This window comes from Lygodium microphyllum, chromosome 15 (genome assembly GCF_053477565.2).
Source record: "Lygodium microphyllum isolate KBCC chromosome 15, Lygodium_microphyllum_v1.1.10, whole genome shotgun sequence".
NCBI lineage: Eukaryota > Viridiplantae > Streptophyta > Polypodiopsida > Schizaeales > Lygodiaceae > Lygodium > Lygodium microphyllum.
This window is the reverse complement of record NC_141149.1, coordinates 125937659-126226016: the sequence shown is the minus strand read 5'-3', so window position 1 is coordinate 126226016 and position 288358 is coordinate 125937659. Positions and strand designations below refer to the sequence as shown.

The following is a 288358-nucleotide window of genomic DNA, read 5'->3' as shown; positions in this document are numbered from 1 at the left end:
TTGTAGAAGAGATAGGACCCCTAATAACTTACAATAGCCAAGGGATGGAAATATCGCACCATGAAGTAGGTATGTGTTACTTTCATAGTACAAGATACAATGGAGGAGTAACAAAAAGAAATGCTCTTGATGGGTTACTCAATTGGTTTTTTTGACAACATCTTCAAAGAATGAAGAATATAACAAATGTTTACGAAATTTGACTACCTAAAAGATACATAGAGCTAGCTTCTAATACAAAGAAAATAGTTGGAAAACAAATTGCAATAGAAGGAAAAATGGAGGAGAAGGTTCCAAAAGAGCCCCATAGTGAGGAAAGAGGAGAACATGTGATGCCAGAGGAGGACTTTTCGATCCTCTTGCATAGCAGGATGAGTAGATGCAAGAGTACCTCGACCAGCTAAAGAAGATCCAAGATGACCTCATTGAGGAGCTAGAAAGGGCTAGGACCCAAGCCTACGCAAAGTGTAGAAAAGAGAAACAATAAAAGAGAGAGATGCTCAAGGAACTACGTGAGGCTAAGGCATAAAGAGACGAAGTGGCAGCCAAAAAATTTGCAGAAGTGAAAAACCAACTCGAGGTGGCCCTTTTAGAGTGAGAACGGCTGGTAGAGCAATTAAACCACCTCAAACAACAAAAAAAGAAATTGCTCATAATCTAAAAGGAGCAAAAACAAATGGTCATGATGTTGTCTTAGTGCCGAAATCAAGGGGTAGAGAGGATGAGCAAAAATGCTAGGGCGTGGAAGAAACAGACCGTTAGAAGACTTAGAGACCTTGGTGAATGCCTCACCTTGATAGAAAGTGAATGAATCATGGCACTAGCAAGGGTGGAAGAAGTGGAGGTAGATCTTGAGGTCCAACAACAAGCCTTTTTGAACACACAGTCCTGCATGTGTGTGAGATGCTTCTTCCAACAGACCCGGAGAAGTCCTCTTAGTAGTCGACCAAAATTCATATCCATGCACATCACCATCCAGTCTCCCCATGGGAAACCTAGGACTTAGTTGAACATGGAAATCTTAGTTCTACTTCACAGGGGAAGCATGGACAAGTCACCCCTAACAGCAATCTAAGAACCACCTAAGAAAGACCACTTTGTAATCAATCAAAGGCAGGAGTGAGGTTAACACTACACTTGGTTCAAAGAGAGTGAGAGACGGAGGAGAGTGTAACTCAATCCCCCTACCCATAAGGTAAAATCTCAGCTCCGACCCCCTAAAATGGTATTAAACTTGGTAACTAATCCTACTGATATTGGGAGGGTCACGCTTTAAACAACTCTATCTAGTGTTGGAAAGTTACCCAACTTATCGAGTTCACCCAGCCATAGGCATTCGATCGCCAAGATTGAAGCCTCCCACTTTCATCGATTGGGTTTGCTTTAGTTTTCTAATCAGCAAAGCATACTACCACATTGTTTGGACACATTAAAAAATAGCTTCCTTTTATTACTAAGTTAAACTAGGTTTGTTAAACTCAATCTTTAGCACATAACAAATAATTTGAAAATCAAATACTTTATTTCATAATAACAAGAAGAACCATCACTCCGTAGAGTGGTACAAAACCGTCTTATCACAAAAAGACATTGTCTAGCCTAGGATAGGACCTTCTAATCCCTCGAGATTGGGCTATATGTGATCGCACTCCGTTCACAATCAACAGGGAATTTATTGGCTCAGAGCCCCTCTAAGCCTCCCTGAGTTGCCTCAAGAGCCATCCTACATAGCGGGGGCACTTATCACTCAGCCCTTTTCCCTCTCAAGTGCTCGAGTGATCAAAAACCAAAAAACCTACCTCCCTCGAGAGCATAGGACCCCCACCTGCAGGTGAGTTTTTCCATACTCTGTAGAGTATTAGGAAGCATTAGGTTGGGAACCCCAACATCCCGAACCACCACAATCCACAACTTATCTGGCTATTACAACCATGGAATCATAAGAGACATAATTCATCATTCACAAATCCAAAAGTAGCCATAACCATAAAACATTTTTAACACACTTGATAATGTATGAGATGCATAGAATCTATCCCCCTCATCAATTCATATGTTCTTTCCTAAAAAGTAATTGATGATACTGACATGTTTTTGTAAGTTTAAGTACATTCTAACTAATCGTAATCTGTGTAACAGAGTTATCCTATGGGATTTTCTAACATTACTAACTTATCAATCATTTTATCATAAGATGCAAAAAAGCAATAACATAAAATAGAAAAATTAGGAAGTTGTAGAGTTAATAGATTAAAAGTAATCATTTTCTTATGTACTAAACCTGATTATCTCCATTCAGTCATCTATCGTGATTATGGGGGGTATAACCGCAACCTCGATTTGTTGTGGAATAACTAGTCCTTTGGGTTGAATGGATTCGAGGGTAACTTCCACTTGTGCTTTAGCAACGACTACTTTCTCGCATTGGAAAGCTCTCCGAGCATGACCACCGCTCAGCATCTCGATGTCTCTTGGGAGCCATGGAAGAAGCTTGATGGATTTGAGCAGTACTTCCGTCTAGGTGTGGAGAGAGAGAGAGAGGCTAATTGCAGCAGAGCTTCGTCGCGTCAACAGCAGAGCGACTTCTGCAGGGTTGTGTTTTCTGACATGACGCTCTATCCCTGTTTATATATTGAATCTGAGGGGGATAAAGAGAGAACAATTGCTTTTAGTATTTTTTATGGCATCTCGATGATAAAGAGAGAACGCTTGCTTTTAGTATTTTTTTATGACATCATTGATGATGTCAAAAAGGGCTCCATTTTTGGAATGTAGCATGGAGATGTGTCACATCGTCAGGCCGGCGTCATTCCAAGACTCACGACTAAGGCAGTGACCAAGGCATCTTGGCCTTGGCATACTTGGCAACGGGCTACGAAGGCTTTGTTGGCTATGCACGAGAAGCTCCGACTAGCCATCTCGGCAGTGTCATCATCCAAGTACATTTAACTGCCAACAAGCGACTATCCACTAGGCTAGTTCTTTTTGTTGTTCTATACTACAAACATAGTTTTAATAAGCTTGTCTTGGGAGGGTTTTCCAAGCCTTCCTTCCATGAATTGGTATATAATACCTCATCAATTATCTTCGTAGTTATAGCTAGGTTTAAAAATGTGCAATCTTTACCATTTTGTTTTCAACATAAATCAATTTTTGGAATGTATATATGCACATTATTTATTAAAATAAACTAAGTAATGGGGACATTACAATGTGACCCAAGCCGAGGGTGAAGATACCATTGAAGGGCTATGGAGGAAGCTAGAACTTACAAGACGAGCCCTAAGATACGGCCTCCATGAAAGTGTGTCAAAGGAGAGCACTAGCCTAAGCATAGAGCAACAATGACATTACTTGAGGTAGACTAGGCTCTTGATAAGGTGACTAGAGGAATTAGGGTTTGGTGAGCTAGAACAAATAGCTCAACCACCCACTGCAACCGCAACGAAATCACCAAACGAAAAAGGGCTAGATTTTGAGCAAGGACAATATAAAGAAGTCCGGTCGTAAGTGCCGAGCCCCACATGGTAGGTGCAAACTCAAATGGAAGAGCAAGGTGAGGAGGCCACCCCTGACAGGGTTGTGGAAAGTGCAGGCAAAGAGAGTAGGTGGAGTTGGCACAAAGAATACTCCAGGCTAGGCCGTACAAGTTTTTGAGGCCCATATTCCACAAAGAGAAGAATGCTACCCTATAAACTGGGCCCAAGAACTGGTTGCTTGGGAGCAATTGGAAAACCAAAGCTGACCCTTCAAGTTCTTCTTCTGCTACCCACATTCCTTAGACAGAGTTCTATCTCTAAGGATGGTGGAGCATGTGATTAAGCACGTGCAAAGGCTGGGGAATAGGTGGACAGAGGAAATAATAAGACACCCCATAAGGTGGCAGAGAGAGCTCGTAGATTATTGGCAAGACAGGGTTTGGGAGATTCTGAAGACCATCAGAGAATATGAAGCCCAACCCCAATGGTGGCTATGCGTCTAGGACATCAACTTTGATGGTGTTGAGAAGCATGGATCTAGAGCATGGCTATGGTGGATGGAAGACAAAGATAAGACTCGTGATGGCATAGACAAGAAGAGCTTACTATTACTCAAGCGAATTAGGATCCAAGATGGAAGCTTGGACTCATAAACACAATCTTGAGTATGACACTGACTATGACTAAAAGGACAAGGTACAATGGTATTCCATCATTGAATTATAAGAAAGTACAATACTTTATAGGCTCATGATGGTTCCCTTTTTCTCCATTGTGCCTATGGGATTTAGGCATCCTGCATTTTCGAGATTTTTCTCTAGTGAACTGTATGAGTCTTGCCCTACTACTCCATACAAAGAGGCTATCACATGGGTATGATTGCGTAACTCTCAACACCCCTCCTCAATCACAATTGTAAAGAAAGCACTAAGCGTATAGAGGTTGTCATGAGTAGAACCTTGCTAAGTGTGGGTACACCCAAACATGGCAAACATCTAGGGATTGTTACAAGGCCTCATTAAGTGTATAGAGGCTATTATGCATAGGCTACATGAGGAGTTTTACAAGGCTTATGATAGGAGCATTAATGGCAATTACATATAATAAAAAGTTCTAGTAAAAAGTGGAGACAAGGATCGACAATCCCTTGTGGTCTTCTTTATCAGATATGTCATGGTAGGCATAACAAATCTTTTCTTTGTTCTCTTCTTTGATCTAGTCCACTTTGCTTTCTTTCGTGCTCTTTTTTTCCTCATGGTCTTCTTTTTCTTGGTCTTCTTCTTTATGGTCTTTTTGGTCTTCTTCATGGTTTTCTTTTTTGTGTTCTTCTTCTTTATGGTCTTTCTGGTCTTCTTCATGGTTTTCTTTTTCTTGGTCTTCTTCTTTATTGTCTTTTTGGTCTTCTTCTTCATTGACTTTGCTTGCTTTAGTCTTCATGTCCCCCTCAAGCAAAGATATCACTAATTTTATAGATTTGCACGATGACCGAGGTAGTTGAAATGTCTTCAAATGCTTGATCTTCTTGTGGTAAGCTTGAGTCTTCTAAATCTTCTTAATGAGGGTATCACTTGCTGGAAACTGAGCAGATTTGAGTGGCAAGAACTCCAATAGGCTTGGAGGAGTGAGAAAATGATTATTTTTAAGCTTGATGTTGAAGAAGCTATGGAGAGTTAGGGTTTGCAAACACACTGACTGGTCATTTTAGCATGTAGAAGCAATCATTGCAAGAGATTTCTTGTGGGCATAAGGCCTATTAGGTGGGCTTCAAAATCCCCATAATTGTAGGGAAGATCTCATCGTGTGTAGGGAGAACAGGCTGTACGACCTCCTAACGGTGTAGCTATGGCAGCAATCTCAAATTTTTGTTATGCTGGTGCATAGAGCAGCCAATGTCGAGTTGTGATGCACCAGCTAATTGTGTCCTGAGCAGAGGGACACATCCTTAGAAGAAAGTTAGGTGAGATATGGCTTGTATAAGGAGATCTAATTGCTCCAAGCAGGGTAGGCCCTATTGGCTATGGTTTCCATGAAGGTAGGGAGTGTAGATGTAGTTGGAAATGATGTGAATTGAGCTAGACTGAGATGAAGAGGAGTTAAGAGGAGATTTCAAAGTTGAGCCATGCTCACCATTGCTCTAATACCATGTTGAGAAGCATGGATCTAGAGCATGACTATAGCAGATGGAAGAGAAAGACAAGACTCATGATGACATAGACAAGAAGAACTGATTATTACTCAAGTGAATTAGGTTCTAAGATGGAAGATTGTACTCATAAACACAATCTTGAGTGTGACACTGACTATGATTGAAAGGACAAGGTACAATGGTATTCCATCATTGAATGATAAGAAAGTACAATACTTTATAGGCTCTTGATGGTTCTCTTTTTCTCCATTGTGCCTATGGGATTCAAACATCTTGCATTTTAGGCATCCTTCTCTAGTAAACTATATGAGTCTTTCCCTATTGCTCCATACAAAGAGGTTGTCACATGGGTGTGATTTCATGACTCTCAACAAATGCTTGGATGGCCTTCTGTACCACTATACTAGTCAAACGAGCACAATGACCCTATCTACATGCCATATCCGACGAAGAATAATGGTAGATTATAAACCAAATATGCATGGTAGGTATGAATTTCTAAGGATCTACAACGTGAACGCAAAAAGCCCAGAGCAGTGCCTAGCGAGACATCCGCCGCATATCTATCATGCACTTCCTTGACCAGTTCTCCTCTTGCATTGACCTCACCTTTATTACCACATGTAATTATCTTAGGGTACTTAGGATCTTGCTTAAACAAAAGCCCATAGTGGAAGAGGCTAGACTTCCACCACTTTTTTTAAATCTAAACGTAGGTATTGATGGTTGCATGATGGTCTGCCGTCAACGAAGCACCACACTCCCGTAACTAACTCCTTTTTTTGAATATAAAATTTGGTTGAAAAAGACTTCTTGAATGATGAGAGAGAAGGAATCTGAGTATATCTTTGTAGATAATATAAAAAAGGTAAAACTAGATTGCAAAAGTGGAGAGAGAAGAGGATTATTTTACTATTCTTCTCTCCTCTTTTCCTTATTTTAAGAAGGAGAGAGGGGGGCTAAAAGGCCCATTTGTGAGTTCATTTTTTTCCTAATGTGGGACCTCTTATCCTCTATTATTGGAAATACCATTGCTATTTGAAGTGTGAGCAAGGACGAATTGGTTTAAGGAAACCCTAACCCTACATAGAGGATCCACTAAAGTGGTGTTGAAGCTTTATGGTTCATAGAGAGGACATGGATCTATTTGTCTCATCCAACTCTTTCAACAAAGCTATAGATGGCACATTGACATAAGAAGACATTGTCAACGTTGGATTACAAACTATAAACGCGCAGTGATTAGTGTTTAGGATAGTGTATCCCTCGACAGACGCTCTTGGCCCACGAGGCCATGTGGTGGGGTTGTCTGTTGAGTGCATGAGGTCCGGCTAGTGCCTTAGCCAGTGCCGGACCATTTTAGGTCCCATCATAACTAATGACAAGAATTAGTCACAAGATTTGACTTAGTTAAAACCATGACTAGTTAAGGTCTCTACAGTATGTCGTGACTAGATTTGATAGTCTCGATGAATGTTTGAAGAAATAATGATGGATTCATGGTCATTTTGGTGGTTCGTGGTCAATTTGGGGCCATTCTACAGGATCATGGACCTAATTAAAGCCTAAACAAAGTTTAGAAGTGTTAAACAGTGGTTACTTTTTTCAGCATACCCTTGTCCTGAAAATCATCATTCTTCTCCATCACTGAGCTTCTCCTTCATTTGTTGGATCATTGGCAGTCCTGACATGAAGTACCTACACTCTATTGCTTGATCTTTCACTCTTCTTTAGCCCTGAAGTTTTCTTCACAACCCTAGCTATGGTTGAAAATAAACAGCATGAACATTTCAGCAATTTCTTGAAGTTCTGAGTCAATCTTGGCCTCTTTCAGATTCAAGAAGTGGAAAGCAAGCATCTACAACTGACATTGGGCAAACATTAGAGCTTCCAAGCAAGATTGAAGCATTTTCCTCATCATCATGGGGCTTTCGTTGTCTACAACCCCGAGAAGGTTTAATTGAAGGTATTCCATAAAGATTGGGCTTACATTGAAGAATTTCTTCAAGATGGAAGGCATTTTCAGCCTCTTGAATATGGCAATGTCGATTCTAACAAGAATCTACACTCTTCAAAGCTCAAGGATCTTCTCCAACAAGCCATTGTAGACTTCTATCAACTCATTGGATTCTCTTGAAGCATTGGAGCAATCTTATTGATTGGGAGATAAAATTACATGGGAGGAATCATATTGGACAAAGCTTTCTTAAAACTAGTCTTATAATCATCAATCTTGGTCCATTGATGGTTATTTATGTTGAATATTGATTGGTTGGATTCATCTATTACTTTTCATCAACATTAAAGAGGTAATTCTATTGCTTTCAGCTCAATCAGTCCTATTGTTCATAAGAGAGATTGAGTGTAATAAAACCTCTTAATTCCCATTGAAGGGCATGTAGATTTCAATGTAGGACTGATTATGATTGCTTGATGAATTTCTTTCCTGCCCATTCAAATGTTGATGCTCAATTGATTACATAAATGCTATTCACATTGCCTACTTAGCTTGGATTTCTGTTTGATGATTGAACATTGATGCTATAGGACTGAAATAATGATGAAAATTGTAAGTGGAAATATTGTAAAAGCAGTGAGTCACTACACAAGGGTAATGCCCTATCCATAGCCCTTTCAATTCAGCCATTTCCCAATACCCACTTACATTTCTTTGAAGAATTTAATGGCTTTTTCAATCAATGCATAGCATCCTTGTTTGATTAGCCATTAGAATGTTTTTCCATGTTGATTCTTGCGAGGAAAAGAAGATGCTAGGCGAGTCGGGAAGACAAAAGAGAGGTGACTCTCCCTTCCTAATTATGACCCTGAAGGGGTGCACAACTCGGCTTAAGGAGGAACTTTGCACACCCCTCTTGTCTCGGAGCCCGTGCAATTTTCAAATTTAGGTACATATACATTCCTCATTTTCAGGCTTTGGTAGTAGTATAGCAGTGATCAACGATAAGTGGTTGAAGGTTCCATTGGAAAAAGATTGGAAGAGGTGTAGGGCATCTCCTATTTTCAAGATACCTACAAGTGGTGGATAAAGTTTTTACAGGTCTTACAGCACGTACCTACCAATCTATAGGTTATCCTTGAGCCCTACAGGTGCCTCATAACCCTCTTCTAGTTGATACAGTGGTTTACAAGGGATTTCTCCACTCAAGGTACTCCCACAAGGTCAAACAGGGTACTTACAAGTGGTGGACATGGTGCGGGAAACTTTTGTTCAAATCTGAAGATTCAATTACACAAAATTTTGTCTTGATCCAAACTGAGAACTTGATAGCTCAATTTGAAGAGAAGATCCTAAGATTTGATTTGAATCAAAAAATTTGGCGATTTGATATTGGGAGCTCAAGTTGGTGATGTTCTAACACTAGGTATAATGAGACAACGCATAGACATCATAGAGGGGGGACACTATTTGTCATTGTTTCACCTAGAGTATCCAACCCAAGTCCATATCTCTTGAAATATAGTACATCCCCATATAATAAGCTTCCCATAGAGCTGTTAATTATTTGGATTGGTGTTATATTCTTAGAGAAATAGGGGATTAATTGACAAACAATCTACTATTACAACATTGTCTCCTAATGGCCAGGAATAAGAAGAAAGATCCCATTATTGAAGCATTGAATGATGGTGTCAGGGACTTTCAAGAGGATGAAAATTACACAAATGAATCCCATAATGTTGAACAAAAAGATGAAGATTTAATCATTGGGATTTCTTACAACACACATCAAGGATGAGATGACATACATGAAGTGCATGTTGTGAATGATTACCTTTTACTATCAAAAGAGTTGGGACATGTCAATGAAGGCCTTTCTAAGGATTTGAAGACTTTGAATGAAGGCTTAACACATATGAATCAAGGTTTGTTGCAAGGGATGGCACAAGTAAACAAGGGAATCTCTGATCTATAGCAAAGCAACAAATCTTTATTCCAAGAACTCATCTCGGCCATAAAGGAAATCGGGAGCAAGCCACAAAGGGAACCTCAAACTATTGAAGATCCACATGTAATCCCCTTTGTTGGTAATCCTTCCTCCATCCAAACAAAAAGAGTTCTCAGCAAGTAATGTAGAATTTTGAAAGGGAAGAACCATCTAGAGTGAGGGGCAACCATCACCCTTCACAAATCCATGGCATTCATACCCCAAGGCCACAATTTAGCAACCCAAAAGATAGTCATAGACATGAAGGGGAACTAATGGGATAATGATTATCATAGATGTGACTCCTTCTACAATAATTTTTATCATTAGCCCTCGAATGTATTAAAAAAAATGCAGTCAAAATCAAGTTCATGAAGGTCGAAGGTATAATTAGCGAAGATCAGCCCATGACATCCCAAACCAAGAGCATGTTTCAAATGGTCAACCCTCATCTCATGGTTTTGGGCTACCTACTTTTAGGTGAAACTTATAGAACAAAGATTCATGGATGCAACATTCTTATGGGTAGCCATCTTACAATGAAAAAGAATATAAGAAAAATATCAATATCACTAATTTCAAAGGAGATAATGTTTCACCTTTGGAATGGGGGGAGTGAATTAATAAGCTTAAATTGTACTTTACCCTTTATCCTAGAAATAAAGAAGCCAACATTTATTTCACAGCTCTTCATCTTGAAGGTTACACCCATACTTGGTGACATTACATGCACAAGATTGGGCAAAACTTTCTCACTTGGGAGGATTTCAAGCAAGCAATGGTTGATGTTTTTGTTTCTCCTTTGGAAAAAGAAAGGCTCCAAAGAAAATGGTATGCATGTGCTCAAAGAGGAACGTCAATTAGAGAGTATTCCAACACCTACTTGATGTTTTTGTTACTCCTTTAGAAAAAGAAAGGCTCCAAAGAAAATGGTATGCATGTGCTCAAAGAGGAATGTCTGTTAGAGAGTATTTCAACACCTACTTGAATCTCTCCATGTATATTGAAGTCATTTCAATTTTTTCTAAGCTGGATAAATATATTTTTGGTCTTGACGCTCCCCTATCATAAAAGGTAGGAGCTCAATAACCAAAAACATTACATGAGACCATACAATTCGCTGAAATATATTCATTGAAGTACAAGAGAGATGCAGAAAATTTCCAGCAAAGGAGTATGGGCAATAATATTTCCAATCAACCTAAAAAATATGAGCAATTTTTCAACCAATCAAGAGACTCTTTCAAGCAAGAAAACAAGGGTTATAACAGTCAAAACAATTATAGTAGTAAAGTGCCAACTTTTCCCACTGTTTATTCCTCTAAACAAGGTGGAAATTATGCACAAAAATAAGGGCAATTTTTAAAAAATATGGCTAAGATAAGAGATACTTTTTCAAGAGCTGAAAATCCTCCTAAACTATCCCCCCAAAATGGTTCTAACAGTAACTTCCTTCCTCACAATAAGCTTAGAGAAATGCATGCAAAAGGATTACACTTCAAATGTAGGGAGAAATGGTCACAAGATCATAAGCTGAAGTGTAAAGCTAAGAACTCAAAAATCAATATGGTGATCACTCAAGATGTGGAAGTTGAAGAAGAAGATCAAGAGGGAAATTTAATGCATGTTGATGCTTACCCAATGGTTGAAGAGATTCATGAAGAAGAGGATGCCACTAACGAAGGATTCTATGATCCCATGGATGGATTTCCATTTGATCCGGGTCGCACTCATGATTCTCATGCTTCCTTGTGTACCATTTCACATTATGTACAGACCGGTTGTAAAGGGGAAAGTATCCTTAGACTCAAAGGTATCATTAATGGCAAGGTTGCACATATTTTAGTGGATACGGGCAGCACTCATAGCTTCGTCGACACCAAATTTTTAAATGGGTGGAAGTTGCTATCCATTGACATGGATTCCTCTTTGCAGATACAAGTTGCCAATGGTGCATATGAGTCTAGTAAAGAAGTGTGTCCATGTACTTTAATTGAGCTATCACCCTCTTGCACAATACAAGTGTACTTGATCACTTTGGATATGGGGCCTATTAACATTGTTATTAGATGTAATTTGCTAAATACACTTGGTAAATTCACTTTAGACGTGGAACAAATACAAATGGAAATTAATTGGCAAGGACAACACCACATAGAATTTAAAGGCATAGACTACAAGCATATAGAACTCATCTTCATGAAGAAATTGCAAAAAGAAATCAATGTCAAGTCATGCGTTTTCACTCTTTTGCTTGCGAAGGTAGATGAAGAGAAATCATCAAATCAGCTATCTTCTTCCACAAAGAAAAGGAATCCAACATTGGAAGAGCTATTGGAGGAATATAAGGATTTATTTCAGCCACCATCATCTTGACCTCCAAAGTGAGAGATCGTCGACCATCCTATTGATTTGTTGCCCAACACAAAGCCCATCAACAAACCTCCCTATCGCTTGTCCAAGTTTGAAAGGGAAGAAATGGAGCGACAAGTCAAAGAATTGCTACAAATGGGTTTAATTCAGCAAAGTCAATCACAGTTTGCCTCTCCCATGCTCTTAGTTAAGAAGAAGGATGGATCATTTCACATGTGCATTGATTATCGAGATTTAAACAAGTCAATGGTCAAGAATAGATCTTCTATTCCCCAAATTGATGATCTTTTGGATGAGCTTAAAGATGCAAAGGTCTTCACCAAAGTATACCTTTGATCAAGTTATCATCAAATTCAAATAAAGGAAGGAGATGAGTTCAAAACAACTTTTAGGACTGAAAGAGGGTAATACCACTTCTTGGTTATGCCATTTGGATTTCCCAATGCACTCACTACTTTTCAACCCCTCATGAATAAAATATTGTAGCCCTTCTTGTTCAAAACAATCCTTGTTTTCTTTGATGATATCCTTATCTATAGCAAATCCAAGGATGAGCATTTGAATCATATACAAGAAGTCTTTGACAAACGCACACTCTTTGCCAAGATGAAAAAGTGTTCTTTCATGGAAGATGAAGTTGAATACTTAGGTCATATTGTGTGAGAGTAAGAGGCATTAGAGTGGATCCCAATAAGGTAAAATGTGTTAAAGAATGGCATACTCCTATGAATGCAATCTCTTTGAGAGGATTCATTGGGTTATCATCCTTTTATAGAAGGTTCATCAAGAATTATGATCATGTGTCGGTTCCATTGATGTATAGACTCAAAAAGAAAGCTTTGTTTTGGGACTCCATCATGTGCGGATGCTAATGGAAGAGGAATTAGGGATGTCTTACCATGGAGTCATAGATTATGGAAGCTGAAAGCTTGATGACAAGGAGCATCAATTACATGTTTATGAGCAAGAGATATTGGAAATATTGCATGTTATTAAAAAGTGGTATCATTACATCTAAGGCAGTCATTTCAAGGTCAAAAGTGATCATCGTATGGTACTGAAATACTTCCTCTCACAACCAAATTTGTCTCCCAAGAAGCAAAGATGGTTAGCTACTCTTCAAGATATGACTTTGAGATATCTTATATGTCTGGAAAAGATAATGTGATGGCGAATGCCTTATCTAGAGTGTGAGCATGCTCTATCTCTACCATTTCAACCATGCATAAGAATTGGATCCATGACATTCAAGAAGAGTATTTTCTTGATGAGCAAGCATCCAAAATTATGAAGGAATTTCAACAAGGCAAAGGAGAAGAGTATCCAAATTATAAATGGTATAATGGTCTTTTATGGTATCAAGGATGAGTTTTCTCGACTCCTCAACCGTCTTTCAAAGATCCCATTTTGCAAGAGATGCACTCTTCACCTTTAGCGAGACATCATGGTTTGTTTAAAATATTTGATAATATTCATAAGAGCTTTTATTGGAAAGGGATTTGGAGAGATGTTAAAGACTATGTCATGAGTTGTCTTCCGTGTTAAAAAAATAAGGATTCCACACTTCTACCAGGTGGTTTGCTTCAACCACTACCTATTCCTCATGGAAAGTGAACTGATATTAGCATGGATTATATAACAGGATTTCCTACAACAAAGCACGGGTGGAATATCATTTATGTGGTGGTAGACCGGTTGACTAAATCAACCCATTTCATTCCAACAAAGGCTCAATTTACAACAAAGCAAGTGGCTGATCAATTTATGGAATGTATCTTTATTTAAGATTTGTGAAATACCAATGAATATTGTGTCTGATCGTGATACCAAGTTTATGGGCAACTTTTGGAGGATTTGTTATGTTCTATGGGGACTATTTTGACTCCTAGTACAACTTATCATCCACAAATAGATAGGCAAACTAAAAGGGTCAACAAATGGCTAGAAGTTTATTTGCATCATTTTTTCCATGACATACAAAATGCATGGGACTCTACTAATGAAGATTGTGTCCGATCGTGACACCAAGTCTATGGGAAACTTTTGGAGGAGTTTATTCTCTTCTATGGAGGCTATTTTGACTCCTAATGCAGCTTATCATCCACAAACGGACGGGCGCTAGAAGTTTATTTACGTCATTTTTGCCATGACACACAAAACACATGGGACTCTACCAATGAAGATTGTGTACATCGTGATACCAAGTTTATGGGCAGCTTTTGGAGGAGTTTGTTCTCTTCTATGGGGACTATTTTGACTCCTAATACAACTTATCATCCACAAATGGATGGGCAAACTAAAAAGGTCAACAAATGGCTAGAAGTTTATTTGCATCATTTTTGCCATGACACACAAAATGCCATTAGTCTAGGAGTTTGATAAAGGTGAATAAGTTTTTTTGAAGGTTCCAAAATCCCATTATGCTTCTCTTAAGGGAGGACATAATAAACTCGCTCACTCATAGGTATTATGGTCCATACCAAATAGTGAAGAGAGTTGGGGATCTTGCCTATCAACTTGATTCAAGCTACTAGAAAGAAGGATAGCAGGGAGAAGTGAGAGAAGAGTAGGGTACCTTGGTGACACGCTAATGTGGCACCCATATATATGTGTACATCCTTGCATACTCTTCCCTTTCTTTGTGCACCCATAGTAATACACAATGCATGAATAACCACCTAGATATCACATACACACACATCACGTAGCTCAACCTTACTACACTATGCATTCAACAAAAAGACCTTCGTGCACCAACACTTACACAGTGCATCCACCCCCATAATTTATCCAAGGTGTACTGTGCAACAATCTACACACACCTTAGGAACCCATAAATCTATCATGCACCCACAGACCCACTAGGTACCCATAGACCTGCAGTGCATCAGCTCTCTTACATTGTGTGCATCCACCTATACTATGACTTCACTTATAAAAGCACATTGAGAGCATACACCAACCCTTAGGACATCCATCTAATACAAAGTGCATTCATCATCACACATCACACACTATGCATCCACCTATGTAGCACCTATTCACTTTACTACCAACCACACACTATGTGTACCTAACTATAGATAGTGCATTCACTTAGTGCATACACCTAGTGCATATGACAACACACACCTAACCCATCCATATTGCATCACAATTGGGACTTTCCTTTAATACATATAGATGCATCCTTCAACCTTCAAGCATGAAGTAGGATACCCATTAGTAATATTATGCATAAACACATTATACATTGATGTTTATCTAACATACACCTTTAGACACAAGAAAATACTAGTAACCACATGTATATGATTGTGTATACTAGTGTGTATCCGCGCATAACTATGGTATTTCTACATGCTTGAATACTATTTCATATAGTCAACACCCACTCTAGTGGTGCTCACAACACTTAGATTTTCTTACTCTGCATATAAAGATATCACAGTGCATACATAAGTACACTCGCATATCCATTAGGTATCCATGGACACCAACACTAGTGTACATGTATGGTTATATGTGTGTACTCATATATCCTTGTAAGCATCTGTGCATATGTGAGTGTACCTATGGGTATTCAAATGCGTGCATGTGCATGTGCAAATAGTCATTGTAAACCCATGGTATGTTACAACACGTTGCATTTGGCTAAAAGCAAGGTCTAGTGGTACAAAAAAGGGACAATTTGAGTTTCACCTTCTTAGTACATATACCAAGAGTCCTTTGGAAATTTGGAGGAAATTCCTTCATGAAAAATGAAATTTAATATGTAATTGAAAGGATTCTTTAGAGCTTTAGGCCAAAATAAATGTGGGACCACCTTGTGTGAAAGAGCTGGTGTCATTATACTAGGTGGAGTGGTGGAGTGCTCCAGTTTGAACCCATGTGTCATTCACACATATACGTTTTGCATTGGACATCCTTCTTTCTATGCGCTTGTTTGCTAACTCTACTACATTGGCCCTACTCTAGCTCTACTATGTCATTCTTGCTCTTAGAGCTCTAGAGGCAATTGCAAGGCTAGTAGGGAAATTGTAGGCACTCTTTCCTACTATGTTGTTCAATGAAGACCCCAAGGAGCAAGGCTACTACCAATTGAGCCTCAATGAAGCCCGCATCAAGGAGCAAGGAGGGCATGTCAAAATCCCCCTGAAGCATCAATAAGGATTCGACACCATCACTGAAAGTTGAGGCATAGCAAAAAAGCACTCCCAACATAATGAGTGCTAAGCATTGCAAGTTGGTTGAGCTAAGTGAATTCCTACCATCTTTGATAACGAGGAGACCAAGTCTAGCCAAAAGGGGAGTGGGGAGGATAATCAATCTAGCTTTCACTTTGCATGCAAGAGTGGATGTTGTCTCTAATCAATCTTGTTGGCTAGTGAATATGGGCTATTTTTTGGTTAAATTGCATGCACATGCTAAATCTTGATGAAGGCTAGTATCTGGTTTGATTGAAGATTATGCAAATGCTATCATTGTTAAAAGTTCTATGCAACTTCACATTCATGAACAATCTTTAAATGATTTAAATTATCATTTTTTTATCTTAAATATGTACTTTTGCATGTTGTGAAATTCTAGATATACAAAACCAATTAGGCATATTCCTAATTTGCATGCTATTTGAATGCAACTAAGCATGTAAGAGTGTATGCAATCTACAGATGTTCTTTTCTCATTTCATGAAAACATGCATGCTATGAAATGTGATGTAAAATGCATACATTACCAAATTTGGTACTTTAGATTACCAATTTTGGTACTATGAGTTGGTACTTTCAAGATATGGCACCAAAAATACATTATGCCAATAAATTGTTAACTTTCAGTAAGTAATTGTTTTGCATGTATAAAGTACAAATATGCACTTTCTTAGAAAGGATGGAGAGGGTATTTCTAATTGTGTTTTGTTTTTGCAAATTTTAGATATTAAAAAAATGGAATCCTCAACAAACAAAATTTTGATTTACAACAGCGGACCTACATGAAGAGTATGGGTTGAGTCTTGAAGGAAAGCTTCCAAAGGATCTCAACAAGATGATGATCTGCCTCTCACTGATAATATTCAAGTACAAGTGCCAAAAGAAATCAAAGATCTACCTAAATCATTTGTGTTTGCATTTGTTCAACGATTTGCAAAATTTTATATTACAAAGTTTATCAAGGCCCCCCTTCATGTGGTGAATTAACCATCAAGTTTAGCATTGCTATGCTTATGAAAGATGTTATGCAATCATCACAAAAGACCCTAAATGCCATAAGATGACATGGGCTCACTTTGGCAAATGTGTGGTGAATATCTGTGGGACTAGAACTTGAGGATTGGAGCAAAAATCTGAATCATAGAGGAGGCTAAATGGTGCATCCCAAGGACATCTCCCCCATTCTAACAAGAATCCTTGTATGACGCAAAGTAGCAGCAACATATGCACAAAAATAAAGCATCTATACATAGGGCCAATGTGGTTGATTATGTTCTTGATTTGGAGGCATTACTTGAAAGGATGACATGGAACTTGGACAATCGCGACAAGGTTGATAGAGCTCAAGGATTCTATCTAGTAAAAGGACACTTTGCTTGTATATGCAGGTAATGAGGATGTGGTGAAGAGCATCATGGAGGATATTGTTTCATTGGAAGTGCACCTTCTTCAACTGCGACAGGAAACTCCTCTCAATGATGAAGAGATAAGGGAGGTGGAGGCTAAATTGGGAGCAAGTTGAAGATTGTTATAGTAACATGGAGTTACTGAATATATTCAAAGGCTTCAACAATAGGAGGTATTCTATTTAAGGACTTTGTTATGGTGGATTTTAAATTTGGCTTGTATTGGCGGTGTTTTTAAGGTTTAGGGTACTTCTTGGTACATGTCATCTGGTATTGCTTGGTGGATTTTAGCACTGGTTCATAGATAATTTTGGTCATTTTGAGGGTTTGGTAATATAGATAGTTTTGGTATGGAGGAAGGTTTTGGCTTTGCTTGTAGTTTTGGTAGTTTTGATAGTGCTACTAGCTTTGATAATTTTGGTTCTTCTAATTTTTTTTGTAGTATTTATAGTTTTGTAGCCTTGTTTGTTCTCAAAGTATTAGTGTATTTGGTTGATGTGGTAGTTCTATTAGTTATGAAAGTCCTTATGGTTATGGTAGTTTTGGTAGTTCTAGTACTTTTGGTACTTTTAGACTGCTTTTGGTAATTTTTGTGGTATTGGTACTTCTAGACTACTTTTGGTAATTTTTGTGGTATTGTGGCTAGAGTTTTTTTTTTTGTTTTTAGGTACATTTATTGAGTTTTTTGTTATTGTTTGGAACTTTCTAATGTTTTGAGACTCTTTGTGTTATTTGATACTTTTTGTACTCCTTGGTACTCTCTAATACTCTTTACTAGTCTTGATACTCCTTGATATTCTTTGGTGCTTTTGGTTGTACTATTTTGGAACTCTTTGTGATGTTTGATATTTTTAATACTTATTGGTACTATCTAATGTTCTTTGAAAGTTTTGGTGCTCCTTAATATTCTTTGGTGCTTTTGGTACTATTTTGGAACTTTTTGTGATGTTTGATATTTTTAGTACTCCTTGGTACTCTCCAATTCTCTTTGTGAGTTTTTGGTGCTCTATGATGTCCTTTGGTGCTTTTGGTACTATTTTGGAATTTCTTATGCTAGATCCTTTTTGTAATTTTTAGTACTTCTTGGCTTATGGTATTTATTGATGCTTCTTCCACTTCATTTGTACTAATTGGTAGGTGTGAAACTTTAGGTGCTCCTAGTATTGTTGGGTATTTATTTGTACTACCGGTTATATGTTTAGTTTGAGATATTTATTTAGTATGGTAATGTTGGATACTTTTTGGTACTTATTGTTGCTTCTTTCACTTTGTTATATTGATGCTAGGATACTCCTAGCACTTTGGCTATTGCTTTTGTTATTTGGTCTATGGTACTTCTAATACTTTTTGGCATTTGAAGCTTTTTGGTACTTTTGGTACTATTTGGCTTATGATGTTTGTTGTTACTTCTTATAATATGATTTGGCTGGTAGGTATGGAACTTGAGATGTTAGGATGTCTAATCCTTTGAAGTGCTTTTGCAAAAAGGCTACAAAAAGTGTGCAAAAGGCCAACTCTAGTTAAATTTTGTCAAAAAACTCATTGCAAATATGTGAAGATGGAATGACCTTCACCTTGTTGCCAAGGTGAACGTCATTCCATTCATATATGAAGAATGGAATGACGTTCACCTTGTTGCCAAGGCCTCATATTTTGGTTACTAAGAATACCATCCATGTCTTTGGGTCTTGTATTACTTATGGGGAGAACTTTGGAGTCCTCTTATGTTTTCAGTAGCTTCATGCTTTCCTACCAACATTAGTACCATCCTTTATGCTTTATTGTTCTTTTGTAGACAAGTGACACTTGTCTTAAGTTTGGTTGTAACACTATTATCCCTATGGAGGCTAAGGATGGATCACTATGTAGGATACTTTAAAGAATATGTGAACAGTTATTTACATGGAGTTGATTTTTTATGTTGATTGTGTCATTTCATCAAAACTTGTGTTTCCTTTCTGTGTATGTGTGTCTAGCTCCAGAATGTGATACTAAAGCTATCAAACAAAAGATGTTTGGCAAGGGAGTGAAGGAATGCCACAATCCTACCAAGTCAGCTGCTAGTAATATGTGTGGGGAGGATGATACTTACAAGGATGTATAGGATGGCCTACAAGACTTAGGTCCTAGTACCATGGATGGGAAAGGGAGTGAGCTAGGGTTGAAGGGTGTGGAAAATGTGGTGGATATCTCAAACATTATTGATGTGGAGGATAGGTTGGAATGTTGAGAAGGAGATGTTAAGACTGATATGCAAAACATTATAGGAAAGAAAGAAAATCTAAAAGAGACAATTCTTGAGACCCTAGAGTTGGATGAAGCGTTTGCCAAGTGTAGGTGACAAGGCTGAGGAAGCCACTGTTGATGATGAGGTAATGCATGATGATGAGGCTAATGCTACTGACCCTAAGGCAGCTGATGCAAAGGTTGCTACTGCCAAGGCTACCAATATGTGTGCTACTGAAATCCTAGTGATGCCAGGGCTCATGATGTTAAGGCTGTTGATAAAAAGGAGGAGTACATAGAGAACATGAAGAAAGGGGAAGATGATGCAAAGCATGGACATAGAAAGAAGGCTCGCAAGAAGTGAGATAAATCCAGGAACGCAAGGAGCACGGTAGATTCCATAAGGGGGAGACTACTACAGGGTATACTGTTGAAACCAAAGGTGTAGAGGGAGATATGTTTGTGGGGGATATAACTTCTATGGTGGACATAGATACAAGTGGCTACATTGATTCAACCACTTTGTTAGAGCTTTCTGTATCAAAGCAAAGAAGTGCCCTATAGGTTGTGATCAAAAGATGCATGCTTGCAAGATCTAGCTGTTGTGACATCACTTTGTACTTTGCTATGTACTTTATATGAATCATTGCACTTTCTTTTTTTGTTTTCACTGCCTTCATTCTTAGTGTGTTCTATCATAATTCATATTCTCCTACTTATAAGGTTTAGTAAGGGAGTTTGCTGCTAATTCTGTGCTTTTAATTTGGTAGTATGTTGTATTGTTTGGATATTGCTTAGTACCAACCTTAGCATTGTGGTGTTTCTATAGTTCAGTTATTTGAAACATTGTCGTTAAACTATGTGTCTTCCTTTTCTCATTTGGGCTTTGGATACTATAGCAAGGCAGTCTTGGTGGCTAAATGAATGATCTGTAGACACATTGCTCTTCAAGGATGTACATGCTAGTTCTAATCGGCTTGTACTACTTGACATCAATGGTGTGCTATTAAAGGGTTATCAAAAATATCCAAGAAATGTTTGGAAGTTACCATTCTCAGATAAGATCAGACCCTGAGGTATACAAGTATCTTGATGGGCCTACTATATTGTAAGACCCAATGTGGAAGAGTTTCTCCTACAATTAAGGAAGAAGGCATATGTGATATTATGGTCATCCTATACAAAGAATAATCTGTGCAAGATCATGAATGCATGCTTTCCTCATTTGATGAAAATGAGAGAACTATTTCTAGGTATTGCTACACTTAGCTTTTAATAATGGACTATGTGCATGTATTTTACTGTAAACTAACCTCTTACTTTACATTTACAGACATGTTTTCCTAGAATGATTGCGAGGTTTGGGTTGAGAGTCTCTAGCATATGCAAAATATAAAAGCAGAGTACGGTAACATGCCTATTTTTCTAAAGTTGTTGAAGAAAGTATGGGAGAAGCACCCCTAATTTCAATGCTACCAATACAATTCTCATCAATGATTCTAGATACAAATCATTGAAGAAGGACTAGAGTTGTGTTTTTATGTAAGGCCGTATGAGCCCACGTATTATGACCCAATTAAATTCTACCTTATGAAAATAATTATGAACCAACAATGTGTCATGGAGCTTGTCATTTGATATGTAAAAATGTAGTGTCTTCTCAACAACACATGCTAAGTTTCTCACATATAAGAGAAGTGCCCCAATATGGTTACCTAGGTTGACCACCAATGCATGGATTGAATCTTGTTTTGCATTTTCAATGAATAATTCTTTGCAAAATCAACAACAAACATGACAGAATTGCTAGGTCCCTTCAGGAAGCAATCTTTGAATTGTTGGGCCCACCACCTAGATACAAAGTTATGTTTGATGAAGCTTTTGAGATTATCTAAAAAGAAACAAATAAATTTAGCAGTTTGCATTCTTTCCACAAATCCTTTCTCTTCTTCTTACTTCCGTTATCACCAACATGTCCAATTCCCACATCCTTAAAGACCTTCACCATCACCTCCCTACTATTTGTTGCAACCTCGTCTCGACAAAATGATAACTTGCTTACACCATATTTGAAGAAATTTCAAAGCAAGAATTCCTTTGCATGATATTCACTATTGACAAGCTTTGGGTACAATATGGATTCCCACAAATACTTATATGCTAGCATACTACCTAGTTTGCAGAATACTAACTTGAGCCACTCCTTGCACAACAAATGGAGCATGCACAAAGATTACCTTTTCCATGATGCCCAAACTTGTTTTAGTACATATTATTAAAAGACTTCTGAGATACATCATCTAGACATTATATACATAGCAACATGTATATCGCTCTTTTAACTTCCGAGAAAGGAATGGTTTTAATGTCTCAAAAGATCTAAGTGATAGCATCACTATAGGATAAGTGCTCTTGAATCTTTTGTAGAGCTCAATCTATCACACAAAAATAGTCCAACTTAAACTTCACAACAAAATAGCCCAAATATATTTATGAAAACCCATGAATTCAAAATAGTACCAAACAGGTAATTCAAGGCAAGGAACCAAATCTATTGCAGTACTAATTTATTGTATAGAACCAATGCAGCATAAAAAAGCACCAAATTTGGTACTATGTATACAATTTAGTATCAGCAAAGCTACTTTTGGTATTGCATATCAGTCCTACTATTCATCTTAGCTTCATATTTGATACACATACTTGGGTACTATATAGGGCACAACGAAGCACCAAATTTGTCACAGTATCAAGTTTGATACTTTATAGAACTAGTGCAATACAAAAAAGTACCAAATCAGGTATTGCACATTCGCTTTTGTATTCGATAAGGTTATTTTGGTAGGATATGTCACTCTTGCTATTCAAATCAACTTCATATTTGCAACATATTACATGCTTGGGTACTTTGAAAGATACAATACAACACCAAATCTATTGCAATACTAATTTCAGTGCATAGAATCACAAGTAAGTACGAAATCTTACACTACACATACACTTTGTTACTAAAACCGATACTTTTGATACTATATGTGACCACTCGTGTTATCCAATTGAGCTTCAAATTTGATGCTCAATTCCATGCTTGGCTACAATATAGGGTACCAAGAGGAATGTAACAATAGCTATACAAAACCCTCTACTATGTGGAAAACTACCAAATTTGAACTCCACATAGGATTTGGTTCTATAAAGGGGACACTTGGTACCTATAAAGTATTATTCAAAAGAAAAGACAAGGTGTGTTCTTGAGCTTTTGGTACCATATCAAATGACTCCTAAGCATCATAATACCTTGAGTGGTACTCTAGAATGGCTTGGATAGTACATGGCTAGTTTCTTTGGTGACATATGGAACAAGTGACCTACATATATGATAAGTAACAAGTTTTGTTAATCCAATGATGTATAGAATATAAATCTATACCAATAGATTTGGTACTGGTCCAAAGGCTTTCCTACTATTCTAGAATGCACTCACAAACATTAATCCAAATCAAAATCCAAGCAATCAAAGATCACAAGAATAACCTATTACCTAAGATACATCGAGAAGATGTATGGGATGTCACGAATATCACCAAGAATCTGATTTCTATTGGTCAAATGGTTGAGCAGGGCTTGCAGGTCAGATTTAATCCTCATGGATGCTTTGTTGAGGATATGAAAAATAAAGGTCGCTTGATAGCAAAAGGAAAGAAGAAGGGCAGAATGTTTACGTTGGATGCAGACATGTCTGAATTGAGTGCAGCAATGTTTGCACATGGGACCGGTGTAGTTGCAGATATTGATATCTGGCATAAACGCATTGGTCATGTTAATGTACAGCAACTTAGATCAATGCAGGCCCAAAATATTGTTGCAGGATTGCCTAAATTCAAGGTTGCAGAAATGCATAAGGTATGTGAAGCCTGCCACTTTGGAAAACAGGCAAGGAAACCATTTCCTAGACATGTTCAAGAGAGTGAGAAGCCATTGGAATTAATCCACTCTGATGTGTGGACTACTAAAGCTGCATCTCTTGGAGGCTGTCATTATTTTGTCACTTTTATTGATGACTATAGCAGAAAAGTTTGGGTGTATTTTATGAAAAAGAAAAGTGAAGTTTTTGGGCATTTTAAAACTCTTAAAGCTATGGTTGAAAAAGAAACAAGCTTGCAAATAAAATGCCTAAGGTCAGATGGAGGGGGAGAGTACCTCTCAAATGAGTTTGCAAGGTTCTTGCAGGAGCATGGCATAAAGCAGCAATATTCATGTAGTCATACCCCACAACAAAATGAAATTGCAGAAAGAAAAAACAGGCATATTGGAGAGGTATCTCGTGCCATGCTCAATGAAAAAGACCTGCCAGATTTTTATTGGGCTGAGGCATTTGCTACAGCAGTCTACATAATGAACAGGACTCCCACTGCAGCAATACATGGGATGACTCCAGAGGAGAGGTATACTGGTAGAAAATCGATATTTCTCATTTGAAAACTTTTGGTTGCATTGCCTATGTACATGTGCCAGATGAGTTGAGATCCAAGTTGGATCCAAAAGCTGAGAAGTGCATCTTTATTGGTTACTCTCTGCAGCAAAAAGGGTATAGATGCTATAACCCTTCTACTCGTAAGTTTACAGTGAGCAGAGATATTGTTTTTGATGAGATGAGTAGCTGGTATAAACCAGTAAATGTGATTGATGATGTAGATGCACAAAATGGTAATGCTGCACAGAATTCACAGCAACAGTCACAAAATATTAGTGGACCTGGAGCGTCCTCTAGCAGTGGTTCACATTCTTCGCCATGGACAGGTACATTGAGATCAGGAGAATCTTCTCAAAGCAATGCAGATAGTGGTATGCAGGTATCACGAAAAGGAAAAGAGAAGGTTGATCAGCCCATGTTTGATGTGAATGCAGGTCACTCTTATGTGGATGGTGAATCCAGTGGCTCAGAACAGAGCATTGATGATGAGTTGGGTATTCCTTCTATTGTTACACCTGGAGTAAGGAAGACCATGGATGTTTTGAGAGCACCTGGGAGTGAACCTATTTTGCGCAGGTCTACGAGAGCTAGGTATCTTGTGGATAGGCTGAAATATGATGGATTTACAGCCATTCACTATGCATATATGGTCAAAGTGATACAGGAACCAGAACCCACTTCTTTTGAGCAAGCCATGGGAAAAGAAAAATGGGAGAAAGCCATGGATGAAGAAATGGATGCCTTGGAAGCAAATGCTACATGGGAATTGGTGACTTTGCCTAAAGGTACGAATGCAATTGGCTGTAAGTGGGTTTATGAGGTGAAGCACAATGCAGATGGTTCTATGAACAGATACAAGGCAAGATTAGTAGTCAAGGGGTATGCACAAACATATGGCATTGACTATGAAGAAACATTCAGTCCGGTTGCAAGGATGGCAACCGTAAGAGCAGTCATTGCTATGGCTGCATCAAAGGGATGGTCTTTACATCAGATGGATGTAAAGAATGCCTTCTTGCATGGTGATTTGCAAAAAGAGGTATATATGGAGCAGCCACCAGGTTATGTGCATGCTGTTCATCCTGAGTTTGTTTGCAGGTTGAAGAAAGCCTTGTATGGCTTGAAGCAAGCACCTAGAGCATGGTCTGACAAGATAGGACAGTATCTTGTCACTATTGGCTTTCAGATTTCCAAGGCAGATTTCTCACTTTATGTGAGAAAAACAGAGAAAGGTATTATACTACTTGTCATTTATGTTGATGATTTGATTATGACAGGTGACAGTGATGAAGATATCCTTCATGTGAAAATGCTATTGAAGCAGAAGTTTGAGATGAAGGATTTGGGAGAGCTGCGTTATTTCTTGGGCATTGAGGTGATTAGATCACCAAGTGGGATACAGCTCTTGCAGAGGCAGTATGGATTGGACATGCTGTCCAAATATGGGATGACAGGCTGTAAGCCTATTTCAATTCCTTTGGAGTAGAATGTGAAGCTGAGCACAGATGCAGGTGAGCTTCTGGAAGACCCTACTATGTACAGACGCATAGTAGGAAGCTTGATTTATATGACTATTACCAGGCCAGATTTGAGCTATGTTGTTGGATTGGTAAGTCAGTTTATGCAGGCTCCAAGGAAACCACATTTGGATGCAGCTAGACGCATACTCAGGTATGTGAAGTCCACATTGCAGTATGGACTATTTTATGAGACTGGGGTTCAGATACAGTTGCATGGACACACTGATGCTAATTGGGCTGGTAGTATTTCTGATAGACGATCTACCAGTGGATATGTATTCTCTTTTGGGAGTGCTGCAGTCACTTGGAGCAGCAAGAAACAGCCTACAGTTGCCTTGTCGAGCACAGAGGCTGAGTACAGGGGTGCAGCAATGGCTGCATGTGAGGTAGCTTGGTTGCATAAGCTACTTTATGATATGCATTAGCCTACAGATGGGCCAGTTGTCATTTATTGTGACAACATGAGTAGTATACACTTGGCAAATAACCCAGTCTATCATGCTAGAACAAAGCACATTGAGGTGCATGATCACTATGTGCGGGAGAGGGTTTTACTAGGTCTTATTGATCTAGTTTATGTCAGCACAGAGGATCAGGTAGCTGACATATTCACGAAGGCATTGGGCGCAGAGAAGCTGCACAAGTTCAGAGACCTGCTTGGTGTGCAGGAATTGGGTTGAGCTCGAGGGGGAGTGTTGAGATATCGAGCTCCACTTGTGATATGCGAGGGTGACCGTTGTGCATTTATGTCATCGACTTGTCAGTTGCAGATGCGGTTGGTACACCGCCCATGAATAATAGCTACATGATAGCTATCCTTATCTACTCTAGTTCATGGCTCAGTTAGTATGCCACCTTAGTTAGTTGAGTTTGGTTTGAGACCCATATATAGGGTTCTTCTATTTCCTTGTACTAGAGTTCTTTTTGGCTTACACAATTAAGAAGAGGAAAACTGTTTTTCAGCCTCCACCCTTGTGTGTATTCCCCCATTGTGCAAGCAAGAAAGCTACAAGTGAGACTCCTTCCTTCTCTCCCACAATCTTGACACTTTCTCATCAAAAAATCCTATTGGGATCTTATGACAAGTGATGTAGCTAAACCTTAACTTCCAAATAGACATCCAACTCATGAACAATAGAAGCACCGTGCTGTCTGGCTTCTTGAACATGCTAGTGGAGTCTTGAATTGACTCTCATTGTGCATTATAAATGCAATGGTCGTGCAAGTCTCCTAAAGATGCTTGGGAAATCTTGATGAAGTATTATGGCACTACCACTAGTGCATGCAAAATTTAGCTAAAACAGAAGTTCAACACCATGGAGAGGAAAGGACAATCCATATAGGATTATGTAATGGAGATAAAGACCCTTATAGATCAGTTAGCAACTATCGAAGCTGAAGTAGAGGATGAGGATTTGGTTGCAATGGCCTTGAATGGTCTTGGGCCTTGATACAAGTCATTTGACATGTTTATATTAGTGATGTCTGAAATGCTTGATTTTAATGAGCTAGTTGCATTGCTTATTCATGAAGAGGTGAAACTAGGTTTAGCTACTAGCTCCAGTAGCCCGAAAGGTAGAGATGCAATGTTTTACTCAAATCGGAGAGACCGTGGAAAATTGTGGTAGGGGGTCCTTCCGTGGTAGAGGGACTCAGCAACATGCATCTCAAAATATGAAAAATTAGCAAGGATATCATGCTAGAGATGGTGGATACTCCCAAGCAAGGGGGAGATCTAATTCTAGAGGCAGATGATCTTGTTTGTTCACAAACTATGCATGATAATGCCAACAAGGACAAGGATTGTCACTACTATGAAAAACATGGAGACATTGCTAAAGAGTACTAGAAGAAGCAAGCAAATCAAAGAGGCAAGTAGCAGGGACACTATGCCTCATCTAGTCATGTAGAGCATGAGAGTGGTGACAAGTTATTTGCTATGACATATGTATGGAACAAGACTACTAAGCAAGAAAAATCAGATGACATATGGCATATTGATTCAAGAGCATCAAATTATACGATGCCACATGAGTGGTTTGATGAAATGAAATCAAGTGCAAATGGTTATGTATGCACTGAAGATGACACCTAGCATGATATAACTCATACAAGAGTTGTTCCGTTGGTTATGCTAATTGATGGTAGGAAGAAGAAATTGTATGATGTTTTGCATGTTCCATCCATCACAAAGAATCCGTTATCTATTGGCTAGATGGCTGAACAAAATTTTTAGGTACGATTTAACAAAGGTGGTTGTTTTATTGAGGAATATGGTAGAGGTTACAAGCTGATTGCAAAGGGCAAAAGATATGGAAGAATGTTTACATTGGATGCAAATATCCCTCAATTAAAAATCATAATGTTTGCTCATGATTATGCAAGTGTCAGAGACATAGATATTTGGCATAAATGCATTGGACACATAAATGTTTAGAGGCTAAAAAATATACAGCAAAAGGATATTATTTGAGGATTGCCAAAGTTTAAATATGCTGATTTAGGACACATATGGTCAGCTTGTCAATTTTGCAAACAAGCCTGCTTTCCATTTGTCAAACATACACAGAACAGTAGTAAACCCCTTGCAGCTTATTTATTCGTATTTATAGGGACCTACACATAATGTATATCTTGGAGGATCTATGTATTATGTGACTTTTGTGGATGATTTCAGTAGGTACACTTGGATATACATTTTGAAACATAAAGATGAGATTCTAAATAGCTTTATGGATTTCAAATCTCATTCCAAGAAAGAGTTCAATAGTTATGTCTCATACATATGGTCTGATGGTGGTTGTGAATATGTGTCAAAGGAGTTTGACAGGTGCATGACTAAGCATAAGATCATGAGATAGTTGACATTCAGTTATACTCCACAGCAAAACAGAGTGACTAATGAAAAAACACGGTCATTATGGAAGGAACCAGGGCAATGCTGAATGAGAAAGATATGCATCTTTCCTACTGGGCTGAAGCAGTTCTTACCATTGTTTATGTCATGAATCGGACACCCACAACTGGTATATATGAGAAGACACCATATGAGTAGATTTATGGATATAAGCGTAATATTAGACACTTGAAAAGGTTTGGCAGTATTGCATATGTCCATGTACCTGATGAGAAACTAAAGAATCTTGATCCAAAAGTAGTGAAGGCTATTTTTATTGGTTACTCAAAGAAATGGAAGGCTTACAAGTGTTATGTTCCATCTACTCATGAGACTTTGATCAACCATGATGTAGTATTTGATGAGCTAGCATCCTGGTATGGTGCTAAGCATGTAACAATTCATGATGACTCTTCACAAAGTACATATTCTAAAAATGGAATGCAGGACACTACTACTGCTAGTGGACCTATGTATGATGTATCTGCTAGTGCGAGTCCTTGGTCAGGTAGACTATGTAGTCATGGATCTTAGTCCACTAACATGGATGCGTCAATGAGGGGGAAATTGGACATGGATAAAGAAAAAGAGAAGGCATTGGATGATGTAACAGGTCCTTCTACATCAAGATATGTTTCCACATTGATAGCTTGGATAGCAAGCTTGGCATACTTGTAGTTGCTACACATGGTGTTAAAGCAAAGATATGTATCGGCTCATGAGAGACAAAAATTGCATAATGCACCACAGCTATGGAGATCACTGAGAGAAAGAAAAACGATTGATAGATTTACTTACAATGGATAGTTAGCTAGATACTATGCATACATGACAGAAGTAGTGAAGTACAAAGAACTCACATCATTTGCACAACCAGTCAAAGATGTGAATTGGTGTGCTACCATGGATGAAGAATACGCAACACTAGCTGAAAATGACACATGGAGATTGGTCAATCTGCCTTAGGGAAAAGTACCCATTTGCTATAAATGGGTCTACAAAGTGAAGTGCAAGGTAGATGGTTCATTGAAAAGGTATAAAGCCCAAAGGGTTACAAAGGGATAATCATAGTAGTATGACTTGGACTATGAGGAGACTTTTAGCCAGGTTGCAAAGATGGTGATTGTGATAATAGTTATTGCATTAATAGCATCTAAGGGATGGAAGCTCTGGCAAATGGACACGAAGAATGATTTTCTAAATGGTGACTTGATTGAGGAGGTATATATGGAACACCTTGAGGGGTATGTACACCTTGACTACCCGATGCATGTATGGAGGCTGAAAAAGGTCTTGTATGGGCTAAAACAAACACCGAGAGCATGGAATGCATGCATTAGTATGTATTTACAGCAACTTGGTTTGGGTCATGCAGACCATAGTTTATTTACAAAGACAAAGAATGGCTATATTTTCTTGGTGATTTATGTGGATGATCTAATCATTACTAGAGATGATGATCATGGATTTGCTAAAATTAAAGCAATGTTACAGTCTGAATTTAAGGTGAAGGATCTTGGAGAGCTGAAACATTTCCTTGGGATCGAGGTTGTGTCTACGCCTCATGGTACATTGATGCTACAAAAATAATATGCTCATGATATGTTGTTGAAATATGGGATGATAGAATGTAAGCCTATGGAAACACCATTGGATTAGAATGTCAAACTAGCAATTGATGTTGGAAGTGAAATAGAGAATGTCACTATATATAGATAGATGGTGGGTAGCTTGATCTATCTCACTATCATTCATCCTGATCTGAGTTATGTAGTGGCGTTGATCAACTAGTTCATGCAAAAGCCTTGTAAGCCACATTTAGATGTTGTCATGAGAATCATGCGATATGTGAAGGATACTATGGATTATGAACTATTCTATGAGCATAGGAAATCACTTGACTTGATAGGGTGTACAGATGTTGATTGGATTGGTTGTGCCTATGACAAAAGGTCAACCAATGGTGGTTATGCTTTTAGCTTGGGCACCACTTCATCAACTAGAGTAGTAAGAAGCAACCAACTATTGTTTTTTCTAGCATGGAGGCAGAATACAAGGATGCAGCCTTAGTGGCATGCAAAGTAGTTTGGCTTGTGAAAGTGTTACATGTTTTGGATATTCAATTTGGCAACAAGGTCACATTGCATTGTGACAATCTAAGTAGTGTTACAAGATCAAGCTCAACTAACTCTTACAACTGTAGATTAGATGTACCTCATGTGTGTTAATAAATAAGTCAGGATGACCTCTAACTTGGTAGCTGCTAGGTTAGGTGTTTTTACTCTATGGTTAGTGTACTTTTGGCTTTGGTGTGTTACTTGTTTGGAGTGAATAATAAAGAAGACAGAGAGTTGTCTACTCTGTGAGATTGCCTCACTTCATCTCTCTCTTTCTCTCCCTCTACATCTTCAATAAGGTAAGACAATAGGCTTACTATTCTACATATGGAATCACTTAAGTACTTTATGTACGTACTCCTTTTTGGATAAGTATAGAAGTCCTTTAGAGCGATTGTGCATAATGCATATACCAAGTATGTGTGAGGCATGCCCCATGTCCTTCATCTCAAAGCTCTTATTGGGCTGAGTCTTCAAAGCATCTAGCTCAACACAAGTAATCCCAAGCATAAGCATATCATCATCATAAAGCGCCAAGATAATAAGGCTACCATCATGAGCCTTCTTTGTGTATAAATACAAATCCATATTACTACAGGAGTACCCCTACGAATGCATGAAAGCATCAAACTTATAGTACCATTCCCTAGGTGCCTACTTAAGCCCATAAAGACTCTTCTTTAATTTGAACATTAAGTGTTTACTGCCTTTCTCCACAAAGCCCTTAGACTACTACATATAAATGTCCTCATGTAGATCCCCATCTAAAAGAGTTGCCTTTATATCCATTTAATAAAGATCCAAATCCAACTAAGCAACCAAGGCCAAGACCAAGCATAAGGTAGTCATCTTAACCACAAGAGAGAAGATCTTGTCAAAATCAACTTCATTTTCCTCCTTAAAGTCCTTAGAAACCAATCTAGTCTTATATAGTAGCTTAGGATAACTAGGAATACTATTCAACTTGTACATCCACTTGCATGGCAATGCACACATTTTGTCAGGCAAGAAAACTAAATCCCATGTACAGCTCTTCTATAGTGAATATAACTCATACTGTATAGCTCTCTCCCAAGAATGAGAATCACCTCTACTACTCATAGCCTTCTCATTGATAAGTGGCTCAACAAAGTCTATCACCATGAGATAATCCATAAATGCCTCATTGTAATTAGAAGGACATGAAGCTCTAGTAGTAGTAGAGTGTCCCAAAACTGGTAGTGGGGCCTATATGGCCTGTGCTTTCTGTCCAACATCATGATCTTACACAACACACAGATCCTAGACTACTACATTATCACCAACTATAGCAAGTTGTCTCATTGGGATTGGGTTGTATAGCAAAGAAGCTCTCCTAAAAGTTCACCCACTGTATCTCAATTACTTGATCTAGTCTCATATGCATCTTATCCCCATGGAGGTAACATCATGGCTAAATATAACATTCTGAGCTTGTGAATCCCAAAGATGATAGCCCATCTCATTAGCATCCCCATATCCAAGAAAGATGCATTTGACATACTTTGGATCCAACCTATTGCACTCATCTTTGGGAATATAACAAAAAGCCTCACAGCCAAAAGCTTGCAAGTATACACATGAGGGAGGCTTACCAAACTATACCTCCTTGGCAACTCTACCACCAAGAGTTGTGCATGGGGATCTATTAATGAGATACACCACAGTATTAACTGCTTCAACCCAAAAGTGTTGCAATAAGCATGCTTGACTAACCATACCACGAATTCTTTCTTAAATAGTCCTATCATGGGCTTTGTAATGTCGTTCTGGGATGGGGTATATGGATCTATCATTAATTCTTAATAGCTCTCTCATCACATTATTTCTTAAAAGCCTTAGATACATATTCATCCCCATTGTCAAACTATATGCATTTTAGTCTACACCCAAACTGGTTTTCAACCATGGCAAGAAAGAGCTAAAACATAGGCAAAACATCCTATTTCTATTTAATGGGATGGCCCAAACCTTATGCAAAAAATCATCAATGAATGTAACAAAATACTTTGTGCCACCCAAGGATTGCGGGACCACAAACGTCAAAATGCACAAGAGTCGAAGGCTCACTTGCACATCTAGAACTAGAGTTCTTATGCAAATTGCAAGTCTTCATCCATAGAGATGATGATAACATGAATTAAAACAAGAGTAATCAAAGGTGGGAGATACTACAAACAAGTCAATATTTTCATTCCTTTCAAAGGCATGTGGGGTTCGGCTTATGGATCTCTCTATTTGTATGGATCTACTTTCTCACAAGCTCTTTGTATATTCCTTGTAAATTTCATTACAAGCTTTGAGAACAAAGCCCCCTTAGGCTAGGTAGGCTTGTAATAAAGCTTAGAACTTAGTGCTAGAGAGAGGGAGTATATAAAGTTGTAGGAGTTGTATGGCCATTATATTTTTGCCGCTAATCAAATCATCTTGTTAAGGATTCCTTCTCTTGGACCTCCCACCATTGTAAGGGATGTGTATCTTACATCACCATCGTAAGGGGTGTGTGCCTTGCTACATGTTACATCTTTACCTTCCATGAAATCAGAGATTATAGTTGTGGTTGCTTTGATCATGGATTTTTAATAATTCTTGTTTATTTTATATGTTTTCTTGAGTTTGAGTGACTAGCTCTTTTACAATAATAGTGTGGATAGCAAGATTTTTCACTGAGATGCATATTGTGCCTACACGGTAATTCAGGTATGCTACATGTCTCTATGAGGATGTCAAGCATTGATGTATGAACATGGACATGCTTATCACATACTTTAGCACTTGGATTTGAGCTACCTTTTGATGTACTTGGGCTTTAATAAGTTGCTTTGAGTTTAGTAACTAGTCACTTAGGACATTGAAGATTCATTGGATACTTATTACTCTTGGATGTATCTTTGATGTGCTTGGGCTTCCCAAATGCTTTGATGTACATGTCTTAAGATTTTTTTGCTCTCTTTTCATTTTGGATTTGCTTTCAGTAGGAGATGCTTGTACTTACTTGGCAAAGCTTTATTATTATTTGAGACGAACACTCTTGATTTATATCTATGCTCTCATGTATGCTACTTGATGATGTAGTTGCTTCTGCTTGTGGGCTAATTTGATTATGTATGCTTTGGACACTGGCACTTACCTCTATTAGTAGTTTGTCAATGATGTATGCATGCATATTAGTTATGTACTGAGTGTTATTGCTCTTTTCTCAGTCCATTGTGTATTTGGTAGATCTCTACAGTTACTCTTGAGATCCTTTATATACATGATGCATATGCTTATGGGATGTATGGTCTAGTGATACTTTGAGTTTGTGACAATATTTGATACCAATGGTCTATGCTTATTCACTACTAGTTGCATTCTATATATCTTGATTGCTACCCCATATCCTTGGTAGTGGGAGCTTACTTTCTTGTCTATATGCATGCAGTTGGATTGACATACATTGTTGCATTTATTATAGTAGTGTTGTTATTATTATTTTGAGTATTCTTTTGGAGAGTACACACTTTACTTTGGCATTCTATTGCTTATGGAAACCTTTACCCTCCTTTGTTTCTATATTTTGCCCACCCTTTTGGATTAGTTTTGGGGCTTTTTTAATGTAATTACAATAAATTATATTCTTGTTGTTTGCAATCGTTATGGTAGGTACTTCTCACACATCAGTCACTCAATAGGGCTATTTTCAACATTAAAAAGCTTGATAGTAATAAATTCTAGTATCAAAAAACATAGATTTAGCAAAACTTAGTGTGGAAGAAGCAAGTTAGGCCATTGAAGACAAAGGGTATAAAGCTAGAAGGTTGGGATAGACACGATTGGGAGATGAGATTGATGAGTTATGCAAGTCCACTATCATACCGTCTTTGTCTAAGCAAGTGTATTTCATTGTTGTCTCTACTAAGAGACATATGATTTATGGAAGAAGATCCTTAATCTTTGTGATAAGCAAACTCATGTCTCTTAGTTGTATTGGTTGAAGAAGCTTGTGAACCTTCGTATGCGTATATCTACTCAATTAAATGAGTTCCACTCTATTTTCAGATAGCTTGTTTCATAGGACATCAAGTTTGAGAATGACATCATCTTTCTTCTTGCTTGTCACACTACCTGAGTCATGGGATACCTTTTGTTTTACTATGAGTGCTAGTCCCCCTGAGGACGGTTTTTAAATGCAGTGATGTAGAGTGTATTCTATTGAGAGAATAAGTAAACAGAAAGAATATTGATGCAACCCGCACTTCTCATGCATTGACAGTTAGAGGTAGAAATGGTGGAAATGGTACTAATAATTGTGATAGAGACTCACAGCTCAATAGGGGCAACAAGTCTCAGTCTTTTGGGTAATCTTGTAGTAAGTCCCATGGACATAAGTCCTCTTTGACATGTCATTTTTGTGGCGAATAGGATCATATTAGGCTATAGTGCCATAAAATGCACAATGAGAAAGACAAAGGAAAAGTATAGGAAAATGCGAAGTCCACTAAGATTGTACTTATGTCCAATGTGAAGATAGAGGAGATAAATGCACTAAAGTATAGTTTTGATGACTATATTCTTACAACTTCATCTTTGATACCACTTAGTTGATTGATGCACTGTCAGATTACTCTCAGTGTTGACTACTTGATTTGGGGGGTTTATTCCATGTTATCCCACATTGCCATTGGTTTCATAGCTAACATACTATTACAAGTTCTATTAGACTAGGAGGTGACATTGTAGTGGATATTATTGATATAGGTTACACCATATCCTAGCTTTGATGAAAAGCCTTATTTTAGCTGGATAGTTGGATGATGATAGGTACCATGTATCTTTTGTTGATTCTTCATGGAAGATCACCCATGGCAATCTTGTTTTTACTAGAGGTGCCAAGGTTGGCAGCCTCTACTCTTTGCTTGCTTTTGGGTTTGTTAACCATGTATTGGTTGTGATCAATCTTTTGCATGTATGTAACCAGTAGGAAATTTAGCATAATTTGGTGTAGATATATCCAAATCCATCAAATGACATGTCATTGTAAAATAGACACCATGTAAAAGATGCTCCATATATAAAAGTTTCATTTTTACTAAGTTGGGCCAATTAATTTCACTATAAAAATTTAATACAACAAGTTGTCTTGTTCAAAAATTCATTGTTCTTCATGCAAAAGCCATGGAGAAGGGTGAAGATAGGAGGATCACTATCAATTAGACTCTTCAAGAGTCAAAATCCACCATTTTATAAGATATTTTAACAATTTTTGGTTCCTCAAAACTTACTCTCTCTTACCAATTACCTTTCTAGCTCATAAATGATAAGACCATCTTCATCCATTGGAGGTAACTCTCCCAAAACTGTAGTGGCTAAACCCATGTACTTATTTAATTGAGAAGCATGGAAGACATCATGAATGCACATAGAAGAAAGGCAATTCGAGTTTATAAGAAAGCACTCCCAATTTCTTGAGGGTTTGGTAAAGACCATAAAATCAATGAGTAAGCTTATTGTTGCCTCCCTTCAAAGAAATATACTTAGACTTGGGAACTTTGAGAAAAACCCAATCCCCCTCATCAAAGTCCAATGGCCTTCATTTCTCATTAGTGTAAATATTTTCCTTGCATTGACTCATCAAAGATTTCATGTTCTCAAGCTCGGCCTAACTTAGCTTGTGAGTTAACATCATTTTGGAAAAGAGCAAAAGGAATTTGTACTTTGTATCCATAGAGCGCTTCAAATGGTAACATGCCAATACTCATACAATGAGTGTTACTATAGCAAAATTCAACCAAATGCAACCATTGGTCTTAAGAAGTTTGAGTATCATCGCAAAAATGGCAAAGATAAGCTTCCAACCACTTATTGATGTGCTCCATTTGTCCATCCATTTGGGGATAATATGCCATACTAGGAGTCAACTTAGTATCCATAGAAGAAAAGAAAATTGTCCAAAAATTACCCATAAATTTAGTATCATGGTTGGATATTATCTTTAATGACATTCCATGAAGTTTGAACATACTCTCCATAAATTGATCATAGCCACTTGTTTGGCTATAAATTGGGCTTTAATAGAGATGAAATGGGCAAATTTTATCAACTGATCAACAAGCATGTAAATGTTATTCTAACCATGCTTCATGTTGGCAATCATGTCATAAAATCCATGCTAATATCAGTCCATTTGCCTTGAGAAATAGGTAATATCTGAAGTAATCCTCTAGGTAGAAGCGTTGAATTTTTTTATTTTGTTCACATGGTAGACATGGCATGACGTAATCCTTGACATTTTTCCAAATATTCTTCTAATAAAAATTCTTATGGATAGCATCAAATGTCTTAAACAACCCATAGAAAACTATGTGTGCTACTCATAGCCACAAGAATATATGCAACTTTTCCATTAAAAAACCCCTTGAGATGAAGAGTATTTTTGCCTCTACTACCTATCCATACATCATGAGATATAGAATAAATCATAGAAGGGGCACTCAAGTCAAAAGAAAAGCCATCCATCATAGCATAGAACTCTTCATTTCCAGCTTCTTCATGTTCATGTGGCTCCTCCACTATAGTTAAAGTTGAAACTTGAAAGAGTTCACTCTCATTCACTTCCTCATTTGGTCCCTCTTTTATGAACATGCAGATTTTTGCTCCCTTTGACTTGCATTTTGACTCGCGATCAAGGGTCCATTCCTCTCCACACTTAAAACATAAACCTTTAGTATACATCTACTTCAATTTGTTGTTAGATACATGCTTTCTTTGAGAATTATTTGCTATAGGTTTCTCTCCAAAATCTGTCCTTTTAAATTATTGGGTTACTGATTGGCTAATATGTATCTCTAATTTTAAAAGGTTCTCTAATTTTATTGGGCGACTAATAGGCTGATATATATCTCTAATTTTAAATTATTGGGGGATTGATAGGCTAATATGTATCTCTAACTTTAAAAGGTTATCTTTCTTGAAGATTATAGGATCAAGAAGTGGAGTGGAATATGGGTCTTTAGGGGCAAAACACTACCACCTATAGGTTGTGCTTCTTACATTTTGCTTCCCGAATTCTTAAGAATAGCAATCAACTCATCAAATTTACTACCTACACTATCCATTGCTTGTTAAGCATGTATATAGCTCCATGAATCCTGTTAACCTCAGTTCAAGATGGCAGAAAAATGAAGCAAAAAGTGGAAAAAGAACAGAAAAAGAGCAAAGGCGCAGAGGCAACTCCTAAAAGCTAAGTTGAGGCAAAAGCACAATTTTAAATAGAAGGCACCTCAAAAAACTCTAAAAACTCTTGTATCAGAGCACCAGGCTCCCTCCTCTGCCATTTGTAAAGGAATAGACAGGTGTTGAGAGCAAAATTTTGGTGCCGAGAAGTGCTTAAAAATAGCTAAAAATTATGAATATCAAGGGAAAAATATTCAACGTCGAAGGCGGCGGCTCGATCTAGGACGATTTTAAGCGCCAAAGTGCTTTAAAGGTGCCCAAGCGACACTCATTGATTTTTCATAATTTTTCAGACAGTCATGCGGGTTGACACAAGTTACCGGCCAATGTGGGATGCCAAGCCGAACGCCCAAGATTTTTCAGAGCTCGATTCCGAGTCCGAATGGGGAAAAGGCCAAGAATTGGTCAAGATTTGAAAGGGTGGCCACAACATGGACCAAAGGGGGGGTGCCCTTTGGGGGAATTTTAACCCCCCAACCAAAAGGCATGCAAAATAGGAAATCGTGGGATGAAGGAGATGGAGAAAAACGTGATCAGGAAGGCGCCAAAAAATGCGCCCCATTGTTGATCAATGGATCATGCCTGCTTAATACAACCCACATCAATGATCATGGGGCTTCAATCCCCCTGGATGCTGACTCTATCGCCGTGCTTCGCTCCTCCATTGACGGCCTCTATGAAGAATTCTGATTTCAGTCTTTCTCTCTCCTCCCTCTCTCTCCCCTAAAGGCAGATTCATGTGGTGAAGAAGAAGAAGAAGAATGGATGATGGATGCTTGTCCAATGAAGACCGGATTGCTCCGTGGTGTAAGAAGATGGAAGATTGCTGATTGTGGATTGTCATGATCATTAATGGTGGCTGGAAATCAGTCCCGAGATATGGCAAATAAAAACCCGCAACCCGCAAAGAACGGTAATCTCATTTTTACAAAGGAAAATGGTATTTTTATGCAATTTTCTTCATGAATACTTGTTCCCATGAGATGATTATGCATTATAATGTTGTTTGCAATGTCTTCCAACTATTTATGTTCAGAAAATCAGAAAACCATAAGTGTTGTGGATGAAATTAATAGTGTAGAACCCGTAAAATACACAAAATATGGAGAAATTGGGTGTTTTTGAGATATTAATGAAAAATATAATAAGAAATACCAGCTAAAGTTGTGATTTTGCTGCAAATGAACCTAAGGGCCATAGCCCACAACTCATTTTGATTTTTTAGTCATTTAATATTGCAAAAAATATAAGGAAAATAGGGTAAAATAGGGAAAAATGGATTTTGAGTGTCGAAATTTAAGGAAAAATAAGATTCATGTTTGTGGATGTATGGGGGGTCTGAAGTATGAGGTTTAGCCTTAGGTCAGCCCTACCTCTATGTTTTAGTGAGTTTTTATGGCTTTTTATACAATAAAAATGTGGAAAATGAACCCTAAACCTATGCACCATGCACAACCTAAACGGGTGAGGGGGTAGAGTGTATGAAAAGTGTTTAAATGCTAGATGAAATGATAAAAATATTGCTGGTTTTATACATACCATTTAGGTTGGTCGATATTTAAAAATTAAGAACCTAGTAGCACGAGGGTTTCTCGTTGCTAGGTTCATGCAACGCTGCATACGAGCAATAGTCAAACTCATTGAAAGAAATGTTTTCCACATGTGCACCAATGCTGATTTTTCTTTGTTTGAGCACATGGACATTCACAATTTGCATGAAGCATAAAATGATAAAAGGTATCAGACAATACCTCCTGGATGCATGGCAATTGCTTTCTAGAGGAATATGACCAACGTTGAGTGAGTAAGGTTGTCCTAAGTTTTAGGCTAGGCGTTGGGTCTAGGGGAAAGAAAGTGAGGAAGCATGGTATATCTCCTGAAAATATGCGAATCATAAAAGAGAGAAGTTTGTGTGCGATAATGTGTTATATATGTTTAGCGACGCATCGAGGGGCCAATCCCCAAGGTGTAGGAGAGTCGCAGTGAGGTAGCGGCAATCAGCCATTGGAGGACCTCCTATGTTTGTACTTCGTGCTATTTGGCAATGTGCTAGGGACTCCCTCTAAGGAGTGTTAATTGGGATAGAGTTGGACTACGAGACGTGATACAAACGCAAGATGTTTAGGATGATGATGTATGTGTCATCCACGCTCCTGGCCGCGAGGCCGTGGGGTTGTTGAGCGCATGATAGAGGTCCGGCTAGTGCATGAGCCAGTGCCAGCCCGCTTTAGATCCCATCAGGTGTATGCTTAAGACATGAGACAAGAAAATGGAAATATAAAATAGGACCTTGCCACAAAGGCTGGTCATGTAAAAAGGGATGTGCCCATGGAAATCTAGGGCTTGTATATAAAGTTCAAAAGGTGAATAGAAGCTCATTCTTTGGTGTGTGGCTAACAAGAGATCTCTCTCCTCTTCTTCTTCTATTCTCCTTGTTTGTGTGCATGTGATAATGAGAGAGGGAGATGGAGAGGGTGAGGGAGTGAGCATGTGGGAGTGAGGGATCAAGAGGGTGAAGCTCTTCACCATTCCTCCTTCTCTTCTTCTCTTCTTTTCCCTTTTCTCGCACGCGCACGGCTATGGTGGATGGAGCTTGACAGAGGAGGATTGAGGATGCTTGAGCTAGCATCTAGGATCGTGGGGCTACCGGTGTGTGTGAAGGAGGAGGCAACTCATTTCGGCATGGAGGTAAGCTCACTACATTCGTAGGTTTGGAGGCATGTCGACTATGTGAGAGGTAGCCATTAGAGCTCACTTGAAACGCTTGAAACAATAAGCGGTCCATGGTCTTGGCGGTCGAGCGAGAGCTCCCTCATTTTGGTTCCATTGTGCTGAGACCAACAGATTCAAGCTTGAGCACTTGCGCGCCTCATATTGAACATTGAAGTAAGGGATTCATCCCTGAACTGGAGCTTGAGATAGGTAGGAAGTTGGGGCTTTTGATCTTCGATACAAATAAGTATTTTGGTTATTTTGTTGTTTAATGATTGGGAAAGAAGGGGAGATCATTCCAGTTATTTGCTTTTGATTCTTGTTGCATTTAGCGTAGGTTAGGATTAAGAAATCAGATCGGAGAGGTGTAGGGTTAACTGCTATAAAATAAGGTAAAACAAGCCAAAATTGGGGTAAATGGGAAAAAAAAGTGGTTGGAATGATTGATGCCAATAAGGAAGTGATTGGGGATAGCAAGATCTTGCTCAGGAAGGGGTTTAAGGGCCAAGAGACCATAGAAGAGCTCATTTTTCACCCTAGCAATGAGAGAGAGAGAGAGAGAGAGAGAGAGAGAGTTTCCATCATTGATTCAGTTCAATCTTGCCATCGGGGAGTTCTTCGCATAATTCGGGTATATCAAAACCTTCATGCCATGTATTTGTTGTGATTAGGAAGTCGACGTGCCTAGTGATTGCGTGGATCGTTGGATTCAACGAGATCATTCTCAGCGCAGCCGTCACCGCGTGTGACTTGGCCTTTCCGAGTGGCTTGGTTTTGGGCCAAGTCCTAGAATCGAACCATTTGGACCACTTGGACCACTCAATCCATTCGGCCCTCAGATAACTCGGACCACTCGACTCAGACACATATCGCTCGACCCGTCCGAGTCAACCATTCGGACCACTCGGCCCTCGGCCAACTTGACTCGGCCCTTTTCGACTCAGTCCACTAATGTGACTCGGCCCTCGGCCACATCTATTCAGTAGTCCAAGCTGCAAGTTCAGCCAGTGTTCCTATTCGGCCCTTAGCCCGTCCGAGTCTACCACTTGGCCCCTACAATTCGAACGAGTTGAGCCGAGTCAGACTTTGGCAAGTTTTGTGGAAGTTTGCACCAGACCCAGCTAGATCTCAACGGCGTCAACCTTTGTGAGCCATCCTGACACCCATAACTCAATTCTGGCACAAGGAATAGGCAAATTTGCAAGACATGGCTGCTTAGCAACTTGAGTAGGCTGTCGAGAGAGTCAATGCCTTAACGATAGCTAGTGGAGACATAGACCCCAAACAAACCTAAACTGGGTAAGGCAGCATAGCAAGAAACCCTAAAACCTCCAAGATGGCTGAAAATTGATCAAACAAGCCTATCAGACCTAAGACAAGACGAGAGTGCGTAGGCCGCTTAGACACTTGCTCTTTACACTCACCTTGACTTCCAGCACTTGAAGTACACCTAAAAATAGTCAAAAGCCTGATTAAGCACAAGTGCATGGAAAAGAACACACTTGTTGAGTGGAGGTAACTTGAGGATTGTATGCAATAATTAAGGAACTCGCTTAGATAAAAGAACGTGAAGGAACCCACCAATAGGATGAGATCCCAAGACATAGAGGGGCAAGTGAAGCCCAGCGTAGGAGTAAGCGAATAGCAACAGAGACATGGATCTACCCGACCTCCTTAACCTTATCGGCGACTTAGTGGAGCAAGAGAACACAACCATGTTGAAGGAAAGCTCAGACTGCAGGGAGAACGAGGAACTTGACTTAGGAGCTTTTCCAAAAGCGATCCAGCAGTTGGTGAGTAGCTACGACTCTCACGCTCGGTATGAGCACCATGGTAGAGCGCCAGAAGCCATCATAGCTTACCTAGAGGAGGAAAGGAAGCTAGCCTACGAAGCACTGCAAAGCATAGTGGAATACAACTGAGACAAATAGACTACAAGCCAAAGGAGAATGCACAGATGCGATAGATACAGCGAGTGCTGAACCTAGTAGGCAGGAATTGAACTAACTATGAGAGAGCACTAGAAGGAGACTTGACGCTAAGTGAGCTTCTCATGAAGCGATTTCTAGACAACACAGCAGAGCAGAGCAAAGCATTGCAGCATTAGCCAAGTCACTACTAACGGCGTTAGGGGTGAACCAAGGCTCCAAGAGCCAGCCTAAGATACCAATTGTTGCTAAGAAGCTCGATAAGTACCAGTCCCAAAACGATCCATACAGCTTTATAGAGTAGTTCGAGCAGGTCTATGAGGCCAATTGTCTCACCGACTTGATTCAATGCTCTCATGTATTCGAGATTTGCTTAGACGGCAAGGATCGGACTTGGTACACAAGTCTAGACACCGCAGAGCGAGTGAACTTCAATGGACCAAAAACCCTCTTCATTAAGAGATTTTTCGAGCCCGGATACTCTGACAACCTGCTAGTTCAACTTATGAACATCAAGCAGAAGGAAAAAGAGGACATCCGCGACTATGTGACCCACGTAAGGAGTCTCTTCAAGAGAATCCCGATGGTGGGTGAATGACCGACTGAAAGAGCAATGTCGACAGTATTCATCAGTGGAATACAAAATAAGGAGCTTTATAAAGCCTTAGCGGGCAACTCGAGCTTGTAGCGAGATGCACTAGCTAGGGTATTCGAAGAGGACATTCGAGTCGACGACCAATTGAAGGAGAGGATCTCTAGGAACTCAAACCAAGAAGAGACCAACTCAAGAAGTTCGAAGAGAGCTTCAGCATCCAATGAGCGATCGGGTGTAAGTACCCAAGATAAAGGAAAGGCTACAAACACCAACCAGGAATTGGCTAACATGAAAATGGAAATAGCCAAGATGTAGGAAATGCTAAGGCGGCCAATGCGACCACATGTCCAGTGCATGTACTGTGGCGAAAACCACTTGTCAGCTAAGTGTCAAGACCCCAGGTCACAACCTTGTGCTAACTACGGTAGGTTTGGTCACGATGGTGTGCATTGTAGACTGCCTAGAAGACTTCCGTACTCACAACCATATGGTCAACCTTACTTAGCGAACAAGCCACAACAATTCTTTGGAAGGGGAGCGCCATTGGCCCTTCCCGTGCCAAACGATGCTAAGCTGGTTGTTCCTAGAATGGATATAAATCCTACTGGAATACCCAGACCATTGGTCCCTATGTGATACATCCACCGAGCGATTCTCCAATCCACTACGTGGAAGAGCCAAATGAGGAAGAGCCTTACGTATGCCCTTATGTCTCGCATGACGATGAGGGCAACGCACGCAGTCCTTATGGACTATCAACCAATACCAGTGATGGCATTAGGTAGGGGGTGAGGTAGAGGCCTAGGAGGGTAGACCCAAGATCCAATCATGTGTTGGACTTGCAGTCACTCGGGACACATCTCATCACTTTGTCCTAAAAGGGAGCAACAAAATAGGGACAAGGTTGACCTAAGGTGTCCTGAGTGTGGAATTACTTATCTCTTCATTGACTCTCCAAAGCGAAAACCCTCCTTGAGTTCAGCTAACATGCCATCCTTCCCATTGGGGTTGTTCGGTGTTGAGAATCTTGATGGGAGGCTACACCTATCCCATTGCATGTCATGACCCACGCACAAACGAAGCATGCTGGCATATCACTGCCAGGTCCTAGCAATCTTGACGCAACCTCGATAGGGAAGAAGAGCCATAAACGAAGGAAGAAGAAACCTGAAGCCAAAGTCGTGCTTCAAACTGAGAGTGCCACAACGCTACCTGCTAGAAAGGAAGTCACTGACACTGAGGTAGAGACATCAGCTCCAAAGACGGCTGAAAAGTGCTAAGGTAGGGGATTACCCCAACTCGAAGCGCCAACTAGAGGCCATCAAGAAGGTTAAGGAGTGGGTAAAGGAGGCTCAAGAACACCTGAAAGATGCGGAGCCCATCTTAGAGGACAAGATCGAGGATCTCTCCAACATCGACACGCCACTCTCACCCCCTCCACCGAAACCGAGAGATGCGACTGTGCCAAAAGCAATACCGCTTAGGCAAAGCCTTAACTTTGCAGGCTAGCAACCCAATCAAGACCACTGGCCCAGGACAATCTGAAATAGGAGAAAGACGAGCAACCAATGACCTCCTTGCCACTCTAGTGACCACCGGGATGATGTTAAGCCTGGGAGATCTACTTAGATAGCATCCAATCCTATGGCAGGACTTGAAGTAGTGGGTTGAAGGGTCACAAGAGCAAGCAGCTGCAGGCCTACAAGAACGTGATGCAAGACACAGATACCGAGTTTGACGTTGCACCCCATGCCTAAATCCTTGCGTGTTAATGCTTTTTGGGGAGGCATTTTGCTATGTCTGTTCCATTCACTTACAAATGGCACAAGAGGGAGCTTGGCACTCTTTTACAAGAGTCTTTAGAGTTTTTTGAGGCGCCTTCTATTTAAAATTGCACTCTTGCCTCAACTCAGCTTTTAGGAACCACTTTTGCGCCTTTGCTCTTTTTCTGTTCTTTTTTCGCTTTTGCTTCATCTTTCTGCCATCTTTGGCGGGTCATCGCGCAGCTATTAATGGCGTTAGGGTCAGAAAAGAGTGGGGGGAGGCCACTTTCTGCCAAGGTGGGGTCTTGCCTAAGTAAGACTTTTAATAGCCTAAGATAGTTGCATGTGGTAATGAAGGCAGGATCTAGACAAGAGGAGAAGTCAGCAATAAAGCGAGTCATGGTGGCATCTAGGCTATCAGAGGTGAAGGTGAGGGCTTGGGCTAAGGTGGTAGTACAGGGGTTATATACTCAACTCCTTAGATATTTATTGGTACCTATTAGAACCTTGAGATACATGAAACTCTGTATTTTCAAGATGACTCTGTTGAGCATTGATAGCACTAGTACCCTCATCATCATCTTCTTGGTGTTGATTTAACACAAGGTTGGACTCATGAGCCTAACATTGGTAAGTCCTGACATCTTCATTAATAGTTTCCAAGATTTGATCTTTTCTTTTGTTCTTGGCCATCTTGAATGCAAATCTATCTACAATGATGATTAGGGACAATAATCGTGATAACTTTTGATTTTGGTGTCCAAAAAAGGTGATTTCTATCTTGAGACTTTGGTAATAAACTCTTCAATCTTATTGTGGACTCTATTTTTCATTCGAATGCCCATTAATGATCATAAACTTATTTTTTGGCAATCTATCCAGGATAATTTAGATGCATGTATATGCCCTATTTACACCTATAAGTACTTTTATAAGTGGTCCTAACTATCCTAAACTCAAAATGACCTTGAAGGACATATGTAGGGTACCTATAAGACCTGTTATACCACTCCAAGAGTGAAAAAGCATGGTTGTACTCATGTAAACCTAAATTTCCATTTGAAACTCATTATCTTTCACTATTTGGCTAAGAATCACCTAAAAATAGCAAATATCACTTGCAAGTACTTGTACTTCTCTATCATAACCTTATGATTAGCATAAAATACCTTGTTTTGATCCTATTGACTTAAAGTACCCTATTTAGCCTGTAACGAGATTGAAATATAGTCGAATCACTATAGCAATGCCAAAATGAGGCCCAAAATCACTACCCCCATACCATCTCTTCAATCCTCCATAGTGCAGTACCTGTGTTAGGGATATAATGGTGAGATGGGCACCTACATGGGCTTCGAAACTTGGGAGGTGTGCTAATTTCCCCCCCAAGCTAGGTCATGTACCCCTTCAGGTTCTTCGTTATATGAGGGATGTTTACCTCTCTTTTGGCTCATAACTCTCCCAACATTTGCTTTTCCTCACAGGTATTTTCAACATGGCAATGGCAGTCTAGACTAATCAAACAACATGAAATACAAGGATAGAAATAAAACTCTTTTTCTTTCAATAAGATGTAAGTGGGAATAGAAAATTGACTAAAATAGAAGGAAAGAGATAAGGATTTTACCCATTTACAGTGACTCACTACATTATAATGATTTCCCACTTACCATCCATATGAATTTTTTTTCCATTGGGTACATCAGTGATGATCAACCAATCAAACAAATCAATTTAGAGCATTAAATGACGACAATTATCAATGAATTACATTGAATGGATCCAAAATTTCCATGGTCATGACAATGGAAGTTGGTGCATTACTACAAACATCCCTAGAAAAGCTCTATATGTTGCCCAATTCAAGAGAATGAACCAAAGACTACTTCTAATCTCCCCTTTAGCAATTGGAAAGGCCAAGCAATAGGATTAAGAGACATTAGTGCATAGGACTTAGTGGTACCTTAGTATTTGATGATGGGAGTTATTGAAGCTCAAACGAGTAATCCCCTTCTTGATCATTTATTGATTATCAAATGCCTCTTGATGTAAATGATCAATGCCACTAATAGAATGATGAATCCCTTGATAAGAGTCTTCAATATGAGTTGTTGTAGCCTCTTATCTTTTTGGTACAAGCTTTGTTATTGAAGAAATACTGGAAAATTAAATCAATTCTTGTTAAATGCTTGATGTCCTTGTTCAAGAGTGTAAAATGCCACAAGATTCCCCCATAGATCCACAATGTTGATCAAGATTCAATGGAATGAACCTCCTCTTACACCCCTAAAGTGATTCAATACAAAAGCCCATGATTAGGAGCACAATGATCCAAGATTTCACAAAGATTTTATGCCCTACTATAAGTTGTTAAGAGAGATCAAAACCCTTCAAATCTTGAAGAAAATGATATAATATCAGTTGATCCAAATATATTGTTGAAGAAGTACCCTAGAGTGTTTAAAGGAGAAAAGCCCCTTAATAGGACCAAGATTAAACCAAAATTTCAAGAAATTCTTATGCTGGCCTATTTATGGCAACCATGGAAGGAGGAAGATCAAGCTTCAATGGTGAAGAAAGAGGGAAAAACTTTGGAAATAGCTCAGAGATGTATCAAAGCTTAGAGTGAATGAAAATGCCTTAGCGATGAGATTTCTTAGTATTGTCCTAAATCTCAACAAGGAAAGGAAGGAGCCACCATGACTGACCTCATTAATCTTGAAGAAGATGCTTTAAGCTTGTTGAGACTTTACCTTGGAGTGCGAGTATCATAATTTGATGCATCAGAAATGTAATCCATATTGGATATGGCTGCCTCAGATTCTACTTGCAAAATGCGGCACAAAAATCATTAGCCTATCTTGGAACTCCATGTGTGTAGGCTACTCCAATGTCGACCATTATGGTGTTCCTCTGGCTCCTAGAATTGAGAAGAATGAAGCTTTGCTATCAGAGAAGGAAGATCAGACCAGGGAAATATGATTAGGTTGAAGAAATCTCCATGGAAGCTTTAGCCCTATAGGAAAGGTAAAGTACAACCCTAACTCCTCAAAAGAAAAGGCTCTTTAGTTACTTCTAACTTTAGTTCCTTCAGTTCTTGACAAGAATACCTCCAAGCATGGCTTTAGTTTGATGATGGTCTACTAAACTAGCATCTCAATCTCCATTTCTTCCATATCCATGTTAGTGGTCTCTAAAATAACCCCGGTTAAGAGTAGCAAAGCCTATCTAACTACAAATATGATGTGACCACACCCTGTAACCAAAATCTAACTATAGATATAATGTGGCCACACCCTATAACCAAAATTTAACTATAATACCTTGTTTTGAATTCATTATGACTAGATGTAGACATGAAATTCACCATGTAATAGGACCAAATCCATACTCTGATACCAATGTCAAAGAGCTAGTTACTCAGACTCAAGAAAGTATATAAAATGAACAAGAAATATGAAAGTCATGATCAAAGCAACCATAGTTGTAATCTTTGATTTAATGGAAGGTAAAAATGTAATAGGCAACAAGGCACACACCCCTTGGTGGTGCAAGTACACACCCATTACAATGGTGGGAGGTCCAAGAGAAGGAATCCTCAACAAGATGATTGGATCAATGGCAAAAAAATAATGGCCATGTAACTCCTACAACTTTATATACTTCCCCTCTCTAGCACTAAGTCCTAAGCTTCATTACAATTATAGCAATGAAAAGCCTTGTCAAATTTAAGCAAGCAAGCTCAAAACATCCCAAGAAGCACTTCAATATATATTCCAATGGTCCAACATCAATACACGAAATGTATGAGTGACAAATGCCACTCATGGGGGAACTCAAATAGGTGCCTTTGATGCCAAGGAGAAAGTCAAGATGTTTAAGAGCTGGGAGTAGTAGAGAGTGAACTGGAGCTAAAGGACTTTGAAGGACAAGGGTTGGAAACTCCATGTAGAATTCTGCATGTTTGCTAGGGACAAGGATTGAAGCTAATGGAGCTCAAATAATTGTTACCAATGTTGAAGGTGTCCCCTGAAAGGTCCTCAAGTATCCTAGAGTAACTTGGAGCAAGCTGGGAGAAGGGAAGACTCAACGCATACCTTGGGAGAAAGAAATAATGGCTATCATGAAATATTGAGCTAAAGCTTTGAATCTAGGCTAAACTTACTAATGAAGAAGCTCCTTGAATATATACTTTGATACCAATTGAAAGGTGAGTGGAAGGTGGAAGCACCAAAAGCAAGAAGAGTATAAGAGCTATGGAGGGTCAAGTAAGAAGAGAGAGACCACTGGTGTGTGGAAACCCCAACAATCACAATGTGTGAGTTGCCTTCCCTAATTCTATTTGTTGCTAAAAATAAATAATAAAGTGACAATGATGGGTAACCACCATAACATGTGTGCAGGCTTTGTGCAAGTCTATGTACAAGTAAATGTAGGTGGTTAGGCACAGGTAGGCACAGGCAAGCACAGGCAGCCTTTAGCTCCCTAATAATTTTTGGGATAGATTTGAAGATGTCTTTATTTATAGCTATAGGTGAGGATTGAGAGACAGATGTCATTGAAGAGATCTCACAAGAATTTACCAAAGAAGGATGAGTGAAGTGATTTTGGGTTGTTTTATACATATCTATGCTATTTTGGTAGAGTATTCTAAAATATTTTCAAGTTTTTTTTTTTTTGTATCTTGCTGTAGTAATTTCTTTTGGACTAAAAGAGTGGCATCGAGCTATCGCATTAGATAGAGTTTGCCTAAGCTATCGTCTTAGGTGCAATGTATTCAGTTTGAAGGAATTTATCGCAATTATACAAAGTTTCCAACAGTTTTACAATATCTTGTGGAGTTTGTTTCTTTCTTGTGTTCTATGATATATTCAAGAGTTCTTCTTCGTCGTCTACACCTCCCTCCCTCCCTCCCTCCCTCCCTCCCTCCCTCCCTCCCTCCCTCCCTCCCTCTCTCTCTCTCTCTCTCTCTCTCTCTCTCTCTCTCTCTCTCTCTCTCTCTCTCTCTCTCTCTCTCTCTCTCTCTCTCTAATAAATTAGTGTTACTATTTTCTCTGTTTTTTGTTTTGCATTTTTCTTATTAATAATTACTATTAATTATTAGTTTTTTAAGAATTACTATTAAGTAGTAGTTTAAATAATACCATTAATTAAGAGTACTAGTAATTATTATTACTTAATACTTGATTGCTATTAATTAATTCAAATGAAAGCTATAATAATACTAATTAATAATGGTATTAATTAGTAGTAATAACAATTATTATTATTATTATTAATTAAGAAATGAATTGATCAAAGTAGTATCGATATTATTAGCTATTAATTAGTATTAATCAATAAAAATAGTTTGAATATTTCTTATTATTTAAAATATTTGTAATTAATAGTTCCAGTTTAAATTCTAAGTATTAAATAGTATTACTTCCTATTACCAATATTCATTAGTATTACTTATTATTAATTAATAATATTTTTAATAATTAAAATTTAAGAGTTTTAATATTATTAATAATGGTAATAATATTGTGTAATATCATTAACTTGTTTAATTTATAGTATTAATAATGAATATTAATTAGTAGTTATTAATAATTGATATTAATTATTAATAGTACTAACTAGTATTACTATTCATGATTATTTAATTGATAAATAATGAAATGATCGAGATAATATCTATTTTATTAACTATTAATTAATATTATTCAATGAAAATAGTTGTAATATTACTATTTATTAAATAAAATAGTGTTAATTAATATTTTAATTTTTAATTAATAATATTAATTAGTATCACTTATTATTATTATTATTGAATCATATTATTAATTTTACTCTTAATAGTTTCAATATTATTAACAATAGTAATAATATTACATAGTAGTATCGATTACTAGTGTTTAGGATTAATTAAAGAGCATAAATATTTAAAAATTTTGATATTATTCTTAATAAATATATTAATATATTGATATTACTTATTACCTAACTAGTTCTAAGGATCATGGCCTAATAGTTAGAACTCAAGATCCAATTTGATGGTACTTAATGTGATGTGCTACACATGATATGGACCCCAATGTGCTTGGTACTAACTTGGGCTAGGACAAGGGAACTTTGCTTTGAACAAATGATGGTGAGCTAAAATAATAGGTGATACACACATAGATAGAGAAACTCTAGTGGACATGTGTATTTAGATTCTATGTCAAAAAGGGGATACACGATGATTAAAGACATATACAGAATGCCAAGGATTGAGTTGGCATGCGAGAGAGGGGGAGAGATATAGAGAGAATGAGATGTGGAGTTATTTGGATTTTTAAATAAACTGGAGGGGAGAGAGTGTGTACGTGGGCTACGATTATTTTGTTATTGAAGAAGGGCTCACCCATGCCTCATATATGGTGAAAAATGTTATGTCCAATATCCCCCAGTCTCTCTTTATATCCTTACTCCCCTCCTCTCTCTCTCTCTCTCTCTCTCTCTCTCTCTCTCTCTCTCTCTCTCTCTCTCTCTCTCTCTCTACTAAAGTAGTATTATTCTTTTCTCTTTTTTGTTTTATGTTTTACTTATTAATAACTACTATTAATTATTGATTTTTAAAAAATACTATTAAGTAGTAGTCATAATATTATAATTAATTAAGAATACTAATAATTATTATTTATTAATATCAATTATTTTGAATCATATTTATAATAATAATAATAATGTTATTTATTAATTATAGTAATAATTATCATTAATTAGTAGTTATTAATAATTTTATCAATTATTAGTTAATTAATGAATTGATCATAATAATATCAATATTATTAATTCTTAATTAATATTAATCAATCAAAATAGTATGCATATTAATATTTACTAATTAAATTATTATTTAAAGTTTAATCATTAATATTATTTAATATTAAATTTTGATATTTTTAATATTATTAATAATGATAATAGTATTACATAATATTATCAACCAGTTTAATTTATAGTATTAATAATTACCATTACTAAGTAATTATTAATAATTGATATGAATTAATATTTGATTAGTAGTATTAATTAATTAGAATGGTATTTTTATTGTGATTTGTTAATAGTATTAGAAGAATATCAATAGCATCACTTAATAAATAAAATATATATTATAGTTATAAATAATGATAAATACTATTAATTAATAATATTAATTAGTATTACTATTCAAGATTATTAAGCTAATAATTTATTAAATTATTAAAATAGTATCAATATTAATATTCACCTAATAAAATAGTCTTATATAAATAATCTCAATTTTAATAATAATAATATTATTATTATTACATAGTACTATTGAGTAGTATTGATTACTAGTACTTAGGGTTAATAAATAAACATGAATGTTAAAAATATGTTGATATTACTCTTAATAAACATATTGATATTACTTATTACCTAGTACCAAGGGTCATGACCTAACAATTAGAACTTAGGCTCCAATCTAAAGATAGTTAATGCAATGTGATGTACATGAACATGACAATATGGATCCTAATGTGCTTGGTCCTAATCTAGGCTAGGGCAATGGAACTTTGGTTTGAATAGATGATGGTGAGCTAAAATAATAAGTAACATACACACCCACACAAAGAAACTCTAGAGGACACGTGTGTCCAAATTTAATGTTGAAAGGGGGGTAGCCGACAAGTGGAGAGATATAGAGAATGTTGGAGATGGAGGTGGCATGCAAGAGTGGGGGGCAAATATAGAGAGAATGTGATGCAGAGTTATTTGGGTTTTTAAATATAGGGGAGTGGAGAGAGCATGTATGTGGGCTAAGATTATTTTGTCACCGAAGAAGGGGTCACCAACGCCCCCAAATTTGGTGAAAAATATTATGTCCAACACATCCCTTGGGTCCCCTCCCCTCCCCTCTCTCTCTCTCTCTCTCTCTCTCTCTCTCTCTCTCTCTCTCTCTCTCTCTCTCTCTCTCTCTCTCTCTCTCTCTCTCTCTCTCTCTCTCTCTCTCTCTCTCTCTCTCTCTCTCTCTCTCTCTCTCATATGCATTCAATACTTCACTATCACAAAGTGGTTATGTAAGACCACACCCCTCCTATGACACCTCCCCCCAAGTTGTGGAATATCTACACATTGGAACAGAAGATCTCTTGCCTCTTTGACTTAATCATTCCCGCTCATATATGCAATTCTCTCTCTCTCTCTCTCTCTCTCTCTCTCTCACACACACACACACACACACACACACACACACACACACACACACACACACACACACACACACACACACACACACACACACACACACACACACACACACACACACACACACACACACACACACACACACACACACACACACACACACACACACACATAGATGCACATATCTGGCATGCATATCCGTACATGTGTAGATTGCTTGGGAAATGGACCCATCATCAAGTGCTATAACAAATGCAGGGATAGAGGTCTGTATGTACCTGACTTCTCTCTCTACCAAACCTATTATGCACTATACAAATAAGTGGTTCTTGATGTTGAAGGAGGAAGACATTTGCAATGGCGATGGCAGATGTGTTATTGCTATTATCCATGTGAATGGCTAAATAGAAAGCACACAAATCCATTGTAGCAATGACCATGAGGTTGGCCACATATATATTCTAGACACCTTCATCTCGCAATATTATCTTGTCGAACAAGGAAATGGGCCTATGTCATAACCTTCCCCTACAATAGACCTCACCTAGAGCCCTTACAACATTGAGAAAAAAACAATCACTATGGAAGGCTCACCACCCCTAGACATGGCAAAAAACAAGACCATCCCAATCACACTTGATATGAAGAGGAGGGGATAGGGTCATCCTCTTATGTTACAAGTGTTGTTGAGTACATAATGTCTTTAGTACGATGATACCGAGTCTTACATCAATTGCTTCAAAATATGAGTGTTCTTGAGAGAGTGGAGGAAATCCTAGTTTTATATGATGGCAATTTGGCGTATAAGCTTCCACCAACATAGTAGACAATATGGATCCTATGGAGGGTACGGAGCAAAAATATGATGGCCATTGTTGGTGGACAAAACCCATGTCAACATCAATGGTATTCCTTAATACCGTTCGTCAAAGCAAGTGCATCTGAGAATTAAAGCATCTAAATAGAAATTGTGCTAGTCGCTCAATTTATGGATCACCAAATCATGTGGCATGGATAGGTGTAAGACTCTTCATTTGCAATGTCTTTAAAAGCATTGTGGGATAGTGTGTCCTATTTTTTGTACCCTATTATGAGAAAGTACTTCAAATTAACTCCCAATTCATACCATGCAAGGAAACTTAATACCAACATACCAACTTTCAGAATGTCTATTGATGGTCTCGAAAGCCTTGGATGCTTCTATTACAAGCATCCCCTCATTTTTCTCTCCAAGTGCAAGTGTGTAGTGTATTATGTGATGTCACTAAGCACAATGCCAAGACTGTTCATCCATAAGGGCGGCACACATAATCATGAGGTGCAAAGAAGCACCTATGGAGCAAATGTAAAAGAGATTTGAAAAACCATAGAGAATATGGTAAGAGACTTTAGTGCATTTGGATCTCAACACTTGCAAATGATTGTGGCCAAAAGATTAGTGACAAGTGCCCTAATTCACGAGTAGGGAGTTCCCATGTCTAACACTGAACTCTCAACAATGCTCAAGGAACTCCAACCACTCGTTCAGAGAGGAATAGGTAACATATCATTCCATTCAAGGAAACGAGTTGTGTCATACAATAGCATTAAAAATCCTAGTATATGATATTCTCTCCATGCACGTAGGTTCAAACATATGGTTTGTGCAACACACACAAAGAGTGATCGAGAACATTGTGCGTATAGATTTTCCATGGTAGCCTATTTCTCGAGCAAGTCATTGATGATTATAGTAGGTACTTTATATTCAACATGTCAACGATTGGTCCAGCATCAGGGGTTGACTTGGTAAATCGTATGTGAAGGAATGACATTAGGGACCCATACAATAGTTAGGCATGCTTCAACCATGTGCATTGTATCAATGATTGCGCCACCATGGTAGCATATGGATATGACCCAATATACTTTCTCTTACCCGATTTTACCATCACAACATGAACATGATGAATATAGTCCTCCTTTAACTTTAATTACTATCTTGTGTTTTTTCTAGCATATAAGAGTTGATGACTATGGCAATATGCAAGATGAAGGAAGAGGATATAGATGCATGTCTTATTCTGGTCAAAGTTTAATGAAGTGATGGAGAAGTGTGGCTACCCAAGAGCTGATTTTCAAGGGTTCATGGTAGATGAGGTAGGCGCCAATTGGAGGGTAATCTGCACAGTGTTCAATGGTGGTTCAGACAACATAATGCAAGGAAGGAAGATATCTTGCTTGTTTCATTAGGAACAAAGTCTCCAAATACACACCTCATGATATGTGCACAAGAGTTTCCAAGATGAGCATAAGCGTTTGTGCCATGTGTGGGGATATGCATCCACAAAAGGTGATGCAATAGTTTAATATTGATTCATTCGGGCCTAGTAGGCCTTAGGCAAAGTTACAAATTGCAATATTCTAACAATGGATTGCTGGCTTAGTTGGTGGCATATCAAATATCCACATTGGAGGCCTCACGCATACATATACCTAAGGGTCTTCCAGTTGAGGGTATCTACTGATTTTGATCGATTGGCTCTAGCCTCAACCCCCTAGCCCTTTCCCCCACCAATCCATCAAGGTCCTCAATGGTAGGACATCCCAAGAAATGGGTAGTATTGTCTCCCTGACAACCACCTCACTGCACCAATAACCCTTCACTCACTAGGTCCTCAAGTCCTAAGAAGCATTAGCTTTCTTAACACATACCTATTCTCCTGATTGCACAAATCACCCACTCAGCTCCCCACATAGCACACACTAGGGTAAGACTAATTCATGAGAGTAGGCAATGTGATATGTAGGGAAAATGTTTTCTTACACTCCATACCCTCTCTTGCTAGTATTTGTGCAGGTGGTAGAGGACATTGCTCATGAGCCTAGGTGAGCCAAGCTGAGCCAAAGCATGCAAGCTGGTTGGCTCAATGAGGGATTCAAAGTGACTATTAGCTTGTATGATGTGTTAGTGATTTGACCAATGTTCTACTATAGAGCACAAAATGGCATGCATTTGTAGGCAAAAAGTTCCATGGTACAAGACCTAACGGAGGGAAGCTTTTGAGTCAACTACAACAAGGGATCAACCCCACACCTAGAGCAACAATAAGGATGGTGGAGGAGGTGGCAACTGGAACTAAAATGCATCAACAACTTGATTTTAGAGGCAATAATGTCACTATAGCAAGGAAACAAAAGGTTGATGTGAAAGTGGGGTCAAAGAAAGCAAATGCCTCTCTCTAGCATAAGTATATGACTTAAAACATACCTAGAAGAAAGGGCACAATAAAACTAAACTTTGAGGACCCTTTGCCTTCCAACCAATCAATGGTAGTGTCTTCAAATTCTTCGGGGAAAATGGTGGTGGAGACAATCCTTCATGACACTATTTGGGCTATAAGAAGGTTTCTAGCTTACAATCATGTGCAATGTCAAGGCTGGTTGGGAGCTAGATAAGGAAAATGTAAGAAACCAATAAAAAACATGACATGTGGGGTGCCCGCACCTTCATTTTGTGGCATCATGGAGTGGTCCAGCTTAAGAGGAGAAGCTAGCAATCAACATGGAATGCGATGCCAAATCATGTGGTTCTGTAATGATCGTGTGGACCATACATGGAACATTTGTTCTTCCTCTCATCACGCACCACCTAGAGTTCCACAAGTATAGCCAGTGGTACAAGGCACAATTTTGATTGTAGAAGAAATCCACACATTGGAGAGAGGTGGGTTTGTTTTACAAAAGGCAACACAACAAGTGGACACTAATGAGGGCTCACACAGATATCAAAGCGGTGTTTCACAAGTTGCATGAAAAAAGATAGATTCTATGTTGGCTCTAGATACAACTATGAAGGGCCACATAGTGGTGAAGCCCTTGAAGCATGGGCTTCTCAAACTAGAGGCACCTAACTCAATTGTCTTGCAAGAGTGTTACAATGTGCACATTACAAAAAAGAAGGCAACATGTAATTGCCAAGATTTTATGGATTCCGTAGTAGAAGGGAAAACATATTTGGCATGCAAAAATTACCTAGCCCCTGACTTGAAAGAGATACCTAGCGCGGGAAGCAAATAGATGTTTGAGGGCATATAACAAGAAGAGGAAACCACTTAGCATTGCCACCACTCAACCAAAAAACCCAATTGATGATGCTAAGGGTACTGGCATGGCCTCTAAAACCACAAAATTCAATCGACTAAAGACTCCTAGGAAGCAAAGAAAAAGACCTAGAGCTTATAGATGAATACATTGATGGAGAGCTAGCATAAAGCAATGAGGGTTTCCAAAGGCCCTCGTGCATATTTGAGGGTACTATGTGAGAAATCATTGGTTATGGTTGCCTAAAGAACTTGCGGGACCACCTTTGTCATGCCACACAAGAGCCCAAACTCACCCTCGACAAAGGAAAACAAAAGAGCTATGCTAGAAGAGAAGCCAGTAGGGGCAACAACAATGATTAAAACTCCTAAGGAGAAGCAAATCTTGATCAATGAAGAGAAAACCTAGAGACCATAGTTGAACATGAGTTGAAGCCAAAGCAAATTATTAGGTCATCTTAATGACATGGAAAATAGCCCAAAAGCTTGCTCATCTAAGAGAATAAGTTATGCCATCATAGTCTACTAGTGTTGCTCAGCATAGCCTAGAGAGGCTCCATGAGGAGATGAAAGAAAAAGAGAAAATTTATGAGCAATTGGGCAACTCAACTACTAGACCAATTGAATACCTTGAGTCAAACATTTACTTGCAATTGGGCAACTTGACTGCTAGAATAGTAGAATGCCTTGAGTCTCCTGAGCATGAACCTTCATTGTCCAAAAGAAAGAGGAAGAATAAAAAGAAATAGTAGTAGTTGTAAGCCACTACAAGAACAACCAAAGCATAGCCTAGGGGTAAAGATGAGAAGTTAGTAAAACTATAATAAAACCTAATGATAAATAGTTACATGCCTATTTCTCCCAATAATGATTAGCTCCAAAATACTTCCAAGGGTTCCCAAGATTTGAACCAATAGTTGCCTTAAACTACGATACTCAGACAACTGAAACCAACGCTACTAATGCCTAATCAAGAGTGGAACGAAAACATTCACAATTGTTGGTTGTGATGACACTTGTGACATTCGACAAGAAAGAAACCTCAGTGGTTACGTGTGCATCAAGATATGAATGCAAAACCCCAAAGCATAATAAGGCCAACATAGACAAGTCTTGCTCATCTCAACCAAATCCCCTAGCTATTGAACTAAAGCCTAAATCAATAGTTAGAATCCTTAGGGAAATGGCAATGGAGCAAGCTCATAATGAGAATAGGGATGTTGTGGTGTCTCTTATAGAATCAAATACTAAGATTATTTGCACGTGTCTATGTCCACACCGACAAGGGCATATTACCAAAGAAACATGAGGAATAACTAGCATGGCCACTAATGTGGGAGGAGAAAGAACATATTAGTGAACATTAAAGTGAGTTCTTGAATGAACTCACGAGATGCATCTTTGATGAAGACGACAAGGAATACCACTTAATCTCCACATTCTATGACATGCTCTACCAACAAACCCTATTAGAGATGCAATATCTGAAACGAAAGGGTAAAGCAATGAAGCAGATTCAAGAAACATTGGCATATAGTTATTGAGGCTTTTTTGTTGCATGTTTTAAATTCTACTCAAAGAACTTAATGACTTAAGTCAATTTTGTTATCATACTTTGGCCTCTTCTTGGCAAGACCTATTGTCCTTTACCCATTGCCACCCACTAGTGTCCATACAAAATGCTAATTCCCTACATGCTGAACTATTGGCTATTTCTAGATTGCTCCATTGGCAAGATAAATGCTTGTTCAAATAGAACCTGAATAGAATGACACGATTTAGCTTGAGGACAATGGGAGATTCTACTATTCCTCATCAATCAAAACTTTATTAATTTCATGTATATGACAATTCTTTTGCATACTTAGAAATCATCCACTGGTGTGGTGTAGGTTGAAGGAGAGAATTTTGGGCATCATGTTCTTCTTTTTGATCAAGGATTTTAATGCTTGGTGAGGTTTGAGTTTCATTGCCTTGATGATTTTATGCAACTTTTAACAAATGCAATGTACCATAAGTTGATAGAGGATTAATAAAAGGGTTACTGAAATGGCTAACAAGGTGTGGTCATGTAGAGATGGGCACACAAAATGGCATGATAGATTGCTACAATTATGGAAGTCAAAGATCCCATATTAGGGCAAGGTCTTTGTCTGGAGAAATCTTATTGGAGGTCTCCTTTTTGGTGATATGGTGTGTTGCCACAACATTGATGGTGGCCAGTGTGTATTGTGCACTGCATGTGTGGAAATTGCATCTTATCTTTTTGTTTCATGCCTAGTTGCTAGACAACTTTGGGATTTTATTTCTAGGGTGTCGAGCTTTCATGATGTCCCAAAGAATCACTTATTGTAGATGGGTCTTAGGAAGAATGCCCCAGAATGACATATTGTAGCTGCAACATCTCATTTGCTCATTTCTTAAGTTGGATTGGACTTTGGCACATGTGACATACAAAAAATGTTCTTATCTACGACAACGCTAGCTCTGGAATTCATGGTCATATCGGTTGCCCTGGAAGCTTGGTTGTCACACTAGGTAATCACCATGTGAGATGGAGGGGAAGAGAAATAAAATTAATGAATTGTTAGAAGAAAATGAAGGCCAATACGCGAAAAACATGAAAACAAAGAAAAAAACAGGTGACAAAACGAAAGAGTGTTTGCGTCGAAGTGTATTGCTGCAGCGGCACCCAGCCATGGATGGCGACGATGGCGATGAATTGAGAGCGTGTAAGCTGCGAATTCAGGAATTGGAAGCCTTGGTCGCGTCTCTTCGTAGCGAAACAGAGGTGAATTGACACAGTTCTTAATATTTCTGCTGGAGTTTACAGACAACCGATCTGGCTTTGCTTGTCTTCAGGTGCTCGAGTCTCAAAATCGGGCTCTTAGGCAATCTCTGCACGTTTTGGAGATGCAGAGAAGCCAGACGGAGCAAGGAGCTCACATATCAAGCCACAACGACGCAGACAACAATGCGGCTTTACCAAGTACTACCAGGGCGAACAGGGACAAAGGTGGTTCCACTATATCTCTTTTGTGAAAATGAAAAAAAAGCATGTCTTTGTGCCAGTCTGCACGGATTTTGCATGAGGACATGGAACTCTATAATGTTATCTTTTTGCTTAATATGCACGACCAAACTTGTATTCATCATGAAAAAGATAGCTTTCAATAGCTGTTAACAAAACTCATAAGAATTTAGTATACTGCCAGGCAAAGTAGCTATTGTTGGTTGGTTTCAACTTATATTTATCATGAAAGACATAGCTTTCAATAGCGAATGTAGTATATTGCTAGGCAAATTAGCTATCGTTGATTGGTTTCACCCGTGTTCTAATTGAGGTTAACTTACTTGTAGTGATTACACTTCAATGAAATACAAAGTGACCAATCGGGCTGTAGCCCAGGTGGTTTGAGTGTGTAGGCATGTACATGAGCGCGTGAGTTGAAAACAAAAAACAACCCCCCCCCCTGTGCCCCACCCGGAAGAAGTATATATATATTGGTTTTTGATTCTTCTGTGATCTTCTGTTTATCACATAACACGGAGTACTTTCAATAGCTGTTATCAAAGCCCAATGAGTTTTATCACTTGCAACGCAAAGTGGTTGTTGATGAGTTGTTTATCCCCCCTTCAAGAGATGTTAATGTACCTGTAGTTTTTGTTGTCCTGCCATTTGTCGTGATTATGTTAGCGAAAGCAAAACAAGTTTTTGACATGCGCTTATTTTGTAGGTTGTTTGTCCCATTATCCACGACGACATGTTGCTCTAAAGATCATGTACTTGGGTGCAAGGTAGGATTGCCATTGAAGTTGTGCGAACTTCCATTATAGACGATCATTGGTTTACATACAAACTAGATTAATATACATATAGCTCATGGTGTTTATTCTGTTGCAATGAAAACTATGATGCACTTCTTTGTGCAACTTAATAAGTAAATACTGCATAAGTTGCTTTTGGTAATTGTTCTTAGTGTAAATATTCCTACTAGATTACGTTTGAGAAGAAATTCATGTATCTTAGCATGTTAAAGCTGCAGGTTTGTGGGATTTAGCTGTGCTCTCAAGTTCCATTGTATTGACTATACCCTTGGTCTAAGGTGCAACAGAATGAGTGCATCAATGAGTCCAAGGGTGGTTGCGATATAATTTTCAAGCTCTAAGTGAGTTGTGAGCTCTAGTTTAGGAAGAAGTGAGTGATTTTGAGAATATTGAAGGTCTTTGTTGAAAGACATGTTACTTTGTCCTTGCTAGAAATCAATGTGTTGTTTTTTCTGCAAATCCTGAATAAGCTAAGATTTGTCTTTGGTCATAATCACTCACATGCAGCTTCTTCAATTTCGCTCACAAAGAAAGGCTCCCTCATTGGAAGCAACTCCTCAACCTTACAACAAGTAAAAACAAATAGAATTACAATGGCAAATTGCTTAGTTTGAAGTAGTTTAAGGGCTGTTGGAGTTATGGTTGACATCAGAACGAGAAGTTGTCAAAGTGTGTAGCATACAACACAATTTGAGTATGACCAGTCCACTGTCCAGAGTCGAGAGAGCGTCAATTTGAGGAAATGTCCATGCTCAATTATTCTTTTATCATACTTTCTCAAGGTCGCAACTTGTGGAGAAGCGGTTTCAACAAATGTAGGAGCTAAGCTGATATGAAGGTCTATGCCCTTTGACAATAGGACAAGCCCATAGAAGATGAGTGTAGTTATTGTTCTAGCTTGTATTGAGCTACCAAAACGTGTCTTACAAATTATCATATTTTTCTGGCATTGTTTGACTCATTAGAACAGCCCCAAAAGGGCATGCTGCCATTTTGCACAAGACATGAAACTTCCTTTGGCTCCATAGATTCTATAAAAGAGACTCAGTGAGCACATCACCTTCATCCCATCATCCTCATGCCCCAGCCATTCCACCTCTTCATCTCTGTCATCATCATCACCCTCTGCAGCTGACATTGTCCACACACCTTCAGAAGCCTGTCACCAGGCTTAACACTACTGCAGTTTGCTGTTCTATTGCTAGAGGTTGCTGCATTTCAACATCTGGCTCATTGCCTTGCTGTCATTAGTCTCTTAGATTTGTTGCATTGATTGGCCATTGGCAGCTGCATTTCATCACCCTTAGCTTCAATCTACTGCATCAAATTCTTCTCGGTGGTTTTGCTGCAGTTGGGATGTGTTCTTGGAGGATGACACTTTTTGGGCACTCTTGCTGTCTGGGATAGGGACTCCCCCTCATTAAGTGAAGGTAAATCTGTTAGCAGTCATGTTTGTCATGCCTTGTCATCTCCTGCCTGTGAGCCTCAGTTTGAGTCAGACGAGGACATTAGGAGCTCTGACATGTCTGTCATGTGTTATGATGGGGGAGGCTAGTCACTCTTGACTGGCTGTCTTAGGATGTGTATTTCTTTTTGGCCTCGTTTAGTGGGCAGCCACTGGCTGCCCGGCCACTTTTTGGTCACTGTTGTGGGGCGCCCATTTTAGGGCATTTTTAGGGTTTGTGCCCATTTTAGGGTTTGCGCCCATTTTAGGGTTAGGGTTAGGGTTTGTCTGTTGCCTATTTACAGGCAGCCCCCCTCCCCACTTGATCACTTGTCTTCTTGCAGATTCCGACACTCCTTCTCCCCCGTGGTGGTGCTGCCATCATCATCAGCCTGATTTGGTGCCCTCACTGACGCTTCGGGCTGCGTGCAGGGACTGATCAGTCCATTTCAGTGTATTCAGCATTCATTTCAGTTAGTGCAGATTTCTCTTCCTTATTTTCTGCTCTCTCTCTCTCTCCCTCCGTGTTCGTATTTCCTCTTCCGCAGCACACTCTCACAAAATCCCCTTCATTCGAAGAGAGGAGCTCTTAGCACCCCCAAAAGAAGCCTGAGGGGATGGGGAAGGAGTAAGAATACTTGAAGACAAAGGAATAGAAGAAGGAGCTGTCAAAGGAGGAAGGGAAGCAAGTGGAGAGGGAGAAGGGGTAGAAGAGGAAGGAGGGGAGAGGAATCACAAATGAAGGAGTGAGGATAGGTAACGTGGAAGGAAGGGGAGGTGCTAATGGTGGGGGGAGGAGGGGTCAATCAATGAGGAAGAACCACCTGCACAAGAAGAACCATCAATAGGATCTTCAAAGGCTGAAGCCTCAGCAAAGGTCACATCCCTGCTCACCTTGATCTTTCTTTGCTTCAGGTCTTAGAGCCGATAGCCCTTCTTGGTCATGTTGTAGCCCGTGAAGATAAGCTTCTTTGACTTGGAGTGTGTTGAGTTAAAAATTCATTACATCTTGATTAGCTCTTTAGAGCAGTCCCAACACAGTAAATTACTAAAAGTTTCATTAAACGGGAGTAGTTCTAGAGGGTTTCTATGTTCCACATGTAAAACCCTAATTTGGGAGGATCTTCCGTGTCTATAAACAGACAACATGTCCACATTCAGCCATATCCTTGTGTTGCAGGTTTCAGCTAATCAATCCTCTTCCACTAGCTGTCTAACCCCTGGTGACTGCTGCTATATGATCTATAGTTGTTGCCCAACCTCCCAAAGCTGCCAGTGATCAGCTTCCATATTCACTTTAGAGTTCTCTCTCTTCTATGTTTGTGTTCAAACACCTCTATCTTTGGATCTTTGATGCTTCCTCCAACTATTCCTTCAATGGAGGCCCTGAGGAGGCATTATGGTCTTGATTTGGAGAACAATGCTCCTACTGACCTTTCTTGTAGGGATCACTCATTGAGGCACGTGTCTCATATTCCTTCACAAGGTGCATCTTAGTTGGAGCACTCAGTTGATGAGACTGATCACCTCTCAGTTGAGGAAATATTATCTACTCAAGACATAATCGAAAGTTTAAATTCTTCACAATCAAGTCTAGTAGCAGGTTTATATAATCCATTTTTATATAAGTCTTATTTTGTCTGTACTGCTCCTTCTGTTATGTAGGGACCAATTGTAAGTGACCATGGAGACCTAGATTGGTACCGGTATGGTTTAAAGAAAAATCTATGTTTAGAGATGTTCCACAATGTAATCCTTCATCTTCTATTTCATTTGAGTATGAGTTTGGTGCTTTCCATTCACCTTTACATTTTCTACCCTTCCCTTCTACATTTAGTTCACATTTAGATTTCTTTTCTTTCAATCTAGATATTTACTTTAGACCTGTTATCTAGTCTAAGTGCATACTATCTTTGATGCACATCAAGGTTTTGTTGGGAGTAAAGACGTCTCTGCCTAGCCGCCCGTGTATTACTACACTGACAGTCACCGCCACTGCACACTGCAGGTGGCGGGCGTCTGTCACCGTCACTTTTATTCTTTATTCTTTTAGTGACAGTTTGAATAAAGGAAGGCCTGGTTACACATTGTGACCATTGGAGTTCCCATTTCTAGTCTCTCTCTTTCTTGCTCTTCCTCTCCCGCCATAGCTCTCAAGTCCAACCTTCGATCCGTCTCTCCCTTTCAACTGGTATCAGAGCTTTGCTTTTCGACTCTTGAGCTTGGTTCGTGGCATTCTCAGCATCCCATCGACTCTCTACTTGTATTGGGTCTCCTTCCTGGCAGCCATATCCGACTTCTTCGAGTTCCCGTCACTCCCTGGCTTCCCGAGCACCTTTCCGGCATTGTTGGGCACCTTCAGGGCATTACATTAGAGGTATTTGATCATTTTCTTCAGGATTTACTTCAGTTCTCAGGTCTCACAGGCTGTAAATAAGATTGGGGCAGCCACCATTGAAGCTCCCTTGCTTCATATTTCACTTGCCTTTGAACAAGACTTGCTGGAGCTTGTTTGAGGCCTTCCTTGGCTTTAACCGGACCCCTCTGAAGCTTGGCCACCATTTTTTGCAGCCCCAGGACCAGCATTTACAGTTGGCGGAATCATGCAGCCCTCCCATATGTGTTTTCAGCATTGACAGTCACAATAGCAGCTCTCCCCCTCCATTGGCACTTGGAAAGGCTCCATTTCGGACATATGAACATGCTTTGATGCTTGGTTTTGATGGTTGATGTGTTGGCATAGCATTTTGATTGATTTAACACTGTTTTGGGACTGTCATAACAATCCACAGGCAGTTTATGACAGTATTATACTGACATTTGATGTTACAGCTTGTTTGGCATTGTCATTTGATGCTCGGTTGGTCCCTTTGATGCCCAAATGTTAGGGGAATGCATGCCTATTGTTTGGCAACCATTTGGAGCTGATTTTGGTGCTGAAATTCTCAATTTTGAACAGTAAATCACTGCTGTATACAGTTGGGATGAAGTCATTTTACTCATGTATACTTATACCTATGCTTTTCGGGCTATGTTTCGGGCATATATGGTGATGTATTGACACTTGGGGCTCGACATAGAGCTTGGTTTTGATTCGGAATCGTTGGTTGAGCTTGAGCTCGCTTTGCAAAGCATTTGGATGCTTCGTCTTGGATGTACTTATGGCATGTATGCTGCTTATGTCTGACCGGTCTTAACATGCTTAGCCTATGCCATTACTACATGCTAGTTACATTGTTTGGAGCCTATTGCTATTGGAGCTCGGTCTTGGCTTGACCTTGGATTCTCGGAGCTTACTTGAGCTATTTATTGGCTTGCCAAAGTTATATCTTGGGATGTACTTGATGTCTTACATGCTTATGGATGCTACATACGGATGCTCTACCGCCTACATGTTCGGGATGTACTATTGATGTATTGTCTTGGACTTATGTCATTGGCACTGTGTCTTGCCTTGGCTTGAGCTCTTGAGCTCATACATATGGCTTTTGTGCCAGTGGGAGCATTCTTGAATGCTTATCAGACATTGAGCAGGTGGTACTTTTATGCATTAAGCCGTTACATGCTATTGAGCAGTTACAGACACTTGAGACTTTGGGACTTCTTACCTTTTGGGATGATACATCATATGTCTTGGTTCACTGTATGCTTATGAGCTAAGTCTCAGTTTTGGATCCATATCTTTGTGAACTGACACCTACTTGTGTCAAGTTTTGGTAGTGGCAGGAACACTTTGCCCCGTTGCCTAGGGGATGTGCCTACTCATTGGCAGATGTTTGTATGACATACTTGGGTGTTGGATTCATGCTTATTGATCGTCATATGCTTATGCTATGTCCGCATGATGCTGGTTTTGGTCTTGGCTGTATCTGATTGCCTTGGGATCCGATTTTGGCACTGTTAGCTCTCTTTTACTGAAATCTGAAATTTATTACAACAAGTATATATGTATGGACTGACATGGATTTTTCATGCTGAAACACTTTGAAATGATGTACTTTCACTAGTACTTGGTGGGCAGCAGTTTTGGTTCCACTTTCTTCGCCATTTTTCCTCGATTTTGGTGATTTTTTGGTCATTTTCTGCAGTAAATAGCAAGTAGTTTTGAATTGTCTACAGTCTTCCAACCTGCATTATGACGAGTTCGTCTACTGATCATGGTATTTTCAACATCACTAAGCTTGATGGTACGAATTACTCTTATTGGAAGAGCCAGATTTGACAGGTGTTGGTGCAGAAATCACAGATTAAACCTGTGGTTAAGCGGGCATCCGCCTGCAACTATGCCAGATGAGGAATGGCTTGAGCTTGATGAGTTATGTAAGTCCACTATTGTATTGTCTCTCACAGAACATGTTCACTATAATGTCTTTGAGGAAGAACAGAGTGCATGGCAGTTGTGGGAAAAGATAAAAAATCTCTACGACAGCAAAAGTTCAGCGAGTCAGATGTATTGGTTGAAGCAGCTTATGGATCTGCGCATAAAGGAGAATGTGACTATGTCTGCTCACTTAAGCTAGTTCCATGTTATACTCAAGAACTTGACGTCGCAGGACATCACTTTTGCAGAGGATGTCACTCCTCTTTTCTTGCTTGGTACTCTTAATGAGTCATGGGATGTATTCCGCACTGCATTATGTGTCTCTACTGCTACCTTGAAATTATCTCATGTTGAGAGTGCTCTTCTGTAAGAAGAGGTTAACCGTAAGAATTTGGATGCCTCTCGTGTGTTGCATGCTATAACAATTAGAGGCAGGAATGATGGATATGGAAAGCATGGTAGTGGCAGTGGCTGTGGACGGGATTCTTAGAAATCTCGGTCCAAGTCTCGTGGGAAGTCACGTAGCAAATCCTGTGGCAGGAATGCAGATGTTACTTGTCACCATTGTGGGAAGAAGGGGCATATTAGGCCACAATGCCATGAATTGCGCAATGAAAGGCGTAAAGAGAAGGGGAAAGACAAAGTACAGGATAAGTCTTCTAATTGCAGCATAGTGCCTGTAAAGTCCAGTGTTAAAATTGAAGAGATCAATATTATGCAACTTGAGGATGTTGATGATGATGATTATATCCTTGCAGCTTCTTCTAGTGCTTCGCAGATGACAGAGATACACTCTATATATGCACAGTGTTGGCTCTTGGACTCAGGTGCATCCTTTCATGTGACACCTTGCAGAGAGTAGTCGCTTGGGTGATGATAACTTTCTTGATATTGTGGGCATTGGTGATATTAGGCTACAGTTTCCTTTTGGCAGCAGTTTTGTTATGCAGGATGTACGTCATGTACTTGCTTTGACACGCAGTCTCATGTCAGCTGGACAGCTTGATGACGCAGGTTATCATGTATCTTTTGGAGACTCTGCATGGAAGATCACTCGTGGTAGACTTGTGATTGCGAGAGGTGCCAAGGCTGGCAGTCTCTACCCCTTGATTGTATCAGCTTTTTCCCTTGATCATGCTTTGTCTGTGGGTTCTATCCCACATGTATCTCTTTGGCATGCGCGCTTGGGCTATATGTCTTTGAAGGGAATGAAAATACTTTCTGATTTGCAGTACTTACCTTCCCTTGATTATGCATGTTTTGATTTATGTGAGCATTGTCTTTATGGCAGGCAGACTAGGTCTACGCATAAGAAGTCTGATAGGTCACGCATGAGTGAGTCCTTGGCATTGATACATTCGGATGTTTGTGGGCCCATGCCTTGTCAGTCTATGGGTGGTGCAAAGTATTTTGTTACGTTCATAGATGATTTTTCACGGAAAATTTGGGCTTATCCCATTAAGCTGAAATCCGATGTCTTGGCTGTGTTTCAGAGATGGCTTGCATTGGTTGAGAAACAGTCTGGGTATAGGCTAAAATGCCTAAGGACAGATAATGGGGGTGAGTATGTCTCACATGCTTTTGAGCAGTTATGTGATGAGAGGGGTATTAAGCGTCAGTTGACTGCCCCCTACACCCCCCCCAGAATGGTTTGGCTAAGCGGATGAATAAAACCATCCAGGAGCTTGTACGCAGTATGCTTAGCCATGCAGGCCTACCATAGAGCTCTTGGGCTGAGGCAGTTAGTACAGCTGTGCATGTCATAAACAGATCACCCTTTAGTAGTTTGGATTTCCAGGTTGCAGAGGAGGTATGGACTGGAAAACCTCCCTCTTATGCGTATCTTCGTGTCTTTGGATGTGAGGCATTTTGCCATGTGCGAGGGACAAGAGAAGTAAGCTGGATCCCAAGAGTGTCAAATGCATTTTCCTTGGTTATGGGGATGCAGGCGAGATGGGTTACCGTCTCTGGGATCTGCAAGCGCGGAAAGTCATCCGCAGTCATGATGTAGTCTTCCATGAAGACAAAATGCATAGGCAGCCTGAGAGAGTTGTTGAGATCCGCAGGGTCATATTTCAAGAGGAGCCGAGAGTTCCCACACAGCCAATTGGACAGTCTAAAGCTGCAGAGCAGATGCTCATGGTCAGGGTGTTGGGCAGCCAGCAGAGCCTGCCGTGAGACGGTTTACTAGAGACAGACGTCCACCTGATAGATTTCAGCCCTCGATACATTATGTCTTGGTTACAGATGCAGGAGAGCCTTTCACCTATGATGAGGCTATGCACAGGGGTGACAATTACTCTTGGGAGAGGGCTATGCAGTCTGAGATAGACTCCCTGCATAAGAATGACACTTGGGATTTGGTTTCCTTGCCTACGGGCAAGAAGGCTTTGCCATGCAAGTGGGTGTACAAGCTAAAAAGTACCCCTGGACTCCCCAAGCTGGCATACAAGGCTAGATTGGTAGCAAAGGGTTTTAAGCAGGAGCATGGTGTGGACTTTGATGAGGTCTTTTCTCCTGTGGTTAAGATGACCACCCTGCGCTTAGTCTTGGCTTTGGTTGCTCAGCTTGACTTGGATTTATACCAGATAGATGTCAAGACGGCTTTCTTACATGGGGACGTGCATGATGAGCTTTATATGGAGCAGCCTAAGGGCTTTGCAGAACCTGGCAGACAACATCTAGTGTGCAAATTGAAGAAAAGTCTTTATGGCTTGAAACAGGCACCTAGGGAGTGGTATCATAAGTTTGATGCCTTTATGCAGTCACAGGGCTACAGGCGGAGTGCTATGGATCTGTGTCTTTACACGAAGAAAGCCCATGATGGTTCTTTACTGATTTTGGTGCTCTGTGTGGATGATATGCCGATGGCAGGGAAAGCTTATGATGAGCTAGATGCTCTTAAGGCTCAGCTCAAGAAGAGCTTTGAGATGAAAGATCTGGGACAGGCCGTTCACATACTTGATATGCGCATTAGACGTGATAGGCATCAGGGACTCCTCTACTTGTCGCAGAGGGAGTACATTCATAAAGTCCTTGAGCGCTTCCGCATGCAGGACGTAAAGCCTATTGGCTATCCATTGCCTTCTTATGTGAAGGTATCACAGGCTGATTGTCCGCAGACAGATGAGTAGAGGGCCGAGATGGCCAAGATTCCCTATGCATCCTCAGTGGGCAGTCTTATGTATGCCATGATAGCCACTTGTCCAGATATTGCCTTTGCAGTTGGTGTTATGGCACGCTATATGGCTACACCTGGCAAGAAGCATTGGGATGCCGTGAAGGGTATCATGAGGTACCTAAAGGGCACTGCAGATATGTGCATATGCTATGGCAGCCAGGATACAAGAGTCGTGGGGTACACTGACTCTGATTATGCAAGACATGCAGATAGTAGGAAGTCCACTTCCAGCTATGTATTCACCTATGCTGGAGGTGCTATTTCTTGGATGTCCAGGGTGCAGAAATGCACGGCCCTTTCCACTACAGAGGCCGAGTATGTTGCAGCCACTGAGGCTTGCAAGGAGGCCATTTGGTTGGGTCGTTTGGTTGCTGACCTTGGTATTGATGCTATCCCTTCACCGCATTTGGATTCTATGAGTGCTATTCAGTTAGCCAAGAATCCAGTCTTCCATGCGAAGACAAAACACATTGAGGTGAGGTATCACTTCATACGTGGGGTCGTTGAGGACAAGTTTGTTGACCTTGTCAAGATCTCGACTGACCAAAATCTTGCAGATTTGCTTACGAAAAGCCTCTCTACGGAGCACTTTGCCTTTCTCAGGAGGTTGATGGGCGTTGGATGAGATGACGTCTTTCCTCACCTTGTTTTATATGTGTACGTGTTGTATTGTCTTTTTTTTTTCTTTTTCTTTTCACTCCTCACTGGGACAGATTCGCCTTTAAGTGGGAGGTTGTTGGGGGTAAAGGCGCTTTTGCCTAGCCGCCCGTGTATTACTACACTGACAGTCACCGCCACTGCACACTGCAGGTGGCAGGCGCCCGTCACCGTCACTTTATTCTTTATTCTTTTAGTGACAGTTTGAATAAAGGAAGGCTTGATCACACATTGTGACCGTTGGAGTTCCCATTTCTAGTCTCTCCCTTTCTTGCTCTTGCTTTCGCGCCATAGCTCTCGAGTCCAACCTTCGATCCGTCGCTCCCTTTCAGGTTTTGGACCATCACTAGCTACTTAAAAGTATATCACTTTGCATCCTGGTACATTGCTTGAAACCAGCCTTTCTTTCGTGGATGGGTGGTAATTCCTTAATTATAACTTAGTTACAGCTGTAACATTTATTACAAAACCGAGAAATACAAATTAACTTACAATCTTGGACAATGGACACTTCGTTGGCCCCAAAACTGGTGCCCCTTTTGGCATTTATTTAACTTAATTGAAGAAGAAGTTGATGTACAATGGGATTCTTCCAATCCCTTTCAGTATTCCAACTTCCCTTGTTGTCCAAAATGACCAGCAAGTCTTCAATCTAATTTGCCCCTTGATTCAGCCAGTCAATTGGCTTTCACCCGTTTTGATGGAGATGGAAAATGCCCCAAATTCATTGATTTGCGGGTTCCTCCACCTGAATTTGATTGAAAACAGCTTCAGCCTTGTTGAATCCAAGCCTTGGAGCTTTCAATTTTTGGCACGCTCCTCGAGATTGCTGCTAAACCCTAATTTCTGCTGCAAATTAGGGTTTATAGTAGAGAAATCTGAAATTTCTCAGTCTTTGGTGATCTCAATGCTGTAATTTTCGGAGCAAGGTTGTAGAAAGGCTGGGAGATGAGACAGAATATTGAGGAGAGAAAATTCAAACTTTCTTTGTGAAGAAGTGAAGAAAATCTGTCATTTACTACTGCTGTCCTATCTCATTAGCTTGTAGACACAAAGAACTGAAGAAAATTTATCATTTACTCCTCTTGCCTTGTCTCAGCAGCCTGTAGATGGTATCACGTGCTGTTGATTGGTCTTCTCTTACCCTTGGTTGCCTGAGAAGGTCCTCCAATGACTGCAAATCAGACCAATAGTATCTCCTTTTCTCTCTTGTAGGTTGAATATACTAAAATGCCTCTCTCCAGCCTCTAAAGACGTTTTACAAGTGGCAGTTTTCCCAAATGGTTTTTTCAGTATTATCCATAATTAAATATTAAATTTCAGTCTCTAAATACTAAAAATTAATCTAATAATTATTTCAATAGCCTGAAAAATAATGACCGGCCAATAATTAAATTGACCAAGCAACTTCCATTCCTGAGTGTCTCTGTGTCATCTTTGACCATTAGATTGGTGTTAGGTACTATTAAACGTCGCTTCTCTAGTGTCACCAACTAACACTTATGGCCAAATGAATGACCTAGGCCAACAACTGGCACCATATACCACCAAGTACTTGTGCGGTATAACTTATAGCAACTTTTGCCTTTGATATCTCGTGATTTCCTCGGGTTTTAGGCTCGTAAATTTACTCTAACCCCAGTTACACCTCACATGTTCAACATTTACTTAACCATGTGATTAAAAATTAATCCACATGTTAAGTGAGGTTTCAAAAATACATGACATTGCTAATGTAATGCCACCCTTTAACACTATGTCTTACACACCCACAAGTGCATTGCTCTATATCCTCTGGTCTTGTTACGTGGGGTATTCCCCTCTTGCACAGTGTACCACTCTCCTCAATTGCTCAAACGCATGAATCCCGATCTTGTGCTGATGAGTTAGCTTTTTCTTTGAAGGAAATAAGGGGTGAAAATGACCTCCACATTTAGATACAATTCCGCCTTCCTCAATTGACCCAAAACACGGTCAAAATTCAGATTCCAATGGTTAATCTCCTTCTTTGAAGGAAAAAGGGAGTGGTACACTCGTACCCTCACAAAGATCCTCCTGGCACTTCTTGCCTCAAAAGAATAGGGTTTGCACATTTTGCGAAATTTTGGGCCATGTAGATGACAATTGTCGCTCAAAGGCCAAGGGTCTTAGATGCGTATCCAAAATCACCTCATCTCCAACTAAAGGTCTTCCACCCATATTGAAGCTAAATTGAATCCCTAGTTCTAAATCAACCTCAGTCCCTTTCGGCAATGGTAGTGCCACTCCAAGGACGTTGAGAGGGGATCTTCCCCAGGGAGGTAGCGCAGTTTCTCCACCCCTTGATATCCATGTTCATCAGTGGCTGGCTAGTGTGGTGGATGTTGGATCTCCCCCTTAGTTAGTGTCTCATAGCATCTCTGTCTAGTTTTGGTCTTAGCCATATTTTTTCAGTCTTCCACTGCATTCACTCATATATATATACTCATTGCATTGGTTTTTCATTGCGCTCTCATTTTCTATTTTGTTTTTCTTTGGAGCATCTCATTACTAATCTGTATTTTGCAGATTCTGATCTCTCTTGTAGGGTTTTTGTATTTTAGTGTAGGGCTGGCATGCAAGTTTGTACCGGTCCTTCTTGGGTTGGAGACATGGAATGCACACCATTCCTTTCATGGTTTCATCTTCCTAGGAGATTTGCTCTTCTACTAGCACGGAGGCTTTCCCTCCTAAGGCGGATTGTGTAGCATCTCTCTTGATGCAATTATAGCGGTGACTTCTACCTTGCTCTTCTAGTCAGGGTGCTTCATCCTCATATTCATCTATCATTATGGTTCTTGGTACCACACGAAGACCGACATTAAGCTCCTCTTTCTCCTATGGCTTGGACATCCAGGGTTGAGAGGGGTTCCTACCCTTTCATGGTATTCTACAGGTTTTGGTATCTATCTTCGGCATCGGCCTCCCTTCCCTACTGTATCTCTCCTTTGCATTGCATGATTTCATCATCTTTGTAAAGGTCCTTGGGCAAGTAAACAATTTTCCCACGAGGGACATTATCCAAGTGGCACTTGTTGCATGTGCATTCTCATAATGTAGCATACTATTATGTATCTCATTGTGCAGAGCACACCTGGGTAGATCCTAAGTTATCTTCACGGACGGTTCTTTACCACTACACCACCATCATTCTTCATCACCCTTTCCCTTGTCATCAACACCCTTGAGTGGTTGGGTTAGCTTGTTTGTTTTGTGATGTGTTGGATCTCACCGTCCCTTTTCATTCTTCCCATGGGGCACAGTTACTCGAAAGGCCGTAAACCATCTCCATTTTCCACCCAAAAAAATAGGTTCAATGTGGTTTCATCCGCCTTTGTAGGACTTGGTAGGCCATTGGGCAGCTAATGAGCATCCTTTGTCTGATGCCTTGTGACCTGTCCTCTTTGAGGTGACTACTTGGACTCCCTTGGTTAGATAGCCATTGCCTCTATTGTCTAAGTAGGCCATTGGGCAGCCAACATGCACCCTTTGTCCAATACCCTGGTTGCTTTGGGGCGGGATGCCTTAGGGCAAAATTGGGCTTGAGCTTTTCTTACAGCCCCTTTCTAGTTCGAGTTTTTGACCTTGAACTAAAAATTCATTACATCTTGATTAGCTCTTTAAAGCAGCCCCAAAACAATAAATTATGAAAAGTTCTATTAAACGGGGAGCAATTCTAGAGAGTTTCTGTGTCGCACATGCAAAACCCTAATTTGGGATGGTCCTTCCAACGCTTGTAAATAGATTGGCCTGCCCACCATTCTGTCCCATCCTTGTCTTTTAGGTTTCAGCCTATCAACCCTCTTCCGCTGGCTGTCAAGCCCCCATTGATTGCACCTACATGGTCTACAGTTGTTGCCTAGCCTCCCACTGTTGCTGGTGATTAGTTTCCATCATCTACATTAGGTCATTTTTTGTGTTTTCAGCACTTTTCTTCATCAGCCTCTGCTCCCATTGGTGGTTGTTGCACTTAGAATTCGTCTTCGGTGGACAACACGCATTGGCACGTCCCTCAACCCACTCCCATGAGAGCCACCAGCCGTAGACAGTTGTGCCCTTGAGCATTTTGTATATTCTCTCATTCATTTACAACATTCATTCATTCACTTTAGAGTTCTCTCTCCTCTGTTTATGTTTGTGCGTTTCGAGTTTTATATTTTACGTTTTGCGTTTAGGGTTTACGTTTATTGCATTATTATCAGAATTAGTGTTTCAGTCGTGTTCGTATATTCTGTATTTTCTTTGTGCAAACCCTAGCATATCTTCACAGAGTTGAGCTTGCTCCCTCTCTTCTTGTCCACATGGACAAAAGCATTGCACTCAAAGATGCGAAAATGGGAAAAAGAAGCTTTCTTTCCAAATAAAGCCTCATAGGGAGTCATATCTTGTTTTGCAAAGGTAGGTGACCAATTATGGATATAAATTGCAGTAGCCATCTCCTCACCCTAAAGGCAGTGAAGAAGACTCCTATGCTTCAGCATCGATTAGGCCATCTCTAGCATAGTTTTATTGGCATGCTCCACCACACCATTCTTAAATGGTGTGTTTAGATGGAAAAACTCTTTTCAAATACTGTGATCCCTACAAAACTTAGAAAGGAGGTTAGAACAAAACTTAGAAAGGAGGTTAGAACAAAACTCTTTGCTGTGGTTTGCTTGTATACCTAAACTTTGAAAGACATTTGTGTTTTTGCAAATACCTTCCCCTTGTAGAAGTTGGAGCACTCATTGCTCTTGTACTCTAAAAAATAAGGCCATATATAACTGTTGAAATCATCAACAATTAGCATTAGATGCTTGGCCTTCCCAAGGGAGGCCGTGCCCATAGGACCACATAGGTCCGTGTGGACCAACTCAAGTGGTGTAGTAGCCCTTTGAGAGGGAACTTCTGGATGGAGCTGCCTATGTTGCTTGCCCCTCAAGCATCTAGGGCATAGAGTGTGAATAGGAGGGAAATGAGGAAGTCCCTTCACCTTCTTCTTCTGAGAAGCTCGCGTAATAACATCAAAGTTTAGGTGCCCATATCGGGTGTGCCAAAGTAGTCCTAGCTTGTGGAAGTCCTCATGGTAAGGATTGTGAGTGCATAAAGCCCACCCTCTTGTGTACCCTGTCGAAAGAACTGCTCCTATCGAAGCATCCTCCATAGTTACTGTACCTTGTGTAAAAACAATGTGGGTACTTGCCTTGTAAGACTATGAACTGACAACATGTAAAACCCAAATTTGATACATAAAGAACTTTGGCAGAAGAATGTTGCTGATCTAGGAATAGGAGAATGGTTTCCACTCCAAGAATGGGTACGGAAGAGTTGTCACCAATGGTGACAGGTCCCCCTTTGGAACACGTCTTGAAGCCAATTAGGTTCCCCTTTGGAACACGTCTTGAAGCCAATCCTATTGATAGGCCATATGGAAAGAGGTCCCACTGTCCATGAGCCAAGGCTTCTTTGCGGTGAAAGAAGTAAGAGTTGTATCCTCCTCCTTGACCACATGTATGAAGAGAGACTTAGGGGCACCTCGGGTTGCTTTGAAACCTTAGACTCCTCCTTGGTCTTTAAATGGGGATACTTCTGCCAACACTTCTTTCCCAGATGTATACCCTTCCCACTGTGTGGGCATTTGGGCTTCTTATCATCATCGTTCTTTTCCTCTTGTTTCTTTGCCTTTGGCTTCGCCTTCTTCTTTCCTTCTCCTAAACTTACTGTAAAAACCTTCATGGAGCAGGATCCACTGGCTCCTATCTCTTTGAGCCTCTCGCCATGCTCTTAGACTAGTAAGGCCAGCTCCTCCCAAAGAAGAGTCTCTCTGGTCCCCTTGATGTAAGAAGGTTGGTATTGTTAGTTGTCATGTTTGTCATGCCTTATCGCTCTTGCTTGTGAGCCTCAGTCTGAGTCAGATGAGGACTTTTGGAGCTTTGACATGTCTATCATGTGTTTTGATGGGGGAGGCTACTCATTTTAGAGTGGCTATTTGGGTGCATTTCTTTTGTTTGTAAGGTTCCAGTGTGTTTTCCATGGGCAGTTTTTGCATTTCCCAGGTTGTCCATACTTATTGGACATTGTCCGTATTACCAGTCGGTTTTTTCTATGGCCACCTATCAGTTTTTTTGGCATTTTTCTACTGTGACTAGCATTAAATGCTGGTCGGCCAGTATTTATTTATTATTGTAGGTTGGCTAGTTGAGGGCATTTATGGCTATTTCTAGCCTGCCCATCCCACACTTGGTAGATTATCTCATTTGGTCTTCTTCCTCTTTGGCAGGTGCACACTTTGACTCTGTCATCTTCCTTCGTATCCGGTGCTGCCATCATCATCAACTTGATTTGGTGCCCTCGCTGATGTTGCCCTCATCTTTTGCTTCCTCTGTCTCTCTCTCTCTTCCCGTCCAGCCTGCCCGGTCTCTCACCATCCCTCATCATTGTCGGCTGCCCCGTCTCTCTCTCTTGGAGAGTGGGCAAGAAAAGCACAGAAAGGGAGAGCTCAAAAGAGCGTGCACTCATTCTCCACTTCCCCACCATGGAGGCTAGGAGAGACTTCCTAGCCCAATGTGGTACATTGAAGGGGACCGGTGTGTTTTTGTGTGTCGATCTCACACCAACCCAACTAGCCCACATGAGGGAGTGCACACCAAAAATTAAGGCAGCCAGGGAGGAGGGAAAACTCGCCTTCTACAGAGGAGGGAGAGTGGTAGTCATGGAGAGGCGCCACAAATGACGGCGTGAGACCTATGGGACCAGCCTTGCAGTGGCAGTCTAGAATTGTAATGGAGCCCTCCGATTGGATGTGGGAGCTTTTGAGGAGACATTGAGAGAGAGAGATATAGTGTTCTACTCAGAGACACATCAGGGGCCACATACTACACTTCCACGGGTGACAGGCTATAGGTGGGAGTCAGCTTGCAGGAAGGAGACACGCACAGACCATAGTAATCGCGGGTTGGGAGGAGTGGCAATGTTAATCAGGGAGGAGCTACAGCAAATGATCCAGATAGTCCGCAAAGATGAGCAGGCAAGATACATGTGGGTGAGAGTGCGGGGTGAGGGACGCACTTTGTATGTTGCCATATGCTATTTCCCCCCTATGATGTCTCGATACGCCCCACCCAAGGGGCAATCACCATATGTGGCTTTGGATGAGGATATTTGGGAGTTCTCGAAGGAGGGAGAGGTTATCTTACTAGGAGACTTTAATTCCAGGACAACCTCCTATCAGGTGTCTTTCTTTGATCCATCTCAGGAGATGCTACAGGAGCAGGATGTGTCAGAGCTATAGCTAGAGAGGACATCTCAGGATATGGGGGAAGTCACCGAATATGGGAGATACCTTGTGGAGATGGGCACAACACATAGGTTTGCCACTCTTAATGGCCTGGCTAGATACCCCCTATCCATCGCCTTTACATGTTATCCTCATTGACACCGTGCCATCACAATAGACTATGTTCTTGCTCCACCGACGCTGATATCTCACATCCATGACCTCTCAGTATCCCCACGCCTTCTCGGAGTTGCAATGGATCATGCCTACCTATCATTCACTATCAACCTCCAATTCATTGACACGCAGACCCATCATGCACCTCACCGCTACTCGAGATACCTTTTTCCAAGAGAGACAGAGGATACCTATGAAGCGGAGATCCTTAGACTGTTACATGATGCAGACCCCAACGTTCCATTACGGGAGCTGACTCAGCAGTTCAGTGAGGCCCTACACATCGCTGCAGGTGTAGCCTTTCCACACTCACGACCCACACAGAGAGCCTCCACCGGGGGGAGGGGGACACCTCGGGACAGCTAGTATGTGATGAGTGCCGTGAGACCAGAGCACGGCTATAGAGAGAGATAGCACTGGGGTCCACTACCCACAGATAGGCACAAATACTCTTTAGACGCCTCACACGGTGGAAGAAGAGAACATTCTTGGCCTAGTTGGAGCGAGACATATATTAGTTATTCTTGAGCCAGGAATCTAGAGAGGCTTGGAGGCTTTTTAGAGAGCATTGCCCGACCACACCTATTACGTCCACCGCTGTATGGGAAGAGTATGCAGCTAGTCTCTATACTGTGGAGGGTCAACCACCTCTTCTTGACCCACTTGAGCCTTGTCCAGAGACCACCACTTTCTTTACAGAAAGTAGGGTCTGAGAGGCCATTGACAGACTTAGTAGAGGAAAGGCACAAGATCATGATGGACTAGTAGCCAAGCACTTGATCCGTGCTAGAGATTTGGTGGCAGGATTCCTAGCTTACATGTTTAACAGAGCCATGTGTGAAGGCCTACCAGAAAGCTGGAGCACGAACACTATTGTGCCTATCCTCAAGTTAGGGGACCCTACTCTACCCAATAACTATTGGACTATCATGGTTGGGCATACATTGGCTAAGTTATATGCTTCCATCCTTGAGCATGAGTTAAGCAGGTGGGCAGAGAGGTGGGGTCTTAGAGCACAGGGATAGGCTGGCTTTAGGAGAGGCTTCTCCACATTGGATCACATCCTCGTACTCAGAGCGATCATTGAGGAGGGAGGGGCCCATGGCCAACAGACCTACTGCTGCTTTGTGGACTTCCGCAAAGCCTTTGACACAGTACCGAGAGACAGGCTGATACATAGATTGCATGCCATGGGAGTACCGAAAGGGTATTTTGGCACTCTATGAGAGAGTTGTGGGCAGAGTTCGGACACCTGAGGGTCTTTTGGCACCTATTTACTTCACCATTCGGGTGAAGCATGGATGCCGCCCCCTCTCTCTGACATTATTTGGCTTGTACATTGATGGGATTGCTGATTACATTTCACATGAAGGAGATAGAGGAGCTCCACTAGCTGGCACTTGGATACCTCTCCTATTGTATGCAGATGACATTGTATTGATAGCTGACTCTCCAGAGGGTCTACAGAGACACTTGGATGCATTACACTTCTATACTTTGGACAGTGGGCTTTCAGTGAACCTTGGTAAAATCAAGGTGATGGTATTTAATACTACACCATAGTGGGTCAGGAGATCAGCACCTAAATTCACATATGGATCTGAGGAGCTGGAGTATGTGGATTCTTATACATACCTGGGAGTCTTATTCACAGGGCCCACCTTTTCTATGCGAGAGGCAACAGACACTAGATTGACTCGCAGACACACAACACTAGGTGGTTTGGAGAGGATGTGCTCACAGGTGCAATTCCATGAATCCCGCACCAAGCTATGGCTCTTCGATACATTGGTCACATCCACACTACTTTATGGAGTACAGATATGGGGGCCCAGTCTTGACCACCGTAGCAGATCAAGGCGCACTTATGACGGATGGAGGTCGATGGAGAAACCCCTAGTGTCCATGATATCCAGGATGATCAGATGTAAGGCCTCAGTGCCACATGAGACCATCAGAGCCGAGCTAGCAGCTACACCGATTGTGGTAGAGGCCCTCACCCGATCGGTCACATACATACATAGCCTATGGGACTTACCCACACATAGATATGCACGGTTGGCCATTGAGTTCTCTAGGCAGCTTGCCAGAGAGGGTGATACTTCATGTTGGTATGCACAAATGTCGACCTGGTTTGAGCTGCATGGCTTTAGCATGGACAAGTTAACCCCTTTCCAGTACTCCCTTGATGCACCATCTCTTGATTTGAGCAGGTTAGAGATTCACAAGTTCATCAGAATGGATTTTACCCAATTGGATATCAGGCGGACATGGTTGATGCCAGGGCAAGAGCTAGGGACAAAGATGGCTTTCTACCGCGAGCATTTCCTTCATACTACAGATGATGGATTTATTGCTCGCCCGAGATACATGGACACCCACCTTTCCCATGGGATTAGATGTACTATTGGCTAGTTGCACACCTCCTCACATCAGCTAGAGATTGAGACTAGCAGATATAGATCCATCCCATCAGAGGAGCACATATGCCAGATATGCCAATTAGAGCCAGAGACAAAGGAGCATTATATCTGCCACCGCTGCCTAGCGTATTATGAGGTCCGTGGTCATTTTCACTATCTTTTTAGAGACGGATTCGGACAACTATCCAGAATCATGGATTTTACCGATCAGCGATGCCTTGGCCTCTTTCTTCTTGAGATACGATGGCTTCATGACATGCGTCTCAAGAGTACAGCTGCTCTAGGACACCAAGACCCTCCACAGAGGCAGCTCACAAGCTTCTTTGCAAAGGAGACTCAGAAGACTTCAATACAGTTACAACCACAGTCCACACGAGAGCCTCTCTCACTGCCATAGTCCACTCACAGACAAGAAGTACTGATTGATCGAGCCGTTCAGCTTAGCCAATCCAGACGTCCTAGGCCTCGACATAGACACTGGTGACACCTTTATAGGTGGATACAAGGGATTATTGCTCGGGCTACAGCTAGGCCCTCCATACCCACATGAGATTGTACCATTTGGAGCTCATTGTTACTAGATAGAGATCTATGTTTTACACATAGCCATAGTTAGTTTCCTTTTTTATTTTGCTTTGTGCTACATATTTTGCCCAAACAGTTGTACCATCATACACATGATTGTAACTCATGGTCTTATAGGTCATTTTGGCCTTTTGTAGATGTTAATATATCATTTCATTTCATTTCATTTCATTTCATTTCATTTCATTTCATTTCATTTCATTTCTCTCTCTTTGCTTCTCTTTGTGTTCGTGTTTCTCTTCTGTAGCGCACTCTCACAGGTAGAGAACACATCGAACTTTGGAGATGGTAGCTAAGTTAGGAGAATCATTGCCATATCCTTTTTAGATGCAAGCTCATACTCATGTCCTCTAGTTTGTTGATGTGATCCTTTTATGGAAGGAGAGTCATGAACACTGAGCACTCAAAGTTTCTTCTCAAGAGAGAGAATGTGGCAAATGTCTTTTGATGGTACAAAGATGCAAGCTTGTTAACACGTAGTAGAACAGAGTCCTATAAGCTCGTGAAAAGGAAGGATCGGGTTGGAGAGTTGGCTGCATGATCCATTGATGATCCCTCTTTGGGATCCTCTAGGGGACAGGGTATAGGTAGGGTAACAAGATCCCAAAGATTGAAGGTGTCAAGGATGCATTCCACCTTGCATGACCAAAGCGAATGGTTGGCACCATCTAGCTAGTCCTCTTTGGGTGAAAAGGGAAGAATGGGTACTTGTATGGAAGGTGCCATGTGAGGCAGCTAAAGCCAGTAGAGCGGGCCTTGTGTGAAACATGGAGAGAGGGGGGAGGAGAGGGCTGCTCTGAATGATGAAACCATACCAAAGGGCTCGGTGACCTCATGTCTTCACGATAATCTCGTCGCCTTTTAGAGGATTGATGAGAAACTTCCTTGTCTAAAACATCAAAGCCTTGGAACTGGTGGTAAGACATCTTCATACAACCTTCAAACACAAAGGCTGTTGTGTTTTGCTGTAGGAGAGCCCAAATGGAGGGAAAATTAGCAACACCTATAAGAAAAGAGTTGTGGATGTCTCGCCTTTGTCGAAAGTACATGTCTAGTGCAAAAAAATTGTTACACTCAGTGTTCCTCCAATGTTTTGGTGTGAACACTCCCTTATCTCACGAGCACTTTTTACCTCCTAGTTGGAGAAGGGTTTTTTCCTCGTGTAAACACCATCAACGGGTGTGGTACTTAGTACCTTAGGGATTGTACTTTCATTCATTCTCACATAATGGATGTGACCTTCTAGCACTCTCTTCCCTCTTGTTGTCCACTTGTTCATTCTGAGTGTGTGTGAGTGTACGCATGCTACTCAACCCTAACGAAACGGTGGTATCAGAGCCATATGTCTCAGCCGCCACCACCTTGCTCGCATGCCACCAAAGTTGCCATTGAGCCTTGAGCTTGGCTACTCTCCCTCTTCTCGGTCTGTGTGCCACCATCAGTTCGAGCTCAGCTGCCTGCTGTGTTTCTTGTATTGTGTGCTGTCCGTTTGCCTTAGCAGCATTGGCTTAGGCCTGCACTGACAGGTGTCCAACTCCTGCCTATTGCTCAACATGTTGCGCTGGCCAGAAACTTTCACATCAGACAAGGTGCTGTGACCAATCCCTACCCAAAGAAAAACTCAATGGTTTCAACTATTTGTTGTGGTTGTGTAAGGTGGAGCGCATACTTGATACCTTGGATCTTTGGGCTCTTGTTTCAGATTCCATCTCCTATCCTAAGGATGATCCAGTAGATGGGACGTCTATGGACTGAGCAACCTTGTGGGATCAACTCAACTCTCGAGCCCCATCCTTTCTCTTTATGTGTTTGCAAGATTTTATCCTTGTGTATATTTGCAGGTTGAAGATTGCGGCGGAAGTGTGGAAGAAGCTTGTGTCTTTGTATTGGCATAAGACACTAGCCCACAAGATTTCCCTTGAGAAGAGGTTGCGGATGCTTAGTCTTGATGATTCCTCCTCTATGAAGGAGCACGTCATGAAGATGGAGGACATGAGAGGTGAGCTTGCCTCTCTTGGTCAGATGTTATCCTTTGAAGACATGGCTATGATCCTTTTGACTCAATTGCCATCTCCTTGGTTCAATGTCTTTCACACCAACCTTATCACATCGAGCACTTGCGAGACACTCTTATGGGATGAGCTTTCATTGCTTGTCTTGGAGCATGACGAGTGACTCAGAGAGATTGGGGCTAGTGGTTTTGGCTCCATCAAGGCCTTAATTGAAGGTATAGGTGGAGGGAAGAAGAGGAAGGTGCAAGCCAAGGATAAGAAGCAGAAGGACAAGAAGGATGAGAAGAAGCCCAAGAGCCCACACTGTGGGAAGGGCACTCATCTCAAGGAGAATTGTTGGCAGAAGTACCCCCATTTGCAAAGAACAATATGAAGGATACGAAGGCTGCCTTGGCGACGATAGAGTTCGTCTTTATGCATGTATTTGTGGAGAGGATACAATTCTTGCTTCTTTTGCTCAAGAGAAGCCTTGGATCATTGATAGCAGGGCGTTTTCTCACATGACCTATTGATAGGATAGGCTTCAGGATCTACATGCCAGAGGGGACATAGTCACCATTGGTGACAACTCTACCATTCCCGTTTGAGGAGTGGGGACTATTTCTTTATTGCCAGATAGGTAGTTTTCTTTGGCCAAAGTTCTCTATGTACCGGATTTAGGTTTTAACCTATTTTTTATTCATGGTTTTGCACAACTTGGTACTCGCATCGTATTTATATAGGATGTCGTGACAGTGGAGGATGCTTCTACATGTGCCGATAAAGAAAGGATCCCAAGAGGGTAGGCTTTACATGCTCACAGCCTTAGCTGTGAGGTCTTCCCACGAGCTTGGGATGCTTTGGCATGCTTGTTATGATCATCTAAATTTTGATGCTATATGACGGGCTTCTCGAAAGAAGATGGTGGAGGGACTTCCTGATTTCCCTCCTATTCACATTTTGTACCCTAGCTATTTGAGGGGCAAGCAACATAGGCAGTCACATCCCTAGGTTGCCACTCAGAGGGATTTTACTGTGCTTGAGTTGGCTCATACCGACCTTTGTGAACCTATGGGCACGGCCTCCCTTGCGAAGGCCAAGTATTTGATGCTGATTATATACAACTTCAGTTGTTATGTGTAGCCTTATTTTCTAAAGTACAAGAGCGAGGTATTCTCCCGTTTCTGTGTGTGGAAGCTGTTTGTGGAGATGACATAGACTCTCTTCAAAGTTCATGGCCTATGATCAGATCATGGTGGAGAGTTTATTTCTAACCTCTTTTCTTAGTTTTGTAGGGATCATGGCATTCGAGTAGTGTATACCCATTTGAACACCCCTTTGGATGGTGGAGTGTGCGAATCCGACCATGCTAGAGATGGGCCGATTGACGTTGGAGTATCAGGGTCTTCCAGCATGAGGCAATGGCTATTGCAGTTCACATTTGCAACTGTTCCATGAATTTTGCATTACAGGACATGACTCCCTATGATACTTTCTTTGGTTGAAAGCCCTTTGTGTCTCACTTCCACATCTTTGGATGTGATGCATCTATCCATGAGGACAAGAAGAAGAGGAAGATGAAGCTTGACTCAGAGTCCAAGAAGCTCATTTTCATGGGCTACAACACTACCACGAAGGGCTATCGTCTCTACGACTCGACGACACAGAAGCTTGAGGTGAGCACGGATGTGCTCTTCGACGAGGCTTCGGATTTCGAGGATCCTATTGAAGGCGATTTTTCGTCATCGACTGACCCTCCCCCACCCTTAGTTCCTCTACTTCCTTCCAGGTTGCCTCTTAGCACCCCTTCTTTGTCTTCGGCACTTCCCCCTCGTTCTCCACTCTCTACCCCGGCTTCCCTACCACCTTTGACGGATGCAACTACTACTTCTTTATAGCATACTTCCACCCCTTCAGCCTCCCTTCCGGAGTCTTCTAGGGATGCTCAAGCGTTAGAGGGGAAGCCTTCTTCAGATGAGGAGGATTTACCTTCCTTGGGTGAGGGGGAGTCCCTTTCACAGACAGATGCATTGCAGGTATTGGAGGCTACTCAGCCTCCCTCACCGCAGGATAAGCCTATTCAGAGTCCTTGATGGTACCAACAACTCGTACAAGATTCAAACGTTTCTCACTTTCCTACTTCTCTTACAGGTCCATGCAGATCAAATCGCTTACAGGCCCAACAAAATAGTTAACTCTGTGTGAATTGTGCTCTTATGTCACAGATTCTTCATGACAGTGAGCCTACTATAGTCAAGGAGGCTCTTGCAAAGGATATTTGGCGTTAGGCCATGCAAGAGGAGTTTGATTCTAGCGAGCGTAATCAGACTTGGGAGTTGCTTCCGTATCCTCCAAAGCGGAAGGTGATAGGTGTGAAGTGGGTCTATAAGACCAATTACCTTGTAGATGGTTCCTTGGACGAGCACAACGCTAGGCTTGTTGCCAAGGGTTTTTCTTAGAGGGTAGGTTTGGACTATTTTGAGACTCTTGCACCTATGGCTTAGATGTCTACTATTTGGGCTATCTTGGCTCTTGCAGCCCACCACTGTTGGCTTGTTTATCGGATGGACATAAAGTTTGCCTTCTTGAATGATGTCCTTGAGGAGGAGATTTATGTTTCATAGCCTCCAGGTTTTCTTGTGTAGGGAAGGAGGACGATGTCTTCAAATTGTGGAAGGTCCTTTATGCCTTGAAGCAAGCTCCTCGTGCTGGGTACCAGAGGATTGATTGATTCTTTCTATAGAGTGGCTTCTATTGATCAGCTCATGATCCCAACCTATACTTTAAGGTTGCGGGTGACAAGTGTGTTTTGCTCATCTTGTATGTGGATGATCTTATTATTACAGGGAGCTTTACTTAAAAGGTTGATTGTACTCCGGAGATTTTGCGACAAGAGTTTGACATGATGGGTCTTGGGATTCTAAATTTCTTCCTTAGCTTAGAGATCTATCAGATGGCACATGGCATTTTTATTTCGTAATATAGGTACACTTCCAAGCTTCTCTTGGAGTTTACTATGGCCGGTTGTTGGCCTATTTCTTGCCCATGGAGGTAGTCGGAGCTCCCCTTCTAGATACCACTTGTTATAGGTGTCTTGTTGGCTCCCTCATCTGGCTTATTCACACTTGACTGGATGTTTCTTTTGTTGTGGCTTTGTTGTCTTCTTTCATGGCGACTTCCACTTAGGAGCAATTGGAGTGATTCTAACTAGGCAGATGATGTGGATTCATGATGGTCCACTACATGTTATGCCTTCTCCCTTGGCTCGGGAGTTATCTCTTGGAGCAGCAAGAAGTAGCCTATTGTGGCTCTTTCTTCTATAGAGACAGAGTATCGTGCATTATGTTGTACCGCTATGGAGGTGGTTTGGCTTCATTGCATGTTGATGGAGATTGACTTTTCTCAGCCTTGATCTATGGAGCTGCATGTCGATAACCAGAGTGCTTTTGTGCTGGCGACGAACCTTGTGTCTCATGCTTGCACAAAACACATTGAGGTTCCATATCACTATGTTCGAGAGCGGATCATGGATTCCGAGTTAGAGGTGGTCTACTGTCCCATAGATCTCTTCATGAAGACTTTGCCCAAGGCTTCTATGCTTCATCACATGAGGTTGTTAGGTCTTAAGACACTCCCAAGATCTAAGAGGGGGTGTCAACCTGTCTATGTTAGTCTTGTCAGTCTGTCATTTCCTAGTTGTGAGCTCTTGCTAGAGTGTGACAGAGATATAGGAGCTCTGGCAGTTTAGGTGCATTTTCTTTATTTGTTAGCTTCCTGTATGCATTCCTAGGTTAGTTTCTGCTTTCCATAGTCCGCCTACACTTGTTGGACATTGTCATTGTCATATGGGATTTTTTCAGAATCTCTCCTATTTTTTCTAGCAGTCTTCAAACTCATTGGATGTGTAATCTTTTCATTATTTGTTTGAAGAGCCTTGATTCGTAACTTGTCCTTATTCTCCACTACTTCTTTGTATTCTTGGAACTTTGGAAATACTTGCAACTTCCTTGTGAGAAAATATACAAGAGTATATCTAGAGTAATCATCAATGAGTACCATGAAGTATTTTGCTTCAGTGAGAGAGAGAGGATTGATGGGACCACAAATGTTTTAATGTACTAATTGAAGAGGTTGAGTTGTAATGGAATAAGGTACACAAAGTCTACTATGTTCCAAATCTCAAGAATTTTTTTAAAAGAATTAATGAGCTCACTTCTCAAGCTTCTCTCATTGCTCACTTATTCAAGGACTAGTGTATCTTGCACCTACTTTCATCTTCTCTCAAACTCACTTGTCCAAAATTAGGCTAGCTTTACACACTTGGCTATTCAATTCTAAACTCTTGCCAATGCTTCCGCTAATTCCACCTCACTCTCTAGTTCACCACAAGATTCTCTTCTATGGCACTTTTGACTTGGTCATGCCTCTCAACATGTTCTCCAACAACTTATCCATAAGAAACTTGTCATGGGCATCCCAGCCTCTCTCTCTCAACTTCCATTTTGTCAAGCCTGTGCTCTCAACAAAGCCACACAGCCGCATCCCTCACTTGATAGACACACACACTCTTTAGTCTTTAATCTTCTCTTTGCAAGTGCACACTTCAACACTCTGAATCTCCATGCTTGTTGCTGCCATCGTCATCAGCTTGATTTGGTGTCCTCATTGATGCTTTGGGCTTTGTGCAGGGATTGATCAGTCCATCTCCATTGTATCAACATTCTTCTTCAGTTAGTGCATTGTTCTTCCTTTACCTTCTGCTTCCTCTCTCTCTCTCTCTCTCTCTCTCTCTCTCTCTCTTTACTTCTTTGTGTTTGTGTTTCTCCTTTGTTGTGCGCCCTCACACAATAGAGGTTTAGAAGGCTAAAAAATAATTTAATGGCCGGATAATGCAAAAAATAGGTTTAGAAGGCTGCCACTTGGCACAAATACCCATGCAATCGAGAAAAATGTTTTTGGGGCTAGTGGAGAGCCATCTAGTTCATTCAGCTTGTGAGAGAGGATACGTAGCTACTGGTCTGATTTACAGCCATTGGAGGGCCTTCTGGGGCAGCCAGAAGCAAGAGAAGACCATTTAAGAGCAGGTGACAGCAATTTTAGCCCTCCTAGGTGTAGGCAACAGCAGCCAAGGGCTGGCGACAGCATTAATTTCCCTCCTAGCAGGAGGTGACTGCATTAAATGCAGTTTGGTACAGGTAGCAATCAGATTTGGGCTCTTTTCCGCTTGGAAAATCAAGAAATTTTCTCTCCAGCTTTCTCTCACATTCTCTTAGAAGATCTTAGCATTTCTGAGCCATTCTCAGCAAATCTCGGCCAAATTTGGTGGACCAGGGAAAAATCTGCTATAAACGGTAAACCCTACATTTTTGCAGAAATTAGGGTTTAGCAGCACCTCGGGTCCTGTGCTATCAGTCAAGGGCATCATACATTGAAATCAACAGCTGAAATTCAAGGAATTGTTAGGGATTTTAGATGCCAACTCATCTATTGTGAATTTGGGGCAACATTTGGCCAACTGGGGTTCCATTAGAGCAAGTCTTGGGTGAAAATCAAGGAACAATTGACTAGAATTGCTTGTGGATTGTTTGTACAGCAAGGGGCTTTTGGATCAACAAAGGAGATTGTGAAATCTTAGCTTATACGCAATCCGTTGGCAATATATGTTAAAGAAATACCGCAAGGGGTGCTAGTTTTGGGGCCAACAGGGTGTCTACTGTCCAAGATTATTAAGATAAAGTGTGCATTTCAATTTATGCTCATTTATTCATCACTGTAATTAAGTGCTTAATCAAGTATTACCACCCTATTCGAGAAGATTGGTTTCATGGTTCCATTGTTGGGATAACACTCAATCCTTTGATTTGGTGGACCCAAGGTGCCTCATTGCAAGCCAAAGCTTTGTGCTAGTGTTGATTTTTGTGCTCAGTTGAGAAATTATAGCAATATGTCTTCATACAGTGAGATGGAATCAAGCAATGATGATGCCTCTCAATATGGACATTTAGATGGGAAAGAAGGAAATACTACTGCAACCTAATACTTTGGTGGTAGCACTATTTTTCATGCAATGTTTGGATAAGGATCCCATATAGGAATGTATAGCACAACTTCATATGGTATGTAGCAGCCAATGCATGCTGTGCGAGGCCCAATGTATTCGGATACGACTGGTAATATGCAAAATTCTATGTATGGCAGCATTAGTTTGATGCCTAGGGCACAAAGTGGCATGTTTGGTAATGCATTTGCACCCTCGAATGCTTATGGGGATTAAGGAATGAGTGCCGGTCATGCAAATGCTTTGTTTGGGTTTGGTCATGATGTAAATACAGCAAATGCACCCTTTTTGCAGCAGCTAGTGTATGACAACTTGACTCCTAAAGGGCAGCAAAAGACTATGATGAGGGTGGAAAAGTAGGGAAGTTTGAGTCCTTTAGTGGTGCACAAGATAGACTAAAACCTTTGACTTTCATTTAGCAGTTTGATGTAGCCTATTCAGGGGAAAACTTCATCGAATCCTAAGATTCGAAAGGTAGCCACTTTCTTGAAAGGGAATGCATTACAGCGGTGGTGCATGCTCTTGATGCAAGGTAGAGCACCATCAGCATGGGTACAATTAAAGAAAACGTTTGCATTGAATTGGTTGTACCATTGGAGTGGACATCATGATAGCTTGGAATAAGCTAGATGCCAAGGAATGCAATAATTTAGAGCAATGCAATAAGAAGTTTTGGGATGCATTGCTGCCTTTCATTTCTTATTGTCCGGTACCCCTTCATGAGCAAGTGGGAAAATATGTATGTGGGTTGTCCAAATGAATTAGAGATATTTGCATAAAATCCATTGTATCTAGCATGTCTTAACTCATAGATCTATGACTGCTGCTACAACTGATGCTTTGCTGTGTGGGAAGGATTCGGGCTTCCAAGAGAGTGGGAAGAAGGCAAATAAAAAGTCGTTTAAGACTGAGAAAAGGGGCAGATCTGAAAATCAGCTTGAAAAGAGGCCAAAACAGCAAAGAAAGAGCTTGAAATCATTGGCATAGCGTAGGGAATTGATGGCTGTAAATAAATGCTTCATTTGTGAACATGAGGGCCATATTGCAAAGGTCTGTCCTAGTAGACAGTAAGCTGGAAAATCGGAAAATTGGAAAATTAAGGAGATCCTAAGTGGAAAAAGCCTAAAACGTTAGTGGGATTGGTGCCCGATGTTGTTAGTGATCAGTCAATGATGATGCTACTAAGTTATGTAGAGCATGGAGCAAAATCAGGAATTAGCATGAATTGATATTTTTTGATAATGGTATATGAGCCAACTTCATCTTTGTAGGCGTGACAGCCATCTTTGCATCAGAGAGGATAAGATGAGACCTATGGGGGAAGTTGGAATGGCATGTAAAGGCCATATAGAGTCTCTTACACTGCTCGTTGGAAAGCTTCGGTTACATTTTTAGGGATATGTGGACAGCGAAGAGTTCTTTATTGCTCCACTTGAGGGTTGTGATGTGTTGCTTGGTATGCCATGGTGTCATTGTATGCATGCAATGATTCATTTACGTGCGAAAGAGATCACTATTGAGTATAAGGAAAAGACTCTCACACTTGATGTAAAGTTAAAATGGGAATCTGTCCTTGTTGTATCGGCTGCTGCCATTTCTAAAGTAATGAAAAATCATCTTTCAATGTACTTGGTTTTTACTAAGATAAGGATAATAGTGAGAATGTTGGGAATATATCTAAGTTAAAGAAGGATCTCGTGTCATTTCTGAAAATGTATGCTGATTGCTTCTCTCAGTCACTTCCAGGGCAGCTACTATCCGAAAGGCGTGAAGATCATGGTATAGATCTTATCCTTGGAAGTAGCCCACCTAATATGCCACCCTACAGTGTTCGTGTAAGTGTCGGAAAAAACGTGAGAATGACATTACTTTGAACTTAACCAACTTGATCAATTATCACCATGAAAATTAGAAGAGAGAGAGAGAGAGAGAGAGAGAGAGAGAGAGAGAGAGAGAGAGAGAGAGAGAGCACATTGCTCTTTATAGGAATTTATTGAAATAAACCACGGGGAGTGAGTGCGTAAACCATATATAAAAGGATTGATTTGTTGCAATTTTAAAAATTAGGATTTAAAAACCCTAATCTTTGTAAACTTTGGGCAGCAAGTTGATTTTCTTCTTTAGTGCTTGGATTAGATTAAGCTAAGTAGAAAGTGCTTCTTGGATTAGAGAGAGAGAGAGGAGAGTACAAAGCATGTGGTTGAAATTTCAGCATGAGAGCTTATCCCAAATGAAGAGAGACCTTCAATATATAGGTATAGGGCTTGGATGCTCAAAAGTGAAAAGTAGAGGTTACAAATGACAAGTGTTTGTTGAAAATGACAAGTGTAGGGACACTTGTCTTTTCAAAATGATATATATATTCTATTCTAGATGCTATATATCACTTTTCTAGGATAAACAAGTTTCTAAACCTTCTACTCTAAAAATCTCTCAAATGGTTAAGAATTTGAGATAGCCGTTGAAGAAAAATTTTTTCATTGCAAAATTTCAGAGTATTTGTCGCGAACAAAATTTCCATTTGATAACCTCCTAAATTTTAGGAGTCGCCGAATTTAGATTTTGGAGAGCTTCATTATATAGGTTTACTAGTTCATGGTTTATTTGTTTAATCACGAGTATTTGATTTCACTTTCTGAAACCCCTCATTTTATGGACTTCTAGTCAATATGACTATCTGATTGTAAAAGTCTTAGTCGTCTGAGCTTTCTAGTCAAATTGACTACCCAACTAAACTTTTAATTTCTCTTGGACATCTCATCGATGATGACTCAAGTATAATCATAGGGTGTTCTGGCCATCGGCCATTCTTAAATAGAAAGATAAATATTTAATTATATTTTGAAACACGCAAATAATACAAACCGCCTTTCAAAGTACATGAGTATCAAATTAATTGGAATCATTGAACCAATATGTCTTGGTAACAATTAACATATAAAAGGTTGGTTACAGTCAATGTAGCATAGCAGGAGGAGATAATGAGTCAGGTGAATGAGCTATTAGAAAAATGGTTGATTTAGTCTAGCTCATCTCCTTTTTGCTCTCTAGTGCTTTTGGTGCAGAAAAAGGACGGTTCATGGCATATGTGCATTGACCATCATGCTTTGAATAAAATCACGATAAAGAATTGGTTTTCGATTCCTTGGATCGATCATGTTATGGATAGATTGTGGGGGCAGCCATTTTCAGCTGTATAGATTTAAAAAGTGGGTATTATCAGATACACATTAGATTAGAGGATGTGCCTAAGACAGCTTTCAAGATATCTTTTGGGTTGTATGAGTTCTTGTCATGCTTTTTTGACTTATAATTGCTTCTGTCACTTTCAATCGGATGATGGTTCGTATCCTCAAGCCGCATAGAGGATTTGTAGGCACTTTCTTTGATGATATGATTTTCTACTCAAAGAATGAGGCAGAGCATAGAAAGCATTTGGACATTGTGTTCAGTGAAGTGTGTGAGCATAGGATAGTTATTAATGACAAGAAAAGTGAAATTTTTTGCATGAATTCCACTTTTTGGGGCATATTTATTGGTTGATGGTATTCATATGGACCTTGCAAAGGTTGATGCAATATGCTCATGGCTACCTTTGAAGAATGTATATGAGATCCATAGCTTCTTGGGTTTATGTTCTTACTATAGGAAGTATGTACGTGCGTTTGCTGAAATTGCATCTCCATTGTATGTTTTGCAAAGGAAGTATGTACATGCGTTTGCTGAAATCGCATCTCCATTGTATGCTTTGCAAAAGAAAAATATGCCATTTAGATGGATAGCAGTGGAAATTTCAGCATTTGAAAAGTTAAATGAAAATATGACTTCAGATCTTGTGTTTGTGTTGCTTGATCTAAGAAAGTCATTTATGGTTTAGTGTGATATATGTGAAAACAACATTGGGAATGTTTTAATGTAGGATGACCAAGTGGTTGCTTATGAGAGCCGTCTTTTCCATGGTATAGAGAGGAATTCGCAGGTCTATGAGAAAGAGCTCTTGGCTGTAATTCATGCATCGTCTACATGGAAACATTACTTGTTAGGGGCTAATTTTATAGTGTAGATAGATCATTAGATTTATTTATCCTTGTGTGTGAACACACATTATTACGTGTAAAAGTATGTGTTTAGGTGTAAACACCTTTTACACCATTTAGCATTAAATAAGAGTCAAAGGTGTAAGTGGATACCTTAGCCTATATATTCAAGTCCTATCACTTGTATTTTCAGTCAACTCGTCTCATCTATCATTATCAATCTATCTTTCAGTTTGCATGTACATATAAGAGTTCTTTTTTTTTTTCGTAAAAGGTAATTGTATTAATTACGAAAAAAAAAGGTACAAATTAAGAGTTCTCTCTCTCTCTCTCTCTCTCTCTCTCTCTCTCCTTCCATGGAGTTCCATCCACCATAGCTTGTTAGTCATACATGCGAGCTCCGTATCCAACAATGGTTTCAAAGCAAGTCTTATATGTCCTCGAAGAACAAAGATTAAAGAAGTAGTTCGCACACACATTGAAGAAGAGGATAAGAAAAACAAGGTGTATAGTCCACGATTGTTGAAGAAGAAGAAGAATAAGATCATGATGATGATATGCCGATATATCCATATCAATAGTCTCCTGGCCGGCTTTGTTTTGCCTAAACGTTGCCCACCAATCTTGGAGGAGCCAAAGAGCTGTGTCATCATCTGTTTTCTATGCTTGCTTGCATCTGCCATGTTACATCTCAATCGTGTTGTCTCAAGTCCATTGACCCGTAACCTTTATCTTGCTTGTCATCTATTGGTCAAAGTGACATCTTTTATCCATGTGCTTTTGTGTGCCATGTTGTCTCCTCCAAGTGTTGTTCCTCTGCATGCTATGTCATCAAGGCTTCACCATTGTTCATCAAGTCATTCAATCCAAGTGTTCAACAGACGATTCTTCTAATTCTCAAAGTTAAGATTATTTTAATTTCATTTTTCAAAGCTTAAACCTTGCTTATAAGGGGGCAATTTACATGCATTTGGGGTATATCAATTTTCTTTGAAAATTTCTTTATAAAATTTGGGGCTTTTCGCTTTGGAGTCTTCTACCATTGAATTGAGGCCTCCAACAAAGCATTTAAGTCTGCTTGAGCGCTCGTCTTCAATATCGGGCATAAAATGACTCGCCAAGCATCCAATGCTTGGCGATGGCATCACAAGCGATCAACACTGATTGTGATGTCCTTGACATCAACATCGAGGGGGGGGGGGAGACTTTTATCCCACTAAATTTTTAAAAAAAGTAAAAACTAATATATATATATATATATATATATATATATATATATATATATATATATATATATATATATATATATATATATATATAGAATTAGGTGATTGAAATTAGACATTGGTCATGCTTATACATATGCTAAGACCTTTCCATCACTTATTAAATAATTGAGTGGGGTTCTCTATCCATATTTTAATCCAAAATGACTTGTATTTCTTTCGATTTTCTTTCCTTTTGATTCACAAGGGAGTTATGTTTCAAGGGGGATTCTAACCACTTTGCGCATGACCTCTAAGTTGATCCCAAAAGCTATACCCATATATTTGGCTTTTGGTCATGTGTCCACTACCTCTAAGCTATGCTAGCTTTTGATCAACATCTAAGCTCTACACACGTACCTCTGAACTATGTCTTACATCGGGTCCCTAAGCTTGTTGGTAGACCATGTTATGACCTATCTCGTGTTGTATCTCTCTTACATATGTGTCTCCTTTCTAGAATCATTATACAGGATTTGACACTGTCTCTTCAAGGTGAAATATTTCATTTTCCTTTTTCGTATGTTTCGTGTCATGGGCTTGGTTATCCATGACTTGAAGCGGGGTTTGTTAGATTTATTTATTTTGTGTGTGAACATACATTATTGTGTGTAAAAGTATGTGTTTAGGTCTAAACACCTTTTATACCACTCAATGTTAAATAAGGGTCAAAGGTGTAGGTGGATACCTCAGCTTATATATTCAGGTCATATCACTTGTACTTTCAACCAACTTATTTTATCTATCATTATTAATCTATCTTTCAGTTTGTGTATATGTGCAAGAGTTTCTCTCTCTCCATGGAGTTCCATTTGCCATATCCTGTTGATCACACATGCGAGCTTCATACCCAACACAGACCATTGGACTTTGAGGTACTTTCTAACGTATACAAAGTTGTTAGAGAGGCATATGGGATGGCAAATGTTCTTTCTATGTTTCATTTTCAGATTATACATATTGATGGTAAAAATAATGTTGTGGTTAATGCATTGTCATGTAAGCCACAAAATTCAGCTGATAGCATGGTTTATCACACTGAGCTAGATGCCATGAAGGAACAATATGTTGTTGATTTAGACTTTGCTAACGTTTATGATTAGCTTTGCAATGGCCAGAGGCATGAGGACTTTGTGCTAAGAGATGGATTTTTGATGATGCTAAACAACTGTGTCACTAAGTAGTTGAGGCCTAGAGCGATCACTGAAAGTTATGCTCCTCCATATGTAGGACATAGAGGTATTGATGCCATAGTCAAGGTAGTGGAACATTTCTTCTATTGGCTAGCTTTGAGGCATGATGTAGAGCAATTTGTTAGGATATGCATCATATGTCAGAAGGTTTAGCATAATAGGAAAAAGATGCTGGGTTTGTTATAGCCCTTGCCTATTCTAGATAGGCCTTGATAGAGCATTGCTATGGATTTTATTTTTGAGCTTCCTAGGATACCTATAGGGAATGACGGGATATGGACTATCATTTGCAAGTCTAGCAAACAGACCCATTTCATTCCGTGAGGAAGAAAATGAAGGTTAATCATATGACACGATTGTTTTTGCAGCATATCTTTAAGTATCATTGTATGTCAAAGTTGATCGTCAGTGATCGAGATCCTCGGATGACTAGTTTATTCTGGAAGGGGTTGTTTGAGAATATGGATACCATGTTGAAATTCTCATAATCCTTCCATCCACAAACAGATGGTCAGTGTAAAGAAGATAATTCTATTGAGAAACCCTTCACATGCGGTTTGCGTTTAGGGTTTTGCGTTTTGCATTTACGGTTTTACAGTGGACAGCCCCAAAAAGGGGCTGGGCGCTCACAGTGGGGCGCCACCCTAGACAACTGGCGCCCTCTCTGCGGGTGCCACCCTAGACAGTCTTTTGCCTATTTATAGGCTGCCTCTATCACTCATTCTATACGACTGATTCATTCAGTCCGTCACCTCTTCTCTCCAGCCTCTCCACTGCCCTCACACCCCTTCAGGAGGACATTGTGGTTCGTGGTTTGTGGTTGTCTTCATCATCTTCCTTGTGCTACGGCACCCTTGTTCCCTTGTATCGCATTCACTCCATGATTCAAAACTTCATCATTCTATTCATCAGAGTTTTTTCTCTCTTCTCTTCTCTTCTCCATGTTTGTCGAGTTCACTTCGTGTTCCTCCCCGCAAACCCTATTGTCTCGCTGGTACGTCATCTTTTGACATGGTATCAAAGCTGGATTTGCTCAAATAGCGGCAAAGATCCTCCACTCCAGTGACGGCAAAGACTGGTGGCAAGTTTACCATCCACTTCTATTCTTCTTCCGCTGCATCAAAATCTCGTTTTTGCAGGTTTCAGGCGTTTTCAGCTTGCTGCTTATACCCCTTTTGTGGAGGACATCGCAGTCTCAGCTGTCCCTTGCTATCATCTATAGTCTAGCGCTTGTTTCTAGCCTTCACCCGCAGTTTGCAGCTGTTTACAGTAGAGAAACTGTTGCTGATCACTCTCCATTCAGAAAACAATCTCGTTTTTGTAGATGTCAGGTATTTCAGCTTGCTATCCACACCCTGGACACGGCGGACATCGCGGTCCAAGCTAGCCATTGCTGTCTACAATAGTCTGGCGCCTGTTTCCAATTGACCATACACTGTTTGAAGCTGATTTCAGCATATTGACTGCTGCTGTTGGTTTTTCTTCCATTTTTAGTCTCTCTCTCTCCTCACTTGCATTCTTCTACTGGTTGCAACCTCTTATTGCTGGTCGCATCCTCCTCCCACTGGCAGCTCACTTCTAGCCCTTCCACTGCCCTCCTAGCCCTTGAGGCGGACATTGCAGTTCATGGTCCGTTGCTGACCTCTTCCTTCTTCTTAGCAAGGCACATTGGTACCCATGGCTTCTTTACCAATAGATGACCAGACTATTGGATGCTCCTACTGCGGCATCATTAGACACACTACCGATGCTTGCCGATTTCGACCTTTGCTCCCTACTCCCCCGGAGTATATGGGTCTTCCACTAGGCACTCCTTATGCCACCTCTCCTTTCTGGGCCATAGAGATTGTTCTGCAATGGCTATCAGAGTACTATGCTCAAGGAAATAAGATGCATCCGATGCGCACTAAGCCCTTTTGAGCACATGGAGGATCGATTGGCTCTACGACCTCTTGCAGATCGTCGCAATGCCAACGGCAGTCTTCTCCCACCTGTTTTTGGGTACAGTGGCTACCACGGCCCGCGGTTTTGCAGTCCACTCCATTGAGCAGCATTGAAACTATACATTTGCATCAGTTTAGCATGAGTTTTTGTCTCAGTTTTGAGATCAATTTTTGATTAGCTTCGGCTCGATTTTTGATCAATTTGAGAACAATTTATGATCACTTTGGGATCAGTTTCTGATCAGTTTTTGCAATTAGTTTATGATGAGTTTGGAGTTACATTTGCAGTAGTTTGTGATCAGTTCTCAGATCAGTAAATGACCAGTTTATGCTTAGTTTTCAATGGTTTACAACTGGTTCCATGGAGAGCAGCATGTTAGTGACTGATTTTATGCTTTACTATAGTTGTGAAGTCAGTACAGTTGAGAAATATGAATTATAGTTATATTCAATGGGTTTCTAGCAACAACTCTAAACTGACTTTCAGTTTTTTATCATGTTTATGTTGGCTGGAAATTTTCAGCAAGTTTTGGACATATGGCATGGTTAGACAATAGTGGCCAATGTTGTTACTGTGATGCCTTATGAAAGTTTCTGTGTAGTATGCTTTTGCTTTGATACAATGCAGTGCAATCATGGATAATTGCAGGGATTTCAAGGGGGAGGTTTGCCATGGGGATGTGAAATTTTTGAGATACTTTAATCTTGCTAGTAATATTTGATTAAGTTAATAATCAAATATACAAGGTTGTTAAGCACATGTGTTACACATGACACTTATTTTATGGTAACAAGCCAAGGACCTCGAGGATGTAGTGGGTGTCAAAGACAAAAGTTGTGACAAGTTATGCTAGTTTGGTTTTGGTTGTTAGTTGGTGTTAGTTTTGACCCTAGGATAATTGTTTGGCTATTAAGTTTTAGTGGTGACACTAGAGACTAGGCATTAATTAATTAATTAATGCGAGTCTAAGGGTCAACAGAGGTTGTGGACCACTCTAGGTTGTTGTAAATGGCCTAGCCAATTTATATATGGATGGAGACATTCGATTTTGGGAAGGATTAGAAGGGCTGAAAGTAAATTTCTAAATTAATTAATCGTGAAAATTAATTTAATGACTAGGTAATGCTGAAAATGGGTTTAGAAGGCTGCCACTTGGCACAAATATCCATGCAATTGAGAAAAATGTTTTTGGGATTTGTAGAGAGCCATTCAATTCATTCAGCTTGAGAGAGAGAGGACGAGCAGCTGTTGGTCTGATTTGCAGCCATTGGAGGACCTTCTGGGGCAACTAGCAACAAGAGAAGACCACTTAGGAGTAGGTGACAGCAGTTCCAGCCCTCCTAGGTGCAGGTGACAGTAGCTAGAGGTTGGTGACAGCATTTATTGCCCTCTTGGCAGCAAATGACTGCATTAAATGTAGTTTGATACAGGCAACAATCAGATTTGAGCTATTTTCCGTGTGGAAAATTAGGAAATTCTCTCTCTCCATCTTTCTCTCACCTTCTCTCAGAAGATCTCATGATTTCTTAGCCATTCTTAGCAGATCTTAGTCAAATTTGGTGGATAATAGGGAGGATTCTATTGTGAATCCTAAATTTTTACAGAAATTAGGGTTTAGCAGTCACCTTGGGACCCATGCCATCAGTCAAGGGCATCGTACATTGAAATCAGCACCTGAAACTCAAGGAATTGTTAGGGATGTTAGATGCTAGCAAACCTAATGTGTGGGGAAACATTTGGCCAATTAGGGTTCCATTAGAGCATGTCTTGGGTGAAAATCAAGGGGCAATTGGCCCAAATTGCTTCATGATTGTTTGTACAGCAAGGGGCTTATGGATCAGCAAAGGAGATTGTGAAATCTTAGCTTGTACGTTATCCATGCAATATAAGTTAAAGAAATACTGCAAGGAGCACTTGTTTTGGGGCCAACAAGGTGTCTAATGTCCAAGATTATTAAGGTAAAGTGTGCATTTCGGTTAATGCTCATTTATTCACTTCTGTAATTAAGTGCCTAATCAGGTATTACCACCCTATCCGAGAAGGAAGGCTGGTTTCAGTTTCTATCAAGAGTAAATCCTTGGTGCTAGTGTGGAGCCCCGAGAGGAACACCAAGGAAAAGGGAATTCTCTTGCAAGAAAATCTATCTTGTAACATCAACAAGCTTGTTTATCATGTTTCATATGATCACAATGAAGAAAAGAACACCAGGCACAACAAATCTTTATGCAGCATCATGTAGATCTCCCACGGTTTTGATAGAATCAACCATATTCTTCAACATCTTCACAAAATCCATCAATAGAACAAAGAAAGCAAAGGAATACACCATCTTTGAATGGAATACATCACATAGTATTCATCTTCAATATCTTCATAGTCTTCTCTCTCAATCTCTCATATACAATCACTCTGTTTCAGTAAAATTGGCTATCTCTGACTCTCTCTCTCACTCCATCAATAATACATCATATCCTCACTACAATCTCTCTAAAATCACTCTCAATAATCCTTCTTAGGTCATGGATATCCCTCCCAAGAGATATGTCTGATATGAAGAGTCACCAGAGCCACTACAGTGTCCTTTCATAGCTCACTACTGTCACTTCACTCCAGTTTTCACTGGAGTCTTCAACAGCTACTTCTTTCACTTCTTTCAGCTCTTTTACACTTGTATTCACATCTTTCCAAGGCTAGAAAACTTTCCCAAGCTACACTCTCATCCATCACAACACATACAGAAGCATACAGAACAGTCACAGAACAGTACCAGAACAGCTACAGTACAGAACAGAACAGAACAGAACAAAACAGAAGCTCTACAGAAGACCTACAGAAGGTTACAGAAGGTCATCAAAACCACATAACTCATTCTCAAACCATTCCAAACTCTCACAAACCATTCAATAAACTTTCACAAGATCTCAATCTTCATCAATGAATACTCCATCCCTCCCTACAGAAGACAATCAGAACAAAACAGAGCAAAACAGAACAAAACAGAAGGTATACAAAACCTATCAGAACCTATCAGAGCATCACAGAACCACTAACAAACATCATGATCTTCCAAAACACAATCAATATCATCTAAAACACTCTCAAACCACTTCTAAACCAATCAATCATCTCATAAAATCAACCATTTAGCTCTAAAAAACAACAAAAATCAGCCAAAAAACAAGTCATTTCAACACTCAACATATCCCCACACTTAATAAGGAAGCGTTCTCGCGATCTAGGAAAAAGGGAATACAATTTCAGGGAAAAGCGCAATTTTGATCTTCAATATCTTCTAAAAAAGAATCCATCCACCACGACCCCAACTTATAACCTGGTTCTGATATAAAAATACAAAGAAAGGAAAATCCTTTAGACATTAACACCTCTTATCAAACTAAAAATCACAACAAATTTGTAAAGGATATAAGAGTTTGCTTCTTCTGCATCAGCATCAACTTCAATTTTGCATCCACGACCCCATCACCATAAATCTTCAAAATGTAGCTCGTACACGAAATCCAATCCAATAGGAAACCACCACGTTCGTTTTACATAAATGAACTCACAACACAAATACTCCTCGTAGATACATGTATGACATCAACATGGTATCTGGCATGACAGAATCTTCAAACACCATCCTGACTACCTCTGTCAACAACTCAGTAGACCAAGCCCTACTCCAGCCATCCTCTGGAAAAGGTAAATCCATCGTGGAAAGCTTCATATAGAAGACCAACTTCTGTAAGTGGTAGTGGACAAAGAAAGAATGGTTTGGTAGAACATATTCCTGAAACTGCTCAAATGTAGACCATAACAAGTCCATTCGGGACTGCAATCTTTCCACTTTATCTTGGAATAGAGGGCACAAAGTAGCCTGTCTCTGAAGAGCAGCCAAGTCCTGCTGTGAAAGAGAAGGAATCAAGGGAACATTAGGGCTTGGAGGAACAGAGCAGGATTTTGCAAGTTGATCTTGCAACTGCTGGATTTGGGAGGCTTGGTTGGCCACTGTGTCATTAGCCATCTGTAAAGATGAAAGTTTGTCATCTAAGATAGCTTGGAACTCCTGCGCTTCTCTGGACATCCTCTCCTTCTCCTCTGAAATGCTAGTAACCTGGGATTGAGCCTCTAGTAACTGGATCTTCAAAGAAGAAATCTCATCGCTTTGGGTGACAACCAGTTGGGTTTGCTGTTTCATTTGCTTAAATAAATCTGCTAGGGTATCCTTAGCAGAAGCTAACTCAGATGTTGCCTTATGCAACTGGTCCTTAGACTGCATGAGTTCTTCATAAAAAGACGCGTACAGCGTTGAACACAGGCTGTCACTGACAATTCAATGGAACTCTGAATATCCTTGCAGAGGAAAGGAATGGCATCTCCTGAGACTAGACTATTCAGGGAGGGAACTGAGATCTCCAATGATCCGTCTCGATGTGCTCCGAACAGGTTATTACAAGTGAGATACCCAGGGAGATCACTGCCAAAAGTAGCAGGGATAGGTATTGAAGGAAGTAGTGAAGGAGCTTTATCCGCTACCCTCTTCAAGCGTTTGCGCTGGATGACCAGGGGAGGCGGAGAATCATCATTCTCTATGTCAATAGGTTCTGACTCATCTGAAGGTGGAGGAGGAGGTACTGGATCTGATGGAGGAGGTGGAGGCACAGTCTTTTGTAAACCTGAATAGGTCAAGAAGGCAGACAAATACGATCCATATGTGACATTGGTAACATTACCCCTGGTAACTTTAATGAAATGCTGATCCATTTTAGTGAGGAGGTAAGTGCTCAATCAATAGCAACTCCTTTTAACACCATCCTGGAAGCTGTGAAAAGCTCTTTGGACAAATACTGGGATGGCGTTTTGGTAGGTATAAACCTGTCCTGGAGAAACTGACAGATCGTCTTCCATACGGGATCAGTGATCATAGAAAAGGAAACTCCTGAAGAGTTGATCACCTTCTTAACATCCAGCATTTCCCGTGTCTGTTTTTGCAACAGCTTTAGAATCTCTTCATTAGAGAAAAGCTGACGAGTGGTCACAAAAGGTTCACCTTTGAAGGGTAGAGACAAAACCTTCCCTAAGCCTCGAGGTGTCAAAGTCATAGAAATGTCCTGGACTAGGCCTGTCTTCTTACTGTAAGAGGCCAGAAACTCATCACATAACGACGGATTCTCTGGAAGCAATGGAAAAGAAGTAGCCACAAAAGCAGCAAGGCCCGCCTTCGTGAGAGGCTCAAAAGTAAGTAGGGAAGAGTAATCCCTACTAACTAGTGGGACGTACTGGATAGGGGGAGGAGCGTGAGAAGGCGCCATTCAGATGGTTACATACACACCACAAACACAGACAATCAAGGAGAATGCCTGCAAAGCAATAGACAAAAATCCAAGGATAAGAGAACAACCAAAACAAGAAAACGTGACTCGGCCAACTAACCCCAAGCACACCACATCCTAGAAAAAATTCGACATGACCTAGAGACATATGCGACCGAAAGCTTCATGCGATGCATCAGACAAACACCCAGAATCCCGTATCAGGCAAGAAAAGAAAAAAAAAAACTGCAGACCATACCCTTAACCGTAACAAAGACAGTAAACCAAAACAATACCATATCCTACACATATCAAGACTACATCGTTGATAAATCATGTTGTGACTATGGAAAGAACTCGAATGACTGCGCATATCCATCCCACGAAACCGGTTCATTAAAAAGGGGGATTAAGTGCAATGAGGGGGAAGTAATTTAATGAAGGGTTCATTTTAATAAATTATTAAGAATGGGTGAATTTTTATTAGGTGATAAACCTTAGCAAGAAAACGGCGGTTCCTTCTGATAAATTAAATTACCAATTATTAGGTGAAGCAGTGCATTAATTCGATTCCCGGACGTCGATACCCAGACGGGGTCTCTAAATGCAAATTCATTGATTACACATTAAAGTGATGTGGAGCGCTTTTTTGCCAGCGCGTGCTCATGTGACGGCTGGTTCATTTTAATTAAAAATTAAAGTGCCTCTGTAGCGCACGTAGCGCGTGCTAAGTGAACGGCGGGTTTATTTGAAGTAAAAAAAAATATGTGTATGTTGAGCGCGAATGCGCGTGGAAACTGTGGGTGAATAAAAAGTTCATTTTAAGAATTAATTTGTGATTAAGAGGGAAATGAAAATAAAGAAAGCACATAAAATAAATACCTGGAAGGGGTGTGTATGTAATGCAGAAATGCGCACGGAAGAGTCCCCCAAAAGAAGTGAATCCAGTAAAGGAAAAGTAAAGATCACTGACGAACAACAAACACAACACCTTAGTGGGTGGGTTGATTTTGTTTTTGTTGGTTTTTTAATTTTTGTAATTTGGGATTATTTATGGTTGGTTATTTTGTTTGTGTGGTTATTATGGGTTGTGGATGTGTTTTGTTGTTTTAAAAAAAAAATAAAATTGTGTAGTTAGTTAGATTGTTTGTTTGTTTTTTGTTTTTTAAAACAAAAAATAAGAATAAAAATAATAATAGGAAAATCAATATATACAACACATGAATATGGAGGAAATAGCCACAAGGGAATCTATGCAAATAAAATAGAGAGTGTTAAGGGAAATTTCCGTTTGTTAGTGTGTTAGTGTGTTTGTTTGGGGGGTGAGGGGAATTTTGGATAATTTTTTAGAATTTTTTTAGAATTGTTTTACTATTTTTAAATGGATTTTCTACATTTGTGGGCAATTTGGGGGATAAATTAGGAAATATTTAATTTTCAGAAATTGTGGGGGTGGTAATTTTCAGCGGAAAAATTCCCAAATATTGGCAAAAAGCAAAGGGAAATTTTAGAAATTTTTCTGAATTTTTATGATGTGAAAAGTAATTTATAAATTAATTAAATCATGTAAATCTGATAAGTAAGTTAGAAGTAAGTCAGTTAAGTCTGGTTAGTCTGGGTAAGTCATGTAAGTCACATGAAGTCAAGTCAGGTTAGTCAGAAGAAATTAGGTTAGTCTAGGTTAGTCAAAGTCAGGTAGATAGACTAAAGCAAGGCAAGTCAGGTTAGTCTCGGGTAGGCTAAGTTAGGTTAGTAGACTCAGTTAGGTCTGTGGGAACTAACCTAAGGGGGGTTAGTGTAACTAGGCTTAAAGTTAGTTTAACTAGGGTAGGGTTAGTTGACTAGGGGGGGGTTAAACTAACTACAGTTGGGTTAGTTGATTGGGGGAGGGTTAAACTAACTACAGTTGGGGTAGTTTAACCTAACTAAAATTAACGAAATTAATTAGGGTTAATTAGGTTAGTTAAAGCTAACTAACCTGACAGTTAGAGGAGGAGGAGGAGGAGGAGCGGCGGCAGCGGCGCTGACGTCGGCGAGGGCAGGCGATCGACGACGACTCGGCAGGAGGCGGCGACGGCTGCTCGGGCGGGAGGCGGCAGCCTCGTTCCCAGACGGCGGGCGGCACGAGGTGGCAGTGCGCGTTGGCTCTACGGCGACGGGGCGGGTATCAGGCGGCGGCGGGCGCTGACGTCGCCAGGGAGGGAGGTGCCAGGGGGGAGGCGCACCATGACGGACGGGCGCCAGGGAGGAGAAGGGAGAGGGAGGGATGGAGGCGGGAGGTAGCAGGAGGAGGGGAGAGAAGGGAGTTGGTTACGGGGAGAGAGAGAGAGAGGGAGGAGAGAGAAGGGTGGGGGGGGAAAAGGGTGTGGTGGGGTGGGTAGGGGGGTGGGGTGCCTAGAGGCGCCCAAGGGTTGGGGGTGGGCATAGTGCCCCTAGGGAGGTAGGGAAAGGGAGGGTAAAAAGGGGGGTGCCCAAGGGGAAGAGGGAAAGGTTAACGGGCAGGGGCCCATGCAAGGGGCACACCCCCTTCGTCCCGCGCGCGTGCGCGGGGTGAGGGTAAAAAAATTTGCCGTGACGGGATGGAAAAGGCACCGGAACGTCGCGACGGGGCATGTGGAGGCGACAAAGGTGCGTTAAGAATCGTAAAATAAAAACGGACGCGTTCACGCGCGGGACGAGTCGCACGAAAACACGTAAAATTAAAGAAAAATGAATATCTCCCAATTGGATCATCAAAACAAAATAGCGTAAAAACAAAAAGTGGGTAGGACGACAGGGGGAAAAACAAGGAAAATATATGACGGAGGTTTCGGGAGGGGGAAAGGGCGGTCACATGCAAAAAACCCAAAAAACGAACCAAAAAACGCAATTAAAAATTAATATCGAAAAATCCGTGCATCGGAATGAGGTGCAGAAAAAAGGAAAACTGTGCAGAAAGATGTGCGTGACAATCCTATCTCATCAAAACATGATTTCGATGGAGATAAAACACGTTCACATGGGAAAAACCCAAAAAACAAATCCGAAAATGGAATCGGAAATTAATATCGGACGAACCGTTCACCGGAATAACATGCAGTAAGAAGGAAAAATGGCCGCAGGAAGGAATGGCGTAGGATGGTCATGTTAAACCGCAGTTCCGGTGGAAGTAGGAGGGGTTCACATGCGAAAAACTCCAAAAATACGCCCGAAAACTGATTTAAAAATTAATACGTAAAAATCCGAAAGTCGAAAAAGGGTGGAGGAAAAAGGAAAAAGGTGGGAGAAGGCACAGGGGACACGGCTGTCAAATCAGATTGGAAATCCGATGCAAACAGGGCAGGTTCACATGGAAAAATGTTAAAAATACGCACGAAAAAGTCGTAAAAAACCGAAAAATTAATAATGGACAAACCGTGTATCGGAATGACACGGCGTAAAAAGGAAAAATGTCAGGGGAAAAGTGGATGGCAGGGCTAGGACGTCAGAGCACGGTTCCGAAACAAGAAAAGCACGTTCACATGGAAAACCAGCGAATTTGCGCAAAATGTGTCAAAAATTAATAACGCAAAAACCGTGCACCGGAACAGGGGTAGGTAAGAAGGAAAAATGGGCCCTTCAAAGGAAGGAACAGGGCTATAAGGTTGGATTTGGACTTCAGGGAACGTAGGATGCATTCACAGGACAGGACCGCAAAAGCAGGGAATGAAGGAAAACTGTAAGGGAACAGCCCCAAGGGTGGGGGGAACATAACCGGGTAGATGGAAAGGGATCCCAGTAGGGTAAAAGCAAGTCATGGCATTCATGCATGAGCAGGTTGAGGCATATGCAGAAGGGTATGCAATGTAGACGCGCAGGGACACGTCCCCACACTTAAGACCTTAACGGATAGGGTTAACCGAGCAACAGGGACCTAGGACCACGCCACAGACCATCCGCTAACTTCCCCACACTTAAAACATGACTGTCACGAAGAAACAGAAGGTGTAGGGCTAGAAAAACTTGGCCCGTTTCGTCAAGAAGCAAGGTTTCGTCAAGAAGCAGGAGGTACCAAGGCATCTTTACAACGCACGTCCTTCATGGCAGGGACCACGCAGCAGTACCCAGGGAGGTAGCTGGTCGAAGGAATCACAGGAAATCCGTCGATGATGAGGGATACTATACTCAACTCGCAGTCACTCAATTGGAATGAAATAACAGTCACTCGCCCCATGACTGATATCACTTAAGGAAAAATGATTAAAACCCATATCTCGTACCCGATTGAGGAATCGACAAGGGGGGAATGGTGCAGAGGGAGTATGCCAGGGTGCACAGTTGATGGTGCATTAGTGCGTCCAACCCGTCTGGCATAGGTGCAAGAAGGAAGGCAAGGGAGCCTTACAGTGCAGTGGACAGAACAGGGTGATGTGTCTTGTGATGAGGGCAAAGACCCATCCCGTGGGTGCACAGGGAAACTGGAACATACCTGACTCCAAGTGTCGTAACGTCCCTCAATCTCACCTCTCGGTAATTGATTGAAGAAACTCCAGTCACACTCAGCCCACCCTCTGTCTCACGCTCTGTTGATAGATACAGGAGGGTAGCCTTTTCCTGAAACCCATTGATGTTATCCTCACAGTCGCTTGTGCAAAGATTGTATGCCTTGTGCACATTTGATGGTGCAACGGTGCATCCCGCCCTGTGCCGGCATACGGTGCAAGAAAGAAGGCAAGGGAGCCTTATGGTGCAGTGCACAGAAACAAATTGTGCTTTGTGCATTGAGAGGCCCATCCCGTGGGTGCAACACTTCATTCACACTACTCACCTCTCATTTGATTTGAAGGGAAAAGATTGGTCACTCGCCCCACTCTGTCTCACTCTCTGTTGATAGTTGCAGAGGGCAACCCATACTCACTTCCCCATCCGGTTAGGATGAAAGCTCACGTCACTCGATTGTTTGTCGATGAAGATCGTGTCGTCAGTTGTTGAAGAGGCGTACCCAAGGAGGTAGCCATCAAATCGAACGTTGTGTTGGACAGGAACATGTCGTCTGCTAGAGGACAGGTAGTCACTTTGCAGAAAGACCCAGGACATAGCGTACCAAGGGAGGCAGCTTCGGAATTGAATCCTGGGAATATCAATTAATGAATCCACTTTCTGGACTGCTGGGTGTTACCACCTTTTCCATAGCCAACTTCTCGCCCAAGGGTGTTGACCACCTGTTCTTGAAACGAGGCCTGCTATGACAGGGAATTGCTTCCTTTTCTCTCATAACAGATTTGTTTTTTTTTTTTTCTCTCTTTCTTTCATGTTTTTCCCTATTCCGGAGGGTGTTTCCACCTTTTCTCGAAGAATAGGTCGGCATGACAAGGACCTAAGTCCTTTTCTCCCATGACCGATATGTTTTGTTTTTTTTGTTTCTTTCTCTTTCTTTCTTTCTTTTCTTTTCTTTTTCTATTTTTTTTTCTCGAATTGAGCAAGGGAATGGTAGAACTACCATTTGTCAGAACCCACCTCGCCACTGTCGCTGGTGGAAAATAGAGGATAAGAGATCAAGGTTGGAAGGGGGTTTTGAGGGGACAGAGGGTTGCGTCCACCTCATCAGAAGTGGCTGAAGAACGGCTATCAGAAGTAGCATCATAAGAAGTACAGTGCCGCGCCCACGAGGGAAAGGATCAAGTGACCGTAATTGTCAAGATCCCCAAGGAGGGAAGTACTTCTTCAGGCGATATCCATTGATCAGAAAGGGATCATCAGACGCATCAACGGTCTGCACTTGGACAGAACCATTAGGGTTGACGACAAGTACCTTATAGGGGCCCATCCACCGCTGCTGGAGCTTGCCAGGAAACTTGCCAAATCGTGAATCATAGGCTAGGACCAAATCACCTTCTTTGAACTCCTTGTGCTTGATGAAGCTATCATGGTAAGCCTTACGTCGAGCTTGCGTGGCTTCCATGCACTGGAGAGCCATCCTACGAATTTCGTCCAAACATTCCAAGTGCAGGAGACGGCGTTGCAGTGAATCATCGTCCCCCAAACGCTCTTTGATAGCCACTCTCAAAGAGGGTAGTTCCAATTTAACAGGAAAAACAGCTTCTGTTCCATACACCAGCTGGAAGGGTGTCTGTCCTGTTGCTGCTTTATGGGAGGTTCTGTACGCCCAGAGAGCCTCTGTAAGTCGATCGTCCCAATCACGACGATGTGCGGCAATCGTTCTTGTCAGAATCAAACAGAGGATGCGATTGGTGACTTCGACTTGGCCGTTGGCTCTGGGGTAATAAGGAGTGGACTTGCGATGGCGGATCTTATACAACTCTGTCAACTCTTCCATGACTTTATTAAGGAAATGAGTGCCTCTATCACTTACCAGCTCTAAGGGACTGCCAAAACGGGTGATGATATTCTCGTACATGAATAGGGCCATGCTGTTACCATCGTCCCGCTTTAGAGCTTTAGCTTCACACCACTTTGTGACATAATCCGTACATACGGGGATGTATCGGTTCTGTTTCCTTCTGGTAGGAGGATCGATTGGACCGACGAAGTCGATGCCCCACTTCTCAAACGGCTTCAACGGAAGGATAGGTTGCAATGGCATGGCACTTGTCTTCGTGGGTTTCCCCATTCTTTGACAAGCATCACATCTTTTACAGTAATCATAGGCATATTTGTGAATTGTAGGCCACCAATATCGTGCTAGCAGAGCCTTCCTGGCTGTAGCTTCTCCTGCAAAGTGACTTCCACATGGCTCGTCATGGCAAGCCTTCAGAACAATCCCAATCTCATCTCCTGCAACACATCTTCGGAGCACTTCATCTTTGCCTTTCTTATACAGTGCGCCACCTAGCAGGGTGTAGGGGGCTGATTCTAGCATAAGCTTTTTCCTCTCCCGACTAGAAATGCCAGGAGGATACTGTTGGGTTGCTAACAGATTGGCAATGTCTGCATATCAGGGAGTTACAGTTTCTACCAAGAATAGGAAAGCATCAGGGAGGTCTGGATCATCTTGCTCCTCGTCTGCAGTTTGTGGGATACGCGACAGATGATCAGCCAGAACATGGGAACGACCAGGCTTAGTAATCACTTCAAAGTCGAACTCCTGGAATAAAAGGAGCCATCTCATCATTTGTCCTTTCACATCTGCTTTGTTCATCAGGAAGGACAGGGTCTCATTATCCACATAAAATTTAAAGTGGGTGGATAGGAGGTAATGACGGAACTTCTCTAGGGCAAACACCATTGCCAAGCACTCCAGCTCTGTCACTGTATAGTTCCGTTCCCTATCAGTGACTTTTCGGCTTGCGTAATAGATCGGTTGATCCAGCTTCGAGGAGCCCTTCTGGCAAAGGACAGCACCTAAGCCTTCTATTGATGCATCAGTGTGTACATGGAACTCTTTCGTCCAATCAGGAGGTTGCAGAATGGGTGCCTCTATCAGACACTGCTTCAGAGTGTGGAAGGCTTTGTCACATTCTTCCATCCAAGTAAACTCTGCATCTTTCCTCAGAAGCTTGTGCAAGGAAGTTGCCTTTGTTGCGAAATAAGCTATGAACCTTCTGTAGTAACCCACATGGCCTAAGAATCCCCTCAATTGTTTGAGGTTGGTGGGTGCTGTCAGAGCTGCGATCTTTTCAATCTTTGCAGGATCTGTTGATATTCCTTGTGCAGAGACAATGTGGCCCAACAGAACTCCGGAAGAGACCCCAAAGATGCATTTGTCGGGGTTGAGGGAAATCCCATACTCCCGGCATCGGTCAAAGCATTGTTCCAGGTGTTCCCAGTGTTCACGGATCAAACTATAAACACAGAAGTCATCCAAATATACTTCAATGAAGTCGTGCAGATGATTCTGAAATGCAGCCATCATGAGTCGTTGGAAAGTAGCAGGGGCATTGCAGAGCCCAAATGGCATCACTCGGTAAGCGTAGGTCCCCCATTCTGTGGTGAAGGTTGTTTTGGATTGGTCTTCTTGTGCTATTTGGACTTGGTTGTATCCGCTGAATCCATCCAGAAGGGAATAAAGCTCATGTCCTGCCACTGTGTCCAACAGTTGGTCTGTAAAAGGAATAGGAAAGTGATTCTTCTTTGTCTTGGAATTAAGCTTTCGGAAATCCACACATATACGAAGCTTGCCATTCTTCTTGGGCACAACCACGATGGGTGAAACCTATTCACTATTTGCCATTGGATAGATGAACTCGGCTTCCAGAAGCTTCAGCAGCTCCGCTTTCACCAATGTGGAATAATTCGGGTTCATTCGCCTCTGTCGTTGCCGTACTGGCTTGGCATCAGGCTCCAAGTCAATATGATGTTGACATATTGTGGGATCAATCCCTTTTAGGTCTTTATAGGACCATGCAAACACGTCCAAATTTTCTTTCAACAAGTTGTACAAGGTTGACAACTCCTCTTCTGGGAGACTGTTACCTACCTTCAAGTGGCGTTCAGTGCCTTCTGCATCCACAAAGGTTAACTGCCTTTCACCTTCTACTTCACGGATAAAGGTTCCACGGACTGCTTCTGGATACAGATCCGACTCCTTCAAGGGAGTGGTGTCCTCTTCTGATGTCCCACTAGAACCAACTTCTTCTTTTGGTGGAGACTTAGGTTGCTCCTTAAGATGTTGAAATGGAATTAGAGCTGTTCCGGGTTTGGTTTCAAAATTAATTACCTCTTGGCTTGAAGACTCCTCTTCTGAAGATGACACATCCAAGAACGTCACGTAACAGGGACCCTCTGATGCCTGTTGGGTTGGTGGGATTGGTGCTTGTTGGCACGGTGTATCATCATCATCTTTTCTTGGCAAGGATGAGTTAGGACGGCAAGAGCCACTGCTAAAAGACAGCTTGTTCTTCTTAACCCACATCTTATAAGAATTTCGTATATAAGAAGATCCATTTACCAGACCAAATGGTACCATCACCATTCTGTCCCATAGCATGAGCTCGTCTGTTTCTGATGCTTCTAGAATTTCTTCTTCAAATGTATCCTCTTCATCTGGGATAGACTCTTTCATTTCACTTTCATAATCTTCTTCGTCCATATCATATCCATCCTCTTCTGTCTCTGTCTCTGCTTCTGTTTCTGTCTCTGTAGGTGCTCTATAACAGAAGAACAGATTCTCTGTTTCCTCTCTTGCCTCTGTCTCTGCTATGGCCATGTAATAGAGAGAGCAGTACATCCATGCTTCTATCTCACTGTCAGAAGTGATTTCAGAAGTCCTTCCTGGTTCAGGCAAGAAGTATTCACCCATTGATAATGGCTTTGCATCTTTTGGAAGTCGGCTTACAGTATCTACTGTTAAGGAATGTGCCATTGTTTTCTTGGGAAGGATCTGTTTGACAGCATCTTCGTCTGCTGATGTTCCATCTGTAGCCTCATTAGGGGAGTCAGAAGATAATTCCAAGGAGGTAGATCCATGTCCTTTTTGAGAACCATACAGTTTCAGCACCACTTTGTTGGGTCCTCTACCCAAGGTCAAGGTTCCTTTGAACCAATCCGTCCTTGCTCGGGCTTCAAAAAGCCATGGTCTGCCCAGTAACAGAGGATAGGATGTGCCATAAGAGTTTGGCTTTACCACCAAATAGGTTAGCCAATAATCTTTTCCAGCCACTGAAGTCTTCACATATGGGAGAATGCCCAAAGGCTTGATTCTACTCTGATCCGCCAATCTGATGAGCCATTGGGTTGGTTGCACTCCTTGTAAGCCTAGATTCTTCATTGTCACATCTGTCATAATGTTCACTGATGAACCTCCATCAATCAGTGCATTTGCAATAAAGCAACCTTCTATCCACACACCAGTCTCTGGAGTACCCGGATCTAGGAAAGCATTAGCCACATCCACTTCTTTTACAGGCTCTGGAGTCTTGTTGGACTTTGTTGCTGTTGAGGGAGCAATCCTTAAACCACGTCTTCTTGTTAATATACTTTTGAACCTTTTCCGGCAACTGGGAGATAACATCAATAATTGTCGGAATGTAAGGTTTGGTTTAAAGGTATCTAGATCTCTGACCATATCGTATTCCTTAATAGGATCCACTGGCTTCTCTAACCGATTAGGGAATGGGGCAACACCCATTTTCATTTTCCCTATTTCTTCCAACAGAGGAATTACAGGGACTTCTTCTGCCACTTGTGGCACTTCCTCCTCTTCTGTATCCTGGACCTCTGGTCCTGTCTCTGTAACTGTCTCTGTAACTCTCTGTGGCACTGTAGTGCTCTGTACGGCACTGTTAGGCTCTGTTCTGTTCTGTTCTTCTGGTGGAAGATTGAACTTCACTGTTCTGGCAGGGGAATTGTTTTCTTTCTGGATAGGTGGTTTCTTCTGCTTTGTACGCGTGATGGCAGCAACTTCCAATTCCACTAAATTGGAGGTAGGCTCTTGGGCCTTGGCCGGACTATCAGTAGCACTGTTTTTCATTGGGGCTGGGCTTGGACAGTCTTTTGCAGTGTGGCCTTCTCCTTTGCATCGACTGCATAAGGGCTTGTAATCCACTGACCTTCGAGGATTTGGACAATTTGGTGAGATGTGTCCCTTTTCTCCGCATCTGTAACATTCCACTTCTGATCTCTGACCACCGCCAGACTGTCTTTCTCTGTAACTTTGAGAGGGAAATCTTCTGGGTCCGAAATTAGGACCAAACTCTCTAGGCTTGGGTCCAATATCCTGTGTTGTCATTTTGGATTCCAGCAAGTTGAATCTTGCGTCTTCTTCCTTCCTTCTCCTATCATGCATCTCCTTCAGAGAGCAAATGTCCTCTGTATGGTTCTTCTGCAAACAGTAGGAACAGAAGGCCCCAGGAATAGTTGGTTTTCGTGTACATTCAGTGGCTAAATGGCCTGCTTGATGACACTTACCACACCAAGTATTTGACCGCATCACATCTCTTCCTGCTCCTGCAACGTTAGATATGCTAGCGGCATTCACTTTCAGCGTCTGTAGTTGTTCTGTAATCACATCCATCAACTCCTTTTTGATGTTTGCAACTGAGTTAGATAAGTAATCCTTCAAGCTTTCTCCTCCTGAGGCACTGGCAGGAGGGTTTTGAGGAGTCTCTGTAATCACTGCATAAACGGGCTGGGCTGGTACAGAGGGGTCTCTGTTCTGGTTCTGATTCAGAGCTCCTATTTGAACTGTTGGCTGTTGACTTCAGTTGGTAGGGTTCCACTGTTGCTGTTGATTTGGCATTGAGGAAATTGGTTGGGACCATTGCTGTTGTGGTTGCACCATCATTTGAGGCATGGATTGTGGCCATTGTGGATTTGGTGCACTGTACTGTGATACCGGGGGCATCTGTTGGTAAGGGTAGGGAACAGTCCCTGTAACTGCATTTGGTGGGTACATCATTCCTGGCATCAGAGGAGGTAGGACTCCTCTTCCTGAATTCATCGCCAATCTAGCTTCCACTTCATCGTACAGTCTTACACCTTCTGTTGCAGCTTGCAGTGTGGCTGGTCTTTGCAGCTCCACAAACTTACGGACTTCTGGTTGTAATCCTCTGAGAAACACCCCCTTCTGAATGCCATCATCTAGATTATGGTTAGTCCATCTCTTCAAGATGGATTCCATTCGTGAGACATAAACTTCCACTCTTTCTCCAGAAGACTGACTTAGGTTCATAAATTCCTCTCGCATCCGCTCTTCAAAACCTTCACGCCTGAATTTAGTGAGGAAGGCCAACTTCAGGTCGTCCCATGTGCCAAAAGTTCATGCTGCTTGTCTCTCATACCACTGAAACGCCGCGCCCTTGAAAGTGGCGGGGAATATCGCCAACCAATGCTCAGGGGTTCTGGCATTGTTAGCCACACACGCTACTATAAACTCTGCTACATGAAGATCGGGGTCTTCATTGTACTCTCCCTTAAAAACTGGCAATGGGACTACATTCGCTGGCCTGTCATCAATATTTCCAGGACGGATCTGGCTTGGAAGTGGACCTCCAGTAGGAGGAGGAAGGGCTTGATGTGCCATTGGGACTTCTGTAAAGAGTTCCGCAAGGGCGTCAAAGGCGGCTTCTGCTGCGAGCTCGTTCTCAGCCTTGATTTTTGCTTTCTCTCTTCTCACATACCTCTGGACTCGTTCTAACGCTTGCCTCTTTATTGCGTCATTCATCGGGGGGTTGGCTCCACTATGTTGTTAGTGCTCCACAGAGGGTTAACAGAAGGCTTCAGTCCCTGGAGGACTCTCTTGCCAACATTTCTTCTACTTCTTTCTTTTCAATGTCCCTGAATTCTGCTTTCATGCCACTGCACAGAGGAAGGTATTCGGTTCTGAAAGTGTCAAAATGCATACGTCTGAGCATTGTGGTGGTGCCATCATCATAGTAATGCCAGCTTCTGATGGTTTCAACAGTGTATGTTGTGAAAAACACTCTGTCTACCAACTTCCAGTGGGTTGCTAATTGAACAAACAGAAGATTATCAGTACACCAAGTATCCCATGTATCTTGCTGTTGAGCGTCCACGAACAAATTCCAACTTTTTTCCTTCTTGTCTTTGTGAACCTCTACAGACCAAGACTCCTGAAGCTTCTTCACAATCTCCCACTTGATGTTATCTGGAAACTTCTCAATGAATGCCAAATCTTCCATGGATGGTCATTCTCTCTGTTTTTACTCTTCAGTTTATTCCCAAACAGTTTGCCACCAAGATACAAGTTTCTGCTGCTTCAACAGGGAGAGGAAACTGTCCACCACATAGAGCATGCATCATGATGGTGATGTGTTTCCGCCATTGTGGGATGAACTTCTTGTGGAAAGTGGCTTTGATTATGAGAAATTCCAACTCTTCAGTGGAAGAAGGAACTTTACAAACATCCGTTGAATTCTTCTCTTCTTGACAATGCCATTTCCTTCATTTTCAGCCTCTTCTGGTGCTTGTTGATGGCAAGTTTCCCCGGCTGCGCACCAAAAACATGGAGCCCCGAGAGGAACACCAAGGAAAAGGGAATTCTCTTGCAAGAAAATCTATCTTGTAACATCAACAAGCTTGTTTATCATGTTTCATATGATCACAATGAAGAAAAGAACACTAGGCACAACAAATCTTCATGCAGCATCATGTAGATCTCCCACGGTTTTGATAGAATCAACCATATTCTTCAACATCTTCACAAAATCCATCAATAGAATAAAGAAAGCAAAGGAATACACCATCTTTGAATGGAATACATCACATAGTATTCATCTTCAATATCTTCATAGTCTTCTCTCTCAATCTCTCATATACAATCACTCTGTTTCAGTAAAATTGGCTATCTCTGACTCTCTCTCTCACTCCATCAATAATACATCATATCCTCACTACAATCTCTCTAAAATCACTCTCAATAATCTTTCTTAGGTCGTGGATACCCCTCCCAAGAGGTATGTCTGATATGAAGAGTCACCAGAGCCACTACAGTGTCCTTTCATAGCTCACTACTGTCACTTACTCCAGTTTTCACTTGAGTCTTCAGCAGCTACTTCTTTCACTTCTTTCAGCTCTTTTGCACTTGTATTTACCTCTTTCCAAGGCTAGAAAACTTTCCCAAGCTACACTCTCATCCATCACAACACATACAAAAGCATACAGAACAGTCACAGAACAGTACCAGAACAACTACAGTATAGAACAGAACAAAACAGAAGCTCTACAGAAGACCTACAGAAGGTTACAGAAGGTCATCAAAACCACATAACTCATTCTCAAACCATTCCAAACTCTCACAAACCATTCAATAAACTTTCACAAGATCTCAATCTTCATCAATGAATACTCCATCCCTCCCTACAGAAGACAATCAGAACAAAACAGAGCAAAACAGAACAAAATAGAAGGTATACAAAACCTATCAGAACCTATCAGAGCATCACAGAACCACTAACAAACATCATGATCTTCCAAAACACAATCAATATCATCTAAAACACTCTCAAACCACTTCTAAACCAATCAATCATCTCATAAAATCAACCATTTAGCTCTCAAAAACAACAAAAATCAGCCAAAAAACAAGTCATTTCAACACTCAACATAGTGACTTATAGTTAGTTATGTTTTAGTTGTCTGTAATGCATGATTCTTTTGTAGTCTTTCTAATGATCTAGATAGGATGGGATGGGGTGGTGGAGTAGGGGGTCAAAGGGACTGGAAAGGGTAATGCAAGATTGCAGAAAGGGGGTAGGGTGGTGAGGAGGAGAGAGGAAAAAAGAGTGGAAAGGAGAGGTGGAGGGAAGGTAGAATGTGGGAGAGAGACAGCGAGGAATTGTTTCTCTTGCCCTTTCTATGTTTTGTAGGAAATTTTGATAGCCATTCTAGTGCATCAACTTGCAGGTTCCATGGCTTTGTATCAGATGCTTGCAAAAAAAGAACTGTTGAGGTATGTTTTATAGGAAAAAGTTTTATTTATGTAAAAGTGGTGTTTCTATTATCTCTAATTTGATATCATAGGTTGCACATCCTTATGAGGTGCACCTTTGTGTTGATCACTTTGCCATCCCTATATACCATACATTGCTTGGCTCCCTTTGTTGAAAATATATATGCCACTCTATGAAGTGCTTTTTTCTCTTATTCCATTTTCTTTCACAAACAAAAAGATTTAGTTTACAGCAAGATAAAGGACCAATATAAAAGTACTAAAACATATGTATGTATGATCATTAAGTGCGAATCTACTAAAGATAGAGGAGGTGACAATAAAAATGTGCCATAACCAAGAGTAGACCGTGTGGTTGTAGTGGAGCATAATATGTTAACACTCCCCCTTGAGCTTAGCATGAGATCATGAACTCCAAGGATAGTCTTAAAGCGATAGAGCTTCTTAGCTCCCAAGGCCTCAGTGAAAATAGTTGTAGCTTAATTCTCCATATTGACAATAACCAAGTCTATATCACCTGCCAAATTTTGTTTTCAAATGAAATGATAGTGGACCTATATGTGTTTGGTCCGTGCATGATATAGTGGGTTTTTGGCTAATTGAATGGTACTAAACTTATCATAGTAGATAACCTTTTTGTTCACCTATAATCTCGAATCACTAAGTAGCATGTGCAACCAAGCTACCCCACGTGCTACAATTATAGCATCCTTGTACTCTCTCTCCAGTACTAAATAATGCAAATGTAGACTATTTCTTGTGTTGCAAGTAACAACAACACTTCCAAAGGAAAACATAAAACTGCTGGTTGATCACCTGTTTGAAATATTACTGGCTCAATTTGCATCCATGTAACCATGCAAGTCAAATAGGCATAAATCAAAGCATAATCAAGACTCAAGTGTAGATCTTACATAGCACATGTACACTACATACGATCTAAATGTGGCTTTAGTGAAGCTATATAAACTGGCTCTTCAAACCGACCATCTAGTCTAGGTCTATGGCCTAATATCGTCAAATAGATAAGGTTGCACACAACCTTTCTATGCATTGTGACATCCTTCATTAAGCCATCCTTATGTGCACTAAGATTAGCATTAACTTCTAGAGGTATAGAAATTGCCTTACAGAGCATACTAGCTCTGTGATAACCATATCCCCTTTGGAGTGCTGATTATCTCAATGGTAAGAAAATAGCACTGCTTTTCCAAACCCTTCATTTCAAACTCAGCCTTGAGAAGACCCTTCATTTGATCAATATCTATCTTACTATCACCTCATTTCAAACTTGGCCTCAAGAAGACCCCTCACATGATCAATATCTATCTTACTATCATCCACAATGATCAAATCATTTACAGTGTGTGTGACCACAATACTTACATCACTCTCACTTATATAAAGTGAGTGATCAGTGTGTGCCCTATGAAACCCAATGTTGAAAAGGCATTCCACAATCTTGTCATTCCGTGCCCTAGATCTTTGCTTCAGCCCATTCACCGGATTACAAAGCCTGCATACATAATTAGGATAACTCTCATCCACATAACTAAGTGGTGTTATGAAGGTGACAAGAGCTTGGCAAGGATAAGGATTATCACCTCGCAACTTACAAGATAATAATTTGAAGAAGAAGAAGAAGAGCTTTACTCTTTATTGCAAGAAGATGAAGTACAACAATATATTTCTTTATATGAGATTGATACAATGATGTTTACAACAAGGGTAGATTTACGATACAATACGAGATCTTGATACAACACTAAACCAAATACAAGACAAGATAATAATTGGAATACAAGGCTTGAACTAGAACTGTAGAGGACTTAGCTCGTAAAAAGCCTCACAATTGGGGTCAGTAAGATTGAAGGGCTCGTAGCCCAAGATCTCTATTTATACTAGAGTTAAGGAGGTTAAGTGGAAGCTTCTAGATATGAGATGACATAAGCATTGATATAAGTGTGTAATGACTAAGCATGCAGACATTATCGATGAGAAGAGAATTGCTGATATATGCGAACATAAGCAAGGGTGATGCAAGTGCTCTTGTAGAATCTTGCAATGGCCTTCCAAAACATTTCTAGAATCCTCCAAAACTTTCTAGAATATCTTAGAAGTTTGTAGAGGATATTAGATTTTGTGGTGCCCACGACATTTCCCCCCGTAAGGGAAGAGTTCCGCAAGGAGCGATGGGGTTTCTTGGTACGGCTCTTGACTTCAATGGATGTGGTTGGTGAAACTCCTTTGCTTTAGTAGGTGCTCGACAAAGGTTGGAGGCTGTTTTCCATGTTCGTTCACTAGCATCCATCTTATTGCTTTGTACACCTTGTGAGAATACCTGCTGAGAATCTATTCTAGTTGTGAATGACATGCTTAGCTGGGCATACTGTTCATACTCTCATGCTTTAACTGCGATATGAACTTATGAATGGGTTCATACAGCCTCTGATGCTCCTATGTTATTTTTCTCACCTTTTGTTTCCATTCTTTTTTTTTCCTTGTTTCTAGATGTATTTTCCATGAGCAAAAGTAAAGATAGGGAGGACAAGTCTGCATCACATACAATATTCAAATAAACTTACGGTTGCTGTACACACATAATAACTTTCTACAATGTATATATTTAAGAGCTGTTTACAACTGAAAATAAGCATTTATTGTAAACATGACATAAGCTTATTTTTGGACTATTCTATTCAATGCAGTTACTTTAAAGCCTTTTAAACGTTTTTTTCCCTCTTTTCAGTCAGAACTATTTGCAGCTTTAGAGAAAACAAAACTCCTGATAGGACAGCGTGCAGAGGCAAATTATTCACGCTGTGGACGGACAGACAAAGGTGTATCAGCCAATGGCCAGGTCTATATGGTGGCATGTACTGATTGGTATTGTTTCAGAATTTCTAGATAAGTTGGAGGGGTGACTCAACTTATAATCCATGTAATAGTTGCCTTTTATGGTGCTTGTTATCCATGCAGATTGTTGCACCTTATGATGCTTGTAACTCCTGCAGATAGTTGCCTTGGTTTTACGTTCATCTCAAAAAGATCCAGCTCCATCAGAGTCTGTGGTGCCAGGCAACACAGAAGCTGCAAAAGAGGATAGGGTAGTAGCTGCAAGGGAAAGTCGTTCACAAGAATCATATTTTGCGGCAGATTCAGGTACATTTATGGCCTTACTAGAAGCCTGTATTGTATCTCCTTGAAGATAACATGCACCTTTGTTTTTACGAAGGCATAATGCCTTTTGCAGTTTTTTGACAAGGTCTTTTTCTGTATTGTAAGAAATTTCTGCTGACATATATAATTGATGAGGACAAAAGCGGAGGATTCCATTTAATTAAGTTGTTGATGAGGACAAAAGTGGAGGATTCCATTTAATTAAGTTAGAAACTTGTTTAGTTAGCATTAACATTTAAGTGCTAGTAATATGTGGCGGTTATCACTCTCAAGACCAAATATGAAACATTCTGTTAGTGTCTGAAAGTTGTGGTTGAGCATCTATGTTCATGTAATTCCAGGCTCTTGGATCACTCTTATTACAGAATGGTCAAGGATCACAGAGGAGAGTCCCAATGCAATCGAGTTCCTCTGTTCATTTGGCTTGAGAGCTGTCCTGTCCATGTATAGGAACATTGCTAATGTAGCTCTTGCCCACTCTCAAGCACTTCCCCCCGCACCCCATGCCCTCGTCATGTTACTACTATAGAATAGAGGCCACTCTTGAGCAAGTGCTTAACTCATTAGGGAAGAGGAAACAAAGAAAATACCTCGTGGGTTCTTGACACCAATAGCTGATCACAATGGCAATGAAATGTTGGATTTGGGGTTGTAGGAATGCACATATATAACCTGGAGAAGAAGAAGCTTGAGAGAGCACAAAAGTGTATTGAGAGGTATCAATCAGCTATCCAATGAGACATTCTAGGTGTATTAAAATATTAACTAAGCAAAACTAACTAGAATGCAAGATGTGGCCTAGTATGAATTAACCAGAGTAATTTTCCTACAACAAAACGATAGGTATGAGCATCAAAAAGCTAATTCGAGGTATCCTTGTGTAAATGGAGAGTGGGATCTAGAGAATAGCCCACAAAAATTAAGAGATTAACTCGAGGGGTGAACTTTCCTATCTTGTCATTAGGAGTGTGCGTATAAGCATGACTACCGAAAAGTCCAAAGTGAGAAATAACAGGCCGAGAGCCAAAAAATGCCTTGTAGGAAGTCTTTTTAGAGACCGCCGTTGTCGGGCATCGGTTGAGGATGTACATTGAAGTGTTAACAGCCTCGACCCAAAGGTGCTCAGGGAGCTCTGTGTTGCGAACAACATTGAGCGTGCCATATTTAGGACAGTCTGGTTCCTATGCTCTACGACTCCATTCTGTGTAGGGGAGTTGGTAGAGGTGAGCTGGTGTGCAACGCCTTACTCCTGTAGAAACTTAGAGAACTCATGGAAGGTAAATTCGCCACCAGAATCATTCCTTATAGTATCCACACGACGAGCGGTCTTGTTATAAACCAGCAACACCAAAGCACTGAAATAAGTGAAAGCATTGGACTTGTGCTTGAGGAAGTATACCCACATGTATCTAGAGAAATCATCCACTATAAAAAAGAAGTACAGTGTATCATGTAAGGTGGCAGTGGATGTGGGACCGCAAAGATCTACACGAATGAGCCTAAGGGGTTTTGCAGCACGAGTGATAGACTGCTAAGGAAAGGGTGTATGATGCATCTTACCTAGCCAACATGCTTTACAAACCTCTTGAGATAGTTTTAGGCGTGAAAGGCCCTCAATCATCCCTTGATGCGATAGCTCATAAAGAGAATCTTAGCCAATATGTCCTAAGCGAAAATGCTAAAGGCTCTTAGAGTTTGTAGGCTCCCGTGTAGTGGCCAAAGCTTGGAAGTGATGGAACTCCGAATCATCAGCAGTTGGATCGGTAAGAAAGTGTCATGTGGTAAAGGCCATTAGGTTGTACCGTGCCGTGAGCAATCACTAAACCAGTCTAAGAGTGTAGGACCTCGACTATGGTCGTTGTGAAGAAAATTGCTTGGCCCAACTGGCAAAGCTGTTGAACGGACAATAAGTTTACCCCAAGCTAGGAGACATGATAGACATCATCCGGCGAAGCGAGATCGAGACCAAGGTCAGTGGGAAAACTGACGCAACCTTGACGAGTCTTGTTATTAAATGCATGCTTGGTGGATGAGATACTAGAACCATGAGGTGTTTGGGAAGATGGATAGATGGGATAAGATGGTGGTGGTGGTGGTGGTGGATAAGAAGTAGGAGGGGGTAAAGGTGGATAGACAAAAATAGGTTGCTGATGGTCAATGAGTACCGATTGCTACGGAGGTACCGAAACAGATATAGGTCCATATGATACTGTAGGTGTAGGTGGAGGCACCGGGATATGATAGCCTTGTCCAAATATTGGCTGGGGCACTACAGAATGATCAGATGGTCCACTAGGTAATGCCATATAGGCAAACTGCGATACCAAACGATCCACACTTGAAGAATGCCCTGGAGAGGGAAAACTCAAAAGTGTGTGTGTGGGAGGATGAGCTCCCATCAAAGGGATACTACTTGAATAAGAGAAAGGAGTCCTAAATGGAGGGCCCCCTGGTGTGGTTTGAGGGAGGATGGGTGGGAGCCCAAATGGATTTGTGATAGATGGTGTTGTAGGAAACATTGTAGGTTCCTTTTGTCCATTAAATGCACTAGATGAAGATGCACCTACTCCATATTGACCATGAGAAATAAAATCATTTGAAGGAAAAGGAAGGGTAAGAATACTCACAAGTTTTTCTTTTAGCTTCTTACCTAGTTTTGAGTTCATGAAGAAATACATGTCTTTCTCATTACCCACAAACCAAAGCTTGTTTTGAAGAGTCTCTTCTTGATGAGCATCTCTCGATCCAACAGAAAATACAAAATCAGTTGGCATAGAATTTGAAATAGTAAGGTTTGTACCTGACATTGGAGAAAAGTAGTACTGTGGAAGTGATGTGTAATCCGAGCTAGGTTCCACTTCTGGATGGCCAGTCCATAGTGGAGATTTTGAATGTCTTGCAAGATCATTAGTTTTGTGCACTGAATGTAAAGGAGAAACTCAGGCTGACCTTCAACCTCTTGCTGAGCTCTATGCATAAGGATGAGATCATACTCAACGGAAAAAAGTTGATATGGTCTGTGGACTCCATGGTAGTTCGATGATTCTCCACCCATGTCAGATCGGGCAGTAGCAAGCTGGGAGGCCCACTCTTGATCGTTTTAGTCCATGTTTGGCTATGGAGATTGGAGCGGTGTCGTGAACATATTTGAAATCATATGACCCTTCTGTTGTTCTTGCTTTCGCGAATGAGCTTTCTGATCAAAGGCCAAAGTTTTTCAAAGAGTATCTAGCTTTGATACCATGTGAAGAAATGCTCTAAATGCAAAAATCATGAAACCAATCGTACGACAAAGCACAGACTGATAAACTCAAAACACAATTAGAGTTTGGGTTAGGGTAACTCAGAGAAAGTGAACACAATGAATAATAAAGTGAATGAATAATGAATAGATAGTGCTCATGCAACAAACACACTATGTAGTGAATATTGAATCTCGAACTCTCGTATCTTTGGGATCAAGGCAGAGGTTATGAGCTGTAGAGTGTGTCGTACTCCACCGAATTGCAGCAAAGGCAGCAAACATAGCCAAGGAAGGTTAGATTTGATGCAGATGGTAGTGCAGGAGAGAGAAAGACTAAAAACGCAGATACCTGAGGAGAGAGAAAATTTGCACAACAGCTGTTAGGTGCAAATGCAGCAGATAGTGGTGAGAGAATGTCGGGACGACAGCGAGAAAACCAAAACGCAGCATTTAGAGGAGAGAGAAGATGACGATGACAACCGTCAGCTGATGGTGACAACATCCAACTATAGGTGACAACACCCAATTGTAGGCGACAGCTCCTCGGACCTAGCAACAACAGAAAACATGTGAAGAAGGTTGGAATCAGGCCCCAGATGGTAGCGGGTTGCTGGTGGAAGCTCTAACTGCGATGTCCTCCGCGAGTGAGGTGTGGGCAGTAGAGTTATGGCTCGTGAAACTTGCAAAAACGAGATTTAGGGAGAGTGGTGAGTTGCATGCGTATTTATAGAAAGTTTAGGGCACCCAAATTAGGGTATTGCATGTGGGACACAGTAGCTCTCTAGGATTCCATTTCTTTTTAACATAAGAAGTTTTCTTCATTAATTAAGCATGTTTTGGGGATGCTTAAGGCAAGCTAATGCATTTTTAGCTCAATAGGGGACTCTTCTCCTCCCTCTCCCTCCTGCTACTGTGGCTCTTCGGTAGCATATCTCAACCCTTGTGGAAAAAAGTAGCAGAGGGTAATATATAGCATCCTACCACAGGAGATCTCCACTCTCATCCATATCAGGATCTCGTGCCATGATGTGGACTCTATCCTATAGCTCGTGTTTGATCAAGATCGCCACTCCTCCTGATCCTTGGGTGTTGCTCTAATGTCTCGTGCAACTTCTGTATGTCAACTCCCATACATATCCCTATACTCTAGGCAGTCCTTTCTTGGGACTTTAGTGTGTCTTTGTGATCAAAATCAGCTCATGATTCTCCATCACCTCCTCCATCCTCCCTAGGTGTGTCCATAATGAGCCATTACAATTCCATACTGTCATTAGTATCTTTGAGGTGTTTGTCTCTCAGGCGGTGTATTCTTGTTCAATTGCCTTGCCACAAGATGGTCGAGGATAAGAGATGGGTCACTAAGATAGCCAATAAAAATTGGCATGCTCAAGATAGCAAAGGGAAGTCTCGAGATAGATTTCTTCAATTGTGGAAGTCCAAGATTCCTATGAAGAAAAAGTTGTCACGGGGTTTTTCCCATAGGGGATGTGTTGCATGCTCGCAAGATCTTGCATGGCCATTGTATCTTTTGCACCACATGTGATGAGACCCCAATTTATATTTTCATCTCTTGCCCTAAGTAAGCACATGGGAGTAACCAAGCTTTGTAACTACTTCAAAATAAAACTCTTTGAAGAGGAGTAACCATCACATCATTTGATCTTTCATATTTGCTTTGTTCATCAAGAAGGATAAAGTTGCATGGTAACATAGAATTTAGAAATTAGTAGGTAGAAGGCAATGCCAAAACTTCTCCAATGTAAAGACTATTGCTAGGCACTCCAGTTCTATCACTGTATAGTTCCTTTTCCTATCGATGACTTTCTAGCTTGCCTAGTAGGTTGGATGGTCTAGCTTTGAAAGGTCCTTTTTGACAGAGAATTGCATTTAATCCTTCTAGTTAGGCATTGGTATGCACATGAAACTCCTTTGCCCGATCTTGAGGTTGTAGGATGGGTGCTTCAATTAGATATTGCATTAGGATATTGGAAGTGTCTTCATAGTTAGAGGCTCATACAAACTTTGCATCCTTCCTTATGAGATTTTATAGAGGTGTTGCTTTGGTTACAAAGTGAGCTATGAGTTTCATGTGATATCCCTTTTGGCCTAGAAAACATCTCAACCTTACGGGCAATGCTAACAAAAGGTGGAAGGACCTATAAGGAGTAGGTTGGCCAATAGCCAAATAAACATCAATGAAGCTGGCCATGATTTAGTCCTTGGCTACTTGTGAACCTATGAAATGACCACTCCCTTTACATACAAGAATCCTATGTGGAAATTTTCCAACCACCATCAAGGTAGACCAAGACAATTACTTGCTTTTATAAAATCACTCAATCTACCTTAGGTGGTAGATAATAAAGGTTGCAGGAAGGAAAGTTTGCATCATTGAAATGGGTAGAAGATGATGATGCTTGAAGGATAGAGGGAGATAAGGAAGGTTGGGGACATGGCTTGCAAGGGCTTGGAATATAGAGCGAGGGAAGTCAAAAGCTTCCATGCTATTAAGAGTTGGGGAACAACTTGGGATTGAGGCCTTGCCTGAGGACTTGTTTTAGTCTCCTCAAATTATGCTGATTGTGTTCTTTTCTTTAAGTGAAGCTCTAACATTTTGTAATTTGAGATGAACATTGATCTCTATGGCTAAAGCAAAAATCTTACCATTTTTGAGGCCACTTCAAAAATCTCGAGTTGGCTACTTTGTAAAAGTGAAGTTCTTTGTAAGTGCTATGATGGCTGACTATTATTTATTTTTGGCATTTGTAGGTTGTAAAGAGATTGACTACCCAGGTGTTCTAAATCGTGCATTGCCACCTGACATTCGTGTCCTTGGCTGGTGCTATGTTCCTAAGAAGTTTCATGCTCGGTATGTATGTTTTTTTTTTTGCAGAGTAGAAAATCGTTAGTAGTAAGTCTTTAAAAGCTCAATCACGATCACATAATCAAAGTTGTGTAAGTCAAAGCAAAAGAATTTCTTCTGGATCTTTGAACAATAATGTGGTGGATCCACTAAGATTGGAAGTTTGGCCTATGGTGAAGTTACTCAAGTCCAATTCCTTCTTAGATAATCCAACAATAGACTTAGTTGTGCTTTCTATGTTGGGCAATGTAGGCATCATAACATACATGACATCTACCTTCCAATAATAGGGTAATTCATAACAGCAATGTGCCACATTCACTACTATATATATTGAGCTAGTCTCAATACATTGGATGAGGGATTGTATGTGAGGGAAAGAGAGTGAGGGAGTGTGAGTAGACTTGATTTATATCTCTTATCATTGTAATACTCATTTTCAATAATTCATTATCTCTTCGAGTCTATCCAACCCCTTCTACTATCACTATATTGTTTGCTTCTGCTATAGTCTACTTGATTGTGAGTTCATTCTAGTCAACTATCTGTATTATCTACTTGTTATCTACTTTGAATTGAGTGAGTTGAAGTGTTGGCCCTCATTCTCATAAATTTAAAAACCCTAGGCTATAATCATACCTCCAACATTGCACTTGGCTACGCCTCATGACCTTGACTAGCTACATTCAGACCTATGGCGCTTGCGTTGCATTGAGGACAACCCTATGGCCAAAGAAACCAAAGAGACCATACGATTAAGTATACCTTTCAAATGCTTTGTTGGAATAGTGGTCTCATTTCTTATGAATAATTCCTTTTCATAAGTGGGATTTGCTTTGTTAGGAGCACCTGCCAGTGCATATGCTTTTATAATGATATGTTGGCATGGTGAATCTTGATACAAAAATTTCTTCTATTCATTTAAGAGCTTAGGAATACTTACTTCTAGTTTACTTGAGCTAAGAGTTGAATTTTGGGAAAGTGGGTGGTTTTCTTGTTTATTTTTCATTTGGGTTATGTGAAAGTAGGCCTTCGCTATCTAAAGGAAAGTTGGTCATGCTCTTAGGAAAGGAAAAACCCTTGCTTTTGGTAAAGAAAGCATGGAGTGTTGAACCCCTGGCTAAGTTGAATTGGGCGAGAGCCAGGACACACGTACCTCCATGATATCCTCTCATATGTACTTTCATGATGTCCCCCTATCAATGTCCCTATTAGTGGCTTTATACCTCATGGATTGTTGAGGATCTTGTACACCAGGATTGTATCGGCTGGGGTTTTACCACTATATCGTAGCCTATTCAGTTGATTTTCTTTTACACTTACTTTCTTCCAGACAGTTGTATCATCACAAATGGTTGTAACTCATGGTCTCATTGGTCATTTTGGCTATTCGTAGATGTGAATTTATCGTTTCATTTCTGTCTCTATCTTTGTGTTCGTGTGTTACATTTTAAAGTTGGACCTTGCACGTTGATCAGAAGCGAGTATTTTGAGAGAATGTGTCATATCACCTGTGAGGTGCCACTTTCCGGCTCAATAACTTGTTAGAAGCTCCCTATTTCTGCTCCTTGCTCTTAGGATTTTGGAAAGAGATCTGCATCCCTGCTCTCCGGCGATGGCTTCATTGGGCTTGTCTGCATCTCTGCACATCCTCCTGCCTGCAAGGTCTCTCAAAGATGTAGTGTCACAATCTCAAAGAAAGTTGCAAAAAAGTTTGGGAAGCAGTAACTAGTTGCCTCATCCTCCTTTCAGAATTGTTTCAGTAAAAACAATGTTAGAATTTGTCAATTTTAGGTAGTGCCCAATGTTTTAGTGTGTGGCGTGAGCACAACTAGGTTGATTTGTGTCACTACTTTTGGAGCATGTTTAACTCTGGTCAAGTTACAGATAGGCCTTACTTACTTTAGACCTATTGTACTTCCATTCTAGAATTCTAGTACTTGCATCTTTTGAGTGTGGGACTACTGCCCACTCTAGCTCACTGTTTTGTGTTCATTCTCTCTCTCTCTCTCTCTCTCTCTCTCTCTCTCTCTCTCCCCCCCTCCATTTCCAATAGTTGGTATCAGAGCTAGACACGTGGGTTTCATCTTGCCACTGCTCAGTTGGTGCCACTTGCCTGAACTTTGTTAGTTGAAGGAAGAGGAACTGTTGTTTTGGAGGGAGGAGCTGCTGTTGTTTGTGCAAGAGGAGCTATTCCAGCTCCACTCCTTTCTGCTCTGCCACTTATTCCTGCACTGCCCCCACCAGTGCTACCTGCTGCGGCAGCACCACCTGGCGTCCCTATCCCCACTGCACTGCTGCTCCTTTGCCCTGCACCACCACTGCAGCACCCTGTGCTTAGCTGTCCTGTGTCCGCTGGCAGCAACACCACTGCTGCTACCTGTAGCAGTGCCGCCAGAGCTGCTCTGGCCTGTGCTGTCTCCTGTGCTTCTGCTGTGCTGCCACAGCTGTCTGCCACTGCCACCTGGTTATGCAGGACTGCTGCAGCTGCCTGCTTGCCTTGGTGTGACTTCTGCCAGTGCTGCCAATGGTGCTACAGACACTGTCAGCTGTGCCTGCTGCACCAGTAGCACTGGCTGCTCTATCTGCTCTTCATCGTCTTCAACTCCAGCCTGTGACACTTCAGCTGCCACCAAGGGTACTCCAAGTCACGATCGAAGTCTGCCCAGCAGTTTGCCGATGTGTCCCGTGTATTTGCACAAATCCTGAGTACTCGAAAATTTGGGGTTTTTGCCTGATTCGAGGTCCTTTGTGTGCATCACCACCGAAATTGCTAACACACTGCAATTTCAGTGACATTTGAGTAACCCATATTTTATCCTCTATAATCTTATGGTACATCGCATTTGCTGAAAACTGCAAAATATCATTAGGGTGGGTGAAACTCCAATCTTGCCTAGGATTAGAGCCCTCAAAATCAGGAAGAGGACTATGTTGCCCAATTCCCCCCCTCTGTGTGTGTGTGTGTGTGTGTGTGTGTGCGCCTACCCCCCAAATTAAAAAACCCAAGAAAAATTCTAGAAGCCACCTTCGGGGGCGAGGGAGCGAGAGAGAAAGGGTCTTATACATATATATCTTTTGGCTTCACCATTTCAGGTTTAGCTGCATGTTCAGAGAGTATAGATACTTTTTCTTCAACGACGAACTCGACATACAGGTGGGTCTGCAATTGATGTGATATCCATTATGTTTGTACATGGCATGTGCTTTCTTGAGGGTTGAAAGTGGGAAGTACATAACAATGCTTATCAGGCTATGAGAATTGCAGCATCAAAATTTTTAGGGGAGCATGACTTTCGGAATTTTTGTAAAATGGATGCTGATAATGTTCATAACTTCAAGCGAGAGATTTTTGAATTCAATATTGTTCCTTGTGGATGCAGGTAAGCTTTGATAATTTGAGATGCTGTGATTTTTTTTTCAATTGTGGCTGTTTCTAAAAGGATATTTGTGGTCTTTTCATTAATTCATGTTGTCTACCGTTATTTGATGCTTGAAAGGCAGACACCATATTTTTTGTAGCACAGCAAATGTCTCTCAACCTAAGCAGCTTAAGCCAGTTTTTCTAAACACAATGATGAGATAAAAGTCAGAGCAAGCTGTCTAGGTTGCTATTTTGACAGCAGTATTCCATTCTTTTGGTAGTTTAAAAATGCACAATTGCAATAAGTTTTCTCTCCTAGCCACCTATACATCAAAAACTGTCAAAAGCGGTAATTCAGTCATACTTCCTGATGTTGATTGTGTGCTCTTTGAAATAAACAATGTGATTGTGCATCTCATCAATGCATTCACAAACAATGGGGGTGACTATGGTGGAAAAACCAAGTACTTGGTGTGACTCGCAATGGTGGTAGCTTAACCACCAGGTTTCCTTCAGACTTTATTTTCCAAAGTTCATTACATTTTTCATCGAAGGCCAGCACATCTGTAGTCCACAAGTGCATTCTCACGGTTCGCAGCAAACTCTTGGAATTTTTTTCTCTTGCAACCTTCGGCATTATCATGATTGCATCATGACATGTCATAGAACAGTTCTATTCAAACATGATCATCATCTGGAAGGTGCTAACTCTGCACCCCCTCTAATGGCACCTCTGTTACACAGTCTCCACCTGCTATATCCTCTAGCCTCTATATGAGCAGTCCCATTTGCAAGTTCTCTCTAATACTTCTCATTGCATTAGCCCTAATAATGTGATTACCCTAAGCATATCTAGCTCTAGTCATACTATACCAGTGGAGAAGATTGTGGATTATGATGTGTTTATTGCCAGTTTGCAACTCTCCCGTGATGAGCTGATAATGGAGCCCATGATTAGTTTATTCAGATACCAACAAAGGCCTTACAGCCACTCCTATTGCTCACTTGCAGTTCATCTTTCCTTGGAAATAATACATGCAGCCAAATTCTTTGGGGTGAATGGAGCATGACACCTTGTCCAGGATTAGATGATCCGATGCTTAAGGCTCATGATAAGCAAGCCGCTGTATGCATAAGCTTTGCAGACAAATGCACAGGTTAAAAATAACCGTGAATGAGCAGACATTTATGTGACTCTGTAAGCATGTCATCTTCTTGCACAAACCGTGGAGGACTGACACTGGTTCCTGAAAAGTAGGCAAGAATTAGGAATCAAGAACCTCCGGAGGGGTTAGTGTTTAGATGTGCACATTGGAGTAACCTTATGCAATTCTATGGTAAATTTGGCAATATCAGGGAAGCAAGGTGCTGTCAGCTAACGTTTAGATGTGCACATTGGAGTAACATTCTGCAATTTTACGGTAAATTTGGAAGTATCAGGTTGGCAGAGATGCTCTCGGCCTATGTCTTGCAAGGAAAGAGGGACAAACTCTTAAGACCTACAAGAAAGTTGAAGTGTGGCTTAAGAAGCAAGACATCAGGGTGGCAAAGTTGCTCTCAGCTTATGTCATGTAAGGCAAGAGGGAACAAACTCTAAGACATGCAAGAAAGTGGAAGTACAGCTTAAGAAGCAAGACATCTATCACGACTCATGGCCCTTTAGACATATTGCACATGGATAGAGAAGGAAGATGTAATATCTTGGTTCCTCCCTGTGCGTGAAAGGGGCTTAAGGGAGGGGGGACTAATAAAAATTTAACCATTAAAGTCTAAAAGGTAATCTTTAAACCTTTTAACAAGCTTACCTTTTAACAAACTTCTCCATGCCGCCATGTCGACTAGCCACCTCCACCCCATCACTCCCCCTCCAACAAATCAAGCCACCTGAATTCACGGGATTAGGATCCAATGTTGAGATTGATGCTCAAGTTTGGATCAAAACCCTTGTAGATTATTTTAATGCGGCGGGAATAAGCACAACTAACAAGGCTATGATTGTGAAGCTGAAGCTAGTAGGTGAGGCATGCTTATGTGTCACGAATTGCGTGGTGGGTGGACTTGCTTGGGCTGCTGCACCAAACACACACCATACACACAAGAGGAAGCTCACTTAAGAACACGAGAAGAGAGATGGAGGTCAAAATGTTCTCTTGTTGGTTTTTCCTTCTTCTTTCACAGACAATATTGTTAGTAGATTAGTTAGCTCAGGTGTGAGTTTGTGCTACAGAGGCTGTGGCATATCATGTAGTATTTTTTAGGCATATTCTGGTGCCCTTTTTAGGGTTGGGGAGCATTTAATGCTGGCCGACCAGCATTAAATGCTGGCCAACTGCATTTATTGCTCCCCCCATTTTATGCCTATATATTGCTGGGCTCCTCTTCCTCTTTGTGTACTTTAGTCATCACTTGTGGATTCTTCAGGGTAGAGAGGAGCCGGTGCCAGGGTGCCTACACAGCCAGTGATTCATTGTTGTATGCTGTTGTCTAGTGTTCGATATGGATTCCATTTCCCGAGCATACATCTGAGTTCTCATTTGTATTTGTGTTCACTCATTCATTCTTTCTCTTGTCTTGTGTTTTAGCAGTTTATTTCAGCATGTTGTTTACGCTTCCATTGCTGCATCACTTCTGACATGGTATCAGATTTCAAGATTTTTGTTTCTGTTGTGTTTTCTTGCTGATTTCAGGACTGTTTTCCCTGCGTTTTGGTGTTTTTGCATCCGTACATCCTGCGTTTTGGTGTTTTTGCATCTCCTCTTGGCCGGGGCTTACATCATCAGGCCGTTTTTGCTGTTTTTGACAGTTTGATTGATTTCTTGGCTTTTTACTGCAGTTTTTGTCTTATTTTGATCAGATTTTGGGCTATACTGCATGTGAACTCTTGCTTTTTGCAGTCTGTTCTCGTGGTTTGGCCGTGTTCCCTCTCCCAATTTCTTCTTTTCTCTACTTCTTTTCTAAATCCTCTCCAGATGGCTCCTCCATGCACATTCACTGATGACAAGCTTCATGGATGTGATTATTACACGTGGAGTGCGGTGATGAAGGCTTGGTTTATTCAGAAGCGGTTATGGTACGTGGGTTGCAGAGCTATGGCACGTCCTTGACAACCTTCTCCTGTTCCATCTGATTTTGATAACCATGGGGAGGCAGTGCTTACATGGGATTCGGATGATGCCCATGCTTATTCGGCCTTACTTCGGTGTATTTTCAAAGAAGTCCTACCGGCGGTTACCTCCTGTACGACAGCTTTAGACGTATGGTCGAAGTTACAGTTGATGTATGAGGCTCCTTTCACCATGAGGGCCGTTACTCTCTATGGTCAGCTTCAACAACTAAAGTTTGAATCCCAAGATACGATTTAATCCTTCCTACTTCGTGTTACCTAACTCCAGGATGAGCTTTGCACTATGCAGTCTGCCCTATCAGAGGTACAGCTTGTTGGTACGGTACTCTACAAGCTTCCTTGGGAGTTTGATGGAGTGGTGAATGCTTTATGGGCGTAGACATCTACAACTCCTGTTAGTTTTCTTCACATGTCCTCCATGCTACTTGAGCATGAGGCTACTTTGCGACTACAGGGGAGGCTTCCGTCACATTATGGAGGTTCGGGTGAGGCTCTTGTAGCTTCAAAGAGGGGTTCGAAGATGAAGAAGTCACAGGCCCATTGTTACCACTGTGGCAAGAAGGGTCATTTAAGGAAGGACTGCAAAGAGTTAGTGGCTTCCAAGAAGAAACAGGAGCAGAAGACGAAGTGGAATGTGGACTTCTCCGACGAGTCATCCTTTGCCTCAGATTTCGATTCCGATCCTTCGGCCAAGGCGAAGTCCAAGGCACGGAAGGGATCCTCTTCTTCGGATCGTGGGAAGGGCTTGGTGGCCCCTTCCTTAGCTACTTTCTAGTGGTGGTGATGAGGATGTCCCTCATGACTCTCCAATGCTATGAGAGGGTGGTGAGATGGGGCAACTGTGCCTCATCTATATGTCTATATAGATGTATAGGATCAGAGAGGGACATCCTTGATGCATTGACTGAAGTCTGGGAGGGACAAATCCTGGAGTTGGGATTGACATCCAGGTTCATGATGGGTCGGTTACTTGATAGAGCGGGAGGCTTTCGTCTGGAGCTCACATGAGGGGATACTTTGGCAGTTTTGGCCGAAGGCGGGGATTTCATGGTCGCATGTTTAGAGACATATTTGGCACATTGGTCTTGTATGTCCTGAGTGACATAGGTGACATAACACAGAGAGCTGCTATGATTCTTTTCTATTTTCAGGTGGTGTTGTTATGATCGACATCGATGTGAGATACTCTTGAGGCATCTTGGTGGTGGGTTGGCCACTCCCTACTTGGATATCCATGGTTCTTCTGGTGGTTCTATGTTGTATATTTTATGATTCCCCATCATTGTACTATTGTATTGTATCAGATCACCCCTGATTTGAGAGAGGGTGTTAGCAAATTAGTCACCTTAGGTGCGAGTCTATGCTGCAGAGGTTGTGGCATATCATGTAGTATTTTTCTGGCATTTTCTGGTGCCCTTTTTAGGGTTGGGGAGCATTTAATGCTGACTGACCAGAATTAAATGCTGGCCGACTTCATTTATTGCTCCCCCCATTTTATGCCTATATATTGTTGGGCTCCTCCGCTTTGTGTACTTCAATCATCACTTGTGGATTTTTCAGGGGAGAGAGGAGCCGGTGCCAGGGTGCCCACACAGCCAGTGATTCACTGTTGTATGCTGCTATCTAGTGTTCGATATGGATTCCATTTTCCGAGCATACATCTGAGTTCTCATCTGTATTTGTGCTCACTCATTTATTCATTCTCGTCTTGTGTTTGAGCAGTTTATTTCAGCATGTTGTTTATGCTTCCATTGTTGCATTACTTCTGACAAATACAATGTACTCTTTCACACACAATACAATATACACAAAGTATAGATAAGATACAACATAAAGGAAAGTGGCTTACTAAGTCAAACAATGTATAACAAACTATACTAATCGACTAGTGCTAGAACTATGCCAACTATAGTTACGTGCAACAAACCAAATATAATAAATGATAATTCAGTGGCCATGTAAGAGTCATAATGACCACCGACATGCTAAGTGTAGACGTGCGGATCCATCTAACCTGGTGGTCCATAATCAATGTCCGCATGTGTTGAACTTGCTATCTCAATACTCCCCCTCGAGCTCAACTATATCCATGCAACTCCAAGTAAGCTTTGAAATTTTGGAAGCCTCTCCGCACCCAAGGTCTTTTTGAAAATGTTAGCTATCCGATCCTATGTGCTGACATATAGCAAGTTGATCTCACTTGTAAGTATCTTCTCTTTCACAAAGTGGCAATGTACCTCAGTGTGTTTTGTCCTAGCCTGGAACACTAGGTTTCTAGCTAATTGTATGCTACTCATGTTGTCACAGTGAATGACAACTGGACTATTTTCTTGCACATCCAAATCACCCAATAACTTTTGCAACCATACCACCTCACATGTTGCCATAGTAGCATCTTTGTACTCGGCCTTTGTACTCGATAAAGCAACTGTAGGTTGCTTTTTGCTACTCCATGTAATTGCTGTACCACCAAGGGCAAACATGAATTTGTTTGTAGATCTTCTATCATATATGCTACCAGCCTAATCTGCATTTGTGTATCCAAATACATGTATATCGTTACCTACCTCATAAAAAAGCCCATAATGCAAAGTGGACTTTACATACCTCAATATATGTCTAATTGCATCCAAATGAGGCTTTTTAGGCATTTGTATAAATTGACTAACAAGGCCAATAACATAGCTCTAGTCTTCTATCTCATCCCCAACATCAACACTTAACTTCACATTTTACTCCAATGGTACTGAAAGAGGCTTACCTGCTGTTATATCATATTTGGACAACATATCTAAGCCATACTATGTTTTGAATAGCCATATATCATCATCACATTTGATCACCTCAATACCAAGAAAGTATCTTAGCTCACCCAAATCCTTCGTCTGAAACCTCTTCTTTAAAATATCAACTTTAGTAATTTCACTATTACTATCATCTATAAATTATAATAATCAAGTCATCCACATAGATAACTATGATGACCAAGCCTGCATCTCTTGTTGGGAATAAAGGCCCTTGTGCCTTTAAATGTTATCGGGTGTGAATACACCCTCCCTTAGCACTTGTACTTACTCATATATATCTATCTAAAAACCTAAAGGTACACACTCGTCATTGTACCTATAAACGTAGTCACTCTCTGCTATTGCTCTGTCTCACACACTCTGTCTCTCTGCGTCAAAGGAACACCCATTGTCTCAATCTTCGTGCCTCCCGGTCACTACAAATTGGTATTAGAGTGTTGGTAACGGTGTTCGCGTTTCTCAAGAAGTGCGAATCAGGTCTGCACAAGAGAAGAAGCTTGCTTTTGCACAACAGTCGACAGTTGAGGTGACGTGTACAAGCACTAGGTCCAAGATTGGCAGGTCGTGACAGACGACAGGTCCAAGACCGGCAGTGCATGACAGGCGATAGCTTTGCGATAAGGCTCAGGCGAGTGGATAGTCGACAACCGCATAACGGGCGACGGGGGCAACAGTCGGCGCGTGACGGTCCAACACGTGACGGGGCAGCTATTGGTGGGACAAGTCCAGTGCATGGCGGCACGGTCGAACGTGGGTCAATGGACCCCCCGTCACGTTCTTTTTTTCTTTTCAAATTTTGAGTTTGCTTTTATCTCCTCTCCTTCAGGTGTTCACGCGTGCAAGCACAGTGTGCTAATTTGTGCAGATTTAGGCCCAGAAATTTGGGGCTTTTCTCGAATTTGGGGATCGCAACGCAGAATTGGACAATGTGACTCATAAATTGCAAAGTCGGTGCACATGCGCCCTGGAATTTTGTTGTCTTTCACATTTTTAGTGAAATTCTTTCAATTTCATTGTAATTAGTGCACGCAGGACTTGGAAAATTTGGGGATTTGTTCAGATTTGGTGTGAGCAAGATGGAACAGTGATATCTGTCTCAGAAATTATAGGAATTTGTGACATTTTGTCCCCGACATTTGGGACTTTTCATGTACATGCACAAATTGGGCTGAAATTTACCCAATTTCTAGACATTGATGCACCTTGGACCCCGTGCAATTTGGGGCTTTTGCAGTTTGGGCAAAATTTGTGTAGCATTTGGTCATTTTATGTACATGTGGGTTGAATTCCACGCAATTTGGACATCAACACTTGGTAAAATTTGGGGGTTTTGCTGAAATTGCTAAATTTTGGCAAAATTGGCCTATTCTATGCATGACAAAGAAAATGTAGACGTGTGGTTGATGCTTTGAGCACAAAATTTTGGGGCTTTTGACCGTGTGTGTCAAATTTTATGCCCGTGGGTACATGTACAACAGAAATTGCAGCTAAAATTTTGGGATTTCTCATGTAATGTGATGTATATGCCCTTGGAACAGCTGTAATCAGTTGTGGAATGTTGTAGCACATGGTTTGGTGCTTCTGAAAATTTAATTACAGATCTGAAATCTGTGCTTCTACGTGGTCATTTATTGCTGGTTGGTACTTGTTTGTACCTTGGTCACTTGGGTGATAGTTTGGGCCTGCATTTGCTGATTTTTTGGTCACATTTCGGCTGAAAATCATGGCTGGCAGCAATGACAGCAGTAATTTGATGCACATAAAGAAGCTTGAAGGAGCACATAACTTTGCAGTTTGGCAAAAACAGTGCTACAAAATCCTGTTGCAAAAGAAGCAGACAAAGCCGATCAAAACACAAGGGGCAAAGCCTGCAAATATGGAACAGGACGATTGGGATGAGTTAAATGAGCTTGCACACTCAACCATTGAGCTATCGATTTTTGATGTCTTGTTGTTTAATATTGAAGGTTTGGATTTTGCATATGCTATATGGACTAGAATGGAAGAACTGTATGCACAAAAGAGTACTACAAGCAAAGTGTATCGGCTGAAAAAGCTTATGGATTTGCATATGAAAGAGGTTATAGCATTGTTTACTCACTTGAGTGAGTTTAAATCCATTTTCAGCCAGCTGGTTGCCTTGAAGTTGATGATTGATGAGGAATTTAAGGCTACTTTCTTGCTTTGCACTCTACCAGAGAGTTGGGATACATTCAGGACTGCTATGAGCAATTCTAATGTGATCCTTTTGTATGCTGATGTAGAGAGTGCTCTACTCATGGAAGAAATGAATCGGCAGAACAATGCATCCAATAAGTCTTCTAGTGCTTTGCATACTAGGGGCAGATCACAATAGAAAGGCAAATATGATAGCAAGGGACGCAGTAAATGACGTGGCAAAGATGTTGAATGCCATCATTGTGGCAAGAAGGGTCACTTTAAACGTGACTACTACAAATGGAAGAAAGAGAAAGGAAAGGGTAAGAAGATAGATGATAGCAAGGAAGAGAAGAAAGACAGTTAGCCTAAGAAGAGCAGTGTCAAAATTGAAGAGGTGAATGTAGTCACTCATGACAGTGATAGTGGGAGTGATGTACTCTTTGTCTCTTTACACTTTGGTGCACATGCTCTACTTGCAGATATAGATGATGACATGCATACCTGGATTCTTGATTCAGGTGCTTCTTTTCATGTCACCCCTTATCGTGAGTGGTTTTCCGCATATACAGGGGGTCGACATGGTGTTGTCCATCTTGGGGACAACTATGCATGTGAGATTGTAGGTATTGGCAGTGTGCAGTTACAGTTTCAGTATGGCTCTGTCTTTACACTTCAGCATGTATCTCAGCTCAAGAAGAGCTCGATCAGCACAAGGCAGGTAGATGATGATGGTTTTCATACCACCTTTGGTGATGGAAAATGGAAGATCTGTAAGGGATCTAGAGTGGTTGTCAGAGGTTGCAAGAGTGATAATTTGTATCCACTTCATGTATCTAGTGTGCGTGACCATGAAAAGGTCTGTAGGGTTGTATTCCAGGAAGAAATACCTTTTGGACAACAAAATGTGCCCGTTGTACGGCAGTAAATACCTCCTGTAAATGAACCTTTAAATGTAGAAATTGATGCTGGAAATGATCAGTCAGCTATTGCCTATGATAATGAGCCACTACATGTGCAGGAACAGCGAGGACAGCAAGCTGTTAATGCTGATTTGTAGGCTGACATGCCAGGACAGCATGCTGAAAATGGAAATTTGCAGGAACAGCCAGTAAACAATGATCATTGGGTTAGGAGATCGTCTAGGGCTACTAGACAACTTGACAGGTTTGTTCCTGGTGCAAACAATGTGACTGATTATGCCATGTTAACAGATTGTGATGAAGCATCTTGCTTCAAGGAAGTAATGGACAGACAGGGCAACAAGAAATTGTATAAAGCCATGTTGTCAGAAATGGAATATCTTGCGAAAAATGGCACTTGGGACTTGGTGCAGTTGCCTAAAGGGCAGAAAAAACTTCCATGCAAATGGGTTTACAAGATGAAGGTCACTTTTGGTTCCTCACCAAAGTACAAAGCAAGATTGGTTGTTGCAAAGGGGTACAAGTAGGAGCAAGAAATTAACTATGATGAGATTTTCTCTCCTATAGTCAAGATGATTACATTGAGAATCATTTTGGGCTTGGTTGCAGTTGAAGATATGGAACTCATACAGATGGATGTAAATAATGCATTTTTACATGGTGATCTGCATGAAGACATATATATGCAGCAGCCTGAAGGGTTTGTGGAAAAAGGGAAAGAAAAGATGGTATGTAAACTCAAAAGGAGTTTGTATGGGCTGAAACAAGCACCAAGAGAATGGTATCATAAGTTTGATACATTCATGTAGTCTCAAGGTTTCCATAGAAGTCAAGTGGATCACTGCTTATACACCAAGAAGACAATAGATGGCAACCTGATTATCTTGGTCTTGTATATAGATGGCATGCTGATTGCTGGCAGGGATACTCATGCCTTGGATTCACTGAAGCAAAGTCTTCATGGCAGCTTTGACATGAAGAATCTTGGTGATGCAAATCATATTCTTGGCATGCGAATATTCAGAGATAAGTCGAAAGTATTACTCTATCTATCTAAGCAAGGGTATATCTCCAAGGTTTTGCAGCGTTTCAATATGGAGGGGGGGAAAATGATTGGGATTCCATTGCCTTCATATGTGAAACTCAGTGCAAAGGAAAGCCCTACATTTGATGATGAGAAGGCTGAAATGGCCAAGATACCATATGCTTTAGTTGTTGGCAGTTTGATGTATGCTATGGTTGCTACATGTCCTGACATTGCCTTTGCAGTGGGAGTGGTTAGCAGATACATGGCAACCCTTGGCAAGAAGCATTGGGATGCAATGAAAGGTATTATGAGATACCTCAAAGGCACAAAGGAGTTGTGCATCTGCTTTGGAAAGCATAAGTTATTTGTTGTTGGCTTTACGGATGCAGACTATGCTGGTCATGCGGATTGCGGAAAGTCCACTTCTAGATATGCGTTTACTTTCACAGGAGGAGCAGTCTCTTGGATCTCCAGGCTACAAAAGTGTGTTGCATTGTCTACTACAGAGGCAGAGTATGTGGCTGCCACTGAGGCATGCAAGGAGGCTTTATGGCTTTCACGTCTGGTGGGAGAGCTTGGCATCACAGAGTTACCTATTGTCCATTGTGATAGTCAGAGTGCTATTATGTTAGCATGGAATCCTGTCTTTCATGCAAAGACAAAGCACATATAGGTGAAGTACCACTGCATTAGAGATGTACTTAACAACAAGAGCATCGGGCTTGTCAAAGTGCATACAGATGATAATCTTGCAGATCTTCTCACGAAGAGTCTTCCAGCAGAGCGGTTTGCTCATTGCCGATAGATGATGGGAGTTGGATAGATATATGTATTTCAGCTTTGTATGTATCTAGAATTAGCTGATTCTTTTCTCCTCTTAAGACACATTGTCTTTAGGTGGGAGGTTGTTGGGAATAAAGGCTCTCGTGCCTTTAAATGTGCTCAAGTGTGAACACACTCTTAGCACTTGTACTTACACATATATATCTATCTAAAAACCTAAAGGTACACACTCGTCATTGTACCTACAAATGTGCGCACTCTCTGCTATTGCTCTCTCTCACACTCTCTGTCTCTTCGCGACTAAGGAACATCCACTGTCTCGATCTTCGTTCCTCCCGGTCACTAGATCTCTCATTCTTACATAAAGTGAGTGATCAACATCAGAAACATAAAAGCCAATGTTGATAAGATACTTTTTGATCTTATTAGACTATACTCTAGGTGCTTGCTTCAGCCCATAGAGTGGATTCTTTAACTTGCACATATATGTGGGATGCTCTAAATTCTCATAACTTGCTGCTTGCTGCATGTACACCACTTCTTGCAATTCACCATGCAAGAAGGCATTCTTTTCATCCATTTCCTACAAACTCCAACCTTTGGTTGCTGCCAAAGCAATCACACATCTAACAGTTGCCATCCTAGCAAGTGAACTGAATGTCTCTTCATAAAATTTTCAATATGCTTGAGCACAGCCTTTTTCAACCAGCCTAGCCTTATACCTACTATATAGAACCATTTACATTATGCTTAATTTATAGATCCACTTACAACCAATAGCTTTCTTGCCCTTAGGCAATGGTACTAGATTTCAAGTATTATTGGCCTCTAATGCAATTATCTCCTCATCCATTGTTGCATCCCAATGAGCATGACCAACAGTATCCTTAAGGCAAAGTGGGCTTAACATTCTCAACCACCTTTACCATATAAGTATAATGGTGAGTTGCATAACCTTTAAAATTAAATATTTTAATAAGATATCAGACCGTGCTAGACTTACGTACCATTGGATCATTCAATGGAGCTTTTACATTACCATGTGCTCTCTGTATACTTGGTGTCTTGATTTAAAGAATACCAAACTCATAATCCAAATTCTCTGAATCACTAGAATCTCCATCAAACCCCAAATGACTAGCAGATGTATCATTACCATCTGACACATTCTTCTTTCCTTTTGTCTTTCCCTGTAAGACTAGTAGATGCACTTGAAGATGTAGGATTGCTCCTTAGTCTCCGAGGCCAAGGGCAAACTGTAGATGTACTACCAGATGATGTTTTTGATCTACTAAGGCTTCGTGATTCTTGCTTTTTTTTTTCTGCATATAACTACCATGATCATCATCATCATCCAATGTATCACTAGATGTATACCAACTGCTCATCTCATAAAAAATAACATACTTGCTCACTCTAAACTTACGTGTGATAGGATTATAATAGTGATATCCTTTTGTTCTAAAGAGTATCTAATGAAAATACATTTTTTAGCCTTTAGATCAAGCTTCTTTTGTAGCTTATTTGACACACAACATACGGAATATAACCAAACACTTTCAAGTGTGATAGATCGGGCTTCTTGCCTGTAAAGCATTCTTCGGAAGTTATTCCATGAAATATAGTTGTGGGAGTTTTACTAATAATATAGACAGTAATATGAACAACTTTAGATAAAAAATGTTTTAGCAAATTCTTTTCAACTATCTATACGCATGTAACTTTTGCAATATGCCTATTTTTCCTTTCTGCAACCCCATTTTATTGTGGGGTGTACTTGCAAGTAAATTGTCTCTTTATCCCATGAGACCTAGAGGTACTCTCCCCCTCCATATCCTTGCCACAATTTACCATTGTGGATATCATTTTTCTTAGCATAACATTAGGCTATAATATGACTTGTTTTGCCACAATAATGACAAACAATACCAAAATTGCTAGAATCTCTGTTTTGCTATCCACCTCTTCCTTTAGAGCTCCCTCTATCTCTAAAGTTGACACGGCCTTCTAAAACTTACATTTCCACCAAATTGTTGATTAAACTTGTTTTGTTGGTTACACCAACATGTCCCATGCCACAGCCTCTTGAAGAGGATTTGCTACATCCTCTTCCTAAACTTGAGTAAAATGCTTGGACCTATTCACTACTTCTTTTAGATGATTCATCCTGTATGTTGATCTCTTCAGTGATAATGAGAGAGACCAACTCATTAAAAATTGGAAACGACCTTCCGTACATACATAGAAGTGACAAATGATTTTCAAACCTTTTCATTATTAAAGCCACCCAAAGTAGATGAAACTAAATCATTATCATCAGGCATTGCATCAATAGCTTGTAAGATATCTGCAATGCTATTTACCTTCAAAATATACTCATTTACAAACATCTTTCCTTTCTTCAAGGTATTCAACTCTTGCTGAGTTGAATCTTCCGTACCTTTGTGTTTATTGAAAACATACAATTCTTTCCACGCCTTTAATTCTTTTGTAGTCGCAGGATTACTTAGCTTTGGCTCATTTTCTTTACCTAAAATAAACTCATAGAGGCTTTTTTCAATAAGGAAATTTGTTACAAGAAACTTCCATGATGAGTAGTTATTTTTATCCAGCTTCTCAATGATGGGGTTTTCACAGTTCTCTACCATTATCACAAAATTGATACAAAATAGCAAGTCAGTCTTCTGCAACCTTTTACAACAAGTGCATAGTAACACACCAAGCTGTCTCTTTCATTGACTACTCAACAATATATGTAATCTGCAACTTGTTTGCAAATAAAACTTGTGTTTGCTTTGTGGCAAACAACTCAAAACTTACAAATTCGAAATTTGTAACCGATGCATCCACTTTTGGTTGACATAGCTGAAACCACAGTATATTGCGAAATTGTTGTATGCAACCGTGCGGGTCTAAAACAGGGTATGAAACGGCCTTAAATGGCAGCAGGAAAGTCATAAAGGGCTTATTTGTAGAATATGCAGCGCTCTACTCGCACACTAAATCTTATAGCAATCTGAGATTTTTGCTCTGCCGTGCTTCTAGTGCCTCCATAGGCACTATCCAAGAGAAAGAGTAGAATAAGAGAGCTTCTTATTCATTGCTTGTTTGCTCGAATTCTTCTTTCTTCTCCTTTACTTAAGCCTTCAAAACCAGCCTCTCTCAGTGGCACCATTGTGATACTATATTATGAATTGTGTGGTTGGTGGACTTGCTTAAGTTGTTGCGCCAAATACACACCATATACAAAAGAGGAAGAAGAGAGATGGAGGCCAAAACATGTTTTTGCTAGTTTTTTCTTCTTATTTCACATACAACACAATGTACATTGATGAGATACAAATATAAAGGAAAGCGGCCTACTAAGTCAAACAGTGTATAATTGACTATACTAATTGAATGACACTATAATTATGTTAGTTGTAGATAGGTGCAACGAACCAAATATAATAAGTGATAAGTTAGTGGCCATGTAAGAGTCATAATGACCATTGACGTGCTAAGTATAGACGTGCGGATCCATCTAACCAGGCGGTCCATCATCAATGTCCGCACGTGTTGAGCTTGTAATCTCAACATTATGGTGGAAGTAGTGGTGTTGAGAAAATGCTACCATTGAAAACCTTGTAAGCTAGGAGGATATCAAGAAGGCCATAAGATAGAGATACTTGCCACCTTTCTATCGCACCATCAAGATGAAAGAGTTCTTTCCTTGCGTCAACTATGACTAAGCCTGGAGACCTATTATTCCCAGTTTGTAACACTGCAAAAATATACACCGCCTATGGATATTACTCAACAAGTGGCTAAATTTTGCCACTACTGAAACCCTTGTAAATTGGGAGGATATCAAGAAGGCCGTAAGACAGAGATACTTGTCGCCTTCCTATCTCATGATCAAGAGGAACAAGTTCTTTTACTTCTGTTAGCCAAGACTAAGCCTAGAGGCCCATTATTCTGGGTTCATAACATTGCAAAAATATACACCATCCATGGATATTACCCAACAAGTGGCCAAATTTTACCATGGATTGAATCAACCATTGGATACTCATCTAGAGTCCCTAAGATTGTTTGACTTGCAAGATGCTCTTATATGAGCCAAAGCCTTGATCAAGCCAAATGGAGATCAAATTCTTGAAGATAATTGCCCATTTGCCAACTATGAAAAGAGACTATGATGGCTCAAAGGACCAAGGAAAGAGGTGTCATGAGTGCATGAGATAGGGCACATCCAAAGGAGATGCCCTAGTTTTGCTGATGCTTCCTTTGCAACGAGCTAGAACATAATCCAAGATTATTGGCTTGAATTGGATTAAGAAAAAGAGGAACTAGCAACAAAGCGAAGACACATAAGTTCAACACCTAACTTTCTTTTAGAATTAGGTAGTGATGAGGGCCTAGAGTCCATTGCAACCTATGAAGACTATTAGGACATCCTAGAAAGATCTTCATGAGATTTAGTAAGCCTTAAACTTGTAATAGAACTACCTTGCAATGACTATTGTACTTGGTCTTTGTAATCATGTATCACTTTGTAGTTTGAGTGCTTGTATATAACTATATTTAGCCAAAGTCGTGTAGTAGAAGCTTGGTGGATCCTAACCTAGAAGTCCTACAATCCAACTTACTCCTTGGCTTTGAGATGAGGACATCTCAATTCCTCTAAGGCGAAGAGCGTGTAATATCTTGGCCCCTCCCCTCACGTGAAAGGGGCTTGGGGAGGCCAATAAAAATCTTACCCTTTAAGTTTAAAGGGTAATCTTTAAATATTTTAAAAAGCTTACCTCTCGTTGTTTGTTGCATTCGCCGCCCCCCATTTTTCCATGCCACCATGCCAAGTGGCCACTTCTACCCCATCACTCCCCCTCTAGCACTTCATATCCTCCCCCTTACCATGCATTCCGAAACATGCTACGAGCTGCCGATAAGGATGAGAGAATGTTGATGTGATCGAGGGAAGGGTATCCCCCCTCTAGGGCTTATAAAAAGCCCAAGCCTTTTAAGTTATTGCTAGGATCAATTGACCTGAAAAGATGCTAGAGAGAGAGAGAGAGAGAGAGAGAGAGAGAGAGAGAGAGAGAGAGAGAGATGTTAATGTCTACAAAATGCCAAATTGGCCTATGAGACCAAAATGTTACATCTAAAAATTCAAGGAATCACCCATGTTCCAAAATAGCTAACATCTAATGCTATGGCTATCTAAATGAAAAATAAATAGTGAACAATACATAGCTGATGAGTACAAAATGATGTCTAAGCTAGATATAATGTGGAACTACTCGGAAAGCACTCTCATCTCATTATATCTCTCATGGGCCTATCTAGTATAGAGAGGCTAAAGTGGCGGGGTAGGATCCCCCTGTGATGGTGTAGTATCTGTGTATTTGTAGATGATGCCTCTTGCAAGGGTGTGGACTAGTTGGATGTGGGCGGTGGGCTCTACATCTCTTTGTGGTTGTATCTAAGGTGGTCTCTTGTGATGGGACCATTGGTCGGGACCAGGGAGGGCTCCTTGGTGGAGGGAGTAGTCGATGCTCTATAGAACTCCGTGAGTGCACGTTGGTGTGTGGCTCTATGTTTGTGCTACTGGGTCTCTAAGAGATGCTCTCTGTGGTGGCGTAGCTCTAGCAAGAAGAGTTCAAAACATCTTTGAGTTGGGAAATCCATAACCCTCAATAGTGGCCCAAATCTCTCTCTGAACAAGCAATGGAAGTGCCCTTAGATCTCATAGCACACTGGGCATCTACACAAGTAGTGCTCCTTTGTCTCTTGCTCAAGTTGACAAAGCTGGCAAATCCTATCCTCTGGGGGGAGGGAGTTTGCGCTGTATCTATGTGTCTCAATCTGGAGTTGGTGTGAGGATGTATGGAGTTGGCCAATGGCACATTGTGCACCATGAGACAAATGTGCATCCATGTATCTTGGGCAATCAACAAAGCCATCAAGGGATATGTGTGGAAGATGCTTCCGGTAGAAAGTCACCTTTGTCCCCAACTCCTTAGTAGGTGTCACCCATGTCTTGGTTGTGTGTATCTGAATAATGTCCATCTTGATGATGCGGTTCAGCTCCTCTTGGGGCTGAGCTCCAAGTGGGGGCAATCCAACCTGTACTGTAGTGGTGGGAGGTGATCCATGTGTAATCTATGTAATTGTAGCCATGCCTTTGTCTGGGCATTCCAACACTCAATATCCCTCTGTAATGCTAGCTATCTAGATGAATCTAGTGTGAGTTGGGACCTTCCCTACGTTTCGTGCATTTTCCATTTTTTCGCATACCTTACTCCCATTTTTTCGCATATGCTCTCGGCATCTTCCAAAGGGTTGTCTCCCTCTTTCTAGCCGACCACTTGGATGTGCAAGGCTCTAATTTTCCTTCTCTTCTTCTCTTCAAGTGCTGCATTCACAAGCTCTGCCTTCTTTGTTGGCGTGTTGCCACTTTTATCCATTTGGATTTTTCAGCCACCTCTGCTTGTGCTTGTTTCACTATGGCTGCCCATGTATTAATCTCCTTCGTCATGTGTGTCTTTAGCTCATCTTTTGCACGTTGTTGGGCATTGCTTCCGTGATTTCCCCCTCCTCCCCCTTAAGGAGGTCAAGCTGGTTCCGATATTCAGTGATCTTCTGCTGGAGTTCTTCAATCACTCTATTTCTCTCTTGGAGAGAGGCTTCAGTGTTTGCCTTCTAAGAGGTGAAGCGTGCTGTAATCTTGTATATTTCTTTATTCCATTCTTGCACCTTCTCAGCTATCTCCTCTTTGATTTGCTGTTTGGCCTCGTCACAGATTGCTGCCATCATCTCTTTGATATTTCCCATATCCTGATCTTGCATTTTGCACACGTCTCGGAGTGCCTCTAGGCCTTCTTCATGTGAGAATCCATTACCTTGTCGATGCTTCTCCAAGTGACTAAGTATTTCTTGCTCTTCTTCATGAGAGAGAGAAAAAGAGAGTTACAACCATTGCATCCATGGTGTGACTAGATGTTTGTGCTTCCTAATGATTTTGAGAAAAGTTAAGCTAATTAGATATATCATTAGATGGTGGAACTTAAGAGATGGGTCATGGGGAAAGTTAATAAGTTATGGCATCTTAGGGATAGCAAAAAGAAGTGGCGGGAAAGATTTATCTAGCTTTGGAAGTCTAAGATTCCGTATTAGGATAAAGTGTTCATGTGGAGGCTGCTTATTGGGGGTCTTCCAACGGAAGAAGTGCTCTGTGCCCAAAAGTTCTCTGTAGGTCGTCGTGTTTTCTGTACTACATGTGATGAGACATTGCTTCACCTCTTTGTCTCTTGCCCTGTTGCACGACAGATCTGGAATTTCATTTCCCGTGTGTGGTTCTCGGTAACTTAGCACCGCATACCAGTTCGTTCGTGGATTATGGGAAATATGTCCTCTATACCCGCTTTGCGTTCAGATTGTTCCTGCCTATTCCATTTCCTTAGATGGACAGGCCTGTGGCATATATGACGTACTCACAATGCCTTTATTTTTGGTTCAGCATCAGGCATCCATGGGCATGTGGCCCGTGTGCGTGGATTAGTGCTATGGCAAATCTCTTCTATGATGTCAGCTCACTTGGTCCTTCCGGATATTGCTGCTTCCTGGCTGGCGATTGTTCGCTCTACTCCAGCTGTTCCTTCTATGTAATTTATTAGTACTGTTCATGTAATAGGTTGTTTTGAGAGCCTGCAGGCCTCATGTAAATATTAGACATGAGAGAGAGTGAGAGAGACAGAGCATGCTGAACTGATGGCCTGATGTAATAGAAAGTGAGAGATACAGAGAGAATGTTGACCTGATGGTCTGATGTAAATAGCTACTACTTAATTCAATTATCTTCATGAAAAGAGAGAGAGAGAGAGAGGAGAAGAAGTAGTAGTCTTGCCAACACCAGTTGTGAGGCTCGTGCGAGAACAGAAATGACACAAGGTCAAGTGCCATGTGCAGACCTCCCCCTGGAGGGTCTCAGGCCTTTCGCTTCCTATCCAATGAGACCTACAATTAGGGTTTCTGTAGTGCAGTCTTGTCTATGACCTGGCAGGCAGGGAGTGCACAAACAGGCCGGAATCAGGGTTTTCTGCACTGAACCGACCTTAAGTCAGTTGTCAGACGCACACAAAACAGGCCTGCAAACAGGCAGGCAAACTTGTGAACATACACAAACACAGTTGCGATTAGGGTTTTCTGTAGTGAAGCCCTGTCCATGACTTTGCAGGTAGGGAGAGCAGATGATGACCTTGTAGATAGAAGACAGTCAGTCCATGACCAGAAAGAGAAGTTTGCAGGCTTGTGAGACACGGACACCACCAAGCAGACAGCTGGTTTGAGAGAGAGAGAGAGAGAGAGAGAGAGAGAGAGAGAGAGAGAGAGATGTGCCTGTCGCCCTGCTTCAGCATCATGCAGGGGCAAGGTTTCCGTGAGCCAGTGAGAGAAAGAAAGAGAGCACTGTCCTTTGTTCATGCATAGGCCGTCTAACAGAATAAGCGAGAGATGCTGGACGGTAGCTGAATACGAAGATCTTGCATCATGTCAAAGCTCAACACGGTCTTCATAGATAAAATGGTGGATGCCTTGGGGCCTGATTTGGATGATGAAGAATGAGAAGAAATGGTTCCTTGTACGGAGGTGGCTGCCCCACCGATGTCTAGCCCGAGGCTGATGTGCAACCCCCTGTTAAACACACTAAGCATGTCTCTGACGCAGTGATGGAATGCAGTGAGCATACCTGTGATGATGTTATGGCTGATTCTCAAGCCCCTCCACAATCCGAGCATGCTACTTGTTCTTATGCGCAAGTGACTTCTGGCTGAGGAGTCCCAAGACCTGGACTGGGAACATCTCTTGGAATTTGCCAATATGTTGTTGGGTGAATATGTTCAGCACAACCACGAATCCTTTCTAGCCCAAGATAAAGAGGATGTATTGGATGCTACCATGGATACCAAGAGTGTTCTGTGCTCTTTTTCAGCCTTCTATGAAAGAGCAGTCATTCTCTTTTTCATTGGCAAGATCCTGGTGCTTTCCTGGAATTGCCAATGGCTAAACTACATTTTGCAAGGTGATTGTGGGTAGGAAATTTTGGTTGGCCCATGAGGCTTCTATGAGATATTGCTCAAATCGACAAGGGCTCAGGATGGGATCTTTTGGCCAGAATTCCATTATTCTTTGACAAACGCCTTGTGCATGTGTTGGGTTGGAAATTGTTGGCAGACTTCCAATGGCTGTTATAGCAGGAATGCCCAGTATGGGTTGAAGTCGAATGTTGTCCTGCAGTCTACTGGCCATTGCTTAAGGATGCCATGGGAGTGATTGGCACAATATTGGTTCCCCCTAGCTTGTGGGCTGCCAATTGCAACCACTTGTGCATGTTGTGGGATACTGCGTGCAAGAGGCCCAATTGGCTGCACGTGAACCATCCTGGAATGCCTTTGTTGCACTACACTATTGCTTGAAGTGGGGAACTTTTGCAAGGCATTGTTTTTCATGTGGATAACTAGGGCATTCCATGGCTGAATGTCCTGAAAGGACCACTACCATGGAGGGTGGTTCAGCTGCACTAGTCCATGATATTCTTATGGTTGATGGCCCTCAAGCAAACGAGGCCCTAGTGCGCCTTGCATTGGATAAAGGGAAACAACCTGTGTAGCCTTTGGACTCTCTTGACCATGATCGGATTGATGTCCGTGTGTGAAGAGGGTAAAGGTCTGATGTGCACACGGTAGCGGCTACGTTGAGCAGTTCACAAGACCCCTTACACAGTTATGTGCGTCAAAAAGATAAGACATTGTTAGCATCTATTGCTAATGCTGCAACTTCGATGGACCCTTGAAAATCCTTTGCTTTCGAAGGCCTTTACTGATTGTTTGCAGAACCCACTTGTGCGGCTTGCTTTTGATCTCACGGTAGAGTAATCAATCCTTGGGATTGTTGATACCCAAGGGACACTCCTAAACGAGGGGTTTTCGGTTGTTTTATGTAGGGAGCTTAGTTTAGCATTATTCATGTGTGCTTATGGTCATCGTGAATGGCGAGTTCGAGTCGACCCTTGTTAAGAATGATGTCCATGGTTGTTTTTTGGTTGTTGAAATTTTATTTGAAGGGGAGGTACTATGGTTGGGAGGCCTCTATGCATCCAATCACTCTTTGTCTTGACGGGATGTATGAGATCGTTTGACAGCCTGTTTGTCTCTTAGTAGATTGGAAATATTGTTGGGAGATTTCAACATGTACATTCATCATTCGTAGTCTACCTTTGAGTACTCAATAATGGATGCACCTAAGAGTCGTGCATGGCATGATTTTGAGATAACTGTTTTGAAGTAGTATATTAGGTCCTAGCTCCGCCCATTGGATTTCGGGTTTTATTTTCCAATTGGCATAGTACTTGGCCACATGGTGCCGCTTGGACCATATGTATATCATGCATTATGATGCTTTCCTGCTAGAGATTCTGGATATCTATCTAGGTGTTGCAACAATACGTTTTGTTAGATCATTTCTATTTGGCATACTTGCTCACCATGTTACCCCTTTTGCGCAATTCTTGGGAAGACTCCCATTGCATTTTAGTTCATCTTATCTGAAGCACTCACTCGGTCTTTAAGGGTTATAAGGAACACTTGATTGATAGGTTTCTGACTGATTTCCCATAGGTGGTAGTGACTCCTTTTAGCACGCGGCTGAAGCAATATTGGCATTGGTCCGCTCCTTGTCGATTGATTCCCTAGATGATCCATTCCTATTGCCATTGGCCACAAGGCTGACAAATCTTATCCAAGAGTTCTAGTTGAGATCTTATCAGCAAGTTAAGTTGCGAACCTTGACTATGAACATGCAAGTTGCTTCGTGTCAGTCACTGGACGTCTCCCTAGCTCGAGAAATATATGGTGCACCTCCAGCATACAGATGGCTCGATGGTTCTAGAGCCGCAGTCCATTGTGCATATGTGTCGAGAATATTTCCTTGACCTTCTTGGTACTTCGTCTTCTCATATTCAACACACCATGCATGCCCATTCAGTTTCTATGCCCTGGTCAGGGATCAAGTGTCGCTAGATATGCATAATGATTTGAACAAAGATATCACAAAGGGAGAGGTCATGGATGTTTTATTACATTCACCCAAGGACAAAAGTCCAAGATGAGATGGCTTGACTAATGAGTTATTTAAAGCCTATGCTGCCACTCTTGTTGTACCTTTGGCAGCCATGTGCCAACAAATTTGGGAGATGGGAATTATGCCTGTCTCATGGAAGATGGGGGTCATTAAGTTGATTCTGAAAGTGCCGTCGCTCTCGTTGTTGAAACATTGGTAGCCAATTTCCTTGATGGGATCTATCTTTAAAATTTTCACTAAAGCCTAGGATGGACTTCCTGAGAGCCTTGATACTAGTTAAGGATGGAATCTTGGTGGATTTGAACCTTCAGGTTGTTACTTTTGTATGGTTGGAAGGAGAAATTATAATACTCCTGTACGAGCAGGAGAAGAAACCATAATAAGAAGATGAATAAAGGAACCGTTGAAATTGCTTGATAAAGGATTGCCTTATCTTGTTTGAGTGTTGTGTTACATGAATAAACCGAGTGACTCAGAAGGCTAATTAAGGAAGCTGTCTTTATATATCAAACTTGAATATATTACGTTAATTAAAAACTAAAGCTGATCCAAAGAGGTAAGTGGGAGGGTAGAACTGCCGATGGGTCCATCCTACAAATGGGTGGTCTCAGTGAGTCCAGAGTTTTCCTTTAAGGTGCTAGAATTAGGAAAAGACTGAATGCTTGATTGCCTAGTGTGTCATCTTAGATCCCGATCAATGTTGTTTTAGGGGACGAGAGTCAAGACTACACCCTATGGGTAGAGGGGTCAATGCGTCTTGTTCCCCTTTGTTTCTCACTCACTATGAACCAAGCGTGGCTTTGATTTGCTTTGGTTCAGGTTGACTTGCAAATGTAGTGGCTTGAAGATTGGCGCTAGATGAACTATGAGGTGACCTTAGTCTACTCTAATTACCCAGATTCAGGTCGATCCTTGTGGGTTGCGGTTGGAACCTTCCGTTGTGAAGTGGACTCACGTGAATCTAGGTGACAAACCCTGTGTTATTCTAAGGAGTACCGGGTGGTGTCACTAAGGAATGTCTCTTGATGGGCCACTAAAATTGTGTCACTGAGGGCTTCTCAGTTGGGCATGCTATAGAAGAGTATGCGAAGAAATACCATAATGTAGAAATATAAATGAAAGCGTATGACAAAGCATAAACTCAACAGAACACAGTCAGGGTTAGGGTAACTCAGTGACAATGAACACTGTGAAGATCTGAATAAATGGATGAATATTGCATATACAATGCTCATGCAGCAAACAAACCGTGCAGGGAATGAAAACTATATCTTGAACTCTCGTGTCTCGAGGACCGAGGCAGAGATAATGAGTGGGAGAGAGTGTCATATTCCTGACGGATTGCGAAACACAGTAAGGCAGTCTCCAAGATATTAGACAGCAGCAAACACAGCAAATAGTGGTGCTACAGGTGGAAGAGAGAGAAATCTGTGAAATGCAGCCAGCAGAGGGGCCAGGACTGCCAAACAGTAGCTGCAGCAGCAAAATGCATCCTGTAGAGGGCTGAACATGGGCTGGTGGCAGCAAACAGCAGCAAATGCAGCAGGGAGGCTGGTTGCCAGCTGTCAGGTAGTCCACTTGGGCAGTAAACACAGTTAGCAAACTGCCGCCAGCTGCAAAGGCAGCCTGTAGAGGGCTAGGGACAACAGCAAATGCAGACAGCAGCAAACACAACAGGGAGGCTGGTTGCTAGTTGTCAGAAAGTCCACTCCGGTAGTAAAACGCAGTCAGCAAACTGCCGCCAGCCGCAAACTCAGCCTGTACAGGACTAGCGACAGCGGCAGACAGCAAGAGCAGGCTTGAGCTGTGAGGTGAAGGGTGGAAATAGGCACCCGATGGTTGTAGAAAAGGTTGGGCAGCTTTTGTTGAGATGTCCTCTGCGAGTAGGGTGGAGGCAGCAAAGCTAGTAGGCTTGAAGCCTGCAAAAAACGAGATTGCACAAAGAGAGAGAGAGAGAGAGAGAGAGAGAGAGAGAGAGGATGGAAATACTTGCCGGAACCATGACACTGCACCTTGCCTGATGCTATGTCACAACTCTATAGAAACATAATTTGTATCCTTTTTCATTAATTTGTCTATATAATAATTTATTAAATTTATTTCCTTTGCACTAATTAGATATAAAGAAAAGTGCATTGGAGCTGGCCACTGATGAGTGGTCAAAAGATAGTTCACACTTCCACCTATATGGTCCGATTGGATGCCTGTGACCAGAACTCACGCATATCAGGGTTAGACTCTCACACAGAAAAGATTGATGCCTTGAAGTGTGGGCCAGATCCACCAGAACAGACAGTTACAATCAACAAGATGGCATGATCATGAAATGCTTGTATAATGTGCATGTGTGGGCTGAAAGCTTGAAATGCACATTTCTTTGCATAGGAAAGTCACATGAAGATTCTGATACCGTTTTTGCGATGTACACGGAAAAAGCTTTCACATGACACCCATATTGGGGGGGTCCCTAAATTTTAGGAGGTCCCTAAATTTTAGGAGCCTCGAATTAGCCTAAAAATGCTAGTCCTAAAAAATAGGGATGTCATTCTAAAAATAGTAAGTTCTGTACTCTGACTGTACTTACTAAATTTGGTTGTTTCTATTCTTGACAGCATTCAGCCCAAAAAGGAAGGCTATAGAGAAGAGACAAGTGTCAAGACACTTGTTACACAAGTTTTCAAGTGTCCCACCACTTGTCACATCTCATGACATGTGGCTGGACACTTGTCTTGTGCTACTCCACTTTCCCCTTTTGTACTAGCTCTTCCCTCTCCTATAAATAAGAGCTCGTTTTTCTTCATTCAGCATCATTTTTCTTTGCTGTAAACTGATGTACAGCATCCACAGATAGCTAGAAAGTGGCCCCATCCATCCCCATCATCATTCCCTACTTCTCCATTATCAAATTCCTCCATATTCTCTCTTCTATCACTGTTATTTTACAGGACAACAAGCCTGTAAATTCATTACAACACCTCCTTCTCAAGCTCTTTCTTTCATTTTAGCAACAAGAAGCAAGCCCTATCCATGTAATATTGTTCAACGATGAAGAAATGCTGATTTCCTCTCTTTCTTCTCTCATACTCTAAAGAAATCAGTTCTTATCATTGCATAATAGATAATGCATGTGTGTTTGTACATCTTTGCATGATCTTGTGAGAGTGAGAATTACTTCTCCTCACTCTCAGGCTGATTGTAACTGAGCTCTTCCCTAAGGGACTTGGGTTGAGCAGAAATACATTCCTTCGGGGGGGGGGGGGGGGGGGGGGTTTGCCCATCTTCAACCCTCAATCTTGTCTCCATTACTTTTACATTTTCATGGTTGTAATTTTGTGAGTAATTTTCATTTTCAGCTTTAAGTGTTCATTCTCTTTTATATTAAATCTCGAAAACAAGCGAAATCATAATTGTTAAGCATACTACGTTGTTCGGGGCGTTTACAGTGGTATCAGAGCTTTGGCTCGGTCCTCACCCCAACACTGGTAGTGCTTACAATTATAAGTTTGTTTGTTTTCAGCCCTTGCATTGAGTGCTTGAGCATATTTTTTTTCTTAAGAATCTCAATGGATCAGTCGAGTGCTATCCTTCAAGCCATTCAAAGTCTTAGAGAGGAGAATTAGTAAATTCGTGACCAACTTCTCAAACTAGAAAAAGTTGAGAATCCCAAAGAATTCAAGGAAAGAAGCCCATCTGCTTCAAGGAGACAAAGCCATATCAATGAAAGGAGCCGATCAAGAAGTCCAACTACTTCTAAGAGGCAGTCCCATTCTACTTCAAGTCAAAGAAAGAGATCGCGTTGAAGCTCATCCTCTTCTTCAAAGACATCTGGCGCCTACTCTGATGGACCCTCTTCTAGTGATGAAGAGTCACACCCTTCTCGTGGAAGACCTCATCATCGTCAAAGGCATCGACATTCTTCACCCTCGTCTCCATCTTCATCCCCATCAAGCACTTCATCATCTTCAACCTCAAGATCCGGGCATGGACGAAGGCATAAGAAGAAGAAGAAGACTAAGTCACTATCTCAACTTGAAAAGAAGATCAAGTTCAGTATGTATGATGGTTCCCGAAATCCTGATCTTCTTCTGAAGTTTATTCGTCAATTTCAAATTTTGTATGGTTGTGACAAGTATAAAGAAAAAGAAAAGATTAAGTTTGCAGCTTTACGTTTAACTGACTTAGCCCATACTTGGTGGACGGGGTTGGAATATGATCATGCTGCCCCAAAATCATGGTGGTTCTTTGTTCGCATGATACAAAGCCAATTTCTTCCTGTTCATTTCAAAAGAGATGTAAAAATGGAATGGGATCGGCTTTGGCAAAGGAAAAATGAGTTACTTGGTGACTATACCAAGAGATTTTGGGAGCTACTTTTGAAGGTCCAACATTTCAAGAAGATCAACAGTTCGAAAAAGCTTAGGAATTTTCAAGGAGGTTTGCATTTTAAACTTCGTACTGCTCTTAATCATTATCATTGTTCTAGTCTCAGGGAACTCATTGACCATGCTGAGACATGGGAAATGGAGCACAATGGCAACAAATCATTCCAAAAGAATGATAAGAAGAGAGTAGCTGATGATGAGGAGTATTCAGCCCCAAATGAAGGACAAAAACAACGGCAAAAGCAGCCATCAAATCAAAAGAAGATGAAGCCCTATGTACCTCCTAATGCTCCTCAATTTTGCTCCAATCTATACCCACAAGCAAAGCAACTTTCCGAAGAAGAAAAGCAACGCTTTATGAAAGAAGGGAAGTGCTTTAAATGTGGACAAACAGGCCGCATACCGAAGCAATGTCCAAACAAGGGACAAAGCAAGGTTTCTGACAACAAGCCTAAGTCGCCAGTGAAAATCAATGCTATCAGTGATGTAGTTGCAAACACAACTCACACTCCAGAGATGCGCAATTTATTAAAAGCTTGGGGACAGTTGCAAGGTAAGCAAGCACTATTCTTGATAGATCTTGGGGCGAATGAAAATATCATTTCCTTGCAATTAGCTAAAGAGCTTGGATTAAAGAATGAAGAGATGGATACTCCGGCAGAAGTTTGCCAAGCTTTAAATGCTGATGAAGGTGACACTGTGAAGACTGTGACACCCTACATTGGCAAGCTCAAGTTTCAAATTCAAGGTTACAGTGACGAAGATACCTTCTGTATCGAAGACCTTGATGGTTGCGATGTGATTCTTGGCATGCCCTGGAATCATAGAGTAGATTCAACCATTTTCTCTTTGAAAAAGAAGGTAAAACTCACCAACAAAGGCAAGAAGTACGAGATCCAAGCTGGAGTTTCTGGAGACACCATACCTATAGTAAGCCATATGCAAGTCTCTAGAGCAATTAAGGATTGTGTTCAATGTTGTTTGCTTTATGTCACTGATGTAAAAGATAATATGAATGCTGAAAACCAAGAGCGACTTCAGCTCTTGGAAAAGTATAAAGATTGTTTTTCGGAAGATCTTCCTTATCAGCTTCCCCCAGAAAGGCCAGAAGACCATCATATTGATATTATCCCGGGCAGTTCTCCTCCTAATATAGCACCATACTGTGTGAGCTGTCCTCAACAAGAAGAAATCAGAAAGCAAGTCAAAGATCTACTCAACCGTGGGCTAATTAGGCCAAGTAGCTTACCATTTTGTTCACCGGTTCTTCTTGTTCAAAAGAAAGATGGCACATTCAGGATGTGTATTGATTATCGAGCCCTCAACAAAATCACCGTGAAGAATCGGTTTCCTATTCCCAGAATTGACGACATTTTGAATCGTCTAGGAGACTCAAAGGTTTTCAGCCGCATTGATTTAAAGAGTGGTTATCATCAAATTAGGGTAATACCACAAGATGTACACAAAACTGCTTTCCGCACTTCATACGGTCTTTATGAATTCTTGGTGGTTCCTTTCGGATTAACCAATGCACCAGTCACCTTTAATCGAATGATGGAGAGCATCTTTAGAGAGCATCGACAATATGTCGGTACTTTCTTTGATGATATTCTTGTCTTTAGCAAGAATGAAGAGGAGCATCATCAACTCTCGGAAATTGTTCTATAATTACTTCAACAAAATCAACTCTTGGTAAATGGTAAAAAGCATAAAATAAATTACCTTGGGTATGTCATCTCTTCTGAAGGAATTCAGATGGATCCTGAAAAGATTAGGATAATCCAAGAATGGCCTCATCTTCATGATGTACATGAGGTGCGATCGTTTCTTGGCTTATGCTCTTATTACCGCCGCTTCATCAAGCATTTTGCACATATGGCTTCTCCACTTCATGACCTTACAAAGAAGAAGATCTCTTTCCAATGGAAGGAAAAAAAGAAGGCAGCCTTCACAAGGCTGAAAACAGCTCTTACTTCTGGACCTGTTCTTATCATTCCAGATCTGGTAAAACCATTTGTGGTGGAAGCAGATGCTTGCGGTGATTGTATTGGTGCGGTGCTAAATCAAGAAGGCCATACCATAGCCTTTGAAAGCCGCCGTCTAAATGATGTGGAGAAAAGGTATGACATTTATGAAAAGGAGCTCTTAGCAGTGGTTCATGCTTTAAAGATATGGAAACATTATCTTTTAGGCAATGAATTCCTTATTAAAACTGATCATCAAAGCTTGAAGTATTTCAAGACTCAAAAGCATTTGCAGGAGAAACATGCAAGATGGGAAAATTTCTTGTCTATGTTTCATTTTCAAATTATGTACACTCCAGGGAAACAAAATGTAGTTGCTGATGCACTTTCTAGAGTGCCTCGCATTGCAACTATTACAGTGACTCATCATGAAGATTTTCAAATGATGAAGAATACTTATGATGAAGATACTGATTTTGCAGCAATTTGGTCAAATTTACAGCAAGGAGGTTCTCATCCAGATTATTCCATCAAAGACGGTTACCTTCTCATGAACAATCGCCTTTGTGTCACTCTTCCTGTTCGACAAAAGGTGCTTAAAGAAAGTCATGAACCCCTTATGCAGGGCATAGAGGGAGAGCAGCCACTCTAAGTGCAATTGAGCGCTACTTTTATTGGCCAACATTACGAAGAGATACTCATAACTTCATTGAGGCTTATCTGGTATGCCAAAAATCCAAGTATGATAGAGAGAAGATTCCAGGATTGTTGCAACCTCTCCTAGTGCCCAAAGATCCATGGGAATCTATCACAATGGATTTCATCTCAGGTATTCCAAGAACACCTCAAGGTCATGATATGATTTGGGTCATAATTGATAGATTCAGCAAACAATCACATTTTATTCCATGTCATAAAACATTGAAATCCGCACAAGCTGCAAGACTTTTCATTCAACATATCTTCAGATTACATGGTATGCCTTCTGAGATCATTTCAGATAGAGACTCCAAATTCACAAGTAACTTTTGGCGTGCTTTATTTGAGAATTTGGGAACCACTTTAAAGTTCTCCTCAGCTTTTCATCCTCAAACTGACGGCCAAACAGAGGTGATGAATCTTAGTCCTTTGGATATGTTGAAAGCTTATGTTAGTGAACATAAGTCACAATGGGAGAAATATCTTCCATTATTGGAGTTTGCTTACAACAATACAGTGCACTCATCCACAAGGAAAGCTCCAAATGAAATAGTACAGGTAAAGTGATTCCTCCTCCAATTATTCGCACTAAAGATAAGATTTTTGCTGTTGATGAGTTTGCTTCAGATTTAAAAACCACAATGGATCAAGTTCGAGCCACTATTAAAGTTGCCCAAGAGCGACAAAAGAAGCAAGCAGATAAACGAAGAAGACCTTTGGCTTTTGAAAAAGGTCAATATGTCTTGCTAAAGTTTGATAAAAGCAGGCTCAAACAAGGTTCCAGTCAAAATTCATCTTTTCCAAAGCTCTCCAGTAGATACTTTGGACCCTTCAAAGTGATTGAAAAAATAAATGAAGTTTCTTATCGACTTGAGCTTCCCGCTCATTGGAAAATACACAATGCTTTTCATGTAAGTTTGCTAAAACCTTACATAGGACGAGAACCAAAGGAACCCATTACTGAAGATCCCCCAGAAGTTGAAGAAACAGAGCAACTCTTGGAACCTGAACAGATTTTGTTTCACAAGGATCGAACCACGAGAAGTGGTCTTGTGACACGAAAATTCTTACTAAAATTCAAGAATCTACCCACAACAGATATACAGTGGGTAGATGAAAAATTCATGAAGGATTACCCAAACATTCTTCAGCCATATCAAGAAACTTTTCAGCTGAGGACAGCTGAATAAAAGCTAGAGGGCTGTCACAACTCTATAGAAATAGAATTTGTATCCTTTTTCATTAATTTGTTTATGTAATAATTTATTAAATTTATTTCCTTTGCACTAATTAGATATAAAGAAAAGTACATTGGAGCTGGCCACTGATGAGTGGTCATAGGTTATGGTGAACCTACGCGGTGGGTTAGAGAAAAGATAGTTCACACTTCCACCTATATGGCCCGATTGGATGCCTGTGACCAGAACTCACGCATATCAGGGTTAGACTCGCACACAGAAAAGATTGATGCCTTGAAGTGTAGGCTAGATCCACCAGAACAGACAGTTACAATCAACAAGATGGCATGATCATGAAATGCTTGTATAATGTGCATGTGTGGGCTGAAAGCTTGAAATGCACATTTCTTTGCATAGGAAAGTCACATGAAGATTCTGATACCGTTTTTGCGATGTACATGGAAAAAGCTTTCATATGACACTCATATTGGGGGGGTCCCTAAATTTTATGAGATCCCTAAATTTTAGGAGGTCCCTAAATTTTAGGAGCCTCGAATTAGCCTAAAAATGCTAGTCCTAAAAAATAGGGATGTCATTCTAAAAATAGTAAGTTCTGTACTCTGACTGTACTTACTAAATTTGGTTGTTTTTATTCTTGACAGTATTCAGCCCAAAAAGGAAAGCTATAGAGAAGAGACAAGTGTCAAGACACTTGTTACACAAGTTTTCAAGTGTCCCACCACTTGTCACATCTCATGACATGTGGCTGGACACTTGTCTTGTGCTACTCCACTTTCCCCTTTTGTACTAGCTCTTCCCTCTCCTATAAATAAGAGCTCGTTTTTCTTCATTCAGCATCATTTTTCTTTGCTGTAAACTGATGTACAGCATCCACAGATAGCTAGAAAGTGGCCCCATCCATCCCCATCATCATTCCCTACTTCTCCATTATCAAATTCCTCCATATTCTCTCTTCTATCACTGTTATTTTACAGGACAACAAGCCTGTAAATTCATTACAACACCTCCTTCTCAAGCTCTTTCTTCCATTTTAGCAACAAGAAGCAAGCCCTATCCATGTAATATTGTTCAACGATGAAGAAATGCTGATTTCCTCTCTTTCTTCTCTCATACTGTAAAGAAATCAGTTCTTATCATTGCATAATAGATAATGCATGTGTGTTTGTACATCTTTGCATGATCTTGTGAGAGTGAGAATTACTTCTCCTCACTCTCAGGCTGATTGTAACTGAGCTCTTCCCTAAGGGACTTGGGTTGAGCAGAAATACATTCCTTCGGGGGGGGGGGGGGGGGGTTTGCCCATCTTCAACCCTCAATCTTGTCTCCATTACTTTTACATTTTCATGGTTGTAATTTTGTGAGTAATTTTCATTTTCAGCTTTAAGTGTTCATTCTCTTTTATATTAAATCTCGAAAACAAGCGAAATCATAATTGTTAAGCATACTACGTTGTTCAGGGTGTTTACATGCTAGATCTGCCATCGTGTTGGTCTGTAGCATGACCCTTCACCAGCTCTCCAGCCTTGACATAGCTTGTTGTGTATTTGCAGCCTGTGCAACCTTGCACAGGTAGCGGGTAGGCAGTCCTCTGCTCCAGGTCATGTGCAGATTGTACCACTCTGTGCACACTGTCTGTCAGCTGTACAGGCCAGCTGCAGGTCCCTGCAGGGCCCCTGCACTGTTGCGAAGAACAGGAGACACCTCAGGGAGTGAGAGAGAAAGAGGTAGTAAGATACTGCAGAAACAGCCTGCTACAAGCAGCCCTCATCTCTTGTTGTGTATCTGCAGCCTGTGCAACCTTGCACAGGTAGCGGTTAGGCAGTTCTCTGCTCCAGGTCGTGTGCAGATTGTACCACTCTGTGCACACTGTCTGTCAGCTGTACAGGCCAGCTGCAGGTCCCTGCAGGGCCCCTGCACTGTTGCGAAGAACAGGAGACACCTCAGGGAGTGAGAGAGAAAGAGGTAGTAAGATACTGCAGAAACAGCCTGCTACAAGCAGCCCTCATCCTTTGTTTTTCACGACTTACCCTTGCAGACTGATAGCATTTTACAGGGACCTAATTTTGCATTTTGTGCAACCTGAGGTGGACTCAAAGAGGAGCATATAGTGCTCTTAATCTGTGCTGCAAGCAGACATGCCAGAGCTGAACACTACTTTTATTGATCAGGTGGTGGAGGCTTTGTGGCCTGATTTGGATGCTGAGGAAGGGGAAGAAATGGTTCCGTGTATTGAGATGGTGGCCCTTGTTCCAAGGCTTTGCCTGGTCCTGATGTGCAACCACTGGTCAAATACAGCAAATATGCTTCTGATTCCAGAAGGTGTGCTCTTATGCACAGGTCATGTTCGTTACTGAGGAATCTCAAGACCTAGACTGGAAGCACTTATTGGAGTTTGCCAATAGTTTGCTAGGTGATTGTGTTTAGCACAACCCTCAAGAAATCTCTGACTAGGATGAGGATGATGTTTTGGATGCCATTGTCGATACAAAAATGTTGTGTTCTTTTTCGGCATTTTATGAAAGAGGGGTCATCCTTTTCTTTATAGGTAGGATCCCATTGCTCTCATGGATCCATCAATGGTTGCTTTCAATGCTATTTGGTGATTGTGTGGAGGACATTTTTGTGGGACCACGAGGCTTTTTTGAAGTAATGTTCAAATTGACAATACTCTGTGATAATCTTGGAAATTAATGCCTGGGCGCTGAGCAAAACCTTTAGCAACAACGCGAGCCTTGTGCTTGTCCAAAGAACCATCACTAAGGTACTTGGTCTTGAAGATCCACTTGACACCAATCATCTTCTTGTGAGATGGACGAGGCACAAGAGACCAAGTGCCATTCCTCTCAATAGCCTCCAACTCGGCTTCCATGGCCTTCCGCCAATGATCAGACTGCAAAGCCTCCTTCACTGAAGTGAGCTCTCGATCCTGCATAACACGGGTCAGTAAATAATAGTTGGAGCAGACAAGCTCCGAAGAATGTGCTTGGTTCCTCCGTGACCGTCGCGGTCCATCATGCGGTTCCTACTTCTCAGGGACCCCCTCGATCCCTGAATCTCAGAGAGTGTCACGGGCCCAACGAGGAGGAGGACGAACCTCTCCCAGTCGCTCTCCATCTGCTAAAGACTTAGGAACATCCACTGGCGGAAGCTCCTCGGGGATGGTCGGTGGAAGAGAAGACTCTGAATTCGAAGAAGAATCTCCATCAAGAGGCTCTGGCTCCAAAGAAACTGTCTCGGGAGCCCAACTCTCCCGTGGATCTCCAAGGATAGGGTGGTCCTCACCCCCCTTTGTGGCCGGTACTTCCACGAACCGCACATCTCGGCTCGTGTAGACATCCCGCTTAACGGGATCAAACAAATGATAACCTTGGGATTGGGAGCTATAGCCAACAAAAACCTGTCATCGGGAAAGCCGCCTCGAACTTATCACACTGTGTCTTCGGAATGTATACATAAGCGTCACACCCAAAGATCCTGAAATAAGAGACATCAGGCTTAGTCTTGAAGTAAGTCTCAAAAGGTATCATCCTCTCAACGGCCGAAGTGGGAGATCGATTAAGGATGTGAACTGCGGTAGCCATTGCCTCGGCCCACTGAAACTGAGGTGTCTTGTGGTGCTCCATCATGGTGCGTGCCATCTCGATCACACTTCGGTTTTTCCGCTTCAAAATTTCATTCTCTTGGGGAGTGTTGGTGTTAGCAAACTCCTAGTGAATGCATCTTCAAAAAAACGAGCAAACTCATTAGACATAAATTCACCTCCCTTGTCTGAACGCAAGGCCGTCAGTCGCCGACCAGAACGGTTCTCTTAAAAAAGAAGCCAATCCTTGAAATGAGAGAAAGCCTCCGACTTCAAAGTCAAGAAATAGGCCCAAGCCATCCTGTTGTAGTCATCTACGATCAACATGAAGTACAAGCTCCCCTTTAGGGACTCGGTCCTCATCGGGCCACAAAGATCCATAGATACAAGCTCCATGGGTGAAGTAGACTGCCTAGAAGCTCTGTTGGGAATCGCATCTCGATGCAGTTTCCCACGAATGCAGGAGACACATGGATGATGGCTCACCACTATGTTTGGCAAGCCTCCGACAAATGACCCTGTGACGCCTTCCGAAGGTACTCGTAGTTCAGGTGGCCAAACCGAGCATGCCATAGCTCGGACTGTGTTTGAGAAGTAAAAAGAAGAGAAGTAAGAGCTGAAGAAGACTTCAATTTGTAGACTCCATTCTCCTCATATCCTGCAGAGAGAACCTTTCTCAATCCATGATCAAGGACTCCAACAGTATCACTGTCAAACTCCACCAAGAGGCCAAGAGCACAAATCTTATGAACCAAAAGTAAATGATACCCCAATCCTGGCACATGCAACACCTCAGAGATGTGGGTACTACCACGTCCATATGGAATAAGCTGTATCTCATCCCGCGCAGCAATAGATACAAAAGAGCTGTCTCCAATGAGAATCTACCCATGCGAAGGTCACAAATGGGCAACATCAACGGAAGAAGGAGTCATGTGCCGTGAGGCACCACTGTTCACAATCCACTCTTGAGCATGGGGAGCTGTCATCGCAGCATCAGAAGTTGTCGGTGTAAAGTCCTCAATGACTGCTAAGTGTAGAAAAGTAGCTGATGAGGGTGCAGCCACCACTCTAGAGTCCTTCGTGTCCTTCTTCTTAGTATTCATATTGTCTTTGTTGGGGCAATCCTTCTTTCAGTGACCGGTCTTACCACAAATATGGCAAGTTGATTTCTTCTCCTTGTCCTTCTTGGATTTGTTGTCCTCCTTCTTCTTTTGGTCATTTCTCTTCTTCTGAGAGGCTTAACCAACCAATGCCTCCGATTTGGAAGCATTCTGTCCCTTCAATTGTTCCTCCTGGTTCAAGACCATAGGAACCAACTCTTCTTATCGAAGAGTTGACTCCTGCCCTGAAGCAATAAGAGCGGAATAAAAAGTACCGAATTGTGGTGGCAACTGGGATAGTAAGGTGATCGCCATGTCTTTGGAGGAAATAGGCTTCCTTGCATTTTGAACTTGCATCCGAAGCTGCCGAAGCTTGTTGATGTGTTCCCGAAGAGAAGAAGACTTATTCACAGACAAAGTCCGCATCTGCACCTCCAAAGAAACCCTCTTTATTAGGGTCATCCAGTTGTATATCTGGTCAAGCTCTAGCCATATCTCACGAGCCACCGTGAAGTGCTCGATGTGAGCTATCACGCCTGTGGTGCAAGACAGAAACAGAAAAGATCGAATCCTCGCATTTAGTTTATCCCAATGAGACTGGGCCTTGGTAAACTCCACACGAGCATTGGAAGAGAGTTTGGACTCATTCCTCACCAAGGGCTTGTTAATCTCCTTCATCACTAGTTTCGCCAAATCATAAGACTCTAAAATGACCAACATCATCACGCGCCAGATGCAGTAATTGTCGCCATCAAGCTTTTGATCTATTGGAAGAGCTTGTAGGATATGCACCTTCCTGTCCATGATCGCCTGTAACTCCAAATCAGTCTCTGTAGACATGCTAACCTGCAATACTTGCACAAATGTAAAAGCAACCCCCTCTGACTGTGAAAACGCAGCCTTCTAGGACTGATTCCTCCGCTGCCCGAACCTTCTTCACCCATCGGAGGCGATGAAAAGGTAAAATCTGCAATGCAAGGCCTCAAATGCAGCCTTCCTCCCCTTCGAACAGCAATAACCTGCAGCAAATTCACCGATTAGACTCCTTTCCTGCACGCCCATGCTCGCTTCAACCCTGATCCGATGCACAGCCCTCCCGCTCGCCCTCGAAACCTGGAAATGCAGCCTTGTGTCGCGCTGAAATCTCCTCTTCAGATAGGTTCAGCCCTCAGTTAGTCCATCTTCACCGCTCTGATACCATGTCAGAGTGCAGCGATGCGGAAGTGTAGGACAGACTGAGAGAGAGTGAACATAGAGAGGAGAGAGAGAGAGAGAGAGAGAGAGAGAGAAGGAGACAGTGTAAACGCAGAAATTCTGCGATGTAGTATGCTGTATAAGAGTGTAGAAATACACAAGGGGGTAAAGGAAATATCTGCGTATGTCTCCGACTTGATAACCTCGATCTCCGTCAGCTTGAGAATAGTCTGTCTCAGCCAACAGATCCCAAGATCAGAATGTGAATAATGAATACTGGAGTGAGCCACGAAACCGGCTATAAATAGCTGAAAATAAGGAAATAATTGGAGCAGGTCGGCTGCATTAAATGCAGCTGACTGCAGTAAATCTGGCCGACTGTACCTGTGCCCCGCCGTATTGCTGACGTGGATTGCCGTACACCAACTGTCCAGGAAATGACTTTCTAATAGTGATTGCCTTGGTTGTTGAGGAGGATCTTATGGTTGAAAGCCTTTAGGACATGAGGCTCCATCATGGATAAATGTAGACAAGGGGAAAAAGCCTATGGAGTCTTTGGATTAACCAAAACAAGGGTTGGGTGGATGTTCGCTCTAAAAGAAGCAAAATGATTGATGTGGATATCTTGAATACTAAGTTTGGCCCTACCCACGATTGTGTGATGAAAAGATAAGTCACCCATGGTGCATCTAATGACATGGTCTCCTTTGCCCCTTGGAATCCTTCTGTGTGTGAAAACCCCTGTGGACCATTTTAAAGACCCTCTGGCTACACTTGCCTTTGATACACAAGGTAAGGTGATGTCTCCATGGGATCATTGTGATCCATGGTCCACCCCAAAGAAGGGAATGATTACCTCCAAATTGGCAAGTCAATGTCTAAACTCATTTGTAGTGTTGGTTGATTTCTTTGATGAGGGAACTCTTGAGATGTTAGCAAGAAAAAAATATTAAATTGAGGGATAAAGAGCCTCGGGTCTAATTTTGTTCCTAGTTACATATGAGAATTGCTGTTTGGAATGTGCTCACGCCACAAGCAACATGACATGTGGGGCAACTTGCACGATAATCAATGGGATGTTTTGTGTGCCCTTTAATACAAGAGTTGTGGTGAAGTAGGAAAGATTGTGGTTGTTAGGAATAAAGGGTCACGGTGCTTGTTACATTGTTCGGGTATACACGCACCCTTACACATGTACTATATATATATTATCAAGAACCTAAAGTTGTACTTTTGAGATTGTATCCACATCGAGTCTTGTGCACACACACACACACACTCTCTCTCTCTCTCTCTCTCTCTCTCTACTCTGCACTCTCACTGTGCGAACCATAGCATCGCGTCTCGATCCTCGCGCACTTTGCTAAAAAACTAGTATCAATGCTGCGGCATAGGTGTGCACGCTTCCCTAGGCAGGTGGTCGTTTTTTGACCAGGCTGACCGATCGAGATAGTCGATAGGTCATTTTTTGACCGGACAAATCAAGCATGAGTTAGGCGTCACGGCCTGGATGCGTGGTGTGAGTCAGGCGTCAGTAGCGACGATCTCGAAAGTCAGCCGTGAGTTGCGACAACAGCCAACTGCGACAGGTTAGGTGAGTAGGCAACGGGTTGGATAGGTTAGGCGTGACGAGGTGGGCACAGATCACGCGATAGGAGGCATGCTATAGGAGGTAGGTCAACACCGTCACGAAACCATGATTTAAATTGGTACATATTTGGTGCATATTTAAAAAAATTGGTACATATTTAAAAAATTTCACATGCAATTGGTACATCGGCGTATAAATCTGGCTGTAATTGATTGTGGAGTGCAGCAGTAGACATTCTCTAATTCTAGAAATCAATTTGTAGATCTGAAATTTCTGCAGTTTCTTGATTTTCACTGCTGGTTGGTACTTACAGCGTACTGGGGTCATTTATGTGACATTTGAGCTTGCATTGGCTGACGTTTGAGTCAATTTAGAGCTGGAAATCATGGCTGGAAACAGTGACAGCAGCAACCTTTTGCACATCAAGAAGCTTGAGGGTGCACACAATTTTGCAATATGGCAAAAACAATGCTACAATGTCTTGGTGCAGAAGAAACAGGTGAAGCCTATCAAAGCAAAGAGAATAAGATTGGCAGATATTGAACAAGAGGAGTGGGATGATTTGGATGAGCTTGCACACTCTACCATAGAGCTCGTAGTGTTAGAAAACTTGCCCTTTAACATTGAGAAGCTGAATTTTGCATATGAAATGTGGCAAAGACTTGAGGAATTGTATGCTCAAAAGAGTGCAACTAGCAAGATTTATTGGTTGTAAAAGTTGATGGACCTTCGCATGAAGGAAGGTACAGCCATGCCTGTACATTTGAATGAGTTCAACTCAATTTTCAGTTAGCTAATTGCTTTGGATTTCCATATTAATGATGAGTTCAAGGCTACTTTATTGCTACGCACTTTGCTTGAAAGTTGGGATACTTTCAAGACAGCTTTGAGTAACTCAAATGCTCAGCTGTTATATTTTGATGTGGAGAGTTCTTTGTTGATGGAAGAACTCAACAGGCAAAATAAATTAGCAAACAAGTCTTCTAATGCATTGCACGCTAAGGGCAGATTTTGGAAAAAGGGCAGTTCTGAAAATAGAGCATGCAGTAAGTGTCATGGCAAAAATGTGGAGTGTCATCATTGTGGCAGAAAAGGGCACTACAAACGGGATTGTTTTCAATTGAAGAAAGAGAGAGACAAAATAAAAAACACTGAAGACAACAAGACTGAGAAAGTGGACAACCAACCTGCAAAGAAAAGTAGTGTGAAGATAGAGGAGGTAAATGTAGTCACTCATGAGAATGACAGTGACAGTGATGTACTTCTTGCTTCTTCTTTGAGTGCACATGCATTGATTGCAGATTCTGATGATGATATGCATACTTGGATACTTGATTCAGGTGCGTTTTTTCATGCCACACCACATCATGAGTGGTTTTTTGACTACAATGGTGGTGCATGTGGTGCTGTCCACTTAGGGGTTGACTATGCATGTAAAATTGCAGGTATTGGCAGTGTGAAATTGGAGTTTCAGCCTGGCTCCGTGTTTATTTTGCATAATGTGAGGCATGTACCTTAGCTCAAAAAGAGCTTGATAAGCATAGGGTAGCTAGATGACGAAGGCTATCATACTACCTTTGGGGATAGCAAATGGAAAATTTGTAAGGGCTCTTGCATTGTTGCCAAGGGTTGTAAAAGTGATACTTTGTATCCTTTGTATGTATCTAGCGTGCATGTCCATGTAGTTGCCATAACCGAGTAGCCAAGTGTTTCTTTGTGGTATACCCGGTTGGGACACATGAGCCAAACTAGAATGAAACTGCTTTCTCGCTTGGGTTATTTGCCGTCTTTGAAGTATGTTGATTTTGAACAATGTGATCATTGTATTTATGGTAAGTATGCTCAAACGTCACATAAGAAATCTCTCTCTAAAGTCTTCACCCTTAGAGTTGGCACATTTAGATGTATGTCAGATGCCAGGGTTGTCTCTAGGGGGGAAAGAAGTATTTCATCACTTTTGTTGATGATGCCATACACAAAGTATGGGTTTATCCAATTTGTCATGGGGTAAAGACGAGGCCTTTGATAAATTTAAAAAATTCTTGGCACTTGCTGAAAATCAGACCAGAAAGACATTAAAGTGTCTTCGCTTTGACGAGGGTGGGGAATATGTGTCCAAAGCCTTTCAGGACTTTTGTGACAACAAAGGGATTAAAAGGGAGCTTACCGCCTCTCACAATCCACCCCAAAATGGTGTTGTAGAGTGTATGAACAAGACCATTCAAGAGAGGGTTCGTAGAATGCTGTCACATGCTGCTTTACCTTATGGATTTTGGATAGAGGCTGTTCAGACAGCCGTACACTTGATTAATCTATTACCAAATAGGTCTTGGGGGAGGAGGGGCAGTCCCTCAAGAAGCGTGGTCTGGAAAGCCACCTTTGTATGCTTACTTGAGAGTGTTTGGTTGCGAGGCATTTGTGCACATTCACAAGGAAGAACTTAACAAACTTCAGCCAAAGTCCCATAAATGTATTCTCCTAGGACATGGTGATGAGGGTGAAATGGGGTATAGGTTATGGGATCCCGAAAAAAGGAAAATTGTACGCTGCAGTGATGTTATCTTCCGGGAAGATCGCAGGCACAAACAACCTGAAAAGATTGAGGAAGTTAGAAGGGTTGTACTCCGGGAAGATGTACCGATGGGACAACAAAGAATGCCTGTTGGACAGCAGCAAATACTTGCTGTAAATGACCCTGAAATTGCAAGGAATGATGCTGAAAATGATTAGCAAGATATTGCCATTGATGTACCATAACTTTAGCAAGAATAGATGCCTTTGGAACAACCAGAACCGGCTGTACAGCATGCTGAACCTGAAGAAGAACAAGTTGTTAATGCAGATTTGTAGGGTGAACAACGAGCAAATCTTGACTATTGGGTCCGTAGGTCGACTAGAGTGCAAAGACAGCTAAATAGGTTTGTTCATGGTGTCAATTATGTGGCTGATTATGTCATCTTGATAGATTATGATGAGCCATCATGCTTCCAGGAAGCAATGGACAGAACAGACAGCAAGAAATGGCATAAGGCAATACTGTCAAAGATGGAATCTCTCATAAAAAATGGCACTTGGGATTTGGTGCATTTGCCTAAAGGGCAAAAAGTGCTACCATGCAAATGGGTTTACAAAATGAAAATCACTTCTAGTTCTTTGCGAAAGTACAAGGCACGATTGGTTGCTAAAGGGTACAAGTATGAACATGGAATTGATTTTGATGAAATCTTTTGCTTGCACCATAAAATAAGGCATAATCCAATGTGAACTTGACATAGCACAATGTATGCCACACTACATCCAAGTATGGCTTTAATGGAAGTTATATAAATTGAATCTCCTAACCGTGTAGTTTAGGTTTGGCCTAGAGATGATTAAATAAATAAGGCCACCCATAATCTTCCAATAGATAGTGACATCCTCAATCAAGTCACCCTTATATGCAATAAGCTTAGCATTAACATCCAAAGGTATAGAAGTAGGCTTACAATCAACCGTACAATAATTCTTCAATATATCCAATGCATACTGTCTCTGTGAAAACCAGATATTCTCTGGAGTCCTATTTATCTCAATGCCAAGAAAGTAGCGTAGCTCTCCCAAATTCTTAATCTCAAATTTAGTCTTCAGGAGACCCTTCACATTGTCAATTTCTATCTCACTATCATCCACAATGAACAAATCATCCATATATACAATAATGACCATAATACCTACATCACTCTCACATGCATAGAGTGAGCGATTAGCCTGTACTTTGCAAAATCCAATTTTGTAGTCAAAATGACTACTTTGCGAACCATCTTGGGCTTGGTCGCATTTGAAGATATGGAACTCATATAGATGGATGTAAAAATAACTTTTTTACATGGTGATTTGCATGAGGAGATCTATATGCAGCAGCTTGAGGGTTTTGTTGCAAAGGGGAAATAGCAGATGGTTTGAAGGGATTCCATTGCTCTCAAGTTGATCATTGCTTATACACCAAGAAGATAGGAGATGACAACCTCTTGGTTTTGTATGTGGATGACATGCTGATTGCAGGCAGGGATGTTCATGCCTTGGACTCTTTGAAGCAGAATTTACACAATAGCTTTGATATGAAGGATCTTGGTGAGGCCAATTATATTTTTGGCATGCATATATTGAGGGATAGATCGAAGGGTCTTCTTTATCTGTTAAAGTAAGAGTATGTCATTGAGGTTTTGGCGCGTTTCAATATGGAGGGGGGGGAAGCCATTGGTGTACCATTACTTTCATATGTGAAACTTAGTGTAGATGATAGCTCTACATCTAACGATGGAAAGACTGAAATGACCAAGATACCTGATGCTTCAGCTGTTGGTAGCTTGATGTACGCTATGGTTGCTACATGTCTTGACATTGCATTTGTGGTGGGAGTGGTTAGCAGATACATGGCATATCCTAGCAAAAAGCATTGGAAAGCAGTGAAGGGTATCATGAGATACCTTAAGGGCACAAAGGATTTGTGTATATGCTTTGATAAGCCAAAGTCATCTATTGTTGGCTTTATGGATGCAAACTATGCTAGTCATCTTGACTGTAGGAAGTCTACTTCAAGATATGCGTTCACGTTCATAGGTGGAGCAGTCTCTTGGATATCCAGGTTGCAAAAGTGCATTGCATTGTTTACTACAGAGGCAGAGTATGTGGTTGCCTCTGAGGCATGCAAAGAGGCTTTATGGCTTTCACATCTAGTGAGAGAGCTTGGTATTATAAAGGTTTCTATTCTCCATTATGACAGTTAGAGTGCTATAATGCTAGCACGGAATCCTATCTTTCACGCAAAGATAAAGCACATACAGGTGAAGCATCATTTTATCAGGGATGTACTTGATAGCAAGAGTATTGAGCTTGTCAAGGTACATACTGATGATAACCTTGCAGACCTTCTCACGAAGGGTCTTCCAGCAGAGCGGTTTGCTCATTGCCGCTAGATGATGGGGGTTGGATATTATATGTGTATTTCAGCTTTGTACATACATAGAGTTAGTTGATTCTTTTCTCTACCTTCAAGCACATTGTCTTTAGGTGGGAGGTTGTTGGGAATAAAGGCTTACCGTGCCTTTTACGGTGTTCGGGTGTGAATGTACCCCTATCCTCTTGTACTTTATATATTATCTAAACCTAAAGTGGTACACCCCGCCATTGTATGAAAATATTGATTGTGTTGTGCACTCACTCCAACTCACTCTTCTCTTTGCACTCAATCTGTCCTGTACTCTATATCGATCCTAGTAAGTGCCGTCAATTTTCAGATTTTGGGGTTGCTGACATAGTCGGGTCACTCAGAATGCTTTTATCTTCGACTTTGTTGTGGGCATTCAAAGCCATGTTGTGAGAATCAAGGGTCTTCTACATTGGCAGCCAGAACTTCTTTAGCATGAAGTTGTTGTCTTGAGAGAGGATTTAGTTCCTTGGCATACAACAATTTCTTTTACTTCTTTGCCGTGATTTTGTATCTCTTTTCTGATCTGACTTTTGTACTCAGTTTGTGACTTTAGTATAACTACTGATTGGGGGAGAGAGAGAGAGAGGGGGGGCAGTCCATTGGATGAGCTCGTGTGGCATCGGATGGGCTATAATGGACTAGATGGGTTGGAAGGTGCATCTTACCCATCGGACATAGATGACCCTACCCTACTTTCAGAAGTAGTACATACGCTTCCAATGTGAGAATGAGTGCTGTAGAATTGTTGTAATTGATGTTGCACATTGGAAAAAATTGGTATAGTGTAAAAAAGACATTGAGAGCAAGAAGAGTTAATTTGAAACTGGAATTTGTAGTTGGAAGTTGGAATGTGCAGGAATCAATGACCAATTGTAGCAAAGCAGCCAGAAGGGTTACGAAAAACACCTAATAACTGCTTTAGAGTCCAAAATGCATGTTTTTTGTGAAATAGGCTGCAAAATCCCTAAATTCACCTCAAACATCATGATTCACAACAATCTGAAGAGTTTGATACTTGTGCAGGAGAGGGTTGCAAGGTGGAATGGAACAAAGGATTTGATACCAATTGTTGAAAACAATGGCAAGAGGGAAAATAAAAAATGAAAGCAATGATGGAACAATGGAGGAGCAAGGGAAAGCCATAAATAACTAACCCTTAAGAGAAGAAATACTATGACAATCAACAAATTTAGCAATCATCATCTTCAAAGACCTGGTAAATTATGTTGCAAATTCCTATTGGCCAGCCCTAAAATGTGAATTGAGTAAAGGAACTTCCTTAACAAGTCTTATGAGCTCTTGAATTTTCCTCCAAACTGACCTGTAATGGATGCCTAAACCAGAATGTACAAACTTACTGACAAAGAAAATCATATATCCATCATCATCCACCTCATCTTTTATATAAGTGATTCCTTTTCTTTGCAAGGAAGCAAGTGCTTTGGCTCTTTGATAGTTAGACTTGTCTCAAAATTTTTGTTCCCATGTGTACTTTGAGGACACACAAAGAGAGGTTGCTGAGGTTGTGTAATTGTTCATTTTAGATCAACCCGATTCTTTTTTAACCTATAATCAAAATTTTGCCTTCACAACATTGTTCAATTTCTAAAGGTCATTATAGACATCTTAACTTTTGAGAGTCCCAAGGCTACCTTTGTTGCACAAATTCAACACCAACAATTAAGCTTTCATGTCCAACATATGAATATCCAAGAACCTTCTTGCTCGTCTTGGTTTTCCAAATACCTCTTTTGCCGTGCACGTTAGATCATAAGTATCAACTTTTTTCCACATACTAAGTGACAAGAGAATTTTTATGTAAGCCATGATAATTGTCCGGACTAAATAAATGAAGGTCATGGTAAAAATTTGCATTAGTTTGTTTAATATGTAGTTATTGGATAATCCATTTAGTCATTTGCTTCAAAGATATACTCTCTCTCGAAAGATCTCCCAAATGACGAATAGTATGGTCGACAAGAATTTTGCAAGGCCAAAGTAAATGATACCATTTTTTTCCAAGGCATTTGAAGCATTGTGGATTTTTGAAAATTAAATGGGAATGCTAGCAAGAACCCTATGGTAGTGGTGAAAATAGACCTTAATATCCCACGTAAAAGATTGGTCTTGCTACTTAGTAATGTGATAATCCTTACTCCATTAGATCACTTTGCCTTGGTGGTAATACTGCTCTAAATATGGATGCTTAAGATAAGGAATGATTTTCCCCATCCAATAATCTTGTTACCCTCTGCAAGTTTAAGTTGGATCTTGAAGGACCTGCAAAGGCACGAAGTCCAACATCAATCCCTAAACATAATAGAGCTTCAGTGCTAGCATCTAGTCCAAAAATTTCAAGGCTCCCTATCTCTAGCTCATCATTTTTTAGGGCAGAAAAAGGAATCATTAGCATAAGCTTGGACCAAAAATTGACAACTGTCAACCATTTTTGTCCATATAAATAACCTCTAGCTACTATCAGATGTTCTAGAATGGACTTCTCAAAGGACAAGGCTTTTCTTGCTCATATGGCCAAAAATATTTTTCAGTCTAGAACCGAATCCTGATGTGGCCAGAGTGAGTGCAATGTTTCCCAACTTATGGAATTGTAGGTTAGTGGGTTGGTCCAAGATGTGTGAGCTAGTGGAGACAACAAGTTTTGTATGCGAGGTTGAGATGTGAAGTGGCATAATTCTAGCTGTGTGAAGTGAGAGTTGCGGTCTGCAGACTGAACAGGAGTTTGATCTGATGTGCAGGCTTTTGGTGAAGACTAGCTCTAATAGGTGAAGGCATGCCTCCTTAACAGTTCTGTACCAATAATCAACTCTACTGCCATGCAAGCTGCAGCTTTATAAGCAACCTGCCTTCTCAGTCCTCATCACAAGATAAGGTGACAGTTGCAAGCTTGAGACCCTTTATCTATCCTCCAGGAAGTGGGCTCTTGTACTCAGCCCAGGCGGCAGATGGTCGTTGACCTGGTTTATCTCATGTTGAGAAGCCTAGAGGCAAATATGTGCAACGGATTCAAAGGAGCAAGTTGAAGTATGTAGAACTTTATATAGGAAGGTGTTGCAGACTATGGTGAAAAGAAATGCTGGCATTGTACCAGCTGAAGCTTACCAAGGTGTGCAGATGATGATGTTTACGGGGGCAGAAAGAGTTTTATGGGTGTGAGGGACAGGGAGGGAGGAAAGCAGGCAGGGACAAGGTAGGGAGGGAGAGAGAGTACTGCTACATCTCACTGATAGATTATCACATAAAAGAGTGAATAGAAGTAAAAGCATAACTTGAAAAGCATTGAACGAACCAATGGTCAACAGCATCTGGCAGACATTTTTCTAGAGTGTACATGAGCAGTTGTTGACAATGGACTGACATGTTTGAGTAACAAGGTACAACGTTTACAGAGTTGAGAACATCATCTCAAACCTTAGGGCCACTGGCAGACAATTTTGTACAGCCTTTATGAGACCAACACACTTGTAACTATTGTTGACATGCTACTACACACACACCAAATTTACACCAGTCTACACTCAAATCTTGATCTCAAAAATGTGCTTTGGTAAATAGTTACAAATTTGTGGATAGTAGTGAATTGTTTATTGCTAGATTCTAAGTCATCACAATTGTAGATTGATGTGATCTTGTTTGTGCAGATGGAATGAATCTGAAATATGGATGTTTCATATCAAGGGGACCGCATTTTTGTGGCATCAAGTGAGGTGCATGGTTGCCGTTTTGTTGATGATTGGGCAACAAAAGGAGAGTCCATCAGTATGCCTCTGCCACTAACATAAATCATGTCTCCTATACACAAGTGATCAATAAACTCATAGACTTGCAGGTTTTCTGTTTTCTAGGTACTTTTTGCAGTAGAACGGTAATGCAATAATCATGTGTATAAGACATGCTAGATGGGGATCTTTGAACTGGCAGGTAGTAGATGAATTACTGAGTGTACAGAAAACAACACGGAAGCCCCAATATGTGATGGCCCCGGATTCTAATCTTGTTTTACAATCATGCCAATTTCAGGGTTTGTCTTTTTTCTGTCCTGCAGGTAATTTGTTCTTTTCATAAAGGAAATTTGAAACAAAACCGCATGATAATCATATTTGTGAAGACAGAAAATCCTGACTCTGCTTTGTCATGGTTGTGAATAAACATTTTTCTTCAAATAACCAAAATGGCAGGCAGCACCATGAGAAAGAAGTGAGAGATCCTTCCCAACCAAAAGAGGGATGGAAAAAAAGGAAGCCTCCTGTGCAGATTAAGAACTGTTCATTTTCCTTTTCTTTTTCCGCTAGAGACAAGAAAATTCCATTAATGACACCTTGGAGGAAATTCAAACACAGCACTACATTCCGCCCACCCACCCACCCCACACACACATACACACATGCAGATGCACACCACCATCACCACCACCACCACCCCTCAAACACACAAAAAAAACCCATGGATAGTCTCTTCGGATCTCCTCTAGCTCTCTGCATCTCGCACATGCCATTGGGGCCCTGTTGTGATGAGCTATGTGCCAACTGGTAAACTGTAAGCCACAAACCCTAGGAAGTGAGAAATCTTCCTAGGGCTAAAGCTGTCATTCAGTCCTTGGTAACCAGGAAATGAGTTTTGCCAAGCTTCAAATGCAAAACACGTTTCACCAATGAAATATTTCAGTATGCAACATTTTGCACATTCATTTCTCTCTGAGGAAAAATCAATCTCTCCCCCCCCACACCACACCACACCCCCTCCCACCGCCCACCCCGCCCCCCTAAAGCTTCATTCAGTCCTTGGTAAACATGAAATGCATTTTGCCAAGCATCAAATGCGAGACGCGTTTCACCAATGAAATATTTCAGTGTGCAATGTCTTGCACATTCATTTCTCTCTTGAGGAAGAATCAATTTCTATAGAAAACCTACTTTTGAATGTGCGATTCTGTTGTATCATATGGCATTTCACTTAGGACCCACCGAAGGGTGAAAGGTTTCATGTTGCAACACAATGTTTCGGGGGGTGAAATATTTTACGGTTACCTTGATTCAGTCCCCTCCAAAAGTGTGCCAAGAAGGGACCTTAGATGCCTTGAATGTGCCATTGACGAGTGGTTGTTACTTTTGCATTGATTGTGCTCATCCGTATCCTCCTTCCAATCCTAGTGGTTTAGCTAAAGAAGGCTACATCATATGCTCCGTCAAGGAATCTCTCTCTCCAAATTCACTCTCCTAGATCCCACTAGATGATCTCCTCTCACAGTGCGCTGCAATTCCGATTCTCTACCTAGAGCAGCTTATAAACTTTACCTTATCCAACTTGTCTCTTTGAATCCAGCTGCCATCCTCTACCATGAAAGCGAAAATCATGTCTTAGCTAGTCACAATCATCCCAAGTAGGATGTCTCCTTTGGTGAAGAGACTTATCCAAGTCTATGAAGTGGTTGTATTTGTCCTCCACTTGGGAGAGACTCCCCTAGTCACTATATCTACCATAACTTTGGCATCTATGAGACTCTGGGTTGTTTGGCCAAGGGTGTCGGCAAACTTTGATCTAAGTAAGAGAGGGGGTGCCTCCTCTTCTCTTTGATTGTGGTCACTGGTAATTGATGAAGGCCAGATGAACAGGTCTCTAGGCTTTGACGATGAGAGGTGCAAATCTAACCTCAAACCTCTCATGGTTCTCCAAGTATAAGTGTAATAGACTGTAACCTCCATACCAATAGTTTCTTCCCTCTAGCCCTATTGATAAGGACTGGATATGGGTTGGCTATGGGCTGAAGAATAGAGCACCGTGACTCCATGAAGGCTTTAAGCATAAGCATATAGGAACCTGAGGTCATTGGAAGCCTTTAAGCTAGGGTTACCATTGGAGATGAGATATATTAGTGGTTCAAAATTATGAACATGTGGTACGATAGTTCTCTCATACTGGATGGTTTATTTTTGGCCTCTAATAGACAACTCTCAAGGCAGGGGATCAGCCATGAGCTTGTGAGATAGGAGATGGTAGCTCTCAATTGAAAGTACACAATAGACAATAGAGAGAGTGAGAGTGAAGACCCAATTTGACACACGATGCAATACCCAAGTGTGTAAGTGAAAGTACAAAGTACAACCTTTAGACCTTATGGTTGTTAAGGTGCGTTCACACTCGAAAGGTATAAGTACGATAAGTGACCGAATTGTGTAACATGAACACACGAAATAGAAAATAATGTGACCGAGGAAAAAAACCTCTTGTACGGAGAGTAAAACAGTGCCCCAGTGTCCTACTGCGGATTACCGACACTCCTCTGTGAGCGGAGGTGTGAGTCAAACCCAACAAATCCCCTTGGAGTGAAAAGTAATTAGCATATGAGAATCATCCATCAAAGGAGATCAAATTTAAAGCATTGTAGGATGCTTCAAATTTGTCGTGAGGAAGTGCTTTGGTGAAGATATTTGCCACATTGCTGGTGGTAGGACAGTAGACAAGGCTGATATCTCTTGCATGTAGCCTCTCTTTGACAAAGTGATGGTGGATCTCTATGTGTTTCGTGCAAGCATGAAACATTGGGTTCCGTGCCACTTCAATGGCACTCTAACTATCAGTAAACAAAGGAGTAGGTTCTGTGACAGATACATCAAGATCAATCAACAAATATCTCAAGAAATACAAGATGAGCCAAGGAAGAAACAGTTTCCATTTGTAGAGTGACATGAATCAAAATCACAGCCCAATCTGAATCACTGTAAGCATGTTATTGCATTGGTCCTCCTTTGGCATAAAGTAATTCGAGAGTCCTAGTACCTTGCAAGTAACGAAAAACATGCTTCACAGCTTGCCAATGTGACATGTGTGGGCTGTGCATATATCTGCTCAGGGCTGAAACTGCAAACTGAATATTGGGCCTTGTGTTGCATAAATAAATGAGACATCCAACTGCTGGAGCATATGCATGAATGTCAAACAAACCATTGTAATCATGCAAAGACAGCTTGAGTCCAGTCTCCATCGGTGTGCTCACTGGCTTGCAATCCTGAAGGCCAAATCTCTCAAGGAGTTTACCAATATATCTGGGCTTTGACAATCCAATGCCTCTAGCATCATAATAAATTTAATGTCCAAATAGTAACGCAAAGTCCCCAAATATGACATATCAAAAGTTTATTGTAAAATTTCCTTGAATGCTGAAATTTGATTAACATGTGTCCTTGTAAGCAAAATATCATCTACATAAAGACCAATGACCAGCAGGGATCCCCCCTTTTTGCATATGTAAAGAGTAGACTTTGATGGGCTGTTAATGAACCCTTGGATGAGTAAAAAGGCATCAATTTTTGCATACCAAGTTCGTGGAGCTTGCTTCAAACCATACAAAGCCTTTTCAGCTTGCATACCAAGTGTTCGGATCCTTCAACTGCAAAACCAATGGGCTGCTATACATATACTTCTTCTTGAAGTTCCCCATGTAAAAATGCAATTTAAATATGAAGTTGGTGCACAATCCAACCATAATGGGCAGCCAAAGAAACCATGCACCGAATGGTAGTTATACGGGATGTAGGAGCAAATGTCTCCTCATAATCAATGCCCTTTTTTTGCACGTAGCCTTTTGCCATAGGCTTGGCTTTGTACTTATCAATGGATCTATCCGCTTTTCTTTTCAGCTTATAAACCATTTAGTACCAATGGCTTTCTTTCCAATAGGCAGTGTCACTAAATCCCATGTTTGATTCTTCATGATAGAATCAAATTCTGCTTGCATTGCTGCTATCCAATGCACGCTCTATTGTGCATCCTCAAAACAATCAGGCTCCTTATCATCGTGTGTGTTGCCATAATAAACTCCATTGTATTAGAATGATAATGTAGACATGCTTAGCTTCTAGTATGACCAGCAAGAGGAGCATTCAAATGACTATCTTTTATAGTCTGCAAGTACTAGATGCAGGGAGACACTCTTTCAGGCAGTAGGTTATTGTGACAGGGCAATGTGGTCAGTGCCTGTGATGCCATGACTTTGGGTATCAAGCAACAGATTGCATGCGTTTGGGAGCCAAGGCGGCTCAGCTGGCAGACCCGCAGGTGGATGCTGATGGTTTTACACGGGTCCAGCGAGCGACGACAGAGAGAGACGGCAGGGGGGGCCTCTAGCCCCTCAGACACCACCTGCATCCTGCGGAAGACCGCCTTCGCCATTGAGTGGGGGGTCTTTGCTTACATAGTCATGCCCTTCGGGTTGACTAATGCCCTTGCCACTTTCCAATGCCTCATGTGCACCATCTTTAAGTCCATGCTTCATAAGGAGTTAGAAGTCTTTGTCGATGACCTATGTGTCCATTCGACTTGGATCGAACACTTAGACAAACTCCGCGCAGTCTTTGAATGGTGTCGCTTATATGGTCTCTCCTTGAACCCCTTAAAGTGCCAGTTTTGGGTAAAGCACGGATGCATCTTAGGGCACGTGGTGTAGAAGAACGGCATTGCCACTGACTTCTCGAAAGTCAGGGTTATTGTTGACCTTCCATCCCCAATTAATTACAAGGGAGTTTAATGCTTCTTAGGCTATACAGGGTACTATCGGCGGTTTGTACTGAACTATGCGTTGATCGCCAGACCATTGTATAAGCTGCTGATTGTCTTTGAGTGGACCAAGGTATGCCAACGAGCGTACGAAGAATTGAAAAAGGCTCTAACCACAGCACCAATTCTACGAGCCCCAGATTGGACCATTACCTTCCATGTGCACATCAATGCTTCTAAGTTTGCCGTGGGGGCAGTGTTGTGCCAACCTGGTGAGCACAACTTAGATTATCCAGTCAGCTTTGCTAGCAGATAACTCACTAAGACAAAAATGAACTACTCGACAACAGAAATAGAGGGATTAGCCATGGTGTTTGCTGTGAAGAGATTCCAGCATTATCTATTGGCCACACCCTTCATCTTTTTCGTGGACCATCAAGCCTTGCTCTATCTAGTAAACAAACCTTGTGATACTGGACGCATAGCTCGATGGCTCCTTCTGCTCTTGGAATTCGATTTCTCCATGGTTGTGCGGAAAGGAAAACAACACTACATGACTGACCATATGTCACGCATTCCCACGGGAGAAGCCGCTGGACAAGGCATCGTTGATGAATTACCCGATGCCCATCTATTCCACTTGTCCAGCGAGAGAGATTTATTTAAGGCTGATCTAACACCATATTGGACGGATGGCATAGTCCAAGTGCTTGAGCACGGACTACTTGAGCGACCAATAGAAAAAGCCTGACTTAGGTGCTTAATCCTTAAGATCCAGCCCTATTAGCTGATTGCAGGCCGACTCTATAGGCTGGGACAAGACGGATTGCTGCGTAGATGCGTATGTGAGCATGAGATGCACGATGTGCTCTCTGAGGCACACAGCGGCATTACGGGAGGACACTTTAGCAGAGAGACGACAGCACGGAAGGTGCTGCAATCTCTATTATGGTGGCCCACGCTTTTCCGCGATGCCACGCGATTCGTCAAGCATTGTGACGAGTGCCAACGGACAAAAGTCTCGATTCGCTAGGATCAGATGGAGTTGACCCCAATTATTGCTCGACAACCCTTTGAAAAATGGGGAATCAAATTCATAGGACCCATTAGTCCTGCGGCACAGTACTCACAAGCCAAGTACATCATTGTGGCCACGGATTACCTCACGAAATGGGCAGAGGCAAGAGCCACACGTAAAAACGACGCTAGGATGACTACCAAGTTCTTATGGGAGCAAGTGATCTCGCGATTCGGCTGTCCCATCGAACTGGTCAGTAACCAAGGCACGCACTTCATCAACGAAGTGATAGTGCATCTCCTGTCCACCTTTCTCATTATTCATCGCAAATCATCGCCATACTACCCTCAGACGAACGGTCAGGCAGAATCCACGAATAAGATTCTAGTCAATGTCCTGACCAAAGTAGTCTCAGCCTCACGTAGCGACTGGGACAACAAGCTTATGGCAGCTTTGTGGGCTTACAGTACAGCTTATAAAACGGCTGTCGGTCAAACCCTGTTCAGGCTTACCTATGGAACAGAAGCAATCCTATCCTTAGAATTCTTTGTTCCTAGCCTGAGAATAGCCCTTCAAGAATGATGGGAAGGGAAGGAGGCATGGACGCAACGCCTGGCCGAGCTTGAACGCCTATCAGAGACCCGTCTTCTAGCCACCCATGCACTTATATGTGAGAAGGCCCGTCGCAAGAGTTGGTTTGACAAGCATGTCAAGCAGTGCGACTTTGAACAGGGCGACTTAGTGCTCCTCTATTCCGTTAAGGGACATAAACAGAAAATGAAATTTCGAGGCCTTGGACCCTTCAAAGTTCGTGCGATCAGCCGCACAGGCAATGTCGAACTCGAAACCTTAGACGGTGAGGGAATAGGCTTCTTCAATGGTAGTCGTGTCAAGAAGTACTACCCTCCCATCCAAGCCCCTGTAAGAGCACCCCGAAGCAGCCCCCCGCCCGTCCCACCCAGTAGGATCACAGGCCTCCACCCCCACCACCCATTGAGGCGTCACAACCCACCCCACCCGAGATCCCCTAGCCCTCCTGCCCAACCTCGGCTCATGAATTGCCCCTCGACCCTATCCCACAGCCCCTCTTTCCGGGGCCACTCGCCTCCCTTACACCTGCCACATATTTCCGATTATCCCACCATCCCTTACTCTTCCTCTTCCCTACCATCTCTCCCGTCGACCAGCCCCCCTGATCCTCACCTAGTATACATGTTCCTCCCCCGCCCCCCGCCCCCCCCCCCCCCCCCCCCCCCCCTTCCATAGGGGGTGATGAGCCTCACACCCCCATATCTTCTCGTTGCCAGTAGCCCAGTCCCCCCCCATACACAACCACTAGCTCATCTGGCCCAGTCGCCCATCACACTTTCCCTCGACATGCATAGTTGCTCCCACATGAGTTTTTCTGCAGTGGTCCATGGTTCTATTTGAGAGTTGCGGAGCGCGGAGAGCTTCCACTCCCTCTAGAGGTGGGTATCTTCGTGGTTCGCAAGTCAAGGAGCCGCAAGGTCCATTTACTAGCATCACCAGATGGACCAAACTGTGCTTTCTTCTTTCAGACCTCTCATTCAAGAGATTGGACGATGACACAGATAGAGGAGGAAGTGAGGGTCCAGGTTGTAGACCACATCTCCCAGTGGATGGGTAAAGGAGGGCTAGCACTCTTTTCCCAATAGTGGCTAGGGTGCATGATAGACATTAACTAGTGGAGTGGAGCCAAGGTCCCACATTTTGAGCATTATTTTTTGAGCCCCTACCTAGTGGAGCTCATGGATGGATGTGATCGAGTGGCCCCTCACACAGGTTGCCCGCTTCTACCAGGACACAGAGTCACGGCTCTTAGCTTGGCTGATGGATACCCTGGTTGTACTACCTGGAGCATCTATCACCCCCATGGTCCGCCGCTTGAGAGCCACCATGGGGGAATGGAGTTCACTCTCCAAGCTTGCGGCCAAGCGCATTCGCATGCCCCATAGCTCTTCTTCTTCACCAATAGCTTCCATACCGAACAGATGCTTGTTCGATCAGTCACAAGTTTCCCCATGAGTCTACACCTAGCGTCCTGGAACGTGAACAACCTACACTACAGTGGGGCACGTGGTTCTAGGAAATTGATTGTTTGGTAGGAGCTGTAGCCTGGACAGATCGACATCTTACTTCTTCAGGAGTATAAGCTCACCCCCTCCCAGGCCCATTGGGTGGGGAGGGTACTTCCAGGCAGCTTACACACCTACTGGGAGTATTCTATGGGTGCCCACGGTAGGAGTGGAGGCGTATGCACTTCGATTGGCCCAAGCCTTACTGCCTGTGTGCGAGACCACGAGACGATTGTGGCAGGGAGGGTTCTATGGATCAGATTGGATTTAGGGGACTCATGCCTTGGAATCCTCAATGTTTATGCTCCTACTGAGTTTAGGGCACACAACAGGTTCTGGATGGAGATTGTAACAGGACTTTCAAAGGTGGACTCTTGGATTGTTAGAGGAGACTTCAACAACCTGGAGGCATTAGAGGACCAGAAAGGTAGAGGCAGAGTTTACTAGGGTATAGCAGGGGAGGAGTAGGAGGCATGGGAGGTCTTCCTGCTCACAGTAGGAGCATGTGATGCTTGTCGGAACCGAGGTTTTCACAGGAGGGAGAGGTCGCTAGACTTCTCTTGGGAATATAGGCGACTGGGCAGAGCTCTTTTGGAGCGGCTAGATTGGTTATTAGATCCCTGACTCGATCTACAGGAGGGAGGAGGTGAGGAAGCAGATTAAGCAGCTCTGGACTAGGGAGTGGCTAGCGTGGAACAGATCGCAGAGGAGGTTGCAGAGATCTTAGCCGAGTTGAGTAGGATGTGCCCCAGGAGGTAGCCCTATAGGCCAAGCAGCAATGTTAGGAGGAGAGAGCACTCTGGCGAGACCTAGCAGCCACTCAGAGACTACTCCAGAAGGCACCGAGGGATCCCACTCTCCACACGCAGGAGGTGCGCACACAGGTAGCCGTCGTCGGTCTTGAGGATAGGTGCTCTGAGTTCTCCTTCCGTACCTTAGGAGCCTTTTGGGCGCGGAAGGGGTGTTGGGAATAAAGGGCCATCGTGCCTTTTATATGTGCACGGGTGTGAACACACCCTTAACGCATTGTACTTTCATACATATATCTATCTAAAACCTAAAGTGGGACACTCATCATTGTACCGAAAAAATGTGTTCACTCTCTACTCTGCTCACTCACACTCTCTCTGTCTCCCTCACTGAGCGTAAGGTCTGTCTACCTCTATCTCCGTGCCTAATCGATTCCTTCAAACTAGTATCAGAGCGTAAGGTGCTGTGGGTGCTGAGCACGATCGTCAGTCAGGCTGAGGCAGTCGTGAGTTGCAGAAAGTGGATAGGCTGTGGAGAGTGTGCGAGGGCCAGGTTCTAGTTGTGCGCCAAGGCTCGTGGCGATTGGCAGGTGATAGGTGCCATGCGTGACGGGACGGGTAGTGGGCAGTAGCTGTTGCGTGATGAGGCTGCGTTTGACCTGTGACAGGCCTGACGGGGCCCGCAACGCATGACGGGACCAGCAAGACAGGCGAGGATAGGCTTGACGGGGCGCGCGACGCGTGACGGAACCAGCGGGACATGCGAGGACAAGCCTGACGGGTCAACGGACCCATCATCCAAAATTTTTTTAATAAAATCTTTTTTTTTAAAACTCCTCTCCTCAGGGCATTCACGCGCGCAAGCACAGTGTGCAGGTTTGTGTAAAATTGAGGCAGAGATTTGGGGCTTTTCCCAGATTTGGGGAATTCGATGCTTGTAGGACAAGCAAATCTGTCTCAGAAATTGCAGGAATTTGTGGCATTTTGTCCCCGACATTTGGGGCTTTTAATGTACATGTGCAATTTGGGCTGAAGTTAACTCAATTTCTCGACATTGAGGCACATTGGACCTTGTGCAATTTGGGGCTTTTGCGATTTGAGCAAAATTTGTGCAGCATTTGGTCATTTTATGTACATGCAGGTTGAATTCCGCGCAATTTGGACATCAACACTCCGTGAAACTTGGGGGTTTTGTCGAAAATGCTTTATTTTGGCAAAATTGGACAGTCCTATGCATGACAGAGGAAATGCAGATGTGTGTTTGACGCTTTTGAGCACAAAATTTTGGGGCTTTTGACCGTTCGTGTCAAATTTTATGCCCGTGGGTACACGAACAACAGAAATTGCAGCTGAAATTTTGGTATTTCTCATGTAATGTGATGCACATGCCCTTTGGAATAGCTGTAATCAGTTGGATAATGCTGTAGCACTTGATTTGGTGCTTTTGAAATCTAAATTACAGATCTGAAATCTATACTTCTGCGTGGCTGCTACTTTAAACGTGACTACTACAAATGGAAGATTAGTACTTGGTTGTTTGTACTACCCAAGTGACCAAGGTACAAACAAGTGCTACCCAAGTGACCAAGGTACAAACAAGTACAAACAAGTACTTTAAACGTGACTGCTACAAATGGAAGAAAGAGAAAGGAAAAGGCAAGAAGACAAATGATTGCAAGAAAGAGAAGGACAGTCAGCCTAAGAAGAGCAGTGTCAAAATTGAAGAGGTGAATGAATGCAGTCACTCATGACAGTGACAGTGGGAGTGATGTCCTCTTTGTCTCTTCACATTTTGGTGCACATGCTCTACTTGCAGATGCAGATGATGACATGCATACCTGGATTCTTGATTCGGGTGCTTCTTTTCATGTCACCCCTCATCGTGAGTGGTTTTCCGCATATACAGGGGGTCGACATGGTGTTGTCCATCTTGGGGATAACTATGCATGTGAGATTGCAGGTATTGGCAGTGTGCAGTTACAATTTCAGCATGGCTTTGTCTTTACACTTCAGCATGTACGGCATGTACCTTAGCTCAAGAAGAGCTCGATCAGCACAGGGCAGCTAGATGATGATGGTTTTCATACCACCTTTGGTGATGGAAAATGGAAGATCTGTAAGGGATCTAGGGTTATTGCCAGATGTTGCAAGAGTGATATGTTGTATCCACTTCATATATCTAGTGTGCGTGACCATGTTGTTGCCGTGACCGAGCAGCCAAGTGTTTCTTTGTGGCATGGCCGATTGGAACACATGAGTCAAATAGGAATGAAAGTGCTTTCTCGTTTGGGTTACTTGCCTCGTCTTCGTTATGCTGATTTTGAGCATTGTGATCATTGCATTTATGGCAAACATGCACAAATGTCTCACAAAAAGTCTCTTTCTTTGAAATATTCTCCTCTAGAGTTAGTACATTTGGATGTATGTCAAATGCCAGGATTATCTTTATGGGGAAAGTAATATTGTCACCTTTGTCGATGATGCTACACGAAAAGTACGGGTTTACCCTATTCGTAGCAAGGATGAAGTGCTTGACAAGTTTAAAAAATTCTTGGCATTGGCTGAAAATCAGACAGATAAGACATTTAAGTGTCTTCGCTCTGACAATGGTGGGGAATATGTGTCCAAAGCCTTTCAAGCATTTTGTGACAGCAAAGGGATAAAGAGGGAGCTCACTGCCCCTCATAATCCACCCCAAAATGGAGTTGCAGAGCTTATGAATCGGACCATACAGGATAAGGTCCGTACAATGCTGTCTCATGCTGCATTACCCCATGGTTTTTGGGCAGAGGCTGTTATGATAGCCGTTCACTTTATTAATCGGTCACCAAATAGGTCTTTGGGAGGGGGAGTTTCCAAAGAAGCGTGGTCGGGCAAGCCACCTTCATATGCTCATCTGAAAGTGTTTGGCTACGAGGCTTTTGTGTACATTCGTAAAGAAAAATGCAACAAACTTGAGCCAAAGTCTTGTAAATGCATTTTCCTAGGATATGGTGACGAGGGTGAAATGGGGTATAAATTGTGGGATCTCGAGAAAAGGAAAATAGTACGCAGTGATGACGTTATCTTTCGGGAAGATCGCATGCACAAACAACCCGAAAAGACTGAGGAGGTCCGTAGGGTTGTATTCCGGGAAGAAATACCTTTTGGACATCAAAATGTGCCCACTGTGCAGCAGCAAATACCTGCTGTAAATGAACCTGTAAATGCAGGAAATGATGCTGGAAATGATCAGCCAGCTATTGCCCATGAAAAGGAGCCATTACATGTGCAGGAATAGCCAGGACAACATGTTGAAAATGGAAATATGCAGGAACAACCAGCAAACAATGACCATTGGGTTAGGAGATTGTCTAGGGCTACTAGACAACCTGACAGATTTGTTCCTGGTGCAATTAATGTGGCTGAGTATGTCATGTTGACAGGCTGCGGTGAACCGTCTTGCTTGAAGGAAGCAATGGACAGACAGGACAACAAGAAATGGTATAAAGCCATACTGTCAAAGATGGAATCTCTAGAAAAAAATGGCACTTGGGACTTGGTGCAATTGCCTAAAGGGCAGAAAAGCCTTCCATGCAAATGGGTTTACAAAATGAAAGTCACTTCTGGTTCCTCACGAAAGTACAAAGCAAGATTGGTTGCAAAGGGGTACAAACAGGAGCATGGAATTGACTTTGATGAAATTTTCTCTCCTGTAGTCAAGATGACTACATTGAGAACCATTTTGGGCTTGGTTGCAGTTGAGGAAATGGAGCTCATACAGATGGATTTAAAGACTGCGTTTTTCCATGGTGATCTGCATGAAAACATATATATGCAGCAGCTTGAAGGGTTTGTTGAACAAGGGAATAAAAAAATGATATGTAAACTCAAAAGGAGTTTGTATGGGCTGAAACAAGCACCAAGAGAATGGTATCGTAAGTTTGATACATTCATCTAGTCCCAGGGCTTTCATAGAAGTCAAGTGGATCATTGCTTGTACACCAAGAAGGCAGCAGATGACAGCTTGATTATCTCGGTTTTGTATGTTGATGACATGCTGATTGCTGGCAGGGATACTCATGCCTTGGATTCATTGAAGCAAAGTCTTCATGGTAGCTTTGACATGAAGGATTTGGGTGATGCAAATCACATTCTTGGCATGCGAATACTCAGAGATAGATCTAAAGGCTTACTCTATCTATCTCATCAGGAGTATATCTCCAAAGTTTTGCAGCGTTTCAATATGGGGGGGGGGGGGGGGGGAAACAATTGAGGTTCCATTGCCTCCATATGTGAAACTCAGTCCAGAGGACAACCCTACATTTGATGATGAAAAGGCTGAAATGGCCAAGATACCATATGCTTCAGCTGTTGGCAGTTTGATGTATGCTATGGTTGCTACACGTCCTAACATTGCTTTTGCAGTGGGAGTAGTTAGCAGATACATGGCAACCCCTGGCAAGAAGCATTGGGATGTAGTGAAAGGTATTATGAGATACCTGAAAGGCACAAAGGAGTTGTGCATTTGCTTTGGAAAGCAGAAGGCATATGTTATTGGCTTTACGGATGCAAATTATGCTGGTCATATGGACTGCAGGAAGTTCACTTTTGGGTATGTGTTAACTTTCACAGGAGGAGCGGTCTCTTGGATCTCCAGGCTACAAAAGTGTGTTGCATTGTCTACTACAAAGGCAGAGTATGTAGCTGCCATTGAGGCATGCAAGGAGGCTTTATGGCTTTCACGTTTGGTGGGAGAGCTTGGCATCACAGAGTTACCTGTTGTCCATTGTGATGGTCAGAGTGCTATCATGCTAGCACGCAAGTCTTTCATGCAAAGACAACGCACATACATGTGAAGTATCACTTCATTAGAGATGTACTTGACAGCAAGAGCATTGAGCTTGTCAAAGTGTATACAGATGATAATTTTGCAAACCTTCTCACGAAGGGTCTTTCAACAGAGCGGTTTGCTGATTGCCGACGGATGATGGGAGTTGGATAGATATATTTATTTCAGCTTTGTACATACTTAGACTTAGCTGATTCTTTTCTCTTCTTAAGGCACATTGCCTTTAGGTGGGAAGTTGTTGGGAATAAAGGGCCATCGCGCCTTTTCTGTGCACGGGTGTGAACACACCCTTAGCACATTGTACTTTTATACATATATCTATCTAAAACCTAAAGTGAGACACTTGTCATTGTACCGAAAAAACGTGTTCACTCTCTACTTTGCTCACTCGCACTCTCTTTGTCTCCCTCACTCAGCGTAAGGTCTGTCTACCTCTATCTCCGTGCCTAATTGATTCCTTCAAGGGGGACACAATGTGCATGAAGTTTTTTCAGGCGCATGAGCCTTGCACCTCAGGAGATAAGATTCGCAGCATTAGTGATCAGTATGGGAGGATTCGCTCTAGCCCAGATGAGGTGATGGAGATTGTCACTGACTTCTACAAACAGCTTTTTCAACAGGAGGCAATCTCAGCTAGAGTACACCGTTGTAGGACAGCAAGTCTAGGATTGCATTCCGTCCCTTGTCATAGAGGAGATGGGACGCTCCCTCCTAGACCCCTTCACAGAGAAGGAGCTAGCTGAGGCCTTCCATGCATAGGATGGGAAGAAATGCCCGGGAGAGGATGGTCTTTCTAAGGCCTTCTTCACTACCTATTGGGAGGTGGTGAAGGATCCCCTTCTATTGGCCTTTTAGGAGATTTTCAGCTCAGGACGGATGCCAAGGAGTTTATCGGTAGGTCTTGTCAGTCTCCTCTCCAAAGGGGGAGACTAGTTGGAGCTGTCGTCCCAATGGAGACTGATCACCTTGTTGTCAGTGGCCTATAAGGCACTGGCCAAGATGATCGGTAGTTGACTCCACCCCGTGCTTCGAGACATCATTCATGACACCCTGACAGGTTTTGTCCATGATAGGAGCATCCTAGACAATGCCTTCACTTTCTTTGAGGCGATCGATGGGCTCAGTATAGTGGTTAGGGATTGGCAGTACTCTTGGATTTTGAGAAGGCCTATGATAGGGTTGATTGGGACTTCTTAGAGAGTACCATGGCAAGGTTGGGCTTCCCCCAGGCATGGATTAGTGGGGTTTTTGCACTTTACAAATTGGCCACTAGTAGGGTTTTCATTGGTGGCAGGAGGGGGGACGAGTTTCGACTAGAGAGATCTGTCCGACAAGGCTACCCTTTTATCGCGTATCTTTTCCTACTCTTTGCGGAGGCGATGTTCTACTTCCTCCGCTCACATGTGAGCGGGCTACGTGGCCTTTGACTTCGGATGAGGGAGGAGACCGAGTTGCTGGACTCAGAGTGTGCAGATGATACTGCTCTTAATGTAGAGGATGATGAGCTGATGTTGGAGAGAGTGAGACTAGCTCTGGAGGTATTTTGCATTGCAGTTGGAGCGAAAATCAACTGGGGAAAGTCGGTTGGTTTTCCTACAGATCCGGGCTCTAGCACGGAATGGGGTGTCCACTTAGGGTTCAGATGGGTGAGTAGGGGACAGATTGTCCGATATCTAGGGTTCCAACTGGGACTCAACATCACTCTTGCCCAACATTTTCTTCCAGTTCTCGACTCTATTAGGCAGAAGTTAACCTATTGGAGCACAGTTCGCCATTCCTTAGTGGGTCGAGCCCTGGTGGTCAATCAAGTCCTCCTAGCGATGGCTTGGTACATTGCCTCTTGTTGGTGCTTCTCCTTGTCTTGCGTGGTTCAGCTTTGCCGCCTAGTGCGGAATTTTCTATGGACTGGCTCAAATGGTTTCAGGAATTCCCGGGCCAAGGTGGCGTGGGTGACCATCATCCGGCATCAGTGTGAGGGAGGGCTTGGGATCATCGATCTAGAGCTCCAGAGCTTGGCTCTTTTGGGCAAGCTAGTGGTCCATGGTCTCACACCAGGTGGGTAGACCTGGAAAGTCCTTTTGCAAGAGGGTATCTAGGAGTGCAGACTGAGGCTTGGCGGTGGATGAAGGCCATCCTTGAGATGGATCTTCATGACTGCACAGATCATGCCACAGAGATCTTCCTTCCTCTGTAGATTACTTGGAGTATGGCAGGGCCTACGCAAGGCTAGATGCCCCCAGGATGTTAGGAGGAGATAGACTGCCAGCCGGTGGTTTGGAACCCACTAGGTTAGAGATCGGGATGGGATATAGATTAGTGAGCGCCCTCACATCCAGTGGGCTGGCTGGGAGATTGGCCTTGCTCGTACTATCAGGACGTGGAGGAAGGTGTAGAGGATGGCGTATCAGGAGGTATTGCAATGGGCATCAGATTGTCAGTGAAGCTGAGGCGAGGAGGAGGGAGATTGACTCAACGATCCCTTAGGAAGTGGCGAGATCCCCTGATCTCAGAGCCGGTGGAGCTTGGTGAGGTGTGGGCTGCTAGATTCTCACCGGCAGGTATTCTCTTATAGGTGGCAGGTAGATTGGGCGGTTCCCCCTACGAGACTTCCTTCACCGTGCAGTATGGGGGGCGGTTGTTTCTTGACAGAGGGTAGCAGGATGAGGAGATTGTTGTTCTTCCTTGGAGGAGGATCCGTGTGGTTGGACTCCAGGGGAAGACTCGATGACTGGACCCTTATGTGCCCTGGGAGGAGTTTCGGGAGTGGCGCCTTTGGATATGGGAGAGCATGTCACTTGATGAGTTGGAGTGGGACCCTGAAGAGTATCTATGGCCGGCCACTGCAGTGGCCAAGAAGCCACTGAGATTCTTGGAGTACATAGCCAGGATTGATATACATGTACTGATACAGGAGAACATGGATTGGGTGCCTTCGTGTAGCAGCAGATACTAGGCGGAGCACAACATTACGGATGCCTTCCGTCGGACTTTCTGGTGTCGCCTGTGGGACAGCTGGAGGCTGAGGAGAGTGTCGTATTTCCTTTGGCTTTTGGTAGATGGGGGTCTGGCTGTTGGGAGTTGGTTGGCTCAGGTGCAGTAGGATGGAGGTTGGAAGCGCTGCCCACAACAGCAGTTGGAAACTCCAAATCATTGCCTTTGGTCTTGCGAGGTGGCACAACTCGTGTGGAGAGGAGCCTGCCGTATTCTCTACCGTGTGACACCCAGCCTTGGATGTATCTTGTGGGGGGATTTTTGCTGGCAGGCAATCAGCCACGGCCGTCACCTTTTGTATGAGGACGAAATACAGGACACGATTTTTCTCATCGAGGCTTGGTCTTGTGTAGTGGTTGGCTTGGAGGCTCTACCCAGCCGCCAAGTATTGGATCCCATAGTAGAGCGCTTAGAGGTATGGGAGATCATAGGGAGTCTTACAGGATGGCATATTTGGAAGGCATGCTGTCAAGTGGTTTTTGGCGGGGAGTGCCTTTCAGTATATGCGAGTTTGGTAGAGCTTTGGACCTCCATCATCCACTCCCTCCACGGCCGTTCGGACTAGGTGTAGGGCGAGTCTCGAGCTCGTCTTAGGAGCTTCGTCTTCACATTCTGCTCACTTGGGACGGCCCTGACTTGTTCTTCACGATGCAGGCGGGCAGCCCTAGATGGCGATACACCCCCCTTCCATGGCTTCTTGCTCCCATCCCCCCCCCAGATCGCCTTGAGAGGCTTGTATACATGATGGATTTGTGATTTGCATAAGCTCCAGCTAGTTTGTTGAGCATGTGCACTTCATTGTAACCAGCTTTCTGAGTAATATAATTAGCCACATTTTACTTGCAAAAAAAAGGCATAGTCATGCTATAGATCTACTAGATATATCCACACTAGGGACTTTCTTCAAGAATTGGGCAGAGATTGTCCATATTTTGCATGAGAGATGGGAGAGGCTACAAGGTGACTCAGAGACTACAAGGAGAGGAGATGCTTTTTACACAATCTAGGATTCTTTTGGGTGACACATGGTTTGGCATGGTAGAACTTCAGTTTGGTTATTCATTCAAGCCTTGCAATTGACTTCCTTTTTGTTCTATACCTAATTTTTGGAGGTCCCTTACAGGGTCAATTTTGTACTTCGCCTTTGGATATATTGTCCGAAGGAGATTTATTAATAGAATCATTTTTTTCTTTGAATGGTTGTAAGATCTTCCAAGAATATGATTGTATGAGGACTTGCTCTAATTGGAGTCCCAAGTGGCCAAATGCTGCCCCAAATTCATAGTGGATGGTTTGGCATCTAAATTCCTTGATAATTCCACAAATTTTAGGTGCTGAATTCAGTGTACAATGCCTTCTACTGGTGGCATGGGTCTCACGGTGGCTACTAAACCCTAATTTCTATAGGAATTTAGGGTTTACAGCAGAATTTCCTCTCCACCAAATTTAGCTAAGATTTGCTCCAAATGGCTGAGGTAAGCTGAAATAACTTGAGAATAGGCTGGAATTGGTGAGAGAATGCCTAAGAGAGAATTCAGAGATTCCTCATGGAAAATGGCTGAATTTTGCTTACAGCTTGTTAAATCTCCAGCCTCAAGTTGCTGTTGCTCTTCTCGTGTTGGTGTGTGATTCCCTGCGATCTCTGGCTGCTGTCTCCCACATCAAACGGATGAAAACTGGTCTGAATTCTTATCTGTAGTACCTTCTCTCTCTCTCTCTCTCTCTCTCTCTCTCTCTCTCTCTCATATGCTGGAAACTCTTTGAATGGCTCGAACCAGGCCCGAAACATGTTTTCTTAGTTTGCATGGGTATTTTTGCCAAATGGCTGCCTTCTCAACCCAATTTCAGCATTATCTAGCCATTAAATTAATTTTCAAAATTAAATAATTGTGAATAATAATTATAAGCACTTTTGACCCTACCCAAAATTTAATGTTCCCATCCATAATTAAATTGGCTAGGCCATTTGCAACATGGAGTGGGTGGTCCCCATCATGTGTTGACCCTTAGATTGGTATAAGTTAATTAACTAATGCTAGTTCCTCGTATCACCACTAACATTTATTGGCCAAACAATTGTCCTAGGGTCAAAACTATATACCAACAGACCACCAAAGCCTAGCTAGCATAACTTGTTACAACTTTTGTCTTTGACATCCATTGCATCCTCCGGGTCCTTGGCCTGTAACCATGAAATAATTGCTATGTGCATCACATATGCTAAAGAACCTTGCACATTTGATTAGTAACTTAATCAAATGTTATCAGCAAGATTAAAGCATCAAAATTTTAGGTCCCCATGATAGATGTTCCCCTTGAAATCTGTGCAATTGTCCTCCATTGCATTGCATTGTGCCAAAGGAAAAGCATACTGCACTGGAATTTCCACAAGGCATCATACTCACAAAATTGACCACTATTGTCTAACCATGCTATATGCCCCAAACCTACGGAAAATTTCCAGCCAGCATAAACATAATATAAAGCTGAGAAATAGTCTAGAACTATTGCTAGAAGCCCAATGGATGCATCCTTAATTGATGTTTCTGAATTGTTGTGACTTCACAGCCATAGTAAAGCATATTCTCAACACAAACCATAGCTGAAACTATCAATGGTATTCACTAATATGCTGCTGCCCATGGAACTAGTTGTAAACCATTGAAGACAGAGCATAATACAATCATAGAGTGATCACTTGCTGATCTGAGAACTGGTCACAATTTTTTCAAATGTGGCCCCAAATTGATCACAAACTGATTGCAAAAATTGATCAATAATTGATGCAAAACTGATCCCAAAATTAATCATAAACGGTTCTCAAACTGATCAAAATTTTGTCTCAAAACTGAGGCAAAATCTTATACCAAACTGATCATAATCTGATGCAAAAGTATAGTTTTAGTGCTTGGATAAAACTCGTACTCATCTTCATACATCTCATAGTGACCAGTATATTGAGTAGTGACCCCATGGGAAACATAGTGTCAACACATTACCTTGGATGCATACTGAATACATCCAAGATCCACTACAGACAAGAGTTGTCCATAACTGGTGGAGTGGAAGTTCTACCTCTCCCTTGAGCATCAGCCAATGCTTTGAACCCTTGCTCTGCTGAACTTGGCTGAGCCCAAAGTCAAGAACCAAAGTCGGCTCTAATTGAAAGGCATCTAGGTAAAGCTACAATAATTGAGGATGGTCTACTAAGTCATCCTCTTCCATCCACCTTGCATCCATTGGTCAATAGTTCTAAAACTTCACCAAATATCTCTTGGAAACTTTACCTCTGACCTTTCTTTCCTTACGTGCCAAAATTTTCATGGGTACTAGTATCTCAGCCAGCTCTCCAACCTCAAGCTGAATTTCTGTAGATACATCCTCTAGCAAATCATCACTAAAAGGCTCAACAAACTAACACGAAAGGCATTGTGTATGTGCCAATGTGGTGGTAATTTCAGCCGATATGCCACATCTCTAATCTTTTCCATCACGTGAAAGGGTTCCATAGTATCTTATACTTAACTTTGGATACAATCTCTCTCTTCGTTTCATCTTTCTTAGCCTTTCCTTTTCAAAACGCAGCAATACATTTGCCCTCTGCAAACTGCAGCACGTCTATGGCGATCCTCTGTCTTCTTTGGCTTTTCCTATGATCTTTGAAGTACTTTATCTCTGCATAGATTGCACCCAAGTTTTCCACATAAAGATTAGTCTCAAAGATCTTATCCTTAGTCTGCAAGATAGGTGGTACTTGCTTGTTGTTGAGAAACCACATCATTCCTTACAGTTTCCCTTCTTCATTCCCATTTTTAGTTTCTGTTTCCAGCTCCAAAAAGACTTTCTAGGGCTTTTCAAGGGATTGAGAGCACCTCTCAAGAGACTTCAGTGGGTGAGACTTGAGATTGTTTGTGCCTATATATTCGACACCACTCATTAATTCCACATTTTCACCCCTCTTTCATTCATTCGCCACTCTCTTCATCACTCTGATACCCTTCTCTCTCCTTGCTACTGCTGCTCATACCCCTATTGGAGGATATCGCAGTTGGTGGTTACCATCCACCATCTCCACTTGGCGTTCTATTGTGGCGTTCCACTGTTGTGTTCTACTATGGCTTTCTATTGAGGCATTCTATTGCCACATTTTATTGCCGCATTTTACTACTGCGTTTTACTGTGGCATTCTATTGCAATGTTCTATTGTTTGCGTTTTGTATCCTAGCTACTCCCCTTCCATCAGGCATCACACTCTAGCTGGCATCATCATCATCAGAGGCTGTCTTCATTTGCGGTTTTAGCTTTTGGCTCATCATCACTAGCTGGCATCACATCTAGTTGTTGCTATGAGTTCATTAGGTTTGCGTTTGTAGACTAGGACGCTTCTTCGGCTGTCTCCTTGCTCCAAGTATTAGTCATCATCCTTGCCTTTGCAGATTTAGAGGCCTCTTCGGTAGTCTCCTTGCTCAAGAAGACACCTCATCATCCTTGTATTTGCAGACTTTGAGGCTTCTTCGATAGTCTCCTTGCCCTAGGGCTTCTTTTGTGCTACAACACCATTGTATCAGATTCACTTCATTATTTTAGTTCATCATCATCTTATTTATTTGAGTTTATTTTCTCTTCTCAGTGTTTGCCGTACACACTATGTTTCTCCCCAAATCCTACCGTCTCTTTGGTTTCTTAGTCATTTCTTGACATGGTATTAGAGCCAAAGGTGCTCATTGAGTTGGAAGATCCTCTGCATCGGAGAAGGCAAAGACAAGTTGCGGCTTCGACATCAACATTTGATTATTACTCTTCTTCCGTTGCATCATTGGGAGATATCCTTCTTCTCCCTCCCACTCTCCTTTTTACAGGTTGCCACTTCGGTGCCATGGCATCTTCACTGAAAGATAGCCTATCTACTCGGTGCTCCTATTGCGGCAAGAAGGGTCCTCAAAGATTGTTGACATTGACCTTTGCTCCCTACCCTAGCAGAGTATATGCGTCTTTTTTTTGGGCCATAGAGTTTGTTTTGCATCACTTACTATGCTTCATGCAATAGGACGTATATGACATGCATTAAGTCCTCACAAGCAGCCGGAGGCTCTAAGACCTCACGAGCGGCTGGAGGAGGCTATAAGACCTCACGAGGCAATCAGTCCTCTTGGAGACCACCACACTGCGCAGAGGTTTTTCCCATCCATTTTCGGGTCCAGTGGCTTTGATGCTCCACATCTCCTCCATAGTCCACTCCATTGAGAGTGTGTGATTATTCTCCACTCTTGGCTCATCTTAAGCCTCTTCCTATCTTGCCTTCTTTTACTCAAGTTCGAGAAGACATCTCTGGGCGCTCTTCGGCTTATGCTCCTTCTGAGCCCCAGCTACCTTTTTTTGTGTGTTGAGAAATCACATCATTCCATACAAATTTCCTTTTTCATTTTCATTTTTTGTGTCTATTTCCAATCCCAAAAAGGCTTTCTAGGGTTTTCCGAGAGAGTCGGAGCGCCTCTCAAGAGACTTTAGTGGGCAAGACTCTAGAGTGTTTGTGCCTATATATTTGGCACCACTCGTTCATTCCACATTCTCACCCCTCATTCATTCATTCACTACTCTCTTTTTGTCACTCCGACACTCTTCTCTCTCCTCACCACTATTGCTCAAGCCCCTATCGGAGGACATTATCGGAGGACATTGTAGTTCGTGGTTACCATCCACCATCTCCACTTGGCGTTCTACTGTGGCGTTGTATTGCCGTATCTTACCGCAGCTTTCTACTACCACGTTCTACTACATCTTTCTACTACCGAATTCTACTGTTGTGTTCTACTATGTCTTTCTACCAAGGCATTCTACTATTGTATTTTATTGTGGCGTTCTATGGGCTGCGTTCTATTGCGGCATTCTAGTGTTTGCATCTTATATCTTGGTTGCTTTCCTTTCATCAGGCATAATTGTCATGAAAGACTGTCTTCATTTGCATTTTCAACTTTTGGTTCATCATCACCACTTGACATCACATCCAGTTTGCTAGTGTCAGCGCATTAGATCTGCATTTGTAGACTAGGACGCTTATTCGGCTATCTCCTTGCTCCAGACACCAGTCATCATCCTTGTGTTTGCAGATTCAAAGGCTTCTTTAGCAGTCTCCTTGCTCCAGGTGACACATCATCCTTGCGTTTTCAGACTCAAAGCCTTTTAAGTTCTTTAGTAGTCTCCCTGCTCCAAGGCATCTTTTGTACTACAGCTCCCTTGTATCGGATTCACTTTATTATTTGAGTTTTTCGTCATCTTGTTTATACAAGTTTCTCTTCTCTTCTCAGTGTTTGCTGTACACACATTGTGTTTCTCCACACAAACCCTACTGTCTCTCCAGTTGCTCAATCATTTCTTGACACTTGTCACCCTCAACCACCTCAAATGGAGCTTTGCCAGTGGAACTATGCACCATGTTGTTGTAAGCAAACTCAAATAATGTCAAATATTGCTCCCACTGTGTCTTGTGGTTCGCAACATAGTATCTCAAAAGATCCAACATTGTGGGATTTGCTTCCTTAGACTAACCATATATCTGTGGATGAAAGGATGATGAGAATTTCAGTGTGGTACCCATATTCTTAAATAACCCGTTCCAAAATAAACTGGTTATTTGAGAGTCTCGATCAAGTTACAATTGACTTTGGCATACCATGATACTTAAAGATGTGCTGCCAAAATAAATGTGCCAATGATCAACCTTTATTTTCTTCCTCACCAGCATGAAATGGGTCTGTTTACTAAACTTGCAAATGATAGTCCATATCCCATCATTCCTTGTAGGTGTCCTACGAAGCTCAAAAATAAAATCCATTGCAATGCTTTGCCAAGGTGTAACTTGAATATATAAGGGCTGCAAGAAGCGCGGCATCTTTTGCCTATCATGCTTTACCTTCTGATATAGAATGCATGCCTTGACAAACTACTCTACATCATGCCTCAAAGCTAGCCAATAAAAGAAATGCTCTAGTGTCTTGGCTGTGGCATCAATATCTTTGTGTCTTGCATACAAAGGAGCATGCCTTTCAGTGATAAATCTAGGCCTCAACTGCTTTATGATACACAGTTATCCATGCATCATCAGAAATCCATTTCTAAGTACAAAGTGCTCATGCCTTTGGCCATTCCAAAGTTGATCATAAACATTGGCAAAGTTCGAATCTGTAGTATACTACCCTTTCATGGTATCCAACTCGGCGTGAATAAACTATGTTGACGGCTGAAATTTGTGGCTTATGTGACTGTGCATTAGCCACAACATTATTTTTACCATCAATATGTACAATTTGAAAATGAAACATAGAAAATTTTTCCATCTCATATGCTTTTCTAACAACTTTGTCTGCGTCAGAAAGTACCTCAAAGTTAGATAGTTCGTTTGCACTGTAAAATCAGCCCCCAATAAGTAGTGTTTCCATGTAGATAGTGCATGAATTACAACCAAGAGTTGTTTCTCATAGACCTACAAATTTTTCTTTGCACCGTGGAGGATTTGGCTCTCATAAGCCACAACTCCGTCATCCTATATAAGAACAGCACCAATGTTGTTACCACATGCGTCACACTGAAGCACAAATGACTTCCTTAGATCACGTAACACAAGCACATGATCTGAAGTCATCTATTCCTTTAAGTTTTCAAATGCTAAAATTTCCATTGCTATCCATCTAAATGACACATTTTTCTTTTGCAAAGCATACAATGGAGATGCAATTTTAACAAACTTGCGTATATACTTCATATAGTAAGAACACAAACCCAAGAACTTGTAGATCTCATGAACATTCTTCAAAGGTATCCATGAGCGTATTACCTCAACCTTTGCAGGGTCCATACAAATACCATTAGCTGATACAATGTGCCCTAAAAAGTGGATCACATGCAAAATTAATTCACTTTTCTTGTCATTGATAAAACGAGTCTATGCTTACGCAGCGCATTGAACACAATGTCCAAATGCTTTCTATGCTTTGCCTCATTCTTTGAGTAGACAATCATGTCATCAAAGAAAATACCTACAAATGCTCTGTGGCTTGAAGATGCGATCCATCATTCGATTGAAGGTGGCAGGAGCATTTGTAAATCCAAAGGACATGACAAGAAACTCATATAACCCAAAATATGACATGAAAGCTGTCTTAGGCACATCCTTTGGTCTAATGTGTATATGATGATATCCACTTTTCAAATCTATACGATTGAATATAGTTGCTCCTTGCAATCTATCAATAACATCATCAATCTACACAGGGGGATTCTTTTCCTTCGCCCTCACTTTTTCTTCAGCTTTAAAGGGGGACTTCTACTCCTCTATTTTCAGAGGGGGATCCTACTACTCTTGAAGTTTTTTATACACCGTTTTTTATTTTCGAGATTTGGCTCTCTTTCAAGTTGTTTTATCTCCACTGAAACCCAACACCTAGAGGATCCTTCTTCCATCGGGGCCCTTGGATTTTCAGCCGTGACTTTATATGACTAGGCCTTGGTATTTCTTCCAACATGGTGTAATGGAGCTAGTGGCTTCTCACTTGAGGTTGTGTTTTAGGTTCTACTGCTAATCCGGTCTTCGAGGTATCTTCATAGGTCTTCTTTTAGATGGCATTCTCAGATTACAAGGTGAATCTTCTTCTCCTCTTCACCTCACTCCTCTTTTGTGCCTCTTTTTGGGCTTGAGAGAGTTTTTACCCTTGAAAATGTAACATATAGCTGACCATGTGTAAATATTGGTGCCTTTAGATAAAGCCTAACAATGGACAGAGTTTGTCCTTGTGACTTGTTGATTGTCATAGCGAATGCCAACCGGATGGGAAACTGCCTCCGTTTCATAGTAAATGGCAATTGTGTAGCATTGGAAATAAAAGTAATCCGGGGAATAAAAACTCGTTCGCCCACATTTGACCCTGTTATTATCTTAGCATCTATTACTTTCCTATTGAAAGCTCTACATATCAACCGCGTACCATTATACATACCCCTTCGTGGGTTTAGGTTTCTAAGAAGAATAATAGGTATTGACACTTATTGGCCAAACAACTGTCCCAAGGTCAAAACTAATACCAATTGACCACCAAAAGCCAAGCTGGCATAACTTGTCACAATTTTTTCCTTTGACACCCACTTCATCCTCGGGTTCCTTGGCCTGTTACTATGAAATAAGTGCCATGTGCATCACATGTGCCAAACAACTTTGCACATTTGATTAGTAACTTAATCGACAAGATTAAAGCATCTCAAAATTTCATATCCTTGTTACATGAATCACTAGAGAAATTGGAGGATAGCATCATTGTTGCCACTAGTGATGGAAATGGTGAAACAAAAACACGTTTTGGAGTCGCAAAATGAAGTTTCATCCATGCTGCAAAACAACAAAATGGGAACCCAAATAATGAAAAGAACATAAATATATAAATATAGATGTGTGTGTGGTTGTAGTACATTGTAGTTGCTACTTCTTCACCTTGACATAATTAGATACATACACATTACACTCACTGCTAGCTATGGGTTGCCTCCAAGAGTTAAAGAGTTAGTACTACCTTCATAGTTACTCAGATCTGTGTGATTGCATGCATCCTTTCATTATAGACACTTTTAATGAAGAGAAACAGGCATGCAAATACATGCAATAAGACTACATTCAAAGGGTAGAAATGAAATCTAAACCTTAAAATATATTGCCGCTTGGCCAAAACCAATCCTGTCCCCCCTCCCTGGCGGGGGGGAAAATACACAAAGAAAGACAACTGTTTTAAAACACCTCCAAAAAGAATTATGGTGGTCTTGAAATGCATTTGGGAGATCCTGAAATGCTTCCATTTCAGGGGTCTGAGATGCCATATTGGGCAACTATGGACAGCACGCTGGAAGGGGAGCTAAGGAGGCTGTGCATGTAAGGTATGTGAAGGAGAGGCTGTGTAGCATAGATGGTGAGGGAGGGACCTGTCATAGCCACTGTTATTAGACATAAATGAAGGCTATAGATCAATTGACAGAAAAATTAGAGCTTAATCTCACACCAGTAATGTATGCTGTATTTTGATGTTGACTGTAAACAAGACTGCTTTTCTTTTTGGTTGATGTAGGTACAGCACGTCTGATACATATGCATTTGAAGGACCTTATCAAAGAACATCTTGTGGCTGCTGCTATGTTGCAGGCATCATATAACCAGCTCCCCTTCAATGGTAAGCAAGCTTATGAACTACGCTAATAGCTAGAAAATGTTATGATTGGCTAGGCAATAACTTGGAGAGGATTTTTGACAACAGAGAACTCAGAATTCTTCAGAGAAACTAAACAGAAGTGTGTTGGCCACATTCCTCTTTTGAGCCGTCCCACTGAACGTAAGTGCTCAGCAAACTCAGTTGTCAACATTTATTTTATAGCTATTATGTGTTACAAAATGGTGAAGTCCATGTGTTTGAAGAAAATCCTTGTACGTGAAGTCACTAACTGGTCAGGTAACCTGAATCTTACTGACAAGAACAAGCTTGTGTTTCTAAAGTGTGCCTTTAAGCTTGAACTTCTTGTGAGAAAAGTTTGCTCTTATTAGGAAAAATTGTTTTTCTTTTTTTGGGAGGGTGGAGGCAGTTTTTTCTTGTTTTTGGGGGGGGGGGAGAGAGAGAGAGAGAGAGAGAGAGAGAGAGAGAGAGAGAGAGGTGTGACCTAGCAAGAACATTAGATAGCCAGAATGCATCTCTTCATAGTTTTTTCCAATAGCAACACTAATACTAGAGGGCTGGTGCATCTCTTCATGGTTTTTTCCAATAGCAACACTAATACTAGAGGGCTGGTGCATCTCTTCATGGTTTTTTCCAATAGCAACACTAATACTAGAGGGCTGGTGCAACTCTAATAATAGAGGGCTGGTGCATCCTTGCTTTACATGGTGGATTCTTACCCATGTCTTTCCATAGAAGTTTTATTTTCTTCTACTCAAAAACAAAATGGCCAAGTATATACGATGAGAAGAAAAATGATTAATGGAATATTTGGGTTGCCCTAGCGGACATGGAGAGGTTGGGTAGATTGGTAAGCAATGCTAGGGTAAAGAGCCAATAGAGTGACATTTAACGGTCTCCTATTGGCTCTATTTTAGCTAGGTTAGTTGTATAATTTTAAACAATTGAGCTCTATACATGAGATTACATGGAAATAAAACAATTTGGGGCAGTTTGATATTTTTATCAAGTAGTCCTAGTGGAAAACCAAGGGTTCATAAAGAGTGGGGAGAGGCCAATAGAGTAACACTCAAGGATGTTTTGTTTTGAGGCTTCACCAAATCCAAAATATAAAAAAATTATATGGCTAAATTGTTTCTCACAAAGCTTCGACTAGCTAAAAATAGTATATCTTTTGTGCAAAGTCATCACTAAATTTATTATTATTATTATTATTTGGGGGGGGGGGAGGGGGAGGGGATATATATTTAGCTTTTGGGGTAACATCACTTGATTGACCTCATCACCCTAGGTTAGTGACAATAAATGATGAGCATTAAATAAGCACTCTAGAAACGCACATTTTTCATACAAATAATGCCAAAAATAATTTTAATGAAACCCATGTTTCACTTGAATTATATGTTATAGAATGCAATCTCTAAACTTTAGAATATTTGCTTAAATGTTATTTTCTATGCAGCTAGCTATGAGGAGCGACAACGTTGTAAATCTCAAAACAAAAAGTAGAATGTCAACTTTTCGAAAGTGTTAACCCCAAGGATTATTTTTGTTTAGCATTAGGCATGATTTTAGTTTCCTAGTGCTCCGTTGCTTAAACTAAATTCTTTAAGGCCTCAAATTATGTGCTTCTAAGTTCTCCACTCTTGGAGATGCACAATGATGATAAATCATGTGGTCATATGGAGACCAATTTCACATGTAAGGTATGGCTTTCAAGGCTATCCAAGAAGCATCAAAAGCTTATCTTGTTGGGCTTTTTTAGGAAACATACTTGTGCATGATTTATTTTATGCAAGTGACAATCATGCAAAGAGATGCAACTAGCTAGAAGACTAAGAGGAGTAAAACTAGAGCTCTCAAGTGTTAATGAGTTCTTGTATATGCCTACTCCATTTCTTTGGTACTCTTGTAATGTTTACTTTTATAATCAAGTTCATAGTTGCTAGTATCTAATGTCTAATTACAACAGGATAATTTTAAGGGTTCAATTTTGCAAATTCAAGTGCAATGTTAATATGATATGCTAGATTTTCATTACCATTCATGAATACCATTCTCATGCTATCAATATGATAATCACCCTCCATATCGTTTGGCACCTTGTCTTCTCTACTTAAGCCGCTAGCTAGGTTACTCTTCAATGGTGACTATGATTCCCACCACCATAACTTCCAAAGCATTTTGAGCAACAGCCACCTCAACTTTTATTCTTATTGCATTTATGGGTGCAAGCTTTGGATTGGAAGTGTCTTTAGTAAATCCTCTCATTTGGACTTCACTAATCTTTAGAGGTGGGGATCTTGACCTTTCGTAAGCAATGAAGGTCATTGCTCATCTTTATAGGTGGGGATCTTGACCTTCAACTAGCAAACATAACAAAGATGGCAATCCAAGGCAAGTAGTCTATGCCAAGGTTTTGATATCTGTATACCTTAAGTGATCCTCTTGTAAAATATAAGTGTCTTGCAAAATCGATTGCAAAGAGCTCTTTCCTTGATATATATGTCAAGAGGCCACATGGCACTCAATCCTTTTACAAATATTGAAAGACAACAACGTATTCTTGATGGTGATCGTTCATATATTGGAGAGAATATTTTGGGTTTGTGGCATGTTAGAGCATTGTATCATAGTAGCTAATATTGAAGAAAAGACTTAGTATAGGTCTTATCTCCTTACAAAATTGATGCCTACTACAAGAAAATATAAAAGCAAATAAATAATGAAGATCCCATTGAAATAGATGGATAGAAGGCAAGGTTGCAAATGGAATGTGAGAGAGAACTTGGAAAGAGTGAAAGCCAAAGCTAGGTATAGATTTATGTTGACAATGAATGTCAACATTTAAAATGAAAATTAGAATATATGAAATAAATCTTAGAAAGGTACATATACCAAAGTACATGCTTTCAACAAATTAAAATACAAGAAAATGAAATAAAGATAGAAACCTTGATCCTAGTTATGAGTTCCTAATACATTATTTATCTCTACTAAATTCTAGATTTTTATAAAGTAGTCAAATCTACAAAATTCATCTAGATTTATTTGCCATCTGAAAGAGAAAAAAAGCAATACTTTCCAAAAGTAAACAATGTATAAAGTAGGAAGCTCATCTGTACTACCACGAATTCAAAAGTTAAAGATATCATGCTTATGCTTCCCTTGCTAGCAGATGCTTCTAGAAATTCAACAAGCATTAATCGTCACTCATTGTGACAAACAATAGTTCCACTCGGTATATAAATTTGAAGATCAAAGGTTAGTTCCATGTCTTCATATGAATTTATGTGAATCTTCTTGGCTTCTCTTCTTCGTCTACCATTTGTACTAGAAGTGCATATATAGTGATGGATGTATAATAAAGTAATGAAAGGGGACACTAGGGACCATCACTCTACATGATTAGATATCACCTCTATGCATCCATCCCTATTATTTCATTCTTCTTCAAAGTTTTGAGATAAATTTCTCACTTATATCATTACAAATAAACAGAGGGAGAATGATGTGCATTAGTGTTCTAGAAGATCTATGTGAATACATGAATTGTCTTTAAAATGGAATGCACATAGATCTTCAACCGTTTCCAAATTGTAGTAAAATATGAATGTCATGTACCATCTTCAACTTCAATGTTTGAAGTGACCAATCATTTGGAATGGCTCCTTGATAGAATTGAAAGATGCACAAGGAAATAATTCAACCTAACTGTATGAAATATTTGTGAAACAAATGCATTAAAATATTTGTAGATTAAAATATAAGTGTATTACATAAAGATATTTGTGAAACAAATGCAATAAAATATCCAAGTTAGAAGCATTTCTTGCAAAAAGACACCAAAAAATGATTTTCTTAGCTCTACATGATGTAAAGAGAGGTTTTGGGGGAGAAAAGTGTATTTTGGTGAGAGGAGAAGAGGATAAAAAATATTTGGTCTTTATTTCTTGATGTTGAGTGGGATAAAGGTTTTGTTTTGGTGTGCGAGGAGGGGTGTAATGACCAACAGGAAAAGGAAAGTGGCTAGAATGTGCATGTCACCCCCTCTCCTTGTGATCCACTTTAAATCTTGCACTTTTGAAATTCATTAATTGCTAAGCTAAAGGACCCTTTTGGAGTCTAGATTTCCCTCTTAATGAAGCTCAATAAAATTACAAAGGAGGTTGAACTATTATAGCAAGTTAAGAGCTCAAGATGGCATTTTTGGGAAAATTGCATGAGCAAGACATATAATTCAAGATTGGGATGAGTTAAATTGGATACTTGAAACAAGAATCGTAAGCTATAATTTCATAAAAATTTGGAGGCTTAATGAGGATGATTAGGAAGATCCTAGCAATTCCAAGGGCCAATATTACTAGAATCAGTACCATCAACACCCATATTATACTTCAATTTAATAGGTATAGATTTATAGCATGAGAAGACAATTGGATGCGAGTCTTGCATTAAAATAGCACCAACAGTAGAATCACTTGCATTAGGGACAAGTAAAAGCAATCCCCATTAAAACCAGGTATTTTCAAAATAGGTGCATGCTTTAATAAAGAAAAATATTTTTGCTTACTTTCTCCCCAAACAATAACAATTTTTTCTATAAGCCCCATTGTCAAAGGTAAAGCAAGCAAAGAGAAATTATAAAATTTAGAAATAAAACTTGCCAACCCTACAAAAGTCTCACATCATAAACATCTTTAGGTCTTGACCAACCTTGGAAATAAAACTTGCCAACCCTACAAAAAGGCTTAACATAATAAACATCTTTAGGTCTTGACCAACCTTTTCTTTTAATCTACTTCAATCTCTTCTTTTCTACATCCACATATAATTCATTTTGTTTCTATAAATTAAGGAGCCAAGATAAATGCTCTTATCACTTTCATATGTTTATCTAAATTGAAATATCACCAAAGTATAGAATTTCACAATGCTAAACTTTCAAGAAAATAGGGTTCATCATTCAATTGAAACTAGCTAGGGTGTCCATTAAATTGAAGGTCATAACAAAAAACTCATAATAGAAAAAACATTTTCTATTTGCGATCCTATAAAGATTGGGTATAGCCATATAAACTTGGTGATATCCAAAAAGTTTTCACTCTACGAGGGAGTAACACATAGGTGGGATTATATCAAACACTTATTTTTAAAAAGAGCCCTCCTACATGAGCATGTGTGTGTGTGAAGAAATGTTGATAGCTTCTTTAAGCTCTTCTAAATGAGCAAAGAAAAGAAGTACTAGACTAGAAGTAAGAGAATGGAAAGGGAAAGTGTCATAAGATCTGAGATACACGCTCAACATTCTTATATACTTAAAAGATATATGGTGAATATTATGCTGGTGCAGGGAGAGAACAGATGAGAGAAAAGAAAGATGTAGGGAGAAAGAGAGAGAGAGAGAGAGAGAGAGAGATTGACAACACACTAAGGACTGGAAGATGGTCCAATCCCCCCCCCCCCCCCCTCCCCCCTTGTGGAGTTATATTATTGACAAGGAGCAAGCTCCTCCATTACACATAAACCAGCTCTTAACTTATAGATCTTGGGAACAAGATCACGGTTCCTTCTTACGGTATACAACTGGCTAACACTTACACAACCTGGAAGTTGGCACATTTTGATCCTTCTTGAGTCTGTCCTTCTCTCCTACACAATATGTGTAGGGCTCTCTTCTTGGTGCTTGATTTCAACAGAGCTTCCACAGCACTTGCACAACTCGAGGGTTGGCGAGCTTGAACTTACACAGATCCTTGTAGGGTATACAACCGGTGAGCATTTGCACAACTCAGAAGTTGGCTCCTTTGATCTTCTTGATTTATCTTCTTCTCTCTTACACAATGTGTAGAGCTCTCTTCTTGTTGCTTGATTTCAGTAGAGCTTCCGCAACACTTTGTGAGACTCGAACCGTCTTCTCTCCTCCTCTTACACATGCATGCAAAGTGATGGTTCCTTCACCTCCTCCAGACCCAAGGAGAGCCTCCCTTTTACAGGCTCCAAGAGCTTCTCTTTTTGGAGGGAGACTTGAGTGCCAAGGTTTGAAAGTTTGATCTTCATACAAGATATGATTGTTCCAAGACCTACTATGTAGCACCAATTTTGAAATATCTCTCTATGCATTGCTCGGATGGAAAAACATCCAACATAAAAGTTGTAGATCTCGCCATTTCTAATAACCCACGTGGACCGTTTTTAGAGATCAGATTTCTATCATGAGATATTTTAAAAATGGATTCACCATGTCTATTTTAAGAAAAGCAGTTTTTAAACTCTATTCTTAACTTATGGTCCATGCAACCACCTTGAGCTATAGATAAGGAGAGTTCATTAGATTGCCTTGGGCCTCAACCTTAAAATTGACTTTCACACAAAAACTTGTGTCATCTTAGATCTTAGAAAGAGAAAATCACTTCTCTCTCCTCACTTCTAGAGGATCATGTCTCTCATCTTTCTTAGTGAGAGAATTATCTCTCGTATTTCTTAGTGAAAGAATGACTTCTCTCCTTAATTCATTAAGAGAGAAAAGACCTTAAACCTTGACTTGTAAGAGAGGATATGACTCCAAATAAATTCAATGCTCATTACACACTAGTAAACGTTCTCATGCATCCCCGTATGCACACATAAATACATTTACACAATGCTAATGCACTTCCTCTTCTTAGAACTCAATCCATCTTCATTTATGTGTAACTCATTGGTTCTTGTGTACACTCTTACACTTGGTAGACACTTCCTTTTCCCTTCATAACTTGTATTGCATGTACGAGATATCCCCATCACAGTGCTCTGATCACCCCATTAAGTGATGCGCTAGAGATATTGGTCTCTAAATGGTCTCATGGCCATGCTAGATCATCATCAACACTTAAAAGAAAAGTGAGTCATTAGTTTATTGATGTAAATTTACTAAATAGAGAATGCGTAATAAGCAATCAATTTAGTGACATCCCTCTGGCTTCCAAACAATTGACCTCAACTGTAGAAAGGATATATAGTCCTTAAGAAGATTTGGAAAGTCTTGTAGTTCTCTCTCAATCATAAACTGAGCGTCCAATGGGGGATAATTATTAAACTTAACCAGATACTTCCGTAATATGTTACTTGACCTTAGAGTATTGTCCTGATGGTGTAAAATTCTTTCAGGCATAAGGAACTCTTCTATTTCTTCTATGTCAGGTAAAATTTCCTTGATTGGTTCCATTGGAGGTTCTCCAATATAGGGACGTAACCAACTTATATGAAAAGCATTATGAATGTTCCAATGACTTAGTAGATCCAAACAAAAAGTCACATCGTTTATCTTATCTGTGATCTTGAAAGGGCCATAATAGTGATTAGAAAGCTTAACCACTTTACCCTTATGACTTTTCTGATTCTTCAAGTGGGCCTTGCCAAACTTAAGAAGAACATACTATCCCAACTTGAGATCTAACTTACAATGATACTTACCAGCTTCACGTTTATGCTTCTCTTGTGTTGTTTAGATAGCACTTTTACTTGAGTGAAAGCTGTATCAATGTCTCTAACAAATTCATATGTCGCAAAGAACTTATCCTTCGTAAGAAGAATGGGTGGTAAATGAGGCTTACCATAGATGATCTCAAAGGGTGCCTCACCAATGCTAGAGTGCACCGTGTTATTGTATGCAAACTCTACTAAAGCCAAATACTTTTCACATTCTCTTTGATTATCAAAGACATAGGATTTCTGTAATATCTCCACACAATAAAAGTTAGTTGGTTAGTTTAAAAGTTAGTTAGTCAATTAATAAGTTAGTAAGATTACAAACTAAAGACTAACTACAGTAAAAAACTAACTAACTTTAGTACTTAAGGATTTTTATTTAATGAAAATATTTTATTTAGAAAAATCAAGAGTCGTAAATCTGATATTTTTCTCAAATTGACAAGGACCATAGCCACCCTTCATGTAAGTTACAACGTGAACGAGACTTATGAGCTATATTAATCACTAGTATTAATGTATATAGTTTGGATGGTCCAAAAATATTAGATTTTGGGCAAAACTAGTATATTTTAGATATTATCTTTAAAAAAGATATAGAGATTTCTAGAACTGGATGTCATTTAAAAGAAAAGACAAGTGATATTTTAGTTAGTTCTGGAGATTTTTTAAAAAGAAAAATAAAGAAAAGTGATTGGCAAAATCGCATGCACCGCGATCGCAGTCTATAAACAGAAAACAACACTTCGAACATAGAAAAGAAGTGAACTGAGAGCTTTCTAAGCAAGCGTATTGGGGTTTTACCCCCCTTTTAGAGCCAATGGAATCATCAGATTTATGATCTGAGCATCAGATCATTGATCTTTCCAAGATCCCCCTCCACAAAGAGCTCCATTTCCCAGCCACAAGCCCTCTCCTCTAATTCACTATAAATATGAGACATGGGAAGGCACAAGAGAGCATAAGGAGACCCGGAGAGGCTGCGAGAGAGAGGTAGAGAGAAGGATACCCCTCCAAGAGATTGTGAGGAAGAGCTTGAGAGAGAGAGAGAGAGAGGAGTTACCCTGAGAGGCTGCACAATTTTCTCTATCTCGATCCCTCCTTGACTTAACCATCTTCTCTTACACTCTCCCATCTCGAATCTATTCCGCCTTCTTTATCTCTTGAATCTACTTGCGGATGATGGCCTCCAAGCGAAGAATGTTGCATACGGATGGAAATCCCACAACTAGAAATGAAGCTTCGGGCAAAGGCATCATTGTCAATCCAACTGCGGTTCCGGTCGTAAGTAATGTATTTCCAAATTGATAGATACTTATTTTGATTCTCGTATGAGATATGTTAGGCCCATACTATGATGCACAAGTATAGATCATTTCATCTCACATATTCGTAAGCTGGAGCTTGTAAAGTGCATGTATTAAGGAAAGTTAATTGCACCTAGTTATATATGGCTTATTCAGCAATTACAAGGTAGAATTAGTCAAGGGTTATGAACAATATAGTCATTAAAAGAACGACATTAAAAGATTGTGCATACAAGTGCTAGGTTAAAGCATAGTCAAGGGTTATAAATAGTATAATTGCTAAAAGAATATGACATTAAGAATCATGAATAGAAAGTACTAGTTTAGATACTTCAAAAGTAGTTAGTCTAAGAGCCCAAACATTAAGAAAAACTAGATTCTAGCTCAAGGCAAGACTTGTTGGAGTCTAATTACTTGAGATAATCTCGCACTTATCTTATCAAGTATTTACACATTATACCTATAACATATTTTGATATATGAGGATAATTTCCTATTTGCCTCATGACTTGACTAAGAGCTAGTATAAGAAATTAATATTAAGGGTTAAGACTAAGATGTCTTGAGATATGTCAGATAATGATGACTTTTACCAATCCAAATTCAGGGTTGGATTATTAATCAAGGTAAGTGACCTATAGAACTTATATCATGAATAGTGTTTGAACTCTTAACATATGCCCTAGCCGAAGGAAGGAAGTATTAAGAAACATTTTTGCATAGTATTACTCTTAGATCCCAAGGGGGAGAGCAAATATACAATGGAAATGTTATATCATCTATTCTTGCATTGTTTGGAAAGAATGCAATTGGTTTTGTTGGTTGATCGAAACAACATTCTAAATGCTTTTACATTCAACTGGTTGTTAGTTGTTGTTTGGATGATTATTCCAAGTGCTTGTGATTTATGGTAAATGCATGGCAACGGTCTGTGATGACAAGTCGCCATGGAAATAAAGAAATGTTTTTTGGGAAAATGATATTAGAGCTAAATGCATTGTTTGTGCTTGATTCTTAATTTAAGGAAGGATATTTTGCACGGGTGGATCATCTCCATGATTGCACTGCAGATTAACCCAAAGAGGGCACTGCTCGATTCGGCCAAAGGTTGAGTGGTGAAAAGGCCAACCATGGGAATGATGTTTCACTCCTAGACGGCTTGTGAGTCAATTGGAGCTTTGGATACCCCTTGCTAGGTCTAGAATGGAGTTGAAGACCTCCGTGGCCCCCAACGTCTGGGCATGTTGGGAGATCCTATTCTAGATAGAGGATTGAATTTGTGGTGCCATGTGATTTGAACCAGTTACTTCTGTAGGGCAGAAGGGATACTTCTGTTGGACAGAAGGGATACATAATTTCTCTTGTATGGGCGGGAGACAAAGATTAACTTGAAGATAAGTTAAAGAACTTATTTATCAATAGATTGCTTTACTCTATTTTCGTGTCTGTGCTATAAGTTATGTGAACAAACCCTGTTCCCTAAAAGGCTTAATTAATGAAGCTGACTTTAAGTGTCACACATAAATGTGGTAGGACCCAATTAGAAAACTAAAGCTACTAAGGGAAGTGGGTGGACGGAACCCCCGACGGGACTGTCCTATGGCAGGGTGGTCCCAGAGAATTGGGAGGCTTCTCACAAGGTTTTACCGACATCCGATGACCCGTAGGAATTGTTAGATTAGAATTGTGATTCATGCCATTTTAGGGGACCAGAATGGGACTATGCCCTACGGGCAGAGAGGTTGAGCAGTGCATCCCTCTCGTTTCCCATTCTCTTTGAACCAAGTGCGGCATGGGTCTGCTTCAGCTTGGGTATATCTGCGTAAAGTAGGATGTCCAAGATCCGATGCTAGAATGCTTTTAGGAGACCTTGGCCACTAGGAGCCCAAATTACAGGTCGATCCTAGTGGGTTCGGCCGTGAACGTTCTGTTGCGAGACGGATCTCGGAAACCCTAGGTGACAAAACTTGGAATATTTCATGGGAGAGCCGGGCAGTGACGCTTAGATTCGTTTCTCGATAGACCACTAAAAGCCTGCCTAGAGAGCGGGCACCTTATAATTTCAAAAGGTTCAAAATAGCAGAATTAGCACTTTCACTCTGCCCATCCATTTGAGGATGATACGAGGATGAAAACTTTAACTGAGTTCCGAGGTTCTCGAAGAGAGCTTGCTAAAAGAGGTTGGTCATGCAGGGATCTCGATCACTTATAATGGACTTAGGCATGCCATGATGCTTGAAAATATGAGCAATGAATAGCTTAGCCATGTGATCGGCTTTGATTGTCTTTCACATATGTATAAAGTGAGCTTGCTTACTGAATCTATCAATGGTAGTCCAGATTGCATCATTGTCTCCTTGTGTGCGAGGAAGCTCTATGATAAAGTTTATGGCTATACTTTCCCAAGGCTCATTGGGAATAGGTAATGGCTTCAGTAGACCAGGTCGTTTATGCTTGTCATACTTTACTTTTGGGCATATCTTGCACTCGCGGACATATCTTTCAATATCAGCTCTAAGAGTGGGCCAAAATAAATATATTTCCAATGTTTGAGTAGTAGGCAGAATACCCATATGTCCAGCATATGGAGATGCATGTGCTTCATCCATTACCTTGTGTCACAATGGTAATGCTACACAAATTACTTGATGATGATACAAATAACCATTTCGAATCGAGTAAGGTGTAATCGATTGACCTGAGTTAAGTTGATTCCATATGGTTGAGAAGTTAGAATTAGTTGCATACATTTTGGGTAAATCCATAAACTCAAAATGGTAAACAATTGTGATTGCATTCACTCGGGGTCCCTGCGATGATAGAACATCTACTACCACATTCTTAGTTCCAGATGTGTGAAGGATTTAAAAGTGAAACATAGATAAGAAATTTTCCCAACGCATCTGTTTCTCTGAGAGCTTCCTTTGAGTGAGGAAGTATTTGAGACTTTGGTGATCTATTTTAATAACAAAATATGCACTAAGTAAATAGTGTTTCCATACTTGAAGAGCATGTACCACTACCATAAGCTCTTTCTCATATACTAGAGCATGTAGCTCATGATCCTTGAGGCATCGGCTCTCAAATGCTACTGCATGATGCCCTTGGTTAAGCACAACTCTAATGCAATCCCCAGAAGCATTGCAGTGGACTTCAAAAGGTTTTTGAAGATCCGAAACTTATGAGACCTGGTTCTTGAGTCACAAGAAACTTAATTTTTTTAAAGGCTTGTAGTTGCCTTGATCCCTAGCAAAAAGGCATTCACTTCTTAGTAAGGTTATGTAGAGGAGATGAAACATATACAAAACCTCATATGAACAACCTGTAGTATGAACATAGGCCCAAGAAACTTCTAACTTCATGTACACAAAAGTAGGTGTAGGCCATTCAACAATGGCTCGAATATTCTCAGGATCCATTCTCACCAGATTTTGAGAAACAATATGGCCCAAGTAATGAATTTTCGAAAGGAAAATTCCACTCTTCTTAGCATTGACCTGTAGTCTATGCTTGTGAAGCTCTTGAAAAACAATAGATAGATGTTTTCCATGCTCTTCTTCAGACCGTGAAAATATTAGAATTTCATCAAAGAAGACACCTATGAACTCTGAGTGAGGTTTGAAAATTCTCTCCATCATTTGATTGAATGTGGTGGGTGTATTAGTAAAACTAAATGGCATGACTAAGAACTCGTATAGTCCAAAAATTGTACAGAAAGCTGTCTTATGAACATCTTCAAGTGCTATCCGTATCTGGTAATAGCCACTCTTGAGATCAATGTGACTAAAGATACTAGCCCCTTGCAACTTATCCAAGATATTATCTATCCTTGGGATATGAAAATGATTCTTGATTGTGATCTTGTTCAAAGATCTGTAGTCTATGCATATACGGAAAGAACCATCTTTCTTTTGAACAAGTAAGATTGGAGAGCAATATGGAGAAGAGCTAGGTTGAACTAACCCTTTTTCCAATAGTTTGTTTACTTGTTTTAGGATCTCCTCTTGCTAACTTGTACGGTAAGGCGGTTGGTTAGGTGGTGAACTGCCTGGGATAAGATCAATTGTGTGATCTTCCGGGAGCTTAGAAGGTAACTCTCTTGGGAGTGAATCACCAAAAGAATCTTGATATTGTTTAACAAAATCATGTCTGGCTTGATCAATTAAAGAGAGGGGTTATTTTAAAGTCTGAGAGTTAGAAGCATTAGTTGGTATTGTATGTTCATTAGAGGCATCAAGTGCCCTTGAATCATTAGCTTCTTTTGAATCTCTCATAAAAATCATGTACATAGAAATAACTTTCTTAATTTCTTTAGAAATGCTAACATGACTAACCATTGGTACATACCAATCTCCAACATCAACAATGCATACTATGTTCTGACCCTTGAATTGAAATGCAAAGGTCTTCTTAACAAAATCGGAAAAAGGTCTAATCTTGTAATGCCAAGGCATACCTAAGATAACATCGCAGTTACCAATGGGTGCAAGTAGAAAAGATTCTTGGTCACGGTAATTCCCAATTCTAAGATTCAACTTCTCAGGCTAGATAGGAGTAGAATTGGTTGTAAGTCCTTTAAATCGAACCTGATCCAATTGGTGTTCCCAATCGATCAAGTAAAATTTGTAGCCTATCAACATTATCTGCTGACACAAAATTATATGTGGACCTTGGATCAAAGAGTATCAAAACTCATTGATTGTTGAGTGTCCCCCAACCCTTTAAGAGTTGTCTCTTCTCCTCATTTGAATGAGTCTTAGCTTGCATATTAGAAATAGAATTTGAGGATGGTGGAGGAGGATCTTTAATCACATTTTCTTCCGTCCTTTTGTGAGGAAAATCGGGCTTCATATGCCCTAACTCACTACAAAGAAAGCACCTTCCTTCCTCTTTGTACTTTTGTATCTCAGAGGGTGAGAGATACTTGCGCTTCTTCTTGTTACCCTCTAACTTTGAATATTGCTCATGGGTAGAGGTAGGTCTTCTCTTCGATTAGTCCTGTCTCTTAGTTTATCATAGAGATGCTCTTGTCTAGCTCTATAAAAACTCATCTCCAACTTTCAAGATGTACCAGGTGTATGCAAACTTTCAACTATGATGGCAGACTCCACCATCATGGGAGATAAGGTTTCATGTGGATACACCTTCATGGTTCTGTGTAAATGAGGGAGTAGACTAGCTTCAAAGTTCATTTTCTTCTCTTCATCGCTGATCTCCATGAAAGGAGTAACCTTGAGAAGAGTAGACAAAAAATTGTCCACATAACTAGTGACCTTCTCAGCTCTTTTTGGTGGCCTAGCTAATCCCACTCCTTCTTGACATCATTCTCAAAATCAGGAGGCAAGAATTGAGCATAAAACTTATTCTTGAACTTTTCACAAGTCGTAGGTTTCCTTCCCTCCAAAATGAGAGTCAACCACCAATTGCTAGCGGTGTCTTTCAAGTGCATGCCTACATGCCTAAACTTGGACTTTTCTGAGAAATTACCATAAGAAAAAGCAACTTCAAATTGCCTAACAAAGGCTAATGCCTTAGCAAGATTTCTCTTACCAAAGTAAGAGTCAAACTTTATGTTCTTACCCCTAGACTTGAAAGTCTTAGTCTTCTTAAGCTTTCTCCTCTTATGGTCTCTCTTTGTCTATTTGCGGATGGCACAAACTTAGAACCAAGAGAGTAGGAATTAGAAGATGATGATGATGAGGAGGAACTTGAGTAATCATGGGAGTAGCTAGTGCTGAGGGAGATGACTTTCTTCTTATCTGCCTCACTCGAGGTGAGATCTTTTTACTGTTCTTACTTGAGAGTCCTTCTTCCTTCTAGGAAGCTTCTCAACAATTGGATGCTTTGCACCTTCACCATCAATTGGTGCAATGGTGTTTCCTCTAGTATCACCATCTTCTGGAGGATCTGGTCCTTCATAAGTAGCTTCTTCCCTTGCTCTTAAGCTATCAATCAATTGATGTACTTTACGAATCTCCAACAAGCTACAAAAATCTGTCAATTGAGCATGTAATTGCTCACTCGTAGGTACTTCATCAATTGCCATCTTTACCTTCTTCTTGCAAGGATCGCCTTTACTTTGAGAAAAGCAAAGAGACCTGCTCTGATACCACTATCATAAGATTCGAGATACACGCTTGACCTTCTTATATACTTAAAAGATATATGGTGAATATTATGCTGGCGCAGAGAGAGAACGTATGATAAAAAAGAAAGATGTAGAGAGAAAGAGAGAGAAATTGAGAGATTGATAACACACTATGGACTGGAAGATGGGCCGATTCTCCCCTTGTGATGTTTTATTATTGACAAGGAGCAAGCTCCTCCATTACACATAAACAAGTTCTTAACTTGTAGATGTTGGAAACAAGATCACGGTTCCTTGCACGCTATACAGTCGGCTAACACTTGCAAAACTTGGAAGTTGGTACCTTTTGTTTCTTCTTGAGTCTGTCCTTCTTTCCTACATAATATGTGTAGGGCTCTCTTCTTGGTGCTTGATTTCAGCAGAGCTTCCACAGCACTTGCATAACTTGAGGGTTGGTGAGCTTGAACTTACACAAATCCTTGCACAGTATACAACCGGGGAGCACTTGCACAACTTGAAAGTTGGCTCCTTTGATCTTCTTTATTTCTCTTCTTCTCTCCTACACAATATGTGTAGATCTCTCTTCTTAGTGCTTGATTTCAGCAGAGCTTCCGCAGCACTTTGTGAGACTCGAACTACCTTCTCTCCTCTTACATGCATGCAAAGTGATGCTTCCTTCACTCCTCCACACCCAAGGAAAGCCTCCCTTTTATAGGCTCCAAGAGATTCTCTTCTTGGAGAGAGACTTGAGTGCCAAGATTGGAAAGGTTAATATTCATGCAAGATGTGAGTGTTCCAAGCCCTACTCTGTAGCACCAATTTTGGAATATCTCTCTATGCATTGCTCGAATGGAAAAAGGTCAAGCAAAAAAGTTATAGATCTTGTCGTTTCTGATAAGGATGCTGGCCATTTTTAGAGATCCGATTTCTATCATGAGCTATTTTAAAAATGGATTCACCATGTCTATTTTAAGAAAAGCAACTTTTTAAACTCTATTCTTAACTTATGGTCCATGCAACCACCTTGAGCCATAGATAAGGAGAGTTCATTAGATTGCCTTGGGCCTCAACCTTAAGATTGACTTCCATACAAAAGCTTGTGTCATCTTAGACCTTAGAAAGATAAAATCACTTCTCTCATCACTTCTAGAGGATCACATCTCTCGTCTTTCTTAGTGAGATAATTACCTCTCTCGTCTTTCTTAGTGAAAGAATTACTTCTCTCCTTAATTCATTAAGAGAGAAAAGACCTTAAACCTTGACTTGTAAGGGAGATGATGATCCTAAATGAATGCAATGCTCATTACACACAAGTAAACGTTCCTAGGTGTCCCCAGATGCACACATAAATACATATACATAATGCTAATGCACTTTCTCTTCTTAGAACTCAATCCATCTTCATTTATGTGTAACTTCGTGGTTCTTGTGTACACTCTTACACTTGGCAAACACTTCCTTTCATCTTCATAACTTGTACTGCCTATACTAGATATCTCCATCACTGTGCTCTGATCACCCCATTAAGTGATGCACTAGGAACAATGGTCTCTAAATGGTCTCATGGCCATGCTAGATGATCATCAACACTTAAAGAAAAGTGAGCCATTAATTTATGGACATAAATTTACTAAATAGAGAATGTGTAATAAGCAATCAATTTAGTAATAGAAAGCATATTCTAAATGTTGTGTGTGTGTGTGTGTGTGTGTGTGTGGTGGAAGTAAGAAGAAGGATTTGAAGAATATAGATAAGTAATGGTTCTCAAATGTTGCGCATGAAAGGTGGAGCAACAGTTAGAGGACAAGTGGAAGCAAGAGTTATGGAAGTTCAAGCAAGAGAGAGAGAGAGAGCAAGATGCTATATGGAAACTAACGATCATAATGTGTGACTTGCCTTTCCTTATTCTATTGCCATAAAAAGAATAAAGAATAGAGTGAGGGTGATGGAGAGTTGCCACTTGTAGTGTGTACATGTATGTGGGCATTATGTAGAAAGTAAATGTAGGTAACTAGGCAAAGGCGGCCTTTAATCTCCAACAACCTTCCATTTATAGGGGAATGTGCATGAGTGTGGAGAAAGCAAGAAAAAAGTGACAAAATACAATGTGTACATATAAATAAGTACAATAGGATAAGGAATAGATACCATCTTACCCTACACCTATCAACTTTCTAAGAGATGCATAACATTTCATTGGGAGACTTTTAGTGAGTAAATTTGTAAGATACTCATTAGTTGAAGCTCTATTTTCTTATCCTCAATCACCTCTCTAATGAAGTGATAACAAACCTCAATGTGCTTGATCTTTGTATGAAAGACCGGATTACGTGCCAATTGGATGGCACTCATAGAGTTTGAATGCAATGTAAAAGTCATCGTCATATTAAGGGTTGTAATCAGACAACCTAACCATAAGGCCTCCTTGCAAGTCTTAGTGATGGCTGCAATGTACTCAGTCTTGGTAGTAGACAACAAGGCCATGAATTTTTGCACTCTAGACATTCAATAAACATCACCTCCAACAAAAGTAAAGACATAGCAAGAGGTGGACTTCCTACTATCTGCATGTCCTATAAAAGAAAATCTATATAGCCCACGACTTTAGTATCATGACCACCATAAGAAATACACATATTTGTAGTGCCCTTTTAATGTATCTCATGGTAACCTTCACAACGCCCTAATGTCTCTAGCTAGGTATCACAATATAATGAGCCACAACTCCCACTACAAATGCTATATTAGGTTTAGTGGCTATCATGGCATACATCAAGTTTCTCACTGCAAATGCATATAAGATCTTGGCCATCTCAGCCTTTTCATTATGTGATTAGGAACAATCTTATTGATTGACCTTCCGATGAGAAGATAATAGGAAACAAATAGGCTTACTACCTTTCATATGGAATTGTGCAAGTACTCCGTAAATGTAGTCCTTTTGGGACAAGTAGAGAAGTCCTTGAGAGTGATTGCATGTAATGCATATACCAAGTATGTGAGAGAGGCAAGACCCACATTCTTCATCTCAAATATCTTCTTGAGTTGAGTCTTCAAAGCATCCAACTTAGCATAAGCACTCCCAACAATCAATGCATCATCAACATATAGTACCAAAATGATAAGCCTACCATTGCGAGTCTTCTTTTGTAAAGATACAGATCCATAACATTGTGGAAATAGGCTTGCAAATGCTTAAAATCATCAAGCTTGTGCTACTATTTTCTAGATGCCTACTCAAGTCCATAGAGACTCTTTCTCAACTTGCACACTAGGTGTTTCTTGCCCTTTTCCACAAAGTCCTTAGGCTCTTATATATAAATGTCATCATGTAGGTTTCCATGTAAGAAATCCATTTTCACATCCATTTGATAAAGCTCAAAATCTAACAAACTAAGTGTAGGATAGTCATCTTGACCACAAGAGATAATATCTCATCAAAGTCAACTCCCTTTTCCTACTTAAAACACTTTTGTCAATGGAAACATTATCTGATGGGATCCGAATTTATGATTAAAACTAATCAACAAAGTATCAAACATCTCCTTAGTCAAGATGAAAAGTTCGATAAGATCGATCACTTCTCAAAGAGGATAGGCTGAAAAATGAGAATCGTGGAGACATAGTTGTTGCTTCGAGGTTTTTTGATCATAATGATCGCTCAAAGCTTACAGACTCCAAGGTGCTTAGAAGGCTTGCTCAAAAGAACTAGGAAGCTGCTCGTAAAAGTTTTCTAAGAACAAAAAAACCCTATGTCCAACAACTAGAATCAAGCCGAGTAAAGCTAAATCAGATCGAACAAGAGCTTGATCGCGGGCTAGACAACAGGGAGTTTATGTTGGTGGAGATGCATCTAAAGATGTGAGTAGATCCGTAAACTCAGGGTCTTTTGCCAATATTTCTTTTTCTCATTCACCAGGCGGGATGGAGATTCCTCAGACAGGCTGGTGGAGCAGGCAGCCTTCACCTGCGAATCTCAGCAATGGGGGACTACAATGGCTTCTGCTGCAAAGCATGCTCCTCATCAGATGTTGTGCCATTTCCAACCCCCTCATTGCGTGCAACAAAACAAAACCAAAGCATATGAAAAGAACACCCTGCTTAAGCCTATACCATCCGATAGAGTAGCCACCGCCCTACTGGAGCCTCAAAGGAAAGCCTCACAATCGATATCAACAGATCGAAAGACGCCAATAGATATGTCACGAACCATAGTAGAGAAGCTACACCTGCAATTCGTCATGTGTTCTTTAAATCTTATCCTAAGGTTCACAAAATCAAAAGACCTTAACCCCCTTTCACACCTATTTACACCCCTTCTATCAAACCCAAATGCTATCTAAAGAAATATGTATCCATCTTGTATGCCCAAGCCATTGCACTATTCATAAAATCCCAAAATGCATGTATCCCAAAGACCAATGTTATGAATCACCAAGCCATGTATGTTAGAGAGAATTTTCTAAGCCAAAACAATGTATTCATGTGTATCCATCTCAAGTTCATTAAGCATAAAAAATGTGTCAAGAAGACTGGAGCAAAAAGCATGTACCACACATCAAAAAAAGGGACAGAGCATAACCAAGGTAAAGAGTATGAAGACAAAAAGAACTAAGAAGACCAAGAAGGAGTCCAAGAAGATTAAAGACACCCAGAAGACTGAGAAAAGCAAAGGATGCCAAAGAAGCATGGAAAAGATAAAGAACTTTCTGCTACTAACAACAAGGAATTTCCCATAGTGGATCTCCCATAGTGGAACTTGCTTCCCATAGCGGATGTAAAAACCCTACCAAGTTGTAAAGTTTCAAGCCTTAAACTTAACTAGGCTGCCAAAGAGCTAGTCTCTCGAGCCATGTCATCATGCAGGGCAGGCAAAAGCCAGCAAGGGTAGAGACTCATCATTTGAGGGGGGAGTGTTGAGAATAGCAAATGATGCTTGATGTGTATGCCCATAGAGACTGATGTGTGTCTACAAGAGACTTGCCCATAAGTGGCTTTGTATGAGAGATATGACAAAGATGTAAGCTCTAGGAAGAAGAGATGTCCAAAATCCCATAAGCACAAAGAAGAAAAGTGGTACTATTCAAAAAGCTATAAAGGCATGGAACTGACACTCATTTCAATGAAAGGGTACTATCAATTGAGTCACTCAAGATTGTGTTTATGAGTCCAAGCTAATCTATCTTGGAACCTATTTCAGTTGAGTTACAATTCCTTATTCTGATAATGTATCGTGTGTTTGACTTGCGTCCACCATAGCCGATCTAGTTCTAGGTCCATGTTTCTCAATAGTTATTGTACTCTTTGGTATATTTTAAGCTCTTTGATACTTGAAGCATTTAGTAAAACTTGGTACATTTTTTTTGAACCTTTGATTCAATTGGTGCTTTTTGGTGGTTTTTGAACCTTTGGTGCAATTGGTGCTTTTTGGTACTCCCTCTTAATCTTTTTGTAGTGTTTTGTATTTTCAAATACATTTGTTACTTTTGAAACTATTTTAGTACCAAATTCTAGGTACTCTTTTGTTGTTTTTATTACCAAAAAGCTAATTGGTATTGGCTCTATCTCTTTTTTAGGTATATTTTGGTGGTTCTTGTACTCGGTGTACTTAAAGTTGTATGGAATATGAATCGGGATGTTGAAGTTGGTATATTTGGTACATTTTGGTTCCTTTGGTACTAACAATTTTCTTATACTCTTTGGTACCTTTGGTATTTAATGGTACTTGTGCTATTTTTGGTACAAATCTTTCCTTTGGTGTTGCTTGTAGCTATTTTTGTTATCTTTTGGTAGACATTTAGTGTTGCTGTGATGTTTTGAATTTGTAAATTGAATCCTGTTTATTTCTTTCACTTGACAGTCATAATATGACAAGCTAGAGGCCTCTTACAAGGAAGGGCATGTCCACATGGAGTTTTTCAACTATATGATCATTGACGTGAAGAAGGGGAAGAGATTTACCCTCCTCCATTGGCCACATATTATTGTAGAAAAAATCCATGTGTTTGGCATTTGTGTTGCATGCAAGGAGTCACTAAAAGTGGTGCATGTTGTGGGCAACTTCATGCTCAAGTGCTAACATCAACAATGACATCCCCTTTGCTTCACAGCATAGTTCCGCATATCAGCGGGTTGTTTTGGCGGGCACTACAATGTGAGGGGTAAGTTGGCATGGTTATCCATCATGGTTATTTTACATGCGGATTACAATGTTGATTTGGTATGTTCATCCGTTTGGGATTGCGTGTGGTTACTTTGTAGACGAGGAACATGTAATTGAGGTCATCAACAGTGGGAAGACTGTAGATAATGTGAAATATGATAGGCCAGTGCCAACAGGACTTGAACTCGGGTGCTGTTGAACCTAAGAACATCGAGGATGATGTACTAGATGTAGAGCATACTAGGGCTAAGAAATAATCTTTGATTTGAGGCGGTGTCACATGTTGTTAGGGTCGAGGGGGATTTGGATGCTACTGATACCAAAAGTGGGGAGGGGGCTACAACTGATGGGTCGAAGGAGGGTAGTAGGAGGTTGACAAGAAGGCAAGAGATACCAAGGAGGGCATGGTTCGTGACACTCACAAAAAGTTGGTGGATGAGGCTACTACGGGTTTAGAGGTAGGTGAAGAGACTACTAAGGGAGTAAGTATAGACATAAGGACAACCAAGGGTGCAATTGATAGCCTACATGGTGATACAAAAGGATTTGCTAAGGCAAATGCTAATCAGAGATGACTGGTGTGGCGGAAAAAACTTCAAATGATTGCACCTTATCGAAGCTCTTTTTTGAGGTAAGGAAGAAGCACCCTCATGGTCATTGTAGCAAGTCTTGTGCTTGAAAACTGTAGCTAGTGTAGCAACACTATCATTGATGTAATGCACATGGATTTTTTATCTCCTTCCGTTGTTCCCTATTTGCCTTGTGCACTCTTCTTGATCTTGGAATAGACATTCAATTTCAGAATATAGTACCAAAGTTATGACAGATTCTATAACAAAGGGCTATTGTCTAATACCACAATGAAACATTGTTATAGCCACACTTGGCACTGTGTGGTTCTCACCCTCGCCACCTACGAGGGTCATGACTAAGTGATAGGAGGGAACTCCATCACTGGGATGATACTCTCTTGCTTGGTGGTGACCCATGTGGGGTTCACACCACATGCAAGATACCACCAAGTGATAACGGGCCATAACACCCTTGGGAGATGTCTCCCTAGCTTAATGGTGATCTATTCAGAGCCCTCCACACACGGTGGTCATATACTCAACATAATTCCCCAAGATGTCAAGAATCGCGTGGTGGGGGGACTTGCTTGAGCTGTGGCGTCAAACACACACTGTATACACAAGAGGAGGCTCACTCAAGAACACAAGAAGAGAGATGGAGGCCAAAACGTTTTCTTGCTGGTTTTTTCTTCTTCTTCCACACACTATACAATATACACAAAGCATAGATAAGATACAACATAAAGGAAAGTGGCCTACTAAGTCAAACAGTGCATAACCAACTACACTAATCGACTGGTGCTATGTCTTTGCCAGCTATAGGTAGATGTAACAAACTAAATATAACAAGTGATAAGTCAGTGGCCATGTGAGTATCATAATGACCACCAACGTGCTAAGTGTTGACGTACGGACCCATCTAGCTAGGTGGTCCATCATCAATGTATGCACGTGTTGAGCTTGCCATCTCAAAACTCCCCCTCAAGCTCAACTCTATCTCTGCAACTCCAAGTAAGCTTCGGAACTTTTGAAGCTTCTCTGCACCCAATGCCTTTGTGAAAATGCCAGCTATCTAATCCTATGTGCTGACATATACCAAGTCAATCTCTCCTGCAAGTACCTTCTCTCTCACAAAGTGGTAGTGCATCTCAATGTGTTTTGTCCTAGCATGGAACATTGGATTCCTAGCTAGCTGTATGCTGCTTATGTTGTCACAATGAATGACAACTAGATCATCTCCCTGCATATCCAATTCACCTAATAAATTTTGCAACCATACCACCTCACATGCTGCCATAGCAGCACCTTTATACTCGACAAAGCAACTGTAGATTGCTTTTTGCTGCTCCATGTAACTGCTGCACTACCAAGGAAAAACATGAATCCACTTATAGATCTTCTATCTGACATGCTACTAGCCCAATCTGCATCTGTATATCCAAAGACCTGTACATCCTTACCTGTCTCATAAAAAAATCCATAATGTAAAGTGGACTTCATATACCTCAATATACGTCTAACTGCATCCAAATGAGGCTTTCTAGGCATCTACATAAACTGACTGACAAGGCCAACAACATAGCTCAAGTCTGGCCTTGTGATAGTCATGTAAATCAAACTCCCTACTATTCTCCTGAACATAGTAGGGTCTTCTATCTCATCCCCAACATCAGCACTCAACTTGACATTTTGCTCCAATGGTACTGAAAGAGGCTTACATGCTGTCATACCATACTTGGATAACATATCCAAGCCATACTACCTTTGGGACAACCATATACCATCATCACATCTGATCACCTCAATACCAAGAAAGTATCTCAACTCACCCAAATCTTTCATCTCAAACTTCTTCTTCAATAAGTCCTTAACTTTAGCAATCCCATTGTCACTGTCACTTGTAATAATCAAGTCATCCACATAGATGACTATGATGACCAAACCTGCATCTCTCTTTCTCAGATAAAGTGAGTGATCAACATTAGAAATATAAAATCCAATATTGACAAGATACTCTCCAATCTTGTCAGACCATGCTCTAGGTGCTTGCTTTAGCCCATAGAGCGCCTTCTTTAACCTGCACACATACGTGGGATGCTCTAAATCCTCATAACCTGCTGGCTTCTCCATATACACTTCTTCTTGTAATTCACCATGCATGAAGGCATTCTTAACATCCATTTGCTACAAACTCCAACCTTTGGCTGCTGCCAAGGCAATCACACACCTAACAGTTTCCATCCTAGCAACTGGACTGAATGTCTCATCATAATCTATGCCATATGTTTGAGCATAGCCTTTTGTAACTAGCCTAGCCTTATACTTGCTAACTAAACCGTCTGCATTATGCTTGACTTTGTAAACCCACTTACAGCCAATAGTTTTCTTACCCTTAGGTAACGATACCAAATCCCAAGTCTTATTGGCTTCTAATGCAGCCATCTCCTCATCCATTGCTGCATCCCAATGAGCATGACCAATAGCATCCTCAAAACAAGTGGGCTCAACATCCTCAACTAGTTTCACCATATAAGCATAATGGTGAGCTACATAACCTTCAAAACCAATTTTTTTAACAGGGTATCTGACCCTGCTAGATCTGCGTACCATCGGATCACTCAATGGAGACTTTACAGTACTATGAGCTCTTTATACACCTGGCGTCCTGATTGAAGGAATGCCAAGCTCATCATCCAAACTCTCCGAACCACTAGAATCTCCATCCAATCCCAAATGACTGGTAGATGCATCATTACCATCTAGAACTTTCTTCTTTCCTCTGTCTTTTCCTACAACACTTATAGATCCACGTGAAGATATGGGACTACTCCTTAGTCTCCCAGACCAAGGGCTCACTGTAGGTGTAGTACTAGATGATGTTTCTGGTCCACTAAGACTCTGTGCTTCTTGTTTTTCTTTCTGCACATAGCTGTCCTAATCATTATCATCATCAAAACATCACCAGTAGGTGTATACCAACTTTCCATCTCATCAAAGCTAACATCCCTGCTCACTTTAAACTCACATGTGATAGGGTTATAACAGCAATACCCTTTCTGCTCTAAAGAGTATCCAATAAAAACATATTTTTCTGCCTTTGGATCAAGCTTCTTCCGTAGCTCATCTGGCACATGAACGTATGCAACACAACCAAATATCTTCAAGTGCGATACATCAAGCTTCTTACCAGTAAAGCATTCTTCAGGAGTCATCCCATGAACTGCGGCTGTGGGAGTTCTGTTCATAATGTAAATAGCAGTATGGACAGCCTCAGACAAAAAATGTTTGGGCATATTATTTTCAGCCATTAATGCCCATGCAACTTTTGCAATATGCTTGTTTTTTCTTTTTGCAACACCATTTTGCTGTGGGGTATACCTGCAAGTAAATTGCCTCTTTATCCCATGAGTCCTCAAGAAGCCATTGAACTCATTAGAGAGGTACTTCCCCCCTCCATCTGATCTCAAGCACTTTACTTTTAAGCCTGTTTCTGTTTCAACAGCTACCTTAAAAGATTTGAAATGCTCAAGCACATCACTTTTTTTCTTCATAAAGTATACCCATAACTTCCTTGAATAGTCATCAATAAACGTGACAAAGTATTTGTTGCTACCAAGAGATACATTCTGTGTAGGCCCCCAAACATCTGTATACACTACATCAAGTATTTTTTTACTAAGACCCTTCGAGTCCTTGTTTGTAGCATGGTTGTCTACATACACCATATTAGCCCCACAATCTACAAAGTTCAACAAGATGGGCCATAACAAATAAGGAAAGGAAGAATAAGATAAATAGTATGAAAAAGAAGCATATAGTTACTTACTCTCCTAAATATATCCATTGTGAGCCCAACTCTTGGCCACTTTCGGGATTCGATGATTGCATTCAACTTTCACACAAGTGTCATTTGTCATGAGAGTAGTAGCTAAACACAAGGGTTGATACTGGTACCTCCAAGCTAGCATTAGAAAACCCACCATATAGGGAGAATCTAAAGACTCTCCACAAGCAACCCGAGTCCCAAAAACATGGATTGTGTTGCCTTTATCCACAAGTTGGGGTTTGGGAAATAATGTGAACCTTTTACCTTTCTCCAATTTTGCAATTAGCATTTTAAGAAAATTGCTTTGGGCTTGAGTCTCTTGACTCTTAGCCATGAAAATATCACATTCCATGTGCGGGACAAACATGAAAATATCATCATTAAAGACTACCAAACATTACCAATATTATCAAAAAGTATCAAATGGTAAATCAGAATGTACCAAAATACACAAAAAATATACCAAAATGTTTAAGAAGGTATCAAAATGCACAAATAGTTGGATACATAATGCACTATAATATATACAATAAAAGTGTACAAAAGTACCAAAAAGTACCATAGAGTACCAATCAATATTTGATATTCAAAATAAAAAGGACCAAACAATACCAAAATTACTAGAAAGTACCAAGCCATGGGGGGTCCTTTGCCAAGTGATGGGGGGCCCTCCAAAAAAGTTCACATGAGGGTCACCACCAAGTGATAGGGGATCCCTCTACCAAGGGATGGGGGATTCTCCACCAAGTGATGGGGAGTACCAAAAAATATTTGATATTCAAAAGTATCAAATACTACCAAAAATACCAAAAAAGTACCAAGCGATGGGGGTCCTCCCTCAAGTGATGGGGGGCTCTTTGCCAAGCGATGGGGAGTACCAAATTGATATTCAAAAATAAAAAGCACTAAACATTACCAAAAATATAAAAAAAGTATCAAGCGATGGAGGGTCCTCTGCCAAGCCATGGGGGGTCCTTTGAAAAGTCCACATGAGGGTCACTACTACCAATGATGGAGGGCCCTCCATTGTAGTGAGGAGCCTCCCTTGCTTTGGTGGTGACCCGTATAATTATTGGCGTACATGAGAGTCACCACTAGGTGATGCGTGCAAGGGCCCTCTGTCTCAGTGAGGGACCTCCCTCTCTTGGTGGGGACCCGTGTAGGGCATTTGATGCACATAAGAGTCACCAGAAACAAGGGATGTGGGTGCTCTTTGTCATGGTGAGGGGCCTCCCTTGCTTGGTGGTGACCCATACGGTGTTCAGTGCACATGAGAGTCAACACCAAGCTTGATATACCAAAAATTTTCATAATGTGCAAATTTATTTTAGTAAAAATATACCAACAATACTAAAATGTTCTAAAATGATTCAAATTTTTCAATGGGTACCAAGATACATACAACACTAGGCCAACAGAGTATAGTAGCTACCAAAAGAAAAGGATGATACCAAAAGGTAAGCCAAAAGTACATGTTAAGCTTCCACCTCTTGGGCAAGAAGCTACAAATTCTCAATGATTCCAAGTCAATGAAGCACGTGCTTTGATGCATTCAGATTGGTCTCCACTTCATTTAGCTCTTTAGCACTAGGCGGACCTTACCGATGTAGCTTCTTCAAATGTTGCTCAAACATGATAATGTCGTCCTTAATTCTCTTAGCCATGGCATTGGAGCCCTCAACCCTGAATAAGCTCTCATTCTTTCGTTGGAGAGATGCCCTCAACTTATGTAACCTACTCAACTTCTGTGTGTAGCTTCTTAGAATCCTCTCAGCAATGTCTTGCAAATTAAATGTAATCTGCTTCAAAAGGTCTTGAGTTGAAAACATAATCCTCTTTACTGCACATGTTAGTTGTACCTTGCGTGCAATTGGTCTTTTTGTTCAACCCATGCAAGCCATCCGAAAATACACCATTTTCCCTCCTTTAATTGTCCAACTTCTTTTCCAGCTCTCTAGGCTTGCTTTTACACATGTCTAGCATGGTCACCCCGAACTTTGCCCATGCAATCTTATGCATGGAAGAGTCTTCTTTTGCAACAATGCACCTCTCAAATGCATAACACCTAGCAAACTTTGCCATGATCTCCCCACATGATGGGGGGGATCTTGATAAACCTTATGGAAGAGAAATCTACAGTCCTCAAAAAATTCAGGCTATAAATGGTTTAGGTATATCTTGGCATGCTTTTGATGCTACAACTTGAACACTTTGAGCCATTGTTCATTGAGGATATTAGCATCGGTCACAAGTCTCGACCGACCTTCCCCTAAAGGCTCAAGCCATACTCCTCATGTAGTTCCTATGTTGTAAAGTAAAATTTTTTGAGGAGTGGGTACTCATCTCTTTTGTTTTTCTCTATAATGTACAACTATCTAATTAGTTGCTACATGGCACCCAAAATTCATCCTATAACTAACTATATGTGATCATACAAGTGGCGATGCAACTGTTTACCCCTCATCCTCATTACCAACCTATTTTGCTACTGAGATGAAGTGTTTTCTATGGTCTCACCAAAGAGATCGTTTGTCCTCTTTGACATCAGGGCATTGGCTATGGGCCTCACCCTCAGTGCATGTTTGCATTCTCGTGACCTCGTAGCAATGGGGGAAAATAGAACCCTAAAAGTTTGAAGCTTCACACCTTTAGTTAACACAAAAGTTGCTAGGAAGTAGAACTCTAGGAACAACAATCCTCATTGAGCAAGAAGGATAGACCATCAAGCAAGAGAAGAACTATAGGAAGCCCAATCATGGCATGGACATTCGATAGTCTAATTGCGTGGGTAGCCGTGTCTCCATGCATGCTTTGAATCCCTATCATCGCATGGATGTTCGACAATCTAATCACATGGGTAGCTATGTCTCCATGCAAGCTTCACATATTTCAATTTTTGTATGACATTTTAACTCCAACTTTGTGTTACATAGGTTTCTTCGATCTTAGGACTTATGCATTTCACATATTATGATTATAGATATAAATATATAACAAAAAGATGCAAACCACAATTACAATTGTAAGCACTAAGCATATATCTCTTATACTAATGTTTGTATTGCTTTACGACATGATATGAAGCAAATAACATGATAGAAATATCCAATACAGTTACAATTAATATACCATTTTCTCGTTATATGATATTATATGCTCTAAATCACTTTTAATTTTGGACAAGCATTCCTCGTTATTGCCCATCCATAGACATTTATCCAAAATTTTTACACTCCCGTGTGGATTGGAAATTTCCTAAGTTATTAGTCTAGCGAAAGTTTCATATTATTTTGCTATTCATAGGATAGGTTGGAGACCCTTGGACAGGAGGGGTTCCATCAAATCCTAAAGTTCAAAGGCATAAAAAGATATATGAAACTCCCTCCAAGTTTGTGAAAAAGAACTAAAGGGAAAAACTAAACAGGTATAATCCATGCAAAGTAAAATAAAAAATAGATGTGATAGAGGTTTGTGATGTCTTGAAAAGATAAAAGCATTTCTATCCAACCAAATATGCTAGAGGTATACTCCCCTAATGCACATCCATTGTAGAGCTGGGAGGTTGTTTGCACAGTGTAGTAGTAGCTAGAGTAGATCCTTTTGCTTCCTCAAAACATTGGGGGACCTTGAGTTCTCTTACGCTAGCACCATGCCATAGCTAAGCAAATATCCTCCCTTGACTTTGTTTTTGGTTATCTCACAATGGTGCTATGATCCCTTTCTTTGCTTCTTTGCCCATGGCTCTTTGCAATAGTGTTGATGCTTAGACCAACATCCATGGGGTGCACTAGCTTGGAGGCATCATAGCTTGGAAAGCACCATAGCCAAGATTATCCACAAAGAGAGAGAGAGAGAGAGAGAGAGAGAGAGAGAGAGAGAGAGAGAGAGAGAGAGAGAGAGAGAGAGAGAGAGAGAGAGAGAGAGAGAGAGAGAGAGAGAGAGAGAGAGAGAGAGAGAGAGAAGGCTATGGAAATTTCTATTGTGGTAGTAAGGAGGAGAGATAGAGAAAGAGAGATATTGAATCCTGACCTTGACCCCTCTCTCCTAACCCCTCCATGTCCAAAATCTGTTATAATGACTATTAATAAGGGGCCATGGTACTTTGATCCTTAAGTTTAAATATATTAATCCTTCAATTTCTTCAAAAAAAAACTTTTGGCCAATGGGATTGTAACATAGTGGTTGGTGCATGGGTTGAGTTTCACCAAAGGCACAATCATCAAACAACTAAAAGTTGGTTTATTCTACACACAATTAACCAAAGGGATGTGGTTTTGTGCCACCAAGTCATTACTTTCACCTGGTACTTTCATTGTCTATCATTCATTGATGATGAAATTTGGAGATATCACATGCACCACCTTCAATGCCTCACCATTGCATAGAAATTGCCCTTTGAAGACTCTCAAAATCTTCCCTCTCCATTTTCAAATATTTGTTTTTGGGGACTCTAAACAACATCAACATTCCAAGTGTAGATCGTTGCTTATAACTCAATTGCAAACATGGCTGGCTATAAATGTCTATACCATATCCATATTGATATGGAAGATGAGTATGAACCCATTTGCAAGAGGAAATAGGTGTTTGTTAACACACCAAGTGTGCTAGAGACTGTCAAGAATCGCATCGTGGGGGGACTTGCTTGAGCTATTGCGCCAAACACACACTGTATACACAAGAGGAGGCTCACTCAAGAACACAAGAAGAGAGATGGAGGCCAAAACGTTTTCTTGCTGGTTTTTTCTTCTTCTTCCATACACTATACAATATACACAAAGTATAGATAAGATACAACATAAAGGAAAGTGGCCTACTAAGTCAAACAGTGCATAACCAACTACACTAATCGACTGGCGCTATGTCTTTGCCAGCTATAGGTAGGTGTAACAAACTAAATATAATAAGTGATAAGTCAGTGGCCATGTGAGTATCATAATGACCACCAACGTGCTAAGTGTTGACGTACGGACCCATCTAGCTAGGCGGTCCATCATCAATGTATGCACGTGTTGAGCTTGCCATCTCAAAACTCCCCCTCAAGCTCAACTCATAAAAAAATCCATAATGTAAAGTGGACTTCACATACCTTAATATACATCTAACTGCATCTAAATGAGGCTTTTTAGGCATCTACATAAACTGTCTGACAAGGCCAACAACATAGCTCAAGTATGGCCTTGTGATAGTCATGTAAATCAAACTCCCTACTATCCTCCTGAACATAGTAGGGTTTTCTATCTCATTCCCAACATCAGCACTCAACTTTACATTTTGCTCCAATGGCACTGAAAGAGGCTTACATGCTGTCATACCATACTTGGATAACATATCCAAGCCATACTACCTTTGCGATAGCCATATACCATCATCACATCTGATCACCTCAATACCAAGAAAGTATCTCAGCTCACCCAAATCTTTCATCTCAAACTTCTTCTTCAAGAAGTCCTTAACTTTAGCAATACCATTGTCACTGTCACTTGTAATAATCAAGTCATCCACATACATGACTATGATGACCAAACCTACATCTCCCTTTCTCACATAAAGTGAGTGATCAACATCAGAAATACAACATCCAATATTGACAAGATACTCTTGAATCTTGTTAAACCATGCTCTAGGTGCTTGCTTCAGCCCATAGAGCGCCTTCTTTAACCTGCACACATATGTGGGATGCTCTAAATCCTCATAACCTGCTGGCTTCTCCATATACACTTCTTCTTGCAATTCACCATGCATGAAGGCATTCTTAACATCCATTTGCTACAAACTCCAACCTTTGGCTGCTGCCAAGGCAATCACACACCTAACAGTTTCCATCCTAGCAACTGGACTGAATGTCTCATCATAATCTATGCCATATGTTTGAGCATAGCCTTTTGTAACTAGCCTAGCCTTATACTTGCTAACTAAACCGTCTGCATTATGCTTGACTTTGTAAACCCACTTATAGCCAATAGTTTTCTTACCCTTAGGTAACGATACCAAATCCCAAGTCTTATTGGCTTCTAATGCAGCCATCTCCTCATCCATTGCTGCATCCCAATGAGCATGACCAATAACATCCTCAAAACAAGTGGGATCAACATCCTCAACTAGTTTCACCATATAAGGATAATGGTGAGCTACATAACCTTCAAAACCAATTTTTTTAACAGGGTATCTGACCCTGCTAGATCTGCGTACCATCGGATCACTCAATGGAGTCTTTACATTACTATGAGCTCTCTGTACACCTGGCGTCCTGATTGAAGGAATGCCAAGCTCATCATCCAAACTCTCCGAACCACTAGAATCTCCATCCAATCCCAAATGACTGGTAGATGCATCATTACCATCTAGAACTTTCTTCTTTCCTCTGTCCTTTCCTGCAACACTTATAGATCCACTTGAAGATATGGGACTACTCCTTAGTCTCCCAGACCAAGGGCTCACTGTAGGTGTAGTACGAGATGATGTTTCTGGTCCACTAAGACTCCGTGCTTCTTGTTTTTCTTTCTGCACATACCTGTCCTAATCATTATCATCATCAAAACATCACCAACAGGTGTATACCAACTTTTCATCTCATCAAAGATAACATCCCTGCTCACTCTGAACTCACCTGTGATAGGGTTATAACAACGATACTCTTTCTTCTCTAAAGAGTATCCAATAAAAACATATTTTTCTACCTTTGGATCAAGCTTCTTCCATAGCTCATTTGGCACATGAATGTATGCAACACAGCCAAATACCTTCAAGTGCGATACATCAGGCTTCTTCAATAATGCATTCTTGAGGAGTCATCCCATGAACTGCAGCTGTGGGAGTTCTGTTCATAATGTAAACAGAAGTATGGACAGCCTCAGACAAAAAATGTTTGGGCATATTCTTTTCAGCCATTAATGCCTGTGTAACTTCTGCAATATGCCTATTTTTTCTTTTTGCAATACCATTTTACTGTGGGGTATACATGCAAGTAAATTGCCTCTTTATCCCATGAGTCCTCAAGAAGCCACACTGAACTCATTAGAGAGGTACTCTCCCCCTCTATCTGATCTCAAACACTTTATTTTTAAGCCTGTTTTTGTTTCAACAGCTGCCTTTTTAAAAGATTTGAAGTGCTCAAACATATCGCTTTTTTCCTTCATGAAGTATACCCATAACTTCCTTAAACAGTCATCAATAAATGTGACAAAGTATTTGCTGCCACCAACATATACATTCTGTGTAGGCCCCCAAACATCTGTATGCACTACATCAAGTATTTTTCTACTCACTTCTCTATCATGGGAGAAGGGTTGTCTTGCCTGCTTACCAAACTGGCATGCTTCACAGACTTTATGCAATTTTGCAACTCTAAAAGAAGGCAACCCTGTAACCAATCCTCTGGACTGCATTAATTTCAGCCTTTGCACATTTGCATGTCCAATACATTTATGCCATATTTCAATATCTGCAACTAATTGATCTTATAGGTTGTAAAACTTGATAATCCCTCATTTTCCTTTAGCATACATAACAGTATCCATTGCAAGAATTCCAGCATCTAAAGTGAACATTCGGCCAACTCTACTTCCTTTTGCAACCAACATGCACTTATCATTAAAGTCTTCTACAAAACAACCTTTTGCATTGAATCGGACCTGCAACCCCTGCTCTACCATTTGGCCAACAAATACTAGATTCTTTTAATTGATGGCACATGTAATACATCTGTCAGACACTTTGTCTGGCCATCATACAAGGACAAGGGAACCTTTCCAATGTGTGAAATTTGGTGGCATGAATCATCACCCGTCTGCACAAAACAACCTGGATTTTGTAAGTCTTGCATCTCTCCAAACCATTCAACATGACTGGTCATATGATTAGATGCGCCTGAATCGACATACCATACATAATCATGTGTCCCCTTTCCTGTAATTGCATTCATCATATGCTGCATAACAAACAGATGCTCATTTTTATCTTCATTCTGTCATGAATACGATGCATAGTTTCTTGGCTGCAATTTACCACTTCGAATATCATCCTTCTTTGCATAGCAATGGGCTGCAATATGGCCGCCACAATAATGGCAAACAATAGCAGAATTTCTAGAACCTCTATTCTGCCATCCACCTCTTCCTCTAGAGCTCCCCATGCCTCTAAAGTTTCCTCAGCCTCTAGAAACCTACATTTCACCAAACTATTGATTGAACCTGTTTTGCTCATTATCGCTAGCATGTTCCATACCATGGCCTCTCAAAGAGGATCTACCACGTCCCCTTCCTGAACTTGAGTAAAATGCTTGGACCTGTTCACCATTTCTTTTAGATGAATCACCCTGCATATTGATCTCTTTAGTAATTATGAGAGAGATCAACTCATCAAAATCTAGAAATGGCTTCCGTACATATACTGAAGTAACAAATGATTTCCATGCCTTCTCATTGTTAAGGCCACTTAGAGTGGATGAAACCAAATCATCATCATCCCGCATCGCATCAATTGCTGCTAAAGCATCTGCAATGCTCCTCACCTTTAACACATACTCATTGAGAGACATTTTCCCATTTTTCAAGGCATTCAACTCTTGCTTGAGTTGAATCTTTTTGTGCCTTTGTATTTATTGAAAACATGCTCTAAAAAATTGTCCAAGTTGCATGTGAATTTTTGGCATTCCTGATATGTCCCAGCATAGTATTATCAATGACTGTAGATAGCGAGTACATCACCTTTTTTATCTTTCACATTCCACTCTTTCCATGCTTTTAGTTTATCTGCAGTCAGCCAGCTCTGGCTCCTTTTTCTTCACTTGAGACAAACTCATAAAGACCCTTTCCAATGAGGAAGTTCGTCACACGGAACTTCCATGAAGGGTAGTTGTTCTTATCGAGCTTCTCAATAATGAGATTTCCACTGTTCTCTGCCATTATCACAAGCAAGGATACAACATAGCAAGCTAGTCTTCTGCAATCTTTCACAACACGTGCACAATACTACACCAAGCAATCTTTTTCACTAATTGCTCAATAGTACATGTAATTTGCAACCTGTTTGCAGATAAACCTTATGTTTGCTTCTTGCAAACACCTCAAAAATTACAAATTCGCAATCTGTAACCTGCACGATTTTTGCTCTCGACCCTGCTTCCGGTGCCTCCACAGGCACTATCCAAGAGAGAGAGTGGAAGAATGGGAGAGCTTCTTATCCATTGCTTGCTTGCTCAAACCTTGCTTCTTCTCCTTCACTTCAGCCTTCAAAATCAGCCTCTCTCAATGGCGTGGCTCTGATACCATGTCAAGAATCACATGGTGAGGGGACTTGCTTTGTTAGATATGATCAATGCCCCACCCTCATTAGGTACTACCAATGATCCATGGTGCTCAAAGTTGTAAGGCCCCCATTATGAGGAGAAGCCAAGTGTGAGCCCGGACATTGGTGGAGTCCTGACTTGTATATCAGATGAGGTCTATGTGACCGGATGGCAAAAAGGTGACCATTGTGGGTCTAATCTTTGGGTTAGACGGAGTGGTTAAGCTGGTAGCAACTCGAGGCACATTGCATTGAGTTGCGTGGTAAGGGAGTTAAAAGGGGCCCCTATTGTGGGGTCCGGGGGCCGCGGAAGCGGCCCCTGGCTGGGGGGTCCCAGGGGGGCCAGCGGCCCCCCTGGCGGGGGTCCGGGGGCAGCGCCCCCGGCCCGATGGTAAAGGGAATATTCCCTGGAATATTCCCTGGCCGACTAAGTGGAGGCTCATATGGTAGGTCGGTCAGCAGGCCGACCTAACGACCTTCGCGAGCTATAAAAGCTAAACCCCTTCGCAGCCATCTGACACTCATCCTTCACCCAGTCAGAGTTGTTGTTCCAGCTAGCCTTAAGCTCTTCACCTATCTTCTGTCTAGATCGCCATCTAAGCTTCACTCAGTGGAAGCGCACGGGTGGACAGAGCCATCTTTGTATCAGTTGTTTGGAGTTAAAGAATTTACTGATTCTCCTCTTCTCTGTTGTGTACTCTCTATCTCTTTCTCAGATTCTGTTCGCTGCGCCGTGTAATATTTTACATGGTATCAGAGCCCAGGGGGCTCTAGAGATCGGAGAGCGTGCAAGAGGCAAAGGCTTCAACAGCAAAGAGAAACGATGTCGACTCCGGGAAGCAGTTCTGGCGCATCAGGAAGCGGTGCAGGAGGTGGTGCTGCTGTACCGGCTATTCAAACACTGAGGATTCGTCCACCAACCTTCAGCGAAGGCAAGTTAGATGGTACAAACTACACCTTGTGGAAGTTCAAAATTACAACTATCCTTGATTCTTATGAGCTTCTGGAGACTGTGCTGGGGACTGACGCAGAACCACAGCCTACCCCCGACCCATCAAATCCTAGTGTGATGATTCCTCCGAATGCAGATCTTCTACGAGCTTGGAAACGAAGGAATGCAGATGCATTGTGTGCCTTAGTTACAAGCTGTTCTGACAGTGTTTTGACTCTGATTCAGCATACAACCAAAGCGTCAGAGGCTTGGAATGTACTAAGGAGTCAGTATGAAACACGAAACCAAACAAGGATTCAAAACTTGGAGAATCAACTAGCAGCGGAGAAGTTTGCTGAAGGAGAGACGGTTGAAGCATTCATCACTCGGATTAAGAATCTGCGCGACCAGATGGCTGGCGCTGGGATACAAAAGACTAGTGAAGAGCTAGCTCGGAGGTGTCTTCGGATTTGTCCACAAAAGTTTGATGGACTAGTAACTGCCCTTAATACTCAGGTGAGACCTCAAGCTTTGACTTTTGAGGAGTTTTGTGCATTATTAATGGAGGAGGAGTTGAGGCTGAAAGCCCGAGAAGGAAGCAACAATGGAGATGCTGCATTCTCTGCCAATGCAAAAGGCAAAGGTGTTTCCTCCACCAAAAATGATGGTGACAAAAAGAAAAAGGGCGGCAAGAAGAAGTTTCAAGGAGAGTGCTTCTACTGTAAGAAGAAAGGACATGCAATTGCAGATTGTCGTGTCAAGAAGGCAGATGAAAAGAATGGTACCCTTAAAACTAAAGGGAAAGAGACAGCCAATACGGCTGAAGCAGAGTTGGAATTATTCATGGCGACCATTGAGGAAGTGTGCTCCTCGGCGCAAGAAGAATCTACCACTGACTCTTGGGTGTTGGATAGTGGGGCCTCCCGTCACATGACCAACAAGAAAGGTCTATACAGTTCTATGCAGCCTCTACAAGAATCCATCACTGTGACGGTTGGAAATGATGCTAAATGCCCTGCTGCGGGCACAGGTACTATTTCTTTTGTTGCTGCAAATGGTGAAGTCAAAAAGCTTTCAAATGTGTTGTATGTTTCCGAAATCAGAAGAAATCTCTTATCAGTTGCTGCCATAACTGATCTTGGTCATGAAGTGAGGTTCAAGAAGACAGGTGCAGAAATTATTGATAGTGCTGGCACAATTGTTGGCAAAGGAGAAAGGAGGAACAACCTGTATGAGCTAAGTGCTCTTACAGCCACCGCTGGAGTGGGCACAAGTAAGCTTTGGCATGAAAGGTTTGGACACATCGGATTTGCAGTATTGAAGGAGATGCAAAAGCAAGGTATGGTTGCTCACCTACCTACAATAACTGAATTGAAGGAACCATGTGAAGCTTGTATGATGGGCAAGCAATAGAGAAAGGCATTTCCACAAGAAAGCAAGAATAGAGCACATGCTCCTCTAGAGTTGGTGCATGCTGACTTGTGTGGTAAGATGCCTACACAGGCCTTGGGGGGATCTTCTTATTTTATGTTGATTGTCGACGACTACAGTAGGAAGATGTGGGTGTACTTCCTTCGTGATAAGGCTCAAGCTTTTGGTAAGTTTAAAGAATGGCTAATACTTGTTGAGAATGAAACAGGGAAAAGTGTGAAGAAATTTAGAACAGATGGTGGTGGTGAGTTCAACTCAAAGGAGTTTGAAGGCTTTTGCAAGAGCAAAGGGATCAAGCGTCAATTGACGACGCCTCACACACCTCAGCAGAATGGTGTTGTGGAACGCAGGAATCGTACCATTGTGGAGATGGCAAGATGCCTGCTAAAGGGCAAGGGATTGCCTAACCATTTTTGGGCTGAAGCTGTTAATACTGCAGTCTACATTCTAAATCGGAGCTACACAAAGGCTCTCAAGGGAAAAACACCTCATGAGGCTTACACTGGTAAGAAACCATCTGTTTCACATTTCAGAATTTTTGGATGTGAATGTTATGCACATGTTCCAGATGAGAAGAGAAACAAGTTACAACCAAAAAGCAGAAAATGTATCTTCTTGGGTTATAGTGATGAGCAAAAGGCTTACAAGTTATATGACCAAGAGGCAAAGAAGATCATCGCGAGCCGTGATGTGGTGTTCAAGGAGGAGCCGCATACAGTGGAGGAGGAGAAGGCAAGGTCTTCCACTTTATCATCAAGCGAAGAAGTAGTCCACTATGAACCTGTCCCGAGAGCTATCCCTATCCTTAAGGAGGAGGAAGCATCATCTTCAGATGATGAGGAAAAAGTTCACCAACCTGACATCACCCCACCGGAAAAGCCATTGCCGCGCTGGGTGAAGCAGCTCTATGACCACAATAATCCTATGCCTGCATCTGTTGAGGAGAAGGCAGACGGACCAAGGAGGTCTCAGAGAATAGAGGAGCAAAGGAGGGCTTCTGCTCACATAGTCAACATGGCCTTGATGGTTGAGATTATGAGAGAAGTAAAGGAGCCAACTGACTTAGAAGAAGCACTTGCAGATCCATCATGGAAGGCTGCTATGCAGGCGGAGTATGACAGCATAATGAAGAATGACACTTGGGAGCTAGTGGATCGGCCAGCAAAGCGGAAGATTATTGGCACCAAGTGGATCTGGAAGGTAAAGTACAAGGCTGATGGTACCTTAGAAAAGTACAAAGCTAGACTGGTTGCCCAAGGATTTTCACAAGTTGAAGGGTTTGATTTTCAAGAGTCATTTGCCCCAACTGCCAGAATGACCACTATTCGCACGGTACTTGCAGTGGCTGCCCACAAGAAGTGGCCAGTGTACCAAATGGATGTTAAGTCAGCGTTCTTAAATGGTGACCTCAAGGAGGAGGTGTACGTGGCTCAGCCACCAGGGTTTGAGGCCCCCCATTCTGAGAACAAAGTGTGTAAACTGAAGAAGGCATTGTATGGGCTGAAACAAGCCCCCAGAGCATGGTACCAGCGGATAGATAGGTTCTTTTTAAACCTAAACTTCAAAAGATGTGCCTCAGATGCTAACTTGTATGTTTACAGGGATGGTAAAAAGTCTGTAGTGATTGTCCTATATGTGGACGACCTTCTTATTACAGGTGACTATGAAGATATGATCAACCAAACTCGAAAGGCTTTGAGTTTTGAGTTTGAAATGACAGACTTGGGCTTGCTGCACTATTGTTTGGGGATTGAAGTCTGGCAAGAGCCAGGAAAGATCTTCATCTCTCAGAAGAAGTATGCATGGGAGATCTTGAAGGCATTTGGTATGACCGAGTGCAAGGAGATAGCTACACCTATGGAGGTGAATGTAAAGTTATCCGTTGAGGATACATCAGCACTAGCAGACATTGGGAGGTATAGGAGGTTGGTCGGCAGTCTAATCTACTTGTGTAACACCAGACCAGATATCAGTTTTGCTGTTGGTGTTTTGAGCAGGTTCTCAAACAAACCTCATGAGAGTCATTGGAAGGCTGGGATGCGGGTGCTCAGATACTTGAAGAAAACTCTTGACTATGGTATCACATACAGTTTCGGAACTTCTCTTGTGGGGAACTGTGACTCAGATTGGGCAGGAGACATTGATTCCAGGAAGTCAGTTTCTGGTTATTGTTTCTCTTTGGGTTCAGGAATTTTCTCTTGGATTAGTAAGAAGCAACCAACAGTGGCATTGTCTTCTACCGAAGCAGAGTACAAGGCAGCTTGTTTTGCTGCATGTGAGGCCGTATGGTTGAGAAGGATTCTATGGCATATGGGAGTGCAGGATGAAGAACCAACTGTGCTGAGATGTGACAATCAGAGTTGCATCGCCATTGCCAAAAATCCAGTGTTTCATGCACGCACCAAACATATAGAGATCCAGTATCACTATGTGCGTGATTTGATGGAGGATGGGATAGTGGAATTGGTCTACTGTCCAACAGAGGAGAATGGAGCAGATATCTTCACCAAAGCACTTACGAAGGATCTGCTTCAAGTTCATATTCAGAGACTCGGCATTGGGCCGAGGAGATAGTTCACCTATGGGTGGACATTGAGGGGGGGTGTTAGATATGATCAATGCCCCACCCTCATTAGGTACTACCAATGATCCATGGTGCTCAAAGTTGTAAGGCCCCCATTATGAGGAGAAGCCAAGTGTGAGCCCGGACATTGGTGGAGTCCTGACTTGTATATCAGATGAGGTCTATGTGACCGGATGGCAAAAAGGTGACCATTGTGGGTCTAATCTTTGGGTTAGACGGAGTGGTTAAGCTGGTAGCAACTCGAGGCACATTGCATTGAGTTGCGTGGTAAGGGAGTTAAAAGGGGCCCCTATTGTGGGGTCCGGGGGCCGCGGAAGCGGCCCCTGGCTGGGGGGTCCCAGGGGGGCCAGCGGCCCCCCTGGCGGGGGTCCGGGGGCAGCGCCCCCGGCCCGATGGTAAAGGGAATATTCCCTGGAATATTCCCTGGCCGACTAAGTGGAGGCTCATATGGTAGGTCGGTCAGCAGGCCGACCTAACGACCTTCGCGAGCTATAAAAGCTAAACCCCTTCGCAGCCATCTGACACTCATCCTTCACCCAGTCAGAGTTGTTGTTCCAGCTAGCCTTAAGCTCTTCACCTATCTTCTGTCTAGATCGCCATCTAAGCTTCACTCAGTGGAAGCGCACGGGTGGACAGAGCCATCTTTGTATCAGTTGTTTGGAGTTAAAGAATTTACTGATTCTCCTCTTCTCTGTTGTGTACTCTCTATCTCTTTCTCAGATTCTGTTCGCTGCGCCGTGTAATATTTTACATGCTTAAGCTACTGCGTCAAACACACACTGTATACACAAGAGAAAGCTCACTCAAGAACACAAGAAGAGAGATGGAGGCCAAAACGTTTTCTTGTTGGTTTTTTCTTCTTCTTCCACACACTATACAATATACAAAAAGTATAGATAAGATATAATATAAAGAAAAGTGGCCTACTAAGTTAAACAGTGCATAACCGACTACACTAATCGACTGGCGCTATGTCTTTGCCAGCTGTAGGTAGGTGTAACAAATTAAATATAATAAGTGATAAGTTAGTGGCCATGTGAGTATCATAATGACCACCAACGTGCTAAGTGTAGACATGCGGATGCATCTAGCCAGGTGGTCCATCATCAATGTCCACACGTGTTGAGCTTGCCATCTCAACAGAGGCAATGAGATCAGAGAGTAGAAAGAATATTGATTTATGGTTTGATGTCAAGTTGTATCCTATGGATCCCACAACAAGAAGAACCCCTACATTCTCATCGTATTCCTCATTGCTGAGGTCTATTGGAGATAGTAGCCAAGGGCTTCTAGCTTATACATAGAATCTAGTAGGCCATTCAAACATTTTGAAGCTGCAAAACTAGTGGTTACTCTAGGAGAGAGCTACAATGATGGCACAATTGGAGGAGAGCCAAGAAAAAATAAGGAGGCTCAAAACCCATTTATATGCAACCAAGAAGAAGAAAATGACACTCATGTGGTGTGAGAGGTAGATAAGTTTGAAGAATATTGAGACTCTCAAGCCTGGAAGTGGAGGTTGCAAGAGAAGAATAACATTAATATGGTAACAGTTGGTCACTCGCTTTGAACTACTTGTATTATTCCATTTTGTGTCAGGAACATAAAGTTCGAGATACGTGGTCATTCTATGAATGTGTTATGAATTCACTCTTATACGCAAGCCTACAACAATAATTCCTCCCAAAGCTACAAGGAGCATATTGATTGAGAAGAGGTTTAAGAAAGCTAAGGAGCAGTGTATTGAAAGTTCCTGCAAGGGTCTTCCCTAGACAAAGGAGACATCCAAAGCACCCTTAATAGGGTGGGGATTGGTAGACAAAAAGCTCCACCCAACTCTTCAAAGTTATGCAAGGGACATTGAAGAAGAAAAGGGTCATGGGGTCTTTACTTCCAAAGCCATCTTCAGTTCAATAGAGAAGACATGGCATCAAGTATTGAGTCTTGGAAGCACTTGGTGAGCCCTTTCACATCATAGATAGCTATCCTAGAAAGAAGAGAGTGCTAAACTATGAGTTGTAACAACATATTCTTTGACCTGAGGATGTTGCAAGGAGCAATGATCAAGTTTTACATGCTAGGGTATGCAAAGTGGAGCTACATCCAGATCTCATCCACCTATTGGAGTATTGATCGTACTCTTTGTGAGCATGTGTCCCTCTCATGTGGGATGAGAAATCTTGGCCTGTTTCATCAACAGTGAAGAGGTGGAATAGCAATAATTTTCCACATGCACTAGTTTAAGATATCAATAGGGTTTAGTAGTCTGTCATACCATAGTCACAAGTGCTACAAGCTATGGAAATCATTGGGCATGACAGTCACCTTGTGAACATGGGCTGCAAGAAAATATGCATTCTTAAAAAAATCCACAATGAAGTCCTCTACAATCCCTTGAAGAGATAGAATTACAGACACGCTCCATATCATGTCAATGCCCCATTCCTCACAAATTTCACAAACCAACCTTTGGAAGTGTAGATGTGGTATTGTAGGCTGCATGTGATCTTCTATCCTACGTAGCTCTCCAAGCATTGCTCAGTGAGGCTAGTATCTTATGCACCTTGAGTGAGATGGAGGCATCATGCCTAAACTAAAGACCAAAGAGAGTCACTACCAAGCAACAAAGGCTACTATCTTGCAGTTACGAACTATACACTACTTGGTGTTGACTCTCAAAGATAATAACACGAGACGAGGGCCACCATCAAGTGATATAGGCTTTTCCTTATGAGCTATACACTACTTGGTGTTGACTCTCGAAGATAATAACACTAGACGAGGGCCACCATCAAGTGATATAGGCTTTCCCTTGCATTGGATAGCCATGCACTGCTTGGTGGTGACCCTCAAAGACAATAACATGCAAGAAGAGTCACCACCAACGAGTGTTAGAGGCTTTCCTTGGTAGTGGATAGCCACACATTGCTGTTTGGTGGTGACCCTCGAAGGTAGTCACATAAGATGAGGTCCATCACCAAGACATAGAGGCTTTCCTTCACCGAGGGTGGCCATGCACCGCTTGGTGGTGATCTCAAAGAAATGGAATGCAAGCACCACAAAGCACGGGAGTTCACTTGACAATGAGTTATGAGGCTTTCACTTGCAATGGTTGGCCATGCACCTCTTGGTGGGGACCTTCGGAGTCAATAACAAGGGACGAGGGCCACCATCAAGTGAGGGAGGCAGCCCATGGCAAATGGGTTGCCACAGATTGCTTGGTGGTGACCCTAAAAGACCATCCACCAAAGTGAAACCCTAGTGCAAGGACCATCGCCATGGGGGAAAAATCTCAAATATGTAGTGCTCAAGGATGTCTATTTAAAACACAACACAACCTTACCGGCAAATAAGTCACAATGGAATTGGCACTATGGAGGTAGAATTTCTTTGTTTGGCAATAGATTCTCCATGTGGATAGGCTAGAGATATGCTTCTTTTTGGGGACGGCAAGTTCAATATGAGGGCTCACCAAATACATGGCTAGGTGAGAGGTAGAGCAGAGGACCAAGTGAAGGTGAGAGTAAGAAATCTATAAAATGTGTATAGGGTCCAATTTGAAGGAGCTATTGCAGTAATTGGTTTATAGCATGAGGATCGAGTATTTTTTTGTAACGTGTCCACTTGTATCTTCAAGACATGTCTTAGCAGCCCATCAAAAAGGGTGTCTAGAAAGCTTCGCCTGGCATTCCCATGGAATGTTACGGGGTTTGCGATCTAGGGCTTTCCGCGTCTGCCACGTAGCGGAAGTATTCCAGCCATTCCCACTCAAGATTAACCTGAATTAGGATTTTCCTTATTGGTCATTTCCTAATGGACCCAAGCGAACTACTTTATGCAGAAATGCTAGGTCTGAAGCAGATTCACGTTGCACTTGGTTCAAGGAGAATGGGAAATGAGATGGGTACAAAGCTCAACCTCTTTGCCATAAGGCATAGTCCCATTCTGTTCCCCTAAAACAGCGTAAATCGGGTTCAATCATAACTCTAGGTCAACGCTTTTGTTGTTCGTATTCTTTGACGATCTTCCTACTGTCCGTCGTGATTTGAGAAAAGTTCATGGCCAACCGGGACCACCCATCCGTAGGGCGGACCTATGGCCCATCCTCCGCACTTTCCTCGGGTTGTTTTAGTTATTTAATTACCTAACATATTAGTTGGACATGTAACAACCAGCTTTTTTAATTAACCCATTAGGCACTGGTTCCTTCACGTAATCTTATCACTTGACATAGAAAAATAATATGAGACAAGTTCCTTATTAATAGGTTATCATATTTATCTTTGAAATACAAAGAGTCCAGCCCGTAGGCTTATCCACAATCCGCTCGAAGGCTATCCAGCAATCCATAGGGATTACCAATCCAAGTTTCCACCCGTAGACTAGTATGCGGGCCTCGAGATCCAATCCCGAGTCACGTTAGCCTCTTGTGCAGAGCCTCGAAGGTGAGGGATTTACGGCTAGAGCCCCCCTGGCACCCAAGCATCCTCTTGCTCCAAGTAGCGCTCAACAGAGAGACCTCTCGCGGCAGGTTCGATCCACTTGCTCGGCGCGGTTAACAACCCCCTTGGTTAGGGTCAGGCAAGCAGTCGGCGGTAACTGAAGCTGCCTCTCCCTTCAGGCCTTCAACCTGAAGTATAGATATTCATTTATCTTTTAATTCATTGATCAAACAAAGCCAAACAGTGCTCTAAAATCTGTAGCAAGCACAAACATTTCCATTGATCGTTTTTGTTGGCAAACTGCTAAGGAATGAATCCTTCCTTTCGAATGCGTCCAGCACTCGATCCGGGATGACTTGCAACTTGGCAAGATCCCCTATATCCTGGGTTAGGGCGTATCCTATTAACCCGACTTGGCTAAACCTTATGTTTATAGGTTATTTCAGTTTATCGGCTGGTCTTTAGCTTCCAATCAATATTCTTTACTCAAGAAAGATACTAATTTGGGATGATTATTCATCCTCTTGCAAGATAACTTGCGTAAGGACTTGCCATCCTTGTTGCGAGAATTTGGCCATTCCCTCGTGATCCAATCACAAGATCGTATGACTCCACACTTGTTGCACAAGTATCGCATCGAACTATGAGATTATGGAGTCACGAAACAATCTGTTTTTTCAGGTTACTTTAGGCTGACGTCGTTAGACCTAGGGTTTCCAAGTTTCATCTTGTAAGATTCTTAGGGACAAACCCTAGTTCACTTTACAATTACATTTCACTATCCCTACATTCAGTGAATGTGGGCAAGTATTTAAGGTATAGGTGTTTCTTAGAATTTAACTCATTCTAAACGAGTACTCCGCGGTTTAGGTGTTTTAGATTTATGCCAATTTGTTTAACTCCAGAAGATAATTACGTGATCATTTTCACATGACTCCTTGTCTATGCATAAATTGATTTTTTCAACCCTAGCTTATCGATTTGAGGTCAGGCATAGGTTAGGTTAATTCCAACTAATCTTCATTTACTTTGCGAACAAAATTCATGCTAAACAAGCAACCTTTTTCATGATAATTTATGTAGTTGACAAACGATAATTTCCTAGAGTTATGCATCGTAAGAATCATTTCATGCTTTGCACTTTCCATGATGATTCATTGTGAAGAGGATATGGGTTAATAGTGCGATATGCAGTTTATACATCTATTCTTTAAACGAAGTATACTATCTTAATGGACAATAATCTAATTTTTAATTCATTTCAATGCGTAAAGCTATTTGCTAAAAATGCATTTATGCTTTCTTTATTTTTGCATGTTTCATTAAAAGTATTATTGACTAAGTTCCTTCGTTTTCGGCATTTAGGACAAAAATATATCCTATATCCAACAATTTACCTTGCATGATTGAATTTCAATACTACCAAATAAAATTTAGAAAGGAAAACCTAGGCTTGGGGTGAGATATCCACGTGGATGCTAGGAGATGACCCTCCCGCGGCTGCGCCTTAGACTTTCTTAGGAGGCATCACAATTGTAGTCTTTCCATCGTGAAAGCATCTCTACAATTCCTTTTCAAATTCCACCATGGCTCCCTTTTTGCAATAACTTGCACCGTCCGTTGAAAGCAGTTTAAGGAGGCTTCCTCCTTGAAGTAGGGAATTTGGAAGGGGGTGCTTCAAGATTTCTCACGACTAAGACCCATTGAAGCCATGGGGAAGGCTTAATGGCCTTTGTAAACTCGCATGAACAGGGAATAGAAATGTGTGGAATCGCTTACGAGGGTTTTTGAGTAGGAAAGGGAGGTGTTAAAAGACTCTCAACACTCTCTTTCCTTTTATAAGTGGGGGAAAAAACAATGCTCCAAGGGTATTAAGGGCTAAGGGGGGTCCTTAGGGGGAATTTATAATCACGGGGAGGCAAAGGACCTTTAAGGTCAATCTTTTTTGGGGGGGGGAAAAACCCTAAGGAAGCCTTAAAGAGGAATTTTAAGGGGGGATTCAATATGCCACAAAGGAAGGGGGCTAGAGAAATTAAACACAGGGAGGGGGGGTAATAAGACCTCTAAGGCCAACTCCTTATTGGGGGGAAAAAGGGGGCTTATAGAGCTTTAAACACGGGGGGAGGGGTTTCAAAGCCCAAGGGAAAGGGGGGCTTAAGGGGGTTAAAACATGGGGGGGAAGGGTAATAAGACCTTTAAGTCCTTAGTTCTTTTGGAGGGGGGAAAGGGGGCTTATAAAGCCCCCTTAGAAGCTTCCCCTCAGAAGCTTCTACAGCTTCTTTAAGACACGTGGCAGGAGGGGGAATCAAAACCAACGTCGAAGGTGGTGTTCTAACGGCTGGGCGCGGTCGACAATAGAGGCGACGTCGTCCAGGCCTTTGGTGTATATCAGTGCCTCGTCCTCTCCCTCTCACAGCGTCTGACTCCTCCTCAATGATGGCATTTCGGTGACTCAGGCACAGTCCTCCCCTCAAGCATCAATGCAGTGCTCAAACTCATTCATTTTCTGCGTGCGATATGCAGGTGGCAAGTATCTTCCCTACACGGCTTTCTTCAGCTTCTCCCAGGTAGCGGATCCCTCCTCGATCCCTTGATCCCTGCACCATTGCTTCCACCAAAGCCTAGCTTTGCTGGTGAGCTTTAGCTTGGCGAGCATAGCCTGATTGACGGGTGCAGTACCGGATGCTTCGAAGTAATCCTCCATGGATTCAATCCAAATTTCAACATCAACTTGAACGGACCTGCCTCTCCCGTCAAACTTGGGCAGCTTGATCTGTTTGAGAAGAAACTTCTTCTCGTGGATTACAGCAGTACTTGATGTAGGAGGCGAACTAGGAACATGTACCTGGGGTTGTGCCTGGATAAAGGTTTCTTAACGTTATTATACGATAATTGTTATTGATTACATCTTCAATTCTGCTATCACGTAAGCAATGTAGCTACTTAACTTTTTATCAATTCTCATGCACAATCGGACATTCATAAAAAAAGTCTTATTTGTACTTATATGGGCATAGCTCTTTCGGAATACAACATTTCTTACGATGATAAGCCAACTGTTACATTTAGTTTGGGGAGAACAATGTTGTATTACATTTATCTACATGAACTGTATAATAGTAATGGTTTCGGGTCATGGATCTTCAGGAATTGGTAAGTCATTGGAAGTTCAGGATATCCTTTCCTTTGGAATCCATTCTTTTCATGGCGCCCTAACACTTTAATCCTGTCGGCGGGGATTACATGGGTTACTTCCTCATATACATATGAGTTCATCTCAACCCTCCGACCTCGAATATGTAAAGTTGAGTTTACGTGAGCTTCCACAAAAATGAACAGCTTCACGATTTTCAGGTCTTCCAACCACTTGATCCTCTTTAGGTTGGTTTGTAGATAAGCAAATCGGTGGGCGGCTATATAGTAGATTCCTGAAGCACCCGTCCATCTTCGTTCCATGTATAAGGGTGATGGATTATAGATTTGCTCCAGGATGTTCATCATCTCAACCCTTTGTCTATAATGCGGAGAATGCATTCAGTCATAAAATGTTTGGAACATCAACATTTGCTTTCATTCATCTTATTAAGATTTCATAAAAACAATTCCATTGTTGGTCAGCTCTGATACAAATTGTAATGTGTCCACTTGTATCTTCAGGACACGTCTTAGCAGTCCATCGGAAAGGATGTCTAGAAAGCTCCGCTTGGGACTCCCATGGAATGTTACGCGGTTTGCGATCTAGGGCTTTCCGCGTCTGCCACATAGCGGAAGTATTCCGGCCAATCCCACTCAGGATCGACCTGAATTAGGGTTTTCCTTATTGGTCGTTTTCTAATCGCAACTAGCGTCGAACCCAAGCGAACTACTTTACGCAAAAACGCCAGGTCCGAAATGGATTCACACTAAACTTGGTTCAAGGAGAATGGGAAACGAGAGGGATGCAAAGCTCAACCTCTCTGCCATAAGGCATAGTCCCATTCCGTTCCCCTAAAACAGCGTAAATCGGGTTCAATCATAACTCTAGGTCAACGCTTTTGTTGTTCATATACTTTCACGATCTTCTTGCTGTCCGTCATGATTTGAGAAAAGTTCACGGCCAATCAGGACCACCGATCCCTAGGGCGGACCTATGGCCCATCCTCCGCACTTCCTCGAGTTGTTTTAGTTATTTAATTACCTAACACATTAGTTGGACATGTAACAACTAGCTTATTTAATTAACCCGTTAGGCACTGGTTCCTTCACGTGATCTTATCACTTGACATAGAAAAATAATATCAGACAAGTTCCTTATTAATAGGTTATCATATATATCTTTGAAATACAAAGAGTCCAACCCGTAGGCTTATCCACAATCCGCCCGAAGGCTATCCAGTAATCCACAGGGATTACCAATCCAAGTTTCTGCCCATAGACTAGTATGCGGGCCTCGAGATCCAATCCTGAGTCATGTTAGCCTCTTGTGTAGGGCCCGAAAGGCAAGGATTTACAGCCAGAGCCCCCTGGCACCGAAGCGTCCTCTTGCTCCAAGTAGCGCTCAACGGAGAGATCTCTCATGGCGGGTTCGGTCCACTTGCCCGGTACAGTTAACAACCCCCTTGGTTAGGGTCAGGCAAGCAGTCGGCGGTAAATGAAGCTGCCTCTCCCTTCAGGCCTTCAACCTGAAGTATAGATATCCATTTATCTTTTAATTCATTGGTCAAACAAAGCCAAACAGTGCTCTAAAATCTGTAGCAAGCACAAACATTTCCATTGATCGTTTTTGTTGGCAAACTGCTAAGGAATGAATCCTTCCTTTCGAATGCGTCCAGCACTCAACCCGAGATGACTTGCAACTTGGCAAGATCCCCTATATCCTGGGTTAGGGCGTACCCTATTAACCCGACTTGGCCAAACCTTATGTTCATAGGTTATTTCAGTTTATCGGCTGGACTTTAGCTTCCAATCAATCTTCTTTACTCAAGAAAGATACTAATTTGGGATGATTATTCATCCTCTTACAAGATAACTTGCGTAACGACTTGCCATCCTTGTTGCGAGAATTTGGCCATTCCCTTGTGATCCAATCACAAGATCGTATGACTCCACACTTGTTGTACAAGTGTCGCATCGAACTACGAGATTATGGAGTCACGAAACAATTTGTTTCAAGTTACTTTAGGCTGACGTCGTTAGACCTAGGGTTTCCAAGTTTCATCTTGTAAGATTCTTAGGGACAAACCCTAGTTCACTTTACAATTACATTTCACTATCCCTACATTCAGTGAATGTGGGCAAGTATTTAAGGTATAGGTGTTTCTTAGAATTTAACTCATTCTAAACGAGTACTCCGCGGTTTAGGTGTTTTAGATTTATGCCAATTTGTTTAACTCCAGAAGATAATTACGTGATCATTTTCACATGACTCCTTGTCTATGCGTAAATTGATTTTTTCAACCCTAGCTTATCGATTTGAGGTCAGGCATAGGTTAGGTTAATTCCAACTAATCTTCATTTACTTTGCGAACAAAATTCATGCTAAACAAGCAACATTTTTCATGATAATTTATGTAGTTGACAAACGATAATTTCCTAGAGTTATGCATCGTAAGAATCATTTCATGCTTTGCACTTTCCATGATGATTCATTGTGAAGAGGATATGGGTTAATAGTGCGATATGCAGTTTATACATCTATTCTTTAAACGAAGTATACTATTTTAATGGACAATAATCTAATTTTTAATTCATTTCAATGCGTAAAGCTATTTGCTAAAAATGCATTTATGCTTTCTTTATTTTTGCATGTTTCATTAAAAGTATTATTGACTAAGTTCCTTCGTTTTCGGCATTTAGGACAAAAATATATCCTATATCCAACAATTTACCTTGCATGATTGAATTTCAATACTACCAAATAAAATTTAGAAATGAAAACCTAGGCTTGGGGTGAGATATCCACGTGGATGCTGTTGAGATATCGAGCTCCACTCGTAATACGCCAGGGTGACCTTGTGTATTTATGTCACCGACTTGTCAGTTGCAGACGCGGTTGGTACACCGCCCATGAATAATAGCCACATGATAGCTATCCTTATCTACTCTGGTTCGTGGCTTAGTTAGTATGCCACCTTAGTTAGTTGAGTTTGGTTTGAGACCCATATATAGGGTTCTTCTATTTCTTTGTATGTGTGTTCTTTTGGCTTACACAACTAAGAAGAGGAAAACTGTTTTCAGCCTCCACCCTTGTGTGTATTTCCCCATTGTGCAAGCAAGAAAGATATAAGTGAGACTCCTTCCTTCTCTCCCACAATCTTGACATGGTATCAGAGCCTTGTTCGTGGTAAGGAGCTCAAGAAAGCAAGCCAAGCTCGCGGTGTTCTGGTAAGAGGAGCAGTGTTGCTTTCATTTTCTGTTTTGGGAGCAGATCTCTGCAGGTAGCACATCCGGAAAGTGCAGGAGTGCATTGTCTCAGGTTGAGACGCCCTTCGCGGTGAAGCAAGAGGGCAGTATATGCTACGAGCAAGGGCTTTAGCCCTTGGCGACCTTATTTTTTTGATTTGAGGCCATTTCGGGGCCTGTTTTGGAGGCGGAAGTTTTCTGCACGCACTCAGAAAAAGACCCAGTTTTATGCTGTGCAGCCACTGTTCTACAGGTCGGTGAAAAGTTTCTGTAGAAATTGCATCGTATGCTTGTGCACAGAGACATTGGGAGTTACAAAATCATCCTTGGTTCCTGTTTATGCAAAATCGTCACTAGGAAGTGACTATGTGGTCAAATACCACTTTCGCCAGTTTTGCAGATTTGCCCTTGTGAGGGTGAAGCTGAGTTTTTGCAGTGATAGAATTTTTCACAGTGTTCTGTAATGGCGTCTGATTCTCTCTCACAGATTGTCACTGAAAAGCTTGACAAGAACAACTTCAAAGCATGGAAGTTTAGAATGACGAATTTCCTTATGGGAAAAGGATATTGGGAATTTGTTGCAGGAAATGAAGAAGAACCAGTTCTTCCTGATGTTCCCAATCAATAGCAAATGCAGGTATTCAAAGCATGGCATGAGAGAGCCAGGAAAGTTATGTACTGGCTGTCTATCAGTATTTCAGACTCTATGATTGTGCATATTCAGGATGCAAGTACGCCAAAGGAGGCATGGGATACTCTGTCAAAAATGTATAGCACAAATACGCAAGCCAGGAAAATGCAGCTCAAGCAAGAGTTGCATAACGTGCAAAGAGAAAGTATGAGCATCAATGACTACCACATGAAGGTGAAGAAGATTGCAGATGCACTTGCTTCCATTGGGTTGCCAGTGGAAGATGATGATTTAGTTTCTGTGACTTTGAATGGTCTAGGAAAGGATTATGCACAGTTTCGGACATCCATTTCTCCGTGAAAGATTTCTTGATTTTGAGGAGTTGATTGCTCTTCTAATTTCTGAGGAGCAGAGAAATGGTGGTGCATCTTCTTCAGGAGGAACTTCAAAAGAAGCTGTCTTCTACTCAAATGCTGGAAGAGGTAGAGGCAGAGGTAGAGGAGGCCGATTTGGAGGCCGTGGTAGAAATCAGAATATGCAGCAAACTCAAGAAAACCAGTCCTATGGGGGAGGACGTGGTAACTCTAGAGGCAGGGGGAGCCAAAGAGGTCGTGGTGGATGACAAAGAGGCCAAAATGCAAACAGTAATGTTGAATGCTACTATTGTGGTAAAATGGGTCATATGGCTAAAGACTGCTATAAAAAGCAGAATGACATCACGAATGGAAAATTGCAACAAGGGAATTATGCATCTTCTAGTAGACAGGGTGATGACAGAAATGAGCATTTGTTTATGATGCAGCACATGAACAATTCTGTGACAAGTGCAGAAGAAAGCAATGATGTATGGTATGTTGACTCAGGTGCATCAAACCACATGATAGGTCATGCAGAATGGATGGAGGATGCAAGGAAAATGGAAAAACCAGGATTTGTGGAGACTGGTGATGATACTGCACATCCGATTGTGCAGATTGGAAAAATTCCTTTGTCTATGCAGGATGGGAAAAAGAAATACCTGTCCGATGTATTTCATGTTCCGAATATCACCAAGAATCTGGTTTCTGTTGGTCAAATGGTTGAGCAAGGCTTGCAGGTCAGATTTAATCCTCATGGATGCTTTGTTGAGGATATGAAAAATAAAGGTCGCTTGATAGCAAAAGGAAAGAAGAAGGGCAGAATGTTTACATTGGATGCAGACATGTCTGAATTGAGTGCATCAATGTTTGCACATGGGACCGGTGTAGTTGCAGATATTGATATCTAGCATAAACGCATTGGTCATGTTAATGTACAGCGACTTAAATCAATGCAGGCCCAAAATATTGTTGCAGGATTGCTTAAATTCAAGGTTGCAGAAATGCATAAGGTATGTTAAGCATGTCAGTTTGGAAAATAGGTAAGGAAACCATTTCCTAGACATGTTCAAGAGAGTAAGAAGCCATTGGAATTAATCCACTCTGATGTGTGGACTACTAAAGCTGCATCTCTTGGAGGCTGTCATTATTTTGTCACTTTTATTGATGACTATAGCAGAAAAATTTGGGTGTATTTTATGAAAAAGAAAAGTGAAGTTTTTGGGCATTTCAAAACTCTTAAAGCTATGGTTGAAAAAGAAACAGGTCTGCAAATAAAATGCCTAAGGTCAGATGGAGGGGGAGAGTACCTCTCAAATGAGTTTGCAAGGTTTCTGTAGGAGCATGGAATAAAGCAGCAATATTCATGCAGTCATACCCCACAGCAAAATGGAATTGCAGAAAGAAAAAACAGACATATTGGAGAGGTGTCTCGTGCCATGCTCAATGAAAAAGACCTGCCAGATTTTTATTGGGCTGAAGCAGTTGCTACAGCAGTCTACATAATGAACAGGACTCCCACTGCAGCAATACATGGAATGACTCCAGAGGAGAGGTATACTGGTAGGAAACCAGATATTTCTCATTTGAAAATTTTTTGTTGCATTGCCTATATACATGTGCCAGATGAGTTGAGATCCAAGTTGGATCCAAAAGCTGAGAAGTGCATCTTTATTGGTTACTCTCTGCAGCAAAAAGGGTATAGATGCTATAACCCTTCTACTCGTAAGTTTACAGTGAGCAGAGATGTTGTTTTTGATGAGATGAGTAGCTGGTATAAACCAGTAAATGTGATTGATGATGTAGATGCACAAAATGGTAATGTTGCACAGAATTCACAGCAGCAGTCACAAAATATTAGTGGACCTGGAGCGTCCTCTAGCAGTGGTTCACATTCTTCACCATGGACAGGCAGATTGAGATCAGGAGAATCTTCTCAAAGTAATGCAGATAGTGGTATGCAGGTATCACGAAAAGGAAAAGAGAAGGTTGATCAGCCCATGTTTGATGTGAATGCAGGTCACTCTTATGTGGATGGTGAATCCAGTGGCTCAGAACAAAGCATTGATGATGAGTTGGGTATTCCTTCTATTGTTACACCTGGAGTAAGGAAGACCAGGGATGTTTTGAGGGCACCTGGGAGTGAACCCACTTTGCGCAGGTCTACCAGAGTTAGGTATCCTGTGGATAGGCTGAAATATGATGGATTTACAGCCATTCACTATGCATATATGGTCAAGGTGATACAGGAACCAGAACCCACTTCTTTTGAGCAAGCCATGGGAAAAGAAAAATGGGAGAAAGCCATGGATGAAGAAATGGATGCCTTGGAAGCAAATGCTACATGGGAATTGGTACCTTTGCCTAAAGGTAAGAATGTAATTGGCTGTAAGTGGGTTTATAAGGTGAAGCACAATGCAGATGGTTCTGTGAACAGATACAAGGCAAGATTAGTAGTCAAGGGGTATGCACAAACATATGGCATTGACTATGAAGAAACATTCAGTCCGGTTGCAAGGATGGAAACCGTAAGAGCAGTCATTGCTATGGCTGCATCAAAGGGATAATCTTTACATCAGATGGATGTAAAGAATACCTTCTTGCATGGTGATTTGCAAGAAGAGGTCTATATGGAGCAGCCACCAGGTTATGTGCATGTTGTTCATCCTGAGTTTGTTTGCAGGTTGAAGAAAGCTTTGTATGGCTTGAAGCAAGCACCTAGAGCATGGTCTGACAAGATAGAACAGTATCTTGTCACTATTGGCTTTCAGATTTTCAAGGCAGATTTCTCACTTTATGTGAGAAAAACAGAGAACGGTATTATGCTACTTGTCATTTATGTTGATGATTTGATTATGACAGGTGACAGTGATGAAGATATCATTCATGTGAAAATGCTATTGAAGCAGAAGTTTGAGATGAAGGATTTGGGAGAGCTGCGTTATTTCTTGGGCATTAAGGTGATTAGATCACCAAGTGGGATACAGCTCTTGCAGAGGCAGTATGGATTGGACATGCTGTCCAAATATGGGATGACAGGCTGTAAGCCTATTTCAGTTCCTTTGGAGCAGAATGTGAAGCTAAGCGCAGATGCAGGTGAGCTTCTGGAAGACCCTACTATGTACAGACGCATAGTAGGAAGCTTGATTTATATGACTATTACCAGGCCAGATTTGAGCTATGCTGTTGGATTGGTAAGTCAGTTTATGCAAGCTCCAAGGAAACCGCATTTGGATGCAGCTAAACGCATACTCAAGTATGTGAAGTCCACATTGCAGTATGGACTATTTTATGAGACTGGGGTTCAGATACAGTTGCATGGATACACTGATGCTGATTGGGCTGGTAGTATTTCTGATAGACGATCTACCAGTGGATATGTGTTCTCTTTTGGGAGTGCTACAGTCACTTGGAGCAGCAAGAAACAGCCTACAGTTGCCTTGTCGAGCACAGAGGCTGAGTACAGGGGTGCAGCAATGGCTGCATGTGAGGTAGCTTGGTTGCATAAGCTACTTTATGATATGCATCAGTCTACAGATGGGCCAGTTGTCATTTATTGTGACAACATGAGTAGTATACACTTGGCAAATAACCCAGTCTATCATGCTAGAACAAAGCACATTGAGGTGCATTATCACTATGTGCGGGAGAGGGTTTTACTAGGTCTTATTGATCTAGTTTATGTCAGCACAGAGGATTAGGTAGCTGACATATTTACGAAGGCATTGGGCGCAGAGAAGCTACGCAAGTTCAGAGACCTGCTTGGTGTGCAAGAATTGGGATTGAGCTCGAGGGGGAGTGTTGAGATATCGAGCTCCACTTGTGATACGCCAGGGTGACCGTTGTGTATTTATGTCACCGACTTGTCAGTTGCAGACACGGTTGGTACACCGCCCATGAATAATAGCTACATGATAGCTATCCTTATCTACTCTAGTTCGTGGCTTAGTTAGTATGCCACCTTAGTTAGTTGAGTTTGGTTTGAGACCCATATATAGGGTTCTTCTATTTCTTTGTATGTGTGTTCTTTTGGCTTACACAACTAAGAAGAGGAAAACTGTTTTCAGCCTCCACCCTTGTGTGTATTCCCCCATTGTGCAAGCAAGAAAGATACAAGTGAGACTCCTTCCTTCTCTCCCACAATCTTGACAGATACTGGGAGATGACCCTCCCGCGGCTGCGCCTTAGACTTTCTTAGGAGGCATCGCAATTGTAGTCTTTCCGTCGTGGAAGCAACTCTACAATTCCTTTTCAAATTCCATCGTGGCTCCCTTTTTGCAATAACTTGCACCGTCCATCAAAAGCAGTTTAAGGAGGCTTCCTCCTTGAAGTAGGGAATTCGAAAGGGGGTGCTTTAAAATTTCTCATGACTAAGACCCATTGAAGCCATGGGGAAGGCTTAATGGCCTTTGTAAACTCGCATGAACGGGGAATAGAAAGGTGTGGAATCCCTTACGAGGGTTTTTGAGTGGAAAAGGGAGGTGTTAAAAGACCCTCAACACTCTCTTTCTTTTACGAGTGGGGGAAAAAACAATGCTCCAAGGGTATTAAGGGCTAAGGGGGGTCCTTAGGGGGGATTTATAATCGCAGGGAGGCAAAGGACCCTTAAGGTCAAACTTTTTTTTTTTGGGGGGGGGGGGACCCTAAGGAAGAGGAATTTTAAGGGGGGATTCAATATGCCACAAAGGAAGGGGGCTAGGGAAATTAAACACGGGGAGGGGGGGGGGGGGGTAATAAGACCTCTAAGGCCAACTCCTTATTGGGGGGGGAAGGGTGCTTATAGAGCTTTAAACATGGGGGGGAGGGGTTTCAAAGCCCAAGGGAAAGGGGGGCTTAAGGGGGTTAAAACAATGGGGGAAGGGTAATAAGACCTTTAAGGCCTTAGTTCTTTTGGAGGGGGGAAAGGGGGCTTATAAAGCCCCCTTAGAAGCTTCCCCTCAGAAGCTTCTATAGCTTCTTTAAGACACGTGGCAGGAGGGGGTAATCAAAGCCAATGCCGAAGGTGGCGTTCTGACGGCTGGGCGCGGCCGACATCGTCCAGGCCTTCGGCGTACATCAGCGCCTCGTCCTCTCCCTTTCACATCGTATGGCTCCTCCTCAACGATGGTAGGTTGGTGGCTCAGGCGCTATCCTCCCCTCAAGCATCAATGCAGCGCTCAGCCGTCCCTCTTCCTCTCACAGTTTAAATAGGGGAGGGAAGGGAGATGCTCCCTCCTTGCGTGTCAACATGCATGGCTCCTTGCCTAGGCAAGCTCCAGCAAGGAGCTTGCCTCGCTTGCTATTCCTCTCTTCCTTCAGCTCAACAGTCGGCTGGAGGAGAGGGGAATTAATAAAAAATTTTGCTTTAAAAAATACTAACCCTATGAGGGCTTTCATATGGGCCTTTCAAATGTCGGACTTGTTACATTTACATTAATTTGTTATGGGTATGGGCATTGCCTAGTGGGTGCTTTTGCATTAGTAGGAAAAAAAAATAGCTTTGTTTTGGATAGGTCCCCATTGGGACATGATGCAGGGCACTACGGGGACATGTGCTTAGTTCTAAGGGTTTAACAAAAAGTAACAATAAAGTATTTGCAGATTGAGAATAGCTGTGTATTTTCAGCCCTTGATCCCCACTCTCTGTTGATAAATTTGGGCCATTGATCCTCGCGGAGATAGTCTTGTGGCCCACCATGAACATTGAGAAAAAGGAAGATAGAAATTAGAATCCTAAAAAGGGGTGCCCCTATCATTATAGGTCTATCGTTAAAGAGGGACGATTGAGCATATATATGCAAACAATTTATGGTTTAGGGTATGCCTTACACTTGTGCTTTCTCAACCTCCTTCAATCACGTATTCTCTCTTGTATCCAGTGCATATGCTCTTATCTTACTCCTGCTTCAAGCCTACTTGATCACCTTTTCTCCCTCAGCATGGTAGATTGAGGAACCAACCCTTCCAATGATGGATGCTAGCTCTTTGTGCAAGGTGCAATCCGACTAAGCAATAGGTGTGGACTAGCCATCCCACAAGCCCCTTAAGGATGTGCCCCTCAAAGAAGAGGCCCTTCAGGTCAAGCCCCTCCTCCAGTCCAAGCCTTACTACTTACAATCGTCCTTGACGAGTGCGGGAGTCTAACTTACAGGAGCGCCCTCCTCTCGCTCACCTTCTTACACCTTTGTCTCCACCTCAACTCCTCGATATCCACCAATTTTAATGGAAAACTAGTTTGCCCTCGATAACGAGCTCAATCTCGCCCTCAACAAGTGAGCCACGACAATGGAAGAGGTAGTGGCCCTTGCTTGGGAAGGTGTACCCCTGAGAGGGGAGTGGTAGATCATGGAACTAAAAAGTGTTGACATTGGAGTGCTTGCTCGCAACAATGATGAGGAGTTGACCTAGTCCATCCTTCTTGCCCTCTAATAGTAAGCCTTCACTGTTTTCATCTCAATCCTTGATCTCGTTGATATGTTGCCTTAATAAGATTTTTTCATGCCCCTTTCTTTTGATAGCTATGTACTATCATTGCTGCCATTAGGGATCCAAAGATCCATATATTGTCTCCACCCACTATATCGAGTCCTCTACAAGATGATGATGTCTCATGGACAGATGCTTTGAAGTAGTGGAGTTGCATGTTGACTAATGATGTACGAGTTGTTTTCATTTCGTACCATTAGCAGTAAGTGCTTGATTAAATATCATTTCTTGTTTCTATACACAAGCTCTTTTATCTTTGTTTCGGTGATTTATCTTTTTTGATGATTGAATAGGTCTCACTTGATTCTAATATTGTATGTTGTGCATCAAAACATTTGTTATTTTACAAATACTGCTAGTAGGGACTACCACGGAAGAACTTGACAATAAGTATCTGCGTCTATCCTTTGATATTTAGCTCTTGCTCTTTGAAGGTATCATCCCTAAACTAGCTTCACTTGTGTCTCTAGGGCTGGATGCAAACTTGTGGCTTGCATGGAGGGCATTCTTTTTGTAACAATCATTTTTTATAACCTAACTACAAAGATTGTGTGGGTTCCACAACAATGCCCTCAAGACATCAGTTGTGGATGGAGGATGTGCCTCAATGCATACGATATTTAAAATATGAGTGGTTTTTATGATACAAGCTTATTTTTCCAATTAAAGCTCACAGTTTATAATTTCTTCTTTGGTGTAGGATATTGATATAGGAGCTACTCAGAGTTTTAAGTCAAGAAATTCAAAGTCAGCACCATTTAATTTGTTGCATTCATCTACAATTGCCTAGCACCAATAGGGAGAATGTATTGTAGAGAGATTATATATATATATATATATATATATATATAGAGAGAGAGAGAGAGAGAATATAGAGGAGGCACAAGCAAGAATAATGACAGGTAAGGGTTGTGCAAGAGGTGAAAGATGCCATACAAGGTCGTGAGCCGCTATGGAAGATGTTCCTAAATGGGTTAAATTGAGAGAAGCTGTAGAGAGCGGTTGCAAGTGCTAGAGAGGGGATTGTAGAGATTGGAAGCTCTTTGGTATGATATAAAGGAGGCATGTCAAACCTCCCAGTCCCAGCCACAACCTTGCCCCACATCCCAACCACAATCCAAAGGACAACCTTGCCGCCCTCGCGGTAGTTGACTCTCAAAGATTCGGCCCCTACCTTTGAGGAGACCCTTGAACCTAACCTTCAAGACCTCTATGTTATAATTTTTTGGTGCTTGTTCAGCTAACTTTTATTTGATGGTATCATCTTTCTTCAGTACAAAAGCCATGTGAAATGCTTACCTTCTTTTGTGGAAAATGCCTATGTCTAGAATTGTGAAAAGGTTTTTTCATTTTGATTATAGTTGGACCAATGAATGCCATATGGATCACCACCGAGTGAGAGGAACCTCCCTGGGGTGACAACCCCCATACCACTTGGTCATGACAATCTAAGGATAGACTACTCAAATTCGGTGCCATTATCATGTACACAAAGTATGCATAGATGCCATAGAAAGGTACTATGGGACTACCAAATTTGGTACTTTGAAGTACCAAGACTATCAATAATGGTATAGTAAGATCGACAGTAATGGTACTAAGGAAGTACCAAAAACTACCAATTTTGATACTCTAGGACAGAGAAAACCACCAATAAAGATAGATGTTGAGTGTTGAAATGACTTGTTTTTTGGCTGATTTTTGTTGTTTTTGAGAGCTAAATGGTTGATTTTATGGGATGATTGGTTGATTTGGAAGTGGATTGAGAGTGTTTTGGATGATAATGATTGTGTTTTGGAAGATCATGATGTTTGTTGATGGTTCTGTGATGTTCTGATAGGTTCTGAATGGTTCTATATACCTTCTGTTTTGCTCTGTTTTGGTATGTTTTGTTCTGATTGTCTTCTGTAAGGAGGGATGGAGTATTGATTGATGAAGAATGAGATATTGTGAAAGCTTATTGAATGGTTTGTGAGAGTTTTGAATGGTTTGAGTATAAGTTATGTGGTTTTGTTGACCTTCTGTAACCTTCTGTAGGTCTTCTGTAGAGCTTCTGCTTCTGTTCTGTCTCTGTTCTGTTCTGTACTGTAGCTGTTCTGGTACTGTTCTGTAGACTGTTCTGTAAGTGTTCTATGGAATGTATGTATGACTTTGGGGAAAGTTTTCTAGCCTTGGAAAGAGGTGAATACAAGTGCAAAAGAGCTGAAAGAAGTGGAAGAAGAAGCTGCTGAAGACTCAAGAGAAGACTAGAGTGAAGTGACAGTAGTGAGCTGTGAAGAGACACTGTAGTGGCTCTGGTGACTCTTCATATCAGACATACCTCTTGGGAGGGGTATCCACGACCTAAGAGTGATTATTGAGAGTAATTTTTGAGAGATTGTAGTGAGGATATGATGTATTATTGATGGAGTGTGTGAGAGAGAGTCAGAGATAGCCAATTCTATTGAAACAGAGTGATTGTATATGAGAGATTGAGAGAGAAGACTATGAAGATATTGAAGATGAATACTATGTGATGTATTTCCATTCAAAGATGGTGTAATTCTTTGCTTTCTTTGTTCTATTGATGGATTTTGTGAAGATGTTGAAGAATATGGTTGATTCTATTAAAAACCGTGGGAGATCTACATGATGCTGCATGAATATTTGTGGTGCCTGGTGTTCTTTTCTTTGTGGTGATCATATGAAACATGATAAACAAGCTTGTTGATGTTACAAGATAGATTTTCTTGCAAGAGAATTCCTTTTTCACCTTGGTGTTCCTCTCGGGGCTCCATGTTTTTGGTGCGCAGCCGGGGAAACTTGCCATCAACAAGCACCAAAAGAGGCTGAAAATGAAGGAATTGGCATTGCCAAGAAGAGAAGAATTCAATGGATGTTTGTAAAGTTCCTTCTTCCACTGAAGAGTTGGAATTCCTCATAATCAAAGCCACTTTCCACAAGAAGTTCATCCCACAATGGCGGAAACACATCACCATCATGATGCATGCTCTATGTGGTGGACAGTTTCCTCTTCCTATTGAAGCAGCAGAAACTTGCATCTTGGTGGCAAACTGTTTGGGAACAAACTGAAGAGCAGAAACAGAGAGAATGAACATCCATGGAAGATTTAGCATTCATTGAGAAGTTTCCAGACAACATCAAGTGGGAGATTGTGAAGAAGCTTCAGGAGTCTTGGTCTGTAGAGGTTCACAGGGACAAGAAGGAAAAGAGTTGGAATTTGTTCGTGGATGCTCAACAGCAAGATACATGGGATGCTTGGTGTACTGATAATCTTCTGTTTGTTCAATTAGCAACCCACTGGAAGTTGGTAGACAGAGTGTTTTTCACAACATACACTGTTGAAACCATCAGAAGCTGGCATTACTATGATGATGGCACCACCACAATGCTCAGACGTATGCATTTTGACACCTTCAGAACCGAATACCTTCCCCTGTGTAGTGGCATGAAAGCAGAATTCAGGGACGTTGAAAAGAAAGAAGTAGAAGAAATGTTGGCAAGAGAGTCCTCAAGAGACTGAAGCCTTCTGTTAACCCTCTGTGGAGCATTAACAACATAGTGGAGCCAACCCCCTGATGAATGACGCAATAAAAAGGCAAGCGTTAGAACGAGTCCAGAGATACGTGAGAAGAGAGAAAGCAAAAATCAAGGCTGAGAACGAGCTCACAGCAGAAGCCGCCTTTGACGCCCTTGCGGAACTCTTTACAGAAGTCCCAATGGCACATCAAGCCCTTCCTCCTCCTGCTGGAGGTCCACTTCCAAGCCAGATCTGTCCTGGAAATATTGATGACAGACCAGCGAATGTAGTCCCATTGCCAGTTTTTAAGGGAGAGTACAATGAAGACCCCGATCTTCATGTAGCAGAGTTTATGGTAGCATGTGTGGCTAACAATGCCAGAACCCCTGAGCATTGGTTAGCAATATTCCCCGCCACTTTTAAGGGCGCGGCGTTTCAGTGGTATGAGAGACAAGCAGCATGAACTTTTGGCACATGGGACGACCTGAAGTTGGCCTTCCTCACTAAATTCAGGCGTGAAGGTTTTGAAGAGCGGATGAGAGAGGAATTTATGAACCTAAGTCAGTCCTCTGGAGAAAGAGTAGAAGCCTATGTCTCACGAATGGAATCCATCCTAAAGAGATGGACTAACCATAATTTAGATGATGGGATTTAGAAGGGAGTGTTTCTCAGAGGATTACAACCAGAAGTCCGTAAGTTTGTGGAGTTACAAAGACCAGCCACACTGCAAGCTGCAACAGAAGGTGCAAGACTGTACGATGAAGTGGAAGCTAGATTAGCAATGAATACAGGAAGAGGAGTCCTACCTCCTCTGGTGCCAGGAATGATGTACCCACCAAATGCAATCCCAGGGACTATTCCCTACCCCTACCAACAGATGCCCTCGGTATCACAGTACAGTGCACCAAATCCACAGTGGCCACAATCCATGCCTCAAATGGTGGTTCCACCACAACAACCATGGTCTCAACCAATTTCCTCAATGCCAAATCAGCAGCAACAGTGGAACCCTACCAACTGGAGCCAACAGCCAACAGTTCAAACAGGAGCTCTGAATCAGAACCAGAACAGAGACCCCTCTGCACCAGCCCAACCCGTTTATGCAGTAATTACAGAGACTCCTCAAAACCCTCCTGCCAGTACGTCAGGAGGAGAAAGCTTGAAGGATTATTTATCCAACTCAGTTGCAAACATTAAAAAGGAGTTGATGGATGTGATTACAGAGCAACCACAGACGCTGAAAGTGAATACCGCAAGCATATCCAACGTTGCAGGAGCAGGAAGAGATGTGATGCGGTCAAATACTTGGTGTGGTAAGTGTCATCAAGCAGGTCATTTAGCCACTGAATATACACGGAAACCAACCATCCCTGGAGCCTTCTGTTCCTACTGTTTGCGAAAGAACCATACAGAGGACATTTGCTCTCTGAAGGAGATGCATGATAGGAGAAGAAAGGAAGAAGACGCAAGATTTAACTTGTTGGAATCCAAAATGACAACACAAGATATTGGACCCAAGCCTAGAGAGTTTGGTCCTAATTTCGGACCCAGAAGATTTCCTTCTCAAAGTTACAGAGGAAGACAGTCTGGCGGTGGTCAGAGATCAGAAGTGGAGTGTTACAGATGCGGAGAAAAGGGACACATCTCACCAAATTGTCCAAATCCTCGAAGGTTAGTGGATTACAAGCCCTTATGCAGTCGATGCAAAGGAGAAGGCCACACTGCAAAAGACTGTCCAAGCCCAGCCCCAGTGAAAAACAGTGCTACTGATAGTCCGACCAAGGCCCAAGAGCCTACCTCCAATTTGGTGGAATTGGAAGTTGCTGCCATCACGCGTGCAAAGCAGAAGGAACCACCTTTCCAGCAAGAAAATAACCCTCCTGCCAGAACAGTGAAGTTCAATCTTCCACCAGAAGAACAGAACAGGACAGAGCCTAACAGTGCCGTACAGAGCCCTACAGTGCCACAGAGAGTTACAGAGACAGTTACAGAGACAGGACCAGAGGTCCAGGATACAGAAGAGGAGGAAGTGCCACAAGTGGCAGAAGAAGCTCCTGTAATTCCTCTGTTGGAAGAAAGAGGAAAAATGAAAATGGGTGTTGCCCCATTCCCTAACCGATTAGAGAAGCCAGTGGATCCTATTAAGGAATACGATCTGGTCAGAGATCTAGATACCTTCAGACCAAACCTCACATTCCGACAATTATTGATGTTGTCTCCCAGTTGCCGGAAAAGGTTCAAAAGTATACTGACGAAAAGACGTGGTTTAAGGATTGCTCCCTCCACAATGACAAAGTCCAACAAGGCTCCAGAGCCTGTAAAAGAAGTGGATGTGGCTAACGCTTTCCTAGATCCAGGTACTCCAGAGACTGGCGTATGGATAGAAGGCTGCTTCATTGCAAATGCACTGATTGATGGTGGTTCATCAGTGAACATTATGACGGATGTGACGATGAAGGATCTAGGCCTACAAGGTGTGCAACCCACCCAATGGCTCATCAGACTGGCGGATCAGAGTAGAATCAAGCCTTTGGGCATTCTTCCATATGTGAAGACTACTGTGGCTGGAAAAGATTATTGGCTGACCTATTTGGTGGTGAAGTCAAATTCTTATGGTACATCCTATCCTCTGTTACTAGGTAGACCATGGCTTTTTGAAGCCCGAGCAAGGACGGATTGGTTCAAATGAACTTTGACCTTGGGCAGAGGACCCAACAAAGTGGTGCTGAAACTGTATGGTTCTCAAAAAGGACATGGATCCACCTCCTTGGAATTATCTTCTGACTCCCCTAATGAGGTTACGGATGGAACATCAGCAGACGAAGATGCTGTCAAACAAATCCTTCCTAAGAAAACAGTGGCACATTCCTTAACAATGGATACAGTAAGCCGACTTCCAAAGGATGCAAAGCCATTATCAATGGGTGAATACTTCCTGCCTGAATCAGGAATGACTTCGAAAATCACTTCTGACAGTGAGATAGAAGCATGGATGTACTGCTCTCCCTGTTACATGGCCACAGTAGAGCCAGAGACAGAGGCAGGAGAGAAACCAGAGAATCTGTTCTTCTGTTACAAAGCTCCTACAGAAGCAACAACAGAAACAGAAACAGAAGCAGAAGCAGAAGCAGAAGCAGAAACAGGAACAGAAGCAGAAGCAGAGACAGAGACAGAAGAGGATGAATATGATATGGACGAAGAGAATGATGAAAGTGAGCCAGTGGGGTCTATCCTACCTGAAGAGGATACAATTGGGGACGAAGTTCCAGAAGCATCCGCAACAGACGAGCTCATGCTATGGGACAGAATGGCAATGGTACCATTTGGTTTGGTAAATGGATCTTCTCATATGCAAAACCTTTATAAGAAATGGATTAAGAAGAACAAGCCGTCTTTCAAGTATGGCTCCTGCCGTCCTAACCCATCCTTGCCAAAGAAAGATGATGATGATGCACCGTGCCAACAAACACCAGTCCCACAAACCCAACAGGCATCAGAGGGTCCCTGTTATGTGACGTTCTTGGATGTATCATCAGAAGATGAGTCTTCAAGCCAAGAGGTAATTAATTTTGAAACCAAATCCGAAACGGCGCTTATCCCATTCCAACGTCTTAAGGAGCAACCTAAGTCTCCACCAAAAGAAGAAATTGGTTCTAGTGGGACATCAGAAGAGGACATCACTCCCTTGAAGGAGTCGGATCTATATCCAGAAGCAGTCCGCGGGACCTTCATCCGGGAAGTAGAAGGTGAAAGGCAGTTAACCTTTGTGGATGCAGAAGGCACTGAACGCCACTTGAAGGTGGGTAGCAGTCTCCCAGAAGAGTTGTCAACCTTGTACAACTTGTTGAAAGAAAATTTGGACGTGTTTGCATGGTCTTACAAAGACCTAAAGGGGATTGATCCCACAATATGTCAACATCATATTGACTTGGAGCCTGATGCCAAGCCAGTACGGCAACGACAGAGGCGAATGAACCCGAATTATTCCACATTGGTGAAAGCGGAGCTGCTGAAGCTTCTGGAGGCCGAGTTCATTTATCCAGTGGCAAATAGTGAATGGGTTTCACCCATCGTGGTTGTACCCAAGAAGAATGGCAAATTGCGAATATGTGTGGATTTTCGAAAGCTTAATTCCAAGACAAAGAAGGATCATTTTCCTATCCCTTTCACAGACCAACTGTTGGACACAGTGGCAGGACATGAACTTTATTCTCTTTTGGATGGATTCAGTGGATACAACCAAGTCCAAATCGCAGAAGAAGACCAATCCAAAACAACCTTCACCACAGAATGGGGGACCTACGCTTACCGAGTGATGCCATTTGGGCTCTGCAATGCCCCTGCTACTTTCCAACGAGTCATGATGGCTGCCTTTCAAAATCATCTGCATGACTTTATTGAGGTATATTTGGATGACTTCTGTGTCTATAGTTTGATCAGTGAACATTGGGAACACCTGGAACAATGCTTTGACCGATGCCGGGAGTATGGGATTTCCCTCAACCCCGACAAATGCATCTTTGGGGTCTCTTCTGGAGTCCTGTTGGGCCACATTGTCTCAGCACAAGGGATATCAACAGACCCTGCAAAGATTGAAAAGATTGCAGCTCTAGCAGCACCCACCAACCTCAAACAGTTGAGGGGATTCCTAGGCCATGTGGGTTACTACAGAAGGTTCATAGCCCATTTTGCGACAAAGGCAACCTCCTTGCACAAGCTCCTGAGGAAAGATGCAGAGTTTACTTGGACAGAAGAATGTGACAAAGCCTTCCACACTCTGAAGCAGTGCCTGATAGAGGCACCCATTCTGCAACCTCCTGATTGGACGAAAGAGTTCCATGTACACACTGATGCATCAATTGAAGGTTTAGGTGCTGTCCTCTGCCAGAAGGGCTCCTCGAAGTTGGATCAACCGATCTATTATGCAAGCCGAAAAGTCACTGATAGGGAACGGAACTATACAGTGACAGAGCTGGAGTGCTTGGCAATGGTGTTTGCCCTGGAGAAGTTTCGCCATTACCTCCTATCTACCCGCTTTAAATTTTATGTGGATCATGAGGCCCTGTCCTTCCTAATGAACAAAACAGATGTGAAAGGACGAATGATGAGATGGCTCCTTTTATTCCAGGAGTTTGACTTTGAGGTGATTACTAAGCCTGGTCGTTCCCATGTTCTGGCTGATCATCTGTCGCGTATCCCACAAACTGCAGACGAGGAGCAAGATGATCCAGACCTCCCTGATGCTTCCCTATTCTTGGTAGAAACTGTAACTCCCTGGTATGCAGACATTGCCAATCTGCTGGCAACCCAACAATACCCTCCTGGTATTTCTAGTCGGGAAAGGAAGAAGCTTATGCTAGAATCGGTCCCCTACACCCTGCTAGGCGGTGCACTGTACAAGAAAGGCAAAGATGAAGTGCTCAGACGATGTGTTGCAGGAGATGAGATTGGGATTGTTCTGAAGGCTTGCCACGACGAGCCATGTGGAGGTCACTTTGCAGGAGAAGCTACAGCCAGGAAGGCTCTGCTAGCAGGATATTGGTGGCCTACCATCCACAAAGATTCCTATGATTACTGTAAAAGATGTGATGCTTGTCAAAGAATGGGGAAACCCACGAAGACAAGTGCCATGCCACTGCAACCTATCCTTCCCTTGAAGCCGTTTGAGAAGTGGGGCATTGACTTCGTAGGTCCGATCGACCCTCCTACCAGAAGGAAACAGAATAGATACATCCTCGTATGTACGGATTATGTCACAAAGTGGTGTGAAGCTAAAGCCCTTAAGCGGGACGATGGTAACAGCGTGGCCCTGTTCATGTATGAGAATATCATCACCCGTTTTGGCAGTCCCTTAGAGCTGGTAAGTGACAGAGGCACTCATTTCCTTAACAAAGTCATGGAAGAGTTGACAGAGTTGTATAAGATCCGCCATCGCAAGTCCACTTCTTATTACCCTAGAGCCAACGGCCAAGTCGAAGTCACCAATCGCATCCTCTGCTCGATTCTGACAAGAACAATTGCCGCACATCGTCGTGATTGGGACGATCGACTTACAGAGGCCCTCTGGGCGTACAGAACCTCCCATAAAGCAGCAACGGGACAGACACCTTTCCAATTGGTGTATGGTACAGAAGCTGTTTTTCCTGTTGAACTGGAACTACCCTCTTTGAGAGTGGCGATCAAAGAGCGTTTGGGGGATGATGATTCACTGCAACGCCGTCTCCTGCACTTGGAATGTTTGGACGAAATTCGTAGGATGGCTCTACAGTGCATGGAAGCCACGCAAGCTCGACGCAAGGCTTACCATGACAGTTTCATCAAGCACAAGGAGTTCAAAGAAGGTGATTTGGTCCTAGCCTATGATTCACGCTTTGGCAAGTTTCCTGGCAAGCTCCAACAGCGGTGGATGGGCCCCTATAAGGTACTTGCAGTCAACCCTAATGGTTCTGTTCAAGTACAGACCCTGGATGCCTCTGATGATCCCTTTCTGATCAATGGATATCGCCTAAAGAAGTACTTCCCTCCTTGGGGATCTTGACAATTACGGACATTTGATCCTTCCCCTCGTTGGCACGGCACCGTACTTCTTATGATGCTACTTCTGATAGCCGTTCTTCAATCACTCCTGATGAAGTGGACGCAACCCTCTGTCCCCTCAAACCCCCCTTCCAGCCTTGATCTCTTATCTTCTATTTTCCACCAGTGACAGTGGCGAGGTGGGTTCTGACAAATGGTCTTTCTACCATTCCCTTGTTCAATATAGGAAAAAAAAAAAAAACAAAACAAAACAAAACAAAACATATCAGTCATGGGAGAAAAGGACTAAGGTCCCTGTCATGCCGACCTATTCTTCGAGAAAAGGTGGAAACACCCTCGGGAATAGGGGGGGGAAAAAAAAAAACAAAGAAGAAAAAAAACAACAAAACAAATCTGTTATGAGAGAAAAGGAAGCAATTCCCTGTCATAGCAGGCCTCGTGCCAAGAAAAGGTGATAAACACCCTTGGGCGGGAAGCTGGCTGTGGAAAAGGTGGTAACACCCAGCAGTCCAGAAAGTGGATTCATTGATTGATATCCCTCGGATCCAATTCCGAAGCTGCCTCCCTTGGTACGCTGTGTCCTGGGTCTCTTTGCAAAGTGACTAACTGTCCTCTAGTAGACGACATGTTCCTATCCAATACAATGTTCGAATTTGATGGCTACCTCCCTGGGTACGCCTCTTCAACAATTGATGACGCGATCTTCATCGACAATCCCTTGAGTGATGTGAGCTTTCATCCTAACCGGATGGGGAAGTGAGTATGGCTGCCCCTCTGTATCTATCAACAGAGAGTGAGACAGAGGGTGGGGCGAGAGACCAGTCTTTTCCCTTCAAATCGAATGAGAGGTGAGAAGTGTGAATGAAGTGTTGCACGCACGGGATGGGCCTCTCAAAGCACAAAGCACGATTTGTTTCTATGCACTGCACCATAAGGCTCCCTGGCCTTCCTTCTCGCACCGTATGCTGACACAGCGCGGGATGCACAGTTGCACCATCAAATGCGCACAAGGCATACAATCTTTGCACAAGTGACTGTGAGGATTACATCAATGGGTTTCAGGAAAAGGCTGCCCTCCTGTATCTATCCACAGAGCGTGAGACAGAGGGTGGGTTGAGTGTGACTGGAGTTTCTTCAATCAATTACCGAGAGGTGAGATTGAGAGACGTTACGACACTTGGAGTCAGGTATGTTCCCGTTTCCCTATGCACCCACGGGATGGGTCTTTACCGTCATCACAAGACACATCACCCTGTTCTGTGTACTGCACCGTAAGGCTTCCTTGCCTTCCTTCTCGCACCTATGCCAGACGGGTTGGACGCACTAATGCACTATCAACCGTGCACCCTGGCATACTCCTTCTACGCCATTTCTCCCCCTTGTTGATTCCTCAACCGGGTATGCGATATGGGTTTTAATCATTCTTCCGCGAGTGATATTAGTCATGGGGCGAGTGACTGATCTTTCATTTCATTTGAGTGACTGTGAGTTGAGTGTAGTATCCCTCATCATCGACAAATTTCCTGTGATTCCTTCCATCAGTTACCTCCCTGGGTGCTGCCGCATGGTCCCTTCCATGACGGACGCGTGCGCTGTAAAGATGCCTTGGTTCCTCCAGCGCCGACAACAACACTGGACGTGCCGTTGACACTCAACCTTGATTCTTGACGAAACGGGCCAAGTTTATCTAACCCTACACTTTGGTTTCTTTGTGCCGGTCATGTTTTAAGTGTGGGGAAGTTAGTGGATGGTCTGTGGCATGGTCCTAGGTCCCTGTTGATCGGTTAACCCTATCCGTTAAGGTCTTAAGTGTGGGGACGCGTCCCTGCGCGTCTACATTGCATACTCATCTGCATATGCCTTATCTTGCTCATGCATGTATACCATGACTTGCTTTTACCCTAATGGGATCCCTTCCCACCCTCCCGGTTATATTCCACCCACCTTTGGGGGCTGTTCCCTTGCAGTTTTCCTTCATTCCTTGATTTTGAGATCCTTCCATGTGAATGCACCCTACGTTCACTAAAGTCTCCATCCAACCTTATAGCCATGTTTCTCCCGTTGAACTGACCATTTTTCCTTTTTACCTACCCCTGTTCCGGTGCACGGTTTTCGAGTTATTAATTTTTGAAGCATTTTACGCAATTTAGACGGTTTTCCATGTGAATGCACTTTTCTTGCTTCGAAACCGTGATCTGACATCATAGCCCTGACCAACGCTTTTCCCCTGACATTTTTCCTTTTTATTCCGCATCATTTCGATACACGGTTTATCCGTTATTAATTTTTCGGGGTTTTCACGACTTTTTCGTGCGTATTTTTGACATTTTTCCATGTAAACCTGCCCTGTTTGCATCGGAATTCCAATTTGATTTGACAGCCGTGTTTGCTGTGCCTTCCCCAACCTTTTTCCTTTTTCCTCCACCCTTTTTCGACGTTTGGATTTTTACTTATTAAATTTTAAATGAGTTTTCGGGAGTATTTTTGGAGTTTTTCACATGTGAACCCCTCCTATTCCCGCCGGAACTGCGGTTTAACGTGATAATCCTGTGCCACCACTTCCTGCGGACCTTTTTCCTTCTTACTGCCTGTCATTCCGGTGATCGGTTCGTCCGATATTAATTTCCGATCCCATTTTCGGGTTTGTTTTTTGGGTTTTTCCCATGAGAACGCGTCTTATCTCAGTCGGAATTATGTTTTGACATGATAGGATTGTCGGGCACATCTTTCTGCATAGTTTTCCTTTTTTCTGCACTTCATTCCGATGCACGGATCTTTCGATATTAATTTTTAAATTGCGTTTTTGATTCGTTTTTTGTGTTTTTTGCACGTGACCGCCCTTTACCCCTCCCGGAACCCCCGTCCCATATTTTTCTTGTTTCCCCCCTGTCGTCCTGCCCACTTTTCGTTTTTACGATATTTCGTTTTGACATCCGGATTGGGAGTTACTAATTTTTCTTTATTTTTCCGTTTTTTCTCGCGCTCGTTTTGCGCGTGAACGCGCCCTTTTTCGATTTTACGAATCTCCACGCGCCTCGGTCGTGTCCGCGTACCCCGTACCATCATCCCAGCATCGTTTCAATCCCGTCACGGCAAATTTTATTTACCCCGCCCCGCGCACGTGCGCGGGACGGGGATACGTCCGCCATTGCCCCTGTCCATCCACCCTTCCCCCCGCCCATTGCCCTTACCTCATTTTTTATTTTTTATTTTAAAAAAGAGAAGAACAAAAAATAAAAAATTTACCCCACCCATGTCCCCAACGGACACCCTTCCCCCCCCGAATCTCAACCACCTTCTCTCTTCTTTCTCTCTCTCTCTCTCTCTCTCTGTGCGTACCTTTCTTTCTTTTCTTTCTCTCTTTCCCTCTCCTCCTCTCACTGTGCGTCCGCTTTCCTCTCCCTCTCCCTTCTCTCTCTTTCCTCTCCCTCCTCCCTCTTCTCACTCCTTCTTCCTCCTCCCTCTCCTTCTCTTTCCTTCCTCCCCCCACTCCATCTCCTCCCTCCACTTCTCCCTCCCCTCTGCGACCACCTCCCTCTTCTTTCATCTTCTCCCTCCATCTCCACCTCCCCTCCACCTCCTTTCCCTCTCCTCCTTCTCCTCCCCCCTCCACGACCTCCTCCTCCCCAGCGCGTGCTCCTCCCTCCATCCTCGCCTTCCTACTACCCCCCCCGCCCTCCTGCCCTTCACCTTCCTCCCTCCTCCTTCGTCTCCTCCACTCCCTCCTTCCCCCAGTCCGCCACCTCCTCCACCTCTCCTACCCTTCTTTACCCTCCTTCTTCTCGCCCCCGGCAGCATGGTCGTCGCCACCCCCTGCCGTCGTCCGCCGCCTCCAGACCGCCTGGCCGCTGCCACTGACCGCAGCGCCACCTCGCCGCCGTCGTCGCCTCCTCGCCGCCCACCACCTCCACCTCCCTTCTCCTTCACCACCCCCACCTCCTAAGGTTAGATACTAACCTTAGTTAACTTAGGTTAAATTAATTATTAACACTAACCTAATCCAACTTAACTTAACAGACCTAACCTAACTTAACTAACTAGACTTAGTTAGACCTAACTTAACTAACCTAGGTAGACTTACCTGACTAGACTTAGGTTGACTTACCAGACTAACCTTAGGTAGACTAACCTGACTTACCCCTACTAACCTGACTAACCTGACTAACCTGACTTATGTCTAATGTGACTAATATGATTAATGTGATTAATGTGACTTAATTAATCACTACATTAATTTTTCCCTAAAAAAATTTCTAAAAAATTTCTAAAAATTCCTTCTGCCAGTTGCCAATTTTTGGAACTTTGTCTGCTAGGACTTTCCTTTCCTATAATTTCTGAAAAATCCATCTTTCCTAAAATTACCCCTAAATTGCCAATAAATATAGAAAATTCATTTAAAAAATGGTAAAAAATTCTAAAAATTTTCTAAAAACCTTCTAAACAATTTCCCTCACCTCCCTTGCTCATTTTTCATTTATTCCAACATAAAAAATCACAACTAAAAATAAAATAAAATAAATAAAAATAAAAAACCAACATAAACCAAATTAACACATCTGCTAAGGTGTTCTCATTGTTGTTTCATCAGTGCTTTTTGCTTTTCCTTTACTGGGACTCTTCCGTGCGCATTTTTGCATTACATACACACCCTTCCAGGTATTTATTTTATGTTATTTATTTATTTATTTTCCCCCTTAATCACAATTAATAGTTAAAATGAACCCTTTAATTCACCCACAGTTTTCATGCGCATTCGCGCTAAACACATATTTTTTAAATTAAAATTAACCAGTCGTTCACTTAGCACGCGCTACATGCGCTAAAGAGGCACTTTAAAAATTTTTAATTAAAATAAACCAGCCGTCACATGAGCACGCACTGGCAAAAAAGTGCTCCACATCACCTTAAATTATAATCAATGAAGTGCATTTAGAGACCTAGTCGGGAATCGAAGTCCGAGAATCGAATAACTGCACCGTTTTAACCTAATAATTGGTAAATAAATTTATAATAAGGAACCGTCGTTTTCTTATTAAGGTTTATCACCTAATAAAAATTCACCCATTTTTAATAATTGATTAAAATCAACCCTTCATTAAATTAATTCCCCCTCACTGCACTTAATTCCCCTTTTTAATGAACCGTTTCGTGGGATGGGTATACGCAGTCATTAGTGTTATTTTCCATGGTCCAGTCTTGGTTCTATCACAGATGTCGTATTGATATGTGTTGGATATGGTATGGTTTTGATTTCCTGTTTTAGTTACGGTAACGGGTACGGTATGTAGTTTTTTTTCTTTTATTGCCTGATACGGGGTTCAGGGTGTTTGTCTGATGCATCGCATGAAGCTTTCGGTCGCATTTGTCTCGAGGTCATGTCAAATTTTTTCTAGGATGTGGTTTGCTTGGGGTTAGTAGGTCGGGTCACGTTTTGATTGGTAATTCTCTTATCCTTGGTTTTTGTCTGTTGGTTTGTAGGCATTCACCTTGATTGTCTGTGTTTGTGGTGTGTGTGTAACCATCTGAATGGCGCCTTCTCATGCTCCTCCCCCTATCCAGTACGTCCCATTAGTTAGTAGGGATTACTCGTCCCTACTTACTTTTGAGCCCCTCATGAAGGCAGGACTTGCTGCTTTTGTGGCCACTCCTTTTCCATTACTTCCAGAGGATCCGTCCGTATGTGATGAGTTCCTGGCCTCTTACAGTAAGAAGACAGGAGTAGTCCAAGGAATGTCTATGACATTGACGTCTCGAGGCTTAGGGAAGGCTCTGTCTTTACCCTTCAAAGGAGAACCTTTTGTGACCACTCGTCAGCTCTTCTCTAATGAAGAGATTCTCAAGCTGTTGCAGAAGCAGACAAGGGAAGTCCTTGATGTTAAGAAGGTGATAAACTCTTCAGGAGTTTCGTTTTCTATGATTACTGATCCCGTATGGAAGACGATCTGCCAGTTCCTTCAGGACAGGTTCATGCCTGCCAAAACGCCATCCCACTATTTGTCCAAAGAGCTTTTCACAGCTTCCAGGATGGTGCTAAAAGGAGTTGCCATTGATTGGAGCACATACCTCCTTACTAAAATGGATCAGCATTTTGTTAAAGTCACGAGGGGTAATGTTACCAATGTTACCTACGGATCATATTTGTCTGCCTTCTTAACCTATTCAGGTTTACAGAAGACTGTACCTCCACCTCCTCCATCAGATCCAGTACCTCCTCCTCCACCTTCAGAAGAGTCAGCACCTATTGACATTGAAGATGATGATTCTCCGCCTCCCCTGGTCATACAGCGCAAACGCTTGAAGAGGGTAGCGGACAAAGCCCCTGCTGTACTTCCCTCAGTGCCTATCCCTGCTACTTCTGGCAGTGAACTCCCTGGGTATCTCACTTGCAATAACCTGTTCCGAGCACATAGAGAAGGATCTTTGGAGATCTCAGTTCCTTCCCTGAACAGTCTCGTTTCAGGAGATGCCATTCCTTTCCTCTGCAAGGATATTCAAAGTTCCGTTGAGTTGTCAGTGACAGCCTGTGTTCAACAGCTGTACGCATCTTTCTATGAGGAGCTCATGCAGTCCAAAGACCAGTTGCATAAGGCAACATCTGAGTTAGCTTCTGCTAAGGATACCCTAGCAGATCTATTTAAGCAAATGGAACAGCAAACCCAACTGGTTGCCATTCAAAGCGATGAGATTTCTTCATTGAAGACCCAGTTATTCGAGGCTCAGTCACAGGTTACTAGCCTTTCAGTAGAGAAGGAAAGGATGTCCAGTGAAGTGAAAGAATTTCAAGTTCTTTTAGATGACAAGCTTTCAGCTTTACAAATGGCTAATGACACAGTGGCCAACCAAGCCTCCCAAATCCAGCAATTGCAAGATCAGCTTGCAAAGTCCCGCTCTGTTCCTCCAAGCCCTCCTGTTCCATTAATTCCTTCTCTTTCACAGCAGGACTTGGCTGCCTTACAGAGACAGGCTACTTTGTGCCCTCTATTCCAAGACAAAGTGGAAAGATTGCAGTCCAGAATGGACTTGTTATGGTCTACCTTTGAGCAGTTTCAGGAATATGTCTTACCAGACCATTCTTTCTTTGTCCACTACCACTTGCAGAAGTTGGTCTTCTATATGAAGCTTTCCACGATGGATTTACCTTTTCCAGAGGATGGCTGGAGTGGGGCTTGGTCTGCTGAGTTGTTGACAGAGGTAGTTAGAATGGTCTTTGAAGATTCTGTCACGCCAGACACCATGTTGATATCATACATGTATCTCCGTGGAGATTTGTTAATTCCAGATGAAGTAGATATGGCATGGTATGTGGGGGATGTGGTCTTACAGGCTGTTCTATATGTCAATCATTTGGAGTTGCGCATAGCTGATATGTTTCAGAGTTATTCCTCCAAAGTAGCTGATTGTCAGGATAATTCGTGGCATCCCATGATTGATTCGGTGGTCCTCAATCAAAGACAAAACACAGCTCCTACCTTTGTACAGAGTACTAACCAACTGAGGATGGATCTCTTAACCTATCTCTCCAAACATAATCCGTTTGATGCTACTTTCTTTGATGCCTATCATAGACGATCTCTCTTAGGACCTTCTGTTCCTACCCTCCTCTATTATCAACAATTGGCTCACCGCTATGCTATATATTTTTCCCTTTGTCAAACTAATTCCACAGTAATTTTACCCCTTCTTTTCCAACCTTCCAATTTCCCTCAAATTCCTATTTTCACTTACTGTTCCTTTATTGAGGATAGGGTATTTTCCCCTTCTCCACCCTGTCCTTCACCCCTCATAAATGTACCCTCCACATTTCCTATTTATCAATTAACACCTTTCCTTAGTGATTCCTTACAAATTTCTGCCACTCCTTCTTTAACCTTTTCTTCCTTTTATGATTTTTCCTATCCTTCCCTACATCCACTTTCCCTTATTCCATTACCCTCTCCTAACACTTCAATATCTCAACCACCTCAGTTGGTTAGTGACTGTGACGGTTTTGATACTCAGATTTCCAGAAGAAGGGGATGGAGTTCGGATGATTGCCTTACAGGACCGCAGATTAATTGGCCAGTAATTCCAGGGGAATGTACAGCTTCCAGTCAAGCTTATCAAAACTATGTTCATTTTGCCCAACAATATTCACAGTCTGCAGATCCCTCAGTGAGATTAACTGCTCACTTTGCTTGGTACCTGGCGTATATGCATAGGCACTCTCATACTGATTCAAAGCCTATTCCAAAGTTGTGCATGAATGTCAATGTTAGCATTGATTCCCAACAGCTGGAGATACTGTATTTTCATGCCCTCTGTTTGCCTAGCAGATACTTGGTCCTATTGGAAAGGATGTGCTGTCTCCAATTTTTCCAAAATCCTCCTAAAAACTTTGTAGATGAATCCTTATCTATGGATCGATTCCGACAACATCAATCTTTTAAGAGGGATCATCTTCATTGATACCTTTCCAATGTATGGTGCAAGCTTTTTAATGCCAAAACTCTTCTTTTTGAAGAAGTCATTCAGATGGTTGGGTTGTGTATTAGTGTTTGTGTTGTGAGTTTATGTATGTCAAACGAACGTGGTGGTTTCCTATTGGATTTTGTGTACGAGCTATGTTTTGGAGATTTGTCGAGATGGGGTCGTGGTTGGAGAATTGAAACTGATGATGATGAAGAAGAAGCAAACTCTTATATCCTTTACAAATTTGTGGTGATTTTTAGTTTAATAAGCGGTGTTAATTTCAAAAAGGTTTTCATTTCTTTGTATTTTTATATCAGAAATAGGTTATAAGTTGGGGTCGTGTTGGATGGATTCTTTGTGAAAAGATAATGAAGATCACAGTGAAGCTTTTCAATGAACTTGTATTCCCTTTTTCCTGGGTCGCGAGGACGCTTCCTTATTAAGTGTGGGGATATGTTGAGTGTTGAAATGACTTGTTTTTTGGCTGATTTTTGTTGTTTTTGAGAGCTAAATGGTTGATTTTATGGGATGATTGGTTGATTTGGAAGTGGATTGAGAGTGTTTTGGATGATAATGATTGTGTTTTGGAAGATCATGATGTTTGTTGATGGTTCTGTGATGTTCTGATAGGTTCTGAATGGTTCTATATACCTTCTGTTTTGCTCTGTTTTGGTATGTTTTGTTCTGATTGTCTTCTGTAAGGAGGGATGGAGTATTGATTGATGAAGAATGAGATATTGTGAAAGCTTATTGAATGGTTTGTGAGAGTTTTGAATGGTTTGAGTATAAGTTATGTGGTTTTGTTGACCTTCTGTAACCTTCTGTAGGTCTTCTGTAGAGCTTCTGCTTCTGTTCTGTCTCTGTTCTGTTCTGTACTGTAGCTGTTCTGGTACTGTTCTGTAGACTGTTCTGTAAGTGTTCTATGGAATGTATGTATGACTTTGGGGAAAGTTTTCTAGCCTTGGAAAGAGGTGAATACAAGTGTAAAAGAGCTGAAAGAAGTGGAAGAAGAAGCTGCTGAAGACTCAAGAGAATACTAGAGTGAAGTGACAGTAGTGAGCTGTGAAGAGACACTGTAGTGGCTCTGGTGACTCTTCATATCAGACATACCTCTTGGGAGGGGTATCCACGACCTAAGAGTGATTATTGAGAGTAATTTTTGAGAGATTGTAGTGAGGATATGATGTATTATTGATGGAGTGTGTGAGAGAGAGTCAGAGATAGCCAATTCTATTGAAACAGAGTGATTGTATATGAGAGATTGAGAGAGAAGACTATGAAGATATTGAAGATGAATACTATGTGATGTATTTCCATTCAAAGATGGTGTACTTCTTTGCTTTCTTTGTTCTATTGATGGATTTTGTGAAGATGTTGAAGAATATGGTTGATTCTATTAAAAACCGTGGGAGATCTACATGATACTGCATGAATATTTGTGGTGCCTGGTGTTCTTTTCTTTGCGGTGATCATATGAAACATTATAAACAAGCTTGTTGATGTTACAAGATAGATTTTCTTGCAAGAGAATTCCTTTTTCCTTGGTGTTCCTCTCGGGGCTCCAATAGACTTGGACATAAGTATGGAATGATTTGAGAATACAAAATAAGTATTGAGAGCTAGGGAATGTGCTATCCAAGCACTAATTATGATGCTGAAACTTTAGTCTATTCTGCTTTATGCTTGTACAACTTCAGTTCTATTTCTGTATTCTTACCCTCTACCTCCCTATATCTTTGCCACTATCATTGCAATAGCTATATCTCTTTACAGGAGTGAGGCTAGCTTCATTTTGTGATTAGTGACTAGATGACATTTATCTTTCTTTCATAGTCCTAGCCTTGATTTTAGGTGCATCTCCTTAAATCTTACAAGTAGGTGCTTGCTATCCTATAACTATGTAGTCCTTAGAGGGAGCTCTATCAAGCTGCTAATGGCAACATAGATGCATAGTATTGTTTGTTATTTCCTTATTCGTGAGGATCTTTTTATTTCTTATTGGGGCCTATCAAACTTTGAGAGAGTAGTTAGAGATAATGTGATGCAAATAATTTCTTTGATCATGTGAATGTAAAGCAAGATAAACAATGCAAATAGCAATGCACCTTATTATAATCAACATAGAAGCTAAACAAAGTAGGAAGTTGGATGTCTTCATTGTGCAAGCCTATCCTCAATTGTTGTAATGTGGACATTGACCCTACCTTCATAATGATCAAAAGTTCACCATCCATCCAAACATCAATATCTTGTAATGAATTTTCAAAAAACTCCCTTATGACTTGGTCTAGTGGCACCAATTTTCTACGAATATGGTGCCATCCTCTATACAAAAATGTCATGATGAAGTTTTGAGTGGTAATCATATACTTGCAGACAATAGAATCTACTTGCACCTTGCAGGTGATTCCATCTTGTACCTTTGTATCCCAGCATGCATCCACAAACTCTAAGATACTGTCTACATCTAGGCGCTTCACTAGGAATATGGTTCTTGAGGTCTGGACTTCAGTGCTAGAGAAGAAGTCCACAAAAATGGCGATAGGCATAAAAGTAGATATTTTACTTTGACTATTTGAAATGCTAGGCTTTAGGCATTTATGTACCTTGTGAAAAATTGTACACATGTAACTCTTACTTATTTAGATAGCAGCCATTCTCTGCTCTTGAAATCTAGAAGGAAAGCCTGGGCAAGGCTTCCCATTTCCCACTAGAGAGAGATGGTATGTAAAAACGGTCATAAAAGAATATACCTCTCTCCAATAGTACTTCTTATGTCCTCCCCTTGTAAAGAACTTCGTCAAAATAGAGCCGTGGATGACATCCAAAACATCTACCACCCATTCTACTGCCTACTGCTCTTGGATGCTTGATGGATATAAGTATGTTAACATCAAATAGTCTTGTTAGTTATAAGGTGAATAAAAAACACGGACCTTCATTCATACCATAAAGTATATGCAATAAAAATGCACCAATAGTTAGGTTTATGGAGAGGGAGATTATAGGCAGTGAGCTCAAGGATCAGTGCGTGATTATCAAACTTCCCTTTATTATGGTCAAGGAAACCCACATGTCCTTCAAGCATATTGAAAGTGACTATGGACTCAATGGAGGCTGTTATAAGATCTGAGATACACGCTCGACTTTCTTATATACTTAAAATGTATATGGTGAATATTATACTAGCACAGAGAGAGAAGAGATGATATAAAAGAAAGATGTAGAGAGAGAGATAGAGATAGAGAGATTGACAACACACTAGGGACTGGAAGATGGGCTAGTCCCCCCCTTGTGGAGTTATATTATTGACAAGGAGCAAGCTCCTCCATTACACATAAACGAGTTCTTACTTATAGATCTTGGAAAGAAGATCACGGTTCCTTGCACGATATGCAACCGACTAACACTTGCACAACTTGGAAGTTGGCACATTTTGATCCTGCTTGAGTATCCTTCTCTCCTACACAATATGTGTAGGGATCTCCTCTTGGAGCTTGATTTCGGCAGAGCTTCCGCAGCTCTTGCACCTTCTCTTCTCCTCTTGGAACTTGATTTTAGCAAAGCTTCTGCAACACTTGATTTCAACAAGGCTTCTGCAGCACTTGCACCTTCTCTTCTCCTCTTGGATACATGCAAAGTGATGCTTCCTTCACCTCACCCACACCTAATGAGAGCCTCCTCTTTTATAGGCTCTTAAGAGCTTCTCTTCTTGGAGAGAGACTTGAGTTGATCTTCATGCAAGATATGGCTATTCCAAGACCTACTCTACAGCACCAATTTCGAGATATCTCTCTATGTGTTGCTCGAATGAAAAAACATCCAACACAAAAGTTGTAGATCTCTTTGTTTCCAATGACCCACATGGGCCATTTTTAGATATCTTCTTTCTATTGCGAGATTTTCTAAAAATGGATTCACCATGTCTTTTTTAAAATAAAAAATGGATTTTTAAATTGTACTCTTAACTTGTGGTCCATGCAACCACCTTAAGGAGAGTTCATAAAATTGCATTGGGTCTCAACCTGAAGATTGAATTCCACACAAAAGCTTGTGCCATTTTAGACCTTAGAAAGAGAAAATCACTTCTCTCCTCACTTCCAGAGGATCACGTCTCTCGTCTTTCTTAGTGAGAGAATTACCTCTCTCGTCTTTGTTAATAAAAGAAAAGACCTTAAACCTTGACTTGTAAGGTAGAGGATAACCCTGAATGAATGCAATGCTCATTACACACAAGTAAATGTTCCCAAGCATCCTCGGATGCACACATAAATACATATACACAATACTAATGCACTTCCTCTTCTTAAAACTCAATCCATCTTCATTTATGTGTAACTTCTTGGTTCTTGTGTACACTCTTGCACTTGGTAGACACTTCCTTTTCCCTTCATTACTTGTACTGCCTATACCACATATCCCCATCATAGTGCTCTGATCACCCCATTAAGTGATGCATTAGAAATACTAGTCTCTAAATGGTCTCATGGCCATGCTAGATCATCATCAACACTTAAAGAAAAGTGAGTCATTAGTTTATTGATATAAATTTACTAAATAGAAAATGTGTAATAAGCAATCAATTTAGTGACATCCCTCTAGCTTCTAAACAGTTGACCTCAACTGTAGAGGGATACATAGTCCTTAAGAAGATTTGGAAAGTCTTGTAGTTCTCTCTCCGTCATAAACTGAGCGTCCAAGGGGGGATAATTTTTAAACTTAACTAGATACTTTCATAATACCTTACCTGACCTTAGAGTATTGTCCTAATGGTGTAAAATTCTTCCAAGCACAAGGAATTCTTCTATTTATTCTATGTTAGGTAAATCTTCCTTGATTGGTTCCATTGGAGATTCTCCGATATAGGGACGTCGAAAATTTATACGGAAAGCATTATGAAGGTTCCAATGACTTGGTAGATCCAAACAAAAAGTCACATCATTTATCTTATCTGTGATCTTGAAAGGGCCATAATAGCGATTAGAAATCCTAATCACTTTACCCTTTTGACATTTCTGCTTCTTTAAGCAAGCCTTCTCAAACTTAAGAAGAACATATTGTCCCAACTTGAGATCTAGCTTATGACGATGCTTATCAGCTTCGCGTTTATGCTTCTCTTGTGTCCTTCGAATAGCAGCTTTTACTTGAGTGAAAGTTGTGTCAATGTCTCTAACAAACTCATCTATTGCAAAGATCTTATTCTTCATAAGAAGAATGGGTAGTAAATGAGGCTTATAATAAATGATCTCAAACGGTGCCTTACTAGTACTAGAGTGCACCGTATGATTGTATGCAAACTCTACTGAAGGCAAATACTTTTCCCATTCTCTTTGATTATCAGAGACATAGGATTTCAAAAGGTCTAGAATAGTAGAATTAGCATTTTCACTCTACCCATCCATTTGAGGATGATAAGAGGATGAAAACTTTAACTGAGTCCTTAGGCTCTCAAAGAGAGCTTTCCAAAAGAGGCTGGTCATGTGGGGATCTCGATCACTTGTAATGGACTTAGGCATGCCATGATGCTTGAAAATATGAGCAATGAATAGCTTAGCCATATGATCGGCTTTGATTGTATTTTTCACAGGCATAAAGTGAGCTTGCTTACTGAATCTATCAGTGATAGTCCAAATTGCATCGTTGCCTCTGATGTGCGAGGAAGCTCCATGATAAAGTCCATGGCTATACTTTCTCAAGGCTCATTGGGAATAGGTAATGGCTTTAGTAGACCAAGTCATTTATTCCTGCCATACTTTACCTTTGGGCATATCTTGCACTCGCAAACATATGTTTCAATGTCAGCTCTAAGAGTGGGCCAAAAGAAATGTATTTCCAATGCTTGAGTAGTAGGTAGAATACCCCTATGTCTAGCATATGGAGATGCATGTGCTTCATCCATTACCTTGTGTCCCAATGGTAATGCTACACAAATTACTTGATGATGATACAAATAACCATCTCGAATCAAGTAAGGTGTAATCGATTGAACTGAGTTTAGTTGATCCCATATGGTTGAGAAGTCGGAATCAGTTACATAGATTTTGGGTAAATCCATGAACTCGTTATGGTAAACAATTGTGATTGCATTCATTCGAGGTCGCCGTGATAGAGCATTTGCTACCACATTCTTAGTTCTAGATGTGTGAAGGATTTGGAAGTGAAACATAGATAAGAAATTTTCCCAACGCATCTGTTTCTCTGAGAGCTTCTTCTAAGTGAGGAAGTATCTTAAACTTTGGTGATCTGTTTTAATAACAAAATCCACACCAAGTAAATAGTGTTTCCATTCTTGAAGAGCATGTACCACCTCCATAAGCTCTTTCTCATATACCAAAGCATGTAGCTCATGGTCCTTTAGGCGTCGGCTCTCAAATGCTACTGCATGATGCTCTTGGTTAAGCACAGCTCCAATGCAACCCAGAAGGATTGCAGTGAACCGCAAAAGGTTTTTCAAGATATCTGAAACTATGAGAATTGGTTCTTGAGTCACAATAAACTTAATTCTTTCAAAGGCTTGTAGTTGCCTTGATCCTCAACGAAAAGGCATTCACTTCTTAGTAAGGTCATGTAGAGGAGATGCAACATATGCAAAACCTCGTATCAACCTCCTATAGTATGAACATAGGCCCAAGAAACTTCTAACTTTATGTATAGAAGTAGCTGTAGGCCAATTATCAATGGTTCAAATCTTCTCAAGATCCATTCTCACCAAATTGTGAGAAACAATATGGCCCAAGTAATGAATTTTCGAAAGGAAGAATTCACTCTTCTTAGCGTTGACCTGTAGTCTATACTTGCAAAGCTCTTGAAAAACAATAAATAGATGTTTTCTATGCTCTTCTTTAGACTGTGAAAATATTGGAATTCATCAAAGAAGACACCTGTGAATTTTGAGTGAGGTCTGAAAATTCTCTCCATCATTTGATTGAATGTGGGGGGTGCATTAGTCAAACCAAATGGCATGACTAAAAACTCGTATAGTCCAAATATTGTACAAAAAGATGTCTTATGAACATCTTCAAGTGTTATCCACATCTAGTGATAGCCGCTCTTGAGATCAATGGGACTAAAGATACTAGCCCCTTGCAACTTATCCAAGATATCATCCATCCTTGGGATAGAAAAATGATTATTGATTGTGATCTTGTTCAAAGATCTATAGTCTATGCATATATGGAAAGAACCATCTTTCTTTTGAACAAGTAAGACTAGAGAGCAATATGGAGAAGAGCTAGGTTGAACTAACCCTTTTTCCAATAGTTCGTTTACTTGTTTTAGGATCTCCTCTTGCTTACTTGCACTTACCCAGTAAGGCGGTTGGTTAGGTGGTGAACTGTTTGGGATAAGATCAATTGTGTGATCTTTCGGGCGCTTAGGAGGTAAATCTCCTGGGAGTGAATCACCAAAACAATATTCATATTGTTTAACAAAATCATGTCTGGCTTGATCAATTAAAGAGAGGGGTTCTTTTAAAGTTTGAGACTTAGAAGCATTAGTTGGTATTGCATGTTCTTTAAAGGCATCAAGTGCCCTTGAATTATTAGCTTCTTTTGACTCTCTCACAAAAATCATGTACGCAGAAATAGCTTTCTTCGTTTATTTAGAAATGCTAACATGGCTAACCATTGGCACATGCCAATCTCTAGCATTAGCAATGCATACTATGTTTCGACCCTTGAATTGAAATGCAAGGGTCTTCTTAACAAAATCGGAAAGAGGTCTAATCTTGTAATGCCAAGGCATACCTAAGATAGCATCATAGTTACCAATGGGTGTAAGTAGAAAAGGTTCTTGGTCATGGTAATCCCCAATTCTAAGATTCAACTTCCCCTAGATAGGAGTAGAATTGGTTTAAGTTCTTCAAATGATGAACCTGATCCAATTGGTGTTCCCAATTCATTCGGTGGAATTTTTAGTCTTTCAGCAATATCTATTGACACAAAATTATTTGTGGATCCTAGATCAAAGAGTATCAAAACTCATTGATTGTTGAGTGTCTCCCAACCCTTTAAGAGTTGTCTCTTATTCTCATTTGAATGAGTGTTAGCTTGCACGTCTAGAATAGAATTTGAGGATGGCGGAGGAGGATCTTTAATCACATTTGCTTCCTTCCTTTTGTGAGGACAACTAGGCTTCATATGCCCTAACTCACCACAAAGAAAGCACCTTTCTTCCTCTTTGTACTTTTGTATCTCAGAGGGTGAGAGATACTTACGCTTCTTGTTACCCTCTAGCTTTGAATATTGGTCATGGGTAGAGGTAGGTCTTCTTCGATTAGTCCTGTCTCTTGGTTGATCATAGAGCTGCTCTTGTCTAGCTCTATAAGAACTCATCTCCAACTTTCGAGATGTACCAGGTGCATGCAAACTTTTAGCTATGATGGCGGACTCCATCATGCGAGATAAGGTTTCATGTGGATATACCTTCATGGTTCTGTGTAAATGAGGGAGTAGACCAGCTTCAAACTTCCTTTTCTTCTCTTCATCGCTAATCTCCATGAAAGGAGTAATTTTGAGAAGAGTAAACCAAAACTTGTCCACATAACTAGTGACCTTCTCATGCTCTTTCTGTCCTAGCCAATCCCACTCCTTCTTGACATCATTCTCAAAATCAAGAGGCAATAACTGATCATAAAACTTCTTCTTGGACTTTTTCCAAGTCGTAGGTTTCCTTCCCTCCAAAATGAGAGTCAACCACCAATTGCTAGCGATGTTTTTCAAGTGTATGCCTGCATGAGTGAGCTTGGACTTTTCTGACAAATTAACATAAGAAAAAGCAACTTCAAATTGCCTGACAAAGGCTAATGCCTTAGTAGGATCTCTCTTCCTAGAGTAAGAGTCAAACTTTATGTCCTTATACCCAGACTTGAAAGTCTTAGTCTTCTTAAGGTTGCTCCTCTTATGGTCCCTCTTTGTCCG

At 41.5% G+C, this 288358-nt stretch overlaps 1 protein-coding gene and 3 pseudogenes across 6 annotated transcripts; 3 read left to right on the top strand and 1 right to left on the bottom strand.

The window, feature by feature from the left end:
- Window positions 1-59931: 59931 nt before the first annotated feature.
- LOC148025029 (Pseudouridine synthase family protein) lies at window positions 59932-204816 on the top strand. 6 transcript variants are annotated; one of them, XM_087694727.1, is made up of 15 exons: window positions 59932-60107; window positions 60179-60332; window positions 61054-61114; window positions 95324-95431; window positions 117286-117331; window positions 120081-120191; window positions 120346-120493; window positions 126525-126624; window positions 129715-129775; window positions 129871-130001; window positions 176262-176379; window positions 176542-176641; window positions 202902-203003; window positions 203088-203162; window positions 204467-204816. In XM_087694727.1, the coding sequence occupies exons 1-15, from the start codon at window positions 59937-59939 to the stop codon at window positions 204532-204534; spliced, it is 1554 nt and encodes a 517-aa protein (XP_087550853.1). In that variant the 5' UTR covers window positions 59932-59936; the 3' UTR covers window positions 204535-204816. The 6 variants fall into 6 exon arrangements, 4 of the variants coding, with proteins under 4 accessions (XP_087550853.1, XP_087550851.1, XP_087550852.1 ...); XM_087694725.1 differs by having other exon boundaries at window positions 59933-60107; window positions 176542-176665; XM_087694726.1 differs by having other exon boundaries at window positions 59935-60107; window positions 176542-176665; window positions 204463-204816.
- On the top strand, window positions 77280-78179 carry LOC148025031 (uncharacterized; annotated as a pseudogene).
- On the top strand, window positions 79722-81152 carry LOC148025030 (uncharacterized; annotated as a pseudogene).
- A 25398-nt stretch (window positions 204817-230214) lies between the features above and the next one.
- Window positions 230215-230890, bottom strand: LOC148025028 (uncharacterized; annotated as a pseudogene).
- Between the last annotated feature and the right edge of the window lie 57468 nt (window positions 230891-288358).

Excerpts from the sequence above, each read along its gene's own strand:
- LOC148025029 (XM_087694725.1), top strand. The coding sequence starts at position 59,937 with ATGAAAACAAAGAAAAAAACAGGTGACAAAACGAAAGAGTGTTTGCGT. Across the intron at positions 117,332-120,080 it reads GCAAAAAAAGAACTGTTGAG|TCAGAACTATTTGCAGCTTT; the intron begins GTATGTTTTATA and ends CCCTCTTTTCAG. Across the intron at positions 176,380-176,541 it reads AACAAAAGGAGAGTCCATCA|GTAGTAGATGAATTACTGAG; the intron begins GTATGCCTCTGC and ends TTGAACTGGCAG.